The sequence below is a fragment of the Phasianus colchicus genome, chromosome Z (assembly GCF_987193195.1).
Source record: "Phasianus colchicus chromosome Z, bPhaCol1.hap1.1, whole genome shotgun sequence".
Classification (NCBI taxonomy): domain Eukaryota; kingdom Metazoa; phylum Chordata; class Aves; order Galliformes; family Phasianidae; genus Phasianus; species Phasianus colchicus.
The window spans coordinates 53946413-54163410 of NC_143476.1; the positions used below are offsets into that span (position 1 = coordinate 53946413).

At 38.2% G+C, this 216998-nt stretch overlaps 3 protein-coding genes and 1 long non-coding RNA gene across 14 annotated transcripts; 2 read left to right on the forward strand and 2 right to left on the reverse strand.

The window, feature by feature from the left end:
* Positions 1–13866: 13866 nt before the first annotated feature.
* PSAT1 (phosphoserine aminotransferase 1) lies at positions 13867–29886 on the reverse strand. Its single transcript, XM_031602390.2, has 9 exons — positions 29763–29886; positions 27636–27696; positions 26016–26085; positions 24836–25041; positions 23185–23357; positions 22538–22707; positions 18998–19126; positions 16519–16656; positions 13867–15903 (listed from the first exon to the last, which is right to left on the reverse strand). The coding sequence occupies exons 1-9, from the start codon at positions 29820–29822 to the stop codon at positions 15798–15800; spliced, it is 1113 nt and encodes a 370-aa protein (XP_031458250.2). The 5' UTR covers positions 29823–29886; the 3' UTR covers positions 13867–15797.
* Positions 29887–37105: 7219 nt separating this feature from the next.
* On the reverse strand, positions 37106–61734 carry CEP78 (centrosomal protein 78). 11 transcript variants are annotated; one of them, XM_031602385.2, is made up of 17 exons: positions 61029–61266; positions 60485–60707; positions 59168–59441; positions 58795–58970; positions 58111–58183; positions 57486–57589; positions 55961–56135; positions 54256–54369; positions 53949–54013; positions 50243–50351; positions 48644–48779; positions 47664–47709; positions 46926–47039; positions 43360–43437; positions 41057–41223; positions 39394–39547; positions 37106–37913 (listed from the first exon to the last, which is right to left on the reverse strand). In XM_031602385.2, exons 3-17 carry the CDS (start codon positions 59418–59420, stop codon positions 37407–37409), a joined length of 2271 nt encoding a protein of 756 aa, XP_031458245.2. In that variant the 5' UTR covers positions 59421–59441; positions 60485–60707; positions 61029–61266; the 3' UTR covers positions 37106–37406. The 11 variants fall into 11 exon arrangements, with proteins under 11 accessions (XP_031458245.2, XP_089987394.1, XP_089987396.1 ...); XM_031602388.2 differs by lacking the exon at positions 60485–60707 and having other exon boundaries at positions 37394–37522; positions 37662–37913; positions 61029–61265; XM_031602389.2 differs by lacking the exon at positions 60485–60707 and having other exon boundaries at positions 37434–37522; positions 37666–37913; positions 61029–61264.
* A 145-nt stretch (positions 61735–61879) lies between these two features.
* Positions 61880–68075, forward strand: LOC149912990 (uncharacterized). The gene is made up of 3 exons (XR_016461591.1): positions 61880–62501; positions 62609–62907; positions 63130–68075. It is a non-coding gene; the product is annotated as an uncharacterized LOC149912990 (long non-coding RNA).
* A 21879-nt stretch (positions 68076–89954) lies between these two features.
* Positions 89955–204996, forward strand: LOC116234656 (guanine nucleotide-binding protein G(q) subunit alpha). The gene is made up of 7 exons (XM_031602383.2): positions 89955–90387; positions 133916–134100; positions 177943–178097; positions 185339–185467; positions 186472–186601; positions 197939–198092; positions 199408–204996. The coding sequence occupies exons 1-7, from the start codon at positions 90252–90254 to the stop codon at positions 199596–199598; spliced, it is 1080 nt and encodes a 359-aa protein (XP_031458243.1). The 5' UTR covers positions 89955–90251; the 3' UTR covers positions 199599–204996.
* The last annotated feature ends 12002 nt before the right edge of the window (positions 204997–216998 follow it).

Consider the following 216998-nt stretch of genomic DNA (forward strand, 5'->3'; position numbering starts at 1 on the left):
GCTGTAACCTATCTCCCAGTTATGCTCTCACCATTCCTATTTAAAGGAGAAATGAAATAGTGTTGTTAGCTTTATGGCTTTGAAAATGCTTTCAACAGGGGAGTAGAGAGAACATTGAAGTATTCTTTATAATAACCTTTTCCTATCTAGCAGTAAAGGGAAAGGCAGTATAGTAGAGCTAGAATAAAGTTGCTTCACAGGAGTTGCTCACAACTTCCACTCTGGCAGACATATCTGCATTTGAGTATTTCCTCTCCCAGCATTCTTCCTTCACCAGCTTTTCTTACTCATACAACAAATGCAAACATAAACTGCATTAACTCAACCTGATAGGCTTGAATGACAGGTAGGTCTTAAGAAAACGACTTCTGATGGGGGACTTGTCTGTGGGATGAGGAACAGCTTCCACAATGCTTTCATGCACCCTTTCTAATGCAACGTGATCAAATTATCAAGGGCCAAAATGTGCAGTTAAGGCAAATTCTTTTCAGCCTTCATTTAGGATTTCGCTTAAGTGTCAAAGTACTCATCCCACAATAGATCCCAGTCGAAACATTATGGGAAAGGAGTTCTGAAATAGTGGTGACACTGGTGCTCTGTTTGGCATTAGATGCTACGTGAATTCAGCAGCAGTTAGTCAAGCCAGGGTTTCAATTACTGCAGACACCATGGAGAAAAGAGGACCAGCATGTGGGCAGTAATTTTCATTGTTTGTTTTACTCCTGTATCCTTTGATAGCCAGCTGGTGATGGATGGGAAGCAGTAGAAATGAAGCTGCCTCCCTATTTTGGAAGCTGTTTTGTACAGCAATACAGATGCTAATAAAACCCTATGAAATACCACATTTTCACAAACTGCTAAAGTGATATGGCTGTTATATGCTGATAATGATAAATTCAAGGAGTAATTGGCAACAATTTATTACCCTTTCCCTTGAAAGAAAATTACTTATGTGGCTAAATACTACCCATATATTGTGAAAATGAATTCATTCCCATCCTGGGCCATTCTTCTTACAGCCAGAAGCCTTGCCTGCTATGTTTTCTTCTTTCACTGACTCCCAGTTGTGACTCCATGCTAACAGGACCAATCTATTTCTTCTTTTTGTGTCAGACAGAATGCTATGACCCAGACAAAGATCTTAAGATTTAAATCTTCTGACAGAAATAATAGCTCTGAAATAATTCTATAGTACAGGAAAAAGAAAAAACTAAGGAGATAGAAAGAAAACTTTTCTTCATAAAGCACATAGCAATAGAGTATAATTTCCTGTATATCTGACTGACCCAATAGGAATGCAATAAATACTTTTTTAAAAAAAAATAAAAATAAAAATCATAGCAAGTGAAAGGTGGAGATAGGGAGAGTTGTCTGAATAATTAAAAAGTCATCCTCAGACACAGGAAAAAAGATCAGCATAAAAGAGAAGGTTTAGCCCTCATCTCTGAAATCATATCAGTGATTACCTGCTAGGGACAAGAAAGAAATTCATTAAGTCACTATTCATCCTGTGGAACCATTCTTCCCAACAAAATATGGCACCCATCAAGCTTATGATTGCAATGATATAAAAAAAAATTAAAAAAAAAAAAAAAAAGGAGAAGAAGAATAAAAAAATCCCTATATACTAAGCATGAAATATCCTTCAAAGAGCCAAAAGAAAGGTTTTGATTCTACCAGCAGTGGCATGAACTCCTGAGCATTCTCTTTTATAGGAAATGTTTAATTGTTCTTTATTGAGCAGAACCTTTCCTTCTGCTTGTAAAAGAAATTATTGCTTTTCCCCTCTGGTTCAGTCAGAAGAAGTTAATAGTCCCAGTTCCCTGTGGCAGCCGAGACAGTTAATGACTGGAAGACTATTATAAACAGGGTTTATTGCCCAAATTACAATCCAGTTCCTAAGCACCTTCCCTGTTCAGATTGCCCTCCTGGCATTTTGGTGATTTTCTGACTTATTTTCCAGTTCACAAAGACAGTTCTCTGACATTTAAAAATTTAATGTGCTTTTTTTATAGCATTCACAATATATTGCTGCAAATTCTTAAGTGCATTGTGATATGTGGGTTTATTATCTTCATGACACCAATCAAAGTTCTTCTTAGCCAGGATGATTCTTTGCTGTGCAGCAAAACTTATGTTCACACACACAAAAAATATGAACTAGTTTCTTCTTTCTCCTCCAAGTTGTTACTTGCACTATACATGTCTAAATGCCATTTTTGAGGAACATATATGCATGTTTTACATGCCTACAATTACAACTTTTTAAAGGTAAAAAAATTACACACAGTTCTGCATACATGCTGATCATTCTTACTATGACAACCATAAGTGTACATACAGATTTGCTGTAAAGAGTAAAGTCCGTGTTCTGTGGTGCTAAGAAAGTGGCCTCATGTAATGATCAAATGTAGCTGGCATTATGATTGGAGCACCACAGAGAATAAAGAGTCTTGAAAAAGTTCATAGACTGATTTTGTATTATTATACAGCACCTTAGAAACAAGAAATTTATTATACAAAACAAAAATTTAAATTCTGCCTCTTTGGAGGGGCTTACATACCTGAGGACTTCTTTCTGACAATGCTTCACAGGTAGGCACCAGATTTTCTAAACAGATAGATATGAAACACATACTAACTCAATAAGATATACAAGACAAACTTATTAGGACAAGGAAACCAGTAAGTCCACTGTACAACTTCTACCAATAACTTCTATTGATATAAAGGGTCAACAGCAACAAAAATTAGAAGGGATTTCCACATTCTCACAGGATTGAAATGGACAAAGTCTTACCACAAATTCAAAATATCACTATGGCTTTTGTGTTCAAAAAGTTCCCAAAATGACTGGCCATTTTTGAAAGCCAGGATGTGCAGAAAGTTATCTCAAACTTTCTGGAAGTGGGAGAAAGATGTGACTATTTTTAAATGTAATACCAACTCTCTAAGGCTCGCAGCATCACCAGTTCTGTCAGACCACTTCCCTGATCATGGTCACTCCAACTGCTACTTTTTTGCAATTAACAGTATTCCATAAGTATTGCATTACACATTGGAATTTTTATGCTCTAGGTATAGTTAGGGATATGCTGTGGGTTTTGATCATTTGTTTGTTTCCTGAACACAACAAAGCTTCTAAAAAGCATTTAGATGCACAGGAAAGAAAGATAAACATTTGGTGTAAAGATAGCCTCTGGTTTGATTCCAACTAAGGATTCATACAAGATCGCAAATTTATACAAGTATGTATTTCCTTTTATAGGAACAGGTATAATAAAAATGTTGTAAACTATCAGGATTATTTATTACAATGTCTAATTAGTATTTGTAAACTACTTCAGTATCATTGCTTACAGCATACTGTAGGAGTGAATTAGAAATGTACAACAGCAAGTGATAGAGGATTATATAACCAAGGGTGAAAAAAAGATGAGTCTTCTAATGATTGCTTATTTTTAGCTATTGTAATATGTTGAATTTTAAAAATGAAGAGAACGTCTCTAAAAAGCAGTGCTTTGAAGTATAGAATTTGGTTTAAATCCAGGTTCAGCCTTGCTTTTTTCATCCTTTATTATGCCAGTATTCTCTTTGTCTCAGAAACTCATCTCTTACAGGGAAAGATATGGAGCAATAATTCAAAGGACTGCAGCTGATGACAAACACCCTACCATTTTTCTTCCCTCTTATTATTGTGATATGTAACAGCTGATTTACAGAGCCAGTAACAAACTCTTTAGGGACTATAGTCCACACATCAGTTTGCCAGAAGAGCCAACCTGCTCTTGGATTTCTTTCTGGGAACTGGAGCTGCTTCCACAACAAGAGCAGCTGCTACACCCCCAAACACCCTACAACAGTTACATCTGTCTGTAAGAGAAAAAGCACTTGAAATTAGCCTGGCTGAGCAGCATCACTTTCACGGGAGCTCTCCTGATGAAAGTCATCAGACATGAAATTTGTGGCTCTCTGTCTTTAGCGATCAATTGCCATCATTTCACATTGGCAGCAGAAAAAGGGATTAGTAGCCTCTTTAAAGAAAACCAAACAGACATCCGTTGAGTAGTATATGAAAATAAAATTGAGGGCTGGATTGTTTTCTGCGGTAGTGGCTTATTTCTATAATTCCAGCAGTGGGAAAGAAAAGAGTGACTTTAAGCTTAAATTGGAGCATTGTAACAGAGTGAGAGAGCACCTGCTTCAGCATTCATGTTCTAACAAGTCATCCTAGACCTTTAGGCTTCATTTTGCCTTGACTAAATCCTGGGTGTCTTCACCAAGGGACAAAGAAAGCCACAGCTCTCTGAGGAGCAGCCATTAGTTGTACAGTAGCCAAGGAATATCAGCCACTCAAAAAGCAAGTAAAAGATGAGTCCCCGTGTCCTACATAGCTTATACTGTCAGAAACACATAACTGAGGAGTAAAGGTTGCATTCATAGTCTAGAGAATCTAAGAGAAAACAGCAAGCCAACGTTCCCTGTGCTGATTGTGTATGCACCTCAGGCTCTGCCAGAGAAGTGACTCAGGCCTTGAACCAGATGATCCAGTCAAACTGAGCTCCTCTTCTGTTGGCCTTTGCAGGTTCTCTCAGCATGGAGTCCAATGCCAACAAGCAAATTTCCTCATTCTGCTCTTTGACGAGTTATTAGTTCCTTTCTGGGCAATGTGTGTGTATTAAATATCACTAGCTGTAAAGGTCTTGAATTTGGATTACAGGCAGATGATGGGAAGGATGACTTGGAAAGCAGAGACAAAGACAGAAGGAGTACTGGGTAAGCGGGTACTTGCAAAGCATCCCTTGGGACAAGCTTGCACTCAGTTTTTTCAGATTTTGCTGTCTGATGATAACACTCGCTCATTTGGCCTGTCTTATACTACTCCTACACCTGAAAAGATGCACTGGCACTCTATGCTGAACCTTCACATGGCCCAGACCTGTGATGCCCACAAAGTACATTATGATGTTGGAGTGCTCACCTCCGCTTAGTGGAAAACATCCCTGGGAGCAGCCCAGCTCCCCAGTGACTGCTCTGACAGCTGAGCTCTGCTCCCCAAAACCCATGTGCCAGGCTTGGACCAGACAGATCTGTATTCTGGTAAACTCAGTAGCCTGCACCTTTGTTTGGAATTCAGAAAGGCAAAGTATGTGCCCAAAACCCTACCCTGTACAGCTGGTTCATACATTCTTGCTAATAGAACTCTCTATTTTTTTAATTTAAAAAATTCCAAACAGATTAGTTTAATCCCTCTGCCCCATTGCTACAGTGTGCTGGATGAGAAAATAGCAGGTTTTAAGTTCCAAGAGCTAGATAAATTCAATTTATACCCTCTTATTTCCAAACAAAAGGAGGTGTACAATTTGAAAAACAAGATACTACAAAGTATGCTTTATTGGGCCATTAGAAGAGCCACAGTATAACTGTGTGGAAGACAGCCTTTCCTTTATATCATCCAAGATCTACATTAATGAGCAATTAAATAATCCCATGAACAATCTCATTCGCTGATAGAGTTAAGCCTTTAAACTATATTTGAGAAAACTAAGTTATCTTGCAGCAAATTGGAGAGTACTGTGCAGCAGAAAAATCTGTTCATAATGAGAATGTGAAGTCTGCAGCCACTCATGTGGTTACACTTCAGACTGTACTCCACAGCACCTCGGGAAAACCAGATCTGGAGAATCAGACTCTCCTTAAAGCAATGCAGCTGCGGGTACCACAGCACTGACTGCGGGAGAAGCTAGCTGTAACAAATAGGGGCTGAAATAATGTCCAGTGAGTGCAGTACAAGATACTCCCTCTCCCAAAGCTTTGCTTCACCAAAATAATCACGTGAATAGAATATGGCAGTGTTCCCCCTCAGGGAGTGGGGTGCCTCCAACAGGTACATCATGCTCCATCCTGCCCGAAGAGCAGGGCACAAGACATGCACTGCAGCAGGGAGTCACAGAGCCCACCTGCTTTCACTCCCTGCAGAACCACAGCAGCCTCAGCCCCGCAGCCACAGGCCTGTCAGCACCCACCCACCCCCCCAGCAGCTTATCCTGAGGGGTCACAGGCTGTGGCAGGGAGGGAAACCAAAGGGAAATTGTTGTTTAGCCGCTTTTGAAGGCAGAATAAGCAGATTCTTGCTCACCACCATGAGCCCAGAGTTGCTCATGCAGAAGTGTTATAGGCTGCTGTCATTGAGGCCTCTGACTGAAGGGCCTGGTGCTAAGCATCAGTGTCTCAGTGGGCTGGAGACATCTGCATCCATAGTGCAGTTCGGCTAAGGACAGCACTTAGTTTTTTGTCCTCTTGCAAGGCCTCACCATCTCAGCTGGCTTGTTAACACTTGTTTGTGAACAGCCATCCAAACACAGCGGAAGCATTTGTTGGCATGGGAGTGCACTGCTGAGAAAGTCTCTGCACCTAATGTTTTCCAAGAGTCAGGAAGCCTAATTTGAGTTGTGTGCCTAGCAGTCAAAAACCATAGTTGTTCTTTCCTCAGTTCCCTCAAAATTTTCCTAAGAAATAGTAGGATTCCAGTTTGCTCTTAGTGAAAGTCTTCATCCATTTACTCCATCAACTTTGGAAACCTGGTTTCAGAGGCACATAAGAGAGCACTGACAAGCACCCCTGTTTCCACCGTAATCAAGCACACGATCTCTCCCTTCATCTATCCTGATCTGTACATAACATGCACTGCAGAACAGCAGTAACAGCAGGGAGCAAGGCTGGACATTTCTGAAAAACAGGCAGTGAGAAGCATTGGAGCTGTGGGGCACCTGCAGGGCAAGGCCCCACATCTACCCCTAGGACTATTCCAAATTTCCCATGTAGTAGATGATCTGCATCCGAGAGCTCCGGGGTCTGTGCCTGCAGCACACATGAACAAGAATCAGGATCTCTCTCTGTTTTTATCCTTTTCGTCCCTTTTTCCTGGGGTTCAGCTTCATCCCTGCAGGATGCTCAACAACACATGGACATGAGTTGTAGACAGGCTGGTTGCACTGGCAGAACAAGAGCGACTTTGGCGTACCTGCAAAGGGCAGATTTTCCAAGGACCTAAGTCTGCTGAAGTTGGGCAGGCGTGACTTTCTGACAGATTTATTGCACAGCCAAGTTCAGATAGAGGGCTCAAGCTCTTCTTTCGCATGGAATTTGCACAGACTCTGCAAATTCCTATGTAAGAACATGGAATCTCTTCTGTTCTCTAACTCTGGTCACCTCTTATTCCACATAGTTGACACTGTTATCTGCATTTGGGAATGCAGAAATGACTGAACTCTTTCCCAATTTCTTTTCCTGGAAGATCATTGTGAGGCACGTTTAGCATTTAAGCACAAAAATGCCTGCCTATAGATTTTTGCAAAATTTCAAGCTACCAAGTAAGGTCTTTTAGAATAGGAAGTTTTAGATTAAGTTGGTACTGGTGATGTAACCATTTCAATTGCAATCTCCATTGTTTTGAGGGACGGTGGGAATGACTTAAGAAGAGTTGTAAAAATTTGTTTTCCTGTGAATGGTTTCACTGTTTAACACTAGACATCTATGAAAAGTAGAACAATTCCATCCATTGGATGTGTTTTTACAAGGATTACTTTCTAAGCATGCTATAAAAGCAGAGGCCTACTACTGGAATCAGTGAATCATCTGTGCTTTTCATAACAAAGGGAGATTGTGTGGCTATTAAAATGACATTACAAACAGAGTACAACATCTGCTACGTGATGCATAGTGCTCTTCCTACCAGGACACAAGCATCCACATTTTGTAACAGCCTCAACCCAAATCAGCTGAAATGCTATCATTCAGATGAGATATTTTTCTCTTGTGTTCTCTTTATCTCTGCTGCTATTCCCAGTTTGATTATGAGGTCTCTGAACTTCCCTGGCCCAGAACATTGTCTCAGTTACACTGGTGTGAATCAATGCCTTTTACTGAATAGCATCTTTATAAACAGCACAGCTGGGTTTATTGTGTTTCATGTTTATTGTCCCTTGACTAATAGAAATGACTTTTCCATCTCCTATACACGGGCATGAAACATATACCAGTTGACCACTCAAGTTTTGGCTGAGTTGCTCTCCCCTACATTCATTAATCCTTATATGTCACACTCAGTAGATGTAACAGTGGACTCAGTAGCATTAGCACAGCTGCACAGTTTCTGGGAGCACTGCAGTCTCAATGATGAGATGCAGAGTAGCTTACAGTATACTGCCACAGATAAGTATATCATGGTCTACTATACCACGTTTGCAGTTAACATGACTGACTGAGGGCTTCGGTGATGAAAGTTTCAAAAAGTGCCATGACTCCAACCAGGTTGCCAGAATAGTCTTGGGGCACTAGTTACTGAGGCCCGTTGCCAAGAAGGTTTAATTACTGTAAGTTTACATCTTGTTGCTATAACTAACAGTCTGACATCAGTTCTCCTTCATAAAACAGAATCACTTGAATAGGAGCAATAGAATGAGAATCATAAAATCCTTTTTTGGACTACAGTTTAATAGTAATTATATGCTTTCCAGAGAATAATCACTATATTTTGCAGTTGAGTTTTTAATACTATTGCAGTATTTTAATCTATGGATTGTAGTTTTCGAGACTCTATATCTTATTTATCCCTATAGATAAATAGATCATAAGGAATACCTCTACTTAAGAAACCATTTGGAAGCAGCCCTCACTCTTAAGAGCTGGGGACATTTCGTGTCAGAAAGTCACTTAGCCAAAGATTTGGCAGGTGGAATACATGTTGTATATAATCTGTAAAGAAGCCTAAAGACTCTGAACATAGTCAGTCAGACATGTAACACCCTAATCACCACTCTTTAAATACTTGAAATAAATTTCTCTTTCACAGTTCCACACTGCAGTTCTGGAAACTCACAGCTTCTCAGAGCAATGCCACAACATGTATTTAGTGGAGACTGGAAGCTATTTCTGTTTGTGGGCCAAAGTGGTAAACTAGAGTAAGCTGTTTAGGTCATGGTGGTCACACCACAGATCCTCACATCCCCGATTATGCCAAAGTTTAATGCTGGTCATCCGTCTTTTCATTGTTGTGCAGTTTGATTTACAAACTGTTTCTGTTGTGCATTCTTGGGCCTCCTGTATTTTCATATGCAGTCAAATAATGCTAAACTATATTAACACCCCACAGGATGGACTTCTTTTTGACCTGAACTAGTATTTGTTAAATCTGAAAATCTGTTAAGCCTTGTTACATGTACTGACATTTCATGTTACCTTTGCCGAGAGCTGAACTTTCCGGATTTATGTACAGCTAGGTGTTTGTCATGTACTTTTATAGTACAGTTTAGTTCTGTCTCATTGTCTTTTGCATAGATAGGCACACAGGCCACCAGTGAGGCACTTTGCTACAGCACTGGTAATCACTGATCTCCTTCTGCTTTTGTAAATCTCTCACATCAACAACTGCAACTCAGAGAACTTTCCAGCCTTTCAGGTTTTCCAGATGGCTGGCCTGTTAGTCTGGCTTAATATAAAAAATAAGACATCTCTCGTAATGTAGTATTATTCTATCTGTGAATCTAAAAGATACAAGGAGCCTCTGGGAGTTAACACAGGGCATAATGGATATCACCAACTGCAGATTGTTTATGCTGTCTTTTGAGCATTAGCCTCTATGAACATAATTTGATTGCTATATGAAGACGTATGCCTCCCTGACTTGGCATTATTCCACCTCTGAACAAGAGGCTTTTGCACAAAATGTCCTCCCTTTCACAGAAGCAGGAGAATCAAACGCAAGGTGTTTGCTGCCCCATAGTTCAGCCCCAGGCAGCCATTATTGGAAGGAAATTCTTCCACATCTTTCTTTCACCATAAAGTTTTGTACATGAGCATTCTTAATAAAATAAGCTCCACATTTTCAAAAATCATGCGTCTTAAATGAAGTAAGCCATCTAAATAAATACAGTTCTTTTATGAAAGTGAGAACTAGAAGCAAATACACTGGGCCCAGCAATCCTCTGCTGTTCATTTCACATCAGTTGGGATTTATCAATGCTAATTATCATTTTGGCTTAGTATTTTCAGGTGTTGTTTCAGAATTTTTAAGCCAAATCTTTTCTGATCTGTGAACTTCACCTATTCTTTTATCCCTTTCTTGGCATGGATTGTCAGTGAGGATGAACTTCTGCTGTTCTGGAATGCATTAAGTAAATTCACTGGTAACTTGAACTATGATTTACACTAGCATTAATTGCTGTAAAATAGAATATTTTTTTCATCATTTCATATACTACCAGCACATTTTTTTTTTGGCAGAGCTAAACATCTTGAAATCAATATCCACAGAAGGAACTGTATTGGATAAGGAAGTTACAATTCAGTGACTATGTAAAGTCATAGGCATCAGAGCAATCAGATCTCAAATTAAGATTTCATAAAGGCAATCAAATATTTACCTACATATGATATCTAGCAAAACTTGAAGGATCTGTGGCTGATTTTCAGATGCATTCTTTCCCAGGTGTAGGGAATAACATTCTCTCACTTAGATGTGGCTAAAAGCACTCAACAAACAGCAGAAAGATCAAACCAAACAAAACTTGGCAAAGGGTTGGTGTCAAAATCCCATACATGCACTTACATTCTCAGTGCCAAATGCAATTGGGAGTTAAGTAGCATTTTGGCTTACTGTAAACACATAAGTTTATGTATTTTGCATGAAAAGGTTAGAGGTTTGCTAGTAATAGAGTGATTTATTTCGCTTCCTGAAATGTACACTCAGCTGCCAGTTAAAGACTCTGACTACTGCTGTCAAGCAATTTCCTTTCGAAGTAATGCCATAATTAAAACCAGGGCCAGAGGGTATTCAGAACACAATGGGACTGCTTCTCTGATTTAACAAGGATGTAAAGAAGTAATTGAACTTAGAACTTTTTTCATCTGCAGTTATCACTATGATATAGATCAAGTAAACTACACACTGTGGGTGATATTTGTAGCTTGCCACTGTGTAATCTGCCACACTTTCCACCTTAGACACAATTTTACTGCATTACCTTCATATTAGTATTCATTGAGCCTCAGTAGCCAGGAGGGAAGGAAGGGAAAGCACAGGACTGCCTCTTAAAGTGACTCCAACATACACACCAATAGGTAAAAACACACACTACTCCCAAAAGAATATTTTTTTCATTTATGCATCAAAAATTAAATTTCTTACCGCTAGTTCTAGCAGCAAAGCTCACAGGTGACTTTGGTTTTCATCATGGAACTAAAGCAAAGAATCAGGTCAAAACATCCGTGAACTCAGATTTGTTCATTATGGTACAAATTCTGAGTAGATTAATGACAATTCCTTTCATAATAGTTTAGAAAATTGCAACCTTTCTCATATTTTCTTCAGATCTTTCTGTAAATAACCCACTTATAAAATACTCATTTTTTGCTTTTCATGCAGATTGCAAAGGCAGGAGATTGAATTTGAATTTTCTAGGATTTCAGAAACCATACAGCTTTTTTTTTTTTTTGTCATGTCAGACATTTATTCCTTAGCCACTTAAAAATAAATAAATAAATAAATAAATCATACTCTGAACCTACCTGGTCTTCACAAATCTCATTGCATCTCTTTGATCAAGGTCCTCCAATCATTTAGTAATCTATGGGTAATTATAACTTCCTAGCTTCTTTAGCCTGAAAGAGACCAATTTATCACAGACTGTCATGAATCTTGGTTCTGAATTATCAAGAGTCCAATTAAATTAGAAATGAGGTTACTGCTTTCCAATTAAAGTGATTGATCACATGTAAAACCTTGTAACATTTCCCTTCTTAATTATGTACACTCCCATCAAATATGAAGAGATTCACCCTCATTTTATTTTTTATCCAGAGAGCGAAGTACAGCAAATATTAATCATTTACTGATATAGCTCCAGACCTAATAATGCTTTCAGCATACGTTAACAATTGCCAGTCTATCAGCTTTTGAAACGTATTTAATTTTTATTTCTGTTTCACTCCAAACATTTACTTCAAAGCCAGGAAGAGGCATAAATTTTTTACAACCAAACATATTCTCCTGCTACATCTTAAAATGTTCAGCCACTTACACATTGAGAAGAAAAACAGAATTTAATTTAAGCACAAACAAGAAAAATGTGAATATGCAAAGTGCCAGCTGACAAAGGAGCAGGACTCTCCACATCACTGTTCATATAAATCATTTTCTTCCAATAGGATTATCTAGACAAATAAGAATGTGCCAAACTAGCTTCTAATTCTTATTTAATTATTTCATGCTAGGTTTGGACATAGTACAACAGTTGTGCTATGGAAATCACAGAGTCATTGAGTTAGCAGGGCCCTCTGAGTCCATCAGACTCAACACCATTGCTCGAGCAGGACCACCTAGAGTAGGGTGCCCAGGTCCCTATCAGGCAGCCTTCGGCTATTTCCGAGCAGGAGAACCCCCCCAGCCTCTGGGCAGCCTGTGCATCATCCTGACAGCACAGAAGTGCTTCCTGGTGCTCAGAAAGAGCCTCCTGTTTTCCAGTTTGTGCTCACTACCACTTGCCGGACTCCATCTCCTTTGCATATTTCCCTTTGGGTATTTATAGGTCCCGAGACTCTTCCAGGCTGAACAGCCCCAGCTCTCCCAGCCTCTCCTCAAAGGAGAGGTGCTTTAGTCTCTTCATCACCTTGGTGGCTCTCTGCTGGACTTACTCCAGAAAGGTCGTGACTCTCTTGTACCAGAACTGGACATGGAACTGTAGGTGTGGCTTCACCAGCGCTGAGGGGAAGGATCACCTCTCTTAACCTGTTGGCAGTGCTCTGCCTAATGCAGCCAAGAATACTACTAGCCTTCTTGCACACTGCTGGCTCACATTCAACTTGGTGGCCACCAGTACTCTCAGGGCCTTTTCTGCAGAGCCACTTTCCAGTGAGGTGGTCCCCAGCAAATACATGTACATGAGATCATTCCTCCCCAGGTAGAGGACTCTCAATTTCTCCTAGCTGAACATAGTGAGATTCTTGTCAGCCCCCTTTTCCAGCCCATCAAGGTCCATCTGGATGGCAGCATTGCTCTCTAGTGCACCAGTCCCTCCCCCAGTCTCATGCCATCCACAAATTTGCTGAGGTTGCACTCTAACCCCCAAATTCACAACATTAACAAAGATGTTAACAGGACTCAATCCAGTATTGTTCCTGGAGTACACACCTTATTACTGGCCTCCAATTAAACTTTGCACCACTGATCGCCACCATGGGCGCAGCAGTTCATCCAGCTTTTGATCCACCTCACTGTATGCTTATCCAGACCATACCTCATCAGCTTCTCTAGAGGAACCCTACAGCAGACAAGGTTGAAAACATTAGTGAAGTTCAGGAGGACAATACTCATGGGTCCCCAGGGTCCATCAGTTCAGTCAGGCATGATTTCCTATTGGTGAGTCCATGCTAACTACCAGTGATTTTCTTTTGCTTCATGCACCTATAAATGGTTTTTAGGATAAGCTTTCCATCTTCTTCCCAAGATTCAGGCAAGGCTGACTACCTGTAGCTCACTGGGTCCTCCTTGCCCTTTTTTATGACTTTTTTTCTCATCCAGCCTTCAGGCAATTCTGGTTTTCACAGTCAAGCAAGAATAATACAGTGGCACCCTAATGACAGCAGCACTCACAGGTGAACTTGCAAATCATAAATCACCTGGGTTGAAAAGGACCCAAAGATCATCTAGTTTCAACCCCCCTGCTGTGTGCAGGGTTGCCAACCAGCAGACCAGGCTGCCCAGAGCCACATCCAGCCTGGCCTTGAATGCCTCCAGGGTTGGGGCATCCACAACCTCTCCATTCTGTGCCTGCGAATGAGAATAGGAGGCTCAGAGGCTTTAGAGCACAGAATCATTTATTAACTTTCAAGCCACACTTACTGTTGAAAATAAGTCTACAAAACTCTGTAGGAAGCTGAATTCTAATTAAATGTTAAATAGCTTTAATATAACACTTGAATTAAATCTTCATGAATGGCATGAAAAGCATCCTTACAGCCTATTGTGCAATAATAGTCTTTTTTTCCATGGTAGCTGTAGGAAATATTTTCAGAAAAGTAATAGGTGAGGGAAACATTACTAAGGAAAAAGGATGATACTGGAGTATAAAATTCTAACGCATACCGTACATGGAGTTCTCACCCTTCTGCCACAAAAAGGTTCAAACACACTGGTGCTTCACAGCACGCTGTGAAACATTTTCTTCACCCACTTTATTTAATTATTTTGAGTTACATTACATTGACAAAAATCTCCTAACAGCAGTCATAAAATGATGACAAGAGGAAGTCACCCCTTGTCCCTATCCCCTGACTTGCTGTGAGGTTTCACAAGGAAAGGAGCAGTCCATCATTAGCATTATTAGATTATATATATTACTACTATATTAGTGTTACATAAAACAAGAGTCAATTCTTTACCAGAAACAGCACACTGAAATCAGTTGTGGTAATATTGAATGTTATAAAATGATCAGAAAGCCTTTATGTAATTTAAAATAGGAAGCCAGTATCAAAATACATTAATTGGCACCAAATTCACAGGCCAAGAAGGAAAAGTAACCCAAGTAGGGTATTACATAGAAGATCTTCTGAAGATCTTTGCATTAACATAGTTCCTCCCCTACCCCAGAGTGTAAAAATCTGGAATAAACCATAAGATTCAAGTAAGAAAAATAGACCTAAAGTGTGATGTATTGTCAGGAATAATCAGAAGTCAAGACTTTCACTTACAGCAGCTGGGCAGAATCCCACATACAAAAGGTGACAGAACTGAAAAAAACAAGAAGGCAAAGAAAATACTTGGAGAGAAAAGACACTTCGGATTAAGAAGTCAGTGCAGAGAAAATCATAGATTCATTGAGTGGAATACAGCAATCCAATTTGGCACAAGGTTAGCAAATTAAAGCAGGTTTTTGGTAGGAGCATAAATATGCACACTCCAATATAAGAATACAAAATTAATACACTGAAGAAGTTTAAAGTAAGTTTCTCTATGTAGTTCATATTATATACTGATTTAATTGTAAGTCCGCGCATCTTAGGTCTCAACCAGTAAGTAGAAATACCAAAAAAGACCCAGTCCTAGACTTCACTAGTGTGTATTATTGCATGGGACTGTCCTAACAACTCATGCATGGAAGCAAAGCCTTGAACACAGTGGCCTGAAGTTCAGAAACTAGATATTAACTCCTGAAAACTACTACTGAAATATCTGATAAACAAACTAAACACCCTTAGAGAACACTTAATGTTAGTTTGCCACTCTCTGTGCAGTCATATAGTCTGTGTAAAGCTCTATAGAAAACTTATAAGAAATTCTGCCCTTAGGAATGTACTGATAACAAAGTATATTTTCTAACTAGCAACAAGAGACAGGTGAGATTTTTTTTTTTTTTCCAAATGGTAGTACTGATTCCTATTCTGGGTTTACGTATAATTACAGAATGACTGATTTCAACTGAGCATTGTAGTGACATGTCTACAGTCAGAACTGAGATCCATGGCATCTTACAATGCTTTAACTACACATTAAGACTATTGCTTTGCAAATTTTTGTTCCAATCTTGATCAGTCTAATAATCTTCATCTTCAGATAGGAGCTAAGGCTGCCAAGCCCTTGCAAGATTGGGCCTTAATTCCATGCAAATAACTAAAATAGCTACTGGAACTACAAGAATATGTAATTTGTGCGCTGTGGCTGTGCATAAGCACAGTAATTTTCAGACACTTTAGCTTTTATTTCATAGATATGCAGCATGGCTCTAACACATGTGCATTTATGACTGATGCATCTGCATGAAGCTTCTCATGAATGTTGCAAGCTTCTGAACATCTTCTACAGTCACTGCATTATACAAAGAGGCACGGATTCCTCCCACAGATCTGAATTGAAAACAGGAGAGAAAAAAAATACATGAGTTTTGTATGTGCCAAGAAAAGACAGATATCATTTACAGTTACTTTGCCCCAATCAAACAGAAAGAAGTTCATATTTTATATGAATGAGAGGCAGAATTTTACTCAAGGTAAGCAGGCAATCTAAAGCAACTTAATATTTATTAGTTATTACTAATACGCGGTAGCCTTATGACATAAAAAAAACCCCTAACTTTTATCTACAAACATCACTGTAACATGGGAAGGAATTCTTTCCATCAGCGAGATAAGTAATGTAATGGAGACTTTATGCAATGACAGAATTTGACAAAATGTCACCTTCTTTGGCATTTGAACAGAGACAAGAAAGATTAATCAAGCTAGAGAAGAAGGCAGAATTAACAAGAAAGCTGTGCCCCATCACACCTAAACTATAGTTGATTCACCACCAGTTTTTAATTACAGTCTCAAGACTGCAATTCCCAGTGCTCCCAAACCAATATGAAAGAACAGCTTGTAAGCAAGAAATGCTGGTGAGTCAATACACAATGCTGCTGCTATATCGCTGTAATAATTTTTTATTCTGCACAGCAAGGGGATTCATCTCAGTGTAGCACTTACCGATGTCCTTTCAGAGATATCATGTTAAGTTCCACAGCTTTCTCTAGGAATTTCTTTTCCAGGGCTTCATCACCCTTGATACTGCCAATGCGGAAGGGGACGTTCATTCTGCTTCGGTTCTTCTTCTCTACTGGACATCTAGAAAAGTTGCAAAATTAATGATTATCCTACTTTTTGCTAAATTTACATTTTCAATTATAAACAACTTCAAAAAGTGAATAGTTGTATCCAGCTTAAAAGTCATTGTTCCATAACTATAGCAATCATTACTTCCTGTGAAAGAAAGCAAACTTCCTATTTTCAACCAAGTATATAATTATGGTAATAAGAAGTGGAAGGCCTTTCTAACATACCAAAAATTGGCTCTGACAGACACTTTTATTCTGCTGGCCACAAATGCTACTAGAATTGAGTTTGACCCACCTCAACAGAGGTAAAACAAACAAACAAACCACCACAATATAAAGCTTCCACTGGAGACTTTAATTATTAGTCTCAGTCCCCCTTCTCAAGGTCTTATTTGGTGTTATTAAGAATTATGAATGCAGAGAGGAGAGTGATCTCTAGAACAAATTTTACATTACATACATGGCCACAACATATTCCTTTAACTAAAGTAGAAGATTTAAGATGCATTTAAAGCAAAATTACTCTTCATTTTTTTCTAATTTGTGTTTGTTTTATGGATTCTGTTTCATATGTAATTATTGTGGACAAAAAACATGGCAGGGCAAAAGGTAAGGGGAAACGGAGGGAAGTATTTAATATTTAAATACTTATCTTTATTGCTTCTGGTTACAAAAGAGATATGAAGCCATGGTATTTTCCAAAATTGTGATGTAAATTCTTGCATAAATTCACAAGGAAATATTTTTTATTATTCTATTTGGCATGGTTGTAGTTGAGTACAGATTGGATTGTTTTTTGTAGGCAGCAGGGGTGTTGAGTTCTCCATTGGTTCCTTTGTGCAGATTAAGTAGTAACTGATCATAATGTTAACATATCTAAGTTCTCTGTACCAACTGTAACCAGGAAAACACTCTTTCAAAAGTCCTATGCTTGTAAGGATTCTCACATTTGAGAATATATCCACATCCACATATATATATATATATGTGTATGGATACGCTCCATTTAAGATGACCTATTTCCTATCAGGCAATCTAACACAACTCCATGCAAACTGTTAGTGTAGAGACTTTAGAAAACAACAAACTGAAATGGCACACACTTGTGGAACAGTCTCGGTTCATAAAAAGCTTGTCACACCTCTTGCTCAGTGAAGCATGCCATAGATTAGGTGGTACATCACAGCTAGGAAGGCAGCTTCAGATAAGAATGGATCTATGACTAAAAAGATGACTTGAACTGTGTTACTAGAGAAGATGCATACAGATCACTTAATGAAGTTTGCGTTGCTTTCCTTATTTGCCAGTTCACCATCCCACTTGCACTGCATTTGCCTATTGAGTCCTATAGGCCAACTTGCCAAAAACACGGATTTTTTATTTGCCATAAAATGTTTTTTCAAAGCTTCATTTGCTCACTGAGGTTTATGAAAAAGCCCCCAGGGTTTTAATAAAGTAGGATCACAATTCTAATCATTGCAATGCCAAAGGCAAAGCTGTTCCCATCATGAAAATGGATAAGCAGAATGCACTGAATATTATGAACTATATCTTTGCCAATTAAGATTGCGGCCAACTTAAATTTAAAATCCAAATTTAATTTCTCTATCCTAACTTTGACTCTAAAGTTAATTAGATCCCAAATTTTGACTTCATACTGAAGGCAAAGGAAAATATTTTGCAGTCTGTCATTTGATAGTTTTTGAACTTATGAGCATTGAAGTTATTGTTGCTTTTTACAACACCAAGATTTAACTACACATTTTGGGTCCTGTCAGGAAAAAAGCCTTGCATCCATACACAAAAACAAACTGTCAAATCTGCTTTTAAATAACATCAAAAACAGCTGAAAACAAAATACTTTTTTTTATGTACAGATCACATTCTGACTAATTCAGTAAATGTTACAGAATTGACTACAATTAATAAGATACTCTTCCTGAGTGTAAAAAAAAAAAAAAAAAAAAAAAAAAGCAGAGGTTTTGATTTCTGAAGAGGTAGTTAGAAAGGATAAGCTGCAGAATTCCTCTTACCAGCTTCTTACCAGCCACCTTCTTGGTTTTAGCCTGTAATTCTCAAAAATACAGTAAGCATACTAAATAGTTGCAACCTGCTTTCAGTACGCATATCTCCTAGGCTCCTGCATTTTATTAAGGGCTTCTCAAGCAATTTGTATAGAGTAATAAGAAATAACATTCTACTGGAACAAAGCTCACCCCTTGGAGAGTTACCAAGTGAATTATTTGCATAAATAATATCTAGGATTTCAGGATTACTCAATTTCAATATATTGAAAAAGTAACTTAGCTGTGCAACAAATTTTTAAAGCAAGGGGAAAACACACAACTTACACATAGAATCCATTCGATTTATCTATAATATCATAAATCATTCGTGATTTGATTAAACTAAGTTTGTCCATGGCTGCAGCTCCACCATTGTTCTTTATCCACTCCAGTACCAGCCCCATGATATAGATACTGCAACAGAAGAAAACATTTTTTTTTTTAATGTGACTGAAAAAACAAAAACAGTCATGAATAACAGTACACTAAAGTTTTAACTGTGAAATGTTATATTTATTTTAAGGTATTTGTTATAGCATGAGACCTGTACAGCTGCTCTACCCAAGATGCAAGAACGAACCTCAAATCTACATGAAGTAAGAATGCTAGAAATCTAATCATGTTTTCACAACTGTTAAGAATAAAACCTACAATCCCATTTCTGTCTAAAAGGATCATTTTCCCCTCCTGAACAGTGATGTTTGATGAAACAAATAATTAATGTATTACATTTAATTATTCATTACCATTCAAGTTTAAGCAGAGTCCTGGAAGCCTACTGAAATCACATGTCTAGAGACCAAGTATTTCAATGCCAGTTATGCAGTGCAACATTAAAAGAAAAAAGAAGTCCCCAAGGCCTTTTGCCTTTGTGCTTTTGCTATAAAACTAAGCTTGTTCAAGTTCAGACATTTCCCACAACTACAACATTTTGCATAATAAACTGTTCACAAGTTTTTATGGCGCCTTTCCAACAGATTTGCTTTTATTTTATCCCTTCATTACAGATTCCAAGGGAGTACTCAGAGAACATTACCCTGCAAGTTCCCTAACACAAATCTAACAGGAGTTTGTTTTAAACTTCACTCCTTTCAATTTCTCAGGGGATGCTAGTCTCAAATCTTTGAACACTTCAGAAAGACTGTAGAATAAATCAGATTGCCTTTTACAAATACACCTTATAGATTTCAGAGCACAGCCTTGCTACATTTATGACAGCAGGCTGCCAACAGCCCCAGCATAAAGAAATTAAATGAAGAATTGCCTAGGCCCTTGACAGGTACACAGGGCCACATTCATGTCTTGCTTTCATTTCCTCGGGTGAAAAATTTGGACAAGTAAAGTTTAAAGAGTTAGGCCTGGAATCATCCACTAAATTCAGCCAGATTAAACCCTTAATCCATGTTACGTGTCAGCCAAAATAATGTTTCAGGAGCAATTTTAAATGCTAAACAAACCCTTGGAGCTTAAAAATTAGTGTTTTGGTTTTTTTTTTAAATAGGAAATGCATTGCAAATTTTAGCAAAGTAGATCAGGGTCAAAGAGTTAAGCACTGTAGCATCAAAATGTTAAAGCCATTGGCATCCTTTAAATTTAATTTAACATCCTGCTGGAGTAGCTGTTGTACATTCTGTTAATATTTCCTGCCTGTTTGCCACAAATCCTAAGAGAGTGCGAGGAAAAGAGGAGAGGAAAAGTAGGAAGTTTTGCCAGTTCTTTATAAAAACTGGAACAGTCATTTAGAACCAAGCCAAATAGGCATACACCGTGCCAACATTTCTGTCTGTGTTACATTTTGGATTCTGGAGCACACTTTACCTTGAGTCTGCAGCACCAAGTGAAATAAAGCAAGGCAGCAGTCAGAAAGGAGAAAGGTTGTTAAATCAACTTTATTTTCCATTCTTTTAGTTCCCCACTATTCTATTAGTGTTCTTGAAAGACACTCAATTACAGCTAAAGTTGCATTTGCATTTTAGAATTTATTCACATAAATAAAAGACTGCAAAACTTAATTTTGGTTTTGCTTTTCAAATCAGAGGAGCAGCACTGCTAAAGTGTTGAGAACTTGTTTCTTTTAAAGGAAATAGTCTTGTACTTGGAAAACTTGAATGGCTGGATTTGAAACCCAGCATGTACAATGCAAGCACACAGTGTCCAAAACAGTGTGCATGATTTGGCAGTCAGAAAATAATCAATCATGAGAGAGAGGCTTTATCAATTGTTGAAGAAAGTGCTCATACTGCCTGTGTACTGCAGACAGGAAGAGAATAATCTGGCAAATTTAGGTTAATTTTTCTCTTAAATGCAAAGCCTAATGATATTGGCTATACTTCAGCCAGTAAGGCAGTCTTCAGATGGCTGCAGGAGTAAATCATTACAGTACTACCCACTCTACAGTGGCCATACTGCTTTGGAAAATTCCAGTTGTGCACCAGAATATGAAATAAACATATATGTACAGGATTTATTTTTTCTTTTGCTAAATTAAGATAAACTATATATCTATGCCTGTAATACACACTTTACACACCACACTGAGAAACAGATTCAATAACATAATCTGTACCTCAAAATTCTACTGAATTTAAATTAGGAAGGTATTAAGGTAGACTTTATGTGCAGGAATCATTGTAATTCATTTTGATACAGTGTATATGAAATCTGCTGGATACCATTAGGTATTGTAACTTCACAAACTCTAGCTTGTATTAAATGAAGTCTAAGAGCTGCAGTTAAACATTCTCAGCATGAAACAGAATTTCCTATTGATCAGAGATGATGCAAACTTTGAAAAAAAAAAAAAGTAGTTATTTTTTGACATATTGCAAAAATACTTTTTAAAAAAGGAAGTGTCTAACTTAAGATTTTATTTTTTGAAAAGCATCTGTTTCATCAGTAGGCATTGGTATAGTATTTTCAATTATTTCAGTTTAGAAATGCCATATTAAGTAGGGGTAAATACTACTAATTTAATGCCTAAGTATTCCTGTAGCAAAGTATTACCTAACCAGGTATCAGAAGCTAAGTGATGCTGCTTTTAAAAGAGCAAGCTATAGCCTGTTTTACCTCATGCATACATGAATTCCCTGATAACATGACTATTTTATTATCTTGATGCTACCAGTAATTACAAAGATTGACCAATTTTATTTTTTAATCCCAAGTAAGCACTGAGGTAATACCAAAAGAAATATGGAAAGTCTTATTAGGGAAGAAGGTAAAGCAATGACTAAACCACACTTTTTAAAACTCTTCTCCAGTTTCATTTCAAAACTCACTGCAGTGAACGATTTAGTTAGAACTAGAAATATTCCAATAATTTTTTAAAAATCTCATTTTTAAAATATTTAATAATGATAACACCATTTATTATTTCCTAGCACGAAGGCAGAAATGGATATGGAGGTTTAATTGCTGACAGTGTTCTCAGGTAGAAATTAAATGAAGTCTAATGAGCATTCAAGCAGCAAGACCAAATGCCCCAGTTACTTACTCACAGTCTTAGAAGCATTAGTATTTTAACAGCTCATCGTGTTTCTTTACACCAAAGAACTAGATTCTGAAATTTCTATAACGAAATTATGGCACACAGTATTTAATTCTAAAAATATTACATCCTTTATGTCCAAGTCCCATTCACTGGGCAGCAAGGGCCTACTACAATCACCTCAGATATTTTCAGCAAAATCACATGAAATCCTTTAGCACCTCAGTTACTTGAAGACAAACAACACTCTTCTCTGAAACTCTTTTTTCCACTAAGCATAGCAGATAGTGATGCAGAAACTTCCTGAATAACAGATATTAAAAAGCTGGGTAAGTTACCTGTAGCATGGAGGAGTGTTATATAAAGAGCCATTCGCTGCTTGTGTTTTGTAATCCATTATTACAGGGCATTCCTTCAGTGCAAATCCCAGCAAGTCCTCACGTACTATTACAACAGTAACTCCAGCACAGCCAACATTCTTCTGAGCACCAGCAAAAATCACACCAAACTAACAGAAAGAAAGGAAGGAATCATGACATACATCCACTAGTTGATTTTAACTGAATAAGAAACCAGTATTTTTATACAACTGAAGCTTGGAGAACATGTCATAAGCAAGCTGCAGGTCAAGGACATGCCAGCAGAAGTTCTAATTTCAAGGTGCACTTCCAGCTATAATTGTTACCCCATGTATATCTTAATTCAACGCGTTTTCCAGTAATTTGCTAAATATTTAATAGCCACAAATGATTCTCAAGGCAACTTGCTCCTATTTGCACTCTACTGCAAGCAAAAAACATGTAGACAAAACTATTTTCAACCAATTTGGTATTTCACGAGAGGCATCGTATAATCCACCTGCTAAAGGGAAAGCAAAACAGGAGAAAAACAAACAAAAACAGTTGAAGATGAAAGTGCTAGTAATTCCCACTTCTCCCAAGTCCTACTCCTTCCATCCTTCACCCCCTCCTTAACTGCACTGTACCTTGGAAACATCCACAGGCCTCGACAGGAAATTTGATGACATATCACAAACCAAGACTGCTCCTTTGACATCAGGTACAAAGTCAAACTCCACACCATGAACAGTCTCATTAGCACAGTAGTACACATACGATGCATCTGGATTGAGATTCCAAGTGCTTGGGTCAGGAATGTCTAAGACAGACAAAAAGAATACCAAAGGTCACTACACAGATGTAATTTTCCTGGCACACAGTTTTATTTTAAGGCTAGACCCTCAAGTACTAAGCCAGAATGATTTTGCAGCCTGAAGTGCAAAGCTACATTGTAGCTTCCTGGTACGGTATCCACAGAAGAAATGTATCAGTACATCCCCAGTATTCTGTGGTGGGCCATCATCGAGCTTGCAAACATTCATCTGACTTTCAGTTCTTTTTCCTTAAGGAATCTTCGCCAGACAGAATCTTCTACATGTCTTTGAAACTACTAAAGCATCCAAATTCTTACTGGTAAAGTTATTGGAATCTCTGTTTACATGAACCCCTACAAGCATTTTTAGACCTATTCAAAGTATATGTTCAGCTGTCTCCTATCTAAACTTTGTAAGGGATCTACAGAACTAAGATTTGCCTCAGTCAATAGGCTGGACTGGCATGCCCAAACAGAACAGGTTTGCATAGAATAAATGGTTTTTCCTTTTTTCTCCTCTTCTACAAAAGATGGGGGGGAATATATGCTGCTATTGCCTCTCCCATTATTTATTCCCTCTTACTTTAATTGTAGCTGCCAAATACACTCCCCTATAATAAGAAGTCACCAGTTACATAATTCCTGTTTCTTAGAGGAAATATTAACCTGGAAGATTATATAAATAGTAATCGGGGCACCAACTGGTTTGGGGAATATTCTTTATCTTCCCTGTTGCCACTCTTTCAACTTTAAATTATGTATCATGGACCAGAGAAAAGAAATAAAAGCACAATTAACAGAAGAATTTAGGTATCCCTAGTCCAATAATTATTTATTTATAACCAGTGACCACTTAAAGCATACATGTTTGTTTGAAACAGATTTTTCAAACAAAAAAGTTACACACAACCTTTCTTCCTTGCACACAGTGGTCATTAAAATTATGTCATGTCCATAAGCTCTATGAGAAGGAGTTAGAAGTGCCTTTCCTATTTCAGAGCTAACTAACAAATGGTCAGGAGATGAGTGTTTGGAAACCCCTGAAAGACCATAACGGAAAGCACATCACCCATCTCCTGGGCTAGTACACATAAGATGCCAAATATACTTCTTAATTTCAGAATAATTTATTACTGAATAAGAAACTGAATTACTTTAGCATATACTTGCAAATACCTTAAAATCTAAGTTAAAAAATAAAATAAGTCAGATAGCCCACATAATTTCCCCGTCTCCTTCCTACCACTCAAGTTCTGGAACCCAGTCACTCTCATCTCAGAATGCTTGCATGGTGGAGACCGTTAGGCCACCTAACCAATCTCCCAGTCATAGATGTGGAGACATGCAGGAGACAGTTTTTGAGTGCTGGCCAGTCAACCATTTAACTAGTTAACGTTCAATAATGCAATAGCTGAGACAGGTCAATTTTTACAGCAATTCAGAAAAGCAAGCATTCACATCAATAGATGTAATCATCAACTTACTTGTATAGGCTGATAGTTTCGGATGAACAATATTCACTTTGGCATACTTCTCTGCTTCTTTAGCAGCTTTTGCTGACCAAGCTCCAGTAACCACATAATCTGCCTGTCTTCCCTCCTTTAAGCCAATCAGGTTTAGTGGGACTGCACTGAACTGACCAGATCCACCTCCTTGAAGGAAAATAACTTTGTAGTTTTCTGGTATAATTCTGCAAGCAAGAAATCACCATATTTTACTTCCAAAAGACAAAGGACACATAACACTTGCATCTGACTGCAACCCTACAGAAAAGGAGTGCTTCTATTTCAGTAGATGCTTTTCACAGAGGTTAAACCAAATCCTGTCAACTTACCTCAAAGCTGGTCTTGAGTAACAACCTAAACAGTAGGAATAGTGCTATAGATTGAATTTTAAAAAGTTTGTTGGAAATAAGCAAATTCACTCCTGAGAAGTTTCTATCATAGCACACACAAGCTCAAACAATATTCCAGCAGACCTAATGCTCACTTGAAGTTTTGTCTCTTACAAGCTCCATGGTATTTCTGAATTGAGATGGCTTCACAACAAAGTTCTTGAAGTACAATTCAGTTTTTAGACTTAAAAATTTGCACATGCAACTGCATAGTACATTGTACATGCAGAGCAAGTGGAGAAGCTATTTACATCATCACAAAAATTACTTGTTCAAACTACTCACGAAAGCTCTGCTATCAATCACACTGGCTGTGACAAAGAGTCAAGCCTTAAAAAACAAAGTATGGTCCTTTCATATAAAACTACTATGAGAATAGTACACTAATTCTAATGCATGGTATAAAAACATTAACCCTAATCCACGATCTAAAAATTTTCTATTTAAAAAAAGTGTTAAAACACATATAAGGAAGAGGCTCCTGACCAGTCATTCCTTATAGATATTATGTTAATAAAATCAGGTAACATACAAATCAGCAATATATAGATCACCTGCATGCCATCAGTGAGCATATTTCTGTTATTTCCACTTATTCCTTAAAACAGATTTCTTAAGAACTAGGCAAATGGAAGACTGATATCCTCTCCATTACTTAATCAGATGCCTATCTAAACAAGCTAGGAACCTTCAAGGAGAGGTTTCCATATTTCGCATTTTTAGTGCAACTATCTCAAGTTTAATTTAAAAATAGGAAATTATTTACTTACAGTAATTCGCGCAAGAGATTTTCAGCTGTATTTAAAATTTTTGAGAAATCCGAGGTCCGATGGCTCATTTCTATGGTAGGGGGAAAAAAAAAATATAGCATGGAAGAAGACAGAAATGCATGAATGTGATTAGCACCAATTGTGCTAAGCTTTAACATCTTTACACTCACAGACCCAATACCCAAAGGCTTCCATTCCCAGTTCCAACTCCTATTTTGTTGAACCATTCCAAATACCTGCAAAACCCTTACTTTTCAGATTTTGTCCAATTCTGTGCAAATCCTTTCCATTCATATTTGGCAGCCACATGACCTAACTAGTCCCACCAAAAAAAAAAAAAAAAAAAGTAGGTGAATAAAAATATTCCCTAGGAAGGTGCAAGTTTCTTCACTGTAAGAATGTCCTTTGTCACTACTTTACTCTGTACCTGCTAAACCAGTACAGTGGGTTGTCTTGTTATTTTATTTAACAAAAACTTAATCATGCAGTATCCTAATTAGAAGTTCAGGCTACTGAATTTCAATTTCTTGTATTCAACCATAGTCTTCCTTCCATCTAGAAGAGCAAAGAATTTTAACACAAATCCATATCCCAAAGAGACTGCTGTACATGATACATTTAGCAATGAAAAAGTTTCAGAGGGGCAGTAAAATGCTGGGCATGTTTGTCCATAAATGTTTTATGCTTCTGGGACTGAATAATGACTCAGTCATGCAAATAACATAAAGCACCTCATCCTTCTGGCAGAATAGCACAGACTTCCTAAAGGAAAGGACACTAGATATCAAATATGCCTGAATTTACCAGGTGGTACACAAGATAATGAATACATACATACAAGTGCACAGTATGTGTATATCCACACATTGCATTTTATGTAAATAAAAATGCAGGTAACTTCTTAAAGATCCAGAAATAATAGGGCTTTAATTATGATTAATTAGGCTGAGAGAGCTGGAGCTGTTCAGCCTGGAGAAGAGAAAGCTCCAAGGGACCTTATAGTAGCCTCCCAGTATCTGAAGGGGGTCTACAGGACAGCTGGGGAGAGACATTTTACAAGGGCATGTACAACAGGACAAGGGAAAACAATTTTAAACTGGAAGAGGGTAGATTTAGACAAGAAATTAAGAAATTCTTCAGTCTGAGGTTGGTGAGACAGTGGAACAGGTTGCCCAGAGAGATTGTGGATGCCCCCTCCCTGCCCAGACATGTTGTGGATGCATTCAAGGCCAGGCTGGATGGGACTTTGAGCATCCTGGTCAAGTGGGAGCCACCCCTGCCTATAGCAGGGGGGGTTGGAACAAGATGATCTTAAAGGTGCCTTCCAACCCAAACCACTCTATGATTAGTTACTTCCATTCATAGTCCTTTATATTGGATTAGTAAACAGCAACCTGTGGATCGTTTTATGATCCCCTGAACGAATAAAAAGCAAGAGAAGAACAGCAGTTTATAAAAGGACACGTATAAACGAAACAAGGTATTACAAGCTATTGCACAAGAAAATGAAGTATTCAGTTGCAAATATCAATAGCAAAAGCCTTTTTTTTAAAAAAAAAAAAAGTTGAATTAAGTATCTACACTCTGAAAATTATACAAAAATTTTGAAGTCTTACTTACCAAGAACACTAATACCAAGTCCTTTGTAGTCCACCAATTCTTTCTGTGCTGCTAATAATACCTAACAAAACAAAACAAAAAATCCACAAATAAACTGAGAATTTTCTACTATGTGGAATCCCTAATGTATCATACATATACCAGCTGCTCCATAGGGCAGTAACCTAACACTTCTCTAAGGAAATTAACAAAATAATAGGCTTCATGTAATTTCATTTTATCTAGTAGCTGAAGGCTTGTCTTAAAATAGCATAATTAAATCCCATGCTTCATGTGGAGACTTCACATTTCAAGTCATTATTTCAATAGCTGCACTTCCAGATTACTTCAGAATGACTTTTAGGTGCTGAGTGGAACTCCTAAATGCTTACAGAAGGCTTAATGTTCACAAGTATGCTTTTGCTATTCTTATTTCCCCCATCTTGTGTTCTTTCACTCACCTCCCACAAACAAGCTAACTGAGATACAGAAAGAATCATCAAAAAAGAGCATGTGGCATTTGACACCTCACATTGATTCAATGCCACAAGGCCTAGTTTCATAGAACAAAGTCCTGCACTTCCTGAAGATGCACGTTATCTGTTACTGAATGTTAAGAAAAGAATTAAATGAAAGCTCTGAGGCAACAAAAGTCAGGTTAATTTTAGCAGCCTTGGCAAGCTGATCTGCTGCTTCAACTTTTCATTTGCCTTTCTCCCATAGCTCTCACAAAACAGAATTAGATCCTAACCACCTGTTTCATCATTACTTCTAGTTTCAGTGAATTCCTGCATGAGAAGCAAAGCTTTCTTAGCCCCTCAAATAGATGTAGGAAATGGAAATCCAGTAGAAGAGCCTCCAGCACATCTCAGGGTCTGCCAAGACACCACATGCTTCGGGCAGTTGCAGGAGCTTTGCTGACAGGGCATCTGTGTGAACTGTCAACTGTAAAGCTGGTCACCAGCAGTTCAACCATGAATAGCTGTGCTGCTTTTCATCTCCGAGATCACAATATTTTAACAGATGTGTTTCATACTGTAAACATGCCCATGCCAAATGAGAGCTTAAAAAGTTAGTGCTAACTTGCAGAGCATCAGAAAGGACTCGTTAAACTGCTGTGTAGAATCCAGTTCTGTCGGGAGCTTTATCTGATATAAGCTGCACACATCTCACGATAGACCCTTATGGTACTTCCTAGCAGGCATGAAGACCTCTGCCTTTGGACAGTCTGACCACTCTGCACGCAGCATCACCTCAAAGTCAAACAACGTGAAACAACTGCGGCAGCACAGCCCATTCCTGCTGCTGGGTTTTTGAAGGTGCTTAAGTAACCGGCAGCTTGGGGCACAGCAGGGCCTCCTCAAACACCCAGTTAACTGTGACAGTGTGACCAACATTGCTGCAGTCACGGCAAGAGCTCCTTTCTGAGCAAGCCGTTCTACCATATGGAGCAATCAATGTCCTTGCAGTGCGGTCTACGGGGGACGTTTCCAGGAGGGAACTCGTGAATTAAACTGCTGTAAAGCAAGCTGATTTACCTAGTAAAACTGGTAAAGAAATAACATAGACAGTAAGTAAGAAAACTACGGAGGAAACCAAGACAAGAAGCACGAAGTCTCACGGAACGTCGCCCCTGTGCCGGCAGCCGGATGCCTGCAATCCAGCACGAGCCACCCTCGCTCCATATGCAACTGGGTAATCTACGGCTGCTGATGCAACTTCCCACAGAGTTGAGTCTGCACTGCACTCATCACCATTTTTTTGAAGGAAGAGATGGTACCGGGTCGCTACGCCCTCTATCAGCTGATAAGCATCAAACTCGACACGAACACGCAGCGCACCGACGGGACTCCAGCGCTCCACACAGCGCCTCGGCGCCGGACAACGCCAGCACGCCGCGCTGCAGCGCCGGCGGAGCCGCTCCGAGAAAAGGGGCAGCGGCTCGCCGCACGCCGATTCGTGTCGGCAGCCGGGATAAAGGAACGGAGATCCAGGCGCTCGACTTTATCGCCGTTTACCTCAGCTTCCCGGCCCTCGCTCGGCAGCGGTAGCCCCACAGGGCCACGCCGGCAGCGCGGCCCCAGCGAGGCGCTCCCAGCGCGCCCCCCACCTCGCCGCCACGCCTGGCGGGTCCCAGCCCCTACTCACAGAGCGCGGCAGCTTGGCCGGCCCAGCGCCGAAGTTAGCCACCTGCCGCCCCCCGTCCATGATGGCGCCGCTCGCCCACCGCCGCTCGCCGCCCCCGGCCGCCGCGCCGGTATAAAGCCCCCGCCGCCCGCCCGCCGATTGGCTGCTCTCGCTCACACCCCGTGGGAGGGGCCGCAGCCGGACCGCCCGGCCGATTGGCCGCCCGCGGGCAGCGCCCCGGCCGCCTCTCGGCGGCGCGGCCACGAGGCGGAGGCGTGATCAGCCGGGAGCCGCCCCCGCGCACGCCCCGCGTACGCCCCCGCTGTCCCCTTCTCCCCCTCCGTGCGCCGCACGCGAGGCCGGGCGCGTGATTAATGTCGCGGAGCGGGGAGCAGGGCCGGGGCTGGCCCTTCCAGGCCGATATGCGGCATTCTTTCCGCAGGTACCTCGGTGCGGAAACACGGAGTTAACACGATAAGATTGTTGCTGCTGAGAGAGTGCCTTTAGCTCATCCAATTTCCTCTCGTAGTTTTAGTGAGAGAAGAACTGCCACGCACTCCGTTTTCAGAAGTGATTTTAAAGCAAATGGCAGTAAATCACTTTTGACAAAACAAACTATTAGGTATGATTGAAAGCAGATGGGCTCTCCAGAGCCCCATAATTTCCAAATATCTTGAAGAAGATTTGCTATTCCCTGGCGCAGTTGCATGAAGTACGCACTCTGAACACCCTTTGCTCAGCACTACCCAAGAGCTGCCGCTGCCTCAGCCTGTGCATGCTGTCTTTCTCAGATGTAGTGACATTCCCGTTCCAGCACCTGAGCACTCTTTCAGAGAATAATTTTTTTCCTAATATCCAACCTGAACCTTCCCAGCCAATTTAAAGCCATTCTCTCTCATTCTGTTACCTGGGAGAAGAGGCCAAACCCCACTTTGCACAGCCTCCCTTCAGCTAGCTGTAGAGAGCAATGAGGTCCCCCCTGGAGTCTCTTCCGGACTAAACAATCCCAGCTCCCTCAGCTGCTCTTCATAAGGCTTGTGCTCCAGACCCCTCACCAGCTTCACTGCCCTTCTCCGAACACACGCCAGGGGCAAAATGTCTTTCTTGCAGCAAGGTGCCCAAAACTGAACGCAGAACTCAAGGTGTGGTCCCACCAGTGCCAAGTACAGAGGAATGATTACTTCACTAATTACTATCCATTACAAATTTTTTTCAGTGAAGAAATACTCTTTAATTTAACTTGTTCATTTCTGTGTTTAACCAAGTCAAGCTGGAACTATGAAAGAAATTTCCTGGCATGAAAACATTTTCATCTTGTGCATGTTAATTTGCTTAAGAAATGTTAACAGAAATGGCAGCTTTACAGAAAAAAATGACCTTCATTCTGGCCATGGACATAGCTTAAGAACCTCACCAAACTTACACTGAGGCACCAGAGCCCTCCTTGGTTCTGAAGAACTAAAAGCGAACTTGAGAAAAGCTAAAGATTTGATACATTCTCTTCAAAACATCAGGGTATTTTTAAAGTTCTCTTTAGGCCACAACACCCAACACAAGTAAATTACTTCTAATTATTCAGGCGGTTCTAACTGAACAGAAATCCCAGCTGAGCTGTCCGGTAACAACATAAAAAGTGCCACAGTGTCTTTGCTAGAGGCTCTAACAGAGGTGGGCAAAGAGGTACGTGCTCTTTGTACAGGCCAAAAGTACCTATATTTGCCTAGAGGATCAACTCTGAACTTGATGGGAACAAGGTACCCAAGGAAAGGAGGGGTGGTGGAAATGATCAGAAATAACACAGGTTGGTGGCTCACGTCAACAAGTTGGGCCCTGCCATACCAAGCACATTGATGTCCAAGCAGCATCAGTCTTGAATACTGCATGTCACAACCCAAAATGTAAATTAAAACTTTGGAATTAAATGTCGTTCAAATTTCTGGCACCCATTGCTAGAACACAAAAATAGAAACTATCAGTTCAGAGCACAGGGAGTAAATACCAGCTACTGCCTTATTTCACATCAGGAGAGCCCCGTCATAACCAGGAAGATCAAAACCAGCAGCTCTCTTGAGTTTGCTGGAAGCCTTGCCACCCAGCACTTTAAAAATTCCATTGCATTCTGTGTGCTGACAGGGAGTAAATAAGATTGATAAGGATGAATAAACCTGACAGTTACCTGAACAAAGAACAGTCCATTCACATACGATTATTAAGCTTTTGCAATTGGAGACAATGAAGAAAAATGGTGAAGGTCACATCAAAGTTTTGTTACTTTTAAATTGAGATTTCTGCCATTTTAATATTTTGCTACCAGCAATTACTATCTTTTTATTACATCAAAATCCATACATTCTTTATGCCAGTATTCATAAGTATCCTACATAAAACATTGTCTTTAAAAATCATGACCTACAGTACTGCTTCTGGCTTCCAGTATTTGATTTGTGACCCCGTAAGTAACACAAGCCCCTGCAAATGTGAATTTGTAAAATTAAAAACTTCAAATCAGTGAGTGCTGTTTTTACTCTGATGGATACTAGAAAAAGCAAATTAAAATTTAGAGAAATTTAAATTCCAAAGTTTCCGTTAAACTTTTATTGGGTTCATCGTGATTTAATATCATGCTGGAGAGAAAAACTTTCACCAGCTACTGTTGGAAAAGAATTGACTCACTCCAGGAGACTGAGTACACACAAGTTCTCTGTCTAGTGCAACTATGTGTAAACTGACGTCATTATTCAAAGATAAATAATGCTGACTACATAGCAACCTGGCATCTATTTCAGGAGGCAGGCAAGATGTCTGGCCCAGCAAACTAGCGAGACTGGCAAATTTTGATGAGACCGAAAATAAAATGCAGGTAGTTTAGAGGGTATTGTTTTGTTTTCCTCAGAGATTTGACTTCAAATAATACAGTTACAAAATGTGCAAAATAATTCCTGGGAAGCTAATAAGATGATTAAAATGCTAGAGCTTTATAGGTAAACAGTAATGCATTCTCTAGTAAATAGCTGGGCTACTTATTGATTCTAGATTTTTATGTCAAACAAGAACACAGACAAATTATGTAAAACATTAACAAATAGCAAGAGGTTGAAACAACCTAGAGCAAAACTCAGTGGTAAGGTACTTAAGTAATCCTTTGAGACGTATACCAACAAAATATTGTAATACTTTTATTACTTTCTATTAAAATACTTTATTCACATTTTTATATACCAAAGGTTGTGGGTTTTTTTAATACTTCTTTTAAAATCACCTTGAAATTTCTTAAGTATTCATGATAACCTTAAAAAAATGCTTTTCCCGAGGCAACTTGCAACCATTTTCTCTACTGATTTCAGATGCAACATTCAACTGTATAAAGTATGCACACCAGATTCTGATAGTAGGGGAGTTACAAAACAGTTCCTCTGACAAGATGAAGACAAGAAAGACCATCTAAATTATGTACCACCTGGCCAGTTTCATTTTAAATGATTATTTTTGACATAAATAATACTTTAGAAGCAAATACTAATGGTATTTAACAGTCATCCCTTGTGCCACCTGTTAATAGACACACAACACATAAACTGTTTTAAGGATTTGATAGTATTCTTAAAAGGCACATAATAGGCAATTCCTAATCCCATACAGGTGGACACTATAGTGTTATGCACCATTTCATAGTAATTAGCTTTATAGTTTTTGTTTTAAAATGAGCACGCATAGCATTTTACTGCTGAAGAATCTGATTTCATCAATAAATGAGACAATCACTCCAAAATCTCAAGCAGTGAATCATGACTGAAGTCATAGATCTCAAATATTTAAGAGAATATCTAAAACCACATAGATTAATATATTACTCTGCTATTCGTAAGTCTGTGTAAATAGGGCACTTTCATTGTGCAATTACATTGTGCACTGTTGCAATAGCCAAGGTGATCTGCTGTGTGCTCAGTACAAAATTTGAGGATTCATGTGTATATTCATAATTCTCAAAGAAACAGAGACAGGAATTTCTACAGATCTTTTGTGTTACAGAATTCTCACAACTCATAACAGAAAGAAAAAAAAGTTACATGGTAATATCTCCACCCGTCAGATCAGCCCAAATTATGTTGCCTAATTCATACATGTAAAAATCAGTCTTCCATTGCTCTACTTCCTTGTTCCTCTTAGCTCTCCAGATGAAATCCCAAGGCCAAGAAAAAAATAAAATTCTGCATCACTAATAGATAAAAGTTTTCAATCACAGAAAACCTCAGCTACAGTTATAAGGTATGAAATTAAGGTAAAACTTTAAAATTTAATCTACTTTTAAAAGAGGCAGTTTTTCAGAATCAAGACCAATGCAAGCACATGCATGTGAAAAACCCACAGGAAGAATCACAGAATGGCCAGGGTTGGAAGGGACATGAAGGATCATGAATCTTTTAAGCAAAGAAAATTGACTGGCTTATTCAAAGTGAAAATTAATTCCTATTGCTCAACAACTCCACTCAACAAGTGACCTGGGCTCATAGTCTAATCTAGAAAAATATAGGTTCTTCCATTCTTCCAAATGCAAATTTTGCCTTGCTGACGAACTTAAAAATTGTTCAGAGAACTTGTTCAAATGTTCAACAACTTCATCTCTATAACCTGTCCAAAGAAGTTAACTTTACAGAACTCTGTATGAAGAAAACAATAATATATCTCCCCCCCCAAAAGCCCAAAGCGTTGTTAAAATTAGTGAAGAAAATGATAATTATAGAACACAATTATCATATTAGACTCTTGACTGATTGCCTTTTCCAAGCGTACAGATATAAAAAAAATACTGCACTATTTTTCAGTGCTGTACTGAAGTGCATCTGCTGTGCAAAATGATAATTCCTGCATGGCTGCATGCAAGTCAAAGTCTGTTACTACATGCCATAGTTGGAAGTTGCATGGCAGCTGCCTGTGAAAAGACAGGAAGTAGTAGAAGGAGGAAAAATCCCAGGAGTTTCAAAAGAATGATACTCTTCTAGCTTTATGTTCTTACATTTCTCTAGCTTCTGAGAGCAACCTAACTGAGTAGGACTACACACCCTTCTGAGGTACCTTCCACAATATATTATGTTTTGAATTGCAATCACAGCCATAATGACAGTATTTAAACATTTTAGAGATGTCTGTGCTCACTCTTACATCCATATCACAGAATCACAGAATTGCCAGGGTTAGAAGGGACCTCAAGGATCATGAATCTCCAACCCCCCTGCCACATTAATGCTAGACCAGGCTGCCCAGGGCCCCATCCAATCTGGCCTTGAACACCTCCATGGATGGGGCATCTACAACCTCTCTGGGCAGCCTGTTCCAGCACCTCACCACTCTCATTGTAAAGAATTTCCCCCTGACGTCCAACCTAAATCTCCCTTCCCTCAACTTAAAACCATTTCCCCTCATCCTGCAGTTATCTACCCTTTCAAAGAGTTGATTCCCCTCCCTTCTGTAGGCTCCCTTTAGGTATTGAAAGGCTGCAATGAGGTCACCCCGCAGCCTTCTTTTCTCCAGTCTGAACAAGCCCAGCTCCCTCAGCCTGTCCTCACAGGGGAGGTGCTCCAGTCCCCTGATCATCTTCATGGCCCTCCTCTGGACCCTGTCCAACAGCTCCCTGTCTTTTTTGTACTGGGGGCTCCAGACCTGGACGCAGTATTCCAGATGGGGCCTCACAAGAGCAGAGTGAGGGGGACAATCACCTCCCTGTCCATACTGACCAGCCCTCTTTTGATGGAGCCCAGGTTACCATTTGCCTTCCGAGCCGCAAGGGCACACTGCTGGCTCATACTAAGCTTTTCATCCATTCAAGACCCCCAGGGTCCTTCTCTGCAGGGCTGCTCTCAAGGACCGCTCCTTCCAGTCTGTATGGATGCCTGGGATTCCTCCGGCCCAAGTGCAAAACTCTGCACTTTGCCGTGTTGAACCTCATCAGATTCACCCAGGCCCACCTTTCTAGCCTCTTGAGGTCCCTCTGAATGGCATCCCTTCCTTCAACCATGTCGACCGCACCACTCAGCTTGGTGTCGTCAGCAAACTTGCTGAGGGTGCACTCGATTCCATCATCGATGTCATTGATAAAAATGTTAAAGAGGACCGGTCCCAAGACAGACCCCTGGGGAATGCTGCTCGTTACTGGCCTCCACCTGGACATAGAGCCATTGATGACCACCCTCTGTGGCCCTTCAACCAGTTTCTTATCCATCAGGTGGTCCACCCATCAACTCCACATCCCTCCAATGTGGAAATAAGGATGTGGTGGGGGACCATGTCAAAGGCTTTGCTCAAGTCTAGCTAAATGACATTGGTCACCCTCCCTTGTCCACCAATGCCGTCATTCCATCATCGAAGGCCACCAGATTGGTCAAGCATGACCTTCCTTTGGCGAAGCTGTGCTGGCTGTCTCAGATCACATGCTCATTCCTCATGTGATCAAGCAAGTTGTCCAGGATGATCTGTTCCATGATCTTCCCAGGCACAGAGGTGAGACTCACCGGCCTGTAGTTCCCGGGGTCCTCCTTGCTCCCTTTCTTGTAAATGGGAGTGACATGACCCTTCTTCCAGTCATCTGGGACCTCACCTGACAGCCACGACTTTTCAAATATGATGGAGAGCGGCTTGGCAACCACCTCAGCCAGCTCCTTCAGAACCCTGGGATGCACGCCATCCAGCCCCATAGACTTGTACACATTCAGTCTCATGAGGCAGTCTTGGACCTGCTCTGCCCTCACAGTGGGGGGGGGGATTTACCATCCCAGTCCCCACCCAGATGTTTAGGGATGCAGGACTCAGGGACGTGAGAAGTACTGGAATCCTGGCTGCCAGTGAAGACCGAGGCAAAGAACTCATTCAGTACCTCAGTCTTCTTTGTCTGTTGAAGCCAGTTCTCCTTTTACATTTACCAAAGGAGGTACACTCGTTTGGGCCTCTCTCTTCTGGCCAATGTACCTGTAGAAAGTCTTCCTATTGTTTTTCATGTCCCTCGCCAAGTTCAGTTCCGCCTGTGCCTTCACTTTCCTGATCCCATGTCTGCAAGTGCGGATGGCATCCCTATATTCTTCCCAGGTGACACACCCTTGTTTCCAGAGGTCGTACGCACCTTTCTTCGCCCTCAGCACAAATCGCAATTTGCACGCTGCCAGAGCGGCAGGCCATGCAGCCAATGGGAGACTGCTCCCCTGCAGTGCGATGCCACACGGCCGTTGGATGGCATCACACCAGACATTACCGTATCCATTATGCTTGTGAATATCATGCCCTCATAGTTAGGCATGAACCGGTATTTCCCCCAAAAACCATTGTGTTCATTCCCACTGCATTAGACTATAAGTAAATAAAAAAAAAAAAAAAGAAATTTAAACTGTTTTATTAGCTCAAAACATTTACACTCTATAAAAAGATCAGTGATAAACAATACCATACTCCAGGAAATTCTTTTCAAGTGGTAAAAAGTGAAGGTACCAGTATATAATTCATTTCAAAAAACCAAAAATCTGTTGACAAGTGGTGCAAACATGAAACAAAACTACTACTATGCAGCATGGAATGCTAAGTCTTCAAGTGTACATTACTTTACAAAAAATTTCTCAGCTCACACAGAAGCATTCAAAACTTATTTTTAATCCTGCATATGTAAAGAACAGTCCAAACATTTCAAGTGTTGGCAGTACTTTCTATACTTTCTTGTATTTCAAACGAAGATTCTACAATGTCAGTTCCGGAACGGTCTACCATCTGCAGTCTACTTTGTTCTCCTCTTTCTCCATCATCTGCAATTAAAGTTTCAGTCACTTTAGGAATGTATTTCTTTGAGGAACAATTTTTGCTTCCAGAAGAACTGGATGTCCCACTACTATTATTTTTAATATTCACACTTGAATCAGTAAATGCATTCAGACTAGTAACCACCTGCCTTGCTGAATGATGTCCTTTTGCTTGTTCATTCTGTTTGACTCTTCTCTCAGATAATGCTGGCATGCTATTTCGAGTTTTATCCTCTTTGGTTTGGTTAGTTGCTTGAGCTTCGTGTTCTTTCCATAAGGCTGGCTGCAGCTGTTGCACAGCAGTCTCATATTCATGCATTTCTTTAAGAGCAGAGAAGTTCACTATCATCTGAGATTGAGATGTGCCAGGAGAAAGTTGGACGTTCCCATCTCTGTTCTGAAACAAGAGATTCTAGTAAAGATACTGATAGAGAAAATCCAGCACTGCAATTGTTATTATGCTAGAATCTACATAGCAAGATAAAGTATTCACGTAACACAGAAAACTTTTAATTAAGAGCAGTCTCTTATAATATAAGAGAGTTATTATCTTATTATCTTATAATAAATTTTATTACCTACAAAGCAAGCAAGTTAAGATTGCTAGGGTGGTCATGACAGAGTAGGTATATTTCACTGTTTCCCTACTAGCTTGATCTTTTTGCTACAGAAATGAGTCAGTCATACTACAGGAGCCAAAGCACAATCACTACCAACATTCTGAAATACCTGAAATTCACTATGCTGTGAGTTTACAGCAGCTTGATACCAGTAATCTATTCCACAATTCTTAGCTGCCAAAAGAATCTAAACCATGCAATACTAGGAGAAAGTATGAGATAGTGTAAACATTAATTTGAGGTTTTTACTCACCTTTGCCACATATAACTTAAACATTTTCAATTCAGGCTTCTAAATGTAGTGGAATTAGAAAAATCGTGGTTAGCTCTGTGAACAAGCTAATATCACAGAGAAACCACCGTTCCAAGTGGAACAACAGCTATGTGAAAGAACTTATGACAGAATTACTCAATTACTCCCATTACTTTTAACATATTCCAACTGCGAAAGTGGAAAATGCTTTCAACAGCATTTAAAAAAAAAAAAACAACAACCACCCTCCACTTTTTATTACTGTGTTTTGGAAGCTCACAGTACTCTTGCAGAATTTGGAACACTTACTGCGGAAGACATTAGGTAGAAGAAAAATACTGGAATGTAAAATGATTTGTAGTCAGGCAGTACTATCCAACTTTTTAAAAGAAAGTCGTTGGCAGCCTGCAGTCTTATTATTATTGTTTAATGATATTCTTGAAGAAATCCCCCAGGATTTCTTATCTATTGTACTTGGAGTAGAAACTAAAACTTTATATTGCTAATCTTACAGATGTGCAGTGGCCTGGAATTCATGGCACAGCCCACCTCAGAATCTGACAGGACTGAAAACATACACTGCCATTACTTGAAAGAAAATTCCTACTTTTCAGTGGTTATGTTGTACTAAATTAAGTAGTTATTTAAACCACTACGTATATTATTAGAGGTCTCTAAAAAACTTGTCATTATATTTTTTGATTTTAACGGATTGGTATGGCAGTTTCATATTTCAGAATAAGACACAAGAAAATTACCACTGCCACTTTCTTTAGTGCATTGTATAACAGTACATCTTCCTAATACCTGTTTCTGTTCCAAATGCTGATTACTTAAAAAGCTGAAGCACTGAATTGCTATCATTTATAAAATACAGCTACAGAAAAAGATTGTGATAATTAGATCACTGGGTAATCATTTCTGTCCAGAGTGGGAAAACTGCTGAAAAATTCATTAAAACAGCAACAAGTACATCACAGCTAGCATTCCCTCTATAGACTGACTTTGCTATTTTGGCTGTGTTCTTGTCTTTCTTCTTTAAAAGACTTCTCCTTTAGCATATTAACAGGTTTACTGACAGTAGAATTCATTTGTGGATGTCCCAAAAGACCAAAATCTGACTGGTCTATCCCAGCTAATACAGCAAGTTGTCCAAGTCTGCAAAACAAAGTTAAATAAAAAAAATGACAAAATTATTAGCCATGTAAAAAATCTAAAAATTTTAAACCAGAAGAAACAGTATCTATTTGAAGTTTTGAAGATATTTTTCCATTTTTAAGTGGCCCAAAATAGACTACAGAAGATCAAAACAAGTGGTGAAAGCTATTTTCTCACTGTTGCACTAGTTAGCTTGCATATACTAAATTGTCAGTTTTGACTCAGTGTTACCAGAGGAAGTAATGAAGTTCTTCCAGTTAGCATTGATCCCAGAGCACGATGCTAGCAAACAGTCTCCCCGTCAGGCAGAACAAAGACTAAAACTTTATCATTCAAGCAGAAACTTGGTGCACATCTCCCAAACTAGCATTACCTTTAACAGCCAAATCCAATTATATGCTTCACAAATAGTCATGTTGTTGTATCTGCCAGCTCAGAAGTCAGCCTAACCTGTCAGTATGAAGTTTGTTTGCCTAAGTCTTAGTAAGTGAGAAGTTGGTGCCACCACTTGATAACATAGCACATCAGAGAAGTTTATTGAGGAAGCCAGTCCTTGTGATTGGCATTTTGTAAGCTCCCTATGTGAAAGAACCTATGATAAGCATTATTCAATTACTCCCAGTAATTTTTAACAGATTCTGACTGAAGGTGTGGCCCACTTGAAAAATATGTTTTTGATGTAAAAAAGAGAACACGTTTCCCTTTCTCTGAAGTTCGACATTCATCTTAGAAGTAATGGCAACTCCACTGATTGGTTAAAAAATAGAAAATTACTTCACAGTCTACACTGAGCTGCATTACTGTAATTTGGAGAGTGGGGAGGAGGGGTGGGAAGCAGGAGGCAGGGTGGGCCTTCTCTGAAGATATGAGTAGGCTACAGCTTATTTTCATGTCTTTCCTTCATTCTAACAGGCAAGTATGCCATAGCTTGCTAAACAAGCCTTACAAGAACAGGTTTAAGGACTTAAGTTTGATGAATGAGAATGATAAAACAAACTCTGAGACACTACAAAATATGTCAGAATCTTAATACAAACTTTAATCAATGTTCTCTTGAATATTTCAAGTTCTAATAAGCAATCTAAAATTTAAGTACAAAGGACATTTTCATCCATCTTGCTTTCTATCAACCAGCAGAAAGGGACCCAAAACTTTCTGAAGCCAGATCAACTGCACTGTAAGCCTTTTGAACCACAGGAATGCTAAAAGCAACTGACAATCCAACAAAGATTGAGCAAAGATGTTTTAATAGCAGCTTTCTTGTTCTTTGCAACACGTTTCTTCAAAATCTTTTTGAAGGACAGCTACTTGAATTCAGTGGGACAGTGCTTGTGCCACTGAACAACAGGGAATGAACAGCATGGACATACAACAATTTGTTTTTTCCCTTAGCTCTTTACTACTACAATTCTAGAGAGCTGAAGGAAGAAGGCAACATAATTCATTCAGAGCATAATTATAATAAAATCTCAACAGAGACAGTTAAACTCAAGTAAAGTGAGAACTTACCCAGCATCTTTAAGGAGGTCTAAAAAAGCATGAAACTTTTGGAAAGAGTTCTCAATGCTGCCTAGAACACCTTCATCTTCCAAAATCATGTTGGTTACTGACTGCGCACGAAGAGCCTCAGATAGAGAAGTATTTAGATTCCTCAGCCTTGCGTTTTCAACTTCCAGCTAAAGAAAGAAGTAAAGCCATTCCTATCATTCCCAGTTCAAAAAATAAGCAAACACCATCTTTGCAAGCATATAGAGAGCTATCACAAAAAGAAATACACAAAATAACTGATGGCAAGCTTCCTGTACCAGAACTATTCAGAGCACTGCCACATGGAACAGGTTTGTTTGTCTACAGATGCAATTCTATGCTACTGTAAGTGAACTTGCGTCAAGAACTCAAAACTGATGATTCAGCATTATCTGCAGTATGCACTGAACAGTGCAGAGCAAGTGCAAGCAAGAAGCCACTATTTTTAAATCACATAGCTCCATACATATAATACATTCACAAATAACTTATTTTTACCTATAAAAAAGATCATAATGAAGGCCATAAATTCTCCCTATGTTCATCTCTCTGTATCAGAGGGAATGCATATTATCTATCTCACCACCTCTGTGCATGTCAGAAATGAAACTTTAAGATAACTTACATTTTCTTCATCTTCAGCATTATCACTGATTTGATTAATCTAGAGCTGAATGACAACTGTAGGATACACAGGGGTTTATGTATGAAAGAAGCATTGTCACTCACTTATTTTAGCTATATAACCACTGCTATCACAGGCTTTCTTTCATCTTTTACAACAACGAACAGAAAACAGATATCTAAGTAATGTACTATAGCAGTTAAACTAGTAAGTGAAAAACTTTAGATATTGCTACTACTTAGATTATCCCATCCCCTAAGGCAAGGTACAAGCCCATGCAGTCTAGCATGAGAAAGACAGACCTCCTGCAGGGGATATTTAATGTAGAAAGTATATAAATATAGCTATCAGAGCCCACTGTACATTACAGAATAGGAATATCCACAATGAAAAATAACAATGAACCTCGTAGAACACAGAGTCTTTCTGGGGAAAATTTGCTCACTGTACTGGGCACCATTTATTGTTCAAGTTCAAAAAGGTACCACCACTGTCAGAATCATAGAATGGCCTTGGTTGAGAATGACCTCAAAGATCATCTAGTTTCAACCCCCCTGCTGTGGGCAGGTTCACCAACCACTACAGCAGGCTGCCCAGAGCCACATCCAGCCTGGCCTGAATGCTTCCAGGGATGGAGCATCCACAGCCTCCTTGGGCAACCTGTTCCCATGCGTCACCAGCCACTTTCTCCTAATATCTAACCCAATCCTCCCCTGTCTCAATTTAAAACCATTCCCCCTTGTTCTATCACTATCAACCCAAGTAAATGGTCATTCACCCTCCTGTTTGTATGTTCCTTTCAACTACTGGAAGACCACAATGTGGTCTCCACAGAGCCTTCTCCACGCTAAACAAGCACAGTTCCCTCAATCTTTCTTCATAGGAGAGGTGCTCCAGCCCTCTGATCATCTCAGTGGCCCTCCTCTGGACTTGTTCCAAAAGCTTTGCATCTTTCTTATACTGGAGGCCCCTGGTCTGGACACAGAACCCCAGATGGGGCCTCACAGGAGTTGAGTAGAGGGAGACAATCACCTCCCTCTCCCTGCTGGCCACTCCTTTTTTATTCATTCACTGCAAATCAGACTTAAAAATAAAGTCTATTTATTTTACATTACTTTAACTCTGTGGCAAAGAATTCTGCTTAGTGATTACCCTTAAATCAAAAGGGTCTTATCTAGGTCAGCAATAACAACTCATAACTATGGCCAACAAGCTAACTACCTGTAAATGCATCTGTGATTTTCATCAACAGGAATAGTTAAATAAATAAAAGAAACAGCATAAGTAAAATATATATTTACAAACAAACAGCTTCTCAGTGCAAATCAAAGAACTGCAACTGTTACAAATTTAAAGCAGAATGAATCCTTTTGTCAAGGAAAACAAATGCCAAAATGCTCCTGTTTGTAACTGATAGGCCTAAAGAATGAAGTACATTGGAAGATCAGCACAGCCAGAAGTTCAAGGCTCTGGAATCGGATCAACAGAACAAACACATTACTAAATGTAGGTTTCATCATTGTCCTTAGGCTAGTAAATGATCCATATAACTTTGAACTGAAATACTGGAAGCTGTGAGGTTAGGGAGTTCTTGAAAATTATTCCAAATAAGTGAGTAGTTTTATTGGTGTAAAGATGGTAAATAGTTAAGAATGACTACCTCTGTTACCCGTTCCTCAGCCGTTACTCTTGCTCTTCGTTCTTCCTTTAGTTTTTCCATGCATTCTTCAAGCTCCAGCTATCACAAAACATAAGATTTATTTCCAAATGTATTACACATGAACACAACATGTAAAAGCAACAATTTTAAGATCCGTAAGTTCCCTCAACTACATTCTCATCAAGAAGTAGCTCTAACAGTTCAAATTCCCTCTAGTGGAAGGAACAAGTATTTATCAGATCTTACCTTTTATTTAAGCAGAAATTAAAAGTTTGGCATGCCAAGCATTTTTTGTTTAAGTGAAAACAAAACTGTATTTCACTGAATAGTATGCTTAAATCCTTTTCTTGAGCAGAAGGATGCTAAGTTCTCAAGGTGTTGCATGATGAAGTTAAATCCTAGTCATTCAGACACAAAGATGTCTGACATTTTGTGGCACGCCAGCAGTCTAAGGAGTTTCCACCTTTTACCGTTTATTTCCATTTTGCAATCTCATCATTGTACTACCCATACGACTGTCCCACTTCAGTAGCAGACCATGACAAATCCTGCTACAACTGAACATTTTGATTGCTTCTCAGCTAGATCAATTCCTCAAGCTAGCTCTTGTTCCAAGCATCTGTGCAATATCTGCTGATTAACAACAGAACCTAAGTCCAGTCACGACAGCTGAAGTGCCCATCACTTCCTGTCTCACATTAGCCCCAGACTTCTGCCATTCATCTTGGTCTATTTCTGAAATTCAATCAATCACACTGGCAAGTGTGAATCATCAACATGGCTGAACACTAGCCTGGAAAAATACCACCTTCTGCCAAAACAGCATGTTGAATCATCTTGCCGTAAGATAAACAGACAAAGATACAAGATAGGAAAGGACAATTAAGAAATGGAAGAGTATGAAAAGATGCAGGGAAAAGTAGACCTCACAATTAAATACTGGCAAATAGTTAGTTCCATTCTGCCATGGTGTGAAACACTGCTTTTACATCAGCATAACAAAAAGGGATGAGAGCTGCCCAATATTGCTTAAACAGTCCTAAAAGATACATAACTACAGCACTAGGAAGTGTTTTGTTTATTAAATATAGAAAAAAGCACAACAATTATGTCCTTAATATAACTAAAAAACAATTAAAAAACCCAGGAAAATCTAGACGGTTGCATTTGGAACCAATTTTGATATATTTCAAATATATCCCTAAAATTTGTAGCTTTCTCAGGAAACAAATTAATCACAAATTTTCCCTTCCTAAAGGATGCACTACATGTAATCAAGATATACTAAAGCATTAGATTTACTTCACTAACTCAAAAAAAGGATTTTTATGCTAACCAGAGCAAACACTATATCTGCACTGACAACATAATTAAATATGACAGCTCTTGACTAAAGCTTGAAACATCTTGTCCGTCAATTTCCCAGAATGGTTTGAGTCAGCACTGACCTCTAGAAGTCATCTTGCTCTGATTGGTGTCAGTTGCCCAAGTTAATGTTTTTGAAGACCAGTTTTTTTGAAGACGTCTAACGTGTGAGTCAGTACAATTTCTCTAGCAACTTCTGTCAATACTTGGTCACCCTCACAGTAAGAAGTTTCTCCTGATGTTTTTGATGGAATCTCCTGTTTCCCAGTTTGTGTCCACTGCTTCTTGTACTGGCACTTAGCACTGAATGGACTAGCTCTGTGTTCTCTGCATCCTCATTCCATAAATTTATACATACTAATGATTCCCCCTGAGCCTTCTCTTCCTCAGGCTGAATAGTCTAATAAACAGCCTTTCCAAATAAGAGAGATGCTCCAGTCTCTTTGTTACTTTCATGGCTGTTCCTTGGACCCTTCACCAGAATGTCCATGGCTCTGTTGCACTGGGAAGCCAAGAACTGAACACGGCACTCTGGATATGACCTTATCACGACTGAGGATGAGGGCCATGTCTCTGAACCTGCTGAGAACTCTTCCTAATGGAGCCCAGGACACTACTGACCTTCTTCACAGGCCTCCAGCATTGGCAATTGTTTAACCTGACATGCACCAGGAAATTAAGGTTCATTTATGTAAAGTTCCCTTTCAATCAGGGTGGCTCCCTTTATCTACTGGTTGTTCCTCTCCAGTTACAGGATTTCAAAATTCTCCTTTTTGAACTTCTTCACACTCTAGTTGTTGTGTTCTGAAATTAATATTCCACTCTCTCCAAATACCAGGAACACAAACATCAAGTAGTTCCTGAAAACAGTGAGCTTCTTGCTGCATACAACTTTCCGGCACAGTATTCATATGACATGGATTTCCATTTCAACAATACTCTAGATGAGAGTGTTGCAGTCACCATGCAGCACAAAAATCAATGTGCTACACATGAACAGTATTAATATGAAACCACCTACAAAGAAGAAAGCTCCTACACAACTTCAACTCAGGCCTATGGAAAACATTCCTGAATAAAATTTCCGGAGAAAAATGACAAACCAAAAGTATACAATAGCTGAAAAAAGTCACGTTACCATTTACCCTGTATTTTTAGTCATTCTGCTTTTTCCATTAACTCTAAGCTATTCTAACTTTGTCACTGAATATAGATCTGCAACACCATGAAGTTTTGACTTGACTGTGGCTATATAAATACAGCTCTGTCATCCTAGTATTTTCAGACATGAACAGTTTGTCCACTAAATGTTGTGCACTATGACAGCCATCATGAAAACCAACTGCAGGTCTTATTTTAAGCAGTATGTACTTGGAGGCAATATAGCTTTTCCATTCAAATTTCAAATCTTAACAACACCTGAGATATAATCCTGTATCTGAGTGAGCATGTTATTCTTATAATAGCGGTAGAATAAGATAGTAGAGTTATGGGGTCACTTAAGCATGCCCTTTGTTTTAATTTCATCAGAATGTGCCCTATGAAGATATTTGTACTAATACTCTCACTACTACTCTTATTTTTTAATTTATTTTTTTATTTTTATTTTTAATTTTACAACTACCAAAGTAGCAGCAGGAACAAAGAACAAACATGCAAAAGCACACTGCTGACTTGTTAAGTTTTCCATCAGCCAGGACCCTTAAATCTTTCTCGGCAGGGCTACTCTCAAGTTCTCCCAGTTTGTATACAGATCTGGGATTATCCTGACCTAAGTGCAAAACCTTGCAACCTGCTTTGTTGAACCTGTTTAGGATCATAAGAGCCTACTGTTCAAGTTTACCAAGGTCCCTCTGGATGGCATCCTCTCCTTCTGCAGTATCAACCACTCCACTCAGCTTGGTGTCATCAGCAAACTTGCTGAGGGTACACTCAATCCCATCATCTATGTCATTGATAAAAAACATTCTTCATTGTTGAAGAGTATTGGTCGTCCCAAGATGGATCCCTGGGGGACAATGCCTGTTGCAGGCCTCCATTTGACATAGAGCCATTGACCACAATGCAATCATCCAACAACTCCTTATCCACCTAATATTCCACCTTTCAAACATAGCTGAATTGGTATCACTGGTCTTCATGAAATTTAAGGCACAAAACGTGCTTCTTACCTGTAATTGTTGATACTCTGTTACACTAACCTTATCTAGGGATTCTGTCAAATCAGGATGATGGATAACATCTTCTAGATCTTCAGTCTCTTCAGTTTCAGATGTTGAAGCACTTTCCACAGTCACTTTCACAGGAATACCCATCTGATCGCATCAGAAAACAAAACCACATCCAGCCACAGTATCAATCCGTGCAATCAAATAAAAGATTGAATAGTATCAAAAGCTTTATTTAAATGCAAAGCTTTCCATAAGCCCATTAAAATGCACATTCAACCTGTCCAACTATGCAGCTTCTTCCTGATGTACAGGGAAGAAGAGAGGGCTGGAAGGGGACAAAAATGGAATAGGAAGATGGGGAAGGAAAGATTTCCTCCCTTCCCCCAGCTACCTTCCCCCCCCCCCCCCAATTTGCTAGTTTCACAGATAGTTTTACATAGTTGAGTTTGAAGCTAAGTAAAAGCAGAAGGAAGAGAGGAAGGGAGAAAGCAGCATCTGAGAGAAAAAAATGTGAATTCCTTTATAGCCTCAGGATGGACCAGCTTGCCAATTAGAGTAAGAAAAAATGCTGGTGATGAAGAAGTGGGAATAAATTAAGCAACAAAGTTTCAACCAAATGCTGAAGAAAATTTATTCTGCACTTCTATGAGACAAAGAAACTAAGTTACAATGTTTTGGTTTCAACTTTTAGATAGTAAGATTCTAATGAGCACACATTTTTTTATTGGCACTCATCTAACAAATAAACTATCATGAGTAAGAAAGTACCTGAATCTTCACCGGTAACTCTTCAGAACTGTCCACTAGCCCTCCCCTAAAAAGTTAGAAAAGAAACATTTTGAAGACAGAAATTTATCATGTCATCATTGCTACTTCTATTTCCAAACGTAGGGTTCTAGGAGAGACGAAATTCTAGGAAAAAGTCTAACACTTAAAACAGTGTTAGACACTTTTGGCATTCCTTTAACATTCATTACATCCATATTCTGTTCTGCTACTATTCCTATTTAATCATGACTAAGGCTAGCATTACTGGATGCTAACACCTTCAACAGGTAACTTGCTTAGTTTATTATGAAATCAGAAGAATTTGGTGTCCAGAACCTCTAGGAAAAAAAGTTTAATAAAAATAGTTATGACAGAGCATAAGGTAATTTTTTTGTATGCTCATTTGAATAACCTCAACTATGAACATGCAAGATCTAAGGATCTGTGGTTGTAGTTTTTTTGTGCGTGTTTTTCCCCTCCCCACCCCATGCTTTGGAAGAGAAGCATAACAACAACAGTACAACTTCCAAGCATTATAAAATAAATATTTTCTTCAACTTCATACTGTTAAGACAGTTATTAGGCAGTAATAATAATGACAGTAGGGAAGCAAAGTAGAAAGAAAAGACGGGCAGACTACCTAGATAGCTTGAACTGGATGCCAGATCAATTATACTACAAGCTTGGAAATGTAAATTACATTTTCAGCTACACTATGTTTGATAAATCATTAGTAACAAGAGAACAAGTCAGCACAATTTTTGTATGCTTGTCAACTCCTATGGTATATATTTTCAAAATTTACTTGAGCAGGATTTGTAACACCCTCAAAGAATTCTCATATTTTCAGATTAAAAAAATTTTTTTTTTTTAATATGTTCAACTTTCAAACATGTATTTAAGAGAAAAAAAAAAATGCTGTTCCCTCCTACATGCAGGTTTTTATGCTTTAATATTCTCCCCTCATAGTAAGGGCTCACCTGCACCTCTTTGCACGTTCCGCAGTGCGCCAGGGGAGGAAGCCTTTTGTGCCTGGTGGTAGTGGCTTTGGTGAGTAACTGTCTTTCACAGATGTATTCTTTTTCCCAGGACTCACAGACTTTTTAGAGGTTAATCCTGTATTGAATAGCAAGAATAGGAGAAAATTCATGTTACCTAGGTATTTACATATAAAATCACAGTTTACTATTTATAAGCAAAATCTCCAAAGTAGTAAGAGGGACTGTGGGAAATCCATCTTTCAATCTTATTTTGCTGAAGTGTTCAAGAACTAACTTTTGTTTTGCTACTCAAAAGGAGGTCTGGCCAGCTAATGTGTTTGCAGTCTGCTAGTATGTTTAACTGTTGTATCAGAAAACGGTGAAAATTCCACAGCCAGGGAGTTTTATTCATTAAGTAATTTGAGTTATTCAACTAACTTCTCTGAACTCGCTGCTTAGACAGCCCAAGTAGAAAATAATGCAGTGTATGTTCTTTAAATAGCCCTCTAGTGGTTCCAGTGAGAAAAGTCTTTTTTAAGTTTTCCAAGATGCTTACATCTAATGCTGAGATTAGTGTTTAACACTTCCACGGACCACCAGAAATATAACCACTTAAAAGGAATAATAATGAGAATTCATATTCACTGTTTCAGCCTTTTGTCATTGTTTAAGTCATATATTGTAATGCAAAGAAATGTAGAAGGTAGAATGATCACCAAAGCATTATGTATTGGTAAAAGTAACCAACTCAAAACTGTTAAATGGGAGGGGACTCAAGTTACTCCTTCTTTGAGAATATGCAGTAAAGCAACCAATTTTTTTTAAATGGTGCAGAAACACAGAACTGTAGTAACTGTATTCCAAATTTCAGTTTGTTCTCAGCAAGTAAGCAAGGCAAGAGAGGCTGGCTGTGTTTATTTTTCAACATTCTTATCCCTTCCTGAATCCTGTATTTAAGTAAGGCATTTTCTTCTCCCATTACTCTGCTCAGAGTTTATTTGTACAGATTTTAAATTGATTTATGCTTACCTCTCTACTTCCAGATAACTGGAGAAAAGATGAAACAGCCAAATGTATTACAGTAAAGTTTTCAGTAACGTATTCAGAAATGGCGTATTTCAACTATGAGTATTTATAAATATTCACAGTACCTATGTTATTTTAAACACATTGCTTATAGTGAGTTTATATGAAGTTAAAAAAAAAAAAAAAACATTCTTTGTACATCAGGAGAAAAAAAACCATTCCTGTTTGTTTTGGCAGAGGACAGTCTGTTACAGAAAGATTACAAAAAAAATCAGAAAAAATAGGCAACTCACTACCAGCAGGTGTCCTAGAAGCAAACACTTGTGGAGAGAATGCACTCAGAATTATGTGCTTCACCATATTCAAGTCAGTGTATTCTCCTGTTTTCCCAGCCAGATGTGTAGCAAAATTAAAAGCAAGAGTAAATTTGCTATACAAATTTCTGACAGTAGAAGACACTACTAAGTATAAACTAAATTTTCTTTAAAAAAAGATTCTGCAGAACACTGACATTTAAACACATTGACTGTAATGGATTTATGAAATATTTAAAGAAAATAAAGACAAAATTACCAATACGAATAGTAGCTTTTCCTTTTCGACCACTTCCTAGAACAATAGTTCTTTTCTTTGGTCTAGCTTTCAAAGCATCCTTGGAAGACGGGGAAGACAGCCACTTATACTAGATTTATAAAGAAAGAAAAGTTATTTTAGAAGCTGATATTTAAAAAGGTACTCATTTAAGACTAAGGGATTTTTCGTTAGATATATGTAGGCCTCTGCTCGTTACACACAACTTAATAAAACTGTAAAGCAAATTAAAAAATCCCACAACGCCCCAACTCAACAACAGATTCAGTGCAAGTCTGAATGCTATATTATCAGCAAAACACTTTTCCTTTTATAGAGAAATAAAAGCATCAACTCCATAAAAGGAAACTCTGGCTCTTGCTTTTCATTCTCTACAGAAATTTGTCTTACTAGGAATGACTAGCTCAGGCCAAGGTTCTCCAAAGTTATAAAAACTTACTTACATATATTTTTTTTTTTTTAACTAAAGTCAGTATTTAAAAAAAATATAAAGTTTAATTTTCATTGCCTCTAGCAAAACAGCCTCCTTACAAAGAAAGAACATCCAAATTATAATTAAGGCAACAATAACCAAAAGCAGTTGTTTATTTCTTCATGGCAACAGCTTTATTCTTTAAAGGTTCCTCATCTGCCAATTAGTTTTATTATTAGTTATTATTTATTGTTATTCCATGTAGATAATCAAGCTACTATGTCACAAGTTTCAGTGTGCATAATTAATACAAAATTCACTAATGAAGCAGCCTTCATAGGTAACAAATACTAATGCAAATATTATTTCAGACAGCCCTAAGCCCTACATCAGAGTACTATGAACAGTAAGCTGATGTCATCCCTACCTAATGCATAGGGAAGATGCAGTTACTGTGTTTTAACCAATTCCAGCACAGTTTTATCACTGGCAGGACCCTTTCATCTCCCACTGCCTTCCCTCCAACTCTCCACTCTTTTTTTTTTTTATTAAAAAAAAAAAAAAACAAACCTTCAGACTTAAATAAGCCTTATATAAGCTACATTTTGACCTAGCTCTTGACAGAAGTAAGCTGTTCATTTCCAACTACAAAATAAAATCACCTCTAAACTTCTGAGAGTAAAAATAACTTTGCTTTACTTTGTTTACATTAAACAGCAGCTATCAGTACATTAAACTTGACATTCATTTAGATATAAGAAGTGCTCCTGGGCTAGATACCTGTTGTACAACACCCAAGTAAAGAGACAGCAATCATATTAAGACTGTTGAAATATGACTAAGTTCTTAAGCTCAGGCTATGGAAGTAATTTGTTTTGTAGGAATTTTCAGTGAATTTTTTACTTTTTCCGTCTCTCTCAGAAACTACACAAACTTTCAGTACCTGTTACATACAATGTCTGTAATTGCAGTCCACTACATTAGAACCATATACTAGTGCTGCTAGGATAATACAACTTCATTTGTTTTAAGGCTCTCTTTATATTTGTGGGAAAATTTCTTATGTTTAGAGGCCTTAGTAAGCAACCCACCTTGCAAAACTGAAAAAAACAACGCAAACAGCCAAGAATTTATATGCTACTGAAAGGCAAATAAGTGATTCATCCTTTTCTTCATAAGAAGTGAAGGACTGTCATGACTGACAGCGAATGAGAAAGTCATAACAGTACATTAAAGGCTGTGACAGCCAGTATATCATCTTGTGTAGTTAGGCTTATTATTACAATGCCACTCAAAAGTCCACAACTCCTCTTTAGGAAGCAACACACCAGCACCTCATCCTTTTTTTCCTGTCTGGACAAGAGGTTAGGCAAAAACCAGATTTCACATAGTAGGCACCCTACTTATATAGTATAGAACAGAGTTCTGTATATATCTGAGGGGTGGCAGATTCCGCATTTTCTGAATTTTACTCATGGAATTTGTAGCAGTTAGCCTGGCAAGGTAAAAAGCTGTTAGCAGAGATAGATGAATCTGGAGAACATCCTAGCGGTAGTCATTCAAGGAAATCTTTAGCTGGCTCCACAGGACAGGTGAGTTCAGAAACTTATGAGAAGAACAAGCTATTGACTAGTTTCAGACAAAGTTACACAGTGATAGGACGCGGAAGAATGGCTTTAAAGTAAAAGGGAAGACCTAGGTTAGATGTTTCAAGCAAATTTTTTACTCAGGTGGTGGTAAGATGCTGGCACAGGATGCTTAGAAAAGCTGTGGGGTGCCCCATCCCTACAGGCAGATGGGACCCTGGGCAGCCTGTTGGGTGCCAACCATATCCACAGGAGGAGGATGGAACCAGGTGATCACTGAGCTCCCTTCCAAACCAAGCCATTCTGTGATGATATTCCTGACAACTTTTGTGTTTCTGCTTTCAGTTTTTATTGTTAAAAAAAAAAAAAAAAAGCACCAAAATCTATGCAAAATATCACACATCAACACTGCTGACTGTTACTGTGTATGTAACACATCAAGATATTACCTTGAACAAACAATTGTTTTTTCTTCATAATATTAAGGCTTATGTAATTGAGTTTAAAAAAAAAAAAAAAAGAAACTAACAGAAAAAAACTGAGCTTAGGATAGTAAATGTTTCACTTTCAAAAAAGTATCAACCACAACATCAAATGTTTGCATTCATCTGGCTAAACAGAAGGATTATCCAATTTTGAATGTCTCCATTGTTACCATGATAAACAGTAAATGTTACTTACAACAGACCACCCCCAGAGTTTATGAGATAATAGATATAGTCTGGTGTGTTGTAATTTGTGGAAGAAGCTGTTATTTAGCAAGCTGCTGATGTGTTATTATTTCTCATTTATATTGTTAACTGGACATGCAAGACTGTTAGCACTGACAGTAAGACACAATACACTGCACTATTTTGACGAATATAAAACAAATGTCTTGAGTAGAGCAATCTCAGTAAATGGGACATTCCCCAGACAGTTGCTTCTTTTCATAGTTCAACTTTCCATTCACCTTGAGCTACATTCTCACTAGGCAGATACCATTTTCATTTCATACCTGCAACATTTTCTAACTGTTGACTGCATTTGCCAAGGAGAAAGAGTAGTCTTTCACAGTTATTCCAGAAAGGTAAATAAGACATTGAAATGGAAAACCATACTAATCCAAGAGATGCCAAATGAAATTCACGGTTAATTAAATTCTCCCTGTAGAACCCACTGTTCTGACTTTCAAGCTTTTTCAAAGCCAAAATGCAGTAAGTTCCAAAACAAGATGTGCGATTGCTGCACTTCTCAGAAAACAAGAATAAACTCATTTGCTTACTAACTCTTTGGGCAACTAAATCAGATTTTTATGTTATGAACAAAGGATTTAGTATTTAAATGGTCCAGATATTTTATGGAAGTTACTCTAAGCTGTAATACTGTACAGAGTATTAGATACTAAGATGGCAAAGGGTGCTGTACATCTCTAGAACTTTTTTTATTTTCTAAGATGGTTAATGAAAGAATAATCTTGAGTAACTTAAAAATTGATGATGTAAATTATTGACAATATTAACTATCAAAATAAATTAAGGTTTAAATTAAGCAGGTTTTTTAATGCGTAAGTGTCGCATCCCTATTTGTAACTAGAATAGCTGCCTTAGATTAATTCTGAACAAATCCTTGCCATAAAAAAAAACAAAAACAAAACAATGCAAAGCCAGGTGCAAGAAAAACAAAACACTCCAAAATGCCTACCACATACCTCTGAATTAGCACTATTTCCATTCACGAGAACTCTTTCAATGACGTTTTTCATCAAAACGTGATCTAGAAAGAATTAAGATGTCTTAAAAATTCACTTTGAGATAATTTCCTATGAGATAAGTATTTACGAAAATAGATCACTGAATAAGAGAGTGGCCTCCTCTCTTCAGCCATTTTTAAATGCTTAAGCAAAATATTGTTGCAGGCTTTTTTCTTTGAAAGCAGTATATTTTCTCCCACTGAAGTTACTATGAAAAAAAAAAAAATCTACACAGAAGATGACAGAGGCAGCTGTAGATACATACCAATCAATGGATTTTTTCTTATATCAAGAACCACTAATGTTGTATTAGTCTGAAGAGCATCTAGTAGTGACCTTGCTCCTTCATTGGATATTCCACACTGCTGTAAATCAAGTGCTAAAATATTTAGGGAGGTTAAAAAAAATAAGTTAGTCAATGGCATAACTTCTAGTGAATATCTAATACAATTTAATCCATACCCGTTGAAAACCCTGTTTCACAGAACATGAATGGAAAATATTACAGCAACAACTGTGTGAAAACATTAAAATTTCTACCTTTCACTTCTGAAATTAATAATCAGTATTACAGACCAACATTAAGAAATGACTGCTAAACAACTGCAAATGAAGGAATACAAAATCACAGTTAAGTCACTGTGATTGAAAATTCCCAGTATGTTTATTTCTGGGTACCAGTTAATTCAGCTGCCCAAAGTAACATAATATACACAATTTCAGTCTGAATAGGATGCAAGATTTGAATCTTTTTTTGAAGATTTCTAAAGAGGGAGCCTACACAACTGCAATGGAAAACCTGTACCAGTGCTCTGTCACTTCCACAGAAAAATCTCTCTCAATGTTTCTGACGGAATCTGCTCTGCTTCAGTTTGTGCCCATCACCTCTTTTCCTGTCAATGAACACTACTGAATAGAATCCAGCTCCATTTTTTTCTCTGCCTCCTCTTAGACAGCCGTACGTTTGAGGAAACCTGCCCTTAAGATGTCTCTCTCCATGCTGAACAGCAATAGCTCCCTCAGTCTTTCCTCTCAGGACATATTTTTCTGTCTCTTAGAAGTCCTTTGTGAGACTCTTTCTAGTAGATTCATCTCCCTCCTGCACAGGAGTGCACTACTCCAGGTATGGTGGCCTCACCAGTGCTGAGCAGTGAGGACAGATCATTTTCTTCAAATTGCTACCAACACTTCTAATGTATGATAGCTTCCTTGTCATAAAGGCAAACAGCTGGCTCACAGTCAACTTTGTTTACAAAAGGACCCCCCATGTACTTTACTACTAAGCCGCTTTCCAGCCAGTCAGCTCCCAGAATGTACAGATACATGGGATTATTCCTTCCCAGGTGCAGGACTTTGAACTAGTCTTTACTGCACTGAATCTCTCCAGTTTGCTGAGGACCCTCTGGATGGCAGCACTTTTCCAACTTCCCAAAAAAAAAAAAATCAAAGCAAGGCTCACTGGCTTACAATTCCCCAGAGTTCTTTCTGCCCTTCCTGAAAAAAGGAGTATCACTTGCTTTTCTCCTCTATTCAGGCTCCTCTTCCAATTACCTAGATCAGTCAAAGATGGAGACTGAATTCACAGTGACATCAGGGATCTCCTACAGCACTTGTGAATGCATCCTATCAGGACCCATAGATAACCACATGTCCAGTTTGCTTAAGTAATTCTTAATTCTTACGCCAATATGCATGTTATCTGTATATCTGGCTCTGACACTTAAGTATTAAAATAATTTGATTCCATGTACAGAATGCTTTGAATTGTACCATCACTATTAGTCATTTCATACATACATACATACTGTAGAACAAAGTACTTCTCCAGTATCCTACAGGACACTTCCTCTAAGAAGAGCTTTCCTAGATAAATAGGGAATTACTCTACTGCTTACATTTGCTATAACAGACAGCAAATTTTATTTCCTGTCTGCCTCTATTATATCTTAGGAGTCAGTATTTCACAATACCTTTAAGCCACAGGTCTTCTCTCAGACAATCTGCAAAGACACTTGCTCCTCCATCTCCAACAAGCATGTTGCAGTTGAAAGTAACACGCCGCAAGCCTGTCATATAGTCAAGGTCTGGTCTCCTGTAACGTAAACTTTCAGCCCAAGCTTCACCATGTCTTTTCATTGCCTGGTGCTTTGAAACAAAGTGTTACCGAATGCGAAGACAAAGCCATTATAAATAACTAACAAATAAATACTAGTACTTAATGGCTTGAGTGTTGAAGATTTATATTATTCACAGTTTAAGAAATACAAGCCATGCATCAGAATTACAGTTAAGTCGTGTTTGTTTACATCATCCAGTTCCCAGTGAAGTTATTAAATATGAATAGAGAATTCTAAACATCTTACCACCTTCTTTGCCCACTTATAACGCATCCTAAATAAGACATACACAGTAGGAAGTTTTGTGCTTTCATGCAAGCCAATGTTAACATTAATTAGAATACTGTGCTAGTCACAAACTTACTAATTACTAGTTTTTCCAACAGCAAAAAATAGCCTTATTTCTACTAAATGCTTAAGAATACTTAAAACATTTTGAAACATTTGTGACAATGATGAAAGCACTCCTCAGAACAGCTATCATTTACAGCCCTAATCCTCATTTGAAGAGAAATAAAGACAGTTTAAACTGTTATTTCTTTAACCAAAGCCTATTTAATTTCCCACACCATAAATACACTTCTTCTGAATACATTTTCACAAACTTCAGAAAGACTGTTCACACACTTAACATCACATATGCTTTGATGGGTTAGAGCTTGAAAGAAAAAAAAACAAACAAGTGTTCAATAGCACAGGTTAATTCTACATTCAGAGTCAAGGAAATACATAGTAACTAAAACAAAAAACAGGCCGGTACATTCACTGCCATTTAGAATGACAACTCATCAATTATCCAATCCTGCTATACATTAATATACTGGGAAAAATTTCAAAGAGGATGTAAGAGAACATACCTCCAAAACATACTGCTTCCTTTGAGCTCAGTCCTATTATAACAAAGTGATCAGTATGGGCTACACAGCATAGCCTGTATTTCTCTTACTGTTAATCAGAACATTTTGCTTTATTATTGCTTGTGTGATATACTAAGATGTTTAAATCTACTTCAACAAAAGCAACAAATTATTCAGTCTCTATAGACAATCACTTGGAGGCTTATGAAATTCATTACAATAAAATTAGGTCAGCATTAAAAAAAATAACATGGTAAAAGCCCTCTCACAATGAAATATAGTTTTCAGGATATATATAGATTCTAAGAGGGCAATCTGTAACATAGCTGCCATAATCTCTCTTCCCTGAGATTTAAAATCATCAACCATTCCTTGAGCTCAATACAATATATGGAATAGCACTGCTTTTATGATCAAATTAAAAAATGGGACAAGGATTTGTTACAAGTTGAATTTAGTTGTTATTCTTAGTTATTTAAGTTACTGTGAAAATTTAGTTCCAAGAAATGAGATGAAATTACCTTTAATACATTTCCCATGTGCTCTGCTCCTCGCCAGGTAAGGCTACATCCTGTGAAGTTAACATATCTGATAGTAGCTGAATTCTTCACACTCTGACAGACTGCTGAAAAAAAAAAACCAAAAAAAAACCAAAAAAACCCAAACATGCATACTAAGAACACACACCACAATAAGGCTACCAAAACAAACATCTTTTCCCTGTCACATTAAGAATCAATTTTAGTAGGCAAATGCCACGTCAAAGAACTGGTCAAAGATGCCTTTAAGCTGTTGTAAGATTGTACATTTTAGTGCAGGTGCTTAGCAAAGAGTATCTGAACACGCAAAAAAAAAGAAAAAGTGTTATTTCAGTTTACTTGTCTCAACATGATGAGGAAAGTTCACTCAAACTTAAATGTTACATTTACGGTTTTATTTCTAGCAATTGTAATTATTAAGTAGTTTAGCTATTTGCCAGTATCAAGAAAGGACATTCAAGTCTAAATAGTGTAAACTCACAAATAAAACATATTTTGATATTCTAACCACTACAAATAAGTTTTGGAAGAGAAATACTTCAAAAAATGACCTATTTGAAAACTATAAGAAAGAAGTATATTGACACATTTTTGATTCTCAACTTACTTTCTAATCCTCCATCTCCAATTGGACAGTGGGCTAAAGAAATGCTCTCTAGAGATGAAGTTGTGGCCAAGCCCTTCAGAATAAAAACAGCGTTTTTTACTGACTCAAAACTCAAAAATACAAATAAGTAGAAGTCCAAGTCACTACAAGAAATCTTAGGAAACTGGAAGGAAGGTCAAAGCTCATTGTAAAGCTCACTTTAAGCTGGTTCATTTTGTCTTAACACAGCAGGAGCCTAGCCTACAGGCAGCAAGCAGCACTTCCTTTTCTAGAAGCCACTCAAAAGCAAACTAGAGAAAGTATTCTAGTTAACACACCTTAGAGACCTGCTTTAACCTTCTTGGTTTATCACCATTTTTCTTCTGCCAGTCACATTAAATGTAGTTACAACCACAAGTATAAGTTGCATACAGCCATATACAACACAGGAAAGTTGCTAATAACTTTCATGTAAGCCTTCCTTAATCAAGGCATAGGAAAGCTGTATGATTTTGACAGGTTTTGGCAGAATAAATAATGTTACACTAAGTGTCTCCAAAGAATCATGCATATCCTGGATAACACAGACATGTTAAAACAGGCACATTTTTATACATGACATATTTGTCACAGATTAAGTTTAGTTGCTGCTTCTCTTAGGCTCCAAGCATTTTTTCATTTATTTGTATACTAATATAGTCTCACCTTTGTTAGAAGTATTAGATCTCTCTCCCTCAGAAACAAACCTTGCAGTTCCAAATTTTTTAGTACATCTGAGATGCTGAGACAGCCTTTGACAGCTTTGCATAATTGGCCAGTCAAATCTTTTGATCTAATTGCTGGAATTCTCCTTCTAAAGTAGGTTTTATATCTTTCAGCACCTAGTAAACAAAAATTTACACACTGATAACCCCAGCCTCTACTGACTTAAAAGTAACCAGAATTACAAAACATTTTGTTGCTGCTTATAAATAATTCCTTGGATGGTTCAATTCCTCCTTTTCAAACATTTAATCACACAGAAGTTTTATACAATAAATTTTAACATATATATATCAGCAGAGACACTACTACAAACCTGATTCTCCAAGACCTTGTTGATGAAAACTTCTTATTCCAACAGAAGTCAGAGTCTTATCATGCCTAATAGCATCTAAAAGCGGTGTCCAGTCAGCAGCTTTGATGCTATCTACAGTTAGATCAAGAGTACCCTGAGTCAGGTTAGCTTTCACAGCTTTCAGTGGGACAGAGCCTTGAACTGCACAAAGATGTTCATAGTGTGAGTAGAAATCCAGCATGCATTGTCTTCTTACTTTGACGGAATCAATCATTTTTCTACTTCATAAATGTTTCTGTAAAATAAGGAAAAATTATTTTTCCTTCTTTCAACAAGAAATTCATTTAGTATCAACCTCCATTCAGCATGCAAACTGAATTAGTTGAATAAAACCACAAAAATCTAATATTAAAGCACAAACTATTGGTAAGTTTATATTTTCATCTTAAAGCTTAATTTAGTTGCATCAGGATCTGCAGATTCCTGAAAGCCCTGAAAATCTCCTGACCCAAAAATCAACAGATACAAAGGGCTATTCCTCCCTGTTATTTTCTCTTATAGAATCATAGAACGGCCTGGGTTGAAAAGGATCACAATGGTCATCTACTTTCAACCCCCCTGCCATGTGCAGGGTTGCCAACCAGTAGACCAGGCTGCCCAGAGCCACATCCAGCCTGGCCTTGAATGCTTCCAGGGATGGGGCATCCACAACTTGTTCGTGTGTCACCACCCTCTGTGTGAAAAACTTCCTCCAAGTATCCAACCTAAACCTCCTCTATCTCAGTATAAAACCATTCCCCCTTGTCCTATCACTGTCCACCCTAATAAGCAGTCTTCCTGCAATCAAAAGTCTAAATTCCCATTTGGGAAATATGTAAAGGCACCCCATGCCTTTTTTTTTTTTTTTTTGCCTGAGGGGTTGCAAATTGACTCAAGATAGACTTAAGTATGCCACGCAGGATACCAAATAGTGACATTACACACTTTACTTTGTACTGTTGAAGGCTACAAAGCTTTAAGAATCCTCAGAAAAGGAGAAGAATTACTGGATGCGCGCAAGCCTGCGATGACTGCTACTTCTGAGAATACAATTTAGGATTAAAAAAAGTTATTACTTCAATGATTGAAATTGTATAAAACTGCCCTTAGTTCCTCTACTCCCATTTATCCCCATTAGTCATTATTATTTACTCCCTTTTACTTCAGCTCTCCAAGTTGCTAGCATTACATAATTTGCACATTGTGGTCACTGGAACTGAAATGAGTGAACTGCAGTCCAACACTTCAGAAAGTGACTATCGCAAAATCATCCGGAGATCAGGGGATGAATCAGCGTACAACATCACAGCTTTCATCTCCGGAACTTCATCATTATTCTTTCTCACAGTTCATTCTGCTGCAGCTCTTGTCCATCACACCCACGGAGCTCTGGCCCTAGCGTTCAATGTAGAAAGGCCATCCAGGTTGCCAAGTGAGCAACCACTATATAAACCAGCACTCTTCTGCAGAGGAGAAGTGTTCACAGAGCAGATCTAACAAAACTCCAGGATGCCTCGACCGGCTTTGAGAAAGTAAGGAAAAATAATGTACTCTTTCGGTAGCACAACACAGCCCCGCTTACAGCGCGCAGAGCGGCGCGTTACCGCTCGCACACCGCCACCAGGGGCGCTGCCTCGCCCCCTCCCTCCCCCCTCCGCGCCCCGCTTCCCTGACAACGCGCATCGCCCAACCTGCACAAAGCGGGGTACAGCCCCCGCCTGACGGGTTATCACAGCCGGGCCGCCGCCCCCCCCCCCCTCCACACGTCTCCTCGCAGCTGCGCCCAGCACGGGCGCGGCCGCCTCCTTCCCCCGCCTCGGCCGGGAGCGGGCACGGATCTAACCTCGCAGCTCCTCCCCAGCCTGCCAGCTCCGCTGCCGCCGCCGCCCGGCCCTCACGACCGCCCCTACACGCGTGGCCGTTCCCTTGGCAGCCAACCGCCCAACAGCCCGCCGCCACGTGGCGCAGCGAGCCAGCCCCAATAGGTCGCCGCGGGCGCTCCTCTGCCCCGGCCCGTCTTTTTCATGCGTTCAAAATGGCCGCGCCCAGCGGCCGTCCCGCCCCGCCCCGCGTGGGGCCGCGCTCAGCGCCATCCGCCCCGCCGGCAGCGAGGGTTTGGGCGGCTTCGCGGAGCGTGCGGCGGCTTGGGCGTGCGGGCGGCGTGCGGCACCCCGGCCTTAGTTGTGCGCCTTGCGAGCGGCCTGCTTGTGCCCGGGCAAACTGGCGACTGGGGAATGAGTCGTAGACGTGTTGCTGTTAGTGTGTCACAGCTTCCCGTTTCTAAAAGAGCTTTTAAGGAAAGGCCGGAAAAACAGCAATCCTGTTGCCTGCTGTCCCCGTATCTGCGCTACCGGAGAGGCGTGCTGTGGGCACTGTGAGCTGAATACGTTGCAGCTGACAGCAGCGATTGGTTTGGCTGACAGCAGGAGCTTCCGACAGCTGGTCTGAGCGGTGGGAGAGCAGACAAACCCCTCTTCCCTAGCCATGTTTCTCATTACCTTGCTGGCTCAATTCAGAAAGACTTGATGGCAGTTCCTACTGGAGAGCCCTTGTTAGCACACAGTGGAGGACATTCTATGTACCCACCTTCTAACTCCAGCAGCTCCACGTATTTTATGTCCCAGCCCTGGAATTGCAGATCATTCACTGAAAGGGGCACCAACCACTTAAGAAAATGCCTGCTGTAATTCGGTGTGCTTATTTGGTCAGTTAGTGTTTCTAGTCTGCTTGCAGACAGCAGGATTAAACTTCAGAGATGGGAGATCTAAAGAAATGAAACAGATCGAGGCCCTTAGAACATCATCTGAATGCTGTGTGTTCACAGAGGTGTAATACAATGTACAGCTGATGTTATCAGCATCTGAAGTAACCAAAGCAGCCCAAGTGCTGCAATCAAGTGTGCTGGAACGAAAATTATTTCAGTAAGGCTCAGGTCACTGTCTGTACAAATTGTTTCATCGTGACATTTTGTGAATTGAGCATAAAAGGCAAACTGTGCAGGGCCGTAATCGTCCAAATGGTAACAGCAGATTCTGACTATAACACAAAATATTCCCAGTGCTTGTAATGCCTCTTATGGTCACAGACAAAACTCGAGCAAACTCAAATCTATGGTACATTTAGATAAAGTGCTGCCTATGCTGTTTTGGTAACTCACCATTAACAGAGTAGGAGTTACAATACATCTTCGATTAATATCTCCTTAATCACTTTTTTTAATTCACTCATTTTAGTTTTCTGAGCTGTCTTTCCTCTCAGTCAGAAATCTGATTTTGTGTAGGGTGGCATCTACAAATCTTAACCCTACAAATCAAAGGTATGAGATAGATTATAGCCGTATCTTACCACGTATGAGTTGAATTTATAGTCATTTTCCCATTTTCTTTGGGAAATTAATCTGAAGTACTTAATCTGTTATTTCAGTTGTAACTTGGAATCCTGTGCATTTTAAGCCATGGAAGATAGAAAGGATCTCTGAAGATTCCAGGGGAGTGGACGTGGTATCTAAAGATATTACCTACCAGAAACTCTTCAGGCTTACGTTTGTTGTCAGTTCTGCTGTCAGTTCTGCTTCAGTTGTAAAGACTGGAAGTTCAAAACAGAATTTGAATCATAGCATCCTTGTAATTGCTATATGGATGAAGCAGGAAACGTGTCTGTATGCAACTGTTATGCATACAATGTCGTGTGTTTGCATCAAGATTAAGCCTGAAAAAAGCAAGGTGAGGAGTGATCACACTGTTAACAGAGCTCCTGTAGTTTTCTATCATGTTCTGTCAAAACAATTGCCCTAGATCTTGAAATTTGCAAGTTACTAAGGTCACAATCAAGTTACAATTAAAAGGGAATTTGTTAGTAAATAGACATATTCAAATTGGAAATTCAAAATATTGCAGAGAATCTGATGCAGGTTGCTTCTCACCAGACTTTGTTTTCTTTTACAGATCAGAGCTGAGTATCCATTTCGTCAACACTGATCTATTGGTGGTAGTGGACAGCTGGACTAGATGATCTCAGAGCTCTTTTCCCACCTTAATGATTCTGTGATTCTAAAATTCATTAGTTTTTCATTCTACTTGCTCCTTTAAAGTTTAAGTGTATTTTTTAATTTCTTCTTATAATCAAATTTTGGTAAATGTAGCACAGATCTGCCCAAAAGCCTGGGTGCTGAGGAAGCATCAAAATATTCTGTGCATGTGAATCGCTGTGAAGACTTTCACTATGGGCTTTATGCCCTAGGCAGCAGCTATAAATATACATAATAATGAATCTGCCATTACTATCTCAGTTCCCATCACAGTTTTGCATCCATGGTGTTTCCACAGCATACAAACTGTAAGTAATTGAAGTAACTATAAGTAACTGAAGTATCCTATTTTATGACAACTGTGTGCTTTGAAAATAGCATGAAGACTTGGATTTTTGGTAAGTTAGTAAAAGATTTAATAATGTAATGTCATTCAAGAACTGTTCTGGATGTCCAGGAAATGAACACATGGGCAAGCTTTCACCACTTCAGCCCTAACCACATAATGATTTGACCTGGATATGTACTGTATTCTCTTTTGCAAAGAAGAAAAAAAATCCATATTATATTCCAGTCATTGAAAAGTATTCTGAGGTCTTTTGTTCTCACAGACTTCCAAGTAATTGTGCCAGCCTCCTTTATTTAATCTGGAAAGAACAAGTAAAGCATGAAAAATAAATGTATTAGAGCATCCAACTTTTCTGCAGAAAAAAAGTATCCAGGATGTTAGAAAATAATTTTTGCATGTACTATTAGTGATTGACAAGATTATTTTTTGTATTTTTTTCGTGCATTCCTTGAGTTTGTTCATTACTGTGTATTGCCCAACTCAGTCAGTATTGAAAAATCTCTGTTTTTATGAATGATACACTTAATAGTATGTTTTTAAATATATAATAAATCCAACATGTTTGTAAAAACATACATTTTTATTCACCTAGGGCTTGGAGACCTAAGCCATTTTGCTGTATTGCTTTTATTCATGTTCATTCATTGCCAGCATGGTAATTCTGACAATATTCTGACAATGCTGTGGAAGCTATTTAGATATTTGGTCCCATGAAAGCATTAAAAAAACAAACTTGGAATTTTTACTGTAGTGTTTTGAATTTCCTCTGGCCAGACTTCTCATTTTTATGTAAAACATCCTGTATTTTCTAATTGTGAATATAACCCTTGCTTTTTCTAGATAGAGACATTTCTGATTACTTTGGAAAGTTTTAGGTCTTTGGAAGTATGAGAAGGTTTAATGAGATACCAGTGTCTCTGCTCTATAAAACAGCTCCAAAAACAGACCAATTCTGTATTATCACTTTGGTAAATGATGCCTTCTTTATCAGCCATCATCTTGATGAATTTGTTAAACTTATTCATTTTTCTAATTTTTTTCTGTTTTTTGTTGTTGTTGTTTTGTTTTTTGTTTTTTTTTTTTTCTGTATCTTTCTAGGCTCCTTGTTTTCTTTGTTTAGTTTTTAACATATACAAATTCTAATTTTTAATTGAATTTAACATTACAAGCAATTGTCAGTTTTATACGGGAGCTGATGTTAGTCTTTTTATTGACAACACGGAGGGAAAAAAATGTACAGTTAACCTTATCATTAACCTGTTTGTGCAGCAGATATTTTCATGTTTTCTCTTGGCTTTATGAGGACATCTAGACTGGAAGTCAGCTTACTTGATGACTTAACATTTTGTTTTTTTTTCTTTTCTTTTTTTTTCAGTTTCTCCATCTTGCTCTCCTGAGTCTGTTTATAAAATGAAATGATTAACAATTTTACCATATTCTGAGGAAGACTATCTGGCATTGAATTCTTCTTAGCAAAACAACAAAAGCTTTGTTTCCTAAGCAACTTGAAAAACTTTTAAGGACTGCTTCTAGGGCAGTTCTTTTGCCCAGAAGTGAGAGGGGAACTTTGTTGCTAGATGGCAATGTTCCTCAAGTAACGATGTGTTGGTGGAGCTTATAAATCTTGTTTTAAGCAAGCAGAAAATAATTAGAATTACAGAATGGTTTGGGTTGGAAGAGACCTTAAAGCCCGCTTAGTTCCAGTCGCCTGCCTGGTTGCCTTCCACCAGCTCAGGATGCCCATGGCCCCATCCAGCCTGGCCACAAATGCTTCCAGGAATGAGGCACCCACAGCTTCTCTGTACCAGTGCCTGTATCAGCGCCTCACCCCCCTTGAAGTAAAGAATTTCTTCCTGGTAGCTAACATGAATTTCTCTTCTTTTATTTTAAAATCATTCCCCTGTTTCCCTATCACTATCAGGTCTTATAAAAATATGCCCTCCCTCCTGATTGTAATTATTTAATTTGTGTCATCATTAGACAGCTTTATCATGTTCTTCTTGGAATTTCATGATTGCATGAAGACAAATGAACAGTATTATTTATTATATGCATTATACTATAGTAGGACATGGTACTTTAACACACAGGAAATATTTTAAAGAAACCTCAAAATCTGTGTTTCTCTCAGGATAATCCAAAGGCATGCCAATTAAAAAAAATGAATTACTGTTTGTGAATTTTCATAGTAAGGCACACTGAATGATTAAAAGAGTTTTGAAACTCCATTTGAGTTAATTTATAAGCAAGTAGTTACACAAAAGGCCTAGAGACATGGGGTAGATGTTGGAGGCTGAAGCAGCGTTGAAGAGGTAACACTCTGGACAGCCTAAAGGGAAAAGAGAGAGAAAAAGCTGGGCAAGATGGAAATATAAAATATGTATAGTCTGAGGAAAAAAAAAAAAGAAATGCTGAGACCTCAAGGGTGAATATTCTTCGTTTCAGAAAACTTGAGATGGATACAGGTCATTTAAATTCAGTTCTTTTATCTCTGCAAATAAAATCCTGTCTTATTTTTATGGATAAGCTTTCACTGTAGTAGAGTAGGATGTATAAGACCAAGTAAAGATGACTGAGTGCAAAGGAGTTGTTGTTTGGTAGAAATAAGGTATTTTTCCTTTTGTCTACCACTGGCTTCCTTTTTTTGCTGTAAAAAGCTAGGTCCCTGCAGCGTGCAGTACAATCTTGTAACTTCTTTCCATCTCACTGTCAGGTACGTACATAAAATATTTTTTCAACCACCTGGGAAGAAAATTCTTAGAAAATAGAGGGCTGGAGCACCTCACCTATGAAGACAGGCTGAAGGAGCTGGGCTTGTTCAGCCTGGAGAAAAGAAGGCTGCAGGGTGACCTCATTGCAACCTTTCAGTACCTAAAGGGAGCCTACAAACAGGAGGGGAATCAACTCTTTGATTAAGTAATGGCAGGACAAGGGGAAATGGTTTTAAGTTGAAGGAGGGAAGATTTAGGTTGGACGTCAAGGGGAGTGGTGAGGTGCTGGAACAGGCGGCCCAGAGAGGTTGTGGATGCCCCGTTCCTGGAGGTGTTCAAGGCCAGGCTTGGGACCTGGGCAGGGACCTGGGCAGCCTGGTCTAGCATTAGATATGGAAGTTGGCAGCCCTCCCTCCTGCGGTAGGGAGGATGGGGCTTGATGATCCTTGGGGACACTTCTAACCCAGGCCATTTTGTGATTCTGTGATTGATTCTGAAAGTCATATGTATGAGAATCCACAAAGGAAAACCACCCAAGAAATTAAATGCCCCAGAGTTAGGAAGTAACAAAATAATGAATGAAGAGGATGTAGAAAGAAAGAATGAAAAAAAAAAAAGCTACATTCTTTATTCTGTTTGCATATGTACAAAATATATTATCCAAAATGTATATTGTACATTATCTAAAACTTGCATCTGTGTAGTTACACGCAGCTGTATTTCTAAGGATATATATGCTAATTTTCTTTTTTTTTTTCTGACATAGATAGTTGTGTAGGTAAAATTCATGATATAAGGAACATATAAGCCATTTAATATACTTTTAGCTAACTCTTCTTGTCCTTAAATTTTCTCCTAGCTTAGGAACCATTTTCTAGTCCTCATTGTATAGAGTTAGTCACGGTATTTTGATTCAGTGCACAGACCTGCCCAGGCTGAGCTGCCACAGCGAGTTATGATAACAGTACCATTACTACGTTAATTTTGATGTATACAGTAACTTTTAGTAGTTCAGTACTAAAGGAGGGTGAAACATAGTCTGTTTTCATTTGATAAGTTTCGGAAATGCTTTTTATCTGTTGGAGGAAGATAAGAATTACAAGACTCAATCACATAGAGTTAAATGGTTGAAAGGACAAATGCTTTCTATCCTCCATCCAGCTTGGTAATGTTAGTGTGTAAGATGATATTGCAGGGGGATGCCCAGTGCCTGAGGAGCTCTGAATTTTCCATATTAAGCATAAGGGGCATAGACAGGAACTAAGCACTGTTATTCAGCACTGCTGCTAGACATCTAACTAGATGTTTCCTCATAATGGCCATACATCTTAGCCGGAGGAACACGAAGCAGAGTCAGCTGGCAACACAGAGTGCAGCAGACTGTAATTCTTGTACAGCTTTCATTACCAGAGCTGTACTTAACTATACATGGTAAAAGAGCTAAATTTATTTTCAAGCAATGAAATTGGATTAATTCATCAAATATTTAGTACATAATTACAATAATACATTTATTTCTTCTACTCAGCTTTTCATCATTACTAGTTTAATCATATCTGACATTTTACTCAATGTATAATGACATCTTAGTTTCTGTTAATAGCATGTCCTTCTGTGACACTGAATGAGGCTTGCTTAGACTCAGAGTTCTTGCATACTTTTGTAGGTCTTCTTGTCTCTTTAAGGAATTTTCTATTAGGGCAACCGAAAGAACATTTTATATTTCTTCATATTTGTATTTCCAGAAAAAGTTCCTTTCAAAAAGTGAAAATTAAAAGGTAGATACTTTTGGAACTAAATTAATGTTTGGGGTTTTTTTTATGATCTGAAGTAAAAATTTTTGAAATATAGAACTCTCGTGCATTTATTTTTGTAATATTTTCCCACAGGTATGTCTTTCTACTAAAAATTCATGCTGAAGTACAGAAATTCAGAGTTTGATTAGAAAATACTGTTTAGACTTCTGAAACTTCATGAAAACAGAAACATATTAATCATTTTCAAGTAGCAGCCACATATTTCTATAGCTAATTTATAATTTCCCAAGAATGCACTATTGTTTCATTTTCTTTTCTTTTTCTTTTCAGTTTTCTAGGCATATGTAGTTGCCCATCAAATTTGCTTGTAAACTTTCAAGTTCAGAGGTGTACCTAGAGCTTTAGATCAGTATCTTTTGTGGAGACAACCCACTCTGAAATCTGGCTTATGATCAATTTTGGCAACAGTATTTCATCATATACCCCCATTACTAACGGTAGCATTATTTAAAGAGAATTTAAAGAATTATGTTTTGTTTTTAACAATTTCTTTATAGACAGTTTGGGTTGGGTTTTTTTTTTTTTTAATACTTCTGCTGAATCGGAGACCATTTTATGAAAACTTATATTCTTGAGCAGTCACGTTCAGTGAAAGGAAAAGAACATGTCTTTCTTGTCTAAATCTAGTTTTTTTAGTATCTTCCAGTACAATCTGTATAACTTTTACAGTCACAGAGTTTAGACCAACGGATGTGTATTTTTATTGGTGTCCTTATGACCTTCCTGTTGGTGGGTATGTCCTTGACCATCTTCCAGTCTGCAGGCACCTTCCCAGGCTCCTGCAACCTTTGGTAATTTGGTGAGAGTTCCAGCTGTAATGTTTGTCAATTCCTTCAGTGCTCTGGGGTGAATCCCATTGGGCTACATGGACTTATGAATGTTGAACTGATACAGCTGTTCCCTCACAATTTTGATAACCACAGATGGAACGTCACTGCTGCCTAAGGCTGAAGACTGGGCAGCTGATATCTGACATTACTATTAGATACTGAGGTTTAAAAAAAAACAAGAGGCATTGATGCCTTTGCCTTTTTCTCTTACATGCTTGCTGGGTGACTGCCTGCAGCAGCTATCAGTCCAGTGTTTTCCTTTGACCTCCTCTTGCTGTTGCTGATGATTTTCACAATTCCCTCTTGAGCAATATATTCTGAGTTAAGCATTAGCTCTTTTTCCATAATATCATATTTTCAATGCTTAATTTTTCCTATGCTTCCTTTGTCAAGAAGACTAAAAACCTATAGATACTAATTTTAAAGCATTGAGTAGGAAATATTTCTTCTGTGGTATCTTCATCCTTGGCCTACATATTATGGAAGGTCATTTACATGAGTTCAGCAGAAGAACAAAAGACAAAATTACAGCAGCAGGATTTTTAATGAAATAGAGAATCAGATTTGGTCATATAAAAATTTGTATTCCTGTTATTACTTCTCGTTCAGGGGAGATTTACCTTCTCTTAACATGCAATGACTGTTTCACTTTATGCTGCTTCAAGGTTATGCAGCCCTACTCAAAATATCTGTCTGGCAGATGTAAATCTACTTAGAGAGGCCTGAAACAAAACAGTTTTGGATAAACCTGGCTAGATGAAGCAGTTGGGATGGAAAAAAAGAAAAAAAAAAAAAAGTAACAGTATTATTATTGTATAAGAACCTTGGAAGAATTAAGTTCTTCAGAAGCAAATGCTGGTGTTACTAGTACTGCAGATACATTCAATTCAATCCAAATTCAAAAAGTAAACAAAAAAAAAGTGATAGGAAAGCCTCTTCTCTTACCCTGATAAAACCCAGTGACTCACTCAAGATTCTGCAGTCGTTCTTGAACTTTCTCATATAGGAAATTGGAAAATTGGGACTTCAGCAATTTATTACAGTGTATATGTGGTTGATGGCATTTAGAAATACTAAGGGAAACACTGTGTTTGCTCAAAAAACTATTTTTTTAGACTTGCAGTCAAGGACAAAATTATTTTCACAACTGTGATGTATAAAGACAGAGTAATATTTGCTGGGCTCAGAAAAGTAGTTTGGCAGCCATCCAGTCTTAGGCTCATTGTTAGCAAAATGCTAAAGGACAAAATCCAGCATCACAGTCAGGCGTGTAGAAGTAGGAGTGCAATGGGGTGGAATGAGGAAGTTGGAGTACAGAAATGTGAGTACAGGAGCAGTGTAGACTGTAGACTGTAAAAGTATGTAAGTATGAGCATAGAATATGCTGTTCTAATTCTGACATATTTGTTTGATGATAGTTAAGAATTCAGTGTATGAATATTGTTGATCAACATGTAAGTTTTTTTACCTGAATTTCACTGCCAGTAACACCTCAGTCTGAAAGGAGATTGTTCTTTTCTCATATATTTTTTCCAATCTTTTCCAGAGCATCATTTCATGTAACTTACCCCTATTTGCAGTGTCAATGCCATGTTTGGATTTTTTCTTTAGAAGTCATAAAATAAATTATTGTGCTGGCAGAGAAAATAACCTATCAAGAATGGTACTTCTGTGCATTCTTCAAAATACATTAACTGCTGAAATTAAATTTAGCATATGAATATAAATGTACACTTTAATGTATTTTACATTTCTTTATTAGCAGATCACAATGTTTACACTATTGAACACCAGCTAGGCAGTCTGCAGATCCCTGTCCACAAGGAACACTGTAGATACAAACTATGCTTGCACTGTTTATTATGCAATTTGAAAAATGTATAGATGTAGTAATGCAGGAATTTTTAGCCTTTATTTTAATTATTTAATTGCAAATAGTGTGTGCTCATTTTATATTTCACCTAAAAAGTCAAACAGAGATATAAGTTTTACTAACATAGTTGGCCTAATGCACTGTGCTATATGTGGTAAGTTGACATCAGATGACTGAGTAATACCTGCCCAGCCAGTCTCTCATTCCCTCTCCTTAACAGGACAGGGGGAGAAAAAATAAGAATGAAGAGCTTAAGGGTTGAGATAAGAATAGAGAAATAATTTACCAATTACCCTCAAAGGCAAAATGGATTCAACCTGGGAATGATGAATTTACTGCCAATAAACAATAGAGTAGGGTGGTAAGAAACTAAGAAAAAAAATGACAAGCACTTTCCCCTCTACCCTGCTTTGTTCCCAGGGTCAACTTCAGTCCCTCATCCTCAATTTTTCTACCTCTTATATCTCTACTGTAGGAATTAGTCTACAGCACTCTGTAACAGCCCCTTTTTCTTCTTCCCAGTGTGAGCTCTCTCGATGGTGTCTGCATAGGATACAGTCTTTGCACTGGATGCAGCTCTCAAGAACAGCTTTAGTCCTCTCCGCAGGTTTGTCTGTCAGGAACTAACTACTCCAATATGGATCCCCCTCGGGCTGCAGTTACTTCTGCCATATGGTCTCTCCACAGGCTGCAGCTTCCTTCAGGACATACCTTCCACACTGTAGTGTCCTTCAGTGGCTCAGCGTGGACCACTGCTGTGGCATGGTCCTGTGTGGGCCAGCACCATGGTTCATCACTGACCTATCCACAGGCTGCAGCCAAACTGCTGCTCGGTGCCTGGAGCACATCCTGCCCTCCTGCTACACTGGCCTGGGGGCTGCTGAGCCATTTCTCTCATGTTTTCTCTCTCCTATCTCCCAGCTGTTACGCAGCATTTTTTACCCTTAATAAATGTTTCACAGTGGCACTGTGCTGCTAGCAGACTTATCTGAGTCCTGTGGTGAGTCTATTGTGCAGTCACTGTGTCCAACACAGGGCAGTCCCACATCTTGTCTCACAGAGGCCACTTTTGTGGGCACTCTTTTCTGCCAAAATTTTGATATGAACTCCTGGTACACCAGAATGTATTCCTTGTATCAAGAAATTAGGTGGCAAACAGAAGGTAAAATTTATACACACAATTTGCAGGGTAATGTGAGGCAGACATCCTTCTAAGTCCTGAAAGGCTATTAGCATTTCTGAAAACGAATTAAGTAAAAATTTAAGAATATAAGTAATTTTTTTACTAGTCACACATTCTTCAAGATAATTTTGCTATCTGAATAACAGTAGGCAAATGGACACTTGCAGGGACAGTGTTCCCAACGACAATATACAATAATTGGTAGTGATAATGTAATTTTCTCTCAAAAGAACAAGCTACTGCCCGTTGTATTTCTAGCCAGGTGGGAATAGCAAAGCAATCCTAGAAATGCAATCAATGAACAAGATTTAAAGTAAGTAGAAATAGCAGCCTGATTTATGTATAAAATGTTCTTGACAACAAGGTACATACAGCTGGCACCACAGTTGTAAGAGAATGCACTGCTAATGATTCAGTGAGTACTGTACTCAGAAAAGTACAAGACGACCAACTCTTAAATAAAAGCTCAAAGTTTTTCAAGTGGTGGTTTCGTTTAAAAAAATAAAAGCAGAGCTGTGGAACATGTAGAGACAGCATGCTGTCCTGAGTGGAAAAGAGTAGTAATGGAGAAATGAATCAAAGCCCCTAAAGCAATTCCAGTGAAATAGCTCTCTTCCTGACATGTAGCCCAATTGCAAAGAGAAGCTTGGCCTCATCCACTGTCACAGCAAGAATTCCTTATTCCTTATTCCTTGAGACTACCTGTGATATTTGCTGATATCATGAGATGAAGAGCTCAATCCAGACGTTTCCAAAACTGCTGAGGAAACCCATGAGCAGGCAAGCCTATTTGGAGCTATGTTTGTGCAATGCAGTAATAGTCTTGGTTCATACTTCAGTATTTCTTTACCATTAGACTTGCTTTCTCACCTTACATCCTACTAATCAAGTTAATTAATTAAGAGATTAACATTTAATTCTGTGGAAAATCAACAGCTTGTTTCTGCTTCTTGTACTGGGAGTTATCACAGAATCACAGAATCACAGAATGGCCAGGGTTGGAAGGGACCTCAAGGATCATGAATCTCCAACCCCCCTGCCACATGCAGGGCCACCAGCCTCCCCACCTAATGCTAGACCAGGCTGCACAGGGCCCCATCCAATCTGGCCTTGAACACCTCCAGGGATGGGGCATCCACAACCTCTCTGGGCAGCCTGTTCCAGTACCTCACCACTCTCTCTGTAAAGAATTTCCCCCTGACGTCCAACCTAAATCTCCCCTCCCTCAACTTAAAACCATTTCCCCTCATCCTGCAGTTATCTACCCTTTCAAAGAGTTGATTTCCCTCCTGTTTGTAGGCTCCCTTTAGGTACTGAAAGGCTGCAATGAGGTCACCCCACAGCCTTCTTTTCTCCAGGCTGAACAAGCCCAGCTCCTTCAGCCTGTCCTCATAGAGGAGGTGCTGCAATCTCCTGATCATCTTTGTGGCTCTCCTCTGGACCCTCTCCAACAGTTTCCTGTCTTTTTTGTACTGGGGACTCCACACTTGGATACCGTACTCCAGATGGGGCCTCACAAGAAAGGAACATATTTTCAGATGATTCTAGTCTGCCTGCTCTTTAAGGTATCCAGCTGACGTCTTTTATAAGGAGACCTGTGTTTTCACATAATGGCTATCATTGAGTTATCCCTGAGTGCCCACATCAGATGTCTGAATCTCCCACAATCCTGACATCAGATGAACAGTATTAAGACCATTATTAAGACTGTATTATTAAGAATGGTATTCAAACCCTTTTACTTCAGTGTATGGCCTTGCAGCTATATTTAGCAAAACGCTTGGGAACTCAATTCACCATTCATTCATGTAGGGAGCTCTATTGGAGCCAACAGCAATCTGCACCTGAGCACTCCGGGTATTTCACGTCATATCTGATGCCTCTTATTTATACACAGATGAGACATAAAACACTTGAAAAAAGATGAAGAATAACAGCTTACTACAGTATCATATGCATTAGAACATTTTGATACTTAATAAAGGTATATGTATTAATATATAAATTCACATTAATTTTCAAAAATAATTGTGTATTTTTATTCATTATTTATTGATACTTAGGGAGTAAATATGACTTCTAAACAGACATACTGATTAGAGTTTGCCCTTAAAGAGAGAAAAAAACCCACTCTCTTTATGGCCCATGTTAATGTAGATTATCAGTTAGAAACTTTTTTCTTTTTTAAGTAGAATCTGTTCTGAACATTTCTGAAACTCTGAAATATTAAACTGTTCATGCTTACCACTGGCTGTTTTCCCGGTCTTCAAAATAATGTTTTAATTGCAAATGTAACCCTTGATTTCAAATGTTGCCTCATGAAATGTAATGCACACAAGTCTCTCTGAGGCTGCAGCCAGCAGGTACTTGAACAAACTTGAATGCTCCTGATAACTGCTGAATTTTACATCTGAGTATCACGCTGATGCCTCAAAGTTAAAAATTCACTTTGTGGCATGCACACAAAAATCTGTTTGTGACATGAACTCATCACTCTGATCTTTACTGTAATTTTTGAATAACAAATTCAAGTTAAGCATCTAGACTTTTCTTAAAAACTCCTCACTGCAGAGAATATGAGGCAGACTGTGTTCGGCAAATATGCTCCTTCTAAGGAGAGAGCTTTTTGGAAGTTGTGAGGGTGGTAGTTGCTAAAAAGAAATCCAAAATTGGACAGGCAGAAGGAAAGCAGATCCTGAACACTGATCAAGGGCACAATGTCCCAAATCAGACCACCAAATAAGTTGTATTGGCTTAGTAATACAGGAGTTGCCAACTGATGGTGTAATTTCACTAACAGTGATACATTTATAACTGCTGAATGTTCTGCTCTGTATCTTTGCAGAAGAGCTGAAGATTTCTCTGAATTCGGTTTGTGCTCACACTGGGTGATATACAGTATACCCGGAGAGAGGGCTTTGCCGTGGTGGAAAAAAGAAAATGTATCCACTGAGAAAACTAATTTATCTGAAATACCTACATTATCATATAGAGCTTCTCCTGTGTATTTGTATTTCAGTTAGGACTGTGATAATGCTCTCTGAACACTAAATTACAGAATTACAGAAAAAAAAGGAAAGGCACTGCTCAACTGCTGTTTGCTGTCTGCCTGCATGCATTACAGATCAGATCTGGAATAACTCACAAAAAGATGCAACAGATGAACAGAGCATCCAAAAGCATCCAAATGAGGCAATGAAGGCAAAAACAGAGTGTAAGAGAGATTACACGAATGGCAATAACTAGTATCTATGATTTACAAAAGAACTCAGATGACAAGCAGTACTCTCAGCTCACAGCTGAAACAGGCCGTTCCCAGCACGGCCAGCTGTGTAGGAACTGTATTAGATGCAATCCTCATATGCAAGGACTTGATAAGGCCTGGTAGAGGCTGCAGAGCTGGATTTTTTTCCATTCATAAAAGGAAAAGAGAGAGAGATTGAAATGGTAAAGGCATATGAAGAAAAGTATTAACTGGGTACTTGTAGTTTAATCCAGCAGGTGACACAGCATCACAGGCCTGGTCATGAGGGTCGTGGCATCTGCAGGGCCCATCAGAAGGTTTAGAGTAACTGTGGGGTCTGTCAAAAATGTCAGATCAATTGCAGGGCCCATTGCAGGGGTTGGATCAACCACAGGTTGGTCTGAGCATGGTGCACCTCCTTTGGGAGGACTGTTTTTCTCATTGCAGTACTTGGAACAGCCACAAAACCTGTAGCAGGAGCAACTGCAGGGCTCGTTGAGAGGGATGGCAAGTCTTTTGGTTTATTATCAGACCTATAGGTATTCTCTTAACGCTGAGGAGGCTGAATATCAGTGTTGAACAGAGCTCAGTAGGCGTGGGCTAGGCCTCAGCATGCTGCCATGATTTGTGCCAAGGCAACAGGAGACCTTTTCCAAATATTCTGCCAGTTTTTAATGATTCTGCAGTAGTGAAGAGATGAAGTTCCAAACCACTCCCAGTTGTCTGGAACTTCAGCCCACTGCTCTATGCACCTGCCCATACTGTCCCACAGTCCCTGCCACTCAGAACTATCCCTCAGGGCAGATCTCTGCAGATCTCTGGGTGATCTCCTTAAATAATTGTTTAATCTAAAACATAACCAGAAACACATTCGTGACACTGTAATAGCAGCACACTGGTTTGAATATTCCATGGATACTCAAAATTATCAAGAGGTGTTGTAGAGCTCTAGGGAAAGAAGGAAAATTAAAAGGGAAGTTGAATGTCCTCCCCTATCTCCTCCATAGTGAGGCTCCCCAAGGAGACAAGGGAAAGAGTTAATTACTAATAGTATCAACAATATGGCTTCCAAAACCCAAAGATGACTGCAATCACTAATATGCACAAAGCATTAGTTTCTTGGCAGACAATTTTTTTATGACATAAGCCAGGGCCACACAGCATAGCAAAATAAAAACCTTAATCCAACCCCCTGAGATGATAAACAATGCAACAAGGAAAACAAGCAGTGAGTAAGATGCTACATAATATACTTCCATGAGAAGACTCTCAAAGAGCTCTCTATATAGGGAAAATATCAACATCATGACTAGCAAATATCAAACTACCACAATACCCTGCATTAACATGCTCCAGTCAGATCTGCCGTTAACTCAAGCCTTTGAGCCCCCATCAGGTGTTAATGCTGTGGTTTAACCCACACAGTAATTCACTTACTCTTCCCTTCCCAGTGGGATGAGGTAGAGAATTGGAAAAAAAGTAGAACTCATGAGTTGAGATTAAACTTTTTACTTAGACAGAGAAAAGGAAAAGGATAATAGTTATGACTAACAAGTGATGCAGAAGCAATAGCTGACCACCCCACAAACAGATGCCTAACAGTACTCTTTAGCAGTGGAAGAGAGCCAGGTGCACTCCCACCCCCTTCAAAATTCCTTCTGCTTGGTATGAAAAATCCCTTTCCTCTTCACTGCTAAAGGCCTTGGCTCTGAACAACACTGCTTAGCAGCAACTATAAACTTCAGTGTGTAATCTACATTTTTCTTCTCCTAGAACCAAAAATATAGCTTCATACCGGCTGAAACTAAGACAGTACTTCTGTAGCAGGAAAATGGAATTAAAATTGCAATAAAATTTTACTTTACATGATACAGGGACAGAAATTATGTGAATGAGGTTAGAAGTAATTCCTTTGTGGATCTTGGAGCAGTATCCAATGAAGCCACATTGAGTGGTAGCAAAACAGCCTTTTTGGTTTAGCAGGTTTATTTCATCAGTAAGGAGCATAATGGACAGAACCTCCAACACCATCATTTTGGAAGAAGTACTGGGAGATTATGTGTTGAGAGCTTTACAGAAGACATTGCATTCAGAAGCTGGTGATCTTGAACTTTTATACTGGGACCTGTGCTTAGGGCTTGAGAAGCCTGTATGTTATTAATACACTCTGTAACTTACGTCTCTAGGGAGGGTAAACCATAGGGAGCCAAGGGGTGAATACATCGATCCTGGCAATGTTGTTGGTGACCGTGCCCCACACTACAGTTAACCTGGGGCGATGCAGAACCAGCTGTGCTGTGCTGCATGTGCTGGCTGCCTTTGGGCCGCACTGTGCCGTGCTGCCCACATTCCAGGCTGCAGGACAAACCCCACTTCTCACGGTACAGGAGCAGTCTTGCATCCTGCTCTCACTTGGCACCAGCAATGGCACCACCTGTGTGGCCATACCTTTACTTAGCAGGGAGGCATGAATGGGTTCTCATGAATCTCCTTTGGGAATAGTATTGTGTTCTTGTAAGGAACTTAAGTGCTACCTCTTCATGGACAGAACCTACTCTGCACAACGTGCTGTGGGAAAATCCATCAAGGCTCTATTCAGTGCTGCAGGCAGGTGGGCTGCTGGGCATCTGAAAGGACATAGGATTTAGTCACTGACTAAATTTTTCTTGTTATTCCATCTGTTAAAAGCGGTTGCTTCAGTAAGCCATTTGCTGTTGGGCCTTTCTTACTGGGAGCCAGGAAGATCCTGCACTGGCTTGCTCTCACTCTATAACCACTCCGGTGCAGAACAGATGGGATTTGGGGTTATGAGACCAAATAAATAGAGATTTGCTGAACTATTTTAAAGATGTCAGCATGACAAAAAAAAAAAAAAAAGAATGGTGATTTCACTGGGGAGCTCTGAACTGAACAGAGGAACTTAAGCATAAGTGCCAATATACATGGGATACTGGAGAAATTTACCTTATTTTTGTGTGTACAACCCTACCACTTTTAGGTCACCTATGAAGAGTCTGTAGGGAACTCTGTGATGTTGGCTGTGATAACAATGCTTGATGCATCCAGCACATTAGTATTTTGGATCTCCTGAAGAAATGAAAATATGGCTCAGCATATATGTAAAGGTAGGCTAACGTGTCTGGCTTTTTTTCCCCTAGAACAATTAAGTCTTATTCAACAACAAACGTGCTGATAAGCAAATGAAAATGTTTTTTGATTGTGAATGTTGATAGTGATCTTGAAGTCAGAAATTGCATAATAAGCGAATCTGGCAATTATGGGATTAGAAAGATAAATTCTGTAAAATGTATCTGCAAGGTGAACAAGCATATGGATTAGGCTTTTAATTCTTACAGTACTTTTTATTACTTATTGTGACAGTAAAGTAAATGACTTCAAAAACTAGATTTGATAATAGTCAATTTATTAAAAAATTGTTAAAAAAAAAAAAAACAAAAAAAACCAATAAGTCCTGATTTTTGAAAGCTGTCTGGAAAGGTAAATTCAATTTATTACTTGTGTGAATGCACCAATATTTACTGATTTGTATGATGCACAAATTTCAGACAAACATTTTTTTTTTTCAGAGATCTGATTGCTGGGACTGATGGAAATTTGTTCTGAGGTGAATTAAAATGACTGAACCAAGTACTAAAAAAAACCGCTCACAATTAACAAACAGCATTTGTTGCTTCAAAAAGAGGAGAAAATCTTGAAATGTTGTAAAAAATCTCATATCACATAGAAGGTTTTGTACCTCTGACTCCCTGATTGTTCAATTTAACTGCTACTTCACTGCTGGGTGAGATGTAAGGAACTGGTTATTCTGTAAATCTCTCCTAGCACATCACAAAAGCAGAATCAAATGTTTTAAAGGGAAGTCTGTAAGTCATTTCTAGTCTTCCGGTCTTTATCTTTGCACCTTCCTGTGCTATAACACAATAATAATGTTGTGTATCTCAGTGAATAATTTAATTATTTCTTCACCTCCAGAGCTGCCAGTAGTACTCAAATTGTCTCAGAAAGTATTTTCACTCCATTTAATGTTGTCTTGTGACAAATTCATATGATTAGAGCTCTGCTTCTGAAAGAATCTTCTAGGGAGACAAATATTTCTAGTGTAATTTTTAGCTAAATTTGATCCTAAGGTTACAACATATTCCTAAAAATTGTTAATGACAACACGTTTCTCCAGGAAACACAAAGCTGCCAGCTTAGGTCATGGCAATTAACGATTTAAAATATGTTGCTGTTTACTCACATTGAAATATTAAATTCTGCTTTTCTTATTCAGTGACTACCGAAACTTATTCAAGCAAATCCAATACAAAAGGCATTGTCTGTGCTCATGCATGTATCAGAACAGGTACTCATTTGTCTCTATAGCAGTTTTCAATCAGCCACCATATGTGAAGAATGTCATTCCTCTGAGTTCATGTTTGTTTCATTATAATTTAACTACATTTAGGGTCTGACCATTACATTCATTTACTTAAAGCTGTTCACCCATGGAAAACAAAGTGTGATGTTTTTCAAAAAGATTTAGTGAGTCCAACAAAGAGCCTGGTATCAAGCAAAGTATATAAAATAACAGGGACAACTTTTGGCTTTAGCAGGATTTCTGTGAAAAATACCAAACCTTTTTCAGAATGACCTTCATCTACTAAGTGCTGTACACTACTTGCTTAACACACTGCACAGCACTTTTTATTTACCAAATGAAAAAGAAACGAAGTGCCTAAATATTTAATTTTTTGTATTATTTTTTAAAATTTATTTTATTTATTTTATTTTATTTTTGTATTTCAGAAATAATTTCTAATGGCACCAGATGGTGCTTCAGATTTGAAAAGCTGCTGTTAAGCTTGGTATTCCACTGCACCTTAGAACTGATGATTTTCTCAGAATTCGGTGTTGCTGGAAGAAAAGGTAAAAATGACATGACATACGTGTACTATTTTCATTTAACCTGTCGGTAGGCAAAATCTATAGGAAGAGGTAGTATCTTCTAGAACATGCAGACTTAATTGAAAAAAAAGGTAAGTTTTGGGCTTAGATTCTAAATTTTGGCAGGTTGCAGATTGTACTATTTTAAAGAAAATACAGGGTATAGCACATGCCAGAATTGTTGGTGGTTCGTTCAGTAAAGCAAATGCATACTGTTCTCTTCTTTACAAAAGCTTAAAGGTTAAAAAAAGACTGACACAACTTCACTGCTGCTTGCATTACTTCCTGTCTTACTCATAATTACACATTAGGACGTTCAATTAATAAAATGATAAACAGTTACTAAGTTCACAAATAAAAAAGAACTTTAAATGTCTGCGTTTGAAATGAAGAATTCTATGTAGTGTCCTATATTCTCCCCCTTTTAAAGAATCAAAATTTAAGTTATCTTTGTATGTTATTACGGTAACATGTTATGTTCCTGTTTTCATGTTTCTCTGACCCATTGTTTGGTTTACTTCTATAAAAAAAAACAACAAAACCCCACCCCAGAACTTAGTCATAATGCAAGAAATCTCAAAATCGTTGGTATGCATGCCAGGACACACTTAGGGTAATTTTTCCCCATGCTGAGGCCCTTTTTCCAAGTGCCAGCTCATTTGAGGTCATTAAAAATAGAACGTTTGACTTGAGAACATCAGGAAGCAAGGGGGGAGGACAACCACTTATAATTACCTGAAATAGGTTAATAGCGACATTGTCACTTTTGAACAAATAATGAAGTGTGGCATTTCTTATAGACACTGAATTCATTCTTACAGCAGGACCTGCGCTTTTCCAAAGCAAACTGCAAAACACAACACAAATGCTTTGCAATGAACTTTTGAACTAAGCTTTAAACGGGGAATATTAAAGGCCACTTCTCTGATGCATTTAGGTTTCTGAGGGATATTTTTTCCAAGGAAAAGCACTGCTTCTACACACATTGTGCAAAAAACAACATGAGGACCCAAATTCTGTTTTTCAGTATATCCACAGGGCTTCTCTTCTACAAGTTTCAGCTTTTTACTTGAATGCTAGGTTAAAAATGAGCCATAAGTGAGTACTTGCAAGATTTAACCCTCACCAAACATCCAGGAAAAAAAAAAAAAAGTAAGGGTCTCTAGGCAGGAAAACATGCAGATATGTTCACATAGTATTTTGTACTTCTTGGAAATAAAAAGATGATCAAACAGAATATCCTGTCCAGTTCCCACCTAAAGCTTCTGGAGGAGTAAAAAATCTTATCCAGCCCTGAAAGCAAAGCTGTCTTCTAAGTGGTTGTCTTTTTGCTCACAGCACGTTTAGAAACAATAGTGTTTCTAGTGTAAGGTTGTCAGCTTCCTTCTGAGATCTGTGCACATGTATTTGCTGCCACTTATACCTATAGGTCCTGAATTTTGAACAGCTTTCTACATAAACAGCAGCATGCCACTACATTCTAGCATACCCATTACAAAGTGCAGTTTCTTTAGAAGCAGAAAACAGGTGTTTGGCTCACAAGCATAAAATCACTGGCTGGGTTTTTATTTGAACACTATGCTTGAATATAAGACTGAGTATGCAACTATTCTTATACGAGATAGACTTCTGCCTCTGCCCATGAAATCTTTCCACTGATATTGAGAACTGGTATTCAACTCTCTGTTTCATAATAAATTGGCCAAAACATGGAGAAGGAGGGAGAGAAGGGACATGAGAATAGGAGAACCAGGAAACTTCTGCCATATTTAAGAAAGAACTGTAGCTAGCAAAATGAAAATTTAAATTATGCCAGAAAATTAACAAATCTGCAGAAAATGTCCCACCTGCGGCCCTGTTTCAGGCTAGTGACAAATAAGGATTCATATAAAGAAGTACATATTCATGCTAGTGCCTATCTCTACCGAAGCACAAGCTACTTGTGAAAATCATACAATCAGACTGTCACCAAGGTTGGAAAAGACCTCTAAGATCATCCAGTCCAACTGTCCACCCATCATCAGTATTTCCCTCTAAGTCATGTACCTCAGTACAACATCTACATGTTTCTTGAACACTTCCAGGGTCGGTGACTCCGCCACCTCCCTGTGCAGCCCATTCCAGTGCCTGACCACCCTCTCAGAGACAAAGATTTCCTGACATCCAACCTGAATCTCCCCTGTTGCAACTTGAGCCCAGGAGGAGGTTCCCAGTTTGTTGTGTTCAGTGTAACATGTATTCTCTCACATACCCAATTCAGTAGCAGCTTTTAATTTTTTTTTTTATCTTTGTGTCTTTTTGGCTCTTATCAGTGATAATCCCACAGAGCAAAAGGAAGTCATAACAAGATGTTACTTGTTCCTTTAACTGCTAGGAGTCTCATCCAAAACATGTGAGTCCACTAAGATGATCAGAGGGCTGGAGCACCTCTCCTATGAAGAAAGGCTGAGGGAGCTGGGCTTCTTTATTTTGGAGAAGTAGGGTAGTATGGTTAGGTTGTGGTTGGACTTGATGATCTTTAAGTTCTTTTCCAACCTGAGCAATTCTCTGATTCTATGATTTTATGATTTATCTTTATGGACCCATCAGGACAATCCAGCTTTTCTGGCTAATTGTATGATACAACTGTGGGGAGGGGAGCACGATGCTTTTTCCACATAAATCTCATAGATTAATGACTCGTTTCTTAGCATAAGCAGATACAAATGGCAAAATGTTCCCAGCATAAATATAAGGGCTTTGAATATACAATGCAATCCAAAACATAGAATTCTCTGTGTATCCAACCTAAAGTTTAACCACAGATTCTGAAAATGTCTCAAATTTTCATTGAGAAACAGGTGCATTAAACATTTTGGAGTAAAATAAAAAATCACCTTCTGCAACATCTTTAAGCATATCAGCACCAAAATAAAAGCAAGATGTCATATTATTTTTGTTAGTTCCCATGTTCAATATTAACTGGCTTAGGAAGCAGACTAATGGAAGTACAGAAACTTAAGACTATGCTTAATTATTATACCACTCTGCAGTTATAAATGTGCACTTAAAATAAAACGTATATAAAATATCTTACCATTCAATGCCCTGTATATGTCCAAGGCAGCATTTTCAAAGTGTTCAAAAGCCTCTTTTCTCTCTTTCTTTGCACAGATTAAATGAGTCATGTTGCCCTTTTCCCACCAGTGACTTCCTGAATTTCCCTCAAATACTATCATATATTCACTCGTCTTCTTCCTTGAGAGAACATTATCTAAATTCAGTGTTAGGTGCCAAGGGAATTTTACTAATATGCAGCAGGCACTGCACTGCCATCATTAGCCATGCATCTCAGGCACTAGAATCTCCATGCCAGATGGGCCGAGGCAACATTCTAACTGGCTATCTCTGTGATAAACCAAGTTTCACAACACACTTGCATTTTTACTTCAGTACCCGATGGAGTGTCTCATTTCCTGCAGAAGTTCTAAATGGATGCCAATTATCTGCTTCCTGCTAACTCAGTCTTTTCCACCACTTACAAAATACCTGCAGAAAACATACTTTTTTCAAGTATTTGTGATGGTTTCACATAGGACTTCAAAAATGTCTATTTTTCCTAGTATTACAAGATTTTCTAGATTCACAGAAGAAGATAGTAAAGTACCTTCACTGTTACAGTATTTCCATTTAGAAAAAGACCTTGATAAGTCATAGCCTCGAGATCCTTCTCTACAGTCACTTTAAAACAATAAAGACTGGAAATAGTCTCCTGATGGACACCTACTATCATCTTATAAAATTACATGTAACAATAAAAAACATTTAATCTCCCATCCAAAAATACCATTGGCCAGGTCATAATTTTTATCCTTCTATCACTATCACTCAGGTATCTCTCTCTTTTTTTTTTTTTTTTTTTTGATAAATAATCCAAACATCTAATTTCATTAACATTTGCAAATCAGTGCAGCAAAGTGTTAGATGTCTCATTGACAAAACAAAACAAAACAAAAAACCAAACAAGATATCAACACTAGAGATTAATAAGTAAGTACAGTGAAAAGTCAAAAAGTAACTTACTTGGGATTTCTCAAAAAATCGTAAGTTCATAAAGGATAAAAGCTGCCTTGTAAAAAAGTTAGCATTAGATCAGAAATTGCATGAAAAATATGATTGACTGTGAAGAACATAATAAATAAGTATAAAAGGTATCTTGGCAGAAATGGCAGTATTCCCATGTTGCCAAAATGTAGGTTTTATTTTAGGTGGCAGTGGTAGAGGAATGATATCCATGTCTCTCCATCCATTCTCCCACCAGAGAGAAATATGCTACAAAAGATTTTGCTGAGGAGATTTTAAGGCATGCAATTAACCAGTCCCACATCATACAAATACAGTAGCCTGGATGCACAACTATCATCCATTTCTTGATAAAGACAGCTGATGAATGAAGGACAGAAGCCATCACATGGGTAACCGATGGTAACACCGAACGCTTAACCATCTTTCTTTACTGAACCGCTTTGATAGCATGATATGGAATGGTACTCCATCCATCTTACAATGTTTGTATAGTATTAAGTGTTATTCTTTCAACGCTGTTCCACCAGGCATTTGGCTGATGCATCCAGTCCAGGAGGTTACTGCCTCAGAAAGGGTTGTCCTTACCACAATCGACTATTTCCCTTTCCCAGCGCCAAAAGCCTCAAGTAGCAAGGTAACTCGGAGAGATACGCAGTGTCCTGCAGGGTTGAGGAGTTCCATCAGCTGGTGAGGACCGGAGCCTACAGAAGAGAGGGCAAGGGTGGGGTGGTGCAGAGCAGAGCAGAGCAGGGCAGGACAGGGCAGGCGATCACAGGGTGCTGGGGGCATCAGTCTCCGTCTGCTTCTTCTGCCCCACACGCCCACGGGGCGAGCAGCAGACGCCCTGCCCGCGGCAGCCATCTCGCCCCCGGCCCCCCGCACTGCGGACCCCTCAGCAGGGCGCTCCGCGTGGCCGCAGTTGCCATGGTACCTTCCTGCTCTTCAGCCTCGGCTCGGCCTCTCCCGCCATGGAAGAATAAGCAGTGGAGACTGTAACCTGCCCGGAGCCGAGGCTCGCACAGATACCAAAGAGAAACACCATGCCGTATGGTGATATTTTACGGAGGATTTTCTCTCGACCCAAAGAGCAGTTTTCGGAGGGCGCCGGCGTGGCACATCACGTCCAGGCGCGCTCCGTTCGGTGGCCGGCACCGGCACGGCGCGGTGAGCGCGGCCGACAGCGCGCGGGGAGCCGTTCCCGACGCGGCTCCGCGGAAAAACGACCCCGCTGCGCTCGGGGCTGGAAGCTAAAGGCAGCGACACCGCCAACACCACGGCCCTCGAGCGAGGGACGGCAGGCACAGCCCGCCATTTCCGCCGCAGCGCAGGAAGGTGCAGGAAGCGGGAGCGGCGCCCGGTCCCCGCGGACCCCTCGTTTCTCAGCGCCCCGCGCAGGGCGCTGCGCGGGCGGGGCCGGGGCGGCGGGGCGGCGCGCCTTGTCGCCGGCAGGGGGCGCCGCGGCTGCGCCGCAGGGACTCCCGCTCCGGGAGCGCCGCCGGGGTCGCGGTGCCGGGTGGGACGGGGCTGCAGAACCCGGAGATCCCGCTCTGTGAACGCCCGAAACCGGCCGCGCGTACAGGCGATCTGTAGACGAAAACGGGTGTCTGACACTTAAGGTTGCAAAGAGTGCAAAAAACGCTGAGCCCCGTGACCGCGTGCTGTGCGACGCTGCGACACGCGGGGTGTGCGCAGCAGCGTCCCACGGGTGGTGGTAGGCAAAGCCGGGAGTAAGGCAGCCTTTGGGGAGCCATAAAAGGTTGCACAGCTTTTGCACTTCCACAGAATTAAGTCATCAGTAAGAACTTCTTAATATGCGTGTAAGTAAAAGGAAATAAACTGCACAAATGTACTTCACGTAAATTAAATGGACAAATGCTTTCTTAAGCCCTGCTCTGGTTATCAGTCTGACCATCAGGACTTTGGCAGACACCTGTTACTTGACAGTGGACAAGCACTGGGAAATGCCAGGAAAGTGGGCTGACAAAACAAGCCATACTGAAACGTTCCAGCTGAATGTAATGGCAGATGCTGGATGTCACATGTAGAGAACCCACAGGTACTGCTCTTTTTTTCTTTTCTTTTCTTTTCTTTTCTTTTCTTTTCTTTTCTTTTCTTTTCTTTTCTTTTCTTTTCTTTTCTTTTCTTTTCTTTTCTTTTCTCTTTTCTTTTCTTTTCTTTTCTTTTCTTTTCTTTTCTTTTCTTTTCTTTTCTTTTCTTTTCTTTTCTTTTCTTTTCTTTTCTTTTCTTTTCTTTTCTTTTCTTTTCTTCTTTTCTTTTTTTTCCTCTCCTCTCCTCTCCTCTCCTCTCCTCTCCTCTCCTCTCCTCTCCTCTCCTCTCCTCTCCTCTCCTCTCCTCTCCTCTCCTCTCCTCTCCTCTCCTCTCCTCTCCTCTCCTCTCCTCTCCTTTCTCTTTTCTTTCCTCTCCTTTCTCTTTCCTCTCCTTTTTCTTTTCTTTTCTTTTCTTTTCTTTTCTTTTCTTTTCTTTTCTTTTCTTTTCTTTTCTTTTCTTTTCTTTTCTTTTCTTTTCTTTTCTTTTCTTTTCTTTTCTTTTCTTTTCTTTTCTTTTCTTTCCTTTCCTTTTCTTTCTTTTCTTTTCTTCTTTTCTTTTCTTTTTCTTTTTTTTCCTCTCCTCTCCTCTCCTCTCCTCTCCTCTCCTCTCCTCTCCTCTCCTCTCCTCTCCTCTCCTCTCCTCTCCTCTCCTCTCCTCTCCTCTCCTCTCCTCTCCTCTCCTCTCCTTTCTCTTTTCTTTCCTCTCCTTTTTCTTTCCTCTCCTTTCTCTTTCCTCTCCTTTTTCTTTTCTTTTCTTTTCTTTTCTTTTCTTTTCTTTTCTTTTCTTTCTTTTCTTTTCTTTTCTTTTCTTTTCTTTTCTTTTCTTTTCTTTTCTTTTCTTTTCTTTTCTTTTCTTTTCTTTTCTTTTCTTTTCTTTTCTTTTCTTTTCTTTTCTTTTCTTTTTTCTCTTCTCTTTTTTTTCCCTAGCAAACAAACAAGCAAGCAAGAAACTCACAAAAGCAACAAATCAGGAAGGTATCCTGTAAGGGCAATCTGACCTGTGCTTACGCTGATGTCTCTAAATTAATGGCAAGTACTCAGAAACAAGGCTGGAATGTACTTGTACATGGCATTTTGAAAACATCCGGATGCTCTATGGCAACAAGAAGCACCTGCGAGGCACTCCATCGCTTAGGACAGGATGCTGCTGCAGATGATTTGCTGCAGGAGCTGTGGGCTCAGGTGCTGCTGGGTTCTGTCAGAACATCATAGAGAGTATGTCTCATGCAGAGAGGACAGAGAGTGACAATAAAAATCCTTACACCTATGAAAGGAAGCGATTCAAGTCTGTGATACAGAGATGTAAGGAGAGATGCGGAGATGATAAAGTGGTTAGTGGTTCCCCTGCTTCTTTTGGCTTCTGAGCAAGAGTGCTGAGGGCTCAGTGTGCTTAATGATGTGCTCTACTCCCCCTGTCCGCCTCACTTTTAATTTCCTGTGGCAGCATACAGCACTAAAATGTCTCACAGACAATGGGTTGCTATGAGCTGTGAGCTGGAGATGGCTTGCATAGAGCACTATGAAATTATTAATGTTACGGGGAAAGCTTATCAGGAAGTATCTCCGCAAGATTAGGTGGCACTATGGATGGTGTCTATGGATCATAATTACCTGTACGGGTAATAATGGCATCTGTCATTTACTCATAATTCCTATTAAGATAAAATATTTATAAAGGCTGTTTCATGTTTCAAAACAAACGCTGACCATTATGGAGATGAGGGCTGGAGAGAAACTTCCTCATGGGTTTATTATCATGTAATTGTCCATAATGGTGGTTCTGCTTTCCACTAAGTCAGAGATCAGGGGGCAGAGCAGCTCTCAGTGGCTCTCTGCTGGTGCTGGAGCCAGGCAAGAAAGCACCTCCATTAGAAACCTGAAAATACTTATCCAGCAGAGATTAAAATCCAATGATGTCAGTGGGAGCGGTACATACAGATTACATTTATGGCCCCCTGGGTGTCTTTTCTCATTAAAAATGCAGAATTAAATGACAGTTTTGTGTTTGAGGTACACAGAGCACTGTGCATAGAAGAGAGTTGGTTAAGAAAGTTGAGTCAGACTTCATCACCCAGGGATGCCACAGTATTGCCTGATGACTGTAGTGTCCTCGGGCCGATGGATGAACGGTTCACCCACAAGTCACAAACTCACTGACCCATTCACTCGGATCCTTGGAGCAGCCCTGGTGCAGTTGTTGCTAATCCAAACACTGTGTGCCACGTTCTAGGCACAGTACTGCTGCACATACAGAAAGTCTCCTGCCACCTGTTCTCGGGCTGTAGGTCTGTCCTTTAGAAAAGGGCTCTGATACAATTAGAATAAATTTTACAAAGAATTTCTTCCCCTTTGGTCTCTTGTTAATGTTATTTTTTTAAAAAAATGCAAGTCGTATCTAAAATTCAATCTCTAGAAATCTTCACTGAATTTAATATTAAGGCATTAACACAGGGACACCGGATAGACAGACAAATACATTGCTATACTTACATATACATAGGCATTGTAATAGCATCTTTTCTGATTAATAACTGAGACATATAGGTTTGCAGGTATAAAGAAATGCAATCTTAAAACCTTTCTGAGTTGCACTGACCATTCTTATACATCGGACATAAAACCCTACCTGAAGCTAGGTAGAAAACGTTCGTTTTCTAAAGCAATAACAAAAATGTTTCGCGCTCTCCAAATTAACTGCCTGCATTATGGGGCCGATGATTGCGCTCTCCGCTTCCATCCCCACCGTGTCCCGCGCTGTGCCTGCGCTGCCAGTCCGTGCGCGAAGCGTTCGGAACGCACCCGCGGACCCAGAGCCGGCGGTGGGGGTGCGAAGGGCACGGGCGCGGTGCGCCGCGCCGGGAGGACCGAGGGCCGACAGCGGGGTTTTGGTGCGGGCAGCGCGCGGTGCCGCCGGTGTGCGGCTTTTTCATGCCGCAGGACGGCATCCATCCCCACGCTCGCGTTTCCCTGCGAAGGTGGACAGGCGGCTTCCCCCCTCCCTTTCCCTTCCCGGGAATTTCAGCGTTTCCCCTCTCCCGCGAGCCGCGGCCGTGGAGGAGGATGGAGGAGCGCGGTGGAAATGTCCGTCAGCGCCCGGCACGAGGGCGGCCAGGCGCCCGAGAAACCGCGCGTCCCCGCAGAACGGGCCGCAGCGGCCGCTGGGCGCCAGCAGTCACCTTCCGCTCGCCCCCTCGTCTTTCCCCTCTTCTCCTCTCCTTCCTCCTTTTCCGCCGCCTCCTACGCCGCGGGGGCGCCCGGGGGCAACGGGGGGAGACGGAGCTGCCCGGCGCTCCCGGCCGCTCGCCCCCCGCGTGCGACGGCGCGGGGGGGGGGTGCGTGGGAGCGGCGCTCCGCCATATTCCTGCCTCACCACGCCCGCGGAGCCGAACCATTGAAAAGCCGGGCGAGCCCGGCCCCTGCCGTCTCCTCTTCCTCTCCGCCGGCAGCTCTCCTCCCGCCCCCTCTCCCGTCTTCCCTGTCAGGGCCGAGCCGAGCCGCGGTAGCTCAACGGCAGCGGCTGTCCCCGCCAGAGGGGCGGGCGAGGAAGCTCCCCCGCCGGGCGCGGCCGAGGTCGCCGGGCTCCGGCTCCAGGGCGAGGGCAGCGGCCGGGCGATGCCCGCGCGGAAGCTCGGCGGGCGCTAGCGCTCGGCGGCGGGCGGGGTGGTGGGCGCTGCGGGCTGCGGGCGCCGGGGGCGGCGGCCGCCGGGGAGTTCGGGGCTCGGCCGGGGAGCGCCGCTGCCGCCGTGGTGGAGGCGTCCGCGCCGGTCGGTGCACGACTGAGAGAAGAGGAGGTGTTGGGAGCGGCGGGGATCCGAGCCGCGCTGCCTCTTTCCTCGCCCGCGTGCGGCATCGAGGCGATCCCCGCGTCTGCCCTGCGGTGCGCGGTGCGGGCTCCGGCCGGTGCGGGCGTGCGAGCGAGTGAGTGCGTGCGATTTTAGGGGGTGGGGGCTGTGTGTGAACCAGTTAGGAAGAATGACTCTGGAGTCCATCATGGCGTGCTGCCTGAGCGAGGAAGCCAAGGAAGCCCGGCGGATCAACGACGAGATCGAGCGGCAGCTGCGCCGCGACAAGCGGGACGCGCGCCGGGAGCTGAAGCTGCTGCTGCTGGGTGAGTGCGGCTCGGCGCCGGCAGGCCTGGCTCTGCGCGGCGCGGCGCGGGCCGTTCCCGGCTGCGTCCGGGCAGCCCGCCGGGGTCTCCCCGCTGTCGGGCCTGGGGCGGCGGCGGGGCCGGCCCGGCTCGCCCGGGCTCTCGGCCCCTCGGCCGCGGCCCTGCCGGAGAGCCCCGGCCCTGCCCTCGCCGCCGCGGGGCGTGGGTGCCCGCCGCGGTAGGCTCGGTGCGGGAGGGAAGCGGCCTCCAACATGGAGCTGAGAGCGAGGGACGGGAGGGGCGGGCGTCGGGGCGATGGGGGGCTCGGGGGGAGCTGCACTGCGCGGCGCCGGGAACGGGCGTCCGTTCCGCGGCTCGCTTGGCGCATTTTTCTTTGTTGTGATTTGTATTTAGTGAGGTAAACCGGGATAAGGGGTTGTGCTGGGGCTGTAGAGCGACGTTACAAACGGAAAAGAAACCACGAAGGCCAGCGTGCGGGCAAGGAGCTGAGAGCAACCTGAGGCGTGCCGAGGATGACAGGATCCTGTAGTACTTTTGGAGCCCACCCACCCGCCAGGAAAGAAAATCCTCGGCGCTGTATGTCTCTCATTAGAACGGTAGCTGTTGTTTTGGAGCTCCAAGTATGCAGCTGCGATTCTTATCTAGTAGGAATTTGGCTTCTGTTAAAATGAGCCTTTTAAATGAAAATGCGTTTATCCGCATCCTGCGCGGTGGCTGTGCAGTCGCTGCCCGGGGCTCACGATGTGCCCTCACCAGTGCCACGAGTTCTGGGGGAGGGCTGCTCCCGTGGCCTGTACGGGGCAGGGAGCAGGACAGAGAGGTTAGGCGGTGCTTCCCTGTGCAAGTGCCGTTTGCTGCTCTGTGAGATTCACTGTGTCCTCTGACACAGGGGAAGGTTTGGGGCTCCTCAAACTGAAACGGACAGTGGTGGAGGTGGGTATGACTGGCGCTCACAGGCCAGTTTCTTTCTGGCCTGGTTCTGCCGGGTGACTGTTGTGGCTATTTGGAAATTCACAGTAAGAATGAACCAGACTAGATACCATCCATACAGTTGGACAAATGTGAGCTTAAGTATAATTACAGAGTGATGTATGTTCACTTCAGTGGAGACAGCTGGCATACCAGCCTTGTAAACTCAGGTCCAAACTTATTAAGTATTTCCATGTTTTTGTTGCAGTTTTCTCCCAAGCGTTCAAAACCGCAAAACGTACATTGAGTGACACCTACAAACTGCCCGGAGGGCCCACTCACTCAGTGCCACAGGCTATCTGCTGACCAAGGGCAGACAAGAAGCTCCCTGGGCAGTGGTGGCTTACTGGGCTGCTTGCAGGAATGCATTCTGCCGGTGTTGGTCTGTTGTAGAACCACAGAATGGCTTAGGTTGGAAGGGACCTTAAAGCCCATCCAGTTCCAACTCTCTGATGTGGGCAGGGCTGCCACCCACCAGCTCAGGCTGCCCAGCTCCCATCCAGCCTGGTCTTGGATGCCTCCAGGGATCGGGCAGCCACAGCCTCTCAGGGCAGCCTCTGCCAGTGCCTTGCCACATCTAATCTAAGTCTCCCCTTTTTTTAGTTTAAAGCCGTTCCCTTTTGTCCTGTCATTATCTGCCTGTGCAGAAAGTTGGCCTCCCTCCTGTTTATAAGCTCCCTTCAAGTACCGGAAGGCTGCAAGCCTTCTCCAGGCTGAACAAGCCCAGCTCCCTCAGCCTTTCTTTGTAGAAGGGGTGGTGTAAGCCAGGTGTTCTGTTGTGCTGGGGGAGATGTAAGCAAGAAGTGCTAGAGACCAGGAGGGCTGGGTTCAGTGTCCCGTTAGGCAGCATTGGCTGGCTGTCTTTGGGTAACAAAACTGGAACAGATATTGTTACTGTGTGCACATTTTTGTTTTTTTTTTGTATGTCACGCTGTTGTGTTGGGCTGGAAGTGTGTGCCTCTTCAGCTGTGTGGATTAACACTTAATGATCTCATCTTGTGAAATGTAGATAGTGGTGAACCACCGTTGAAGTCGTGGCATTGGGTAGAGGTTCAAGCTTCAATTTATAAACAAATTTTGAGGAGAAGTTTTCTGAATAGTGGTTTATTTTAGGTGCATGACAGGACTCTTTCTAGTCACTCTCACCGCTTCCCCAGCATCAGCAGTGCCTGGTTGGTGAGGATGTGGTGTTTGTGTGAGTTGTTCATAGGAGAGTGAGAGAGACAGACATTTTAAAAGTAGAAAATATTTATTAAAAACGGTGAGACCGGTAACATGACAGTCTGAAATTAGTTAAAGTTCTGTAATGAGACAATAGAGCTCTTGATAATTTAAAAATAAAAGATACCTTTCCCCCTCAAAACCAAAAAGAGTAGCATGCTAATATTGCTTAGTTTTGTTAAACATAAGCAAACTCTTATTTTTCCCAAACGTTCCGATGTCTGGGTCCCTCTGTGTGGTGTGGGACTGAGAAGCCTAAATGGGTTAAAGGCTTTTGAAAATGAGACTGCGGTGTATCCCCTGGCTCGAAGGAGAGAGCTAGCCCAGCTTACACTGAGCCGCGCTAATTGGCCACGCATGTTCTTCTTCACTTGCAACAAGCCTGTGCTAAAGCTATTAACCTGAAAGGCTTTAAGGCACAGATAAGCAAATCTGTGCTGGATTTTTACTTCCACGGTTGAAAATCAGATGTACGTACAATGTGAGGGAAAAAAAGATAGCATTTTTGGATCAGAAGAAAAGTTTTGGGTTTTCTGGTGTTCCTCACACATTCTGCCCACTGACCCCTCCACCCCACCCCACCCCATGCCGTTTGCATTGCAGTGCTTCCCTGCAAAGTGAATTAGTTTTTTCCTTTCTCTCCTGGTTGTGCAAGTTAGCATTTCTGAGTGACATGCACATACTGTGCCAAGTGCACCCTGTGTGTGTATTAATAATGATATCTTTTTTCTTTTCGTAGGGTCAGAGTTCAGTACGCTAAGTAATTTCTGGAACACTTTTACTGCATGCTAAGATTATTCCTAAGTGTTAGTTTAAAAATAAACCTCCTCTGCAATCAAACATTAAAATACCACATCTAGATGCTTTACTGTACATCTTTGCTTCATTTTTGGGACAGGTAGGAACAGGAAAAAAGTGTTGAGTTTTTTTTGTTAGGTTTTTACTGTTGTAATTCTAAAGAGCCAGAACTTTAAAACATGCACTGAAGAATGTTACAACAGCATCATAGTAGTTCTGCTAACGGAACTTGGCTGTAATATTTAAGGCACTTTGGAACAAAATCAGTCTTCCACTGAATTTGGTTTTAATCCCATGTATTTTCCAGATTCTTCTGGATTTCATTACTGCTGTACACTTTGTACAACAGTATGATTGTTCTCCAGAGCTTTAAGTTGTTAATATCCATCCATTGTTTGCTGCTAGCTGTAAAAACACATTACTTTTATAGCTGGGAAGAAACGAGGTGTTTTAATGCATTGTATTGGTATATGCCAGACAAGATGTAGAGCATTCTTCATGTTTGTGTTGTAAGTGTGCATTTATGTACTTAAGCATATGTAAGTTCCATGTTTTCTATGTATCATTTTGACTGTCATCCGTGGAAATTTTGCTGGGTCTCAGAATGCAGCACCCGAGGCTAAATGATGGATTGTAGCTGTAAGCTTTCAGTTCTGGATATCCCTGACTGTATGCTGCATTTGTTTACGCTACATGCTGTTTTCTCAGAGCATTTTCTCTAAATGTCTAAAAAAATAATTCAGCACTACCATATTAGTTATTAGTTGGCTATCCAGAAACCTTGTCCAAGTGAAGTGTTGGAGGGGCTGACAGCATATCTACTATTTAATGTCCTATTTGCTGGCAGTGTCAGGTGTAAAACACGTTTTTAAGAGGTGATTGTCCCTTCTGTCCAAGATAACAGAGGTGCAGTGCAGAGAGCTGCCTGACATTCGTTGGTTGTGTGTTGGAAAGGAAGCAGGTAGAAGATAAGCTATGTGCGTTAGCGTGGATGGCAGCTGGTCTGATGTGGAAAGGAGCTTCTGGGCACCTGGTGAACATCCAGCAAGCATGCAGGATATATATGTATTTGCTTTCTTAGACCTCTGTCAGCTGAATTAAAGAATCGTGTGCAACTCAGTGAATTAGCAAGGGCTTCAACTTTCTTCAGATAACTCTAGGAGGAAGTGAGCCCATTAAGTCAACAATGAAGCACGCTGGTCTTATATAATCTTTTCCTCAGCTGGAGAAACAAGCAAGCTTCCTTATTTTTACTGTAGCTGAGCTGCTCTGGGTGGTTTAATCGAGCAGGACAGGGTGGCAGTTTCTTAACAGACGTTGCAGTAAATCTCTGCTGGTGCATATATACTCAGATGTGTGTTTTGAAGTATGTGAAAATGAGAATTCTGTGAAGCCACACATAAATGAATTTCCTGTTTACATTATATACATCGACTAAATCTTAGAGGTCTGGCCACATTGTTTGACACGTTCTTTTTCCCTTTTTTCCTGAACATTTGTTGCAGATACTAAGCTGTTCAGAAACAGATTTCTGCTATGTAAAAATATGACTAGCCAACCAGAGCAAGATAATCACGTAATAGAAATGTGAATATTTAATAGACATACGTTATGTGGCTGTTGATGTAAACTTTCTTACCATTGAGCTTGAAGACATAAATCTCAGACAGCAGTTTTCCAGTCACATTCATTCAAAATTCTTTGGAGAAAAAGGTCAGTGAATACACACAAGTGTAATTTGAGGTATTATTTTTTAAACCCCTGAAGTAATCAAAGACTTTCTGTTGTATCTGTTTCAGTGCTTTGCTCTTTAGAAGAGCAGTATACAATAGAGAGGCTCAAGTACACCTTGAATATGTCAAATTATGCCTTCCTGTCGTGAAGATATCAACTGTGTTTGAGAAAATGACACAAATGTATTCATTCTTTGTATTTTTGGTAGGCTGTTTTGCAGCTGCTTATCTCAGTATCTTCAACAGCAGAACTGGAAAGACAATAAACTGTGAGGTAGGTTCACACATCTGCTATTTATTAGCAATGTGTTCTACTTGTGGAGCTATTAACCTAGAATGCTGTATGTTAAGAATCAGTCAGGCAATGAGCTGAGGTCAGTTTCAGGAGTGTGCCTGTGACCAAGCATTCTGGAGAACTTTGGAGTCTCCTTTACAGTCCTGCCTTGTGTTTGGCTTCATCTTTCCCTGCTACAGTCTGGAATCCTTGTGCAGGTATGCAGTATACCCTGTTTACAGATGGGAGTCAAGTGATAACACACGTTTCACTCCTGTGCACAAAGGAAACAGGCACTAATATTGGGTAGTACATTCTGATTGACTACTTTTCATGCTCTGTTAAATTATTAAAAAAAAAAAAAAAAAAAAAGCTAGAACTGTAACCTGATTTGGCTACCTTGTATGTAATGGTCCATCCTCCCACTCGCACTGCACACTTCGAAATTAGTTTGATTAGATACCATAGTACACATTTACAATAGTAAAGTGAGCAAATACTGTATGTACACATGCTGACATGTTGTAACTGAATTGATAAGTATCTCTATTCAGTGTACCTTCTAATGTTATTATCCTGGATGCAAAACACCTTGATGTATTTTATGATATATAGTTGTGTATGCCTGTATATAAATATCATTTTTAATGTACAGGCATATGTACATATATATAAAAGACATAATCCGTTTTTATTTGTATCTGTTGTAGAGAGATAATTTGTTTGCAGTGCTTTAAAAGGATTTTTTTTGTTGCTGCTTTTGCTTTATTTTAGAAGTGATCTACACCCACTGAAGCACATAAGAACTAACTTAGGATTTCAATCGTCAGTGAATTTTATTCATAAGTCAGAGAGCCAAGGGACTCCAAATTTTTCTCTCACATTAAAGAACTACATGGAATTAGTGCAGGAGGGGAAAGCATGTGCTGAGCAGAGAATCTCTGGAGAAAGTACATTTGGGTGTATGCTGCAATGTTAAAAAGTTATAATTCTGCTTTTTAGCTTCTTCACATTATTTTGGTGTTGTATAATGCCAATGCAGATTTTGTAAGGGAAAGTATTTCTTTTGAAATACTATGACAATCTGCAAAATTAATCCCAGGAAGGTGTAAAATAACTTGGTACAATGGATGTGATTAATGATTATTAGCTTTGTTGCAGTAACAGAGAACTGTAAACACTGAACATTTTATTATCATTATTTTTTTCTGTGCTGAATGGTGTAACACTCAGGAAAAATCTGTTTTTGCTATGTATGAACAGCTCTTACGGGTACAATTATGGAAGTATTTTAGCATTCGCTTCTTATTTGGTCTAATTACAAAATGTCTGACTGGCACGAACCACGAGCAGAAAAGCAGTATAAAACAGAGGGGGATCCTGAACATAGGAAACACTAGCAGGCCCTGTATGCAGTGTTTCTGGCATCAGAGTTGGAAGCATGAAGCAGGCTGTAAATATGGCTAAACCCTTCTGAAGAAACTAGATGCATTAATGCCAGAATACACAAATCTAAGAGATACCATGGTTTTAGTAGTTTGAAAGTTACTTAGGGAGTTCCAGGAAGAGCCAAAATGTTTTTTGATCGAAATTGAAGATTAAATCTTGAGTGTTCTGGTTGCAAATTGTACCCCCAATAAGTAATGTTAATACAGAGACTGAACTGAAGAGTAATTGTCTGAAGATGTTGTCTTTTGTGGGCTTGTGGAGGTCAAATTGCATGGAATACTCAAACTGTTTAATTTGTGTGCTATGCTTAGTGTTCAGAGCTGGGTCTGGACTGCAGAGTTTTATCACAGAGCCCTCGTGTACATGCAGTTGCCAGCAGAGAAGTGCTGTTACTTTCTGCGTTTGAGAGGGTGGTGTGTGGCTGTGCCAGAGGCAGAAATGAAACGCATCAAACAAAGCTGCTGCCTTTCAGTCAATCCACAGTGGTGGTTTGCCTCATCCTTCCCTGAAGGGAACGTGATGTGTAGTATGCATATAGCTTGAGGAAACCAGCAGGACACCAGAAAGTTTCTGAAAAATTGAACCTCCTTGTGAGGAAGGTGAAAAAGATAGCAGAGGAAATATCACTGCTGCCTTTGTGCAGCTGAGCTGTGGCAATGGTGTTTGTAAGATAGGTTAACCTGCCCTGCACTTGGGAGAAGTGGTTAGGATTGGGTCTGAACAGTTTTGTCTAGTGCTTAGGGCTGGGCCTGATTTCATCTTGGAACAAACAGATGGGGTAAATATTCACCCAAAGAACCATCCTCATTGATTATGTATGCCTATTGTTTTATATTTTGGAAAATGGGGTGGTGGCTCTTTTCAAAATACTTCAGGATTCAATTCCTTCTATCAAAAATACATTGACAGGGGATTTGTTTATAGTGAAAAGAACAGTTAGCATTTGAAATATATTTTATTTACCTTTTTAATTCTGAAATCTTCTACAAGAAATCAGTGCAGTTAGATCCTTAACTTCTAAAGTTAACTGAAAGTAGAGCTCTAATTGCCATCAAATGTGCATCAGAAGGGGTTTTTTTCCTGGATGTGCTTACCTGTCTCCAGGTTAACTATTCTGTAGGCATTTGGTATGGTTGGACATGATAGATACCCAACCAATTTCAGATTATTTCAGTGAACAAGAGTCAAGAGCTTATTTTAGTTATGATACAGCCATGAAATCAAGAAAATCATAGAATCGTAGAATCACAGGGTTGGAAAGGACCTACAAGATTATCTAATCCAACCGTCCTCCCATTACCATTTTGGACTTAATAGTACTTAAATTTATGGCACAGAAAACTCATTACTGCCCTGTCGTATTTGTATCTATCCCACTACCTGATCTGGTTGCTCAGTGGCCTCTGGTGTACTGCCTCATGGTTCTTCTCCAGTTTTGTGCTCCAGCAGCTCCAGATTCAAAAGTAACAAGATAATCTTTGGCAAAAGTCCTTATACCAAATGAGCACATTTATGTAAGTTAAGGTAACTCACGTTTCTTTCCTTGTTCTATAAACCTGTCACTGGAGATTTTTTAACTCTTAGGTTTTCCATTAATGATAACGTTAATTATCTTGGTTAGGTCAGAGAATCTTCTAAAAGAAGGCCTAGGACTATTCTAGCCCATGCCTCTGGTTAAATGAGGGTAATCTGGAAATTCAAACAGTGTTTCTGTAGCAGCAACTGTTAACTTCGATGGACAGAAAAACTAAAATGTATATAAATAGGAAATGATGCCATAATTTCTTGTGATTCTGGGGAATTGATGGGCTTAAGAAACTTAGGATAAAGTATGAACTTTTTTATTACTGTGATACTGGATTTACTAAGATGAAGTGTACTACTTGTGTTTTAGCAAGACCAGAGCAGTAATAGTAGTGGAAATTAGATACTGAAAATGAAAGGAATTGTTTGTGTACCTTTAACACATCCTTATACTGCCATCCATGTATGTGGCCAATTTGATTTTTCCCATTTTGGTAAATGTCACTTAGATGGCATTGGAATCAGCATGTGGTTGATAGCGAAGACATTTTGAAAGTGTTCAAAAAAAACAGTTTCAGAAAAAATTATTTTTCAAAACCACTTTTGATGCAGGTGCAATTGGACTCAGTCTTTTAGGAGAGGAAAATAATGTGGATTTATACAGTACTTTTTACTTCTGCCTATCTTGTTTTGTGTGTAAAAAAGGAAATAATAGTATCCTGGAAACTGAGATACTCTAGTTGTGCTGTTGAAAAAGACCCATAAGCAAAACAAATGGTTCTACAGGAGTCTTTAAATAGCTTTGCTTAATTTTTCTTTTTCTCCTTTTTCTTCCATGCTTGTGTGTTAACAGATTGAGACACTTTAGAGAATTTTCAGACAGGCTGACAGCATTCTTGCTGTTTTGATCTCTCCTGTCCCGAGGCTGCTGTTTTTGTTTTTGTTTTTGTTTTTTTTTTTGGCACCTGGTCGTCATTAAAGAAGAAGAGATCTCCTAATGCAGGCCACCAGATAGCTGTCAGACTGACTTGAGCTCTGCAGACCTGGCCCGTTGCTGAGAGAGATCAAAGTTCCTTTATCTTACTGCTATTCTGTGTATCCTCCAAGTGGGACACATGAATGAACTCTCATGGAGTTCCCATATGGGAAATTGCAAGTGTTGGACTTAATGCCAAAAGAATTTCATATAAATCCCCCATGAGAAGCGCTTTTGATATATAAAATATGCATTTTTTTAATAATCCTTTGGGATGGGGAGACATCTTTGGCAGACCCAAAAAACTCAGGTTGTAATTTATGTTTTAGTATGTTTAGTATGTTTTAGTAATAATGAATATCCTGAAATTAAACTTTTTATACTTCTTTGGCACCCGTTTTCTGGATAGAATAGTATTTTTTTCCCCTCTGAAACTGCATCTAAACATACTATTTTTCTTAGTGAGAATGTAGAAAAGAAACTGAGATTTTTGAGTTTTGTGCTTTTTCCTTTTGCTTTATTTATCTCAAAGTTGAAATGATAAGCTGAGAGAGATAATAAACATTTATTCTAATCTTTGAAAAGATGCATTTCACTTAAATGAGTGTTTCTCTTCACTTAGCTGATTTCATTAAAAGGCGGAGTGAGCAATGGAAGTAAATTTGTTTTTATCAAAATTTATAATAGAGTGTTTCCAGAAAATTAGACTGAGATTCACTGGAATTACTGAATTTGTGTATTGACTTATAGTTAGGCATGTTTGATCTAGTTTTGATGTTAATATCAGTAATGTTTTACTCTGAAAGATGTTTTGGTTTGTGATTGTCTTCATCTTGGCTGGTAATACGATCTGTGCTCATTGGAATCTAGAAACATTCTTTGTCCAGAGTAATTTCTGTTCTCCTGAGGTTTATTTGCTTAATTCCATTTATTCTTGCTTCTTATCTGTGAGACAAGATAATAATGAATTCTGAGTTTTGTTCTGTATTGAGTTGTACTACAGTGTAACGCACTACTATTAATTATTAAATTTAGCTAAGGTTAAGAACTAAACTTAGGACTATCTGTGAGGATTCTAGCCTTTGAACTGAAGCCAGATAAACACTGTGTACAGAATTTGCTAATAGCTTAATTGTGGCTGTTCTCCCCATGACAAATGCAAACCTCTGACATTTAACAGGAGATTTAATGTGTATGCCATAAAGTTGTTTCTCTTAAAGAAACTTCTGACACAGGCATTCCCTGGATGATGATGTACTTAGGCTTGTGGTTTGCTGAAAATTTACTACTATGTTAGTTTTGCTAGTGCAGTTTTCAGCTGGATGTTCTTGGGAAAATACGTGTGCTGAATCTTTTGATTTGTGGACTTCCTTTGTGTACAGTTTCATGTAATAATGTCAGGAGTATAGTGTTAAGCTTTTGTATGCAATATTTTTTTTTTTGTCTGGGGGGGGGGGGGGGGGTTTCCATTAGTGTAAAACCAGAAAAACAGACATGAACTCTTTGTTTTTTAAAGAGGGAAAATGTGGTGTGTGTGTGTGGTTTTTTTTTTTTTCCTCCTGACATGTACGCTAGTACAATATATGTGAGTTATCAAGCTGAAGGCTGTATTCTTATGTTTGAATAGCCTAAAGAAGAAGAAGGGGAACATCATGGCTATATTTTTGTAATGCATTTGCTTTCTACTTCAGTTGTTTCTATCTCCAAGGAATGTCGATATTTTCTGGAATAATCCATAGCTGGAGAAATGGGTCATCACCTTTCAGGCTTGTGTGTTTTATTTGTCTTGTTTGCATGATACCAAGCTACATGGAATGCACTAATACCTTCCTGTTCCTTTACAGGGTTTTTGTATGTGCAAAGAGAGCCAGAACTCTGGGGAGTGGTTAGAAATACAGCTATAAGCAAGATGTTTGTTTTCATTGACTTAGTATAACTGATTTCTGTTTTCTTAAACAATGTTTCAACCTACCAATCTAGACTGTAGTTTACATATAATATTGTATTTTGTGTGGCTTTTAGATTCGCCTATGTGCTTGTGTTTTCCTTTGAATGATTGGTTTGTTTTGGGGAGGTAGTGGTATTTTTTGTTTTACTTTTTGAGCCAAAGTATAAATCTGTTCCACAAAAAATTAGCATCAGTTAACCTATTTATTTATTGTGGAATATATTGTCTCACTGTAAGTAAAACATTAAAAAACAAAAAAAGCCACCAAAGAAATCATGGTATAAACTCTTAATTTTCTTGAACCTTAAACTTACTAACAACCTTAAGAACAAAAGGAAGATGTTTTAAAAACAAACAAACAAAAAAACTGAAAAGATAAGCACACAAAAAAAGCCCTGTTCTTAGCTTGGCTGCAGCTCTGGTATATTAACGCTTAATCTGAACTGTAATTGTAGATTGGGTTTCCTAGTTCTTTAGTCCTTAAGATCTCTTGACTCCTCTTTAGCTCTTCAGCATCAAGAATTGAAAACTTGTATGCTTGCTTTTTTCTTTCTTTTTTTTTTTGTACAAATACAGAACTAAAATTTCTTTTCTGTTAGTTGAGATACTGCTGAGATGTGTCTGAAGAATACAATGGCCTTCCTAGCCACTACATTAAAGCAGTTATTTTTGGGTGATAGTCTACCATAATAGAAAAATTCTTCAAAATAATTACTTTTCAGGGTTGATTCAGTTGTCAGTTGACAACCTTGCATGTAACAGTATTCAAGATGCCTGTGTCTTTGCCTGTTCCTCATTTACGGGTTAAGTTAATTACATGTCTGCATCATAACCTTTCCTTAATTTACCAATCCCCTGCTGCTATGTCACATAGTTTTTGTTGATTTCATTCTATTTCACAGTTTAAAATCTTTCTTGTACTGATCTAGTATTGCTGAGATCCTGCTTATAAGAGAGCTGTCAAAGAACTTTTGTGTGCATAATTTAATACTTACTGTTTAAACAACTCTAATTCATTTAATGCATGCTGTGTTCAGTTGTTATATGACACCAAGTTACTTAGCAGATACTTAGTTCCTCTACTTTGTACTCCAAACTGTTGGAGCTGTTGTAGCCACATAGCAGCTTCTTGGTATGCAGTCTCTCCTGATCCCCCCCTTCATTTATTTTTATTTTTTTTCTTCAGTGATGTTTCAAAAATTACAAGGTAGGATGACTTCCTAGATACTTCTGAGATATCTGAGGTATCTAGACCTGCTGAGTAATGTTCTAACATGACTGAGTCCTCTGCCGTATTTGTGTTCAGTGGGTGCAGTGGAGATGCTTTCATTAACATTGTAATGTTGTGGTGTTTTCCTAAAGCAGAAGCAAATATTTGCTAATGATGCATAGATTTTCCTCTGCTCATACTAAGTGTTGTATTATAATTTAGTGAGGAATCAGTGCTGTTTTAAGTTCTTTGTGATATAAAAATATGGGGTCTCATGTGGAACATTAGTGTTCTTAATTTACTTTTTCTCCTGGAAGTTTTTGAAATTTCCTGAGTTCTTGGCTTACTTATTCCAATTTTCTATTTTTACCTCCTCTCCTATCAAGACTGCTTTCATTATTTTTTTCTTGTTCTGTGGAATTTGGGCTGTCTGGTTATTCAATAAAATGTTCTGAAATGACTTTCAGTTGCATTTTATGTCTAAATCCAGCTTTCACTTGTAATTCTGTTGGTTTTCCCTGAAGCAGCTCTTCTGAAAAAACATGCCTGTCACATACCAACGCTACTGGTTTTGGATTTCTTTTGTTTACATAACATAATGGAATTGAGTAGTGATCATGGGCTCTAAGCGCTACTCTTAATTGTTGCTGATGCCACAGCTTCTGTTTCTTGAGAAGTATTTCTGTGTTGCTTTTCTCTTCTAGGAAAGTGTAACTTTTGAACTTCTAAATACCAAAGTTATTTGCCTGAGAACTTTACTATCACTTAAGCGCTTACAGGAGATAATGCCACATTCACTTTTCATTGAAGTTAATTTTTTAAGGACACTGTTTTTGTCACACCTTCTAGCCATCAGCTATGGCAGTAGCATTTGTGTCAGTTCTGCTCAGTATTAAAGATCACTGACAGAAAGCCAAATTTGAAATATGTAAGAAAGCTCTTCATTGGAGTTTCACTCATGTATATATTTGCTTGGATCATATCTCTCCTTTCTAATCTACATCCATACGTTAGCAGTTCTTTGAGTTCTCTGAGTTTATTGCTTAGATATAAGAACATTTGTACAAATAGTAAACTTTTTTCTCTTCTGACCTTCAACATTTATTCTGATTAAAAAGTGTATGTCTCTTAAGTTGTTACTTTCAGTAGTTCTGTGATATTCAGGCTTCTTTTTGGAATTTTTCCCTCCTATTCTTAAAATGGAGAAAACTAAATTCTGCAGTTTTATCTTCCATAGTAATCCCATGATTAGTCCCAGATCTCCTCTAGGTTATTTCTTTTTAGTATAAAATAGAAAATGTTCAAATTTGGTGCCGGGGAATTAAATAAGGGTTTTTTAGGTGTTTACAGTTTGCAAGATACACATCAATTTGTTTCATGGCAAATATGAAGTGTCATCAGTGGCTACTCAGTGGTGACTCAGCAAATGTTCAATTTCAGTATCATCATCTGTGTTACGTACAGCAGAGCATGTCCCTTGCACTACTCACACTCAATCTGTCGCAGATGCCTTTGCCTACACACTAGGGGTACCTGCAGGCTTCTCCTTTGTACTGCTTTTGGCTCATCCACCTCAATCATTATAGGATTACATGCCAGCTTCTTTGTGTGAGGGGCAGCATTTGGTTAATGCTTGGCAGCAGCTGCTTAGCATTACTGTAAAATTTGTGAACAGCTTCGGCTTGCACCTTGAGACAGACTGACTGTAGAACTCTGTTATAAGAGTTCTGCATCTTCTGTAAAGGGACGGTGCCTCCTAGGAGCCTCCTTCAGAGCTGCATGATTATTGTTATCCTTATGGCAATATATGAATGTGCCAGGACTTAGCTGCAGTTGGAAAGCTGGGATGTTTATGAGATACCTTCTCTCACTTATCACAGTCTTAACTTCAGCCTTTAATGGAGAAAACTTAATCTCATTGAGAAGAGAATTTGAAGCTGATGGGGCTGGAACTTGTGAGAGTAAGTTCTCTTGTGTGCCTGTAGAGACCAGCAGATTTTGCAGAGTTTTCCAACATAGGCTAACACAGCTGGAGCACGGTTGGAACTTAGCTCTTCTTCCCCAGAGCTGACTCGTATGTAGCTTGAGTTCCTCTACCCCTGGAAAAAATGTTTTCTTCATCTAGTGAAACTCTTAGGCCTCTGCTCATTCTGCCACGTGGATTTAAGATTAAGATTAAGTTTAAGATTAGGCTTTCTGTTACAAGAGAAGCATGGACACCCTGGAGAGAGTCCAGCAAAAGGTTACTTAGATAATGAAAGGATTGGAATGTCTGTGCTTTGAGGAGGGCCTGAGAGAGCCGGGGCTGCTCAGCCTGAAGAAGAGGAGGCTCAGGGGAGATCTCATCAAGCCTATAAATACCATCCTGAAGGGAGGATGCAAATAAGACAGAGCCATTCTCTTTTCAGTAGTACCCAGTGACAGGAAAAAAGGCCATGAGCACAAACTGGAATTAGGATTCTATCTGAATGCCAGGCAGCACTTCTTTACTGCCTGTGTGTTGTGGAGCACTGGCACAAGTTACCTGGAGGCTGTGTGGTTTGTCTCTTCCTTTGGAGATTTTCAAAGACCACCTGGATGTGGGCCTGGGCACCTTGCTCTGGGTGGCCTTGCTAGAGCAGGGGTTGGGCAGAATGAGCTCTGCAGACACCTGCCATCCTCAACAATTCTCTGATTCTGTGAAGTATGGTGAGTATGCTGCAGATATATACCAGAGGATTAGACCTCAGCAGAGGGTAGACCTCCTTTATCTGTTGAGTAGTAATCTCATCAGCTATATGCCATTATTTTGTAAATGTGGGGGCTGTGGTTGTGCTTGTGTTTTTTTTTTTTTCTTAATAACCTGGTGTATTTGTGGATTTTTATTTTGTTTTATTTTTAAGTTGTCTTTTGGGCCCCCAGCATGTAGGATTTCTTTGCATCTTAGTATGAAAAAGCAAATGATGTTTCCCAAGCTTTCCTTAGCTGATTCAAATAATGGTAGTTATTAATGGAATCACTAATTTGAGACTTTACTGTTTTCTTGAGTTTCTTTGTGCAGATTAATAAACAAAAGGAGGGGCACTTAAATGATGGGCTGTCTTTGTCCTTTCCCAGTAGTCTGCTTCAAATGTATTGTGTCTTAGAGTTTTTGTTATGCGCTCTTCCAGCAGGCAGGTATGATGAGTTTGTTAGTTTTCTGGTATATGGTGCTCTGCAATGAATTGCACAACAATATCCAGATTTCCTCCACAGAGAAGACCGTAGTGAGGAATTCTAGAAAGGAATGTTTAAATTTAGATTTGAAGCTGTAAATGAAAATTCTCCCCTTCTTTCCATTTTCCCTTCCCACTCAAGACTTTAACAGTATTTTCTGGATGCCATAGATCAGGGCCATTCTCTCTCTTTTCTGGAAGTGAGTAAGTCTATAGGAAGGCTACTCAAAACCAATGGAAATGCTTAATTGTTATCCCTACCATTTTCTCTCAGGAACAGACGGGGAAGATGATCTTCCCCTCAAGTCTTCTTGAAGCAGAACACATCCTTGACCTTGGTAATGAAAATTCAGAAGTTTAATTCATTCACTATAATTTTTTTTTTTTTTTTTTTTTACTTCAGACAGCCCTTTAAGTTTGTCAGGAAGCAAGGCTGTTTGTTTTTGTAATACTGAAGACTATTTCAATTCTGTATTTGACATAAATATTACTTAAGAATATTTTCTCTTAAGGTAACAGTTGCCCTGTAGTGGTAAGTGTCATAGGTTTTATTTTCTTCCCAGTAATCTCATTGTAATTATAGTTCTAAGAGTTATGTTTCAGCAAAGTGCTGGAAATGACACCAGGCTTTGTTCCTGGATCAGTTAATAATTCATACTCACCATCATTTCTCAAACAAAATGATGATTTGGGCTGATCTAGATTTTGAGTTCTGTTTTTTGTTTGTTTCACCTGCTATATAGTGCTTTAGATGCTGTAAATTATCAGGGAATGACTGCATCTCACCACCTCTGCTTTCTGTAATCCACTTAATTATTACAGCTTGGATTCTGTGGGATGATTGAAGCACTGGAACAGATTGCCCAGGGAGGTGGTGGATGCCCCACTGGAGGCACTGAAGCTCAGGATGGACAAGGCTTTGAGCACCCTGATCTAGCTGTCGGTGTCCATGTTCATGGCAGGGATGGATGGCCTTTAAGGGTCCCTTCCAACTCAATTCTGTTATTCAACTTCAACTAAAGGCAAACTCCTTTGTGCATAGAAGACTTTGTGGATCGTTGTCTTCACGCAAGATCTTTTCTGTTTGAAAGAGTGTCATACTGAATCTCTGTTTTCAAGTTGCAGTGGAGAGAGGCATGATATGTTGCTCTGATAGATTACGCTGTTCCCCTTCTAACCCATCATCCAATCTATTGGCTGAGAGAGCAAAGAGGCAGAAGTACCAAAGCTACCAAAGACACAGATTTTAGTAGTTGCTACACTGGAAATGCTTGCCTAGGCACAGTAGGATTTTCAAATCTTACTCAAGACTCTGTTAAATGTCTGAACTTAACTTCACATTTAAGTATCTTGGGAACATCTTCTTATAGTTCTATAAAAAATCATTATTTATGGAAGTTCCCTTTCATTCTTTTCTACTGAGTACAGTGATGTACAAATATTTTTTTGGTGGCACCAGTAGTTGATTTGTTCTGAAAAACCTTAATGTGAGCGGTTTACAAAGATGCTGTTATATTCTGTCTGAATTATGGCAGTGGTTTTGTTTATTCAGAAGAAATTTTGATTTCTATTTTTGAATGTGTATATGGAAAGTCTAGTCACTCCTTTCTCTAAGTCTGTTTAAAAGCACTGAAATCCAGTCACTTATTTCTGGTACTTTTGGCTTCTTTAACTATTGGCTCCTCGTACCGCAGTGATCAGCAATCTTGCACACCTGATTGCATCTGTTTACTCTCCTGATGCCACATCATGTAGATGAAGAATCTATTTCAAGAGATTGCAGGATTCCTGGAGAGAATTGCAAATGCTTTGCCAGCTAACACTTCAGTGCCTAGCTTGTTTCCCCATTTACCTGATTTAGGAGCCTAGGCAGAATAAGATTAATAAGTATGCATGTGGATACTCAGAGCTGTGAGTCCATGGCAGAATTAAACTTGAGTTTTTGATTGAGAGTGATAACATGATTTTTGTTCCTATTTATCTCATGATGCTGCCTGGTTGCCCACATGTGGATGGTAGGTACACCACAGTGCATACTGATAGGTACTTTCTTGAAATGCTGAAGATGGAAGCTTGACTTGAAGTGGTCAAAAAAGAGAAATTAAATTAAATCTTCATCCTACAAGACTTTGCTGAAAAATATGATGTTTTTAAGGGTTTCTTCTCTGTCTGCATTTTGAAGCACAGAAGGTGTCTTCACACTTCATGCCTGACTTGCTCTGGCTGGCAAACTCTTGCCACATGAACCCCTCTGTGAAGAGGTGTTCTCTTTACATGTGCTGATGGCACTTTAGGATGAGAGACTAAACCCTTTGTTTTTGCCAGCTGCAGGAAGCTTTTGAGTAAGTGAGAAGCGAAATCCTAAGCAGCTGTGGAACCTAAATGTCAAAAAGTGAGCAAGTGTAGATTTTTCTCATTAGCATCTAGAGAAAGCAGCAAAACACAGATGTAAAATTCTCACAGTTGTGGAGTTTGGCCTAGATCCCAACTCATTCTTTATTTTCATGTTGATGTGAGTTGAAATCCAGACAGAATATCTTACAGCCACTGAACTGCAAAAGACAGTTACTAAAATTCTCACAAACAATCAAGTTCTTGTCTGTGGCCTAAGTTAAAGCCTTAGTTAAAAGTTCTAATTTCCAAGTAGCAAGCATGTTTGAGTCTCATACCTAAGTGAAGTTTTCTAATAGCAAGACCATCTTTTGTCTTGGTTCCAGAGGCCTACAAATTTGGGTCTTCACATTCACAGTGGACCTTTCCTGTACTGCCAAGTCTGATTAATAGGGAACTCTGGAAACTTGAATATGTAGTCCTAAATAAATATGTTAAAGATACATAATAATCGAAGTGCCTGTCTCGGAAGTGAATATCCATGAATTCCATGCACTGAAACTAAGCAAAAGTAAGTGTGGGACAGAAAAAAGCATACCAGCTGGTACTTCTGTTTGTGCTGTGTGTAGTAATTACATTGAGAATGATTCAGTTAATAATTTCATGGTCCTTCTGGATCCTGGCTGATGAACACTAAGTGGCTTTTTTTCAGATTTATAAAAGCTTTTACTATGTAGAAGAACAGCATCCTAAGTAAAATCAATAAATATACTCTGAGTGAGCGTGTCAGATGACTGTCAATTTGTATGAAGTAAACCTGCTGCAATCAGTTACTTGATCAAGTGGAGCAATGTTTAGTTGCATAGAAATTGAGACTTTTCCAAATTAATTCTTGTTTCTATACTACTCTACTAGATACAAGAGCATTTGTAATAAGAGGGAAGAGTTACATAGCACTTCCTATTTTCAAAGTGCTGTACACCCACTATCTGATCAATCTCACTGTCACCTCTGTGAGGGAGGAAGCAGTTAATTATTATCCTTGTGATTGTAGGTGGGAGAATGGAGACAGGCTACGTCTATGTTAGCAAATTGTGTGAACTAAAGAGTGTGTCTGTAGGGCAGATCACTAGGTGCTGAGAACCTGATGTCCATGTTAAAATTTTGTTTTGTTTTGAACCAGATAAGATCTTATTCCAGGGGCTAAGTGCTTGGTTGTGGCTAGACACAATAGGTGTGGTCCTATACTACTTCCATATCCTAGTTTGTTTTCATTGATTTCATTCTGAAGTATGATAGCTCCTTGCTGGGAGATGTTTTAATGATAATGCAGGTGAGCACAGGGAACTTGAGCGATGAGGAGAACTGCTTCTGAAGTGTGCTCCTAAACCTAATTTAAAGGCTAAATGTGTTGGGTACCCAAAGGGATAATCTGGTCAGGGGCTTCAGGTGGCTTCAGATCTGCCATTGCTATAGTTTAAGGAAGCCAAGTCTTCATTTTCAGCATTGCTGAGGCTGGAAGAAAGGCTGGAGTTTGCAGGCATCTCTAAAAAGTGTTTTACATGGATGGAATAAAAACTTGGCCCTAGTGGTTGACTGCTATGCTGTAGAAGTTGTGAAATTGGCATTTCACCTTGGGGATTTTTCCCTCATTAGTGCTGGAGCTAATAAAATATTAGTACTTCACAATAAGTTGGTTTAGGCTTAGAAACATACTTTAAGTCTGATTCTCATGATGATTATTATCTATGTATTCTATTCTTCTGTGTGTCAGTGCCATCATCAACTTGTTGAATGAAAAAACTTTGAATATCTTTGCTTTTTTCTGTTTTTAATGTTGTATATTTTAAATAGCCTGAACCATTAACAGTACCTCATTTATCTTTTGTATTACTTTCTGTGTTGGACTGTTCAGGAAGCTTGAATGGTGACATAATTGATTAAGAACTGTTTGCTCTTTGGTTAAGCAGTGTCAAAACTCTTCAGTTATTATTTGTCTTTGTTAGCATCTAAATTACTTGTCTTTTTTGTTATTTGATTTGACTTTTTCTTTCAGTTACTGGTTACAGGTACTGTCTTTTCACTGAGTTCTTCAGTGGAAGCTTCGTCAAAGCAGGACTTGATCACAGTAGAAGTTTCTGATCTTAAGAAGTCAAACTGTGAAAAATGTGAACAACCTTTTAGACTGTCTTCTTGTCAGGAACAAAGAAAGACAACTTCCATTCTGCATCTTTTTGCATATGCAAGTATACTTATATGGCCTTTAAAGTAACTTAGACCAATGGAGTGTATGTATCTACACAACGTTACTGTAAGAATGAGAGGTCTGAAGTCAGCTTTTTCACATGTCAGTTCTAAGTCTACTAAAATTTTCTGTGCATTGGCTGAGCCAGGTGCTCAGAACTTCATATAGAAGATCTTCTATGCATCGTTTGGAAGTGACTTACAAAGATTACTGGCCAAAAATAAGAGTAGAAAAGGAAAGTTTTAATTTAATAAAGAGGTGGGAAGCTTTTGGAGGGGTAATTGCTAAAAGTATACTTCATATTTGATAGGTACGTCTCAAAAATACTCTGTGCTAATTAGGAGGAGAAAATTAATCTGTCAGCTGAGTTTGTAAGGGAGCAAACTATTGCACTATAATGGTGGAGGAGTCAGTTGCTGCCCAGATAGTGATCTTGTGTGTTGACAAAAAAGCTCCTGTCCTTACTTAAACTATAACTCACCACAGTAGATCTTGTACAAATAGTAGGGAGACAAATACTGACTAGATAAGAGGAAGAAGACACAGCAAAACATCTAAAAACTCTGAAATGATTGTATTTGAAACTACAGATTTTGCTAACTGAATTCATAGGATATGGAAATATAAAACATTAACTTCTTTGTCCAACTTTTATCCAACTTCATAGGCAAAGGAAATCATGATTTCTTGTCTCCTGGCCTTGAAGAAAATTAAAACATCTTAAATTTGATTAGAAATGTATCAGTTCAAATAAACAAATCCTGGTGTGATGCATTGCCTTCTAACTAAGATTGCTGGCATGTAAGTAAATGAAATATAAAAAGATAAATCTGTTGATACAGCACTGTTAGCAAACTTTCCTAGCAAAAGCCAATACAACACTTTTGTTTGATAGCAAACTTTTTTTTTTTTGGTGACTGTACAGTCTAAAGTCAAGTCATTGGTGTGCCTGGTTAATGTTGCTTTTAGAGTGCAAAAAAGTCAGAAGCAGGCATAAAGGAGTCATCACTTTGGTATAGGAAGTCATTTTGGTGGTTCAGTATCTGTCAGTAATGGGCTGCTTTTTCAGAATGAAAATACCTGATGCTGTGGTGCTTAAGACAGTGTTCTGCTGGGTTGGTTAAGCCATTTGCTCTTCTGCAGAGTGTTTATTTATTTATTCATAGATTTCAAAGCACTTCACAAGATTATTTATTGTGCTATTCTAAAGGTAGAGAAACAGAAAGATTGATTTGCCAAAAGCTACTTGCCAAGTAAAAAAGGTGCCAGACATAGAACAGTCCAGTTCTTTTTCCAGTGAGCCATTGTGGTTCACAATCAAAGAAAATAATTAATAGCTAGTTAGCATACATAACTCCTTACTTAGTCCACAAGCAAATGTACCTCTCACGGTAAGAAATGGCATATAGATCCAAGTGTGAAGGGAAGGAGAAGCCCTGGAGCTTTAGTGCAATCAAGCATTGTGTAACTTGGAGCAAGGATGGAGCACCAAGCCAGCAATCTGCTAACTAGCTATTAATTTTTTTTCTTGATTGTGAACCGCAATGGCTCACTGGAAAAAGAACTGGACTGTTCTATGTCTGGCAGCTTTTTTACCTGGCAAGTAGCTTTTGGCCAATCAATCTTTCTTTCTGTTTCTCTACCTTTAGAATAGCACAATACCATACATACATCCCTTCTACGTGCTTTAAAGTTAGTGGTAGGTGTTTTTACTTGTTTTGTTACATTTACCTAAAATATGTGTGAATTTCACGAGTGGTGTGTTTTGGTCAGTGTTTGTCTGGAAAAGGCCTTTAGTGAAGGCCAGTGCTGCAAAGGAAGCTTGTAGCTCAAAATCAACATGTAGGATTATTCAGTGTATGCTGAGTGTAATTTTGTCCTTTCTGAAGTGTAGATATTAGATACTTCAATCAATTGGGATGTTTTAGCATGGACTTCTGCATATGTATGCAGGCCTGGAATAATCAGTGAGTCAACTAATTGTCCTGAAAGTGATTTCTGCACATGAATGTTGTTACAGGACCCACTCATTAGTTCAGTGTGTTCAGAGTAAAAGTAGTACATGTTCTCTATTGACTATACACATGCTAAGTAAAGACAGTGTGTTCTGGGAGTGCCAGGTTTACTGTGTGCATGCCAAGAGCATGTTTGCATTGTGGTTGTGGAACAAGCACAATGACTTTATAAATGTATCAGTCATGTGGGCTGTATACAGCTCTGGTAAATAGCCTCTGGAAAGTTCTGCATTTGCTGCTTATTTGCTGCAGGTCCTTCCCTACCCTAGGGAATGGTCATAGCAGACAACCATATAGCACCCAGGTAGTAGTTGGCCTTCTAACATCAAGTTTGTCTTCTGTTCCTGTGCGGGAATAGGGATGGTTGCATTATAGTGCTGCCAATCTGGGGAACATCAGAAGAATGTCTCAGACACTTATCTCAGGCTTCAGACCACTGTATTTAGAGCTGTAAAAAGCCAGATCTTTTTTCAAATTCCATATACGTTCCAGACTTAATCACATATTAGATTGCCTGCAGTCATCTGTTCATCTGTTTGAGACACAAAAGTGTGTGTGATTGGAAGCTGGTATACTGTACAGAACATAAATTACTGCATCTGCACTCACTTGTTGCAGGCTGTTGTCAGAGCATCTATCTTTAATGGAAGACAGCTAACACACCTTCTGGTGGAGGGGATATGTCAAAAGGGAATATGTATAGTTAGGGAACTCCAACAAACAAAGCTTTAAAGAAATCAAGATGATTGTTGTGGTTTAATCTAGCAGGCAGCTCAGCACCACACAGTTGTTTGCTCATTCTCTCCTCTCCAATAGAGATGAGAGAGAGAATTGAGGGTAAAAAAGTTGAGATAGAGAATATTTACTAAGACTTAAAGGGAAGGGAGAAATAATGGTAATGGTCATTATCCCTACGCACACATTTACAATACAAGTAATATCCCTTTGGCCAGTTTGGGGCTGCTTTCCTGGTTTTGAGTCCTCCCAGCTCCTCATGCATCCTGGTCCCCTCACTGACAAGACAGTCTGACAAGCTGAAACACTCTTGGCTCTGTGCAGCAACTGCTCAGCAACAACTAAAACATGTATGTGTTGTCAGCATTGTTTTTCAATTAAATTCAAAACCAGACACTATGAAGAAAAGCAAGTCTGTCCCAGCTGAAACGAGAACAATGCATTGTGCAGAGAAGTTATTTGAATATGGAATAGCTTGTCTGCCCAGAGACTGCTCTCGGTATTTGTCTTCTGTTTTTAAAAATTCATGAAGGAACTCAGGAACAGCATAGGCAACATTTGATTAACTGTGATTTGAAACCGATAGCTCAGGAAACAGATGTGTGGAATTAAGGGGGAAAAAAAAAACCAGTAAAATCTAGCATACAGACAGGATTGATAGAGGAATAAAAAGACTGACAACAAAAAAGCTGTCTTTAAATTGCTTCTAATTGGTGCTTATTAATAAGTACAAACCTATTAACCTTGAAAAGCAACACAGGAAAATGTCACTGGTGTTTGATATTCTCTTTGCTTAGAAGTAAACACTTTCTGTAATGAAGAATAACAAAAATAATATAAATGCTTTTGTGAGCAGTATGAGAAGTGTTAAATTACATACAAGGAGTGTGGCAACACTGGCCTAAAATCTGTTGCTGTTTAGTTATGTTTTACCTCTGTGTTGAGAAGGGGTGGGATCGTGACCTGTGCATCCAGTTTTGTGCTGTAACAAGGTACCTTGCAAAGAATTGTTTCTCAAATAAAATGAAAAAAGGCATTAGAACAGTTAATAATAAACTTGTAACAGTACAACTGCATTAGACTGAATGTAGGGAATTGCTGGGAAATGATGCATTCTTCTCCTCTCACTTCATCGTTTAATTTAAAAAGACAGTGGTTACTAGAAAATTATAGAGGCAACTCTTAAACTTGTCTTTATTTCTTAGCATGCTATAGCACAGCTCAGGTCACTTTTCAGGACAGATTTTTGGAATGTTTAATATTCTTGTTAACTATTCCAGATTTACTAGAATAAAAGGGGACAAATAAATTAATTCGATTTTTAAAAATGGCATTTACACATAATTGAGGTTACCTACGCACAAAAACACTGGAGAAGCTGTTGTGTGATAACAGCTCACACCATGGTAACTTTGTTCTTCATTTCCCTCTCCCAGTACGTAGTTAGCTAGATCATATATAGAAAATGTCTAAACGCACTTAATGCTTTTTATTCCTCATTTTTAAAAATCATATTGGAATGTACTCTCTTTATTTCTACTCTCAGTTTTCTATCCTTATGCATATTAATAAGGCCATGGTGTGCAGTAATCTATTGGGAATATGTAAAGAGTGAGGATGGCAAAATAAAATACTTAATAGGGCTCACAGAAAAAAGGTTTTTATGTTTCACCCTTCCTGAGGTCATTACCTCTTTTCTTGATTCCTTTTTTCACGCTGTTCAGTAATTTAATTTTTTTGAACTGTGATTGTTTTTTATTTTTTCTTTACTATTGAAATCAGTGAAACTCATGTAAGAGCATGTCACAGTTAAAAAAGAAAAAAAAAGTTTTTTTCTATTGCTTTTTTCTCTTGAAAATAGCCTGAACATACTGATTTGCTGCAGTAAGGTGTACAATTTATTGTAGCTCTAATAATGGAATTCTACTTTTCTCTAAGCTGCACAGTGTAATAATGCATGTTTTTATACTAACAGTGTTCTTTTTATGTAACTTGAATTACAGAAATACCTGTGCTTGACTCAGAAACCTATCTTTTCTAGAGTTTCCATATTTTGGAAGTTTTTTTAAATGAAATCTATGAAACATTTTCATTCATTTTCTGACTTGACAAGTTGTTTTCTTGGAAATACAAGTACTTGGCAGGTTGAAGTCAAGCTATACGATATGCAGTGTAAGTGCTAGTCTCTGCAACACTGCCGAGTTTTACAGAAGTCTTTAAAATGTATTTTTTGTTAGGAAGCAGGTTAAACTATGCAGTACAGGAAGTTATGAAGATGATGCAATGAAGCTTGATTGTCAGATACTAAGGGTGGTCTCTGATGGCTTGATACTCATCTAGGTAGAAACATTCCTTTTAGTTATTCAGGGAATAGCAGGGCATGTGGGATTCGCTTGTCTTTTTTAACACGTTTCCACAGTGTTTATTGTTTGCCGTAGTGAGAAATGAACTACTTAGAGCAACTGTGAGTTTTTTCATTCGTTTGTTTGTTTTACTGGACTTGACTAGAGTAGACATACCTCTTGCCCTTTATACTTATTAGATTTCTCAACTGCTACAAATTGAAGGCAATTCCTAAAAACACTTTATCTTTCATGGAATTGTTCCTGCAAGCCAGGGATTAGAGGACCAGCTTCTGTTCTCTGATAGTAAATGTGAATATGCTTACAATTTTTGTAATCATGTTAAAAAAGGGAGCATTAACTGCAGCTTCTTGGCAAATGTTTTTGAGGACGTAAGTGCTAATTAGCAAGAGGTGTTGCTTACACTAAATGTGCATACATGAATCAGCAGCTGCTGTGTACTTATCTGGGAGGGTGCAGTGGTTAATTTTTTACTCATTGGCAAAACCTTCCAGCGGTGTTTGAGTCTGTAGTGCTGTAGCATGGGAGCAGCTGGGATTTTTCTTGCTTTTCTTCTGTGGCAGATGAAACAGCTGCATTCAGTTAAAAGTGTCCCTAAAGTTGGCAGCCACACAGAAGAATGAGCTCTTAGTGCTGTCTAGCTATCGTATTGGCTTGTGCTTCCATCCTTCTTGAAAGTGGCAGTGTCAGGAAACATTACATGATGCTGGCTTCAGGTGCTTGTAAGTGTAACATCTGAATCCTTTTTCAAACACTTCCTGCTCACCAGCAATAGCTTCACGTTGATAATGTTTGACTGTTCAAGAGGGAGCTTGAAGTTCTTCAGAAATAAATTCAGCTATGAGCCTCATAGGGAGCTCCCTGACTCTGCTGCTTCTTTGCCATGATGGGAGAATGGCCTCCTTCCATGTTTTACCCTTCCAGGTGCTAACCTGTGCATGCACTTTGCTGAGTGTGCTGCTAAGTGGCTGGCAGTTTGGGCTACTGTGTTCCATACAGCTTTCATCTGCTCACTGATGTGGTCAAAGGATGTGCAGTGGGCAGACTGGGAAGTTACTGGGGAGTAAGAGAGAAACTGCGTCTGAAGACTGTGCATGGACTGTGGATGCAACACCTCCTTTGGTGATGGGGATCTTGAAATTATTGATTCTGCAAAATATCACTGGCTGCATGGGACACCTGTTGAGCAGAAATTGTCAGAATGTGGTAGAGGAAGTAGTGCTTATAATAATATTCTTCCTGGTCTTGAAACATTCCAACATTTGGACTGTCTGTAAAATGAACTTCCATTATATGAAGACTGAAGACTTTTAGGGTATAGTTGTGTTTGGATTTTCTTTGTAATGTGTCTAAGAAGACTAAGCTGTTAAGCTATCATCTGTATATTCATAGTTTATTCCTTCTTTCCTTCTCTCTAGAGCAGGCTTGAGAATGATGAAAACATTCTAGCAGTTTCTGTTGTATTTCCTGAAGCTTTTCACAAAGTACTGTCAGACATTCTACTCCTCATAAATTGCTGTCTCTAAACACTCTTTACTGATGTCTGATGCAGAGGCTGCACTTCAATATATATAATTCTAAATTTTCAGTCTGAAAGAATTTCAGGCCAACTGTTTCTTCCACATATTCATGGATATTGGCTTCTTTCTCCTGTGGAAAGGACTTACAGGCATAATGTGACTCAAAAAAAGCCTCTTCTCTTTTGTTTCTGTGTTCTTGCTGCAAAGATATGAAAGAGCAGTGAAAAGTAGAAGTAAATGTGGAAGTGTGAGATATAATCACTTTGTAGAAGCTTACTATCATGATTGTTGGAAGTAAACCCTTGTTTAACTTCTGACAACTTGTGATTTGTATTGACAGCTGGATGTGCACTTGGTTGTTGGATGTTTTTTTTTTTTTGAACTGAAATTATAATACATAATTATATGAAGAATGTTGACTCGTGTGAATAACACGTTAATAGCCTAAAATATAAACTAAAAATTTGGACTGGAACACTTTTCATTTGACTATTGTGCAAAGGAATGACGTGTAAAATAAATGTTTACTTCCTGGAAGTAAAAGTTTCCTCTGGAAAGAAAAAAATGACAAACAGTAACCGGGAGTCCTTCCCCGCACCCACTCACCCCTGTGTGAGCTGTAGTTATGAGGGCTCTCTACTTTGATAGTAACATCAGTTTGTATTTTGGTGTACAGCATCAGAATAGGAACTGACCATTTACTTCAGCATGTCCTTAAGTCTTGCTTAAGCAAGCAAGAAAAATGGCTGGAGGTATATTTGAATCAGCTCTGAAACATGGAGAAAATGTAATTAGTAACAACAGAATTATGTGAATGCTTGTAGAACCAAAACTGAGCTCTATAGAACTTAGCTAGCCCCAGGCTTCAGTGAATTCAGAACTTTCTCTCAGATGCAGAGGTAATAATTCTGGCTTAATAACACCAGTAGCTTTGCTGCCAATGAACAGCATGCGGGTTTTTGTTAGACAGGAAGCCACATGTCACTTTGGGAAGTTGCAACTATGGAGACTCTGGGATAGAAAGGAGGTGGCATTTTATAAAGCATGTAGTCTCATCTCTGCTGTACCTGTTAGTGGATAGAGTTGATGCTGTACGTGCGGAACAGTAGTTGTAACTCAGCGTGTGTGGTTTGTGGGTTTCCCAAAGAAAGCAGTTACTTACTAATTTAGCCCTTCTTGGTCGATATTATGTGTGTGTATACAAATTGCAAGTAATACAGATATTGAAAAAAAAATCCTAAAAGCTTTCTGAGAAGTTTCTAGTCTGGTACATAGGTGTTTATATATATACAGGGCTTTGTTTGAGGTGCAGACAGAAATGGGTCTCCTTCAGACAGCTGTGTTGAGCTCTGTGGAGGAGCTGTGCTCCAGCCTGGCAACCCAACCAGCACATCAAGTGTACACTGCCTGTGTGCTGCTCATGGCCTTGCTCCTTCTCTACTCCTGAGGTAGTGACTTGTGGAAACATTACTCTGCTTGGCCATGGGAAGCAGCCAGGCATACCAGTACTCCGGGCTGTTAATGAAAATGAAAAGTGACTGGATGCTTTGACGAATAAAATCTGACCCTTTGTCCCTGGCATCTTCTAGTACCGTATTCTTAGTGAATAGGTTTTGGCCATTCTTTCTCCTGTTTTTTTTTCCAATTTTTCAGTTATTTCTGTGAGCAAGTATTTCATATGAGAAGAAATTTATGTTCCCATAATCATGTAGTAGGCATGAAAATGCCCAGTGGGTGTAGAGGATATGGCTGGCAAGGATGTCCTCTCAGAACCTTGCTATTCAATTTACTTTCTATTTTTTTTCGTAATAAAATACAGGGATTTTTTTTTTTCATTTTGTGGAGAATCTAATTATAATTTTTTTAATTATAAACTTGTTCTTTGGTTCTGTTACCCTTGACCTGATTTCTTAAACTCAGAGAGTGCCAGTGATAAATTTGCATCTGCAGTGCCTTCACTATTGTGTGTGCAAGCACACAAAGTGTGCACATCAGTGTATTAAAATATGCTAGGAGCATAGTTAAAATATAGATTTGTGCTGCGGAGGGGCTGCCTCCTGTCATCAGAGATGACTTGGGAATGCTCAGCACCTTACTGCAGCTGAGATGATGTCAAAATGCAAGGGACAGTGAAAAACAGTGATGCTATCCGAGGGAAACTGCTGTTTACAAAAGTCCCCTAGCTTAAGGACAGTCTGCCATAAGCAGCAGGAAATGTGCTACAATATCTGGAACTATGCTTCCCACTGGGTGGATTTATAATGCCGCTGGCCTAGGAGCTGACATAGACTGCTGTCTGGCTGCGTGTTTGGATGTACACATGTGCTGGTGCAGCTAGAAGCGCATAGCTGTAAGTGACACAGGCCACTTGGGGAGAAGGAGAACCTAGATCTGGAGTATCTTGGTTATTGCACATCAGAAAATAAGTAGAGATTTTCATTGTATTGCGGCAGTGTCAGAGCTCTTCACTCAGCTGTCAGCTATGCTGGGCTCTGCACGTTTGCTGGGGGAGGAGTGAGGGACTACTATTAGTTTTAAGGGACAAGTCTTTCAAGGATAGGGCCATTTCTTTATATCTAGTGAGGGATAGTTCAGTTGTGTGCACAGCCCAGAAAGTGATGGCTGTCATCCAAGAAGTTGTTCAGGAGGAGCCTTACCACTGCCCTCAGAGGAAGTGTCTTTTTGAGGCTGTTAGTTGGAAATCCTGTTGTGAATCCCACCCACTTCAGGTCACCTCTTCTCTGTTCCTCCTGCAGAGGTGTTGATGTTCTCCAGGTCAAGATCTCAAGATCTGTATGGCTCCCAAATGGAGTTTCCTGCCCTTACTTGTCTTGTAGCACAGTGTTTCCTGTTTTATCCCTATAAAATGCCTAATTCCCAGACAGTTCAATCATGTACTAAAATGTAATGACATTGAGGTCACTCTGAGAGGGCAGCCAGGGTGCTTATACAGGGAAGTGAGATGAATGCTCTTTGTAGAAGTATATATGAGTGGACTTGGAACCAGGCAGAGGTAGGTCTGTGTAGTTACCACTGGTGCAGCCTCCTGAAAGAATAAGGAGTGTCAGGGAGTTACCTTTGTGCTGGTATGAGGAAAAATGGTTAAATATGAGACAAGCATACTTTAGATTTCGTGTTTAGCATACACCTTGAAGACAGTATTGCATTTATGGTACTCTCAGCATAAGTTTTCTCTGGAAGCTAGGAAGGATGCAACGTGTAAAATGCATTATTTTTATAAATCATGTGTTAACCAAGGAGATTCCTCATGGAATTCACTGCGTACAAGATCCTGGACTTTATTTGGACTCACTTGTGATTTGACTGATGTAAAAATTATTTTATCATTTTAGTACTAGTGGTATATTTGAAGTTTGAAAGTATTCCTTTCTATCATGACTTACTGAGTGAATAGATATTATGAATCAGAAGGAAGAGTTAGACAGATAACTGCATACTGACATTTGATATATTGTTGTTTTGTGTTTCTAAAATAACATTGGATAATAATACCAATAAGTTGACTCTTATCTAATTATGCAATCAGGAACAGCTGTCGCATTAGTGTTTGGTAATGCAGTCAACAAAAAAGCACTAGCAGAAGAGACAAGAGGGAATGGCTTCAGTATCTTTCCCATGGGTGCATAACATAATACTGTGAGATTTCAAATAGCTTCGCAGGAAAAAATGTTCTTACTTCATCATCTGTTAGAAGAAGCATCTTGATCTACATCTATCTGCATTTATCTTTCTTGTGTCTGAACTTTTCTCTGCTGTGTCTAAATCCTTATGAAAAATTATTTATGTCTGTGGCCCTCTCAAGAGAGAATGCTCCATGGTATTTGGAAAAAAAGCTTAGAATACAAGTGAGTATATTCTCTGAAACAATGATCAAACTTTTTTTGTTGTTGTTTTTAAGGGAAAAAAGAGCCAATAAAATGCTATGAAACGCTCCTCATTCTTTCTCTTTATGTCTAATGTAGGACATTGATGCTCAGTGATACCAGAAGTGCTGCCTGCACTGCACATGGCATTGGATGTTGCTCTATAGCGGAAGTGTGACTATTGTTGTGACTTATGTTTTCAGTGAAGACACGATTATACAGGTTTTGTCAGAGTGACACAGTTCATTTGCAAAGAGTTTTCACATTTTTCACATTCTGAGAAACCATATGCTTTGCTGCCTCCTTTCAGCTTCTGTGTGGAGATCTTTTGTGTGTGTGTGAGATCAAGTGTTTATATGAGAGTCTGAAAACAGACCTCAGAAAGGTATAATAGGCTAAGCATTATTGTTAAACAACAACAGTGAAAGAACCAACACCCTTCTTTCAAAAGTGATTTCATGCTCTTGCATCTTGATAGTTAACAGATTGTTATGAAATTTGTTAATTTTTAACAATGTTTCTCTGATATATACAGATAAGCATCAGTGTAAGTATAATCTCCAGGTATTGCAGTGCATCTTTAAAACACAGCTTAGACCACAAGAAATGCTGCCTACACCTCATGAAAGTAGGGCGTACGAAGCATAAGACTGTGTGAGTGGCAAGTAGGACTTTTGTTTTGTAGATGTATTCGTATACGTGATAGTTATGTTTGGTAATAGAATATATTAAAGAGATTCAGATTCTACATTTCCAGTTATAATGGCTGAATTTCGTTTGGAGAGAAGAACATAAGCCTACAGAGAAAAGTAAAAAACGCTGCTGCTTTATCTTGGGCAACCACATCTTTTTATAAGTTTTTTTTTTTTTTTTAAAGGAGTAAAAAGATTTATTGGCTACTATGCTAAAAATGAAGGTAAAATATTGGATAATATTGGATATTAACAGTATATGTCTTTGTTTTTGTTTAAGCAAAGTGGTTTATGCTATCTCAGAAATAGCGTATCTCAGAATTTAATAGGAATAGAAATTCTGTCCATAATCCCTTTGAATAACAGAAGATGCAAGAGACTTGAACTTAAACAATGAATTTTCCCATAAGAACTCAATTTTTGAAACATAAACTTGAAAAGCAGATGCTATTATTTCATTTTATAAGTATAATCTGTACTTGCATATTTTAATACATTAATAATGTCTAAATTATGTATTAACAAGTAATCTTGATGCTTTTGATAACATTTTAGTGTAACTATCTTTGTGATTTTTTTTTCCTTCCCTGATTTAAAAACAAAACAAAACAAAAAAAACAGCAAGAAAATAGAAACAACAAAAAACAAAAAATGGATATTTGCAATACTTAGTTTATATTGACCAACTTATAAACATTTTTAACACTGTGATTCTGCTTTTTTCCCAACTTCATTTTAAATCCTTGTACTAGATAGGGTTCCTTCATTAGTGGCTTTTTTTTCCTGCACTTTTGTCTTCATTAATGGTTTAATAAAGTTTTGAGCTGTCTCAAGCTATTGATACCTGGCAGTGCAGGAAACTGACTGAAGCCTCCATGAAATTCAGCTCCTAGAGGTCTATAGGAAATAATGTTTGTATGATGCTCTGCATATCCCAGTGTTTTCAACAACAGATTCAGAGAGCAGCTGAGGCTAGCAGGGTTCTCTGGGTCCACCTAGCCTGACTTCTGCTCTATCAGGGCCACCCAAAGCAAGGTGCCCAGGCCCATGTCCAGATGGCTTCTTGCAGTTTTAAGAGGAAGACTCCTCTGGACAGCCTGTGCCAGTGCTCTGTCATCTGCACAGCATTGAAGTGCCTCCTGACATTTAGGTGGAACTTCCTATGTTTTATTTTTTGTCTATTGCCTCTTATCTTGGTGCTGGAAACAGCCAGGCTCTTTATTCTTTACACCCTCTGTTCAGGTATTTTGTAAATCATTCTTATTAATATGTGCAGGTAAATGACCAAAAGTGGATCCTAAAAGTTATTAGAGTGATCCTCCTCCTAGTCATCTTACAGATAGTAGGTAAATCAGTTTGCTCAGGAAATCAATAATGATAATAATTGGGTTACGAAAAACATAGTTGATGCATATGATCTCCTTCCAAGTATATGACAATCTAAAAAACTAGTAAGGAAAAATAAAAGATTTTGTGTGAAGAAAGTGTGAGCTCATCTACCTGGATTTGTATTCTGGGTTTGTTCCTCCAGTGAAAACACAGTGTTTTTCCGTTGATCAGCTCTGATACTTTTGCGTCTTAGAGTACTTAAGGGACTCTGCTCTCCAAGGCTGTATTCTGTACCCAGTTGTGGATGTCAAAACACACTAGAAAGTAATTATACATAAATTCCTAGAAGCAGGTTTTGCTCTTCATTTGGCAAGGATAATAAGAGCATGTATCATACCTATACTTCCATTGGTGCTTGTCTCTGCTTCTGATTTTGTTTGTACTTTTTCCAAGGAATAACAGCATTAAACAAACTTGTCTTCAGCCCTGCTGTCAGGTAGTGCAGCGAGAAAGATAAGGAAAATATTTTTTGGGGGTAAAACCTTGTTTCTGACACTTTTTCTTTGTGAAGGAAAGGTTCGGGCAAATTCTGTTGAAGCTTCCTATGGCTATCTGTTTTCTTCAGAATGCATAAGCATAGTGTAGAGAGTTGTTCAGGTTTTTCAAAAGCCAGGGAGAAGAAAGTCATGCAGGGTGGAGTTCTGTCCTTATTTGAACCCATTTAGAAAGCTGTGTAAAATCTTCAGGAGTTGCTTTTCCTCTGAGAAGGCAGCCAATTCTTTTCTCACTTCGTTGCTTATAAATTGTATGTAAGCCACAAGAAGATAGCTCCAGAATTTATAGCTTGAAAAGATAAGGAGGTTCTGAGGAGTTCTTTTTGGATGTTTTTTGTTTTGTTTTGTTTTTTTAATGTGTGTTCTTTTTCTTTCTCCTTTTCAGAATCAAAAGTAGAGGGAGGAAGACACGGACTTACTGTAATGGGTTGTGCCTGGTTGCATGATGTGGTTTTGATTATCTGGCACAAAGCTAAATTTGATCAACTAGATTTCTTGTTAAGGGAGTTTGAGAGGTTCTGTTTCAGTAAAAACCTTGAGTTAGTATTTATTTAAGAAGCTAAAGAACATAAGCTGAATTTTAAATTTTAATTCTATCTTCACAGTTGTTGGAAGTTCAGTCTTGTTTAGCCTTTATTGTAGTAGTTACTTGGATTGTTGAACTGTGTGTCACCGGTACAGTAAGGATGGGTATTAGTTTTATTTCTTTGTGTTTGGTGGCTATGCTAGAATGATAAGCAAAGTTTGTTATCTGCTCAAGCATAGCCAGATTAAATTTTTTAAGAGGATTTCTCTGCTTTAGAGGGCATTGGGGCTGTCTACAGAGTGGAAAGTTTTTTTTTAACCTTTCTTAAGCTCTTATACTTTGCTCTATAGAAATTCATCAGTGCAGTGTATCTGTCATAGAATCATAGAATGGCCTGGGTTGAAAAGGAACACAATGATTATCTAGTAGTTTCAACCCCCCTGCTATGTGCAGGGTCACCAACCACCAGACCAGGCTGCCCAGGGCCACATCCAGCCTGGCCTTGAATTCCTTCAGGGATGTGGCATCCACAGCCTCCTTGGGCAACCTGTTCCAGTGCGTCACCACCCTCTGAGTGAAAAACTTCTTCCTAATATCTAACCTAAATCTCTCCTGTCTCAGTTTAAAACCATTCCCCCTTGTTCTATCGTTATCTACCTTCATGAACAGCTGTTCCCCCTCCTGTTTATATGCTTCCTTCAAGTACTTGAAGGCCACAATGAGGTCTCCCACAGCCTTCTCTTCTCCAAGCTAAACAAGTTCCCTCAACCTTTCTTTGTAGGAGAGGTGCTCCAGCCTTCTGATCATTTTAGTGGCCCTCCTCTGGACCCATTACAAAACCTCTGTATCTTTCTTGGGCTGGGGCCCACAGGCCTGGACGCAGTACTCCAGATGGGGCCTCCTCACAAGAGCTGAGTAGAGGGGGACAATCACCTCCTCTCCTTGCTGGGCACTCCTTTTTTAATGCAGCCCGGGATACTGCTGGCCTTCCAGGCTGCAAGCACACTGCTGGCTTATGTCCAGCTTCTTGTCCACCAGGACCCCCGAAGTCCTTCTCTGCAGGGCTGCTCTCAAGGAGATCTTCCCCCAGTTTGTTTAAATACCTGGGATTGCCCCAACCCACGTGCAGCATCCTGCTCATTAGGTTTTCATCTGTCATCTAACAGTGAGGAAAAAAGTCACTGTCTATAAGATAACTGATACATACACAATTTTTATAATGTGTGGTAACTTTACTAATCTTCTGTAAGGGGTAACATTTGCTTGTTTTTGTTTTGTAAGCATTCAAGATATTCAGGACTGTTTTTGAACCAATACACTGGAGATTGATGTTGATGTTTGACATGGTTATTCAGTGTGATTCTTCACATTCTAAGCTGTGTTCATAAAATCCTACCAGTTGTTTCTTTGGAAAGAGTCTTTACTTATCTTGCCACCCTTTTTTTGTTGTTGGTACATGAGTCATTCATAAAATAATATTTTGTTTTCTTTCAGAGAATATTGGTAGTCATTTCTACTATGTGTTTCTAAATTACTAAGATGATACAAAGTAGGTGATTTAGTGAACAGCAAGATGATGATGTGCCTTCTTTTTTGAAAGCAGATGGAGTATGCAAATGGTGGATTATGATCAAACTAATAAAAGGATGAGTACATACCAGGTTTTTGTCAGTTGCAGTAGAGCAGTATGACAGCTCTCCCAGCTTTTTTATTAATGGGTTTTAGTTTAAACTTGTAGTGTATTAAATTGCAAAATTCATCACTCAAGTTGCTCTCCTGGCTTAGCTCTTTCTAGTCAATTGTACTCTGCTTTTATCATAGAAAACCCTTGTACTTCTGTGCAGAAGCATACATCAGGAGAACTCAGGTTTTATATGTTTTTTAACCAGGATGGAAATGGTCAGTTCTCAAAATTAATTTATAAATATATAAAATGGCTGAAGGCACAGAGCTATGCTTTATTATCTTTTAAGAGTTCTGGTATGAAGGAGATGCAGTGTGTTGTAGAGATGATTTTTTTTTTTCTAGCAATGGACAAAAGGGCCAAACTCAGCTGGGCAGGAGTGCTAGATGACAGCTGCATTCAGTTACAAGTCTCCTTTGACATCGGAGTCTGTGCAGTCACAGAAGTATGCATCTGTTAGTAGAGCTTCAGCACAAAGAACCTGTGACACTTCACCGTGTCAGCTGGGCAGAGCCTTCTGTTTGCTCAGCACCCTCTTCCTTCAGCAGCTGAGAAGGGTGGCTGTGGCTCGGTTCCAGGGCTGGGTGGATGCTTCACAGAGCTCAGCTGCAGCCCGACAGCCTGGGTCCTGGCAATGGGATGGGCCAGCTGCCCTGAGGAGCTCCAGGGATGACCTCTTGCAGTCTGTCTTAAGTTTTGTGATATTTTGGCACCTAAAGAGCCAAGCCCATTCAGAGCCTGGATTCTGTATGGTTTTTGTGTTTTCATGCAGGACATTACTTGGTTTCAGCAGAAATGTGATCCTTTTGCATTCCACCACTGGAACAGAAACAAAAGAAATAATATTTGTTTTTTTTTTTTTTCTTTTCGGCTGAATTAGTAGTAGCAGAGAGGACATAAAGCTCCCTTCCAAGTGAAATACAACTTTACAGTTGAAATCAAACATTTTTCTTCTTGAATTTCACACATCTCTATTTTTGTTTTAGCTCTTACTCCACAAAGGAGTTAATGAAATGAATTTTTTTAAGCAGTAAGGATGCTAATTTACTAGTTAATATCTGATGAGTTTGCTTTATACACTTTTCTTTGTATTTGGAAGACAGCTTGCTACAGGTTGTTTTTTTCTGAGTAAATATGATGAGACTGTGTAGTTAGAGTAATACTGCAAATTGAAAACTAGTCAGCAGATAGAAGTGCCATGGTGGGTCCAGACTGCATGGAATGGTGGTTCCATTCCCACCTGAGAATCTGCACTTCCAAGTTCCTCTGGGCTCATTTTTGCCATGGAGTCCTAAGCTAGAAGACTGTCTTCTTTGAATGTTTGTGTTGTGGATTCAGTGGCTCTTAGTAAATGTATGTTCATGGCGACTAGCAAGGTAGCAGGTTTCAATGACTTTTTTTTAGTTTAGTACATATTAAGAATCTCACTTCTCCCCTCTAGATCTATCTAATTTTCATACAGCATTTCAACCTGTAAAATGATTTTTTTTTTTTTTCCCCCCCGCTATAGGTCAAATTTAGGATCAGTTTTAGTTTAGAAGCATTTGTTCACTTAACAGGTGCCAGGGTGGATTTTGCTTTGAGAATGGTATCTTTGTGGTTTTAGTTTAATAACAGCCTTGTATATGATCCCACAAAATATTATACTTCAGATTTATGTAACTTATAATGCAGAGAAATGGGAAAACAAGTACATGTATGTATTGTGTATCCATATGTAGGAAAAGTTTGCCTGCCTACCCTTGTAGTTTGAGTTATTTTTAAATTATTCTCCTGATTCCTCCTTTGCAGCCACCACATAAATTTTAAAGCCATTCTGCAAGGAGGTGCACTGCCACTTATTAAAAATTGAATGCGCTATTCGTTTTTTCAGGAAGTCTGTCAGGGTAAAGAACACTGTTTTTCAACATTTTGTCATTTACTGTTCACTAGGAAAAACAGCAATCGTAGTAACTTGTGCATGGTGTGTGCATAAGGGGTTACTGCTGCATTTAGGCGACTTGACTTCCTTCCTGGTTTTGCTTTTCACAGAATCACAGAATGGCCAGGGTTGGAAGGGACCTCAAGGATCATGAATCTCCAGCCCGCTGCTACATGCAGGGCCACCAACCTCCCATTTAGTACTAGACCAGGCTTTTGGATAAAATACTGCTGAGAGTCTGGTAGATCTCTGGTTTTAAGAATCCTTGATGATTCAGTAATACTTGTTGCTATTATTGTTCAAAGAAAAAAGCTTCTGGGAGGTGTTTAGAGATCTGCCAGGCTGTAACATGCTAAACTTTCACAGCTCCTAAGTTTTGATAATCCTCTCTGCTGTGTTTGAGCGGGTATTCATAACTGTTCAAGATGTTTACTCTTCTTTTTTTTTTTCCAGTCACACCATAGATTTCTCTGCAAAGTGCCACATAAGAGTTATATTAGGTCATGTTTTGGGAGGAGAGTTATCCTTTTTAAAGGATGGGGAGGGTTTTTTTTATGATTTCTTACTTACTCATTTTGAAGTTTCATATATGTTGTGTGGCTTTTTAAGACTAGCTTCAGAGAATTGATCCAAGTCTTGATTAGTTTGAATGTGCAATAGCATCAGCAGAAAATTTACCTCAGTGTAGTTTTTCCACTTTGTGCTATTCTGCTGTTCTTCTTTGTTGCCATTTATCTTTTCTGTCTCCTTATTTCATCTAGAACTGTATCAGCTCAGGTGATGGTGGACAGCAGAAGCAGTAAGGCACATTATCTAGGCATATGTGTCTTTTTTCAATCCACTTTTAAGTTTTCTGTTCTTCACCAAGCAGAACAGATCAACTAAAGAGACCTGTTTTATGGTACAGAGATGCAGTATGTCATGGAGATTATTAGCAAATTATCTGTGTTGTTGTTTTGTATAGCAAGAAGTAAGATTTTAGGCATGTGTCCTCAACTTGCTCTGTAATAGATGAAACTGTATAAAACACAGTTCATGTGTTATCAGACACTTCTTTGATCTTCTCATTATATAGATAATGAGATTTTAAAAGGCTAAAAATATATTAAAACAATATTCTGGATTTGACTACAGTGCTGTAACAGTAATACTCTCTTCACCAGGAATAATGCTGTAGTGATTACAGTTTGTGCTTAACTAACTCTGATAATTCATTAATCCCATTTTTTTCCCAGTTTCCCTGGTGGTAAATAATATTGCTTGTTTTTTTTTCCCCAGTTATTTTAGTTTGAGCGAAGTGTCTGAGCAAATCTCTGTAGACATGAAAGTAAATGGTGTTTTATCACTGTTAAACAGTTTTCATATAAATAGGACTGTTTTACAGGAAGACTTGACTCCTTTTTTTTGAAGAAAGCTGTACCTGACATTTCTTTGTGTGCTTTTCTTGTCAGCACCAATCTTAAAAGAATAAAAGACAACTTTCTTTCCCTTGATTGTAACCAAGTAAGAGAAACTATCAAGTTTTTGTCAGTTCCTTTGTATTGAAAACAAATATCTTCACTTTTGAGAAATTCCTGTAATTTTTATTATTTTCTATCATTTATGCTTTAATCCTATTTTAGTGTATTCTCAGCAAGAAATTTTCCATGATTTCCTGTTTCAGCAGGGCTCCTTTCCACCTGTTGCCTCTGCATATGCAACATGCTGTGCAGTTGAGCGCTAGAAGTGTTCTCATTGTTACAGGTGACTTAATAAAAAGATTAGTTTGTTGGAGGTCACAGCACAATTTGAGCACTGACCTGAAGAAGGACAAAGTTGAGGGTATTTTTTAACTATCCTCAAAAAAACAGTTTTATTTTCATAAGGATAGTGGTTTGCCTATTTATTTATTGAAAAAGAATTCACACGTGTGGATGTATTTATATATTGATATAGATAGAAGATATAAACCAGAGCAAGTCTGTTTTGTGGTTGTGTGTGTTTATACACTATACATAATAAATATTTTTCACATACATATATGTGTATGGAATATATAAAATATATACACACCTATGAATATCTAGGTCTTCAAGGGTAATGTGTTTCTGGTGTTCGGCTGACAAACTTAGTACAATACCACACAAATAAACAACGTAAAAGGCTAAGTTGCATCTGACCTAGGTTTTTTGGTAGATGTTTTAAGTTGTGAATAATCTGAAATACTGTCTTCCACACTGTGTTGCAGATGGCTTTATCAACATTTTTTCTTCCTGTTTGTGTGTGATACTGCACCCCTGATAAATAATTAAAAGAATAAGATACTTTGTATCTTAAGGCATAGTAATACAAGCATTTTCTTCCTATCTCAATGCTGAATTTGCATTTGAGGATTTGAAAGGAATCTGGGTGCTCCTACAGGGAAGTGTATGGACCAGAAATGACAGCTGCTTTGTATTCTGTTGATTCAGAGATGCTTGGTGCAAGTTGTTTTCTTATCCATTAGGGCAGAATTTGTGTAAGAGTTCCTCATGTCAGAAAGGCATATCACTTACAATTCTGTGCTTTATAGGTTCAAGTCAAACAGACTTTTAATATAAAAGTATGAAGTTTCTCAGAAAAGCTAGAAAATACTACCAAAATATTTTAAAATGTGTGATATGGCATTTCATTTCACTTATGAAACAGAGTCATGTTCCTATGTGTCAGAAGAACAGAAAAAGTAATGTCTTCAGGGTGTTGCCTATGGGTTCTGTTGGATGAGAAGCTTGACGCAAGCTGGCAGTGTCCACTTGCAGCCTGGAAAGTGAAGGTGTATCCTGGGCTGCACCAACACAGAAGTGGCCAGCAAAACAAGGGAGTTGAATGTCCTGCTGTCCTGCTCTGCTGTGCCTCTATGAGGTCTCATCTGAAATATGATGTCCCTGGGGCCTGGGACTCCCAGCATAAGAAAGATGTGGAGCTGTTGGAGCAGGGTCACAGTGAGGCCACAAATCTCATCAGAGGGTTGGAGCACCTCTTCTATGAAGAAAGGTTGAGGGAGTTGGGCTTGTTGGACTAGGTGATCTTGTAGGTCCTTTCCAACCTTGTGATTCTATGATTGATTCAGCCTGGAAAAGACAAGGCTTCAGGGAGACATTATTGCAGCTTCCCAGTACTTAAATGGAGTTTATATTCAGGAAGGAGATCAATTTCTTTATGGAGATTGATAAGATCTTCAGGCTTAACAGGTCCAGCTCTCTCAGCCTCTCCTCATAAGAGGGGTGCTCTGGTCTCTTGGTCTTCCTGGTTGCCCTAGGTTGGACCCTTTTCACTATGTCATGTGTCTCTGATACTGGGAGGTCCAGAGCCGAATGTAGTACTCCAGGTGTGGCCTCACCTGCTGAAAAGAGGAGAAGGATCACATCCTCCAACCTGCTTCTGTTATCCTTGGTAATACAGTCAAGAATACTCATAGCTTTCTTGTGGACACAGTGTTTGCTTGTTTTCAAACTGTCTCGCTGTAGTCTTTTCTGCAGAGTTGCTTTCCAGCTGGGTGGCCTCAGCATGTTTATGTGTCTGGGGTTGCTCCTGTCTGCATGCTTCATGACTTCACATGCTTGTCCTCGTTGAACTTTGTGGAGCTCCTGTCAGCCCATTTATCTGGCCTTTTGAGGTCCCTTAGGATGACCCTCTGACCTCTCACTCCTCTCAGTTTTCAGTCATCTGTAATTCACCAGCTTGCATGGGGAGAGTTCTGTCAGGGCTATGCAGTCCCCTGAAGATGCTCAGAGCCTTTGCTGCAGGACTGTTAGAATTATTAAGGTTGGAGAAGACCTCTGAGATCATGAAGTCTGACTTTGCCACCATGCCCGCTAAACCATGTCCCTATGTGCCACATTCACAGTTTTTTTTTTAACACCAAGGATGGTGATTTAACCACCTCACTGTGCAGTCTGGTTCAGTGCCTCACCACTCTTTCTGAAACTTTTCCTAATACCCAATCTGAACCTCTCTTCGTGCAACTTGAGGCTATTCTGTCTCGTCCTATCTCTAGTTAACTGAGAGAAGAGACTGAACCGCCCCCTCCTCCCCACCTCACTACAGCTTCCTTTCAAGTATTTGTAGAGAGTGATCAGGTCTAGGTCTCTTCTGAGACTCCTTCGTACTAAACAATCCCATTTTCCTCAGCTGCTCCTCATAAGATTTGTGCTCCAGTCCACACTGGTTTTGTTGCCCTTCTTTGGATGTACTCTTGGCCCTTAATGTCTCCTTGTAGTGAGGGGCCAAAAACTGAACAGAGAACTTGAGGTGTGGCCTCACCAGTGCAAGTGGTCATACAGAGGGACAGTCAGTCACCTCCTTAGTCCTGCTAACTGCACTATTTCTTACACAAGCCAGAATGCCATTGGCCTTCTTGGTTGCGTGGGTATACTGGTGACTCACGTTCAGCTGGCAGTTGACTAATTCCCCCTGATCCTTCTCCTTACTGCAGCTTTTCAGCTGCTCTGCCCTAGGCTTGTAGCATTGCTTCGGTTTGTGGCCAAAGTACAGTACTCAGCACTTGGTCTTGTTGAACTTCATCCCACTGGCCTCAGCCCAGCTATCCAGCCTGTCAGATCAACTGTGGAAAACTTACATGACTATTAAAGACAGAAGTAAAAAAGGCATTGAGAATGTCCATCTTACCTTCAGAGGTAAAGTTTCCTACCACATCCACTGAAGAATGGAGATTATCCTTGGTCCTCCTCTTACTTTTAATGTGTTTGAAAAACAGTTTTTGTTGTCTTTTATAAGATGAAGTTACAGAAAGTCTGGTGATGATATGAAGTTCTTGCTGGGCTCTTGCCTTCCTAATTTTCTCTCTGCTTATCCTAGCAACATCCTTATACCTTCCAGTGTTCTAAGCTCTTTCTTTTTTTTGTTGGAGTCTGAACAAAAGCTCCCTGCTCAGCCAGGCCATTCTTCCCGACTGACTTTTCTTACCGCACATGGGGATGGCCTGTTTCCATGCCTTTAAAATTTCCTCTGGAGCAACATCCAGCCTTCCTGGACCCCTTGCCCTTCAAGTCTGTCTCCCAGGAGACACTCCCAACAGTTGTCCTAAACTGTATTGACCACAGTGTTATCTGAGTGCTAGTGAAGGCTGTGTGTATTAGCAGGCTTGATTTCACTTTTCAATTTTGGAGCGTGTGTTTTTTTCTTGGTAGTAACAATCACTTGTCTCCCCAGTGGGTGTAAAATAGGTCAGGATATAGCACTCTGCTTGCAGCTTGGGAATGTGTGTGTAAGGAACACTTGGGGTAGAACTTTGTTTTGTGGTTAAGGGTAGTGGCGCTGAAGGTTTCACGATAATGCATATGTTTAGAGCTTTGAAGTCGTGCAGTGTATGCTACCTCAGAAATATTTAATGGTTGCCAGTGCAGCATCATGCTTTCTTCGTGCATTACACTGCTGTGAAACACAGTTCTCTCGTAAGACGCTTAAAATACCATGTAATGTATCAGGTTGCCTTTGTCGTGAGATGTGAATATTGTAGTATGAGGCATGAAAGCTTTAGAGAAATGATTAAAATGAAACCCAAGCTGGAAGGCTGAAAAGCAATGCAGCCTGGTGAATGTCTTGGGTTTCTGAGTATATGGGCCAGCTATCTCAGTGAATGTAAGGTTTATATGGCTGTGCAACTGTTAATTTTAAATTTAAACTCCTCCTTTTAAGCAAACGTAATTTAGATAAGCTCTTCTAATCACAGAGGATTAGAAAGGGGGAAAAAAGAGTGCTATATCCTGCATGAAATTTCCAACAAAGAGATCTTAACTTCAAATAGACAAATATTAAGAAATGTTCAATTAAAAGAAGATCACTTGTGCTTTGTCTGAAATACAAAAACAGAAAGAAATCTGAGGAGATTGATTGCCTCTTTATGAATATGAGCCAAATTTTAATTAAGGATGATTTCATATATTTCTGAGTTTGAAGTTTGCAGGACTGTACTTACTATAGTACGTTATTGTTATTATTATTAAAATTAACTTATCTGTTGTTTTTACGCTGCTGTTTATTGTAGTGCCCTGCAAGTTGGCCAAACAAGATAATTTTTTTTATAACTTTCTGAATTTTTGTGATAACAAGTCTCATAGTAATTATCTGAAGTTAGGTATTTTTTAGACAATATCTTGAAGAACTGAAACTCGTATGTTTTTAAATGATAGATCAATATATTTATATGAAGTTTTGGTTTAGGTACTAGTTTAGTTAGTAAGTTACCCTATTTTATCATATCTTCCAAATTCAAGTTCTAGTGTAGTTTGCCTTGTTTTGGTACTGCTGTTTGGTATTCAGCTGGTCTTTGTAGATACTGTATAAGCAGCGCGTTACCCTGTTCTGTCCTGCACTGAATAAGGTGTAAGCTTTGTGCTGAAAAGTCATATTTGAGTCCTGTAACTAAAGTACATCCTTCTTACTTCTCTTACAGGTACAGGAGAGAGTGGCAAAAGCACGTTTATCAAGCAGATGAGAATCATTCATGGATCAGGTTATTCTGATGAAGACAAAAGGGGCTTTACAAAGCTGGTGTACCAGAATATATTTACAGCGATGCAGGCCATGATCAGAGCCATGGATACTCTCAAAATTCCGTACAAGTATGAACATAATAAGGTGAGATTTTTATTTATTTCAATAGCTGAAGTTTTTCCTCTTTTTATTTCAGCGAATATAGTGAAAGTCTTCAAAAACTGTGTGTCACATACAAATTATATTCAAAGTTATGAAGAAGGGGTCATCCTTCAGTCCTGTCTCTAGTTGTCTATTCTGTGTGCTGTTCTGACAACACAGAGTTGCTTCTGTCTCCCTGAGAGCCACTCTTAAAAAGATATTTTGGGGGGTTCATTACAGGAAGACTTTCAGTAGTGTTTTTTTAGAGTTTATTACTTCTTTTCCTTCCAGTGCATGCTGTGGCCAGAGCACAGTTAAACCATTTCTCTGGTCTGAACCAGCACTGCCTATTTGCCATTAATATTACATCTGGAAAAATAGGTGGAGATAACTGGTTTGGGGCATATTTTGAAATAAAAATTTTTGCACGAGATCTTAAAACAGATTCTTTTGACACTGATGATACCGTTGAAATTTAAAAGGAAAAACTGCATTTGAAATGTTGTAAGTTTTATCTTTGACTAGCCTGACTTCTTTTTAATCTTTTTTTTCATTTAATATTTACGTTTTAAAAGAAAGATATGTAAAATATCTCAAGCATTCCATGAGGGAGAGTGAAATGTTTAATATTTACTCGAATACATGGATTACACTGCTTCATATCCAGCTGCTGTTGAACAAGGAATACATGATGAAATATAAATACATTTGTGTTAGTACAAAAATCTTTTGTCTATGCATATGAAATTTAATGATTATAATTTAACTGCTCTATACGTATCAAGGCAAACAATTTAGAAATAGGACAGTTAAAGCTCATTATCAGGAAAAAAAGGCTTAGTTTCTCCATTTGCATCTGCCAGTTCTGTCTGGTTATCCTTTTATTGGTGACATAATGTTGAATTAACCCCAAAATGTTGAAGGAATGTGGACTATGCAGTGGAAAACTGGAAGAATCCTGTCTGCCAAAATCCATGTTGTTAACTGTCTTTAATAGGAGTTAGTGTTTTGAGCACATTGTAGAAAATTGTGCAAAATAGTGAAACAGACTGTTGAACTTCGTAGTTTGACCGTTGCTGTAGCTGTCTGGCTTTCCCTCATCTTTCAGAAGCCAAAATCAAATGTGTAACTAGTATTAAAAAGAAAACTGCATTTTAGTGTGAATTATAACTTGCTGAGTGCATGTTTTTGCTGTGTACAGAATGCCTGCTTTCCTAGTATTCTGACTTGAGAAGTTTGTTCACTGTGAACACAGGTCTTTTTTTCTTTAAAATTGGAATTGGTTATCACTTTGCTGTAGTGTCTGGTAGTCCTAATTATAGATTAATAGAAAATAAGGAAAAAAAAAAAAAGACTTCAGAGTACATGTTCTATACTTAATATTCCAGTTTAGAGTGTTCAGTTTATATAGAATGTTCTGTATGGTTCAAGCAAGTTAGTATTGCTGTAGCTGTACGTATTGTACACGTGGCCAAATCTGTCTAATTAAAGTTGTTCACTTTCTGCACACAAATGACTTCCCCATAAGTGAAAATCCATCATTATGCTTAGCTCCTTCACCAGCATTTCTGTCAGTTTTAAATAGGGCTAGGTGTAAAGTAAAAGTCACCAAATGATATGGTCTTGAAGGGGTTCCTTTAAAAATTCCTTCTGGAAATACAAGAGGAATGAAACTTGCTACTATATCATGCTAGGCTAGAGAAGATGATGCTCTACTACACATAAACTTTGTACACTGCGTCTCTATGAAGTAGTGACCACCAATCAGTTAGTTAATCTGTTCCTTTTTTCCTTTTCTTTTTCCCTTTTTTTTTTTTTTTTTTTTTAAGTCCATTGAAAACAAATTCATTAGTCTAGCAGTCTAGAAAACACAGAAGGAGCACTTCCTATTAATTTGAATATCATCAGGAAATCCTATCTCTGGAGAGAATATCTCAAAGCTTGAGTAACAGCATATTTTTAGCACAGTTCTTGTTTAGTTTAGGAAACTACACTATGGTGGTCACTGGTCACTGGTCCTAAAGAAATGAAGGTAAAATGACTCATGTCCAATTCCTCACATTCTGGGGAGCTACTGTAGATTGGGGCTACAGTAGAAATGCTTTCCTCTTACTGCACGATTTCTATTTCCTCTAACTGAGAATTGCTGAAGTTGAGGTGTTTTGAATGTCTGTTTGTGGAATCTTTTGTGGAATCTATCTTAATATTAAAAAAAGGACAGCTAAGTAAGCACTTGGGATTATTTTAATTTAGTCTAGAAAGAAACAAGATTTAAGTCTAGCAATTTAGTTCTTAGAAAGTGCTGTTGGCTTTATCATCTCTGACACAGCTAGAGAGACTGAAATGCATTGTCCCACCATTAGTAATCTGGATTCTTTGAATGATTTGTTACCAGAAAAGGTGAAGTCATTTGCAAAATGTAACTAACAGTATAAGAAGTGTCATGTCACAGAACAGATGTTAGACTGCAGTATACGGGATCTAGTGAGTTTAAAGATAACAGGTGATGGTGCTCTCTCCTGTTAGGAGTTTGTTAGGAAGTGGTGTCTTTTAGATTGATTTTTTTTTTTTTTTTTTTAGTTTCTGTTTAGGTAAATTTTACTGTGTTTCTGTTGTTTCTTATTTTAACTACAAGTTGTGAAATTCTCTTCTGCCTCTTGAATTTCAAAGTAGTTTATGAAAGATAGAAAATCATTGGTTTTTAATGAAAATATTCATAAGCAAATTTCAAAATTGCCTGTCTTTGCAGAACTGAGTGTACTGCGTTTAGTCATGTGAAGTTACAAACATTCAAATGCACATTTTTTAACAGTAAAATGTACACTGATTTTTTTAATAATCTGTCTTGACAGGAAACTGAAGTGCATATTTATGCTTCTATCATGTCTCAAATACTGAAGTAAGAAAATTAGCAACTTTAATCTTTTAAATTCTGAGATTTCTTCACAGTGTCTTAGAAGGCTTTGTTTCAGATAGCATAGTCTTAATTTCTTCATTTCTAACTTAAACACAGCAAAACATGTCTAATATTCCTAAAGGTGGGAGCATGTATGTGGATGGCTTTTAATTTTTTCTTTGCTGTTGTTACGGAAGTTGCACAAAATAAATTCTATAGTAAAAAAAAACAACTAAACAAACAAAAGACCAGCACAAACTGTTACTGTACTGAAAACTTAATACCACTGCTTACACCATTCAATGTAACTACCAAAAGATTAGTTGCTTTTTTGTTCAGCAGTCTTTTTCAGGAAAATGTCACTTGGTAGTGATTAACAGGCAGGAAATCTGGCTTGAATCCCATGTCCATAAGTTCCTGCAAAACTTCTTAAATAGTCATAACAATATAAGTGGTATGAGGAACAGTAACAAAACAGACAAAAAAGTTGTTCAACAGGCTGAAAATATAACAATAATTTTTATTATAGATCTGGACAATTGCTTTTATGTTTCCTACAAGTAAGTCTGCTGCTGGAGTTGTTTCAGTATTTACGGCTTTTGCATTTGGGGAATGCTTTACAGTGAAAATATGCAGGTATAGGAAATGTGTTTTAAGTCACATCAACGTGGGCATCATCTTCAAACCCATGTTTATCTTGCTAACTTCTTTCTTCTGGGACAGACAGATCTACTGGAGCAAACAGACAGAAGTGGGGACAAGAATAGATTTGGAGTCAGATTTCGTAAATTCTTATATTGTGTAAACACATGGGGATGTTAAATGCAGTAGACCTCTTCAGTGAAATTGATATTTTATCAAAAAATAGGTTGCAGAAACAGGCCTCCCTTATATGCTCTGCTTGATATATGAAGAATATGGAGGATTCAATCCTGAGCAGAATGAGAAGTTTGAGATACGTTGGCCCTCAGATGGGGCACGTGTACTTTTTGTGTGATTTCTGGCCTTTTGTGGTTTGGTATTGTCTAAGAAAAGCAGAAATTATGTTGTTGTTATATTGAAATGAAGTGTTTATTGTATTGGAAAACAAGTAACAAGGCAGTTCTTCAGGCAGGAGGAGACACCTGGACTGTACTATTGGCACAGACTGTTATTTGATATCTCCAACCTAAAGCAGAGGCCTTCAAGCAGGTTTACAGGAAAAAAAAAAAAAAAAAAAAATCACAGAATTGTAGAATGGTTTGGAGAAGACTTTTAAGATAGTCTAGTTCCAACCCCCGTTGCTATAGGCAGGGACACCTCCCACTGGACCAGCTTGCTTAGAACCCCATGCAGGCTGGCCTTGAACACCTCCAGGGTGGGGGCATTTACATTGTCTCTGTGCAGTCTGTTCTAGTGTCTCACAATGCCCACAGTAAAGAATTTCTTCCTATTATCTAGTCTAAATCTGTCCCCTTGCAGAGGGCATACTTGATCCCACTGTCCACATCGCCTACAAAGATGTTAAATAACACAGGTCCCTGCACCAATCCTGAGGAACAACACTCATCACTGATCTGCACTTAGACATTGAGCAGTTGACTACATCTCTGAGTGTGACCATTCAACCAATTCCTTATCCAGCGAATGGTCCATCCATCAATTCCATTTTTTTCCAGTTTGGTGACCAAGATGTTGTGCAGTACAGTGTCAAATTCTGTGCGTAAGCCCAGACACTCTAACTTCATCATTAAAAGCTGCCAAGTTAGTTAGTCAGTTTTTTTTGTAGATTTTGTCAGTCTTTTAAATTTTTATATATTACAAATGATGATGTCCAAGATAAAGAAAGTTTTATAGTAAAATTCAGCTTTGGCTGAGGATTTGAGCTAGTGTTAACAAGAGATTTAAGAAAACACTTTGTTTTCTTTTCATTTGTTTTGAATTTTGAGATTTTGTATTTTTGTATTCCTTTTTCTGGAAGTTCTTCTGCACTTTTTTCTCCCTGATTTAAATAGGTATGAAGTCTGCACACTTTGTTACCTCAGTTGTGTGTCTGCCTGTTCTCAAGACATGGACATACATTGCTTGGCTCCTAGACTTTGTATTCACTGTAGGTGATTACATAAATGTGAGCCATGAGGCAGGAGTCCATTGATTTTTTTTTTTTTTTTTTTCCTGGAAAATGAGGCTGCCAAAAGAAAAGCGAAGCATGACATCTTACTTTATTTTGATTTTTTTCAGCTTTCTTTTCCAGAAGCAAAACCCAGAGCTACTGTTTAATAATTTCAGCTTCTATAAAAATGTATCAGATCATGACTGTAGGTTGCTTAACGGTATGATGGGCTTAAGATTTTGGATAAGTAGGAAAATCATTTTGTGTGAGCAAGCCACTTTTGTGAACAGCTTTTAATCCTTTGTAACACTTGTCCAGCTTTTATGTGGCTTTCAGTTTCCTTAGTCTCTATCATGCAGGAGAGCCGATGGAGTGTGTGTTCCCTGGCTGGAACAAGTGATACTATGGAAAAAACTGTTTTCACAGTTTTGAGGGTTTTTATGCTAATTAAGGTTGTTTCAGAATGTTTCATTTTAATTTGTGTTGTACAGGCATAGATAACATTTGGTTCATTGTTCAGTTAACCTTTCTAAACCATTTTCTAGATACAGTAATAATTGTATGTATATGTTTTGCTAATTTGAAGGATTATTTTATCCTTTTCAAATTGTAGGTTGTGTCTTGAGTAGCCTGTTTGAAGATGCCCTCTTTTATTTTTATTTTTTATCTGGCTGTAGCTGCTAGTTTGAGAGCTTATGCTCTACTGCTGGCCCTACAAGCAGAAAAATGAGTGTGCTTGATTAGTGCAGACATTCTTTGCATCTGGTTTCCAGACTTTGTCCAGCTATTAACCTTAAGCCAAATGTTGCCAGTTTTACAGGTTGGATGAAAACAAGTTTGTCACTTTAGCATGAAAAAGCTTTGGGCTTCCTCTCTGGACTCCCTACAGCCATATGCTGGGTGGAGGAGCAGTAGGGATGATGCATTACAGAGTAAGAACTGTTGACATAACGCTTGTGTAAGCCTCATAAATCCTATTGTGGCATTTGGAGTTAGTTGTTCTATTTCATGGCTATATATATATATACATACATACATACATACATACATATAAATATATATATATATATATATATATATTTTTTTTTTTTTTTTTCAATTTATCCAAAAAAGATAAAAAACGCTGGGTTGGCATTTAACATTTAGTCAAATTTTTCTCATCTAATATGTATCTGTTATCTGCTGAGGTTATACTAGATATGTTGTAGAAGAGAAGTATCAGCTTGACCTTGGAAAATCTGAATGCAGACTTGCTTTTCAAACTGTGTATTTTTCAGGCCACACTGTGTCACTGTATTTGAGAATTGCTTTAGAATGAGATAAAAATTAGATTTTTATGTTCACCTTTCTATTACTGCTTGTTTTTTGAATTATGACTATTTTTGGAGTAGCCCAATAGTTTATTTTTTACTACTTATTCTAGGTACTTGAAATTGGAGAAACATGGTACCACCAGTTATTCAGGGCTCTTTCAAGGATCATTTAAAGCAGAAATCTGCTGAGTACTGAAGAGGTAATCAGCAGCATTTATACCTGCAGTATTAACTGAGTAATCTCTCAGACAATTCTGGCAATTCGAGCAGAAACAATACTTGTGCCTTCTGTAAGAATTTTAAGGGGTGTTCTCATACTGCAGTATTGCTTCTAAACTGAGTATCAATGCAAAGGTAGTACCAGCTAGCAGTCCTCTTTTTCAGGTACAGAAAAAAAACAATTAGTTTGTATGGGAAAATTGTTTTTTGTTTTTAACAATTTATTGAATGTGTGAATTAAAATGAAAAATTGCATTCCTGTGACTTGAACCATAGCAGCATATATTGAAATACCATTTGAGAATAAAACTCATGCCAAAATAATTCATTATACCAACGTCTGAAAGCGATGTTTATTCCTTAGAGCGCATGTTCCAATCAAGTAGGAAGTATATTGTGCAATTCTAAGTTTTTGGAGTGTTGCCTACTGCCTTTTCTTCCTTTTCTTGAGCACGTTAAAGCTGCTTTCACTCAAAATTTATTTCTACTCTATTAAAGATATGTTAAAGTGGTTTGCTCTGAAGCTTTAATCACTTAATTCCCGTAAAATTAAACTTTCTGGATTTCCTTTAGATATTTCCTCCTTTTCTTTCTTTTACTTTCTCAGTCATTCTAGAGCTTTTCAATAGTGCCTTGACCTTTTAACAATTAGAGACATAAAAGTAAAGGATTGAAAATAAAGCCACTTGAAACAGTGCAAAAACGTACTGGATATTCTACATTTTCTTTCCACCAGTCATCTGCAAATAAAAAGAAGAGCATAGAACAGTAGGAAATGTGGTGACTTTTAAAAAAAAATATTTTGTGGGTTTTTTAATTTAGATGTTTGCTAACAATTTGAATGAGAAAATAACTTCAATATTTATTCTCTTTTGTGAAAAAGCAGGAGTTTTTTCAACCACTTGTTACTGTATGAACTTATGGAAAAAAAACTCTTCTGAATCAAAGAAGTTAAGTGATGCTTTCATGCTATCACTGATGCTGGCAGTATTGGACTGAGGCATCACTAAAAGACACGTAGAGTGCTTGACCAGCACATGTATGTACTGTGACATGCAGAATTATAAAATGGATGTTAAAAGAAAATTGTAGTTACTTACCTGACTCAAGCTCGGTCAGAGGGAATGTTGAGGATATTTAGGAGAAGGCTGAGGAAATTGTGAATGGACGTGTCTTCTCAGAGGTTGCAAAGGAGACTACATAGTGACAGCAGTGGAGGAATTTCCCTGGAAACTGACTATGCAGGTAGTTTCTAAACTACCAACAAGACATTTCTCGGGGCTGTCTGTGATTCAAAGGGAGCATGTCTATATGTGTAGTTCACAGAGCACTGTTCTTTCAGACTTCGTGTAATGGTACCTGTTTGCTTAGAGTTCTTTTGCTGCTTGTGACCCAAGTCAGCTCTTAAAGAGGAATCTAAGCATCTGTTGGCATTTTTCTAAACTGAGACTTGGAATTTTTTGGATTTCATCAATAACTCTAGTGCCACTGACCAGGAAAAAAAATTATGCAACCTCATTATAAGGTTCGTTTTGAACAACCTCATCTCAAGCAAGAAGTTCTTCAGCAGGACAGTATTTATAAGTAAAATTGTCCTAATCGGAGAGGGGCATGGCAGCACAGCCTTGTAGCTCATGTCATTCTTGTATGATAAACAATGACTTGTACTGGCTGCCCTTGCTGTGGCAGGATAGTCACTCACTGCATTGCAAAATATTTTAAACAGCAACTCTCTGCTGTGAAAAATTTAGTAATTTTTTCACTATTTTGGAAAATAAATTTATGTTGTAAAGTAAATGTGTATTTTGAGGATGTAATTTTAATCAGAGAAGCTGTAGCTCAAAAGCTCTCTTTCTCTGTTTCCTGATTCCAGTGCATACTTACTATTATGCTTCTGACTATCTGTCCCTTTTCGATGCCTGTCATCTTTTGTGGTCTTCCTGTAGAGCTTCCTGTGCACTGCTGTCTGATGAGACCATATGAATCAGCAGTGTGGGTGGTGTTTTTACCCTTCTGGCAAACGAGAAAAATGCAACAATATTCTTAATTTTTCATCTTTTTAGTCAGTCTTATTCAGATAATTACTTTTTAATGCACATGAGAATACATCTGTGTGATCAAGTAGGTTTTATTGTATTTTTTTAAATTTGTCATCTACTAACCATGATATGTAGTAGAAAAGAACCTTTTATGAATGCATCCCAGCTTGATGATATAACCTCTGTGTGCATCAAAACAGACACTGTCTACAGAATCCTTGTCAAAGTAAAATGCAGTCAAATTGTGTTTACTCAATGTTTTAATGCAGTTTGTTTTTCTGTGCTGCTTTAGTGGTCGAAACTACATGAGAATGAGATTGTATAATTTCTTTTCTTTTGGGAAAGAAATGAAAATTAGATTTCTCATATGGAACTGTCACAGTGAGAAGAAATTTAAATTAATATGACTTGGAGAGGGCTTGTTAGGACCACATACATTGTTATGAAGGGAGAAATACAGCTGAGATATAGGCTGAATTGACAGAACCTACTTATAAGGGTTAATTCCTGAAAATAGATTTGCTTCGAAACTTCAGTGTTCAGTTAGTGTCATTAAATTATTATTCTTTGAACATAATATAGTTATTTTTCAGCAAGGTACCAAATAAACTTTTTTTTCCCCCTAAATATATATTTTTCGCAATTTGATAGACCTCTTTCATCATGTTAAGGCTTTTTATTTTTTTCACCTTGGGTATTCTACGTATCTGATATTGAGCAACTGTGTTTTGCTGAAGAGTGTAAGAGAAGGATAATATGCAAGAACTGCAATGCTTCTTTTACCTGGTTCCCATGTTTCTTTTGAACTTTCGGTCTTTCTGAAAGTTTAGATGTTTCTCAGGGTAGTCTTAATTTTCTTCAGCAGTGTGAACTGTGGAAGTAATCAAGTGGGGTGATTATTTGGCATAAGTTCATTTTATCCAGCTTTATGAAGCTGAGATGACATTTGAATACAGACTTCCTGATTTGATGGCATTTCCAAACCTCCTGACTTTGTGGAGACAGGGTTATCCCAGCTGCAGAGTTCTGGAGATGTTAATACAGGGCTTGCTGAAAATAAATATTCCAGATGAGTGTGGAAGCAAACAATGCCATTATTCTAGATCTGCAGTTGATGGTGTTGATTAAAGTACAAAACATCTCTTTTTTAAAATAATTGTAAGGAAGGGGCAATAACTATCCCTTTCCGATGAGCAAAAATGTAGTGCATGCTTTTACACTGGAGTAATTTTGTCTTAGGGACCAGAGTTCATTGACACTCTGAAAGCTAGTTAAAAATATGCCTAAGCAGAAACCTACTGCACCCAAAATACAGATATATCTGTTCATCTCCCATCTCCTAGTCATGCCTCACTGCATGAGCAGATGAATGTAATGAAAGAAACAAGGGTAAATCTTGACTGTTATGATATCTTATGGGTTCCAGCATGGTTACAGTTTATAAATAAAATCAGTTACTCAGCAAAGCATTTTCCTTTGCACTTCATAGGTTTTTTTTTTTTTCTTCACAGACAATAACAGAATAAGGAGAGGCTCAGGCCCTTTAAAAAGTGTTTTTTTTTCTGTTTTGATGCAAGCTTGCCTACTGTTTTGTATGTGTCTGTTATTTCATGTTCTCTATGCAACATCTTGCTAAGCAGATGCCTATGCTGAAGACCATTAAGTAGAAAAAGTGGAGTTATTTCTCTCTTCTTTCCAGCATTCTGTACTGTGACTCCATTGTAGAGCCCCATCCTCTGCATCTCTCACCCCACTTGCAGCAGAACTCTCACGATAAACTGTTTCAAAATAACACCATATGTGAATTATAGTGCAGAGTCGTGAATGGAAAGTGATGCTATTATGTCTTGAGCATGCCACTCTGAATAATTATGAACTGTAAAATCTTGCCCTGCCTCTGTATGTCAGCTTTCTTTGGGGATCCTGGCTTTGATTCCCGTCTCTTTCACTTGTGTGGCCACAAGAATATCAGTCCTATCAGAAATGGTTTAGATAATGAGCTGCAATTTTTGGCTGTATGTAGCCTACTGCCAACCTGTGGATCTCAACAGTTACCTCCAGTCTTATGCATTATTCACGTTAACATGCATGGAGATGTGAGCTTTGATGAAGAAGAGAAAGTGGAGTAGTATCTACCAGAGCCATTAGCAGCTGGTAAGTTAGGCCAGCCCTGAGGATGTTCTGTCTTAACTTGGAGAAGTGCCTGAAGCTAAAAGCTTTAACAGTCAGAAGGGCATAAAGATGATACATTGCTACCTTATGCTCAACTCTCTTTTTGTTTTTTTCTTCTCCCTTTTTCTGTCTTGCTTTTGGTATGTTGTTGAATATAGATCATTTCACTGGATTTCTCGCTTGGCCTCAAAACTCATATGCAACAATAATATATTCTAGAAAGTGTCAGTTAATCAATATCTTTCCATAATTTGGGGTTATTTTTAATGTACGTTATTTAGTAGTTTCTCAGATATTACAGGTAGTTAAATATGCTTTCTACTTGTTAAAGAAAGGAACAAACATTTCTCTGGGCTAAATCAGAAAGCTTAACTAACAACTCAATTTTTGCTGCCAGGTCTCATTTCTTTCATAACTGATTTAAGACTTCCTTTTTTTTCCTTCTGTTTCATAGAAGTCAACTCTATAAATTTATCTCCGAAATCAGAATAGAAAAATAGCTGTTCTTTTCCTGTTAGAAGATGACATATACTTATATCCTCATTTTGAGAGGATTCAAAGTATAAATTGTTGCCTGTCCAGTAATTTATAATGTTCTCTATACTCTGAATTGGAATTTCACACACTGTCAAGGGTTTTAAGTTTATTTATTTTTATTGTGGCAAAAAGATTTTGCTTTAATCACATCAATAAAATTTCATATTTTGGTTATGAAACAGCAGTGATTTAACTACAGTTCAACTTGTAAGGAAGGGAATTTGTAAAGAACTTTGCAGATAAAATACTTCTAATTTTGACTATGTAAAAGCCAGTTTTCTAGAGATGTATGTCTTCTCTGAAGAATCAAGACAACTGCTGTTAGGTTCCTTTAATCTGGTGAAATTAATGTTGCCTCTTCTGGTATCAGTTATTTTAAATATTTAGAAGGAAAATCTCAATTATCTGATAAAGCAGGTCTAATGGTATTTTAAAGCTTTTTTTTAAAAAAAAAAATGGATTGCGAATTATGCTGTTTCTGGGGCCATGGACAGTCTTTTGATGTCTTTATTTTTAATTCCTAAGTCTGTATTCAGCAAGAGGACACCTAACTGAGCTGCTAATTCCACTTTCAGTAACTTCTTTAGAGTCCTAATTTTGGAAATTGTAAGGTTGTGAATAGTTATAAGTACTAATGATTTTGCTCATCATACTCCTATTTTTTTATTCCTTACCTTCTCTTTTTAGTGCACTTGGTTTTTAACCTCCTATTGTCACTATTTCAATTCTCTGAAAATGGAAGAATTCATTTTTGCAATGGAATAGAAGTCAGTCTTACCTTATTAGACAAGCAGCACTTCTTTCCCTTGTCTTCTGACTTTTCTAATTGCACGCTGTTAATCTGAAGTGTATTTGTGTATAGTTGATGGGCAGTGAGAGTGTAGTGAAACAATGCATCTTAATTGCATGACCTACCTTGCTCAAGTGGAAAGAGACTGACTCAGTTGAGCAGTATTTTCCTCCATCTCATCTGTCTTGTCAGTGTTGGTATGTGGTGTGTACTGTTAAGGAGTATGACTTCCATATGGTTAGTGCAGTCACAGAAGCATCATTACAACTCCATAGTGCAGTTAAGTTTAATGTACTGACAGGGTGAGGTGTACAGGGCAGGCAGACTAAGTTGCTTCTGGTAGGAAGAAAGTCTGGCTAGAGAAACACCCATTTTTTATATCTCAAATCTGCAGTACCTACTCATTGTTTATGGGTGTTTTTAAGCAACAGCAGCCCAGACCAGCAATTTAGTTAACTGCATAATTTAGTGGAATGGCTAGTTCACCTCAGAGTTCTTTTTCCTGCATGGTATCTCTGATTGTGTTTTGCAGTAGTTACTTTTTGAAGTTAAGTAGTGAATCATCCAGGAGCCTACCCATTTACCTTAAGAAAAGAATAAAAATCAAAGATGTGGTTGAAAATGTAACCAAAAAATGAGTGCTCATTCTGTTGCTTCATTTTGCAGGCATTCTCTTGACATTTTGCATCCATCAAAGCATGCCTCATGAGTCTAGTGGTACAGCAAAGCTTTTTCATAAAACTACGTCAAATGAATATTTGAAGAAATCTTTAAATTTTGTAGTATAAAGTGAACCATATTTGGCACATGGCTGTTTTTATTTCTTCCTCATAGGTACTTATGACTCAGCATTAATTATGCTGAGTCCAGTGGTTGTCCTTTTAATCATTTTGAGGAGCTCTTATACAAACTAATACTAGATTAATCAAATAAGAATCCATGAACATGAATGCATAATCAGGCATAGTTTGTTTGAAATGCCTGAAAGATGTCTTGTTGATCATCCTCCTCTTTCAAACTGTGAAACTCACTAGAGGTCCCCATAGAGGTGTATTTTATTTTTTTATGCTTGTGATAAGGCTAAGTCTCAACATGCTGAGTGCTGCCACTAATAAAATCTTATTTGAAGAGCTCAGTTCAATTCAGGAAACTTGTGTATTTGTCCTCTTCTGTAGTATATGCACATTATATACAACAATCAGTAAAATTTAGGCTTCAGACTGTGCTTCAGACAGACCTCAGATAAGCTGTATGAACAAAGTCTTGAAAAATATGAGGACAAACTATCCAGAGAAAGATTGCCAGTAGCAAGTAATTGGAATTCATTGTGTTTCACTCAATATATTTAACACTTTATTACCTTAATCATTCAAGTCCATGTTAGGGTCCTTAAATTTGTGCTGTCTTGTTTCCTATTTTCCCTCATCACTGCCACGTTTTAGGGCACAAAAAAAGAGCATCCCAAATTATGATACCATGATTAATTTTAGTCTTCTTTCAAGAAAATAACTGCTGAAATACTGTTCCCTTTTTCATTAAAATACAAAATTGTAGAGGGTTTTTTGTTTTGTTTTTAAGTAAAAGGTGTTTTTAGTCTGCACATACATAATCTTTTTGTAGACATCCTTCCCCAGAAATAACAATAATTTGTTTCAATAACAATATTTAAATCTCTGATCTTAGATTTGTATACTAATGGCAACCAAACTTGGTTTGATTATTAAATGACAGATGTTACTTAATGCATAGTTACATTGATCACTGTCTAGTTGACGGAGTTCTTTTCATCAATTCCTTTCATTACTCTTGCATCTTCTAACTGCAAAAGTTTATTGTATAGCTTGCTGTAATGAAATCAACTAATGTTGATGAGTAAACTGCATAATTTCAGCACTTTGACATCTTTTGTTTTTTTGTTTCTGTTATTGTTCTGAAGGCTCAAAGTCTGCTTACCTAGCAGATGAAGTTTGAGGAATTTTCTGGTTATCTGGCATTCATGCCCTTTCTCTTGGTTGAGTTAATTTCCATGTCAGTCATTGACACTGCAGTCAATTCTGACTCATTTTTGTTCATTCTTCATACATATTCCACCTAGCAGGAAGGCTGAAACATAAAAGAATCAAACAGGATTCTAAAAAGACACCAATCTGCCAAGGGTAATACTTGATAAAATCTCAGCAGCACCTACTGAATAGCTTCTGGAGAAGGAAGGATGGTTTTCTTTTATTTGTTTGTGATACAGCCTAATGGTGTTAGACTGGAATTTCTAGAAGTCAACTTTATATTAACCTCTGATTATAAGGTGATGTTCAGAAGGCCTGTTCAGTATTGCTTACTGTAAGAAGAGAAGAAGGAACCTTTATAGTTGTAAGCCCATATGTGTCTCTTGATGACTTTTTTAGGTTTTCCTTCTCTTCAAGAATGCTACTTTAGAAAAACAGCAGTTCTGCATTCCATAACTTCCCTTAACATTAGCAACATAATACAATTAACATAGTTTTTCAATTGGGTAGCTACTACTGGAAAAAAAAAAAACAAACAGTGGTGAAGCTAGTTGTAAATTAGTTGATTCCTTCTTTAGTGCTTGTCAGAGCTTCATACAGCAGCACAAGCGTTAACTCAGGAAGAGAACGCTGTTTTAATGTGCGAGTCATGATTGTTATCTTTGTAAATACCAAGGGAGGGGACAAGCAAAGTAATAGTACTTCATTTAGAGCTCAAGTTATTCATGAAATAGCCTTGAAAACTGAACCAGCACAAGCACTTTAATGGACTTACAGAAGTAGCTGGTGCTTGTTATAAGCCAGCTAGGTTTTTGCCATGATAAATGGACACAATTATCTAAATTGTGAGATAATATCAAGCAGGAGCTTTACTTCTTGAGGGTAAAGGGCCTTTCCAAAGTTCTCTGTTCAATTCCTTTTACAGCAGAGCAAATCAGTGCATTGTTGTCTATGTAATGTTTTGCTACTGTGACGTCTTCTGTTCCTGACTGCTTTCCACTCACTGTAAATGCAGCAAACAGAGGATGCTTCATCAAAAAGACTTACCTCCATAATTCACAAACTCTGCCTTTGTATGAACTCTGCTTGCATCTTGCTTTAGATTCAGACAAGTCCGTTATCTCCGGGCTCTCAGGATTTCAATTTCAAGTGGAGGATGAAAGTCAAAGCATTGTTTTGACTCTGGTCTCTGGAACTGGTGATGCTGACATAAAGGGCAGAAATGTGAAGAACAAAGCAGACTATGTGAACACTGTGTGACACTACGTTGAAGAGATTCATTGCAGTGATTTGTAATTTTTCATTTCTTAGCAAGACAACAACAAAGCAGTAAGTTATAGCAAACACGTCAGAAAGCTCTCCATACAGCTGACTAAGCCATCACTAGGCTATAATGACATAGCTGTTTTTTGTGGCTGAGGTGGATTAAAATGTTGAAATGGGTCTGTCTCAGTCTGGCATCCATACTGCTCCTTGATAATCCTGTTTTCCAACACTGGAAAAGAAACTCGGAAAAACAGTTTTATATTTTTTGTCTTTGTTAGCATTACTGCTCACGTTCATTTTTAAAGAAGAATATTATACTGTTTTTGCATTTCTTTCTTCAAAAGTTAAAACTTCTTTTGAAAATCTTTATCAATTATAGCATATCTACTGACAAATGATTTTCTAAGAATCATTGTTCTTTCCCATGCTGTTTAAAATATTTTGTGGTTAAAGTAATTCTTAACTTGTTTCTAAATGTGTCACTACTGCAGTAGATGAATTAACATCTCAGATGATATCAGAAAAAAAGCATTGAGACAGCTAGTATGCCATATGAGGAAAACAACAATGAAAATAAAATCAGAACCTAATTCAGGTAAAATAAAATAAAGTGATACCAATCTGCACAGTACCATTGCATAAAAAAAATCTTCATAATGCAGTCAGGTACTAAGCCTACTCATCCTGCTCAGAGCTTCACAAAAACAAGCACAGACTAAACATTGTATTTTTCAAACTGCTAGCTAAAAGAAGGAAAAAAGAGGTGAAGAATGTAGTTTGAAGCCACATGTGAGATAGTGGGATTATACTGTACAGTAATGAAACTTATATAGCTGAATCATTAGTGGAGCAGAAGGACCCACAATAGGAAGTTCTTTATGTCCTCTTGCATGCTCACACTGAACAATAATGTGACAATCAGCATTAACCTTATCCTCATGTTGATTTGCAGTCAAACAGGAAAGTTTTTCTGCTTACAAATAGAAGCTTATTCGACTCTTTTTAATGCCAGAAATAAAAGCTAACCTCTACAGAGGTAAAATTTTTACAAACAGCCATCAGTTTTTATTCAAATTGTGTGTTGCAAACTTAGTTTGGATCAGTTTGTAGATCAAAGAAAAGATACAGCTTGACAAGACTTTATCTAATGTTTCCATTTAACTTCATGTTAAACACTTCAGTGTTTTATCATACAGAAGCACTCTTTACATAATTTGTGTGCAGGAAGTAGCCTACAGGGGACAAACTGAAAAAGTTGCAGCAGGTGTTATCTTTGTTCTGTTTTGCTAAATCTTAAAAAAAGAACTGAAAAATGAAATCCATCAGCTGCTTTGTCCTATTCAAGAGTGTCCCCTTGGGAACCAGGATCTCTGCTGGCATCTCCTCTGCCAAGATTCTGGGCTCCTTTGGATGAGTTAAAGGTCTGCTGCTCTAAGTGGAAAGGAAATGTCTTGTTTCCTATACCTTGATCTTACAGTGGTACAAAACATGGATACGTGCACAGCAAATTTAAAATATAGACATCTTGAACTATGTTTCATTATTTTCCACTCTGTTTAAAATTACCCTCTGACAACTTTAGATTTAGTAACTGTAAAAAGGTAGATACCCATTAAAACTCAAATTTAAAGTCTGCATGCCTAAACAGGATCTTACTGAATGTATAAACTGTCTTAATAAACTATCTTGAAACAAAATGGCATAGTTCCAAATATATTGGTATTTTCTGGTGATGTTGACTCTCAGTGTTTTAGCTAAAATTGGAATATAGTTGATTTAGAAAATATATATAGTAAGGATCTATTTTCATACCTTTCAGAGACAATGTAGAAGCATAGAACTTTATTACAATTATTATTAATTTGTACTGGACACAATTAGCGCTAGAAGTCTCTTATTTCTGAGGTTCAGATATGTGAGTAGTTAGAAAATGTACTGTAGACAACAGTCATCAACACAGATGTAGATAATTTCCATTTGCTTCTTAATTATTTCTTTCAAGTTGAGAGATGATCAAAGGTAGTTTTTATAGTAAGTATACTGTTGTAATAGTGTACCACAGCAGGCTCATATCAGTTACAGGTACCTTCACTGTTCTGACTGTCTCCCTGGGAAACTTAATATGACCTAATCTAGGTGTTCCTACTCTAGCAGGGGGATTGAACTGGATGATCTTTCAAGGTTACGTTCAATCCCAGACATTCTGTGCTTCTTTTTACATGCGGTGTGTCAACTCTGCTGACCTTTTCTTTCCTTACGTCTAAAATTTTGAGTTCAGCTGATTCATAATGACTGTAGCCAAGACAGCAATCTTCCATCATCTTTCTCCCGAGACCTTACCTATTCCCAAATCCAAGAGGGCAGCTTTCCTAGTGGGCCTTCATCATACTTGTGACAGGAAACTTCCTCTGTGAAAAGGATCTGTCCTACAAACAGAAGCTTCCATTCCCTCTAGGAAGCAATTACATATGATTACAACTTGCTGCCATTTCTTCACAGCACTGGTCTCAATGTTATACTTACTACAAGGCCTCGCTTGGTCTGACGTTGGAGGAAAAATCTGTGTGGACACACCTCTTTCCCCATACCCATTACCTATTCAGTAAAGGAAGATGTGTGGACTTGCAGGGTTTCTTTTCTTGGCTTTGTGCAGTAATTTCCTTTCAGTCCTTCATGTTCCTCAAATTACTGCCCTCAAATTACTTTGTCCTGATGCAGATGCTAGGCCTATTTCCTTAGTGGTTCTGCCATGTTGGCACAGGAGTTGCTGAAAAGGCTAAGTGCAGCTCCATTTATCTGTCACCTTTTTGGATTCCCAAATGCTTCTCAGTCTCACCACTTCCTACTTGAAGTTCAGGGAAGATTACTTTGGTTCAAATGTTATGAAGATGAGTTGAAATAGAATACTGCTTTAAATCACTGCTTGAAGAAAAAAATATAAATCCTTTATCTTTTTGGAGGACTCTAAATTCAGTAGTAAAGAAACAACACTTCCAGCTTAAACAGGACATAGTTATCCAACAAATGTAATGCAGGAAGCCAGAATTAACAGTATTTGTGGCAGTGAATCCTGTCACATTTCGACTACTTCTGTTCTTGTGTCTCTACTACTTTTTGTTTAACTTTGTTTTAAGTACCTAAAGGAAAAGTTGTAGAGAGACATGTTGTGTTTTATCATTACATTCTTACTAAGGAAAACTATTTGCCAATATTTTATGTAGTGACTTCCTTTTTTCCTTTAATTTGTGGAAGTCTACATCACTAGGACAGTTTCATCTGTAGCCTGCTTTTCCTGCAAGTGAGCTAATTCCATAGGAGCCCCCGTAGCACTATCTAAACAATTGAGACATTATTACTTCTGTATTCTTAAGATTCGCATTGGATAGTTATGGATTCCAATGTTTGCACTGAATACCTTTACTTGTACAACTTTGTAGGACTGGGGAAAGGAGTTTTTGCTATTTTGACAACTGTTTTGTGGAAACATACTCTTCCTTTCCTGGTTGAATGGTCTACTTGGAGTAATACTGTAAGATCAGATTACTTTGAGGTAACATTACTGTGTTATAGACCATTAACAAACTTAATTTTGCTCATATCATTTGTCTAATTTCAGAGTCTTGATGGGAAAAAAAAAAAAAGCTTTGTGTTTGTTGCCTTTACTTGGGGCAGTGGTGCTGTTATATCGTGTTCCATTGTCACTCTGATTATTTCTGAATTATATTTTTATGCTTCTTTTAGACTAATGTGTTCTTAACAAGTAAAAGAATACATTTGAATTTCAAAGTTCCGTAATATAAAGGAAAAAAAGCACTTGTATTCTAAAGATAATTTGCAGATATTGGAAAAAAATCAGATTTTTACAAAGCTTTACAGGAATCTGTTGTTCCCTTTATTTTTTTTATCGTAACACCAGTTGTGAACTCTCATCTGGTAATTACCAGAACAACCTCACTCACCTTCCTATCCCTAATGTCATCTTAGTGCTCTTTCTTCCTGAAAGTGTTTCACATTCCTTGGTTACACTTTGCTTTGTTTTCTGTTTTTTAAATCTATTTTAGTTTTTATAATTTTCATGTGATTGCAGTTTGTTCATTAGAGTCTTCCCACTGAGAAGGTTCTCTATGAGTCTGGTCAGTCAGTATAACTTCAGCAGTAGGACCCATACACAGCTAAGAAAGAGCTGTGTGAGAATCATCACTTACGTTGAAATTCTTTCTTTGGAAAAATGTATGTTGCCTCTCCCAGTCTTATCTAACACTTATGATTTGTATGCCTGAAATTTCGTGGGCTTTCCATTCCTGAAGGTGCTCTAACTTTTAGACAAGGAAAGGTTGACAGAGTTGAAATGGTTTTGCTGTTCTTAGTGGGCAGAAACAAGAAATGTGACCCATGGGAATCCTAGGAAATTTTCGTTATTTCTTTTCCCATTTTTCACAATTTTTATATTCTGGATTTATGAGTCAATTTCTGATGAGCAAGAATGAAAGACATTGCATTTCAGTTTTATTAACTGTTCACTGAATGCTTACAAGTGAGATTTGACAAAATGAGTCCTCTGAAAGTTTAGAAATCTCCCTGAGAATCATTGATCAGATTACAATTCAAAAAATAAAAAAATAAAAAGGAGATTTTGTACAACTTTTCATGTGTTCTGATAGAGGCAAAGTTTTGTTTCAGACTTAATTAAAACTTTGTATGTTTCTTTTACTAGTCTCATCCTGATTCTGGCATTCCTTGACTAGGCTAGCAAATTTATTTTGTGTTATTTGCAAATAAGTTGGAGGGTGGACGCAGGGGACAGTTAAAATGGAAATGCACCTAATGTGTACATATTACAGTGGTTGAAATTGGCACCTTTTTGCACTTTGAACCCCCCTCTATTCTGCCTTTCTTTCTTCTTTTGCTTTTGCTTTTCTTCTGATTAACCTTCTTTTGAACCTGTCGTGTCCTCATTTTTAAAATGTTATTTACATAAAGACCAGGCTTGACATGTGTGCATGAACATCCATAGTCAGGAGACTGAATACGACCTATTCTCTGAAAACTGTTCTTCTCTTCTAATAGTCTAGCTGATTTATCAGGTTAGGAAGTAGAAGAGCAGAGCAGTTTTTGTACTGAGAAAAATGCAGAGCTTCTTCATAATGTTTTCTAGGATAGCAAATTCTATTTTGATTTATTTGCATTTCTCATTTTAGTTATACCTCCTCTGTAAGAGAAGCACAAAACTATTAGTGGAATAAACTGAGAAATATGTAGAGAGTTATGTTAGGAAGTCCAAATTGATGTTATTTCCTTAACTTCCCTCTGAGAATACTTATGCTTGCTTACCATGAATGAGGGAATTATGGTAGTATAGCAACATGGCTATGTAAAATTTTCTTGATGCATGTGCAGTTCTGTCATCTGAAGTAATGAAGAGCCTTCAGATTTGTTTCTTTTTTTCAGTCTATTTAATTTCTCCAAATGCACTGGTAAGCAATATTATAGTGCCTTACTATTCTACTAGTAGTACCATAATTCCAAGTTGCTTCAATAGAAAATTTTCTCTTGTTTCAACAGAAAATTATTGATAGCTCTGGGAGTTGTTAGGTTTTGGTCATCTGCCTTTATAGAGGGGAAAATATGTAATTGGAAAAGACGAGAATGAAGAAAACTCCCCACACATGCTGTTTACTATTGTTCTCATAGTGAAATAACTTAAAATACATAGAAAAAAGAATAGGTGACTTAATTCAATGTTTAAATTAAAATTCAACAGTTAATGATAATGAAAACTGAAGTTGGATATGGTTTTCTTGGAGCACTGTGCACGTCCTCTGCTGATGATTTTAAATTGCATATAATTTTCAGAGTTATAATATTCCCTTAAAAATGCAGTCTGGGAAACTTTGAAAATACGTAAAAAATTTCTTGTAAGATGGAGAAAGTTTCTCCTTTTTTTTTGGTAGCTTTAAGTTCTGATTACTGTACTGTACTGTAAGTTGTGTACTTTTGTACAGTACAAAAGTACTTTTGTGAATTTTTGTAGTACTCCAAGATGTAGCTGACGTACTTTTAATTCATTTATTTTGAAATAGTGGTCAACATTCACTGTTCCAGTGAAGTGGAGGCTAAGTTTACATCCAGTTATAGCTGTACTGAGTGCATTATGATGTATATGGAAATAGCATGTTCATTTCCCAATTTTTTTTTTTTCTAACTTTATGATTTTCTGCCATATTTACACATGATATTTATTTGTTTGCTGTTTGTGAGCTCAGTGACTATAGTTCTTTCAATTTGTGAGTCCAATAGTAGTGATGACTACTGTTTTCAATATTTTACATTTCTTGCTCTAGGTATTAAATGAGGAGCAAAAACAGCACTAGAATATTTGTGTTCTAGGTCTAAGAATAAATATATTTTATAAAAAAGTAGGTGTAGTTTTGTCTGACTATTCTATTACTTAGCATTTTTATTTCTTTTTAAGAAATCGGTGCATCTCTTTAAAAAGTATAGTTTCATATATTTTACTCTTTTCAACATGTTTTAGCCTTTTTCTAGCAAAACATTTCTCTTTCTCTGAAATGTTTTATCTCATTTTTTGATGCAATATTTTGCTGAATTACTGTCCTTATTGAGTGTTCTCAAAAGGAATTCATTCTTTTTGTGTTTTTCATTGTTTCATTTTTTTAGTGTACTAGCAAGGACAACACTAAACATTTGCTTTCCCGTTTAACTTTGTATCTTACCCCGATTTAATTACTTTATAAAGTTGTCCAGAGTCCACTCTTCTTGATAGGAATTAATTTCCTATGTATTTCATTATATATCTTTTGATCATCTAATATAAGATCAAACTTAAAATGCAATACTAACCACGTTGAAGACCGATTTCTAATTGGTATATTTTTCAATGTGGGATCAATAGCAGTCTAGACGGCTTCAAAAAGAAACACTTAATTGATACATAATCACTTTTCATTAACTTTTTGTTTCAGATGTTCAGATTTTCATTTTAAAATGCTAATTAGCATTTCCATTTCCTTTTCTGAATATATATCACATGCAGAGTGCTTCTAGCTAACTGCTACTGTAATGCATATAAAATAGTATAGCACTTCCTTCTCCTGCCAAACCAAACAACAGTGACCGAACTGTCTCATGGACTTGGTAATGCAAGGAAACAAATCACAATCTCCAGCAGAGTTTGGTTTTCTATGAATATAGTTCCAAAATTATTTTTAGTTCTGTTTTGCAGTTTTATTATCTAGCTAGTAGATCCAACTTAATAATGCAGTAAAGTCAAACTTAAAAATGTGGCAACTCTGCCCACAGCAGGAGAGTTTGAACTTGGTGGTTAAGGTTCCTTTCAACCTAAACCATTCTGTGTTACTGTGATTTAGTCAGGGCTCATGAAATAGGCTGATAAGAAAAGAAGTAAGAAATGCGAGGTTAGTGCAGAGAATGCTCAACTTATTCAGCCATACCTATGTTATGGAGATGTTTTCCAGTTATATTTTATTAGATTTGACATGTACATGGTCAGGTCTGAATAGTACCAAATGATTGCCACATGTCACTTAATGTGCCTCTTTTGTTGTTGTTTGACACTCCATTAAAAATGTTGGTAGCATATACAGGGGAAGGATCTGTTTCAGTTGCAGGATTTCCTGAGAGATCCTAGTAAATACTAGGAACATTTTGACTTCATTTCCTTTGGTAAAGAAGAGCAGGAAAATAAACGTAGAATTCTTAGGACTTGTATTGAATAGCAAATTTAAATGATGCTGTAATCTTTTAATGCAACAAACATAATAAATCTCCATTTAAATTTTTAACTTTCCAGATCTAAATACTTAGATTTTTGAAGTTTAAACAGTATATAACTTTTGTTTATTTGGAGAGGAAGTAGCAGTAGTGACACAACAATAAATCTTACTAAAAAGCCGCAAACACAGTAACTGAAAGATTGATTTATGCAGCAAGTCTTTGGCATACATCATCTTTAAAGAGAGAGTTTTCATTATGCTTACAAAAAAGAAAGTTTTGTAAGTCTTAATTCAAAAATTATTGTAATTTAGATACTAGAAATTGGTAAACCTATGAAATTCAGGTAAGGATTGCACATTTTAAATACAATTTCAGGTTCTATGATTCTTTCAACTTAGCAGATATGTCCGAAGAAAGACAATAAACTCAGTGGAAGGTGTAATGTAGACACCACAAAAATTTATTGGAGTTTGACTCATTAATGTTCCATACAGTTATTTTTGCATCTTTCTTTTTCTCTTGTCACTGAGTTGGCAAGAGTTGTTGCAGAGGATGTAGCAGCATGGGCATACAATACACCAAACATTCCTGGTTGCCCACTCTTCCCATTATTTTCCACAACCAAACGAGTTTAAGATGCCTGGAGCTATTGGCCAGGTCTACTGGCAAACAGCCTACCTCCAGCCTCCCCTCTGGATGATTACCTTTGCAGTGAAATTAACTCAAGAGTATGTGTAGTCCAGTGTGTGTTAACTTAATGACCTAATTTAGTTACAAACTCAGGAACGTTTATTCTAATGTGCTTCAGAAGTAAATCTACTACCTTGAAAATTGCAGTAGTTCACCCTGTTCCCTAAAGGACGTAAATTGCCCAAATGGCTTTTCCAGTCTTCTATTCTTGGAACATGGAATTGTAAAATATGGTAACTAACAATCTTGTTAAACACTTGTCATCTGTTAAAATCTCAAATACCTCACAGTCAGGGTTCAAACTAGGGCAGAGCTGGAAAATTAACGTTGGAGTGGGGTAGGGAGATACAATCTGAGTCTACATTTTGTTTGGTTTTGTTTATTTATTTAACCTTTCAGAGAAAATACAGTTTCCAGAATGAATTGGGATGATCTGGATGAAGGACTGTTTACTGAATGAGCATGCCTACACTTAGATTAATTGTAAGCTCTCTCAGTGTTTTGAGTTTACATCTGAAGAAGCCATTGGTTTTTATAGTGAATGGCACCTAAAATGTGGTAAAATTTAGATTATTTAATAGTTCAAGAAAAATACAGGAGCCACTTCATTTATTCTTAAAGTAAAACTACACTCTGGTACTATACTTCTCAGTGTTGATGAAAATGTGTACAAGTACAAAAAATAATGCCAAAATAATAATAATTAAAAAAAAAATCCATAAACATTAATGTAAAGCCGTATCATTTGTGTCAGGTAGCAAGATAATTATGGTATCTTTCAGACAGTTACAGGTATGTAGCTCAGGAACGCCTTTGCTTGTTACAGACAGTACTATGAGCTGTTACAGACACTGAAACCCACAGGGTTTCAAAATTAATCTGAGAGTATAATTGCAGCAAATGTAGCAATTAACTGTTTTTTTAGTTCTTATATAAAACACTATGGACAGTATGCCACAGGGAAGCTCAAAGCACTTATTTCTAGCCCTGTTCCTCAAGAACTATATAATAACTGCATGCAGGTTTAAAATCCAGTAAAGCTTGTGAGTCAGTAAAATCTCTTGTATTGCCAAGGAATGATCTCAGTTTGGATCTTTGTTTTTTATGCCGAGAAAAGACAGTAGTTGCTCCAAATAAGCTTTGTTGGTTTTTTTTGTTGTTTTTTTTCTTTCATCGTCCTTTTTTTTTTTTTTTTTTTTTTTTTTAATTAATGTGATAAACAGAATAACAGAATAATGTGATAAGCAGAAAATCTAGCTGCTAGATGTCTTCCAGGCTTTCTGAAAGAACTCAGAAGACTTTAATGTCTCGAAGGGAAATCAAGACTTACATGTCTGACTCTTGGACTGTGTTTCAATAGAAGGTGAAATAGCTTGGACTTGCAGTGCAGCAACAAGCCAAGTCTTTGTGAAGGGAGTTGTCAAATTTATCAACTCATGCACAAGGCCTCCAGCAAATAAAAAAGTTAAAACTATCTGGATAAGTATAAAGTGCTTAATGAGAGATAACAATAAAGAAAGTAGCAGCAGCTAACAGAAGGTTGTCATGAGGACAGAAATAATGGTAGCATGGTATGGGTGAAAAATACAAACAATACTGATAATAAAGATTCAGTGTTGAAATATACATGAATGGGTTCGTGGTTTGTTTTTTGTTCTTTGTTTTTTTGTTTGGTTGTTTGGTTTTTTTTTGTGTGTGTGTGTGTTTTTTATTGTTTGTTTCCTCTGCAGCTTTTGAGTTTGGTTTTGTCTATTTAATAATTCTACTAACCTTCACAAATTTTTGTCTGGCTCCAAAGTAGCTAAAAGGCTGTCATTCTCCAGCAGCCCATCATTACATTAACACAATCATATGTGTTTTCTTGATAATTTTTTGTGGCTAGCTCTTCTTTTTGCTTAGTAGTAGTAATGATAGCTTAGATACTAATCTCAGTGTTAACTGTGATATAGACAAGTTGATCTATTCTAACAGCATTAGTTCAGATGTTTAGAAGGAAGACATGATTTCTTTATGTTAATCAAAATTGTGAGATTATAGATTCTACTTAGAAGTAGAATGTCGTTTCACCAATATTGCATGATACCAAGGAAAACATTTTTTGTCTGGAATGTTTTTGTTTTGCTCTTTTTCCTCTTTCATTTTTTTCCTAATCTTACTTTTTAGACTAAAAACGTGCATGTTTCTCATGATTCAGTAAGTACAATTTATTTTAAGACCTACTTCAAGTCACTGGAGCTTATTTTGTTGTGGCCTTTTGAAAGTCGTGTAGTGCACATTTTGATACATGACATAGTCCATTGTGTTCAGTATTTGCTGTTTTCTAATATAGTTCCAGGTTTGTACTTGCATTAGGAGTTTTGAAGTATTTCCAATTACACCATTTAAAGCAGTGAGGCATATGTGCTCTACTTGGCATTTTTTTCTGTTAACTCATGCTTTTCTCCTTCTCTTTATGTCCATTCTCTTCCTCTATTTTTACAACTTCCTGAACTCATGTTTTCTCTTCCAATGTCACTACTATCATATTGACCTTGCTGATGATAAAGATTGCACCAAAAAAACCCAGCAAGTCTCATTCAGATAAATATGGTCTGGGAAATATGGTTTTGTGATGTGTGACTCCTGAAAATGAAAAATTAAGATCTGTATGAACCCGAAATGACCCATGTGCTTTAAATATGCAGAACAGTCTGTAATACTGTAGTTCGAACATAGAGGTTGAGTTTTTACTCAGTGTAGCGCATCTAACATGTAGAGAATGGTTAGAATGTATGTAATCTGAATTACCTTTTAGTAAAGCACATTCCTACAATGTATTTTAAAACTTTCTGAAATACTTTCAAGTCATATTGTGTTGTTTCCTTCTCTCTTAGTCGTATTTTTGGGTATGACTTTAATGTGTGACTATGTAACCAAATTGATATGTTTATGTCTTGAGGATCAGCTGAATGAAACTTTTTTTTGGCAAGCAGCTTTGTATTTTTTATTTAAATCTAAGTAAACCTGTTTGTTAAATACAAAAAGTTAAGATTTAAGAAGATTTAAGGGGTGCAGTTAGAGTTTTAAGATGGAAACTGTAACAGTGATGTTTTTGTATCAGTGTTAGTTTCAGCCTTTCTTTTCCCCAGTATGAAGGAAAACTGCTTAGAGCATCAATCTGAAGACAATGAAAGCAAGAATGAGAAAAAGAGATTTTCTCTCATTCATAAGTCAGCTTTTCATATATCAGACTGCTTTCTGGTTTCTTTCCTGCAGTTCTAGACTTACCAAGTTTTTCAGTTGCAGCTTTTCATTTGAGGCCTGACTCATGACATACTTCAGTGATTGCCAAAGGTAGTCAAATTCAGTATTCAGCAAAAGCAATTCACAATTTAATACATAAGTGCAGAGTGTTTAGGCATTCATATCTTCTTGTTGTGGAGAAACCTTTAAGCATCTCTTCCATTGCTAAGCAGATTATGCTGGGCAGATGTCTTCTATGTTGTTTGATGCCATTCTGGTATACCACTCACAAGTTCGTGGCAAGCTGCCACTGTGACACTTGGATGAGTAATTTGCTTTCTCCCAGACTGTTTTTTTCTGCTTGTTGCTTTTCTAACATCTTTATTCACTCATGTTGGAAGGAAGAACCAGCATTTATACAGGCAAAGCCGCTAGATAAAGAGAAAAGGGCAACTTAAAACATCTTTCTTCAGTTCTTTGGGGAAATAGGAACCCTTATCAGCCTTAAGGCTCAGTGCTTCAGTTTCTGTGTTGATGATGGTGCTATTGGTACATCTTTTGAACATGTAGTCCTAGAAGTGGACTTACTTTTCTGTAAAGTGTTATACATGAAAGCAGCCACTATACTAGAGCTATGTTTTTCAGTTATTTTTTTTATTCTTTATTTACCCTTTGAGTCTATGGATAATAGTAAGATGACTAGGATAGCCACATCAGCTCTAATGTACTTCTAAAATACTGGCTTAGGAATGTTTTTGATAATTCCCTTGCTTCAAGCATGCAGCTCTCCTTTTACAATTATTCTCTCAGGACAGTAGGAGACAACAGTGCCCACAGCATCTTTCAAAGATGTAATTTCCTTTCCCATCTCTTTCTCCATCATATTTTTTGTGATACAAGCAACAAAATACATGTATTTGTATTAATGAAAGTAGATTTTATGTAAATTAAAAAAAACTCTGAATTCACAATAATCCTTAGAGGATTGCTGGGCATTTTCCAGTTTATGAATTAGGCAACACAGCCTTTTGAACTACTTACCATCGTTTGTCAAACATGTCCAGCAGTTAGCTTTCCAATATGGTTTCGTAACAGGACAAAGTAAGGAGAAGAACACAACTTCCAGATTTAATACCCTTATGGAATCTCTGTAATTTATCTGATTCACATAGAATTACTAACTTTTGCATTGTTCATTTAGTACAGATTGTAGGAGCTATTTTGATTTGGATTTCAGTAGAAAGAAATTGAGGTTGCTAAACACTTGGAAAGTGAGGGAGTTGTTTTGTTATTCATTCCTTCTCTCCTTTTTCTTCTTTCTTGATGTGGAAATATCAGTACTACACCCAAATCATTACCATTAGTCCTATCCATTGTAGAGGTGAAGAAGGTGGAGTGTGTTTTGAGGTTCTTAACAATAAAGCACTTCTTTTTTTTCTGGATTGAAGATTTTGCTTACAGTTACAGGAGTATAGTGGCTGGCATATGATGTATCATATCTGACTTACAGACAAAATTTTTGTTTCCCATTAAAATAATGTTATATGAGAGAATGAAATCTCTTAATAGCATTGAGAGCCCAACCATAAATACATGCTTACCTTAATTGTATGAAAGAGTTTGACAAGTCTTCTGCTAATGGAATCAGAATATGATTTCTGAAGAAGAATAACACTTATGTTTCCTTCTCAAAAGCCCATGTTTTAATAAGTCTTCTAAATGGCATTCACATAACCTAAATTTTGAAGTTGAAACTGTGTGACCCTGTGCAGAAGTCTGAAACTGCTTTTGCATGGGAGCAGCCACAGTAGTGCGCTTAGGCAGAGCCTTTTGTTCTTATACAGATTGTTTTGTTCTTTTTGTATTTTTTTTTCTCCTTCATTATTCTTGAGTCACTGCTAGCTCTCAGCAGCAAACAGTGCAAACATTTCTGGCTTTTTGCTGCTTAAATTGAAAAGAGGGTGTTCTGCAAAGAGTGTAAGACTTTCTGACCTCAAACTGGTTTCTTAGTTTTTCCCATTTGAAATTGAGTAATTTTACTACTCTGTGATTAACAGTATCTGAAAAGTAAATGTTGCTAATGAAAATTTACTTTGAATTTAATACTTCTCCTGAATTACTGGGTTCATTACTGGGATTTTTGAATTTCTCTTTCTCCATCACAGAACCTCTGACTGAGGAAGATTTTTCAGTATTGTGAAAAGCAGAGTTTTAAAAAAGGAACTGTAATTTGTGTCGATGGGAAGAAAAAGAACTGGTTAGTTCTTGGAAAGCAGAATTTGATTTTCTATTTTCTAAATGAGATTTTAGCTTAAAAAGAAAGTTCTTAAATTTAAAACAGTGCAATACACAGCAGATTGACAGTTACAGTGGTTAGTTCTATAAAAGGAAATTATTGAAAGGAAGAAGATGCAGGCCAAACAGCTTTGTGAAATTATGGATTTTTCCCATGCCAAAAATGAGAGAGAATTTAGTTTTCTTTGAACTGTGCCATGAATTGCTTACCTTTCTAAGAGATTTTTGTTACTTTGTTATAAGCTTAAAGATAATTCACCAGAGTTACAGCAATGAAGTGAAGCTACTTCAAGTCCACTGCCTGTGAATTTTGGTTAAGAACAGTTGTGACAGCTTGACAGAAATAGTAATTGAGAATATTTCTGACAAGTAAAAAGTTACATTAGTACATACATTAGTATGCTCTTTCCTGAATCAAATTATGATTGTGTTTTGATCATAAAATTCTAATAACATTTCCAAGCAGGAACTGTGCTCATGCTGATTAAGGAAGAGAAGGGTGTTTTGTCCTCTTGTCCTGCAGTAATTCTCTCTTAATTGACTGAGGAAGTTAGTACAAGGATTTCAGCAAAATTCTAAATACTATTTCTCACAGTATTCTTCTGGACAGAATGTCCAGCATATAGCTAGAGAAGTACATAATATGATGGATAGACAATTGGCTGACAGGTTGTTCTTTAGTGGGTTGACATGATGCTGGCAACCAGTTACTAGTGGGGTTCCCAGGGCTCCATTTTAGGGCCAGTTCTCTTCAGAGTTTTCTTAAATGCTCTGGATGCTGTACTCAAATTGCGTACTAATTAAGTTTGCAGATGATGATAACTTAGGAGGAACTGTTTGCTCCCTCAAGGGTAGAGAGGTCCAGCAGAGAGATCTTACAAATTAGGGGGCTGGGCAACCAACATCTGCATGAAGTTTATCAACAGCAAGTGCCACAAAGTCTGCACCTGGAATTGGATGTCTCAGAGTATATGTATGGAGTGGGGACAAGAGAGTGGAGAGCAGCCCAACAGAAAAGGATCTTTTGTTGTTAGTAAGTTGAACATGAGCCAGCAGTGTGCCTGTATTTGGGGTGCAGCAGGCCCAGCACTGCCAGCGGGTGAGAGGAAGGGCAGTCTGCTCTGCTCTGCTCTGCTCTGTGCGGTCTCACCTACAGCACTGGGTGCAGCACTTGGTGCCACAGTATAGCAACATAAAGCTTTTAGAGAGCTGCAAAGATGATGAAGATGACCCTTCACCATGGATCCAAAGATGTACAAGGAGTGGCTGAGGTCCCTGGGTCTGTCCAGCCCAAAGCAGGGCAGGCTGAGGGGAGGCCTGATGGCGGCTGCAGCTCCTCACAGGGAGCGGAGGGGCAGCGCTGAGCTCTGCTCTGTGTGACAGCGACAGGCCCGAGGGAACGGCATGGAGCTGTGTCAGGGGAGGGCAGCTGGGGGTTAGGGACAGGTTCTGCACCAAGGGTGGTGGGCATGGAACAGCCTGACCAGGGCAGTAGGCACGGACCCAGCTGTTGAAGTTCAAGGAGCGTTTGGACAGTACTCCCATACATAGGGCTTGATTTTTTTGTGGTCCTGTGTCATGCCAGGGTTTGGATTTGGTGATCATTTTGCATCTCTTCCACCTCTAGGTATTCTCTGATTCTGTGATTCATGGTCTGTTTGTTTGATTCCAGAGGATGTTTAAGAACGGCAGTGGTAGCATACCTAAATAGAGGGACTGCCAGGTGCTGACCAACAAAACATCCAGTCATTAGAGCAGACATCATTTATTAGAGTGACTGTGAAGTTGCTGTGTTTTTTGCAGAAACTATAAGATCAACTTCTAAAAAAAAAAAAAAAAGCTGTTCTCTGTTTAGCTTGAAAATCATATCCTTGCCTGCCTACAAACGTGTTGCAGTGTTTCTGACACCGTGTTTTTGTTTTTTTTTTTAATGAGTTCAATTTCATGAAAGTGAAGTAGTATAATTATTGAATGAAGATAAATATTATTCACTGTTAGAAGGATTTGTGATTAATTTTAGGCCTGAATTAAAGCATATAGTTACTTTGTCCAAAAAAAGGCACTACAGACTTTTTTTGTATTTAGAAGGAGATTCATGAGCACTGAGGGAAATAGAAATTATGATAATAAGGTTTGGCTGGTACTGGATCAGAGTGCTAGTGCTTTGCTGACTTTTTCAACATCGTTCTTTCTTGTTTCTTAAGGGAAATTAATGCTATCTTCAGTTTTACAGACTAATTGCAGACCAGTTCTGTTAACTGTCTAGTTCAGTTTTACTATAGTAATTTGCATTAATAGTGCAATTCCAGTTCAAAAGTAATTGTGTGGGGTAACTGTGCGCTAATTTCTTAAGTAGTTGTCTATGTCTGATAGGACATGTGAATACAGTAGATAATGCCCTTGAATGTACCCTATTTTTTTTTTTTCCTGAGTAGCAAGATGTAGCACAAACAACCTATCTGCCAATACCAATAGCTTTGCTAATTAACTAAGTACATTTGTCTTGAAGATTTCCTGGGGATCTGCTCTAGACATTTCTGAAAGAATTACAAAGGTGTTACATCTGAAGCATTTGTGGCTACACAGAACTTTTTGTCTCCAGGAGATTTGATGTGTTATGTCAGTGTGTGACTTTTGACTTTGTCACTCCAGAGCACAGCAGAATTAGGTGACTGAGTATAGAAACCTTTCTGCACTAATAAAAACAACACACAGTTTTCCCAGTAGACTGTGTTGCCTCTTTGCTGCCCTTCTTACTCAGTTCCCAAAAGCCTCTTCCAGGTACAATTTCATCAAAATTGTAGAAAAAAACCCTAGGTTTTGCTTTCCTTTACATATATTTAACTGAAAATATGGGCTTCCATAAGCCATTTAGGTTACTAAAAACCAAGCCAATTATAGACCAAAAAAACCTGTTTCCTCAAATTTAACGATTAGTTGTACAGTTATAAGGATCGTGTTCTGTTTTTGGCCAACATATTGGGAAGAGAATCCATTTATGCTTTGGCAGATATAAGCTGTCCCAAATGACTGCTGAAAGAACTGTTGTGACCTTGCTCTGTAAATACTGATTAGATAGTAAACAGAATTAATCATTTTGAGATACATATTAATTATGTTAATTCAGGGTGTGTTGATTTTATACACACCAGATAATAATAATAATAAAAGCTTTTTGAGCTTTTGTTTGTACAAAATTCATTTCTGTGATTTGTCTGATGGAGTGTTGTGTTTTTATCGGCTTTTTGTCATCCTTCCTAATGGTTGAAGTTGGCACTGTGTTTCAGGAGACTGATATTTTGCCTTGAAAGAAGAGTCAGGAGTGCTTTGCTGTCCTTCTTTAAATAAACTCTTCCTGGCATCTGATTAGAGCCAGTAGAAATATGGTATGTTTCTAGGAACAAAAAGATTATAGCTACTTTATAAAGAAGCTGTCACTTTTTTAGGTCACACATGGCACAAAACCTCTTTTTTTTTTTTTTTTTTTTCTCTTCCCATTTTATTCTCCCTGATGGCATGTTTCAAATAGTTACTCATCACAAGGTTATATGTCTGTGGTTTCTCTTGAGAAAATGATGCTGGGTTGCTATCTTTAACAGCTTGGGGCAAAATTCATTCTTGTGTGACCCTATTCAAAACAACAGCTTTTCATTTGAGATGAAATGTTGCCCCTTTCCGTAGTTTTGCCAGTTCATTACTGTAGATATCAAGAGGTTAATGAAAGCCTCCAAAAGAAGTAAGTTGTGCTTTGCATGCCCAGTATAATGTAGCTTTGCATGCCCAGAGTAAGACTGAAACTCATTTTTAAAAATTTTGTGTCCAAGAAATTAGACAGTTGTTTAGAAGGACAATCTTCCTGGTTGAAGAACGCGTAGTTGCGTTCTACAACAAACTTTTTGCAGAGGAACATTTCTGCTGGAGTTGGTCATTATTTTAAAAGGAACCCTCACAGTCTTCTGATACTTCTAGAAATGCTTTTGAAATTATTGTGTTCTTTGTTATGTATTAGTCAGCAGAGGGCAGTCTTTTCTTTAAAAATAAAAAATAGTATGATCTGTTTTTCTTTGCAGTGGTACTTTATAAAAAATTAGAGATTACATGTGTGAAACTGAAAACTGATACAATGTAATTCTGTAGATTAATTTTAATACAAATACTTCAATGTGTTACTCTTCTGGGTTGAAACACAAGGATGAGGACTTGACTTAAAAAAAAAAAATAATAAAATAAAATAAAAAGAACCTACTTTTCCCCTAAATATCAGATAGTGGAACTTATGCAGTTCCTTCATGTAAACAATTGAAGGAGATCAATGAATTTCTAAATTGTCTGAAACAAATAACCGTTAACCTCTATTACTTCTTTCACTTCTAGCTACCCAGATCTGTGAAGTCAAGCAAAGTTGTTATTCTTCTGATCCTTAAGACTCTGTGTTGTACAGGGTTCATTCGGGCTTTGCACAGGAGTGAGACTGAAACAATAGTTCTGTGCATGTGTACACTTCTTAAGTAGAGTTCACATAGGTCAGCACTGTTATTTTTTTATGTGCTTACTCTTGCATTGCAGTGTTTGATAAAGGTAGTGAATTATTACGGGGTTGTGAAATACAGCCAGTTATTTTTCTTGAAAATTGAAAGAAAAATTTTAGCATGTTCTTATTCTACTATAGATCCTGCTACATCATATGGAAAACCATTACTGCAGAAAACGTTGATATTTCTTGTGGTATTATTATTGACCACCATTCTTCAAAAGCATGTAGAAGGTCATGAAGACTACTTTCAAGCTCTCATAGGAAAGCATTAGTTAAAAATTGCAGTTATTTATCGTAGATTCTTATGAAGTCATGTTAGAGAGACTGGCAGTTGAATTTATCAACTTGTCTTTCATGATTTTTGTATTCATTAATATTTTTATCTGTGGACAAAGTATATAGGAGATGCTCCTCAGGAAGGGCTATGAGTGAGCAGTTTGTTTGTTAACACGTGGTCCAATTCTTCAACTGCTGTTTCATCTGTGATTAATAGCATGTCAGATGCATGTTGTTGAACTGTGCGTGTTAACAAGCTTTGGTGGACCAGAAGATACATCCCTGACTCTGGGATTGGTGCTGATCCCTGTTCAATGTTCCTGAAAGCAATTCTACGCCTCCCCCAGTTTATACCAATATAAATATATAGCTAAATATAATGGAACATGTTATTTGAGTTTTTTAGCTTCAAGTGTAACTGCCTTGTTCCTCTGTCATCTTATTTACTCATGTAAGCTTTATGCAGTAGTTTTACTAACACTTACCTGAAATGTTAGCTGCTGTAACACTAAAAAGCAATCCATTAGTTCCCATTAATGTTGTGTATATATGAACTGGTTTAGCTAGTTCAAGAAAAAAATGTATATTTGCTAACATGTTTTTATCATAAATATTTGTGCAGTTAATGCATGATATGGATGTACAGAACTCAAAATTATTCTTCAAAAAGATAAAGCCTATACCATGGAATATTGTTCTGAAAACATGACTGTATGTGCATTATTAGGTGTTATTGAAAACAGTTGTTGATAGTGCTATCTTTACATAGAGCAGAAATCTGGATAATTTGTGTAAACTACAATTGTGGTTGAGGGGGAAGATCTGTTGGAGCACATCCAGAGGAGGACTACACAAATAATGCAAGGGATGGAATGCCACCCCTATGAGTAAGGCTGAAAGAGCTGGGACTATCCAACCTGGAGAAGAGAAGGCACTGGCAACACCTGATAGCACCCTTCAGTATGTAAATAAGGGCTATAAGAAAGTAGGGGATACTCTTCACTAATATGGCATGCGTTTTACTTGCTACTCTTTTTTTCTTCAAAATAAAAATCATAAACTTGCTGAATTAATGGAATAAAATGGCAGTTGACTGATCCGTAAAGAGGTTTCTGAAGGTAATTATAAGTCACTAGGGGTTTTATTCAGGGCATAAAGCAGTTTGTTTTTCTGGAATCCTCACACAAGAAGATGAATTTTCAATTCATGTATCAGAAAAACAGTGGTTAGCTGTGCAGTTTCAGGTCAAATGTATAAAAATTTCAGCTGGGGTAGTAGGTGATTACAAAGTCTAGTTTACAAGTTATCCCATTTAGGCAGAGAGATTCCTGGATTGCTAGAATGTGTTAGGTCAATCATACTGTGTGTTCTAGTATAGTGGCACTAATTTGATATTACATGTTGTTATGGACTAGACTTCTGCTTGTGTGCCAGTGTTATGCTTATTTGTGGTGAAATGGCTCTCTGTAAATTAATCTCAGGTCCTAATGAGTTTCATTTCACCAATTTCAGATTTCACTTACACTTTGAAAAAGGAATACACCTGTGTTATCGATAAATTTGTGTTGGTTTTATTTGCTAGACAAAGCTTAACAGTGAAAGCCAGGTAACCAGATGTTTATACATGGAATATGAGAGCTGGACAGTAAGTAGAAAAATGATTATGCCCTTTTGTTGTCCCATAATGTCATTTGCATTAGCAGTAGTCTATGTGTTTGAGCTTTGGGCTCTTTAGACATTGTTACTTTTACACAGTGCAGCATGCTTCTGTAGTTGTATCCTCCAGTGCCTTTCCTTTCCCTAAATAAAGAATACATTCTACCTTATTGGAGAGCATCTCATTTTTCATAAAGGAAAACAACATAGAAGGAAATAGCCTTAGATTGTGCTAGGGGTGGTTCAGGCTGGATGTTAGGAAAAATTTCCCCAAAAGAGTGGTCATGCTCTGGAATGAGCTGTCCAGAAAGGTGATGGAGTCACTGACACAGGAGGCGTTCAAAAAATGTTTAGATGTTGTTCTGAGGAACATGGTTTAGTGGGAAATGCTGTTGATAAGGGGGGAGTTGGACTGGATGACGTTGGTGATTCTTTGAGTCTGTATACTTAATTTTCTAACTCACTGTATTTCTGATAAAGTTATTCACACAGGATAATCTAGTTTCCAGGGAGTAACACAGCGTTTTACTCTTCAGCATAATGACATCAGAAAAAAAAAATGGTTTTGTTGCTTATTAAGGCTTTTGTTTATAGAGAGAGGATCAGAAGTGTTAGGAGAGACTAGTAGGATAGTATCTCTCTCAGACACTTCCAAGAGAATCTTGTAGAAGGATGTAAAGCTCTGTGAAACATTTTTTTCAAAGTTTGTAACAATAATACAGCTTTTAAAAGAAAGTTTCCAAAGGCTTAGCAATACTGTGTACATAGAAATTGTGATACAAGTCTAGATAAAATCTCACTCAAATTTTCTGTTTGAAGCCCTATAGCAGTGGAATGTTTGTCTTCCAACTCTGATGCAGCTTATCTAAAGTAAATTAAAAAATGAAGAAAAATCAGAGCTCTGATGGCAGTGTACAAGTGAAGTTCTAATTTATTGTGCTTCTTCCGAAGGCCTAAGTCTTAGTAAAAACAAATAAATAAGCCTCATATGTATGCATATGACTTTCTTTAAAATATTAATATAATGTAAATAAATATAATAAATATAAATATATAACATAAATATAATAACTATATAGAAATATAATAAAAATAAATAAATTAATACTTAAAATATTAATATTTAAATATTAAATCATTGCAGTGTTTTAATATTTAAAATTATTACACCTAGAGCTTAATGATCCATTTTGAATGGATTTATTTTGCAAACTTAACTCATAAGATATTTTATTTAAATTCTGTTTTTTTATAGTGAGTCAGGATACATTATCTTAAGCTTTTTACAGAAAATGACCAGCAACAGAAACATTTTCCTGATCCAAACTGAATTTTTCAGATTCTGTTTAGTGTCCAGGGAATTCTTTTTCAATAAGCTAATGCTATTTTTAATTTTCTAAGATCAGAATGTGAAACATGAAAAGATACAAATTCTTACTTAGGTAGTTTGATACCCTATTAATCTTTTTCAATAATTGAAGGATGGTTAAGGATGTACTAAGCCTTTTAGAGCAGAGCACTTCATAGCACACTGTACTAATTTACATACAGTTCTTTAGTATTAGCACATCATGAAACCTTTTCCCTGTTTAGCCCAGTTCTGTGCTCCAGAGTTGCGCAAAGGAAACAGTGTTCTCTTCACAGTCCTCTGCTGAATTGTTTTTGTTAACGCTATATAAGTACACTTTCCTACCGGGGAATGATTATCATTCCTGTTTTCTGGTATGGTAAGGAACATGTCCCACAGCCATTTAGTTTTCAAGAGAGTGGAATAGAATAGTGGTATTATTCTTATTGAATGATATACCTCTGTGAAATATCTAAAGGTTTACAGGATAATCTCCAGTACAGCATGCCTTGCTATACAATCCTGTAAGGCAAGAGGGGGTATTTGTATTAGCCACACTTGTAGATGACAAGTCATCAGGTTCATGAGTCATAACTCATAATTCCTGTTAAACTGGTAATCATTTCTGCTTTTAAGCTGCATTATCAATAGTTGTTTTGTTTGGCAAAGATGGGATCATGATGGTAGCTTTGTAACAACTTTGATTCAGCTCCTAGACTTCTTGGATCTGGTCTCAAGCCATTGCACTCAATTATGCAATCAGTGTAAACTTTAGCATTCAAACCTAACTTCTCTATGATTTATCCCTTAGTTACTGACTGCCAAACACTTACAGCCACAGGCTTTTTCTAATGGGTTTATGGAATCCTTCTACAAAACAGAAAACATGTATTAAGATGGTCTTTCCTATGTGAGATAATTCTTTAAATGAGCATCTTAATACCAATTAGTTCTCAGAAACTATCAATTAGTTCTCAGAAACTATCAATAAAAAACAACCTTGCCTGCTGCATCTCAAGTGTACTGCTTTCTCTTGTGGATGTAGAATTTCCAGAGCAATTTCTTTGAAATGGACTGCATTTCTGCTGATCCTTTGTTACGTAAGTTACTCACAGATTGGAGTGGTACTCTGAAAAAATTACAGGAATTATATAAAAAGGAATATAAAAAAACTGAACCTTTTTCCAAGCTTACTAAAACACTGGTTGCAGTCACTGTTAGAATACTGTGGGAGACAGTGTCAAAAGCTTTGCTGACGTCTAGGTAGACTACATCCACAGCCTTTCCCTCATCCACTAGGTGAATCATCTGGTCATAGAAGGAGATGAGGTTGATCAAGAAGTAGCTGCCTTGCGTGAACCCATGCTGGTTGGGCCTAATCTTGTTGTCCTTTACATGCCATGTGATCTTCCTCAAGAAGAGGAACTACAGGCTGGCAGGCCTGTAATTCTCCAGATCCTTCTTGTAGGTGGGAATCAGGTTGGCAAGCCTCCAATCACCTGGGACCTCTCTGGTTGGCCAAGAACACTGATAGATGGTGGAAAGCAGCAGTCACCTTTTTCAGCTCCCTCAGCAGCCCCATGGATTTCTGGCAGTCCAGGTGGAGTAGAAGCTCTCTTAATTGTTTCCAACTGCATTATGGAGCGTTTATTCTTCTCCCCATCAGAGACTCCCAGATCAGGAGGATAACTGGTCTGACTTTTGTGGGCAGACATAAAAAAGGCATTGAGAACCTCAGCCTTCTCTTTATCCTCCACAGTGGCATTCCCCACCACTTCATAGTAAAGGGTGAAGATTCTCCCTAGCCCTCATCTCACTGTTAATATGTTTGTGAAGAAGATTTTGTTCTCTTTTACCCCAGCAGCCAAGTTAAGTTCAAGCTGGGCTTTTGCCTTTCTAATTTTCTCCCTGCACATCCTAACAACTTCTTTGTACTGTCCCCAAGTTGCCCATCCCTTCATCTACAAGCGATATATTCTTATTCTCTTGGAGCTTCAGGAGAAGTTCCCTTTTCATCCATGCTGGTCATCTTCCTCATTGGTTCATCTTGTGGTGAATGGGGATAGCTTGCTCCTTTAAGACTTCCTTCCTGAGGACTGACCAGCTTTCCTGGACCCCTTTACCTTTCAGGACTGAAACCCAAGGGGTTCAGTGGCCTGAACAGTTCGAAGTCCATCCTTCAGATGTCCAGGGTAGCAATTTGTTGACTTCACCAAGAATAGAGAATTCTACCACTTAGTAGTCTCTGCCTAAGACAGCTCCCAGCGAGCTGTGTCTGTACACTCTGGAAACGTCCTAGACTTTTTCTTCTTTTGACACAGGCAAGACCCATCTGCAGAAATCAAGCCAGGCACGAGTAAACTGGCCTATGGTAAAAAAAAAAAAAAAAAAAAAATTCTTGTGATTGCTCCAGCCTCTCAGCCACGTATTTATGAGAGATGAGTTTTCATGCACCTCTTTGTATCATATTCTGCCACTGGAGGCATAGAGGAAAATATGACCTGTACGTCCAGTCTGTCCACTAACCACCCCAGTCCTCTGAAGTCCTTTTGTTAAATCCTAGGGCTTCTCTCAGCACCTTCATCACTGCCAGCCTGAACTATCAAAAAGGAATAATAATCAGAGGTGTAAATTAGACTAGGAAGTTTAGGAAGTTCCTAGAAATATCCCTGACCCAGGCCCCATGGAGACAGCACACTCCACTACGAGTAGAGTCAGGCCAACATATAGGGACCTCCATTTCTCTAAGAAGGGAGATGCATATGGCATTCACCTTCTTTTCCTTCTTGATGGAAGCAGTCTCAAGATGAGGAGTCAACCGCCTCACTCTAGAGGCCCTCACAGGTGGACTTCCAACTGTATCCTCACACAGCTCTCCCTAAAGTTCTGGATCCTCAAATCTATTATGTGGGGACAGGAACACCTGGGGAACTGAGGTGGATCGAGATGGGGTTGCTTGTGGTGTTGATTAGTCCTTAGATATATTTTCTTGCAAGTAATTTGTGTACTAAAATAAAAAATAATATTTGTAATTAGCTGCTGATCTTAGTGGAAGGAAACTAAAGCCATTAAATAATGATATTAACACCCCACGTCATGGTTGATTCTTCTTCTGCATTAAATTCATACTTCTCTACCTCACAAGGGTTCAGTAGGATTACTTTTGACTTTTCTCAGCCTTCCTGTACCTGAAGGAGGGCATACAAGAAAGCTGGGGAGGGACTTCTTATAAGGGTTGTAGTGAAAGGACAGGAGGAAGTGGCTTTAAACTCAAATAAGGTAGTTTTAGACTAGATATTAAGAAGTAATATTTTACTGTGAGGGTGATGAGACACTGGAACATGTTGCCCAGAGAGAATGTGGATTCCCCCACCCTGAAGGTGTTCAGGACCAGGCCGGATAGGGCTTTGAGTTACCTGGTCACGTGGGAGTGTCCCTGCCTATAGCAGGGGACTTGGAACTAGATGATGGGGGTTGGACTCGATGATCTCTGGAGGTCCCTTCCAACCCCTACGATTCTGTGATCTTAAAGGTCCTTCCAACCCAAGCCATTCTATAATTCAGTGCTTTGCTAGAACAAATAAGAGAAAAGCAAAGCTAAGTGATATATTTAGATGCCTTCCTCTAGCACCAGGAATTACGAGTACTGGTCTGAAAGTAATGCCTCCTATTTTATTATGTTGGCCCATGACAACAGAGATAGATATTTTAGTGATATGGGAGTAGAGGTTGAACCTTCCCACCAATATTCTGTTATGTTTTGTTGCTGTGTGACAGATGGCAGCAGAGGGTCAGTCTGACAAAATGGCATCTGTTTTGGAAGAGCATATGAAGCAAAGGTGTGTAATTGAATTCCTTGATGAGGAAAAAATGGCACCCACTGACATTCATCAGCACTTGGGGAAAATTTATGGAGACCAAACAGTGGATGTGAGTGCAGTGGGGTAATGGGTGGTGGGTTTTAGCAGTGGCAACAACAACATGAAAGACAAGCTATGTTCCAGCTACGCATATCTGTCACACCACAAAATGAAGAGCATCTCAATGAGCTGATCTTCACAAGTCAGTGGATTGCAAGCAGGGAATTGTGTATGGAGCTGTAATGGCAGCAATGTATTGGAAATAATGGTGGCAATGTTGGAATTTCTCAAAGTTTGCACAAGCTGAGTCCAACAAATGCTCACACAGAAACCAAAAAAACATCATACACAAATTTGTCAGGACCTGCAGAATCAAGAGAAGGCTGAAGGTGTTCTTGGATTGCATCATTACTGGTGATTATGTTACTACTGTGAGCTGGTGTCAAAATGACTATCCATGGAGTGACAACATAAGAATTCCTTACCAAAGAATAAGTTCAAGACACAAATCTCAGTTGTAGAGAGATGTGCACTCTGGGGTAGGAAAGAGGCGATCCCTGATGCTTCTGGATTTCCTGGAGCCAAACAAATTGTCTGCTCTGAGTGCTGCATCATGACTCTGACTACACTGAAGGTTTGAGTTACCAATTTAGGCCAGAGAAGACAGCCTTGTAACATGGTAATGCCAGGCCCCATTCCAGTTTGCAGACCATGGAGCACATTGCCAGTGTTGGCTGGACTGCCCTGCCAGGCTGCATAGTCTGTGTTTGGTACATTCTGACTTGCATCTGTTCAGGCCGATGAAGAATGAACTCTGTGGGCAACGCATTTCTAGACACAGTGTTGTCATAGCAGGTGTGAAACAGTGTGTCACCTTTGTGCGCTTTTTTATGAGGGTGGTATGCAGGCTTTTGCTTACTGTAAGAATGATCTGTATAGAAGCTAGCAAAAGATAGTGAATGACAAAGATCCCCAAAGTGAAAAACATTATCTACAGGAGAACATAGCACTTCTGGGAACAAGAAGTCACAGCTGAGGCTTAGTAAAGACTTGAAATTGATATGAAGGGACATTACCTGTCTGGACAATGCTCTCAGACTTATGGTCTGATTTTTAGGTGGTACTCTTTGGAGCCAGGAGCTGGACTGAGTGATCTCTGGATCCCTTCCAACTTAGGATATTCTGTGATTCTACTTTTTAAAAAGAAATAGCACTGTTGTGGAGAGCTATAGAACAGTAGAATACAAGCTCTCATGAGTCTACTCCAAGGAAGCAGAAGCAGTGTTCACTCGGGGAGTATTTATCATTTTAAAAGCTGAATTCATTTTCTGATGGATATTACTTACTGGCATATAGTGTAGCTTATTTCATAAGATTTAACTGTGGTCCCAAGTCATATTAGTTGAACGGCAGAACACACAGAACTGATAAATGAAACAGTGCAATGTCTTGGACAACTGCAGTGTAAGTCTAGGTTGATAACTGAATAAAGTAATTATTTATGATTTTCTCTGCTACCGGTGTTGAGTACTTGAGTACCCTTTTGGGCTAATACATCAGTTATGAGAACTTTTCAAACTTCAGTGCAATAGTTAAATAGTTAGTCAATCTTTCACCTCTGTTAGCATTTTGATAGCAGTTGGCTATAATTTCAGAGCTCAAGTATATAGAAAAAGAATCAATATCAGAATATACTGTTCTATTAGTTTGTCAATCAGTGAGTAAGTATTTGGGACATCATTCTTCTGGAAGCATCCAAAGGCCAAAGAGTACAGAATAGGCAACTGAGCTTGATAAAATACAAGAAAGTTAAATAAATAAATAAATAAATCAAGTTTCACAATAATTATGTGCTTAATTCTTCCTGTACAAGTTAAGAATTGTTCTTCTTTGTCTCCATAGTGCTTGAGTAAAATTTAACAGTGTTTAGGAGTGTGATGTTTTTATTAGAGGCTATTTCCTACTGGCAGTTTTCAATTTTAGAGGCTACTTTTCAAAAATCTTTGTAATATAGTATGACCGTAGTTTATAATACAAACTGAAACTTGAGAGCTTTTCTAAGAATCTTGCTTTGCTTTACTTAATAGTAAGTTTTGTTATGCTTATGGTAGCGTGAAGAACTTTTTACAGTGAATTTCCATGAAAGACAAATTCCTTCCTTCCTGTCTGATCTCTTGGGTTGAATCAGTCAAGTTGGCTAACTGGTTATCATTTTAAAAGCAGGTATTTTATATGCCCTAAAACTGTACCTGAAAAATCAACATTGAAAATTTTATTTAGAATTAGCTTAATTAAGTTTTTTGTTTCAAACACCTTATATATTTCACCTAAATAATAGTAATTTGGAATAAACATAGTCTGAAATAAAAACACACATTTGTTAATTCATCTTCAATCTCAGTTTTATACCTACTGCTGTTTGTCTTGGTTCAAACATACTTTATCATTACTCATGTATAATTTATTCATAATTCTTATTTATGATCCTTCCTGCACCACCACTAAGTTCATTCACATGAATACAGGCTTTGGTAAAATATTCCTCTTTGAATATTTTGCATTTTCACCTTTTTTTTTTCTTCATGTTATTCAATAATCCTATATTCAGCTGCTAATGAGTTATTGAGCTAGTAGAGTAGGTGGTAGGTACTCTGTTTGACAGAGTCTGGTAACATAAAAAGAACAAAATATCGAGATCTACAAACTTTCCAATTAAACGAACAAAATAAATAATGATTTCTCTGTTCTTTCTTTTTTGAACTCCTTCTACTGGTGGTCACCTTTATCTTCACAACCTTCCTCATAGTACTTTACTTCTCAAATTCTGTATACACATTGGTGAGATCACTATTATCTCAACTTTATTTCTTTGTTTCAATTAGGCTCATGCACAGTTAGTGCGGGAAGTTGATGTAGAGAAGGTGTCAACTTTTGAGAACCCATATGTAGATGCAATAAGAAGCTTATGGAATGATCCTGGAATTCAGGAATGTTATGACCGACGAAGAGAGTATCAGCTATCAGATTCAACTAAATAGTAAGTATGCAATGGCTACAAACAGCTATATCTCACTTTGTCTCTTGCAAAATAATTTTCACTTTTTAGCTTTTTAGCTACTTGTACACATACACAGCACAAAAGTACACTTACCAAATGTAATTTGAGAGCTGCTTTTAAGTTGTGGATTGCTTCTAGTTTATTACTAAATGTGTATGTATTCCCAGAATAAAATTCAGGTACCATTCAAACTCCAAAATAAAATTCTAAGTGAGAGATTCTAAGTAGAAAGCCCTTGTTTTCCTGTGTTCCTATAAGATACATTTGAAAATGCAAGCTGGGCAAAAGTACTTTCAGGCATTATATATGAGTCCTTATAAGATCCTTTAATTTATTTATGCTTGCAAGAAGAATTTCTTCAAATAGTGAAGTCCAGTAAAATAAGTTAACAGAAACAAAAAATACAGCAAATGCGTTTAGCAATAGAATACCCAAATAGAATTTGCTATTTAAGTCCCTGTATCACAAAGCAGCAAAACAAGATGCTTAAAATTAACAATTGGGACTCACAAGACAGTAAAACAGAAGTAAGCACCCAGTGCTCATTGACTTGGTGAGAGAGTAGTTCCTTCTGACATGTTGTTTGAAGGAAATGATTTGTTGTCCTCTTGTATATGATCTAAGCATATGCACTGATATATCTTATATTGTTCATTCATCCCTTGCGTGATTCTCTCCTCATAAGTTTTCTCTGTTTTTGCAGTAATTGTATTTTCAATCTGTTCTCTTTGTAGTTTTTCCCCAGAGTTATTATATGTTGTCTTTCTCAATCTCTTCCTTTATGTTTTGTACCACTGTTACTGTTTCTGAGTAATGTTTCTGGTTCTAATATATCTTGTACTTTTCTGTACTTTCTGTTATCCTTTGACCTGTTCTGTCATTTTTATTGGTTTTATACCCACTGCTAGTACCATGGAAGAATGCATCGTGTGCATTATGAGAAGAGAGAAGGATAAGATGTAAGAGAAGGTTTTCTGAGCCTTGGCAGTTGATTTGAAACGCAAATATATTCTGTTTTTTTTACCATTGAATGCTCCAAAAGTTGGATGTTCTTGTAGGTTTTAAAAGTAATTTCTGGACTTACTTGCGGTAAAGTCAAGAGCACATTAGATAAATAGATTATTAACTTCCCATATACATTACTTCATGACTTACTCATTTATTTATCGCTAAACCACTTCCCCTTATGGCTTCAGAGGTAGTGCTCACTCTATGTAAACCAGCACTACAGTGAAGGTAACCTTAAGCAATCGTTCTATGAACTGAGATCTTTCTGTGTGTGCTGTATTGGGTGACAATATCTTAACCAAGGTTAAGGAAGCAGGCTTTTCTAGTTTGCCATATAAGGATATCAGAGAATGACTGTTTAGCAACTCTTTCCTAGCTGTGTTTTATAACATTCCAGAAAAATAAATATAACTTCTCCCAAATTCCTCAATGTGTTATCTGTGCCAGTATTTAATACCCTCATTTGGTTATCTGTGCCAGATATGTAACGCTCTACTTTATTATTCATTCATATAGAGAATCCTTGAAGTTTTTATTTCTGTGTTTGTTGCCTTGAGCAATACAGTTTTCATTTCTTTGTTATTGTGTAGTGATATAACTCTCCATATACCTTAGTCAGGTGACTTGAGTCACATTTCTTTTCCTCATGGAATATAAATTTTTTCATTGAAGCCAGGAGCTTTAGGGTTTAAAAGTTGTTAATGTTTACTGTTAACTGTCATACCTGGAAAAAGTCAGCCATGTGACATCTATCTTGCTTATGGTTAAAACCATGGAAAATGTTTGCATATGAATTCTTCTTGGTAAGCCTTGCCTTTTTAGCTGCAGTTATACTGAAATCTCCTAACATCATTTTCATAAAGCAATATCCATTTTGTTTGTTCTGTGGGTTTGCCCCTTTCCTCTTGCCTAGTACTCTCATTTTCTTATATAGATCAAGGAAAATGTCTCACTGCTGACTGAGTTGTAACAAATCATCTTTACTAGCTGTAGATTAACCCTTTTACCACTGTTAACAATTACTTCTATTTCAACGCGTCTGGTTGGCTTTAGAGATTTTTTTGGAAGTTGCTTCTGTCACATCCCTTCTCAGCAGAATGTTCCAGATGCACTGTTTTCTCCATGAATTTCTTGTTCATCTTGTTTGTTTAGGTATTGCAGACAAATTCCTTTTAAGTAGAGTGATTATAAGTGTGCTAATGTTGCTGATGAGCATCTTGATCCCACCAGTTTTGCCTGTTGAGTTTGACAAGAGTTATCAGGCAGTACTGATGAGTAGAGCAATCTTATGTTTAGCCTTGGAAATAAAAACGGCAGTTACAGATAGATGAGGACTGTAACTCTTCCTACCTTTTTTCTCCAGTCCCTTAATGCTTTCCCTTGATTAATTAGGCTACGCACTAAATTTTGTTTAGAGATAGAAGAATTCACCTTATGGATTTATTTTTGAGAAAATTCTTCACTATCATGTTGTACCTGCAAAAAAATCTCAGGCTGGAGAATGACTGGAGTAAGGTGCTTGTTTGAAGTGTTTGTTTGCCCTTCATGTTGAAGATGTTTCAGGACTCCATTCACTGAAAATAAATTAAGTAGGTTTTAATGGTCAGTTTTCAATATGTGGTACAGCTCTCCAAAGTGGTAGATGTTGAACTGGATTATGGTGAAAGAGGCCTGTACTTCTCGGAAAAGGTTATTGGTTGAAACTTCTCTGGTATACATAATAAAGTTAGAAGTCACACTTCTTTGCCCATTTTCTGTATGAGAAGGGCATGTAGTAAATACAGAGCAAGTCAGTCTACTTCTGACTTATCCTGATCTATCTGTTTATTTTGTAATACACACAAAAGGTACATTTGAAACACTTATCGTTAAGTCTTATCATCAGCACCTTCATGGCCTGGCTTTCTTGGAAACTGGCTGTGGATTTGGACCTTGTCATAGGCTATGTAAAATACATTAAAAATAATTACTTCTCTCTCAGTGCTGACTAGGAAACAAAAGGTTTCCTTTGTTTCAGGGCAGTGTGCAGATCACCAGTGTGCTACGAGGCTGTAGCAGTTTTTCTTGACGTCAAGAGAGAGCTACTGTCAGCCACTCATTACACACAGATTACCTTGGTAATGCACCTTGTGCCTGTTGCTATAGCAACCTCCTGGAAAATTACCTCAGCAGACACTAAAATTCATTTTTATAAAACTAATTACAGGTATAATTAACTTTTAAAACTAGGTCTTCACTATAAATGTAGTCAGATCTATGTGATTTGACATCTTATTTTTAAAGTAATTTTATGCAGGTTTTGTTTGTTTGTTTCAGTAATGCTTGCCAGAAGAAGTGCTGTTTGGGTGAGAGGCCCTATAACTACAACATTTTGTCATGAAAGTAGGACATTTCTTAGCAGGTGGCAAAAATCAGTTTGGAGTGCCATGCAGTTCAGACTTCTGTGCAGTTGCTGTTCACCACAGAAGTGAGTTCTCAGTTCATAACACCAGTTACCTGCTTTTGAACTAGGTCACAAGGCATTTGCTCGGCTATTTCCAGTATCCATCTCATTATCAGTATTTTAAAGTTTGAATTTAATAAACTAAGGAAACATCCCCCTTTAGCAAATGCTGTCTGCACTTTTTTGGTGAAAATTCTTAATTATGACAGGTTTTATGATTCAAGAACGCAGGTGCATTAATTTCTAGCATATGCTGAAGAGTGTAATGGAAAGGCTGATCACAGAGTTTGTGTATACATACATGCAGTAAAACTTTTAAGGACTTTTTAAAAACTACTTCTTACATTTTTCTAAAATACCTTGTGCACTTTTTTTTTTTTACGTAGATTATTTTTTTTTAAGTGTGCAGGATTTGTTTGCCTGTGGGTGTTCGTCATTACTTTTCTTAGGATAGCATTAGGTAAGTGCTTCAAAGCCACATTGAATCAGGCTTCTAATAAACAGATGTGGAAAAAAATTGAATAAAATCCTTATTTTTCTTCATTCATCACCTATCTCAATTCAGACACTCTTAAGATATTTCTCATAACTCTGGCTTAACAAGTTCTGTCTTGGCTATAGATAAGCCACTGGAGGAAGTAACTTCACCCTGGCTTCCTGCTGGAGGTTATGGACTTTCTACATCCCTGTAAAATAAACTAGCTTAATTTGTACAGTTTTAATAGTATTTTTTCACTGTTCAAATAATTTTGAGAGAAATGTGTACAGAGACATTGTGTAAGTGAAAAATCTGGCAACTAGGTGAGGTCAGTGTCTTCAGGGCAGAGATGCAGCTGGAGTGGAGCCTGAGCCTGCACAGCTGTAGATGGTGTAGATCTGTATGATATGTAGATAGCATTCACCAACATGCTTTGATGTTCTTATTTAAAATTGCTGGTTGGTGTTTTCTTTAATTGTTTAATAAGCTTGAAGATGCTTAAAGCATAGGCACACAGTTATGCCATTCCCATGTTAATCAAAGAATTCCTTTAAGCCACAGCTTTAAATTTGCACCCCTCTTGTTATGAACAGGACTCAAAAACATAGGTCTTTATTGTGGCTAACTAAACCATAATAAATTAAATAATTGCAATGATAAATTTTCAATTTTGCAGGAATAGTTGTTCCCAGTATTCATGTAATGATATATGAAAATTCGGTGTGCTGGTAGTATATTTTTTAATAACAATGGTATTTCGGTTGTCTTTTTTTTCTTTTTCTTTTCTTTTCTTTTTTTTTTTTTTTAAGAGTGCACTTTATATGCCTGTGTTTTGTCTCAGCGTTTTGAAACAATGAAATCAGTCCAGCAAGTTATTCAGAAAAATCAAACCACCACCCCACGCCTCCTACTGCAATGTTGTGCTTGGAAAAGAGAAGATGTCTTTTTTTGTCCATGGAAGAAGGATAAATCTATTCCTTTGCCTCAGAGCAAGCCTACACAAGCTTCATTAATATTTGAATTCCAACTGAAGTAATTCTTCAGCAGAATGTCAAAAAAAAGAAAGAAAGAAAGAAAGAAAGAAAAGAAAAAGAAAGCTACAAAAAAGAAAAAAAAAACCAACAAAGCTTAAGGGAAAAATCTTTAAAAAAATTCTTGACTGTTTTTTTAATGTATTTTTAAAGGATAAATTAATGCTTGTGAAACTTAATGACAACAGTGTTAGGAAAAAAAATAAAAATGGTCATGTGCACTTTGAATAGCTTCAAGAAACTCAAATGAGATTTGTTTATTTAATATTATCCCTTTAAATTACTGCCAGTCTAGAATCAGCCTGATGTATGTTACTGATGTATGTTACAGCAATATCCCTGCTGCAGTCATGGTTCTGAGTTATAGTTACCAGGCTGAGGCTGGAGACCACAAGTGGGGCTTTCCAAAGTAGTGCAACAAGGTAACTGTATAAATGGAACAGCTACCAGTTTCTGCTATCAGAAATATAACCGTAGCATGTAGTGATTCACAGTGCTTCCCAGGAGCCTTCAAAAAATAGTAACAAAACCAATATTGTGGATGTGGAAGGTTGAAAGAACACAGGCAGCGTTTCAAGACCTCCATCAGTTTCCTATTCTGGTGGTTATGGATTTCCTGTACATTTTTCCCCCCCAGCAAGTAGATGGAGTGCTTTTTGGTTAAAGCATCTAAGGGCAGATGAAATACTCAGGTTCTCCAACCTTTTTAATTGGCAGAAACTAATTAGTATTCTGAGAAAATATTTTTGGAGTTACAGCTTATGAATATGATAAATAATATGAGATGCATGGTTCAATACATCTTTCTAAATACAAGTAACGTTCTCAGATTCAATTTTTTTTTTTTTCAGATTAATCTTTCATGAATAAAATCATGGTGAGGAAAATTTGTTAATGTTTTTGTTTCTCTCCCTGACCTAACTGATCAGTTCTTCAGTACTTTTGCTGTAAGTCAGAACTCAAACTGCTTTGTTTCTGTCATTCAGAAACAAAATTTCTGTTCAGGATGACTTGCTTCCTCTATTTAATAACGGATCATTCAGAGCATCTAGAAATAGTGTGGGATTTTTGTTGTTGTTGTTGGTTTTTGTTTTGTTTTGTTTTTGAAGAGCACCTCAGTAGTAACCATGAGGAAAAGAACACTAGGAGTTTTGTGATACTTCATCAATTGCTGCCCTTCACTAGAGAAGGGCACAGAATCAGGCATGTTAGATTAATTCATTGTATCAGTGGCTAGCTCTAGATCATTCTTGTGCTTCTGAGTAACCAGATGCCAAGAACTTCATTCGCTGCAGCAGTCTTTCTCCCAGATGTCTGTGATGGGAGAATCCCTGTTGCCTGGTGCACTCAATTCCTGAAATAGTCAGCTCCTATACCCAAACAGGCCATCACATCACACACCGGTATTTCTTTTTTGAAGCTTCTCTCTTAGGAGAGCTGCTGTACCTCCAGTACATTGCTGCTTTGTGATTGAAAAACACCATTAAGCAGAAGAGTTTAGTGTTGTAATTAATGAACCGCTTTACAAGCAGTTTTATTGCAGTTTTGGATTAGTTGTTGACTATCTGGGAGGTGTTCCATGTATGTTATTCAGACTTCTTAACTTGATTAGAGGCTTCAGTGTGATTGCGGAAATTTCAGATGCTAGAGGTCCCACCGTGGGATTACTGTTGCCTTCCAGAAACAAGAGAACTCTGGAGAGTTCTTTGATTTGTCAGTGCATTTTTTCCTTTTTGGGTAATTATTATTATTTTTTATCTTCAAATGTTGCTGTTTATCTTCCAATCATTTTGTATCTAGTAAACATAAGTATACACTTAATGAACTGATACACTATATCAGCTTCGTACTATCTGTATGTCTGTGTAGATTCTAAAGTCTGAAAAGCAAGGAATAGGTTATCTTGTCAGTTAAAACTGTGCAATTTCTTATATATTTTATATTATTATTTAGCTATAAATTGCCCAGAACTGTGTAATAAAATCTGAATCTTTGGTGATTTTGTATGTGAAAGCCAAGCAGATCTTAAAAGGACGGAATAATTTTGTCAAATTTACTTGAAGCTGTGGAAGTGTACAGGAAGGACAAGTGTAGCATAACATTATACTTTGTCCCCTTTTTTATGCCAATAATGCTCCTTTTTTGTTGCACTTCTTCCTATCTAGCAGCTGACTTCTACTCCCAAATCTTCCCTTCTCTTTTCCTCAGTCAAATTATGGTGTCACTGTCTTGCATTCCTTTTGTTCCTCCCTGTTTATAGCTATCTTAATGACCTGGATCGCATAGCAGATTCCACCTATCTGCCAACTCAGCAAGACGTGCTTAGAGTTCGAGTTCCAACAACAGGAATCATTGAATATCCCTTTGACTTACAAAGCGTCATTTTCAGGTAGAAAAAAAGTTTAGCACTCATTTACTTTGTTTTTGTTGTTGGTTTTTTTTGGTTTTGTTTTTTATTTTCCTTTGCCTTAATTATGCCACGTATAGGATATTGATTAAAAAGTGCATTACAGAAATGATTCTGTGCTTTTAAAAGTAAAGCTTGTTATTTTATTTTTATGGTTAATTATTAAGCAGCTGATATTAAACATATCAAAAAAATGAAAGACAATTTGGTTAGTCTTTTTTTTGAAGACGCTACTGATAGAAAATCTACAGTTAATCTTTTCAACAAAAATTATCAAAGTTTTGTTATGAGTAATAATCTAAAAATATAATAATGTATCTAATTAATGTTAATTATGGGATGCAAAATTACCTCCTGTGTAGCTGATGATTAGCAAGAAATCACTCTCCTAAAGAGAAAGTAAGCCCATTTGAGTGCAAGTACTGTTGCTTAAAAGTAATCATGCATTTGCAATTGCAAGTTAGACATCTTAAGGGTTGAGCTACACTATGACATGGAATGAAGTGGGAATACACTGCCAGCAAATTTGAGTTTTGCTGTTGGCTATTAACAGCTTCAGTAAATGCATGTTGTATTTTGTGAGTACTCTTAAATAGATAATCTTTGAGAAGTGGAAATTTTGACACTTGTAATTTTGGAAGGGAAGAGGCAGATCACCAAACCTATTCCGTGCACGTGTTTCTGCTAAATATACAGGGTATACATTCCAGAATCATGGCTCAGTATCATGAGACTTTTGCATCTCAGAAATCTAAAGATTTTGAGACCCACAATGACTTAAATATAAAAATCACATCAAACTAAAAATCAAATATGGTTACTTGGCTATTTATAATGGATTCCATTTAACTTTAATCTCAGTGGAGAGATTATTAAGAGGAACAAACCAAACTCTGTTTTCAACTGAACTCCTTTTTGTTATGTATGTGGTTGTGTGTTTATCTCTTATGGTATTCATGGAGTTGATGTGGTTGTTAATTTTGCAGAATGGTGGATGTAGGAGGCCAACGATCAGAAAGAAGAAAATGGATACACTGCTTTGAAAATGTCACATCTATCATGTTCCTAGTAGCTCTTAGTGAATATGATCAAGTGCTTGTGGAATCAGACAATGAGGTAAGCAATAAGCACCGAGCAGCAGTTTTGAAGAAAAAATAGTTCTGCCTGTCCCAGATTTGTTTTCCAAATCAATCTACGAGCAGTCATACACAACTACATGTAATGGAATGAAAATTACTACAGAGATCAAAAGGCTGAGCCATGTTGGGGAGGATTCAACAAAAAGGAATATTGTTGAACAAAGAGAAATATTCTTAGCTATTTGAGTTGTTAGTGTTCAGTATCAGAGACACAAAAATTGGCAGTGAAAGTGAGGACAAAATGTATAGATTCCTTTCTAGAACGGAGCCTACACTAATTAACTTCACTCAGTTGACTTAAAGCATAGACTACATTGACATATTTTCTAATTGTATTTCATTTCAAATAATAGAAGAAACAAGGAAATATTAGTTGGTGACCTGTGAGCTGAAAGGACAAAGCATATTAGTATCCAGTATTTTTGATGCAGTGTTGCAGAGTAGAGAGATGATTTAATGTTTGTTTGTTTGTTTTAATTTTCTGTGGACAATTTGCAGTTATGCATCAAACTTCTGTGAGTTACCTACCGTTCCATGCAAGTCTATTAACATACACTTAAGAAATTTAGGTGAAAAAAAGAAAATATTTTAATTTCCTTCATGGCTTGTATATATAGTGATTTCACTGTTTAAGGGAATGGCTGATATAGCAAGGTTAGTGTTTCTGGACACATTTATATGCTCAACTTTGTTCAGGATGAATTTTTTAAGTAAGTTCTTGGAACAAGCACTGAAAGTTTTTACACTTACAGTCTTCTTCTGAGAGAAATATATGATTACATTAGTTTTACTATCAACCCTATCATTCAAAGCTGAATTTTCAATAGAAGTTGGTCTTTAAATGAACAGCTGTCATTTTGTCATAATAATGTAATTAGCACCAACTTGATCTCTTGTAATTTTGGAAGCTAGACATGAATGTAAAAAGATAATTCAGTCAGATTCAAGCCAAGAAGTGTCTGGTTCTGTCTCTTCTCTGGTTTGTGTTACTGCTTTGTAGCTGACACAGGTAACACTGAAATATTCAGCATTTCAATCATACAAGTCAAAATAAAGTATTTTGAAAACAATTTAAAGAATAATTTGTTCCAGCAATTTTCAGATTCTGTTCTAACTTTCCAAAATATGCTACCAAACTTAAGGAAAGGTTTAATTCTGGTTTTACATTAGATGTATCCTGTTCTAGTTAGGCGGTTCGCTGAAACTCTTGTTCTTCTGTTTGTTCAGATAATATAAGCTTGTGGATCATTACTTAGAGCATCCATACCTTTAAAGATGGAGCAATACCTTCTTGGGTTGGATCATTCGAAGTTTACAATTTTGCTTTATTCTTGTAAGCTTGAGCACAATCACATGGCATATGTGGGACAAACAAGGGTATCAGGCCTAGCCAGCATGGTTTCATGAAGGGCAGGTCCTACTTGACCAGCCTGATCTCCTTCTGTAACCAGGTGACCCACCTAGTGGATGAGGGAAGGGCTGTGAGTGTAGTCTACGTAGACTTGAGTAAAGCCTTTGTCACTGTGTCCCCCAGCTTTTTCTTTTTTTTTTTTTTTTTTGGAGAAGCTGGCAGTTCATGGCTTGCTCAGATGTAGTGTTGGTAAAAGCTGACTGGAGGATCAGGCCCAGGGAGTGGTGGTGAATGGAATTAAATTCAGCTGGTGACCAGTCATGAGTTGGTGTTTTGGTGGGTCCTGCACTTCGTTTGCACAATCCTGCAGAATCAGAGTGTCTGGAAAGCTGCACAGAGGAAGAAGATAATAAAATCATAGAATCACAGAATTCTTAGAGATTGAAGGGACCTTTATAGGTCACGTAGTCCAACTCTTGCAGTGAACAAGGACATCCACAGTTTGATCAGGTTGCTTCAAGCCCCATCCAGCCTGGTCTTGAAAGTTTGTAGGAACAGGGTATCCACCTCACTTCTGGGCAACCTGTTCCAGTGCCCCAACACCCTCACTGTGAAAGACTTCTTCCTTATGTTCAACTTAAATATACCCTCTTTAAGCTTGAAACCATTTCTCTTTGTCTTATCACCACAGACCCTGCTAAAGAGTCTGTCCCCTTCTTTCCTGTAGCTCCTCTTTAGGTACTGTAAGGCTGCTGTCAGGTCTTCATGGAGCCTTTTTTTCTCCAGATTAAACAGCCCCAGCTCTTTCAGCCTGACTACATAGGGGAGGTATTCCATCCTTTGGATCATTTTTGTGGCCTTGCAGTGGATGCACTCCAACAGGTCTGTGTCTCTTCTACACTGAAGATTTCACATCTGGACCCAGTACTCCAGGTGAGGTCATACCAGCACAGAGCAGAGAGGCAGGATCGCCTCCTTTGACCTGCTGGCTACACTTCTTTTGATGCAGCTCAGGGTATGGTTGACTTTCTGGGCTGTGAGGGCACATTGCTGATTCATGTCCAGCTTCCCATCCACCAGTACCCCCAAGACCTTTTTGGCCATGCGACAAGCAGTTATCAGAGAAGATGAAGGAAAAATTGTTGAGTACCTCAGCCTTCTTGTCTGTTGTTACCAGCTTGTCTGTGTCACTCACTAGAGGGGTATATACTCTTGGACTTTCTTTCCTTTTCTAATTGTCTCTAGGAGCCTTTCTTTTTCTTATCACCCCTTGCTGGGCCTTGGCTTTCCTGACCGCATCTCTACACAGCCTAGCAGTCTCCTTATACTCTTTAGAGGTACCTGTCCCTGTTTCCATTTCCATGTGTGCATTTTTTGCTTGCTCTCATTTTGACTGGTAGGTCGCAGTTCGGCCATGCTGGTGTCTTGTCTTCCTTCCTGACTTTCTGCACCTCAGGATGGAGAGCTCTTGTGTCCTGAGGAAAGTTTTCTTAAGGTCTGCTAGCTCTGCTCTGCACTTTGGCTCATGAGGAGGTTTCCCAGAACTGGAAATTAGCTTTCCTAAAATTTAGCGCCCTAATTTTACTCTTGTCTCATATTGCTCAGGAGCATGAGCTCCACCATATCACAGTCACTGCAGGCCAGGCTGCTTCCAAATTTGATGTCACCAATCAGTTCATTTGCATTGGTAAACAGCAGGTCCAGTATTGCATGGCCACTGGTGAGGCCATCTGTTGCCTGACTGAAGAAGTTATCCTCACTGCATTCCAGGAGCCTCCTGGATTGCCTACAGCTCATCATGCATTTCCAGCAGATGTCTGAGTGGTTGAAGACCCCCAGCAGGATGTTTACAATTGCGATGCCTCCTGTACCAGGATCTGGGTCTGCTAGCCAACAGTCAGCTGAATGTGAGTCAGCAATGTGCCCAGGTGGCTGAGAAAGTTAATGGCATCCTGGCCTTAAGTTAGATGAGGGGAGGTATAGGTTGGATATTATGAAAAATTTCTTCTCTGGAAGAGCAGTAAAGGATTTGAACAGGCTGCTCCAGGAAGTGGTGGAGTCACTGTCCTTGGAGGCGTTCAAGAGAACAGTAGATGAGGCAATTAGGGATATAATTTAGTAAACATGGTATTGATAGGTTGACCTAGATTCAGGGTCTTTTCTAGCTTTAGTGATTCTGTGATTGTAGACAAAAAGGATTTATGTACTGAATTGAATGGAATACACTAAAGATCACACTAATGCTTTGGCTCTCTGATGACCAAAGTGATACCTCAAGTTATGGTAGCTTTTCTGTAACTACTTTATCGCTGTTAAGAAAAAGATTATTTTACTTGTAGAGTTAGATTTTTCAAGTTTTTCTTTTACCTCGGGGAGGTAAAAGCTGTAAAATTCTTCATTTTGAAGGTGGTTCTTGTATCTCACCTCTAATTGAGAAATAGCGTTCAAATTTCTGTGCCAAATTGTGTGTAAGTGCCCTTCTTTCTTAGTATGTATAGCATTAGTCTGATGCCATGAGAGAATCTAATCCTGCTTTGATCTGTGTGCCTCTTACCTTAAACATCTCAACAGGTGCAGTGATCTGCTCCTCCATTTGCATTTCTTGTATGGCCTGATTATACAGTATGATTTTTGTAAAGCAACCCACTTTCTTTTTCTAATTAGTCCACTGTACATTATTGCCTGGAGTCTTTTGGATGTCTTTTCAAAGAAAAGTATACTTTTAAATCATCTGTTGGTTTCTTTTTAGCTAATAAATTGTTTCATTAATGTCATTTTGGTCTATAAACATAAATCTTAAGAATTATTATTTGTTATTCAGTGCATGTATGTTTACCCTTCACCATTCTCACCATTCTGAAATGGGTTTAGAGCCCTTAAGATTCAGACCTGTATTTTAAAATGTAGTGCATGTGAACTTTCAGCTGTAAGACTGTTTCTTCCATTTTTTAGCCTACACAAAAGAAATACATTTGGATTATAAATCAGATGAGTGTATACTGAATTGAGAGACTTTTCTAATGTCTCTCCAGGGTTTTTTTTTTCACTGGAGTTTGGCATACTATCTGCCTTCGTACCCTTGGTCTTTAGTCTTTAGAGTTCTGATGAACAAGGTGTGAATATTCTGCAAGTGGACATCATGCATAGAAAAAGAGACAGTGTTCAGTCTGCCCAATTGTGAGAGTCTTATGTAAGATGGTTAATAAATACTGAAATAAGTTTCAGCTTTGCAGTGGACCAGTAAGCATTTGCAATATGGGAGAACTAGAGACAGCACTTTATTGTTTCAAAATCTGGATTCATACAGATGTGATTTCCAGAATCTTGGGGATTCTGGTAGACAAGAAGCTTGTCTTGAGACAGCAGTGTATGTGTGCAGTCCAGAAGGCCAACTGTATCCTGGGCTGCAGCAAAAGAGGGGTGTCCAGCACAGCAAGAAAGAGGATTGTCCTCTTCTGCTCTGCCCTTGTGAAGTGCTGTGACCAAGCCTGAGGCCCCCAACACAAGAACGATATGCAGCTGGTAGAGTAGGTTCTGAAAAGTCAATGAAGATTATCAGAGGGTTGGAGCACCTCTACTCAAAAGAGACTGAGGGGATAGGTCTTGTTCAGCCTGGGAAAGGCTTTAGGGAGACCTTAGTGTGACCTTTCGGTACTTGAAATGAACTTATTTAAAAAGATGGAGAGCAGCTCCATCAGTGGTAGGGCACGGGGAAGTGGTTTAAAAGAGTAAAGATTTTGATTAGACATGAGAGAGGAGGGCAGTGAAACATTAGTATAGGCTGCCCAGAGAAGCTGTGGATGCCCCATCCCTGGAGGAGTTCAAGGACAGGTTGGAGGGCATCCTGAGCAGCCTGAATTGGTGGGTAGCAGCTGGGAGTGGAACGTTTTTTAAGGTCCATTCCAAACCCAAGCCCTTCTGTAATTCTTTTTTAATCCTTGCAGAGCTTGTTAAGTACATGGATAGGGGGGAAAAAAAAAAAAAAGAAAAAAAAAAAAAAGTTGCTTGGTGCTTGGACATATTTTTCTCCCACATTCACCTGCTAAAAGTCTGAGGAATATATACATTTGTATAGCTTAAGTAGATCTTTAGTGATAAAGAAAGTTTGAACATTTTATTGGTAGAGGAAAACAGAAAAGATGTGATTTCCTCAATACAGCTAAATTAATGTATAGGATGTTCCTAAATTCATAATAAGCTAAATAAAATTTCAAAAACATATGAAAAGTAAAGGCTGTATTTTTGAGGTGCCTTTATATACTGAAAAGCTACAAAGGTACTGAATATCATGAGGTATTCACTAAAGAAAAAATAATTCGTGGAAGTTTGAACCATACATTCCCCAATACAAACTGAGAAAGAAATACCAGTTTAGATTGTTCTGGACAAAGCTGATATATACTGATATGAGAAAAAAAAACTATAGAAGTGTAGTTTTAAAATGTGAATTTTCAACAGGATTAAAGAAGAAAATATTGCTGAAGTTTAAAATGTCAATCTTAGTTATTTAATGTAGTTGCTGCTAAGATTATTACCTTTAAAATAGTAATGTGTGACTTAATTTCTCTTAAACTAGTGTTTCCTTCCAGTGCCTTTAATAATCAAATAGATGTCAACAAGTTTTCAATTAAATTTTATAGGAAGTACCACCTCCTTGTAATAGATGCATTCACAGTTTTGATCCAACATTTCAGTTCTTCACTATACTTAATTTACAGAACTGTTTTGTGAGTCTATTAGAAGTAATACTTCTTTGAAAGCAGGACAGGATGTTCAGAAAATTAGGGCTTCTGTGCGTTTGCCATAAGTACAAATTAAAACTAAAGGAACAGAGGCTTTAAGTGATGTTTCTGTACTGAACAAAGTCACTGTACGAGGATGTCAGTTGTTTTGGTTGATGGAAAACCTTATTGTTCCTAGCTTGTCCTAAGTAGTCAATGTTTCTTGGTTTGTTAAAAAAATATTTCAGTTAATGTCTAGTGTATTAAAAGTATTTGAAAGTCTGAAACCCAGGACAGGTATTTTTTGTGTGAATTCATCTGTTCAGATTCAGTCTATAAAAGTGAGGAGAATCCAAATTCTCTCTGTAATGTTAGTCACTGCGATTTGTTAATGGGTGACAAATGAGAACAGTGTTCCAGTCAGACTTACTTTTAATGTAAGCCAAAAATAAGAATGACATGAGGACACGGAGTTTAGAATACTTCCACTCTTCACAGAGGTAATTATCTGAAGAACGTGTTGCATTCTTACATCAGAACAATCTTTCAGTTCACATCTGGGCATGTTTCCACTTTTCTTTGAGCACTTTGTGTTCCTTATTCACCGACTGGTCCTGCATGGCTTAGCACGAAGACTGAAAGAAAACAATGTTGAGATCAGAGCACTTTTTCTCCATCACAAATAAATGTAATTCTTGAGTTGCCTCTTTTTTCATCATTCAGCAATTCAGAACAATTGAGCATAGGACAGAGGGATAATACAAACTCCCAGATATAATTAAAATCCTCAAATGGTCTTCATAATCACCTAACAATATTAACAGTAAATCAAATCTCCAGAACTCATGTTTATTTGGAAACTAGAGAAAATAACACATTAATCTTCTGTGCCAAAACAATCTAATGTGTGCACTGTATTTGTTCATACGTGCTCACATACATTCATATTCTCTTTATGGTTTGTGGGTAAGGAACCCTTTAAATGCAAAGTGTAAAGTATTAAGCATTTGTGTATGGAAGAGCTGGAGCTGGAGTTTCTTTTTGTCAGAGTAGGTGGATAATAATGGAAGCAAGAGGTTGAATGTTCATGAACTCATTTGCAAAGCTGACAGGAGTGCTGCTGGTAAATGTTGCTGTTGGCAGCGATCGCTGGCAAAGAAACCGCCATTTCTTTTGTTCAATAACCAATGTAAAAACTGAGCAGAGAACAGCATCTTTCAACAACAGCTTTATTTTAGATATATTTTCTCTGTTTTTATCAGAAGGATGTAGATATTGTTGACAGTTTTATTAATACAGCATTCATATCATTTCATCCCAATCAATAGAATATTCTTTTTTTCATTTAAAAATATGGTGATTGCAATGTGTATACCACTTTTCAGACTAGTTCTATTTTGTTGGTACTTTTGTGATTTGGTGGTTTCTGAATATGTTGATTTTTATGGATTTCAGTCATTATTTCATTTATTTCTATCTTTGCTAAGTGCATAAAATTGCAATATATTTTCAGTGTCAGTGCTGCAACTCTACATTGTTGAAATGGTTAGATACCTTCTTCCAGGTGATTTGGAAATGCAAGTCTCAGCAATGGATTTCACTTCCAAGTCTTCTGTCAGTGGCTTTTTTTTGTTGTTTTTTGTTTGTTTTGTGAGGATTATTTGAAGAATGATTCAAGACAAAGCAAACCAAATAGAGGAATTATTTCTGAGCTCTGGGTTTGAAGTAATCTCTTTTTGAATTATTCATAAAAATGTTTATGTGGCCATTAAGTCCTTTCTCAGAATGGCCAGTTACAGCAGTATAGCTTCGAGATGGTGGTAAAAAATCAGAAGCTCTTAGAGTTTTGATACTGTATTTACTCTTTTTCATAGCAGAAGAATCTCCCATTACTTCCCACATCTGATTTCCTTTGTTATTTCCCAACTTTTCATTTAGCAGCCCTATTAGCCAAGGAATACACTCTAGGGTCTTCTGTGCAGCCAGGCGGTTCTGTTTGAATAATTGCTGGAAGTCCGTTTTGTATAGTGGAGACATTCCTAATTAATGCAGACTTTCCGACAAAAACCATTCACACCATGTCATGTAAAATAATATAGTGTATTACTTGATGCTAAGCAACTTCAGGAATATTGCAATTTGTAGGGGCTTTTTTTATGAAGCTCTCATGCCAGTACCTCCTGTTCTACAGTTATCATTTCTGAATGTCCTCTCACTTGAATAAACACTTGTTACCAGCATAAACAATTACCTATACTGAGGAAGCTGTTAATTTAAGAACGCTTGTCTGCTTCACCACATTTTCTCCCAACACTTCAGTGACATTCTTTCCCTAAAAATTTGTGAATTCCTAATTTTGTTAGCAGATGCTACTTAGTTTATTAAGAGTTTATAAGAAAATTATTGATAGCATAATTTTTTCAATATGTAACTTATATTCTGCCCACTAGATGACACTCTAGACAATTATATTTTTGGGTGAATCTCCATTACTTCTAATGTTTTGTTTCAGATTAATGCTGAATCTAGAATTTTCTAATCTATCAAAGCACTGTTTATTTTATTCAGCTGGGAATTGCTGTTTTCGCTAGGTGTCAGCTGATACGTCTGTTAAATATTATTTTATTATCATTATTATGCTCTTTGTATCTATTGTCACACTTTCAGAGTGACCTGTGTATTTTGCTGAATCTAGGCTATTAACTTGTTAACAAGATAAGAAATAATTGTCATAATTTTTATGTTTAGGGCTTGCGTTGGGTATTTTTCAGCTAGCTCCATGAATATCACTTCCACTTGCTCTTCATTTTAACTGTGCTGTGTTATATAGTGACACATTTAACAAAAAAAAATCCTTAAATTCAAAGTGCAAATGGCAGTATTTTCCTAGAAAGTCCATCTCTTTCAGTCCAATAAAACAGCACTGACTGTAGCAGTTGTTTAGTAATATTCACAATGTTGTGTATATCATGCAATGAACTGAACTGAAATTTTCTTAATTTATACTTTAACAAGACTTTACAAGACTCTTGTTAACTCTGTAAGTGATGTGAAATCTGCATAGAATCCCTGGAATTGTCTAATCTGATCTCATGATATTCTAGCAGTACTGTCTTATTATATACATCTTTTTTAAGTACATATATGTCTGTGGAACATTACAGCATGAGACATATTTAGAAAATATTCCTGCAGCCCTCCTGATATCTTAAATTGCTTCTGCTTGCTTCACTCTGCACACAAAGATGCTGTAAGTGCTGTTCTGTAGCAATGTACCCATAGTGAAGTAGTTACCATTGTCCAGAGATACCAGTTAGTAAGCAGGACTTTATTTCACCTTCCCAATATCCTTAGCTGGTACTACTGTAGGGGCAAGGTCCTTGTATCATTAGAGTTAATTCTATGTCAGTGAGCTCATTGAATTCCTTTTGATTTTATTTAGAATTGGATAACTTAATATAAAATTAGTGGGAACATCAATCCACTGTTGCCTTGTTAAAGCTTACTTTCCAAGATTCAGGAATAGACTCATATTTAGCATTGCATATCCTGGAAATGTACTTGAAGATTAACTTTGTAGGCAAGTGACTTCTTTAGAAGCAGAACTTGTAGTTTTCCTAGTGAGTGCAGTGAAGTGAGGAAGTCTGCAATAATCTAATAGTATTTTATTGACTTCAGTTACTGACATCCTGAACTACATATCTAAAGCAGTTCAGTCGTTCTTTTAGTTTTCTAGACTGCAATTACTGATCAATCACATCTACAAATTATTTCTCAAGGCTCTATTTCCTTTAATATAACTTTTTCCTAAAGCAGCTCTTTTACACTGCTTTTTTAGCAGGAAGTCTGCTTTTTGGGGATTTCAGATTGGCTTTGAATTAATGGAACTCTGAAATCATAGAGACCTGCTTTGTCTCCGATTTGTTTGTTTATTACCTCTCTTTAAGTCCCTTATTAGACAAAAAATTTTTACAGAATATAGAGAAGTCTGGTTAGCAGTTAATCCAATGAGATAGGTTTTATGCTTAACTCTGTTGATGTTTCAGTTTTTCTTGTTTCTGAATGAAATCCTGACAAAATTGAAATCAATGTGAGTCATATGAATTGAATTGGATAAGAAGTCAATAAGAATTGACTAGAAGACAAAAAAGACTTTACTATATGCATTAGGTTCTCAACCTATAAATTTGGCTATTTTCATCCACACTTCAACACGCTGCTGTTTTATGAATCACTTGATTGTGTTCTGTAAAGGATGACCATCAAATCATAAATTTCTACAAAATGATTATTTTTTTTTTAGTTCATACTGTTAGTCTCTTTAAAATGCAAAGTAATGCAAGTAAAGATACACGTACTGCATATCTGTCTGAGTCCACTAGCAGATTGTTTTACTAAACAACGGCAACATTTGCAGAATTCAATTCCTTTCTGTTGGTGGTAAAACTGTTCTTTTGAAGAGGCAGTTCCTTTAATCATAATAAAAGAGAGGAATATAATTTCTGGGTTTGAACTCAATTTGTTCCAACGCTCTGTTAACCACATGCCAACCTAACAGTTCTTCAGAATTTTATCAAATCATAATGTAATTTCACTATGTCAAAAATGATAAATAGAAACATAGGCTTTGCTTTTTGGCTATAATGAAAAGAGTAGTTAAGGAGCATTTAAGCAATAAATTAATGGCTGACCCACAGATCTCAGGAACAAATTTAACAATTTGCATTCTTAAAAGGTTTTGTTATAAGACTTTGACATTGAGGAAGCATTCTCAGGTACCAGATTTATTTGCGACCATTTTAAAGCTGATTTTTTTATGAGTTATGTAATTCTGTATTTAGAATCCAAGAAAGGCCTGTAAAATAAGTAACATTCTTCAACCTTGAATTGGAATACCTTAGGTATTTTTCTGCTATTGTTGTCCCTTCCATTAATCAAATGCATCTCAGTGGCCGCAAGTTTGGTGGCTGGTCATAACTCTGTATAGTCTGACTTTATATTTGTATCACTTTTAGCATTCATTTTCATGACGTGTATTTTAAAGAATACTTATGCTTGAGGAGTTAATTTTGCAAAAGGAAAATGGCTGCATATTTACCTAACTGCTTACATATTAGTTGTAGTTGAAATTGCAAATCATACAATGGCTGTTTGTCAACTAAAGTAAGATTGCTTAAATTGATTATATGTATTTCTTTAAATATTTGACTACTTAAATTTCTCTTTTCTTTTTTTATTCCAGAATCGAATGGAAGAGAGCAAAGCACTCTTTAGAACAATTATCACATATCCATGGTTCCAGAACTCTTCAGTCATTCTGTTCTTAAATAAAAAGGATCTCTTAGAGGAGAAAATTATGTACTCCCATCTAGTTGATTATTTTCCGGAGTATGATGGTAAGTGTACCTACATCAGAACTCATTCTCTATTAACACTGCAGTACTGACAAAATGTAATAATAATCATAAAAAAACAAAACAAAACAAAAACAAACAAACAAACAACAAAAAAAAACAGGAAAAAACCTTTGCAATCTATAATCATCTCATCTTTTAAAAATGAGATTGAAATCTTTTGTACAATTTTTAGATTGCTATGATTTCATTTTCTACTGTCTATAGGGGGACAGTACACTTAATAACCAGTTCTTCATGGGAAATAGTTAATTTTTAGATGAGTATTATCTTGTTGGCAATGGACTGGATTCTGTTTATTTTCATAAGTTGGAGTGAGTATTGGAACTGAAGTGTAAAAGCTAAAAATAAATGAAAACACATTCCTTGTTTTACACATTGTCTCACATAGTCTTTACTTGAGGCTCAGTTTTGTTTAAGGCTGTGTGCCTGAGAGTTGTTACAAGCAGTGAACAGGCTGCAGGATCAGATTTTATTAATAATGAGTGAATTTAGTTTGATAGGGTGGGAGAAAACTGGCAGTTGAATAGAGAAGAATCTTGTTCTTTAAAGTTTATTTCCTATGACAAACTCCTTAGATGACATCCTAAGGGTGAGAAGACTCTACAAGACACTGTGTTATCAACACTGAAATTGAGATAACACCTGTGTTAATGCTTGTCTAGAAAAAAACAGGCAATATTCAATCACTCAGTTCAGGGAAACCCTATTTCTCCTGCCATCTGCCATGGGTGAGGGAAAAAAAATAATTCAAGAGTGGTAAAGCTGTTCAGACATGAAAGTCTTTGAGTCCTTGATTCTTGATTCTACAGTTCTTGCTGGACTTAACTCCACTGATAAGATTATGGTTTGATTTGATTTCTTCTGGTAGCAAGGTGGGGTTTCAGTCTGTGGCTTGCACAGGTCATGATGCAATGTCCTTCACTGTTCCAGTTTACTGACAATGTGAGAGGTGTGCAGATTTGGGAAAGTGGATCACTTCTCCTTTCTGTTTTCCTGTTTCACAGCTCAATGGAGAAGGTAGCATAAGGATGAGAACTGCAAGCCAGGGTGGCAAATTGGGGTGATTTAAATTACTCTAAGCAGTTCTGTTGCAAAGTATTAAAACCATGGGAAGAAGGACAAAGATATGCTCAAAGAACAGTGTATCACATGAAGGCATTCTTTCATGGTTAGTACTAGAAGACTTGACACACAATTGAAGAGCTGGGAGAGGGGACAAAGACATTTCACTGTTAAAGAAGTTCAAATATTGAATTGGCTGTAACAAAACAGATTTTATCTTCTTAATTACCAGGACCACAGCGGGATGCACAAGCGGCCCGAGAGTTCATCCTGAAGATGTTCGTGGACCTGAATCCAGACAGTGACAAAATTATCTACTCCCACTTCACATGCGCTACAGACACAGAGAATATCCGCTTCGTCTTTGCTGCTGTCAAGGACACAATCCTACAGTTAAACCTGAAGGAGTACAACCTGGTCTAACTGTGCCGAGGAGGCCCTCCAGAGCCACCTTTGTGTGATTGAAGATATACAGGAGGGACTGTATTATCTGTGAAAACAATTTGCATAATACTAATTTATTGCCGGCCTAGACTCTGTGAATCTCCACAGAGTTTGCAGTTAATATTATGATTTTATTTAAACTACATAGAGGAAAACCAAAAGATGCTGAAGTACATTCACAGCACATTTCCTCATTTTTTAGGCAAAACCTTGTGATTCAATGTATTTGAAATTCTCAGTCGTACACTTATAAAGGATAGCAGATTTCTGCTATCCTTTATATAGAGCAAAATCAAGCTTGTTTCCCATTTCCCTAACCCCTTCTCTTTCCCGCCTTCCTCTTCTCCCTTATCTTTTAAAGGTACAATGGCCTTTTTTTCCCAGTTACATTCATGAGTAAAAACATTTTCTGGTCAGGAAAATACTGTCATCAGAATTCATCAAAGCATTTTAACTTCACAGTATGTACTTCTCTGAAGGATCAAAAGTATGGATACTGTGATTTTTAAATTCTTGACATGAGTGTTTTCATTCTGTCTTTTACGACTAGAGTATTGAGATTACAAAGTAGAATTACAGTTTTGTATGAGTACTAAACTATTTTCATTGTTTGAAAAGGTGCGTTGAAGACAGTAATGAAATAATTAAAACACAGCTTAGGATGTACGTTGAATATGATAGAATCTCTTTTAAATTGCCATGTGCCATTTTTTTCTCTCTTCTTTTATTCACGAATGCCAAACAGAAATGTCATAGACACTACACTTTCCCCAGTGGCTACAGCCTGAAACAGTGTTCTTTTTTCCTTCTTTGGCTGTGTTTTTTTTTTTCCTTAACTCTATTTAAGCATTGTTTTCTTTTTTTTGTTTTGTTTTGTTGTTGTTTTTTTTCACAGTAGAAAAACTATTTTTATTATATCAAAATAATGTTGCCAAATCTGGCTTTTATAAAATGGATAGTCTTGAAACATCAGATACTAATTGAAATGCCAAACTGATGAGTTGGGAACTGACCTGATTGAGTCAACTGCCAAATGATAAACAAACAATATCAGCTCCTATGTTCCCTTTATCAGAAAGTGTTCAATTTTCAAATACCAAAAACAACAGTGTGCATGAGTGGGCTACAAGGTGCACCACTCACGTGCATATGGTCTGCTAATTTACAGACAGTTCGAGTCTCTCCTTATGTCAGATATGGCATGAGATTGTTTTCTGTGATAATATCAAGGCACATTTAGTTGTACAACAAAAAAATATTGATGGGGGATCACATACAGGAACCTTTCTTGATAAGGTTGCTTGTTAACTCATTCACAGACATTTGATAGGCTTTCATGCAAAATAGCCTCTCTCAATGTTCTTTAGAAAAGATGTAGTAATGTAAATGATACAGTGAAAAAAATCATTCTTGAAATTTTAACGTGCAATTTTTTTAACAACAAAAACGCAGCACACATTGATGAGCCTTTATTCTGCAGCTTAGGTTAAAAGGTGTTTTTTGATCAGGTGCATGATTGCTAGCAAGCTACAGAAGACTCAGAGATCAGGCATGTAATTAGATTGATTATCTGCATTGCCAAGTAGCACTAGAATGCACTTAACACAGAAATTTCTGCCTCATAGCAGCAAGTGGGAGGTGGAAAAAAGAATGGCTTATTAATTGATTACCAAAGTTAACAGTAAATACTAATGAGACGTTTTTCATCCTTAACCCTCCCAAGTCCAAAACAACAGTAATAAGAAGAGTTACTATTTTTTGGTCCCTCATGAAACACCTTGTAATTTAAAACTGGTTGTAGGTATAGTGCAATTATGAATGCTATAATCATTGTACATACATCTATATATATATATATGGCAGCATCCATATTGGCTTTGTAATCATTAATTTTTGGCAAATTGAATGTGCTGTATTGATATGTATCTATGTAATTGTATTGTATGTCTTATAGCTAATTCACATTTTAAATAATGTTATTTTATTTACTTTTTTTTTTTTAAGAGAGAAGAATGTAAATTTTGTCAGTTTATTTCTGACTAGGGATTTGTTGTTTTTTATTTAGAAAACAAAAAAATTACTATAGTACAGAGCGGTACTAGCATCGTGCTGTATAAAATCATTTGCACATTCCTGAGTAGAAGTAAATTGGAGACACCCAGACAGAGGCCATTCACATCTGAATCTGCTTAAAGCTTGTCAGGGCTTTGTACAGATGTGGAAACCAGTTTTGTGAGGAGAATGTAAGCTGTTAGATCTGGGATTGGAACATAAGCTCTTTATATTTGACAGATTTGCATTAGGTTACTTTTACTTTCTGAGAACCTTTTATTAGAAAAGTGAGTTTAGAGATGATTCAAGCCACTGCACGTAAATACTTGTGGGTATATGCTGTTTCCCTAAAAAACAACAAACAAACAAACAAACAAAAATAACCCAGAACATCAAATGAATTAAACAATATTGTAGGAATTCCAGAAACTTCAGATAACAACCAAAACATCACTATTGTTAACAACTATAAGATGTTAAAGCTTTTTGCTTAATAAAGATAAAGCAGATGAACGTAGGTTATAAAAAGTGACACTGACATTCTAAATAGGTGATCAGAGCACCTACTGTAATATACAGCATTACAGAATTGGTCCTGATATTGCTATTAATGCAACAGAGCTTCTTGTTTTACAATTCCACAGCTGATAATAGCCCTTCTTTTAACCTGGGAATGCATTGGCCGTGCTGGACGTATTGATATAAATAGAACTGTGGCCAGAGAGAGGGAGGGAAAAAAAGCCAGTGGTGTCTAACTGAGGTTTGATTTGGTGTTTTTTTGTTTTATTTTGATTTTTGTTGTGGAATATTAGGTCTGGGAGAAGCACATGTTGTTTCAAGTTTTGTATAAAGCAAAACAAAAGTTTACTCATGCTTTGTAGTTATATTGTGATTGCAAAAGTTTTAAAGAGTGTGTGCCACTGGTCTTCTTCTGGTGTATTTTAAGTAAGTTGAACCTGTGGCAATGTTTAGATCATTTGAGCATGTTGTGGAAAAAAAAAAAAAAAATAGTCAGCATGCCAAGGCAAGCTTTACACAAATCACCTAACACAGCATTGCAGTGTGACAGTTTACAAAAACATTTCCTTTTTAAATGACACAGCTGTTCCCACTTGCAATATACTGTTGTTGTTGTTGTTGTTGTTGTGTTGTTGTCGTTGCTGTTTTAACTGGTGATTTCTACTATGCCTTATAGTACTTGAGTCCAGAAGTTTGTGCCTCTAACATGAAGCTGTAGGCAAAAATAAGACAGAAACCCTTTTAACTTTGCCAAAATTATGTGATTTCTTTGAATGTCATGAATGGGTGAGGAGGGAAGGAAAACGTCTTGGTAACCTGTGTATTCTAGATGTTCGCTAGCACAAGAAAGCTGTAATATATGTGTTTTACAGAAACCTTAAACTTGCCTTTTTCACTAATTATCTGGCACTGTCCTTGCATATGTAGGATGATGCAGCTATAAGGGCAGTTTACTTTTTATATTTATGACTCTTTTGATTGTCGAGGTGTATGAACTGTAATTTTTAATCATACTGCCACATGATTGTGAATCAGTTTTTTAAGTTTGAAAGTGGAGGAGACTTTTTATGCTGGATATCAGTCAGAATTGACTGCATGAGTTGCAAAAACTTAAATGGGGGGAAAAGGGCTGCATATAAAGATGTTGCTAGGCTCTCAGCCTTTGGATGTAAGGGTCAGAAGATTTTCAGATTACTCAACCTAAGGACCCTCTCCTTGTTATACATTCTTCATGAAAGAATGACATATTAGGAGAAAACGAGACATGTTAACCCACATGAAAAATAAAATTTACCCAAATTATTTATTATATGTGCTGCTGTTCTTGAAGCTCTGTGCATGGTTATCCTGCATACTGTAAACTAATGAAGTGTGCACAGCACATTAACAAGGCCTACAAATGACCTACCTCTAGCTAAGAGACCAGTAAAATAAATATGTTTTGAAGAGACCATCAGAAGATAGGAAATTAAAATGGACATGATTTATGTAGTCAACTACTGTAATTTAGAAATTTCATGCTTTTGTAAATACAGTCCCTCTTTTGACATAAACCATACATTCTAAAATTTAGTATGCATTAAACAACTAAAGTCATCTGTCCTTGTCTAATTTGTTAGTTTAGTAGAGGTCTTGCAAAATTGTATGTTTTGTGTGAGGAGTTACTGATATTTCCTCTTTTTTGTCTTATATTTACCCATAACACTTTGAGTTGTATCAGTCAAAACAGAAACATTTCCATGTAATCAGTAATCCAGTCATTATCTAGTTAAGGGGATATTGCTGTAAGTTTCACTCAAGCTTTTTCACAGTAGCCATGCTGCAGGGAAAAAAAAAAAAAAAAAAAAAAAAAAAAAAAAAAAAAAAAAGAGGAATGAAGGGGAATTTTGAAGACAGTGTAAAAATACAAGATAAATCAGATCAATCTTACTGTAAAGCTGTGGGTTTGGTTTTTTTTTCTTGAAATACAGTCTAAGCTGAAGCCTGTTGCTGGTTTCCTCATTTACCATGCTGTAGGAAATCCTTATTTGACCAATTTTTTTAATTATTATAATGGGGGTGGGGGTGGGGATATCAGATACATTTTTAAACTTGCAGTATTTAAAAATAAAGATCATATTTGCTGTTCTTAATGTGTCGTTTAAATGCACGTATTGCCTGTTGTTTCAGGCATAGAAATTGTTGGGTTGTTGGGGTTTTTTTTTTGTCTTTTTTTTTCTTTTTGGTGGGTTGTATAATTACTGCCCCTCAGAAGTGTTCCTGGTTAAAAAGTATTTTTGGCCATAACTTTGTACTACAGCATCCTAATTCCTGGAAATCTAGCTTTTCTTTTATATTGTTTCGAATTATTGTTCTCCCAAAATGTTTCTTATTATGATAAGTGTTGGATGGATGTATTTTTGTGTGATTACTTTTTAATTACATATGCTTTGTCTTCAGTATCCAAATCTTGAAATTTCCAGAATATTACAGCCAGAAAGTTTGAAACGCTTAAGATTTGGTGAACTGTGGTCATTACGAAAAGTATCACTAAATGGCTTTTTTGGCTTGTGTATAATGGAAACATTAACAGAAAACTTTAAGAATGTTCACTTTTTTAAGCATTTGGCTAATGCTGACTCCACTGCAAGAGTAGAGTTTTTTTGATCATTTTGTTTGCCTAAGTAAATATAGGAATAGTGGAAAGATGCCTACATGTTGCATTTCAGCTCTCTGGCTTGTATCTGTTCAGCAGTCAGAGAATCTCAGACTTTGGTCGCAGAAAAAGTGTAATTCCAGGCCACTTACAAAAATGAGCTTCTTCTCTACTGTGTGATTACAACAGTTTAAATAACATTCTTGGAATTCGATTAATTTTTATAAGTAAGGACTTCAGTGAATTGCTATTGATTTCTCTTTCCTGTTGCAGAATATAAGGGAAAAAGGAACTGTAAGGAAGAATTTATTTTACCTCAGTGAAGAAAACATCACTTACATGATGTTACATTATGTAACATCAGTGCCTGCATCTCAGCTGCATGATCCTTTACCTCTCCTTTGTGTCAGCCTGGTCAAAAAACAAACCAAAATCCACTCTTTTTTCTCTTCATTCTTGGCTGTTTTAGCAGCCTTGTTTCCAGAGTTTTGAGCTAAGTAACAGTTCAGACAAATTCTAACCCAAGTAAGTGGAAGAGGCAGAACTCTATGCCCAGAAAGTTTAGAAGTCTGGGGAAAAATGGGGGAAGACTTCCCTCCTTTTAAAACCTAACCATGAAATTTACATTTAGCACACTCATTTTATGCACTCCAGGGGTGACTAGCTGCTCTGGTTGGGAAAGATCTCAGTTTGAAAGCTCTTCATTGCATTTTCATCCAGGAAAAAAGAACTTTAAAGAGATATAAAGAAAAGGAAAACCTCTTTGTAATTATTCCCATTTAAGATGCTTCTGTACATGCATTCAAAACCCAACTAAAAGTCAGACTGAAGCCAACAAGTCATACTTGCTGTTAGGCAAGTATAAGAAGTGGGCTTTCAGTGATTACCAGCAGACAAGTAATTAATTAACTAAATTCCTTCTTCAGATATTCAGAATGCCACCTTGCAGTTTGTGACATTCAAAGCTTTGTCAGATGCTCCTTCTCCTCTCCCATTCCCGCTTCTCCATCACACTCATTGCTTTCTGACTTCCAAAGAAAACATTTCCATAGTACTGCTTCATGTATGTACTTTCCAGAATACTTTCTGATCCTTCTGAATTAGGTGTGAATTGCTCTGCTCATACTGAATAATTGAAGAAGTGTGGATAACACAGCAGAAGGCCTGCACTTCTTGCTTACTACACATTCCTCCTGCTATTTTGTTCTGATTATTCTTCTGTATCTTACTTTTATCCTCTTTGTCATAAAGGAGTTGGATGAAGTATCAGATTAAGTTTTGGCAGTGATCACAGAATTGATTGTACTTTCTAAATTAAAGAATAATAACTTCAGAAGGTTCCCATGGTCAGTGGAAGAGCCAGTTAACCTTCTGGACACACACTGTAGAAAGCAAAACTATATTTACAATACAGCTGAAGATTAATGTGGGCCAAAGTGGGCCAAAAATACCTATTTTAATATTTCACATTGTCAATAGAGAATTGTATTTCTCACTGAAAATTCATTTTTTTCCTACAGTCCTCTGTGAGGTGGTTGATGCAATGACCAGACTGGCACTCAAGTGAAGAGATGCATTAACTTTGACAATAAGTTCAAATGTATTCCTGCAGAAATAAGCTATTACATGTGATTACTTTATATGATGCTAACAGAAAAGGATGACTTGCATGCAGTAAATAACAGTAAATAATATTGCACTTTTATACGTTTATGATAAAGAGGAATCACTCTCCCTAAAAATAAAATTCCATTTATCTCAAGATGAAGTATTTGAAGTCTCTTAACAACTGTCAGCTAAATGTGCACATAATTTTGATTATTGTGTGCAAGAGGCTAATTTGTCAGCACATGCTGTAGAATGTTTGCTTTATTCTGAGTGCTGCTTTTGGAATGCCAGAACAATGTGTATATCAAAATCCTAATTTCTCCTTTTCTCAGGAGAATATGGAAGGAACAGACATTGATGTCTTCACAGTTATTGATAAGACTTGATTTATTCTATGTTAAGAAACTGCAGTGTTAAAGTCTATAATTAAGGTTTTTCTGCAAGCCCTTTATAACTTCATTTTTTTAATAGACATCACCTAAGATGAGCAACCTGAGTATAGTTGTTAGGCAATTGTTAACTTCATCAAGTTTGATAACTTCCCTTGCCTAGTGATCTTTTGACACCCTCTCTAAGAGATTTCTATAACATCATCTAATTTGTCACAAAAAAAAAAACAAACAAAAAACCCAAAATCCCACAGTAGTGCATGTTAGCATCTTTTTATTCACTGCTTTCCTGTTTAAGAGTTCAGTAAGAGATACAGTAGCTGAGTGCTCAAAACAGTGCCTTGAAAGCACAACAGAGGAATAATTTAATGCTGCAAGGCATGGAAGGCAGATCTTGCATTGCTGGTCAAGTAAATGAAACTGATTTCACTAGTAAACCTTCAAAATATGTATAAATCAATTACTTTGTCTAAACATTAGAAAATGGCTGCTGTAGTGTAGTAGATGATCTTCTTAATTCTCAATTATGGAAGAGGTTCTTGTATGCTAGGCTATAAAAATGTACGGCAAATAACTTTCTACATCTCTCCAGCACATAATGTCTGGATATGCTGTTAAAGAGAGCCACAAGTATATTCACTATTTATTCTTTTACTGCACAGCAGGTGAAAACAGAGGTCTCATTCACTAGAAATTTAATACAATGGCATACAAGCTTCACTGCTGCAGACTTCATTTTCTGCAACCTATTCATATTCATTTAGCTTTTCCTTTAAATAATTCTGTGCTCAATCCATTGCTAAATTCACAGAATGAAAGATTCATTTTTTGTCCTGGTGAACTTCACAAAGGCAATGAAAAACCTTAGAGGAGGCTTTTTTTAGTGCTGATCACCTGAAATTTCTCAGAAATTTCTTCATTACTTGCTAGTTCATGTACTGTAAGTCACAGAGGTTGAAGCATTAGTGTGAGGAAAGCAGAGAAATCACAGAGATGGAAGTCTGTCTTGAGTAGACTGACTCAAGCCCATGTAGTGTGATTTGCAATGCTAGCAACTACTTGGAAATTCCTACATTACATACTGTTGTCACTGTGACCTTCTGTGCTAGTTGTGAACCCAAGTTCCTCAAGGGTAAAAAGTTTAGCAGGAATTCTTTGCATATGATGCAGAGCAAGAGTAGTTCTGCTCTCATAGTGGAGCAGAATTTCTTCACAACAGACAGCTCCTTCATTTCCTTTCCCTCTCATTTTCACTAAAAACAAAACAAAACAAAACAAAACAAAAACAAACAAAAAAAAAACTCCAAAAAAAAACTTCAGAAAGAACTAAGAAGGCTAATAACTTAGTACACACACAATACAGGCAATAGACTTCTAGAATCATAGAATGGTTTGGGTTGGAAGGGACCTATAAGATCATCTAGTTTCAACCCCCTGCTATAGGCAGGAACCTCCCACTATACCAGGTTGCTCGAAGCCCCCCCAGCCTGGCTTTGAATGCTTCCAGGAAGGGAACATCCACAGCTTATCTGGGCAACCTGTTCCAATGTCTCACCACTCTCACAGTAAAGTGTTTCTTCCTAATATCAAGTCGAAATCTACCCTCTCCCAGTTTAAATACATTTCTCCATGTCCTGTTGCTACCTACTCTTATAAAACTTCCTTCCCAGTTATCCTGCAGACTCACTGGGCTGCCAGGGCACACTGCTGGCTCATGTTCAACTTGCCATCAGCCAGAGATCCCAGAACTCTTTCCATGCAGCTGCACTCCAACCTCTCTACCCCCACTCTGTACATAGATTCAGAATTGTCCTGTCTCAGCTGCAGAATCTGAGACTTGCCCTTGTTAAACTTCATGAAACTTGTCATGTTAAACTTCACATTCTCCTAAATTTGTTTTGATTACATATAGAATCATAGAATCACTAAGGTTGAAAAAGGCCTACAAGATCACCCAGTGCAACCGTCCACCTATCACCAATATTTCCCACTAAACCATGTCCCTCAGTACAACATCTAAACATTTCTTGAAAACCTCCAGGAACATTGACTCCACCACCTCCTTGGGCAGCCCATTCCAGTGCCTGATCACTCTCTCAGAGAAGTATTTCCTAACATCCAACCTGAATCTCCTCTGACACAACTTGAGGCCATTCCCTCTAGTTCTATCTCTGGTTACATGGGAGAAGAGGCTGACCTTCACCTCACCACAGTCTCCTTTCAGGTAGTTGTAGAAAGGTATAAGGTCTCTCTTGAGTCTCCTCCAGACAAAACAATCCCTGTCCCCTCAGCTGGTCCTCATAAGACCTGTGCTCCAAACACCCCAACAGCTTTATTGCCCTTCTCTGAACACACTCCAGGGTCTCCATGTCTTTCTTGAAGTGAGGAGCCCAAAACTTAACACAGTAATCATGATGCAGCCTCACCAGGGCTGAGTAAAGAGGGATGATCACTAATCTGCTCCTGCTGGCAACATTATTTCTGATACAAGCCAGGATGCCATTGGCCTTCTTGGCCACCTGAGCACACTGCTGGCTCCTGTTCAACCAAGCTGACCAATATCCCTAAGTCCATTTTGTCTACACAGTCTTCCAGCCACTCTTCCCCAAGCCTGTAGTGTTGCCTGGGATTGTTGTGGCCAAGGTATGGGTCCTGGCTCTTGGCCTTGTTGAATCTCATCCTGTTGGCTTCAGCCCATCCATCCAGCCTGTCCAGATCCGTCATTAGGGCCTTACTACCCCCAGGCAGATCAACACTTCTTCCCAACTTGGTGTAATCTGCAAACTTACTGAGGGTGATATCTTTTAGATTTCATTTCCAGCAATATATATGCATATCCTCCAGTACAGGAAGGTTGTGGAGCTGTTGAAGCAGGTCCAGAGGAGGGCCACTAAGGTGATCAGAGGGCTGGAGCACCCCTCCTATAAAGAAAGGGTGAGAGAACTGGCTTGTTTAGCTTGGAGAAGAAAAGGTTCCGTGGAGAACTCATTGTGGCCTTCCAGTACTTGCAGGGAGCTTACAGGCAGGAGGGGGGGCTGGCTTTTTACATGGTCTGATAGGACAAAGCGGAATGCCTTAAATTAAAAGGGGGGAGATTTAGGTTAGATCTTAGGAAGAATTCTTCACACAGAGGACAATGAGGCACTGGCACAGATTGCCCAGAGAAGCTGTGGGTGCCCCATCCCTGGAAGTGTTCAAGGCCAGGTTGGTTGGGGGCCCTGGACAGTCTGAGCTGGTGGTGGCAACCAGCCCATGGCAAGGGTTTATAACTGGATTTTCTTAAGATCCTTTCCACTTTTCCACCCTAAGCCATTCTATGTTTCTGTGATTCTGTGATTCTATGTTTCTGATCTATATCTCACTATCAAAATATATGTCTGCTTTTAGTCTGAGACTCTCGAAGGAGTACTGTGATAACTGTCAGAGTAGTGTCAGAGCTTCCTTGAGTCTCTTCCCAGACAGGATCACAATTTGTAAGATGACTTTTGGACTGTCAGAGTAAATTAAAACAAAAGTCAAGGAAGAACCACTGTGCATATTGTTCTATTATCTTATGAAACATGGGATGGTCATAATCAGATCTTGTTTTAATCAGATTTACATTTGAGAAAAAAAACATCTTAAATAAGGCTAACATTTATTTTACTTGTTACTTACACTACTAATCCTATTAGCTATGGTACTTAGCTATTTCAAAATGTTATGTGCAAAACTTAGCATCACTTGGCATTGTTGTTATTTTGTCAATCATCGCTCTGTCTGATAGTAAGTACTTTCCTGCAGCTTTGGTTGCCACTTTTGATAATCCAGTTCCATAACAGATTAATATCTATCTATTTATTTAGTTACTTTCTTTTTTTTTTTTTCAAATTCTAGTAGTTAGTATTATAGAATTTAAATCCCACTATGGCATAAAATTTGAGTTTCTCATAGAATCATAGAATGGCCTGAGTTGAAGAGGACCACAATGATCAGTTTCAGCCCTCCTGCTATGTGCACAGTTGCCAACCACTAGACCAGACTGCCCAGAGCCACATCCAGCCTGGCCTTGAATGCCTCCTTGGGCAACCTGTTCCAGCATGTCACCATCCTCCTTGTGAAGAACTTCCTCCTAATATCTAACCTAAATCTCCCGTCTCAGTTTAAAACCATTTCCCCTTGTTCTATCACTATCAGACCACATAAACTGTCATATCCCCTCTTGTTTATACGCTTTCTTCAAGTACTGCAAGGCCATAATCCCCATCTGGGGATGAGGTCTCCCCTGAGCATGCTCTTTTCCAAGCTAAACAAGCCCAGTTCCCTCAACCTTTCTTCATAGGAGAGGTGCTCCAGCCCTCTGATCATCTTAGTGGCCCTCCTCTGGACCCATTCCAAGAACTCCATGCCTTTCTTGACTGGGGGCCCCAGGCCTGGACACAGTACTTCAGATGGGGCTCACAGCAGCTGAGTAGAGGGGGACTGAGTAGAGGTGTCCTTCTCCCTGCTGGCCACAGCTTTTCAAATCTGAATCTGGTTACAGCTTAGATTTTGCTCAAAATTAAATCACTCAAAAATTCAGACTTTATTTCTGCTATCCCTAGAAGACTCATTTAAGTGTTCTCCATTAACCTTATCCATAAACCCAATACTAAGTTTTAACACTAGCTCTCAGGGCTGTTCATTAATGTGGCTTGCAACATATCTATGGTGATTTTTGTGTTGACTACAACGACTACATTAGGAGGACTGCATAAAGCAGGCTGATTGGCATTCATAGTAAAACAGACCTTTTCTTAGTATTTAGTTCCTGGTAGCTCAAAATTGTGAGGGTATTAAATACATGTGAGCCAATGAATTAACTAAAAAGCTAAAGCTGGTGGGATTAGAAAGGGAGAGAGGAAGAATATTGTGAGCTACTGAATTAAACGAGAATACAACTAATTGCTCCTAAGTACACTTAATTATTCCTGCCTGTACTGTGTTAGAAACTTTTGTTTTGGAGAATACAAATCTAGCCAGTGCTTAACAATTACATACAGGAGCTTTTTAAACAGAGTTTTTGCACAAAACCTTAGGCAACCATTTAAAAAAGTAAGTTATGGTGAAAAAGCCAGTTGCTGCAAGGAAATGTTAATTCAAATCAACAACTATTATGGGCAAAAAGAGGAGAGTTCCTGGAATTAATAATTAATCCATGTACCTGAGACTTCAAAACTGCCATTTCACAAATCTGGGAAAAATATGAGTGAATTCTGCAAGAAGAATAAGCACAATGGAGTATTAAAAAAAAAAAAAAAAAAAAGAAAGAAAAATTTTAAAAGATTTATTAAATTAAAAAAAAAAAAACAAAAACATTAGTACCAAGGCAATTTGGCAGAAACTTCATCTTGATTTAATCACTAGGGAAAGGGAAAAAACATACAGGAAAAAAAGGTGGTAAGTATACAAAATGATAAAGGGAAAGTTAAATAACTACTGGTTTATGAATAAGTTGGCACTGAAAAGGGAGATATGTCGAAGCATACTAGGAACAAAATACATTAGCAATGTTGCTAGGCCAATGTGGATTTACTGAAATGTTAAAACATGAGGATGAAGAAATTATGAAAGTGGCGTGACAGATCTGGGAGGTGTGATTGTACACATTCTGATCTGTGAGTAACTAGAGATAATTGTGAATAATACTGAGCAGGAACTAAATCAAGCTCAGATAAGTTGCTGCCAGAAATTCAAAGGAGATTTTGGTCTGTTTGATATGAAATTTTAATACATCGTGAAGTCCCAAAGAAACACCAGAAGACTGGAACAGTGTGGCTGTGGTGCATTACCTGCTGCAGCTTAATTAATGGAACATTGCCATCGGTCAGCACAAGTAAACACTATAATAAGTATTTGCCTGAATGTTACAGAGTGCTTCAATGATAAACTGAAGAGCAAGAGTAGAAGTGATACGATCAGTCTTTCAATCCCAGCTCTGCCATAATATGAATATACGATATTGTGCAAATGGATTCTGGCTCTCCTCCCTTTCTGATAGGGCCAGAGGAGCTGTGAGAGTAAAAACAGTTCATCCAAACCAGCTCTGGTGATGCTTCAGTGCTAGTGAAGTTTAGACTACATGATAGAAGATAAAATAAAAATGCAAAACTTTATGGTATCTGCCAGCAACTGAAACATTTATTTTTTCCAAAACATCTCCTAAGCCAATATGTTCCTACGTCTCTCTTTGAACCTGAAGTTATTTATTACCACCTCAAAACACATTAATAACTCTAATGAGAGCATATGCACGTGGAGTTACTCAAAAAAATTTCCGTACATGGTAAATCTTTAGAATTAAAGAGAGAATTCTTTCTTTCACCTTTCTTCTATATGACAATGATTATCTGACAATTCCTTTGCTTCACCATTCACTCATTTTCCTCTTTGATCCCTCTCACAATACTTGTCATGTCAACAGTTTTATATGGCTTTCACTGCTTTTTTCCCTCGTTTATTTTTTTAGGGTATAAACTCACATTGCAAATAATAGTCTACCATACAATAAAATTAGCAAAATTTGTCAATGGTAACTTTCAGACATCAGTCGGAAAGAAACTTAACCTTGTTTTCAAAGTACACGCTGCAAGGACCAGATTTCCCTTTTAATCATTTTGTGATTTTATCCAATTAATTCTTCACTTTCTAAGCACTAATTTAATTGGTATCCTTCAATCCAGGCATTAGCATTGTAGAGCAAGAGCACAGTAAATAACATGCACTTGGAGGACAGCTGAATCTGGGATATTTTTCACCTCACCAGTGTTTGGGATCATTAAACCTGTCAGACTTGTTTGGGCCAGGAAGAAGGCTTCTCTGAGTCTATTCCTTTTAAGGAGCGCAGCTACTGTGAGTTACAGCAATGAAATGCACAAAGTACACAAAGTGCCAAAGAAAATAAAGAAGTCAGCTGGACTGAAACTTTATCACTGTGTAAAATAACAAAACAAACAGAAATTCAACCACCCACCTAAAGAGAAAGCCACATGATCATTAGAGCATTTACTTTATTTTAATCTCCCAATTTTGATATGTGCATAACATCTGGAGTCTGTTTCTCGTTAAATCTCTGTATCTTGTATAACTGTGTACTCCTCAGAAAAGTGGACATAAACCACTACCAAATAAAAATCCTTTATCCATTTTTCACAGGTTAAAATGACCGTGAGTGCCTACAACATCAGATTCTTTACTTGAGTGAATGACAAGGCTCTTCTAGCACCCCTCTTGCTCACGTATCTAGGAATACGGCCTTAGCTAGGAATAGAAGGAACACCATATACATAAATAAGGATTAAAACTCAAATATTATTGATATCAGGTATTCAGCATTGAAGTTCTCTCTCCAAAAGACCACCTCTAGACATTAAAAATAAAAATATACAAAATGGCAAAAATGAAGTAACTTCCTTTGCTGCTCCTACACTGATAATTTCTGCTCCTGGTTTTTTCTAAAGTGTGATCTGTCTCACACACTCCTACATTCAATTCCCTTTTTTATTCGGCCAGCTGTTTTTTGTGTAGAGCACACAATACAACATGAGTTCATGAAACAAGCAGAAGTTCATTCTTCTGCAGCTGTTCTTCAGGTTCCGACCTCCACCCAGCCCCACAGCACATAGTCTTTTCCTGGTTGTTATGGAGCACTATTTTTTTTTTGTCTTTTTAGTGAAGGAAAGATGGAGGGTCCAATCATTGTTTCTGGTTTAGGATTTTTTTACAAGATACTGGAAAAGACTTCACTCTGTCCTTCACAAGGTCAAACAAAACTACAACTTCACTTTAAGAAAAAGGAGTGATTTGAAACACCTTTTCTCAACTGCAACAAACACACCTTTTTAAAAGATGTGAGGAAGTAAGGTCATAGAATCACAAAGTCATTTGAGTTGAAAGGGACACTTAGAGGTCGCCTAGTCCAACTCCTGCAATGAACAGGGACACCTCCAGCTCAATTAGGTGCTCAGAGCCCCACACAGTCTGACTTCCAAGGTCTCCAGGGATGGGACATGCACCATCTCTCTGGGCAGCCTGTTCCAGTGCCTCACCCCTCACTATGAAAAGCTTCTTTCTAATATCCAGTCTTTTCCTTATATGCAGATGTTGGAGCTGAAGCATTTTTAGATCACACCAGATTTTTAGAAGAATCTCAAGTTAATCTCTAAGTTACCCTTAGCAAAACACGTGCTTTGTTTAACAGAGGGCACGGTTTCACCACTGATGTTTATTGTAACCAATTCAGAACTGAATTCTGCTTCTGATCTCCTCAGAAATACTGTGTGACAATACATCTCTTACTGATCCTTTAGTTTTTGGCAGCCACTGTATGCTAAGCATTAAAACTCTTCGGAGTTTTAATGTGTTGCATCTGTGGAAGTGGGCATCTCTGGTTAATGGCAGATTAGCCATAGGAGTTAATGGTAAGTATCACTGGCTACTTACTCCAGGTCTACAAAACATGACTACACCTAAATGTTCTGTGCAGCCTCTTCACATGTAACTCATGAGAAAGCCTCTGGAGGCTGTTACAGACAGGAGTGGCTGCCAGGTTCTGTGGTGTTTATATTTCTATCCAACTGTGCTGAGAGACGCAGCAGTGTTTTGGATAAACAAAGCCTTTAGCAGAAATTATCAACGGCCTCATTATAATCTACAGAGATCTACTGCTCAGCTACAGGATAATCAAAAGGTAAGCAGCAAGCACTGCTAGTTTGTTCCAAACAGCAACAGCTTAGCAGACGAAAGAACACTGATGATTAGGAGAAAGCTTAAGTATATTACATAAATAAATGCTAGTTCAAGGAATAAGTTGCCTAAATAATTTCCTGCGAGGTACTGAGTTGTTCTTAGCTGGAGAAGTAGATGAAACACAGTATAATATGCCAGGAAGAATTCTTCAGCCTAACCAGTAAAAAATGTACGGATGAGGAAAACCACACTCTCTGGGAAACTGTATGGCACCAAGCAGTGCTATGGCACGGAAACACCCACAATTGAAGCCCAGCCCAATAAAAGACAAGAATCTGCGTGGCTTCCCTTTTCCTCTCCCTTCCTTTTTCCTGCCTGTGGAATCACAGTGCTTTTATTTTTCTGATACTGAAGAACAACAGATGGGAGAACTGGGAACTTTTCCTTTTGAGAAGGGAATGTTTTTTATGCTTCTTAAGGAGTGGGCTGATGGACTTTGGTGGAACGATGAAGAAAAGCTCACCTGGTACAACCCTGAAAACTCTTTTGTAGATGTTAATTTTTTGCTTTAGAGTAATGCCAATCAGGGTAAGAGATATCTGAGTCTAAATGTGGATTGTGCATACTCTGTATTTCCTTTGGAAAGCCAACCATAATGTAGGAACAGAGACAGGATCTGAATCTTCAAAGTTGTCTGTGCAGAGGTAATTGTACAATTGTGTGCACCTCTCTGTGTTTTGCCCAGAAACCTTAATTCTCACACTTACCTGACACTTTGTGTACTGCTCAACAAATACTATGAGACAAGGCAAATATTTACCTGTTTATCAATGAATGACATTATTTGGAGAACAGCCATGTTTGCAAAGAAACTCCACTATCAATGGACTCAGAAAGTCCCAACTCCTCCAAAACTGTTTCCTGCACTGTTTCTTATGTTGGGAAGGCATCCTGAAGAGTAAAGAGTAAAAAAAAAAAACAACAAAAAAAACACCTATGAAGTATTTACCTTTGAAATTATGAAGCAACTTCTTCTTCATAACTGCTTGCTCCCACACGTGTAACTGGTGAGGTGATTATGTTGTACAGACCTACACACTGAGCTTTGTTTTAAAAATATTTTACATTCACAATATAGAAACAAGCAACTGCTGTTGTTGCTTTGTGGCAAATCAACCAGTTACACTCATATAAATATTTCTTTATCTTCCCATGTCCATGTGGTTTCACCTGTAATTGTTGCATGGACTCTGAGTCAGAACCCTGCTGCTCTTTATCAAATCTATCTGAAGGTTTAAGAGTCATTGTGGGGGTAAGCCACAATGAGTAAACTAGTAGGGAAGGAACACGTCAGGAGAAAAACAGACTAATGCATCAGAATCGACGGAGACTTTCAAAAAACAGACAAATCGAAATGGAGAAAAAAAGGTGTCCTTAGTGGCACGATTTCAGCATGTAATCAATGTTACT

Coding starts and splice junctions, on each gene's coding strand:
- LOC116234656 (XM_031602383.2), top strand. CDS start 90,252: ATGACTCTGGAGTCCATCATGGCGTGCTGCCTGAGCGAGGAAGCCAAG. Junction 90,388..133,915: donor GCTGAAGCTGCTGCTGCTGG/GTGAGTGCGGCT, acceptor CTTCTCTTACAG/GTACAGGAGAGAGTGGCAAA. Junction 185,468..186,471: donor TTACAAAGCGTCATTTTCAG/GTAGAAAAAAAG, acceptor TTAATTTTGCAG/AATGGTGGATGTAGGAGGCC.
- PSAT1 (XM_031602390.2), bottom strand. CDS start 29,822: ATGGACGGGGGGCGGCAGGTGGCTAACTTCGGCGCTGGGCCGGCCAAG. Junction 27,697..29,762: donor CGGCCAAGCTGCCGCGCTCT/GTGAGTAGGGGC, acceptor TTGTTTTGTTAG/GTATTATTAGCAGCACAGAA. Junction 15,904..16,518: donor ATATCTCTGAAAGGACATCG/GTAAGTGCTACA, acceptor TTTTCAATTCAG/ATCTGTGGGAGGAATCCGTG.
- CEP78 (XM_090131268.1), bottom strand. CDS start 59,420: ATGATTGATTCCGTCAAAGTAAGAAGACAATGCATGCTGGATTTCTAC. Junction 57,590..58,110: donor TGGAGATGGAGGATTAGAAA/GTAAGTTGAGAA, acceptor TTTTTTTTTCAG/CAGTCTGTCAGAGTGTGAAG. Junction 37,914..39,393: donor AACACAGCCAAAATAGCAAA/GTCAGTCTATAG, acceptor CTCTTGTTTCAG/AACAGAGATGGGAACGTCCA.